Source organism: Semicossyphus pulcher, unplaced genomic scaffold (assembly GCF_022749685.1).
Source record: "Semicossyphus pulcher isolate SPU_LCO1_2020_fin unplaced genomic scaffold, fSemPul1.0.p SCAF_1, whole genome shotgun sequence".
Lineage (NCBI taxonomy): Eukaryota > Metazoa > Chordata > Actinopteri > Labriformes > Labridae > Semicossyphus > Semicossyphus pulcher.
In genome coordinates, this window is record NW_027211603.1 from 37,008,727 (window position 1) to 37,272,316 (window position 263,590).

The following is a 263,590-nucleotide window of genomic DNA, read 5'->3' on the forward strand; positions in this document are numbered from 1 at the left end:
CTGTTTTCGCCTGTGAAAAATGAAAAAACAGTACAGGAGAATTGTGCAGGTTTTTACCTTATTTGCCCCTGCGGACAATCAGGGTAGGAATTTGGTTTATGCCTTTTGTGAGTGCAGTGCTATCTTCAGATTATTAAGTAATGTCAGGGCTTTATGGATCCAACCTTGAAGCTCTTGATTGGCACACAAACTCTTAAGAATGGTCCAGATAATATCAAACATGTTTCATATTTAAGATTTAAAATCTGGATGATAACATCAGTACACTCTGAGCTGGACTACGACAGCACATGACAGAGAGGAGACAGTGTGAGTCACTGACGAACAACAATAAACATGCTGACCCCTGTGGCGAACATTAACTAACATGCTACTGCTCACAGAAAGCAATAAGACCATCTAACCTCTAATTCTCACTGAAGAATAGACAACCCATGTTGACATTTAAAACTTCTCAAGCCTTCTGCATTGTTTTTTTTTCTCTTTGAAAAGCATCACTTCAGCACGTAGTAGTCACTCTGTGCTCTGTGCTTCACAATGAACTTTTGAATGAGATAGTGAGAAATCAGTTGGTCTTACCAGGCTTCAGCGAAAACATGAATGCTTTCAGTCATTAATTTAGAGCATGGGGTAGTGGTTCACTTTAGTCTACTGTGGCAAAAATGAGTATCAACCGCACACTAATATTTTTTCAACCCCCCAGAGAAGAAAAATAAGTCACTTTAGTCCATTCTGGTAAAGTATTGGGGCGGCTGTGACTCAGTGGTAGAGTTGTTGTCTCTCAGTCGGAAGGTTGGGGGTTAAAATTTTAACATTGTAACATTGTATTTCCAACTTAAAAAAAGGGTAACCTATAAGGCATGACCACAGAAGAGAGAACATAGAGATCAGACTTGAACTATGGATGGATCACCAGAATCAGTCTCTCTTTCCCCTCAAGGAAAAGGTGTATAAAGTTGACTGCACACCTCCCTCTGCCTGCAGAAAGAAGCTACAGCTGCTCAGTTTAATTACAAGTCCCTAAAATGGATGAATCCCCTCTGGTTTGTTTAGTGTGACCTCAGTGGTGGTAATATCCTGTTCTTTTGTGTGTAGGGTGACTTGGACCCACTGGCCTCAGTGAAGACATTGACCCTTCTCAGGTAGGAATTACCATTACTCAAAGATGAACTGGTTATTGAATTGTCATTGCTGAATTATACATGTATGTAACCACTGAATTTCAGCTTGTTAAGGAACCCGGTGACAAACAAGAAGCATTACAGGCTCTATGTCATCAACAAAGTCCCACAGATCCGTGTGCTTGACTTCCAGAAGGTGAAGCTCAAGGTAAGTACAAGAAATGTGGTGCTAATTTGAAGTAATGTGAGATAAAGGTTTGTTGCATGTATTCACTGAACCTATTGTTTCATAGTCTGTTTTGAGGTGTGACACATGGATCATAATCCTTGTATTTTTACACCTGACCCTACTTTTATATATTTTGAAGTCCACCTGACTAATAGAAACAAAAGTTATGGATTAAAATAAACTATTGAGGCCACTATGGACCAGTAACTCCTGTTTTCTTTGAGGTGAAATGTCTAAAAAACAACTGGTTTTAAAGACAGTGATGTATTAGCTGATTTTGATTTTCAAAAATCATCTTCCTCTGTAACAAAAAGGTCTCTCACTGTAGGGATCCTTTCTGTGATGCTGTCAGACACATAAACAAGATCAAACTTGGATTAGTCGCATATTTCCTGGAAGATTACGTTTCAGCCATTACAGCTCATCCTGCAGCTACTGGGTATGCCCATCTATAGGATTCCAAAACTGTTTGTACCTACAAGTCATTTAGATCCCCTAATATGTAAAAAGAAAATTGGCCCTGGTAAAAAAACAAACACTTAAGTACTTATCTTTATTAGGGGATTTAACATTCTGACAACTTCCAAAAGGAAGGCAAGGCCAGGCAGGAACGTGCACAGTCTGTAAATAATGAGCGTTTTCACTTTAACTGTGTGATATTGTCACAGGAACGCCAGGAGGCTGAGAAAATGTTCAAGGGAAAACGAGGTGCTCAACTTGCAAAGGATATTGCCAAGCGAACAAAAACGTAAGATGAAAGTCCATGTTAGACAGCAGCTCCTCAGAATCACTGGATCCTGGCTGATAGACGGGTTCAATGAGGGAAAAAAAAAAAACTGACACCACCACTCATACACTTGGAATTTCACCAAAACCTAATTACTTGATCCATATCCCAGAAATTGTCCAGAAAAACATTCCCTCCTTAGTGGAGGATAGATCGGCCTTGACTTTACAGTCAAAACTTGAAGCCAGTAATACTTGCCACAGTGTTGCTCAGGACTGCTGTCCGTGGATAATGTATCAGTTTATTTGACTCAAGATAAGATACTACACTGGTTGAGAGGTCAGACAGAGAAGCATATGTGTTTCCTTGTTGTCTAAATGATGCGTGTTCCTTTCAGATTCACTCCTGGAGTGGCAGCACAGCTGGAGAAGAAGAGGACAGGGCCGTCTCAAGCTGATGTGGAAGCCATCCAGGTGTTTTCTTAAAGCCAAGCTTGAATTTCCATACCTCTGTCATCCAAAATTTGAACTGGTCGCATGTGTGTCTCTTAACCTCTTAAACCCCAGAACAATATTAGAACATTGCCTCAGTTCATTGGGAATCCTTCTATCATCTGAAAAACACAAAGAAAATGACCATTACATGTTGTTTACATTTGAAAAACACAACTCCATCTTTAATTTAATTTGATCTAAATGACAATCGTGGTTTGAAATAGTTTTTTTGGCAACTTGCGTGGGGAAAGAAATTTCTATGTGGAAAAGTCTTTGTGACCCAGTCAGTCCTCCATACGGACTCTTACCCTGGAAAATGCCGTCTGTGTCCAGCAGTGACCGCTGGGTAGGTGACGCTGTTTACCAACAGTGATTTTGAAGTGAGTGAGTTCCAGCAAAAATCTCTTTCAACGCCTTTCTTGCTTTTCAGAGGTCACAGTGTGTAGGGATCTTTCTTAAATAACAATCTTACAGCTTCCATTAGTAAATAAAGGCTGGAAGGCTAAGAACACACCTTCACCTGCTGTACCTGCACACAGCAGTTCTCTCTGCTTCTCTCTTCCTATACGTCTGCTCTGTTTACATCCATCATGAGCTGCACGTTTTTCAAACTTGCATCAATACATTTACATGAGGGACGTAATAGTGGGCTCATGTGTTTGTTTTCTGATGAGCATGTGGGAGATGCTGCTGCAGGTTTTGGAGAGACGGAACGTGAGGGGCAAGTGTCCAGCAAGTTAACCGATGGATTTACTTATCTTTTTGACAGATAAAAACACACATGACAGAATTGGGTGCCAAATATACTTGCCCCCCTCCCCACCACTCTCCGACAGGGAAAAATCTCCCACTGTGAGGGATGTGTGAATGGGCAACACTGGGTAATGTCGGGGTCAGACGGTCCTGAAATCGTCAGGAAAATGTCAGGAGTTCATGTGTGAAAAAGGCTAAAGAAAGTATATAACGTACATCACTGTACAGTAACTGGGCGTACCTATCATGATGTCAGGCTCAGAAGTCTTTACCCCTGAGTCTGGCATGTTGGCCGGCACAGTCTGGTCTTTTAGAACCAGAAATGACCAAATTTGGACGAGAGGGTGAATGCACACTCCTATGCCTCAGTCCGGGTGGACATGTCACTGTCGCAGCCATTTGTTAATTACATAGTGGCCCCATCCTAAAGTGTATCTCACTTTATGTCTAGTTTACTTTAAATAGGACCATAATTTACTGAATAATCATCCTGCTGTATTGAAGAAGACTTGAAACTAGAGATTGAGACCTAAATACCAGACTCCATTACCAACAAAAAGTAATCAGACTTAGAATAGAAGTAATTTGACCTGCAGGACTAAGGAGTCGTCGTTCTACCACTGGTTCAATTTATTGTGTTATTACTGAGGAAACGGAGATGGAGCACTACTGATACTGAAACTAGAAATCCCTGAGGGTGATTAAGGTCTGTTGCATTTAACCTGCTGAATGTGAATTGATCCCTGAGTATATTAGTTAATGTATGAGTTTATATAAACTGAGGTTAACATTAGAGTGTTTGTGTTTCAGAATGCCATTGCAAATGCTTCGTCATTGGCAGAGGTGGAGAGGTTGAAGGGGATGCTGCAGGCCGGTCAGATCCCGGGCCGAGATCTCAGAGAAGGTTGGTGCTAACCCATTCTAATCCTGAACTTTGATGTAGCTTTGTATCTTAACACATTCAACATGTAATAATATTGCTGGTTAATCGCAGTAGTATTTTCTGAACTCTGATTGCAGTATTACTTTTGAACTTTCATTTTTTTTTTGATAAAACAACCAAAACAACAATCACCCTTTCTAAATTGATTTTAAAAAAGAAATGCTAAAGCTAGACCCGTTATTTCTTCTTCATTCATTTGTTTTCTTGTCATCGAGTTATATTTCATTGAGGATTTTTGCGTTACGTGCAGTTTGAATGCTGTTACAAAGCACGAGTGACGGGGGGCAGTCTGATCTGGCTGCAGAAGATTGTTGTTAGCATATTTCTTTGATGATTTTGTCCTGTGCATGCTTAAGGTGTGGTTTTTTAATAAATGTAATCGCTTTGTCGGACACCTACCCCCCACCAGCAGTTGGAGGCTTTAAAGGCCCTGGAAACTCAGCTTGAAATAGCAAAAATGCATTTATGATATCAGAGTTGAGTGTGTTATAAAGCATCCACAAAAATCTGAGTGAATATAAATGTTCAGAACCACTAGAAAATCTTGTTGAAAAACAGCTCGTTTGGCTGTGCAGACAATTTCTCATGACTGTGTAGTCGTGGCAGATCCCATGTTGATTGACACCTGCCGGGGTCCACCTGTCTGCTCTCTCATGGCAACTGTCAACACAACAATGGCGCATGGAAAAGCAGTGTTTGCTCAAGATCACCTTGCTTCAGTCCCCCTACACACCTGCATCCCTGCTTCTGTCTGTCTCTGTCTGCTGTGTTGACTGTCTTCATCAGCAGTCTGTTTAATTAAGTCACAAAAGTTACTCTCGCTCGCAATTCGGTTCTCACAGCACGTGAGCCGCGTGTGCACGAGGGACGTTATTAATAACGTTGCGATCAAAACGATCGATTGTTACCAAATGACATCTCCTTATATAAGCTTTATAAACCGCGACAATCAATGTATTAACAGTAGGGACGTACGGAGTTACATAGACAATATCTCCTCATTTCAGTATAATATTGTGCAGCTTGCTGGAGGGAGATCGCCAGGTAGCTGAAAGTTTGATACTGAGCGCACAGCTGATATGGGCACGTGGATTGTTTACACTGTGTATTAGAACTGCGTATGCATGCCGATGTCAGCGATGCAGAGCGGACCCTCTTTTGCCGTTAGAAGTAAACTGGTTCCGCTGTTGTTTATGTGGTTGCCAAGACTTCACGAGTTCACTGTTTCAGTGGTCTTCCTCAATGAGGAGAGGATGGACGATCGTTGATTTGAAGCGGAAATCTCTCAAGAGTCGTTCAATTACAACTTCTGAAGCAGCAGCTGCAACAGTTCACTAAATGTATGGAGTGGAAACACTGCTGCTTCTCCAAGTCCGCCGCATTTACAAAATAAAAGTGACACGTTGTCATCTCCAATGGTGGCTGTGCACCCGGGGACAGCACGCAAAGGCATGACGGGGAAAAAGGCGGTCGGATGGTAGCTAGTTGCAACAGGTGTGTGCAGAGGTGTTCAGGGTGTGTGGACACGAGTTAGCTCAGACTCAGAGAGGAAGATTGATCGCGAGCCGAGAATTGTTATTGCACCTGTGAGGGCGGGACAACTGCGGATGATTGGTTCAAGGAAATTTATGACGTGATAAATATCATACATAACCATGCCCAATTTAACCCCAGCGTCAGGGAAGTTAACAAAGAAAGAATGGCAACTCGAGTTTGGATTAAAACTAATTTCCCTAAAAAGATGCTTACCAGTGTGTACATAAGACCCTAAATTACACAGTTAAAAGGATTTCGTGGATTTGGGTTTACAGGGGCTTTAAAAAAAACTATATAGTAATGTTGTCGCTGATGATCTGGTTTGCTTTTGTAGGTCATATAGAGTAATCAGAGTAAATTTAAGTCTTTTTTATAACCAGAAAAAAAATCCTCACAGGAGCTTTAAATGTATTAAAAAATAAAAGTCATAATAGCTGGAGCATAACTTTGTACCCTTAGGATGTTTCGATTTTTGAGATGTGAACCATTAAAGATACTCAAACTATTTCGATAGCAGATTAAACTATCAAAAGCCTTAAAAAAAAAAAAAAGATTCTTCTTTCCAGTGTCCGATTATGTTGTTCTTTTTTCTACATTCAGAATTTTTTGATAGGTAGTTTTTGATCAATATGTTTTACATTTATATTTAGCAATATCTGATTTTAAAAAAAGTCTGATTTCTATTTGTTTTTAATATTAATAAATATTTATTTGTAAATGTCAGGCCCAGCTGGAATGGTGGAGGAAGAAGAAGAAGAAGAGGAGGAGGAGGAGGAAGAAGAAGAAGAGGGGATGGCCACGCAGGCAGAGGCTCATACAGGTGACGAAGAGGAGAGGAATGAGGGCGATCAAGAGGATGAGGACGAGGAGGACGAGGAGGAGGAGGAGGAGGGGGATGATGAAGACATGGATGTCCAGCCACATGTTAATGGCTCCTGAAAACCCGGAAAGCATTCTTGTTGGTTCTATGTTGTAGATTTTCTTATTTTGGACATACAATAACACGGCGTCCGTTTTGTAAAAGGACTCACAATAAACTGATTTCTTATACTGTGGGACCAGTTTTTTTTCAAGCAGTTAGATGACTTTCCCGGTTAACTGCTGTCCACCTGTATGGTTTATACATGTTCTGTTTCGAAAACTGGCCCCATTCAGACATACAGGCTTTCGTTGATAAATGTTTTGTCTAAAAGCCTGGGCTGAGATGGCCCTACTGACAACACATTTTGCAGGCTTAATATAACTTAGCCACTACATACACTGAACAAAAGTATAAACGCAACACTTTTGTTTTTGCTCCCATTTTTCATGAGCTCAACTCAAAGATCTAAGACTTTTTCTATGTACACAAAAGGCCTATTTCTCTCTAAATCGGTGTCAGTGAGCACTTCTCCTTTGCCGAGATAATCCATCCACCTCACAGGTGTGGCATATCAAGATGCTGATTAGACATGGCATGATTATTGCACAGGTGTGCCTTAGGCTGGCCACAATAAAAGGCCACTCTAAAATGTACAGTTTTACTGTATTGGGGGGGTCCGGGGGGGTCAGAAAACCAGTCAGTATCTGGTGTGACCACCATGTGCCTCACGCAGTGCAACACTTCTCCTTCGCATATAGTTGATCAGGTTGTTGATTGTGGCCTGTGGAGTGTTGGTCCACTCCTCTTCAACGGCTGTGCTGAGTTGCTGGATATTGGCAGGAACTGGAACACGCTGTCGTATACGCCGATCCAGAGCATCCCAAACATGCTCAGTGGGTGACATGTCCGGTGAGTATGCTGGCCATGCAAGAACTGGGATGTTTTCAGCTTCCAGGAATTGTGTACAGATCCTTGTAACATGGGGCCGTGCATTATCACGCTGCAACATGAGGTGATGGACGTGGATGAATGGCACAACAACGGGCCTCAGGATCTCGTCACGGTATCTCTGTGCATTCAAAATGTCATCAATAAAATGCACCTGTGTTCGCTGTCCATAACATACGCCTGCCCATACCATAACCCCACCGCCACCATGGGCCACTCGATTCACAACGCTGACATCAGCAAACCCACACCCACACCCACACAACGCCATAAACGCTATCTGCCATCTGCCCTGTACAGTGAAAACCGGGATTCATCCGTGAAGAGAACACCTCTCCAAAGTGCCAGATGCCATCGTATGTGAGCATTTGCCCACTCAAGTCGGTTACGACGACGAACTGCAGTCAGGTCGAGACCCCGATGAGGACGACGAGCATGCAGATGAGCTTCCCTGAGACGGTTTCTGACAGTTTGTGCAGAAATTCTTTGGTTATGCAAACCGATTGTTGCAGCAGCTGTCTGGGTGGCTGGTCTCAGACGATCTTGGAGGTGAAGATGCTGGATGTGGAGGTCCTGGGCTGGTGTGGTTACACGTGGTCTGCAGTTGTGAGGCCAGTTGGATTGCTGCCAAATTCTCTGAAACGTGGCAAAAAGCATGCCAATTGCACGCTCCCTCAAAACTTGCGACATCTGTGGCATTGTGCTGTGTGATAAAACTGCACATTTTAGAGTGGCCTTTTATTGTGGCCAGCCTAAGGCACACCTGTGCAATAATCATGCCGTCTATTCAGCATCTTGATATGCCACACCTGTGAGGTGGATGGATTATCTCAGCAAAGGAGAAGTGCTCACTAACACAGATTTAGACAAATTTGTGAATTTTGTGTACATAGAATAAGTCTTAGAGTTTAGCTCATGAAATATGGGAGCAAAAACAAAAGTGTTGCGTTTATATTTTTGTTCAGTGTATAATATGGCGAATGTGTGAAATCAATAAATGCCGGTCGTATTTACACATAAATGAGTGTGTGTCTAACGGTGTTATTAAGCCTTTAGTTAATGTTCGCTCAACTGCAAATGCACAAAGCTATCCAATATGGTAAATGGATGGACTGCACTTAAATAGCGCTTTTCTAGTCTTCTGACCACTTGAGGCTGCTTTTACACTACATTCACCCATTCACACTGGTGGCAAAGGCCTAAGTACCAATCTCCAATCAGATCTATGTCCATTCATACCCGATGGCTATGCCTCTGGGAGCAATTTGGGGTTCAGTGTCTTGCCCAAGGACACTTCGACATGTGACTAGCAGTTAGGGATCAAACTGCCAACCTTCCAGTTGAGAGACAACCGACTCTACCACTGAGCCACAACAGGATTACACAATGTCACTGTAAATGTCTGTAAAACTTAAGTAGCCTTTACCTCAGCAACAAAGATACAGACCCGTCCAAAAAGGCACGTTTATTTGACAGAAAAGTGCCGGCACTGTGGAAAAGTCCAGAGGTTTTTTCATCAAGGCGGATTCAGGAAAGGCTTTCTGTTCCATCCATGTAGCATGTGTGTTTTCCTTTTTAACCAAGGTAATGTGTCCCGCCATAGACGGATTATCATGATCACGGGCCCCGGGCACAAACTCGCCACGGGCCCTATACAAATGCAAATAGGCCAAGTAAACGTGCACTGCCTTTACCCTCACCAAGTACAAACATTTGGTTGCACAATAGCATGGGGCAACCCACAACCAGGGCTGCATTAGCATCCAGGTCCCTGGGAGGCAGTGCTGTAGCATCAGCCCCCCCCCACTTGCTTTTTGTCGAAACTGAGGATATTTGATATATCAAAGCGACATCTTTAGCATCACTTCACTTCACAAACTCTTTAGTTTGAGTTTTGCCAACCCGCTGAGCATACGTTTCTCCCTTTTCAAAATGTTAGTTTAACCATGAATAGAAAGTGAATGTACCTTGCAACCTACATCATTAAGTCTATGGAATTTAAGCGCTAAATTATAAAAAAAACATTCCAACTATTTTATTCAAACAACATTCATTTTCCAAACAAAAATACTTTACACATAAAAAAGCGACTAATTCTTATGGCTAAAGGCCCCCCATTGGCTCTGGGCCCTGGGCAAGTGCCCACTGTGCCCATGCGGTAATCCATCATGCGCCATTTATACCCTGCGTAGACCTTTAAAGTCGAACTGAAATGAGACGGTCTGGTTGAAATGCTGCTTGAATATAAAAAAATGTGAACTTGTGCCTATCAAAGAATGTCCTACATCTGCACTTTACAACATTCCAATACAAAATTGGTCTAGAACAAGGGTTTCTAGGTCAGAGGGACTGTACACGCTTAACTAATTAGACTAATTAACATTAATACACTGGTTCTCCTCAAGCGCGTAGAATTTGGAGGTGCGATGCGTCCTTACAAACTACTACTGATAAGTCCATACAAATTCCTTAAAAGTCCTAAAGTCCTAAAATTAACACTGATTACGTGTATCTCCCGATTCACTTTCACTTTCAACAAACTGAGTAGTCGTTTATGTATACAGCTTTTACCCTGTCACTGTTTACAAAGACTTCAGCTTGGCGTGTTAGTTCATACTCTTCAGAATTCATACTCTTCAGAAAAAAAATCAGCAACATGATCAAATGACGGGTTCTCATATTATATGATATGACTTGTTTTGGCTGTCACGTCTTAAGCAGGGATAAAACAAAAATGAAGGTAATGTTTTTGTTTTTTTAAAGTAATGTACAGTAAGCAGGTTACAGCGGAATGGATTCTCTGGCTACCCACAAAAATCAATAATTTGACACAAAATTTCAACCTGGAAATGTTTTTATTGATTAAAAAATGATATTTATTCCACTAGAGAGACTCTATGGTTGGAACTGCTTCCATGGCAATGGTAAACTCTGGAGCCTTCTTTAAATGAGCCAATTTATCTGTTATTACTCTCATTGAACTGAACTTTTTCACTGAGGGTGAAGTTAGACAAGCTAAATTGGACTGCATGAAAACCCAGCACTTACAGGGGCTGCTAGGACGTAGTTCAAGTATGTCTTAGTAATAATTACTGGTCTCCTATGGTACTTAAACGCACCGCGAGGGCAACACGTCATCATAAATGCTGCTGTGCGTTTTTAGCTAGCGCTAGCCATTTATTGCAAAGAGAGTAGAAACCGGAAAGAGTCCTCACAACGATAAGTAATCAAAGATGCGAAAAACAACAACGTCCTGAACAGTATCTGAAGTGTTTTAAGAGCCGGTAACGTTATTTATTCAGCACGAAGGGGACGTGTTCGTCTCCTAAACTTGATAACGTTTATTTTTGTCGGAAATGGATGATGAAGTGGAGATTACAGATGTCGACGACGGCAACTCGCCTTATCAGGTGGAGAAGCCTAACCTCAAAAACCAGGATCTGAGTTCCCTGAGCCTGGCTGGTAACTTGACATGATATCACAACACAAAGAAGTGTCTTAAGTAACGATACACGATAGCATGCTAGCAGCGTGACATGCTTCTTTTGAACCTCCGTGTAATTTAGCTAATCTTGCTGCGCGTAGCTCTATTAGCTAGACGATGTCAAGAATTTAAGATTAAGTTAATCTTAAATTGAGTTTAATTTAATATCTTTAAAAAAGTAACGGGTTCATTGTTAACCTTTCCTTCCCCTGATACATCGCATTTTTTACTAATAAGACTCTTTTATGGAGTCATGTGTGCAATTAGAAAGAACAAGTCTGTAAAAGAAAAAGTTATAGTATTGGACGTATCTTAATAAATACATGCAGAAATAAATAAGAATTCAATATGAAAATGAATGAAAATTGCTATATTTTATATGCGTTGTCTTTCTATATCTACCCTTTTTATTTTCTCTATTGTTTGTATTTGTTTAGTTTTTCTTTTATAGATTTATTGTTTCTTATGTCAGTCCTATGACAACATATTTAGTTGTTTACAATCTCGATAGCACCAATCCTACTCCATCCTTTTGTTTACCAACACACATACTCTGACATGTTAAATATGTTTATCATAATGCATTTCATATTCATTAATGTAAGTATTGGAACAGGAAATATTATTAGCTTAGGTTTATGAGTTCAAGAACTGTACTATCATAGATGTGATGTGGGTTATTAACCTCTTGATATAAATAAGGTTTAAAGAAAAATCAAGGAAAATGGTGTGTGTGCTCCTTGGCTCCACAGCAGCAGAGCTTCTGTCCCAGTATGGATGGCACCTGCTGGTTGTGACTGTGCTGGTCTACCTGCTCATCCAGCATCTGATGAAGAAGAGATTCCGCCAGAGTGATCACAGCTCATCCCCACAAACACAGCAAGGTCAGCTGCAGCACTACTTATACTTGTTGATATATGTGCTGGAGAGTTAAAGACAAGGGTTCTATAATATAGAGGTACATTGGACACATAATGTGGTGCAGAGCAATTTGTTTTTTGTTATTCAGAAGAGCTCTGAACATTCAAGATTTATGTCAAGTGTAAAAGAGTAAATTAGTGACGAGAAATTATTTATAATTTTCCTCAGCTCAAGCACAAAACAGACACCAAGCTGTCCTATATAGCCCAACAGTAGTAGCTACACATGGGGTAAAGCTGAAAAAATGGCTTAAGGATATTTATATTGGCCAGCCAAATAGCTTAAAGCAGCGGTCCCCAAACGGTGGACCGCAGTCCGGATCCGAACCCAACTGCCGTTGTCTCCGGACCCGAAACTATATATAGTTTTAAAAGGGCATCTATTTTAACCTGCGCAGCTCTTTGTCTTTGCGGTAGTGATTTGGGGGTCCAGGAAACTCGCAGACCAATGCATTCGTTGTAAATCATCACACGTGACGCTACTCAGCCGATCAAATCTGTCACTCAGATTAACATCGCGACTGACCCAGTGTGTGTGTGTGTGTGTGTGAGAATACAGGGAATACAGACCCCCCAGACCCCCCAACATACAAACACACACTATATTTCCTTACCAATATTGAAGTATTCATTATTATTATTGTTAAATTATGAGAGCTCTGTGTAAAAGTTATTAGCGTTGTTGTAAAAACTATTTAGCCTAATTGTATTTTCTTTATTTGATTTGACAGATGTTCAAAATGTATAAATGTATGGTACTGAATCATAACGCAGGTCAGACATTATGATGGTCCGGACCATTGCTTGAGAAAAAAGTTTAATTGAGTACCCCTGGTTTTTAGGTACGTAATTCATATTGCACTTTTTCATTTGACATAAAACACAAATGTGTTTGACTGTCATTTAAATTGCATTGGAGCCTCAGCCTTGCTGACACACCTTTTATAAACAAGGTGGCAGCTGTTGATTCCTCAAACATGTCAGCCACGTATACAGTTCTTTAGAAAAGCCTGTGAATGGATTTAAATCAGTCATTGTATGACTGCATTTTCTGACAGTTGTAATGATACACATGTGACTTTTGTTTGAAGCAACATGAATACATGGACTCTGATGAGAAAAACATCTGCAGGCAGCAGCATTTTGAGAGTCTCATGTGACAGTTACATTTTGTCTCACAACAGTCCAAATCATGACATGACTTGGAGAAACAGAAACTATAGAATATCATCACACTTTTTACGTCAACTAACTCAAACTATTGATCAAATAGCCTTGATGATTTTTATGATTTCTTAATATAGATGCTGTGTTAGTGGTCAGAAAACAAGAGGCCATGGAAGCAGCTCGGAGAAGGATGCAGGAGGAGCTTGATGCCAAAGCAGCCATCTTCAGAGAGAAACAGAAACAGGTGCAGTAGTCGTGAAATAAAAATGTTTTTAAGGCTGTCAATGATGTCAAACCAAAATTGTGATGTGTTTTGTGCACAGCAAGAGGAGGAGAAAAGGAGGCAGAAAATTGAGATATGGGAGAGTATGCAGCAGGGAAAGAGCTACAAAGGAAGTAAAAATGTTCAGGTGAGTTTCAAGTTTAATCGTCTGTAACTTCTGCAGTTTCTTCATTCTGAGTGAGGTAACATTTTTTTATGCTTATTTAATTGTTTATTTGTTCCCTGAATAGATTTTCTAATACGACTATCCTGATGGGCAGAAACATGTACATGTAGCGTTTTGGCAGAAAGTTAATGTTACTGGCCCAACATGAAAACATTTACAGATTACCTTCTGACTGTTTAAAGTCACATGGCCATGACTCCTGAAGAGCATGGAAAAACACTGATTTTTAAAACGAAACTGCTTTATTCTGTGTTTTTACAGGCGGTAATACTCTATATATTAAAGATACAGATGTTAGTGATGTGGAGATGTCAAACAGAGAACTTGAGAATTTACTGGCTCGAGCACAAGCTAGAAAACACACACATTGTCACATTGAATATTTCCTCAGAAATTGTTAATAATAAATAATAATAATGGTTAATAATTTGAAAGTAGACTACATTCATCCCACTGAGAGAAGACAATTTTACAAATGAGCTACATTCAGTCTTTGATACTGAACTAAAAGAAAAGCACATTTTATAATGTAACAGCTAGGATGAATAGAGTGTGCTGTGGGACAATAAGAAACCTATATGCTTAAAACTCACTTCACCTTTAATGTAAACTAGACTAACATGGCCAGATAACTGTCACAACTGCTCCGGGTTCTACTAACAGACGACTATGAGTAAGAAACAGTAATTGGTAGAGATTGTAAAGGCTAATGAGGGCTATCCAATAATATTCTGATGAATACGTATTACTACAGACAACTGAAGAGGCCGGCTCGTCAACAACAGTGCTGAAACCAAAGACTGACAAGAAGCCACTCCGCAGCGCAGGTATGTAACAAATGTCTTACATGTCCAGATATCTGTGTGTATGTGTGTGTGTGTGTGTCCTGTACCCTCAGTCTCCATTCTGTTCTTGTGTGTGTTTTTAGACTTTAACCCCCTGACTGGACAGGGGGGAGGCTCCTGTTCCTGGCGGCCTGGCCGGAGGGGGCCGTCATCGGGTGGATGAGGTTAAAGAGTGTCAGAGACATGGTCTGTGTGACCTTTGGCATCTGACCTCCTCATGTACACACTGACTGACTGAACAAAGCTGACAATGTCTCCAAGCCCACACTTTCTTCAGATTTTCTTTAACTTGCTCCATACTTCCGCTGTGTGTTGATCAGTTAGCATTATTAATAGCCAAAACCTGCTATTGTTTTAGATTTTTTACCAATCACTTTGTAATCTTTGTAATCGCTCTGTGCTGCAGCCTTCAAGTATCAAAGATCATGTGATCATGAGTCATGTGGTTGAGGGGTAAATGCATTTTGGAATTGAAAGCTTGAAAATGAAGCCATTCCTGTAAACGGTATGTAACTGGTAGGTATGGCTGATGAAGTTCACAGTCAGTGTGTTTTTTTTGTTTTTTTTTTGCTGATATGTTTTACAGGTGTGTACAACAGCTGTAGCTGGTGGACACATGGGTAATTACAACAAATGGTACATTCAAAATATATAGTTCTAAACATTTTCATCATTTAAAATGTAACACGGGTATGCCTATACTGTTTCACACATTTGTATGCAATAAAAAGATATCCGATATCTGCATGCTGGGCGTGGTTTTATAAACATTTACTTATAGGGATGCTAATTAAGATTTTGTCTGAAACCGATAGCCGACCCTGGTTAACCCATCATAAACCGTGAAGCGACAACATTGAAAATGTACTTTTTAGAACCAACGAATGTCTGGGACCCCTTTAAAATTCACCAATATAACAAAAGAAAATAAGGATTCACACCTGCTGATGAAGGAAAATGTGGGTTTTTTTTATTTCACCTGTAACTCTTCCTTTTGCAGATGAAGTGCAGGTGCATTGAACTTTACAGGAGTAGAACCAGTGTGAGCGCTTTTTAAAAATGTCTCTAAGCCTGTAGCTGACACATGGAGCAGGTTAGGATTCGGACTTTGGATGCTCTATTAGAGGGGCAGATAAAACAATTGTTCAGTTTGTGATAAAAGCATGAAATTTGGAACACTTATAGCCAAAGGCATTCCCAAAAGAATTGGATATGGAGGCATCATGAATTTTCAACATGGCGTCCATGGCAGCCATTTTTGAAACTGGCCGCCAGCAACAACTGTTTTCTGTGTGATGGATATAATATGATATTACAGACAAAATGAGTTGAATTTATTTACCATACATAGTACTCAGTAATTGTCTTGAAATTTAAGATGGCCGCCATTTTTCAAGATTGCGTAACTGGTATGACTGTCTGATAAGGGTGATCTCAGTGTCAAATCATTCATTTTTTATGATGTAGAATTCAAATGTGGAACTTTGGAATTGGCCAGAAGCTTCCTACTACCTCACAATTGAATATGACCACTGTTTCTTTCAAGATGGCAGCCATGGCAGGCATCAATATTGGAATTGCTATAAAATAGAGCTAGTATCTATTTTATTGGAATTAGAATTTTGATCCAATGACACAGGAATTAAATGGTACTGGATGAACAATCAGGCTACGTGTAGGGCAATTTTCTTATCTGAACCTAGTTGTATCCCATACTTGAATGTGTTTCCCTGCGATCAAAAGTGGTAAAAGGATAGTCCCTCGGCCTTTACTGCAAAAAAATATTTTTCTTGTTTGAGAAAATGTCAAAGAAATTCAAACTGGTGAATCTTGATGGTCAAGGACCATCAACTTCTTGCACAGCCAAGACTGACTGGAAGCTCTGTTTTATATGCCAAGACTACATGGCAGAGGCATTGAGATGTCCTTTGAAGTCCAAGCGAGCAGACAAGGGGAGTGGATACAGTTCACTTGCAGAGCATTTCATCCAGTTCAATGAACTTGGCCAGCTCCCTTCAACATTAAAAGACTGGATGCGAGTGCAGACTCAGAAGGTCCCAATCAAGTCTGACTCCTCAAATGAAACGGGACACCTGTTTCTTCTGCAGACAGCCTGCAGGCAATGATGGCCTTCTTGAGGATGCAACAAAGCGTGGGACAGAGATTCAGAGACGTGGGGTAGGTGCTGCAGCCACTGATTTGCCAACTGGCAAAACTTTCTTAGAGTTGACAGCAATAAGACTGTGTTGTTTGCCTTGCTGTCAGATGCTCTGCTCAGATCGGTTGTGCAGGAGGATAAACAGCTTGTTGTCACCAATGATATGGAAGTCCTTAGCAAGCCACCACTCCCAGATAGGTCTTTGATTGCTCCTTGTACGCATGAGGAAGCTGATAGTCACATGTTATTACATGTGGCCCATGCAGCAAGAAATGGCCATCATAAAATTATGATTCAAACGGTTGATACAGATGTTTTGGTGCTAGCTGTGACAGTGACTAAGACTCTACAGCCAGAAGATGAGCTTTGGTTGGCTTTGGAACTGGAAAGAATTTCCTATTCTTATTAGCCCATGAAATTGCAGCAGGGCTAGGGCCTGAGAGAGCACGTGCACTACCAGTGTTTCATGCATGCTGTGTCAAGCTCTGTTGGTCCCGGCAAAAAGACTGCGTGGGCTGTATGGGCTGTGTTTCCTGAGTTTACACATGCCCTGTTGAAATTGTCTTCAGCCCCAAAGGACATACCACAGGACGTGATTGCAAACCAATCAACTATTTAACAGAGCCGTGTAATAAGGCTGTGTTTAATACAATCCAGTTTATGTGAGTAATACCAGCTAACTGAACGTATTTTAAGAAGGTGACGGAGTTAACTGTTGCTGTGGATGCATCTCTATTTGTGAGCGCTGCAGACAATTTTTAAGCTGAAGAAATATAATTTGTAATTAATTAAAATCAATTTACGTTTTTTGTCATGTTATCAAGAGGCTACCTGCACATCAATCAGTTGTGTTTCCAATGTGTTAACATTTTAAAGTTATACTCCGCAGAAGTCGAGTCTGTGGTAGTGCAAAGTCTACAGTCACTGTAGACAGTTACACATTTAGATTGGTCTATATGACTGTAGACTCCCTATGGGATTGTAGAAAGCGACTGTAGACAACCAATCACACGTCGACTTCTTGGCTCATAGAATGGGACTGTAAACTAGAATATTGCATAGCGGAGTTCGCTGTCAATGCTTCCTGTCCTAACAGAAGTCCAAAATAAGGCAAATATAATTCTTAAACATACTTTTTATACCGCTTATCTGTCGTTCTACTGACTAGGAAGGCTGACCATTCTGTGATCAGGCATGAGCTGTGTCCCAATCCAGCCATCGAAGGAGGCGGTCTACGAAGGATGCTCCATTTATAGCCTGCGTAGACGTTAAAGCTGAACTGAAATGAGACAGTCTGGTCTATGGAGCATTTTCTGTTTGCGTCACCAGCTGTTCCCGCCCTAAGCCTTGCGACACTATTTAACCATTTGTTCTCGGACTTCCGCATTCTTACAGTACAGTATTTTGTGTTAAAGCCAAAAGAATTACTTCTTATATTACTCAGTTTTTATTGCCCAGTTGTGTTTTCAACTTTTGGTAAAGTTTCACGTAGCGTTAGCTACATAAGAGCTGTATTACTACAGTTCATTCACATAATTGTTATTAACGGTTTGTTCTCAGAATTGTTTTTAATTAGACTATTATTAGACATTATTTGTTATACATTCTACAGGAAATTTTCAGTCGATATACATTTTATCTTGTGTTAACCCGTACATACCGTTCAAATCCCGACAGTGGAACAGTATACACAGGACATTGCCTTGTTATTAGCACAAACAGTTGTCATTAAATGTACATATTCATGTAAATATTGTAAATTATCCTCAGGCTCTTCTTCTATTGAACAAAAAACAGTTTCATTCGAGGAGGCTTCTGTGGTGGACGAGTAAAATATATAAGCTGCAAGTATTTAAGTATCCACTTCAACACATAGTTTTATTCATTCACATAGCCTATTTGTGTTAATATATTCTATTATTCTATATTCTATTTTATAGAAAAATAATCAATCCAAGTATACCTGAAACTGTTCAAGCAGTATTCATCGATGGCTTCAAGAGGTATCACTATAGTTATTATACACAATTATATATATATAATGATACATTTATTTATATAGCACCCTCTAAAAAATAGTTACAAATTGCTTCACAACAGAATCCAATAGAAGGACATTAAATAAAAGCAGGCGAACAATCTAAAAGGTTTTTGATTAGATATAATAATAAAACAAAATAATTGATAATGAGCCAAGAAAAACAGATATTACTTTAGGGAAAATACATTTTAAAAAGTGTGTTATATAAAGCGGATTCAAATCTGTTGAGTTATTTGATAGATTTCTGGAATAAACCTAAGTAAAACATGTCTGATGGAACTGTTTGAATCTGTTTGCCTAAAATAACCTGGCAGCAGTTTAAGGCCCTGCTCTGCTGAAGAGTACATACATCAAATATTGTCTTAAAACCATTTCCTCTATCCCAAGGACCATTATTAAACAAATATATGTATTAGGCAACCCTCAAATGATAATGCTCATACTTTAATCAAACTTTGTTCACTTATATTTAGGATGACACCACTTCATAAGAAATAAGTTAAGAATTCAATGCTTGCAGTGAACAGAGGTACAAGACTGAATGACGAATGAAAAAAACAAACATTGAATGATAAAAGAAACCATACCACTGAACCTCATCCAAAATATATATTCAAAAAGTCATTAGGATTTACAAAAGGACAGTTGTGTTTGCAATAAATAGTAGTACATGAATATACAAATACAATAAATAACAAGATAAATCATACCACTGAGCTTCTTAACATAAATTATTAAAGCAGTCAGTGTGATACACAACATGACATTTGTCCTTGCCATAAATAGCAGTACATGATGACATGATCACTCCACTGCAATGCTCTGGTTAGACCACTTGAGGGTACTACTCTCCGTACTGTCTTCTTTTGTTAACAACTCAGTTTATTAACTAGGGTGTACCATTTATCGCTCTGTCACACTCTGTGCATCTCTAGACCCTTGACCAGCACCCATAACTCGCAGAATCTTTGTGTAAGAGCTCTCAAATTTGGACACAAAATACCCTTATTTGTCTACTACAAATAGCAGTGGATTCAACTTCAGCTGTATCACAGAATTCATTAATCGATGTTAAATACAAGGAGTTCCGTTGCTACAGTACAACCTACCCCACTACACTGTAAAATGTAATTGAACACCCCACTTAAAAACCAGTGACCTTAACCAATTTCAGCTTACTTTATTGACTCTACTACTTAAACATAGTTAAGATAACTTTCTGGTGAGGAAAGTAATTAAACTCATACGCTTTAGTAACCTTTACTTTAAAGTTTGAGTGGGAAGGAACCGCCCACTAAACCCGAAAAACTTGACAGAACTCGGCTGTTACACATGCGCAGTTGCCCACTGAAGACGTGCTTAACCAACGAAGAAGACGTGATTTGGTTTTAGACAAGGAGACGTTGCTCAGCAGAGTTGTGTGAAGGTAAATTGCAGCTACGCAGCAAAATGTCAACTTTCACTGGCGCTCTGCTTAGCAAACTTAGACTTTTACCATATTATTTATCTGTTAGACCCCGTGTCCATATAGAGCCTTTTACTGGCAGAAAAGCGCTAAGCGCTTCAGTGAGAGAAAAAACGTTGCATGGGGATTTTGTTTCTATGACATCACTAAGTATAACTTACTACAGAGCTAACAACAAGCTTACAACACGTAGGACGTCAAAATCACAACACTAACCAGCAACACTTAGTGCCCGGACGATCTGCTCCCACAAATGGGCTTTTCTGTTTCTACTGTGATATAGTCCATGAGCCGGGGGTTGGTCATGCCAATTTGGAGGGACCATGTCTCATAGTGATTTTTTCAAAGGTCTATGTCCCTAGTGTTGGAAAATGTATGATAGTATTGCAGCAATGGTAGCTTTCTATATGCTATCACTCATTTTTTCATCCCTCCATCATTACAAATCTTTCATGTTTTTTTTTTGTTGCCATTTTTCACATAGAGCCAACCTACACAATATCATGAAGGCATACATCATTGTTAAGCTTAGATCATAATCTATCTACCTACCAGTAAGTTATTTGTCCATCTTAACAGAATGAGCCTCCATTGAGACTGTAACACTCGACCTTTTTATTTTATTGAGGTTCAACGCTCAAGGGTTCTTTTAGAAGAAAAGAGAAGCTATAACATTTTTAAACAAAAAATTTAAACAGGTACCAGAGAAAATATCAATATGAAATAAGTTTCACCCTTTTTACTATGTATTGGCAGGCTACTTAGGTAATCAAAGCAATATGCGTCACTCAAATAAATATGCTTCACCCAGCTCAACGCGACAAATGAAAATGTAATTACAACAAAAATAACTCTCTAAAATCAGTCCAATATATATTCACAACCAACTAAAAGTCCAAGTCTAACGAAATATGAACTTAATTGAACGAAAGTTCACTCGAATAGTCTCTTTTAGTCCTTCTTTTCCCACCCCGAAAACGAACAATAAATCCGTCGATGCCGTCGTCCGTTTGTCCCCAAAACAAAAATCCTTCAGTTCGCTAACAAAACCAAAAATAATCCACAAAAAAGTCGATGGAGCGCGACTGGTACCAGTACTCAAAATACAGACAAAAAAGGATAGATCTCACCAAGAATCCGGAGGAAGAGTAATCCAAAAGTCTTTGTTCTTGGCGTCCTCATGCTGCGTTCAGCCGCGGGAGATGCCGGAACGGAGTGCTCGAATAATATTCCTTTTACTTTCCCTCACAGTACATTCAAAAGTCAATTTCTTCATTACATTTTTTCCACAATTGAATAGACTGTGTAGTAAAGGGCAGCTGCAGACTCTCGCCTGTCGCTCCCCAATTCAACCCTGCCGCGCCGAATCTCCCCCTTCGTCTACGTCACATCCTCCTCTATCACCTCAGCACAGACATACCTCTTAACTGGCACATACCCACATCCTTTTAATTGACAGTGGACGTTTAATTTTCATAGCATTAAAAGGCAAAACAAACATTCTCACTCTTAGTGTCTTAGTTTTAAAACCTTCTAATGACCATTGATTGGACACTTTTTTTTTCAATGTGGCTCTGTCATTTAATTCTTCAAGCACCTAGCTACAGCTCTTGAAAGTGGTAAGATAGCTAACCATGTCCTCTCTGGGTGAGCATAAATAAAAAGAACTATGGTAATTTTGGTAGCACCTAACATACCCATGTTAGAGGTTAATTGAGTGTAATAACATTAATTTTATGTTACCCTGATTGGTATCCCAACCAGCTAATCAGGTGAAATCAGGAACAGCTGATAATGTTTGTAGGGTTTGCTCCATTTGTAGCCTACTCACCTTCAGAACAATGACACTGCTGTCCAGCTTTCTCCTGCTCTACAGTCAATCTTGAAACTTTGAGTTACTTTATTTGATTGGAATAATGGTTTATTGATTCTCATTTATGCTTTTATATGTTTGCATTATTGCATTGCATTAAGTTTATATATGTTTCCATAGTTTACTTGTTAAATCCTGTGAGGATATTTGATGATTATGATCTTCCATATTGTATTTTTGTTAATTGAAGTAGCCATGAACATGAACACTGAGAAAGCAAATGACTCTTTAATGGGAGATCACTTTGATGGTCGACAACACAAGATCCGAACCAATATGACAGAAAGATATTTTATAACATGTACCCTGCTATGTTGACCTGAGAAAGCACACCTTCATAATTACAATTAAATATGTTTAATTACAAGATCTTAACAGAAATCATTTCCGCTATTTGTTATTACACAGTACTTATCCTGTAATTTGTGTTGCATAATATGATGATATTGTATTTTTTTAACTGAAACAGTTAACAATAGCCAAAGGTTTAGTTACAAACTTGTGCTTATGTCTGCTTTGATATAGCAACAGACTCTGAATAGTGGCAAAAAACGTCAAACTTCAGAAATAACTGATAGCAGGTATTCTCTTCTTTATCTGGTTAACAGACAAATATAACTATAACAGATAAATATAACTATGGTTAACAGATAAATATAACTATATAACTACAACATTATAACTATAATGGCTCAATCAAAACTTGCAATACAACTGTAAGACTAATCTATGACAGGAACAGAACTGTAACACAGTGTCGTGTTTACATTTCTGCCTCTAGGTCACAGCCTTGCACAGTATGAGAAGACCCTTCATTATATAATGTCTAAAACAGAGTCAATGTTGGGGGGGGTCCCCATCTTCAATAAGAGATATGTCTTCCCATGGTAAGGACAGTGGTTTCATATTTCACCTATACAACACAAAATCATATACGGTCATGTTTAATAGTCCGTGTAAATGCATACATTATCTAAATCTAAGGTATACTTGGTGCTTTGTTTTTGTTTGTTTTATCTTAGGTGGAAGAGTAGATGATACAGACAGGAAATGCTGATTATTCATCCATCATCAAATAAGTTTGAAGAGGGACAATTAGTCAGTCCACAGACGCATGCATCTTGGTTGACTCTGGTAAAGGCTGCCCAAGTTAGAGGTCATAGACCAATTCTACAGCTTACCAATGATCTTGGAGATAATGAAATTCCACAAATATATTATCACAGGAAATGTACAAGAGACATTACAGCATTTAAACGCAAAGCAGAAGTACAATTAGCAGATGTAACTAAGGAAAGTGGATCCAGCATAAAAAAGCTGTCAAGGAGATCGTCCATTGAGATGCCTGAGTCAAGGGTGTATAAATCTCTGTGCATATTTTGTGAAAAGGCAAAGTACATGAAATGCACAAAAACTAAAGAGAAGCTGATAAAGGCCACACTACTAACAACAGACCAGCGATTAAGAGAGTGTGCTCATAGAAAAGAGGACACAAAGATTCTGGGGCCTCATGTACAAAGGGTGCGTGCGCACAAAAACGTGGCGTACGCTCTTTTTAACGGCAAAGTTCAGATGTATCAAGAGTGAAATGATCGTGGAAATGTGCGGTGCCTCACGGCAACTTGGCTGGCGTACGCACGTTTCTACAGCTGTTGATCCTTTGGCGACACTTAGAGGTGATGCTGGGAAATGTGAAAACAATTAGTCCTCAGACTGAGTGATGTGCACAGACATCAGAGACACATGAACAATTAACAGTGATGAACAATTAACACACCCACGTGTCTGCAATTACATGAGTGGATATAAAAGCATGCGCAAAGTGGTGCAAAAAATACAAATAACAATGGCTGCTTTAGCACTATTAGAAGACATTGCAAATGGTGCAATAAGAGGGGAGCGTGTATTTAGAGACAGAAATGATTTACTGGCACATGACGACAACTGGCTCATCAGCCGCTTCAGGTTCCCGAGGGCAATCCTCCTGGAACTGTGCGCAGAGCTGCAGCCGGCCTTGGAGCGCAACACAGCGAGGAGCCATGCGCTGCCTGTGCCCATACAGGTGCTGACCACACTGGGGTTCCTGGCATCCGGGACATTCCAGAGGGAGCTGGCCGACCGATCGGGACTGTGCCAGTCGACCCTGAGCCGAGCCATGCCAGGCGTGTGGGACGGATTTATCCGCATGTCAGCCAGGTATATCAAATTCCCATACAATGCAGCTGAACAGGTCAACATTAAAGCGCAATTTGCAGCGAGAGCTGGTTTTCCTAATGTAATCGGAGCTATCGACTGCACACACATTGCTATAAAAGCGCCATCACATGATGAATTTGTTTATGTCAACAGGAAACATTTTAATTTGATCAATGTACAGATCATATGTGATGCGCAAATGCAATTAAGCAACATTGTGGCGAGGTGGCCTGGTTCAACGCAGGACTCATACATTCTGAGTAACAGCATGGTTGGGAACAGACTACAAGCTGGCACTGTGCGCGATGGGTGGCTTCTTGGTGAGTACATTTATTCGTGTAATTGTCCTAATATTAATCCCCGTGATGCGCATTGAGCATGTGTGCCCCCAAATTCTATCCCGTTTTCACACCATAATTTCTAGTCAGTGGTTAAGGTTAGTGACTTGTAAGTAGTGTATAAAATGAACGAATGGAAACTTTCAATTGACCCCAGACGACCGTGGCTACCCACTTAAGAGCTGGCTGATGACCCCTCTCACCAACCCTCAGACTGACCAAGAGCGGAGGTACAATGACCTCCATTCCCGCACTCGGTCAGTCGTTGAGAGGACAACCGGTCTGCTGAAGGGACGGTGGCGCTGCCTGGACAGGAGTGGGGGTATGCTGCTGTACAGTCCCGAGAAGGTGTGCCGCATTGTGATGGCGTGCGGCGTCCTCCACAATGTGGCACACCGGCACGCCATTCCACTGCCAGAGCAACATATCCCCCCACCAGACGAACCAGAAGCTGGACCCATGAATGTGCATCCTACCCAGGAGGCCATTCAGGCCCGGTTACATTTGCTTTCAACCATGTAAAAGAGGCAAGGACGAAGAATTCACTTATTCACCAATGCATTTAATGATTCACTGATATTTGTGAGGACACCAATCAGCTGACCTAGGCGATCATTTATGCCGCCTATTGCTCTAACAATTTCCTCTTGTGACTCGGGCACAGCAAGGGTGAGGACACGGCCAGTCGGGCGGACAGCAGCAGCAGCCGGTGGTTGCGGTGTACTGGCGCCGGAGACGTTGGGGACGGTGGAGGAATCCCCCGAGTCTCTGACACCGGAGACGCCGGGGACAGTGGAGGAATCCCCCGAGTCTGTGGCACGTGGCTGCGACTGCGTGTCCTCTCCTGTATTTTAAAATAATTTAAGTAATCAAACATGAGTCAAAGTCTTTGATATCCTCTTTGATATACTGGCATGTTTAAATTTAAATTCAAAAGATTTTAAACAAAATAATACAATACATACAGCATTTACGCATGAACCTCTATCTTTTAGGGCTGTGAGCAGGCTACTGTATGAACACATTTGTTGTGAGTTACACAAATACATAGGTATTTACCTTGGGGGTAATCTGAGTCACCAACATGTGCTCCCACCACCCCTGGGAGAGCAGTGTCACCCACAATTGCGGCGACTCTCTGTTGAAATGGGGTGGGCAGCTTTTCTCCTGTCCCCCCGCCTGTTTTGGCCACACTTTGGCAGTGGGCAGCCATCCTCGCTTCACATCCACCTTGATGTCAGACCACTTCTTCTTCAATTCTTCTTGTGTGCGCGTCTCTGACCCCACAGCTTTGACAGCCTCACACACACTCTCCCACTCACTCCTCTTACGTTTGCTGCTCATGCCGGATGCCTGGATTTGAGCGTACGCCATGTTTCAGTAGGAAATCCACGCAAGTCTTTGTACATGAGGCCCCTGGTCATTGTAAGTTGAGACATAGTGGCTGCACAAGCCCATTACCACAAATCCTGCTATAAAGAGAACACCAGAGAACGAGCATCCAGAAAGAGGTCTGATTGTGAATACAAAAAATCTGAAAAAGAGACATATGAAGAGATTGTATGCTATATCAGAGATAATATTATTGCAAACAAGCAAATTATCATGATGACAGCATTGTATGAGAAATTGCAGGAATGCATGGAGATGAAAGGTGAAATTCTGAGGGAGTCAACTAAAAAGTACCTCAGCAGGAAGCTGTCAACTGAATTAAAAGACTTCATACAAATTATCTCAGACGAGAGAGGGAGATGTCTGATTTTACCACATACCATAGCACTGCAAGATGTGGTATTGGAAAACCAGGTGTCCAAGAGAAAGCTCAGCATTCTAAGATCCAAGTCAACAGATATCAGACAAAGCATTGACCAGGCAGCATTGCATCTTCAGGTGATTCTGAAAATAAATGTCTCTCCCAACGAGTCAATATACTCATTCAGTCTTTTCGTCAAGATATTACCTATGCTGTGACATGTGGCCAGCAAAAGCCTCCAAAGCACTTTCTTTTACCATATGCTGTGAAGACACTGGCAGGGAATGTAGAATTGATACAAACACTCAACAGGTTGGGACATGGGGTCTCATACACTCAGCTGGAGGAAAATGACACTGCCCTGTGTCTCCAGAAGTTAGCAGCAGTACAGAATCAGCAAATGATCCTTCCAGCCTGTATACATCTACACATTTTCACAACTCTGGCCTGGGACAACATTGATCGACTAGAAGAGACGCTGACTGGTAAAGGTACATCTCACAGAGTGAATGGTATTGCAGTGCAAGCAAAAGTTTATGGACCTCATCTTCCAAAACCTGCACTTCCTGCTGTCTCTAAACTGAAGCAGAGATCTAGTTCTAGTGTTTCTCAAGAGTTGTCATTGTACATATCTGGTGAAAGGGTTGGACCAGAACCTCTGAAAAGTGGCATAAGCAGGAGAGAGAGCAAGAGATTGTAGATATTGCCAGAAAGAAGAACTTGATTTGGACTCTTGCAAGACAATCTGAAAACAACAAACACAGAATTCCAAGCTGGACTGTTTTCAACATTTGCACAAGGGACACAGCAGTTACAGAGGACACAATTGGTTATCTTCCCACAATAAATGCTCCTGCAACCCAACTCACTACAGTCTTTGAGATTCTGACTCAGTCTGAGCTCATACGGAAACAGCTACAATTGCAAACCGTTGTGGTGGTCATGGACCAAGCCCTCTTCGCAAAAGCAACTGAAATTGCATGGAAACATAAAGACCATATAATTCTATGCATGGGAGCTCTTCACACCATCTGCAATTTCCTCAGTATGATAGGGAAGCGATTTCAAGATGCTGGTCTCTGTGACATTTCTATTGAAGCTGGAATTGTTGCTGTGGGTCAGTAAGTGGAGTTCTGGGTGGAAAGATGTACAATCGTGCAGTCAGAGTGCATAAGTGCATTTATGAAGCACTGATGAGGGTGGCATGGACTGAATTTATTGTCTGGGGTAAAGACAACCACCAGCAACATACAACTGTAACAAAGTGTTTGGATAAGGTCAGAGAGATGGGTGAATATCTCATTCACAACATTTGACTCTCTTCTCCAGAGCCACTCTTTAGAAGACTTCATTGAGCTCTGGAATAAATTCCTGCATCACCTAAGACATGGGAATGAAGACTTGTCAGCATTTTGGATGTCTTATGTTGACATGGTGGAAAATGTTCTGCTTGGTCTCCTGCGTGCCTCTCGTGAGGGAGATTGGGATCTGCATCTGAATGCAATCCGCTGTATGATCCCATGGTGCTTTGCCTATGACAAAGTGAACTATGCCAGGTATCTCCCAGCATACTATGCTGAGATGTCAAATCTACCAGAGGTCTATGAAGCATTTTGTGAGGGACACTTTTCTGTACTGCTCTCAGGAAGCAATTCATTTGGACGTGTCCCTGTTGATCAAGCCATCGAGATGACAGTCAGCAAGGACACACAGACCCCCGGGGGCACATCAAGATTCAGCCTGAAATCTGGTGCTCTAAAACGATACTATATAACAGTAGAGCCCTGAAGTGCCTTCTTAAGCCATATGAGGGACATGGTCCAGGTGAATAAAGGAGACCTTCATCATGCAGATCTTCACAAACCAAGATTGCACAAAGATGAAGAAGCAGTTTCTGCTGTCACAAGTCTCATCAATAGCTGGATAAATCCATTTGCTGGGAGCCACAAGCTTGTGAGCTTATCCACTGCAAAAGTAGCACCTTTTGACATGCATCAGATTTGTTGAAGGCATCTGAAATAGGAGAGCAAGCCTATGCAACATTCACATCGGAGCGCCTAACAAGTCTTCCAAAAATACAATTCCATGATCCTCTCAAAAGAAATAAACTGAAGACATTCAGCAACATGTGTAAAAAGGAACCAGTGAAGACATCAGGACAGACCATCATTCTGAAAGCTGACAGATCCTTGTTTGGTCACATCATTGTCATGGCACAGGCAAGAAATCTTAGCATGAATGAGACCCTTTCCCATCCACTGGGTCCATTACCATGGGCTTTGGCCTCCTGCCTTCAGAAAGATATCCCCCCACCCACAGACATACCAACACACTCTGCAACCATTGTTGATGCATGCATTTAGTTCAAAAGGTAAGGGGGGATCAAACAACATTTGGAGAGATTGCCAAGTCGATTTTTCATATGGCTCTGAGGGAAGGCAGCAAGAGTAAGAGGATCGATGTAGTCTTCGAAGCATACAGAGAGATATCAATCAAGGGCATGGAACGATCATCTCGAGGAGAGGAAAGAGGACACCAGCTGCAAAGCATTTCAGCCACACAGCTTGTAAAACAGTGGAGGAGCTTTCTGAGCCTCATCCACAACAAAAACAGCCTAATCTCCTTCCTGGTGTCAGAATGGAGAAAGGTATTGTACTGTAAAGTACTGTTTGTCACTGCTAAAGAAAAATGTTTCAAGATCACAAGCACAAGATGTGAAGAAATCAGTGAACTAAGATGTGTACAAGAAGAAGCTGATGGACGTTTGCTTCTGCATGCTGCTCATGCGTCAAAAGAAGGCCATAAATCCACCATCAGCTCAGAAGAAGCATGCAGGAGAAAATGTGAGGCACCCACATGTGTCTGCTTGGCAAATGGCCTTAAGTGTACTGATATGTGCAGACTGAAGAGCTTTGAAAACCAGCCTGAAGAGGATGAGGAAATAGTGCACAATGTTAATCTTGACAATGATAATGACGACGACGATGACGACGACGATGACGACGACGATTAAACCACTGCAAACCAACATGAAATGTTTAAACAGAATAAAAATATGATATCATACAATATAAAAACAAAAAAGTTAACCACAGATTCAATTTTCTTGTCTTGTGTTCTTTTTTGACAAATTTCTTGGGAAAGGTTTTGAGTTGTTGTATTATTTTGTGTTTCTGTTGCTTACAAAGCCGTTTGCAGCTGCCCCAATAACAGAATCCAATGCAAAATTCTGAACATTCTATCAGAATCAAACTGTACAAAGTGAAGTTTATTCTGATAAGAAATGTTGTTATTGTTGTTTTTCATGAAACACTAGGGACATAGACCTTTGAAAAAATCACTATGAGACATGGTCCCTCCAAATTGGCATGACAGCCAAATTCTGGGTGTCTGGCTCATGGACTAATACTGTTTGTTCGTCATATGTACAGCTCCGGGTAGGCAGAAAACAAAAACCAAAACAAGTTGCTCCTCCTTTGGTAACCAGAGTGACGAGTGGCGGCCCATCTGATTGGTGGCAGTACCCATCAGGAAGCAGTGCCTTTCTTTCAGAGATGTTCTACTTTATTCAGGCCAGCCCATGAAAGCTAAAGCTAACTAGCCCTTCAGGTTAGGGCTGCATATGTTAGCGTTTAAAAAATTACAAATGAAGTAACCTATGTTCAATCTGAAGGCCAGTGCAGTGCTAGTTTTCTGCCTAGTATGTACTGTTTTGTTATTCTTTAATGTAGGTCCAACATGACTATATCTTAGATCTTTATTTTTCCTACTTTTCCTTTAGATTCTGGCAGAGTTCTGTCATTTATCAAGCAAAAACCTGCAAATCGAGTTCTACAGAGAACTCGACAAATACACTCCTCACTTCTTTGAGAGTCCAAGGGGAGATGTGTCGGCAGTATCTGCAACAAGTCACAACAGGGGTACGTTTCTCAGACACAAAGTAATACATTTCATATTAACAATAACAATAACAATAACTTTATTGATCCCCAAAGGGAAATTCATTTGTCTGGCATCTCATCTACCATTTACTAAAGAATTAAAAAGTCTGGTGGCTGTGGGTACAAAAGATCTTCTATATCTCTTCGTCCTGCAGCGAAGGGAGAGGAGCCGTCCACCACTGTTGTTTATTTGGTCCATCAAGGTGTTATGAAGTGGATGATCCGTGTTGTTTAGAATGGCCTCAACCTTCTTCAGTGTGTACCGCTCAACCACATCCGCCAGTGAGTCCAACCTGACTCCAATCACAGAGCCAGCTTTTTTCACCAGTTTGTCCAGTCGCCTTGCATCCTTGTGTCTTATACTGCCTCCCCAGCAATACACTTCTTAATATGCGAGGGACAAAATAGTGCAACCACATTGTGTATGCAGAGCTGTTTATTGATTGCCCATCACCACTTAGTAGTAGTGACGTGTGTTTGAAATGATTTTTCAGAGTACAGATGTTGTGGGGAAGCGGATCTACGGTGGCCTTCCTGTCATCCTTGGAGATGATGCTACTGGAAAGCGAACAGCAGTCCTCCGTGGCCTTCCTGTCATCCTTGGAGATGAGAACACTGACCTCTTCAAGACATGCTTTGTAAGTACCCTTTAGTCCTGATTATTTAATTCCACACCACAGGATGCCCGATCTGTGTAATGCTGCTCCTTATGTTACTTTGATATCTTTTAGTATTAGTTACTTCTCCACCACTCAGTACTTTCTTGTTTGGTGTACTGATCACCTATCCCTGATCAGGACCCTTTTAGTGGGATCTGATGTCTTTCCAAGGGGTCCAATCGCAGATCCAACGAACACAGGCAAACACCTTCGGCTAAGTAATGTTACATTATTTTGTGGGGTCTTTTAAGGACTGTGAAAGGGTCCTGAACAGGGCAACCTATCAACCTCTTGAAATGTCTATTTCACTCTATGTTGTGATGCCACTGCAATAACCAGTTGTTCTCAGGCTCATCTACGTTCTGTTTATGCCAATTTTGACTTTATTTTCCCGCTCAAATGGCATTTTCCTTTATGAAAATCTAGTTCTTTTGCAATCATTTTATGAAATAAATAATGAATAAATTAATCAATCTGTTAATTATGTATGTATGTACAGTATTTATTCACTCTTCACCATCTTCTTTTACTTGAATATCTAATAATATCACAATAGGGCTTCCTGTTAGTGGTTGTGTCATGTGTTTGCTACCATAAAAATGCAAGGTGACATTGACATGTCCCACACCTCCATCGGGATCCTGACATTGATTCCTGAAGATAGCCTGGCTTCTCCTGGCTCACTGCACCTGGAGGCTTCAAGTATACTGCAATCCTTTTTGAAGGAACAGTAGTGATGGACAGGCTTGACTTGGACTTGGACTGCGCTTCTCTCACTTGGACATAAATCCCTTAAAACAAAAATACAATCGCTCAAAAATATTCTGATGCAGTGAGTGAATGTCTTCATGATGTGAATGGGACGTGGCTTTGATTTTCTAAGAGGAATTTTATGTCAAGATTACACACGAAACTCACCTCTGCAATTCCGAAATTTCTCGTATAAAAATAAAACAAAAATTTTTCCTCTCTACCTAATCTTGCAGACCACCTTATCATTATCGGGGGCGATTTTAATCTTAATCTGGTACAGGATTCTACACTTGATAGATCATCCACGAAACATACCACTCTAACAAAATCGGCTGCTACCTTGAAATTTCATGTAGACCATTTGGGACTGGCAGACCCTTTGAGAACCAGGTTCCCTTTCCTTCTTTTCTCACGCGCACCATAGCTTCTCAAGAATAGATTTTTTCCTATTGGATAATAAACTGTTGCATAGTACTGTTGCCTGTGAATATCACAGTATAGTTATCTCTGATCATGCCCCTACGTCAGTTGACATCACTTTTTTCCCTTGCAGTCCGGCTCACAAATACTGGAAATTTAACTCACAGCTGCTTTCTGAAGCTAAATTTAAAGATTTTCTCACCAAGCAAATAAATTTGTTCTTTGAAATTAATGACACACCTGATATTGGCAGTGATATACTGTGGGATTCCTTCAAGGCTTACCTACGTGGGCAGATTATTTCATTTGTATCCCATTTTAAAAAAGCAGAACTCTCAAAATTAACAGAACTATCAGATAAAATCCGCATTTTAGATGCAAAATATGCCGCCAACCCTTCAGCTATGTTATATAAAAATAGATTACAGTTACAGTCTCAATATGATTTGTTATCAACCAGAAAAGTAGAGATTCAGCTTTTACAAACAAAGCAACGTTTCTTTGAGCAAGGTGATAAACCTAGCAAATTATTGGCATACCAGGCCCGAACCGCAAGTGCCTCTAAACTTATTCCCCAAATAGCTTCTCTGGCTGGGTTAGTTACAACAAACCCCAGGGAAATTTGTAATACCTTTTCTTGTTATTACTCAACACTTTACTCATCAGAGATCTCCTCTCACAACTGGTCAGAGCCTAATCCCCTAGACTGTTTAACATACACTCAAGTAGAAAACGACGTCTTTTGTAATCTAGGAGCCCCCATAACAGTTTCCGAGGTCCAAGAAGCTGTCAGATCTTTACAAAGCTCCAAATCTCCCGGGCCTGACGGATACTCCACAGAATTTTTTAAAACCTTTTCCAACATACTAGCTCCTATCTTGGAGAGGGTATTTAATGATGCATTTGCAAATGAGCAGCTACCTTCTACATTCTCAGAAGCGTCAATAACCCTGTTGCTTAAGAAGGACAAAAATCCCCTCCATTGTAGCAGTTATAGACCCATTTCCCTCCTGAACGTTGACTTTAAAATTTTATCCAAATTGCTCTCCGTTCGTCTCCAGAAGGTCACTCCGACGCTAATAAACCCGGACCAGACTGGTTTCATTTCTGGACGACAGTCTTTCAATAATACTAGAAGGTTTTAGGTCATATGCTCTTCTTCAGATTCTATCCCAGCCGAAATCATTCTATCACTTTCCTTCCTGCTTCCTTACAGTGCAGACGCTTTTGCTGCTCGCTCTCCGCTTTGCTTACATTCCTTTGCTGATATCTTCATTTTTTTTCCCAACTTATGGACAGTGGATCCTGGACAATTATAAATCACTGGGACTGTAATTTTTTTATAGATTTTTAAAAGTTTTATTGGCATATTTTAACAATTTTATGACCTACGCAGGGCTACATGACTGTGGCCTAACAATCAGCACAAGCCTGTACTGCAGCACTTGGAAACGTAGCACACAGCTAAAGCTAACTAGCATCAAGATGCCTCCCTTCTCCACGGACGACTATCACAAACTCCTACAAAAGATTGCAGTGCTGGAGACCAAAATTCACCGCCTAGAAGTGAATGTGGAGGTGAACGGTCTGTGTGGGAATGACACCACTGTGCCATTGACTAAAAACAGTGGACAAGAGCAAGCCAACACACGGCTAAGGGACACACACAAAACTACTAAGAAACAGGGGGGCTCTGTACTGTGGAATAAATCTTCGAGTGGTAGTCCTCCTTGGAACTATCTTGGGGCAAAGCCCAAAAGTAAATCACATCCCTGGGAAATGGGAGGACGAACAACAGGCAGAGCACAGCGCGCTGAGATATGTGATGAGACCGGCTGGCCTTCACTGGCAGAGCGCCTCCTCAACCCCGGTAGTTGGTAAGACACAGCGGTGGACAGCTGTGAAAGGGAGGGTTAGCAACAAACCTCCCCAACAACCGAGTGTGGCAGTGCACAACAAATTTGCTCCACTGTTGCTGGACCCTGGATGTTCATCTGATGACCTAGATAACCCTCCATCCTCAGGCAGCAGGGTAAGGACTGAAAGCATGTCAAAAAGGAAAAGGCTGCAGGGAAAGCTAAAGCCTGGGCCTCAGACTCTGATTGTGGGCGATACTGCTGTGAGAGATGTACAAAGAATGTGCAGTAAAAACGCCAAAGTGCTCTGTTTTCCCAAGGATATGGTCTCTGACATGGCAGAAAGAATCCCGAATATTGTTGCTGCACATCCCACTGTGAAAAATATCATGCTGCACATAGGGTCAAATGATATTGCAAAGCAACAATCTGAAGTGCTGAAACAGGACTTCACGGGTCTGTTGAACACAGTCAGCTCTCTGGATGCAGATGTGTTTATCAGTGGCCCCATACCACCGGTCAGAAAAGCAGATGAGAGATTCAGCAGGTTGCGGGCACTGAATCAGTGGCTTTCATCTGCTTGTACTGTTCATTCAGTGCACTTTATTGACAATTTTAACATTTTCTGGGAACGCAGACATCTTTTTAAACCAGATGGAATTGGCCTTAACAAGTCAGGAGTAAAACTGTTCACCTCTAACCTAGTTTACTCCTTGCGTCACCCATCAGTCCTCAATGCCAAGGACAAGGACAAGAGACAAGAGGAATCGGCACGGAAGGAAGACGTCACATCTCACAGCGGAAACCTCGAGGAAGATCACCATCTGTCCCCGCCCGAGGAGATTTCTTTTTCTTTTGGAGTTCACTGACCACATGAAGGAGCTGGTCAATGCTGGAACTAGATGCACCCCCCGGCCCTCTCCCATTTTCTCTCCCATAAACCCTGCATGGCGCCCACCTCCACCAGTTCCGACACAGCCATTACTGCCATGACGCCCTCCCCCTCCTGTTCCCTGGCGGCATCATGCTCTGTCTGCCGAGCCTGATAAGGTTGATATGGTTGCTTGTGTTCAAAATGTACCAAGCTCAAACTGATATGTGGAGGGTCCAGGCTGTACGGATAATGGCAGTCATGACTCTTTCCAGGATAAGCCCGGGCCCTGTATGCCAGTAGGTTCCACAATTTCTGTCCTGATAGGTAATAGAAAAAGAAAGGCGATGCTACCGCGAAAAAGGAAGCACTTATGTGATTCTCTCTCTCTCTCTCTCTCTCTCTCTTCCTCTCTCTCTGACTCTCTCTCTCTCTCTGTCATATTAATGCAGCTCATTAACTCTGTATCTTCTGGTCCCATTAACATTACTAACCACATATCTTCCCGGGAGTTCTTGTGCTCCCTTGTCTTGAAGGTTCCTGAGGATCGTTGCTGCAGACCACCTGCTGCTGTGGACCTGCTCGACTGCAACAACTACTAACATCAGCCTTCCCCATAGTATCATTATTGTTGCTGCTAATGCTAATAGTAGACCTGTTGACTTCAACTGTTACAATTACGATTACCTCAGCCTTTATCATTACTCTGCTTCTCTCGCTAATTTATTTATTTATTTATTTATTTATTTAGCCAATCTTCACCCTAGTCTACCACTATTATTGGCATTGTAACCATAAGTATGTGTCTGTTGTTGTTCATGTAACAAGGACATTTGTTGTTGTTGTAACAAGAACATATGTTGTTGTTGCTGTCTTTGCCTGTCTCTATCCTGCATCTCCTTCTATCCCATTTTCGGCCCATCCAGTCGAGGCAGATGGCTGTTCAACATGAGTCTGGTTCTGCTCGAGGTTTCTGCCTGTTAAAAGGAAGTTTTTCCTTGCCAATGTGCCGAATTGCTAAGTGCTACTCATGGTGATTCATGTTGGGCCTCTCTTTAAATAACTTAACAAAGAGTCGGTCTAGACCTGCTCTTTCTGTAAAGTGTCTCGAGATAACCCTGGTTATGATTTGGCGCTATACAAATAAAATTTGATTGAATTTGATTGATTGATTCTGCAAATTTAGCAAATGTATCATCCATTCCTTGTGAGCCACAATCTGTCCCAATCATGTGGGCAGATAAGGCTCCTCAGACACTAAAGCTGGCTTTATTAAACATCAGATCTTTGGCAGGGAAAACATTTTTAATCAATGATTTTATTACTGAGCACAAACTTGATTTTATGTTTTTAACTGAAACTTGGTTAGACCAAAATAACAGTGCAGCTGTTCTCATTGAGTCAACCCCTCCCAACTTTAGTTTTATTAGCGAGGCTAGAGTGCATAAGAGAGGAGGTGGAGTTGTAATTTTGTTTAAGGAGTCCCTCCAATGCAAGCAGTTATTCTTTGGAAATATTGCTTCTTTTGAATATGTGGCTCTGCAGCTGAAGTCCTCCCCTCGGGCCATGCTCCTGAATATTTACAGGCCACCTAAATACTGTGCAAACTTTTCTGATGATTTTAATGAACTGCTGTCTTTGATCTGCATTGACTTTGACTGTGTTGTAATTGTTGGTGATTTTAACATCCATGTTGACAACTCTCAGGACAGAGGGACTAAAGAACTGTGTTGCACTCTTGACAACTATGGGCTGACTCAGCATGTGACAGAGCCCACACACAATAAGGGGCACACTCTGGACTTAATTATCTCCAAGGGTCTAAACATTTCCAAGATTGTGGTGACAGATGTTGCCCTCTCTGATCACTCCTGTGTTGTCTTTGAGAGTGTTATCTTAGTGCAGACAATTACTGAAACAAAAGCAATTACAAAACGTTGTATCACTGAAAACACCAGCAACATTTTTAACCAGGTTTTCTCTTCCACACCTTCCCTGTCCTGGGTCTCAGTCAATGACTTGGTAGATAATTTCAATTCTAAAATTGCAAATGTAATGGATACCATCGCTCCCACCAAGACGAAGGTTGTCTCTGGTAGGAAAAGATCTCCTTGGAGAAATGCCACACTGGTAAGAGTTGAAAAAAGAGAGTGTCGGAAAGCTGAACGCAGGTGGCGAAAAACAAATCTTCAGATTCATTATGACATCTATAAAGAGAAACTTCGCATTTATAATTCACAACTAAGGAATGCAAGGCAATCGTTCTTCTCTGACATCATCAACAAGAACAGTAATAACACACGTGCCTTGTTTGCTACTGTTGACAGGCTAACAAACCCCCCTGTGTCAGTAGCACCTGAACTTCACTCAGCCAGGGCCTGCAATGAATTTGCCTCCTTCTTTACAGAAAAAATACTGAAAATCAGACAAGCAGTCAGTAACTCAGTATCAGGTTCAGGTTATGTGCTGTGTTCAACTAAAACCAATTTAAACACCATGACACAATTTTACCTGATCAACAACAAAGACCTGGAGGACATTATACAACACCTAAAATCCTCCCACTGCTGCCTTGATATTATGCCAACAGATTTTTTCCAAAAGGTCTCAAAAGTCATGGCATCAGATCTGATACAGATTGTAAACTTGTCTCTTCTCAGGTGTCTTCCCACAGGCCCTGAAAACAGCAGTCATCAAGCCACTGTTAAAAAAGAACAACCTAGACAAGTCACAGATGAAGAACTATAGGCCTATATCAAATCTACCATTTGTAAGTAAGATAATCGAAAAGGCTGTCTTTCAACAGTTGAGCCACTTTTTGACAGTGAACAAATGCTTTGATGTCTTTCAGTCAGGCTTTCGACCACACCACAGCACTGAGACGGCTCTTGTCAAAGTGATTAATGACATCCGCTTAAACACAGACAATGGTAGAGTTTCAGTCTTAGTACTACTCGATCTTAGTGCTGCATTCGACATAGTTGACCATAAGATATTACTCGACCGTCTGGAAAACTGGGTTGGACTTTCTGGCACAGTACTAAACTGGTTTGGTTCTTATTTAAAAGACAGGGACTACTTTGTGTCTATAGGTAACTTTACATCTGAGCAGACAAAGATTACATGTGGAGTTCCCCAAGGCTCCATTCTTGGGCCTCTTCTGTTTAACATCTACATGCTTCCACTGGCTCATATAATGGAAAACAACAAAGTTAGTTACCATAACTACGCAGACGACACACAGATCTACATCACAATGTCACCAGGGGACCATGGCCCCACACAAGCACTAGTTAAATGTATTGAACAATTCAATGAGTGGATGTGCCATAATTTTCTTCAATTAAACAAAGACAAAACTGAGGTAGTTGGAGCTAAGGAGGAGCGATTAAAAGTCAGCGCACAGCTTCAGTCATTAGTCTTGAAAACCACTGACCAAGCCAGAAATCTGGGTGTAGTTATGGACTCAGACCTGAATTTTCAAAGCCACATTAAAACAATTACAAAGTCGGCCTACTATCACCTCAAGAATATATCCAGGATTAAAGGACTTATGTCTCAGCAGGATCTAGAAAAACTGGTCCATGCATTTATCTTCAGTCGACTCGATTATTGGAACAGTGTCTTTACAGGTCTCCCTAAAAAATCAATCAGACAACTGCAGCTGATTCAGAATGCTGCTGCTCGAGTCCTCACTAAGACCAAGAAAGTAGATCACATCACTACAGCTCTGAGGTCTTTACACTGGCTCCCTCTCTGTCAGAGAAGAGACTTCAAAGTACTACTGCTGGTTTACAAAGCGCTGAACGGTCAAGGGCCAAAATATATTTGTGATCTCCTGACACAGTACGAACCATCCAGACCCCTCAGGTCGTCAGGGACAGGTCTGCTTTCTGTCCCCAGAGTCAAAACCAAACATGGAGAAGCAGCATTCAGTTTTTATGCTCCGTATATCTGGAACAAACTCCCAGAATCATGCAGGTCTGCTGAAACACTTTCTTCTTTTAAATCAAGCCTGAAGACTCACCTGTTCACAGCTGCCTTTTATTAAACTATTTTAATACTTTTATTTTAATAACTATTCTAAATTATTTATATCTGCACTGTAGCCTTTACCCTTATTTTTTATATTTATTTTATTTTATTTTTAAATTTTAGCTTGTATTTTAGCTGTTTTTCTTCACTTTGCTTTTTAATGTATGATGTGTTTCTTTGCCTTTGTTGTTCTATGTAAAGCACTTTGAATTGTCTTGTTGCTGAAATGTGCTATATAAATAAACTTGCCTTGCCTTGCCTTGCCTTGCCTTGCCTATCATTAGACGCTGAGAAGGCTTTTGACCGTGTGGAGTGGGGCTATCTGTTCTCTATTCTTACCAAATTCGGTTTTAACCCCAACTTCATATCATGGATTAAGCTTCTTTACACATCCCCTGTGGCTAGTATTAAAATTTGGCTTAAAATCTAAATCATCTTCTTTATCCCGTGGCACCCATCAGGGATGCCCTCTTTCCCCTTCCCTGTTCGCTCTGCGGTCGAACCTTTAGCCATATGGCTTCGTAGCGAAAGGAAATTTGAAGGGATTTCTCGATTTGGCCTCTCTCATGAACTATCTCTATATGCAGACGACCTCCTGCTTTACGTCATCAACCCAACTTCATCCCTTCCTGCTATTTTGGATATTTTAGAACAATTCAGGAATTTATCTGGCTATAAAATTAATCTGCACAATCTGAGTATCTCCCAATTAACTCCCCGGCAGAGATCCTTCCTCCCACCCTCTTTTCATTTAGAAAAGCGACCCAAGGATTAAAATACCTTGGTATTACTGTAACTAAATCACTCTCCAAATTATTTGCCCAAAAAATTTTAACCACTACTCGAGCGCTGTAAATCGGACTTAGCTAGGTGGTCGACTATCCCTTTGTCTCTACTGGGTCGTATCAACCCGATCAAAATGACAATAGTTCCCCGTTTTCTGTATATCTTTGAACTTTTTTTCCACACTTGACCAGCTGATTAACTCCTTCTCATGGTGCAATAAACAAGCTCGCATAAAGAGATCAACCCTCCAAATCTCTCGGAGGTTTGGCTTTACCAGACTTTTGCCGATATTATTGGGCTAGTAATATCAACAAAATCCTTCTCTGGAACGTTAAGATCGCCCTTTATGGGCCTGCATGGAAGTAGCCTCCTCACCTGTTGTGTTATAGTCGGTGGTTTGCTCACGGTTACCTCTACCAACCAAGCGAGTAGCTCAGAACTCTATTGTTTCGGAAACCTTGAAAATTTGGAGTCAATTTTGGAGACAACTCGGCCTACACTCCTCATCGAAACTAGCCCCAGTTTACCGAAACCTTTTATTTCTCCCATCCTGTTCTGACCTCGCCTTTGAATCCTGGTCAAATAAGGTTCTGCAAATCCTTGATGACCTCTATATTGATGGTATTTTCCCTTCATTTGCAGACTTATCAAAAAAATTGTCTCTCCCTCAGTCTCATTTATTACGTTTCTTCCAGATCCGGCACTTTGTGCAAAATCAATTCCCCCACTTTCCTAATCGCCCCCCAGAGACCTTGTTGGATTCTCTTCTCTTACTCAAAACAACACAAAAATCCCTAACTTCAATCTTATACGATTCAATTTTTAGGATGAACCCGACCTCCCTGAACTCCCTGAGAGCTATCTGGGACCAGGACCTTAGGATCACTATCTCTGACGAACAATGGGGCCGTATACTTAAAGCTTGCTCACACATCCTCCATATGCGCTAGGCACAAACTCCTACAGTGCAAGATCTTACACAGGAGCCACTTCACAAATGCGAGACTAGCCAAAATGTATCCAGACAGAGCTGACTCTTGCAACAGATGTAAACTCTCACCAGCTGATCACATGCACATGTTTTGGTCATGCCCCAGACTTATTGAATTTTGGCGTGCCATCTTTGATACGTTACGGAAGGTCCTTTGTCATACAGTGAACCCTGACCCCCTTATCGCTCTTTTTGGAATGCCCCCATCACTCGGCTGGTCCAAATCCTCACAACACGTTATTGCTTTCACCACTTTGCTTGCGAGGAGGCTCATTCTCCTTAAGTGGACTCATTCATCCCCTCCTACACATAATAGATGGATTTAAGAAATTTTACAATGCGTGAGACTTGAGAAAATCAGATTTTCCTTAAGGGGTTCCCTACAGGCCTTTCATAAAATCTGGCAGCCTATTACTTCATGTAGATACCTTACATATTGAAGCTGAAAACCAATGAACTACTGAGTTGCTGATTCTGTTTATTATGTATTTTATTTCTCCTTCTCTTCTCTTCTCTTTTTTTTAAAATATAATTTTATTTTATTTTATTTTTTATTTTTTCTCCCCGCTATATTATTTCTCCACTCGTGGATACTTCTATCAGTTGATTGTCTTGTCTGTTCTGTTACCTGTGGTGTGAATGAGTGTGATTGAATGTGTTGTTTGGACAGGGAAGGGGTACTTACTCTCCAATGTACCTTGGTTGTTAAAGAGACATTATTATTATTTTTATTTTCAACGGTGTCAAGCTTAACACACTGAGAGATGACCTTGGTTGTACATAAGACATATTGTGGGTAAATAAATGTTTTTCTGTAATAATTTGATAGCTTGGTTGGCAGCAGTTTGAGTTAATTCTGGGATTTGAATACAGAAACCTTATTTAAACTGAAAAGAAAGTTATTGTCTTGTGTACGTAAAAAAGGACAATGTTGTTAAAAACAATCTTCACACTAACAATAGTGTATGTTCATTATTCTTGAAATAGTCTGCATTCTAAAAATGCATTTTCATTTCAGCTGTATACATATTAAGACTGACTTCAGATTTTTTGTACTATAATTTAATGACTTTATTTGGCAGCATGTTGAGTACCAAGTTTGAAGTTTGACAACATGCCTGAAAAGAGAACCGGAACTAAAAAACAAGATGTTTTTCAAGATGTTTTTCTTGCGTTACAGAACAAATAAATGCTCACAGTTTTCCCTTCAAACTGTTGTCTCTTTCAACAGCTAAACACTTTTAGTTCAGCTTACTTGAAAAGGCAATCGGTTTCCTGATGTAAATGCTTAGAGTTGTAAGAATAACTTTCTTTTAGTCGTACTGCTTACTTAACATAACTCAGATCTTCAAGTTATCTAAACTTTCATTTTATAGTCAACCAAAGTAATGATAAAAGTTACCTAAATGTCCATAAGATGAGTTGACTCAATAGAGTTATTTTCAGTTTTATCAAACACAAATTAATGATCTACTTTACTTGGAAATTTTGAAGCAATCGGTTTCCTGACTTTTTTATGTAAAGTCAACTTATTACAATTTACAGTGTCCTGGGGTAAGTTGTAACACAACCTGGGGTAAGTTGAAACAATAGAATTGAAGAATTAAAAATTGAGACCACACCACAAAATATACATCAAAATAAGTTTATTGCATGTGTGTGAACACTTAAACACCTCCCTGTGGTTCAGCAAGCACAAAAAGAATTCATTACTGACTTATAATCAATTTAACAATGACTATAATCTACAATAATGAACTGTTGCTGATACTTTTAAAACTTTTAGAGGAACTTTCTTCTGGAACATAATGCACTTGGCTAAAATAAGAACAGTATCACAGTGTTTGTATTTGCTCTCCACAATGGTGCTGATCCAACTTTAGAAGAGCTTATATAATGTTCTTTGGCACCAGACCTTACTGTGTTTCCCTTCCTCACCTCATCTGAAGAAAGGTGTTACAACCATCCCCACCCCTGTCAGCCATTGTTTAGCTAGCTCTAGCAGCATGGTGGTTTGAAATTAACATAACATAACTTAACATCTTATTATTTTGGACTTTTAAGTCTATTTTCCTTTAACATAATATCCCACTTTTACTTTTACCACTCTTGGTTCAGACTGAAAAGTAGGATAGTTCAGGTGGAGCGACATGTTTCCTTAGAAAATAAAGACAAATAGACCTGTGGGCTGCTGCTGTGTTATTTATATGGTATATCATCAACCATTTCTAATGGTGTTCAAATGTAAGTATAATCAGCGTAATCTGCACCGCAACAGTAACTTTATGAAAAGTAAACTTGCGTCGTTTATGTAGCCACAGCATTAACCAGCACCAGGATGAGGTGCTGCTGTTACAGGAAACATAAACGGACAGTTCACGGGGCGGACGTGGCACGGATCGTTTACTTTTAGCTGTTACACCGGCAGCACACTCACTGCGCAACAGGAAGTAGAAGATGCGAGCTTTCGTGCTGAATGAATCCATTTGTTTTCAGGGCCAGGTGCCGCAGTTGTTCTCCACCGACTGCACAGCTCCATACATGATGGGAAACGACTTGTTCTCGTTTGAATGAAGCGCCTACTGGCTGAAAAAAGCTTTGACACCACCCACAAGGAAGTGATGAGACGTCTGTCTTATTCATCATTCATTAAACTTCATAAAGTGTCAGACAGACACCAAACGGTTTCATCAAATTACTGGCATTTACAATGTAATGCTTTACACATTCCTCATGAACACTCTCTTAATAAACATATCTGCAATGATGTTTATATATCGATATAACTATCAAAACCCCTGAATAAAGTATGATGAGAAATGATTTGGACTTGGTATACAACATCTGTATGCAGTTGAAATAATAATAGTGATAGTAATAATAATAATAACAACAATAATAATAATGATAACAACAACTAATGAAAACTTTGTTCACATCAATTTACAGTGAGGTGTTAGTATCATAGATGCTTGACGAGGCAACAGCAAGCTGATCAACAAAGAAGTGTCTGACTTTATGACTCCCCCCCCCCCCCGGTCTCCCCTAATTATTAACAACTCCCCTACGCTCGCGACTCACCTGCTGATGCTCAACTAGGGATGGGCGGATCGATTTTGTGTTGTCGATACTTTGATACTCATTTGGCATCGATTCCTTAGAAAAATATTGATTATAATATTATATTAAAAAAAAACATGGGTAGCTGCATCACTTCATAACGTTTTCATTACTTTTGTATAATGTTTGTGCCAAACCATCCCCGACATATTTATCTGGCCCGTGTCACATGACTGTCGAAACCTGATGACATAAGAAGCGAATGCACGGTCCCAGCAGCGCCCACACATAGGCTGCATGCTCATGCTGCAGTTCAGCAACAACCGTGAGAGTATCCATATATCACTTATTTTATGAATGTACTTCTGGGTTGAAGTTGCACTGTTGATTTTTCAAAGTTTGAATACGTTGACACCAATATTAGAAGACATGGTCTTGTTTCTGAATTGTGATACAGACTCACAATCGATTAACGATGCTCTCAAAATTGTATGTCTTGTCGGCAAATATCACACCCATAAGGCTAGAGTATTTGCCTTTTTGTGTTGAACTACAATGTCTCTTTGACTCTGTTTCTAAGATAAGAACAAACAAAAAAGCTATTGCTGAGAGCTGAGAGACGAAAATGGCAGAAAGGAAACGTAGTGTGTGGTGCTACTTTTTCCGACAGATAGAAATACAGCAAGGAGCACTATTTGTGATTAAAAAAAAGTGCCACACAGCAGCAACACCATTAAATTGTTCAAACATTTAAAAACAACGAACCTAAAAGCCACAAGGAAGTTGAAAACAAGCAGATGCCCAGTCTGCTGCACCAGCACCCGCCTCTGTCCATCAAAAGACATTGCAGGACAGTTTTCGGGGAGGCAAATCATATCCAGGTACAGCTAGCACTATCAGATGTTATTACCCCTGCCCAGGAAATGGCAGAGGTGACATTTTTGCGGTGTCTGTCTGTTTACCTTGATTTCCTAAACATCATCGTCACAATTTAATTTTAAATTTGATGTCATATGAGGGTAATCCCAATAAAAGTATAACTATAGTAATAAGTAGTTTTTGACACTTGAGCACAAACATTTTGATTTATTTGTACTCATATTTGCTTTTGTAATAAGTGTTATTAATGGCCAGTATGTCACATGTGATTTGCCTTTTAGTCTAATGATCTTTAAATAAAATAAAAAAGACAATTATTTTGAGAAATCACATACCCATTTAAGAAGCAATCCGTATTGTTAAAACTGTAACAAGAAGTATAAGTATTAGAGATGTTTCGGTCATGAACGTTTCGCTCAAAAAGAACTCAAAAAAGAATTGGTGGTTAGGAAAACTACGGAACGTATCACATGACTGAATGTGTCTCTCTGTCACTCTCACTCACTCAGTCGTCCATTGAACAACAATGGTCCTCGTGATCCATACGACCAGATTAGAGACGAAAGTAGGGCGGAAGTATTTCAGGCATGGATACAAAGCCACTTTACAGACGTGTAAACCACTGACACATGAACATAAACTAAATGATGTTAAGACATTATAACGTCAGAAGGTTTTGTAATGGACAATTAAAAAAGGTTTGGAATCGCCCATCCCTATGTTCAACTGTTCGTGAGGGACAATTGCTTTGATCGTGAGTTGTAGTTTCAGGCATTTTTTTTAATTATACCGGGTTTTCTGCTCATGCAGAGCAATAGGGACTGGTCTCTTATATTGTTAGATCCTAACATTCATCTCGTCTATTTGCATTTCTCCTCAGTAATTTACGAGAACATTTGTATAGGAGTACAGCTGGCATTGACTAACAAAAAATAACATTCTCTGCATGCACACATTACCGACACACCATTCGGTAGCCCACATGTTAACAAAAGTAACATGTTAAAAACACATACAACAACTGAACAAACTAGACATTCACCCCAGCACAAAGCATGATGGGACACAGGGCATGATGGGCTGTCGCCAGTGTGGCCCACTGAACCCAACTGATTTTCCCATGTGGCCCACTTGCTGTTGAAGTTGAATAGCCCTGCCATAGAGGATATACTTGAATACATTCATCTCAAAAACGGACTGTTGTCACAATCCATTACTCTGTTGTTCTGGTGGCTCTGAAAGACTTTTATAAAGGAGCATTAAAACCTTCAACTTGTCTGGAAACATTTCTAACACATCAAAGTGGGCTGCTGTAAATTACTCTGACCACATGGAGGAGCTAAAGACCAGAGAGCTGGCTGAGGGACAAGCGTTTTGGGTCGGTCCACTTGAAAGCCTAAATTAACAACAAAGCTATTCTCTATACCTAAGCTTAATAAAGTTATGATAACAAAAATGGAATTTGATATAAGTAATATGTATAAGTCAGTGACAACAACATTTAATTCTGGGATTATTGTTTTTGTATTGGTGTTATTATTGTAAAATCTTTAATAAAAATCACAGAGAGCCACCCAAGTTTACTTACAAAAAAACTTGAGCCTAAACTTTCAGAAACTGTGTAAAAAAAACAACAACTCCCAAGGTGCATTTGAGGTAAAAACCATCCCTGCTTTTATTGTAAGAAATGTTAACCAGATCACTGCCTCCACTATCTTTGTAAGTTTGGGTTGATATAGCCTAACTTCAAATATATAACTACATAACTACAAAACAAATACCATCCTACAAAAGCAAATATTTGTATTTTTTTTACCCAACTGTAAACAGCCAATAAGCATTTGTTTATAAACGACATGTTTCTTTTATTTTCTATTCTATTTCGATTTACATAAAATGATTTGGTTAACAAGATTACCATCCTGTATAAAAAAAATCCTCATATAAAAATTAGCCTACTTGATTTCTACTGAAAATTAAAAACATAAACATGTATGAGGGCAAAAGTCCTTAGATCCTTGAGACATAACATAACATAAAATGTCGGTTATTTCTGTATTATCTGGAGCGTACTCAATTTGTTTTATCTCGTCCTGTTTAATATTTTAAAAGGTATATGGATCGTTCATTCTTTATGGATTTAAGAGAAGAAAACAATAAATAAAGTTAAAATAAAAAAATAAAAAAATCCGGAGCCAGCGACCCCTCCCACCAGCCAGTCAGAGCTCTTCTACGGAAACACCGTTAGGTCAAACTACTGTTAATCCTTCGCGATCAGCGTTCTCAACAGTCCGATGTTCTTCCAATGGCGAGATTATGATGAGAAAGGGGCCGCTATTAAAGGCAAAGTCACACGCTGCTGCATTTGTCGATCGATGAAGTTGGCCGATGATCGACAGCAATTGACAGCTTGATGATCGGAGGGGGCAGAGGCACAAAACGGTTCAGGCTGCGTCTTCAGGAGACTGCTGTGATGCTACGTAGGCAACTGGAATAAAAGGGCTTTTCTACTATGAGATAGATTGTGTGAGTCTGGTTATCTGGAGACGCAGGAGATCCACCGAGTCGGTTTTTTATTTTATTTTTGTGTTCAGTGTTTGGGTGTTTTGTGCACAGACGCTGTTTTAGGATAGAGTGCGGATACACAGCGACCTGGTAAACTTTTGGGGGATGGCAGGTCGAAGCCGAAGAGCATGGTTTAGTGTTCTGCTGGGGCTGGTTGTCGGGTTCACGCTGGCGTCCAGGCTCATTTTACCCAAGGCGACCGAGTTAAAGAAAGCTGGGCAAAAACGAAAAGCAAACCCGGCCGGTTGTGGGTTGAACCGGGGTCTCAGAAAGGAATACGGCGGAGTATTATGGTCACCGCAAGATAACGGTTCACCAGCGACCGAGACACCTGGCTCCAGGTCCAATAATTTCTTGTTCGTTGGTGTCATGACTGCCCAGAAGTACCTGAACAACCGAGCCGTGGCAGCACATAGGTATGTACTGTTCTCCCCACCTATTACCCATTCAGCTTTCTTCCTTTAAAGGAAGACACATCCGTGTTGTCTGTACAAGCATTTATCAGGTTGCTAGCTGCAACTGTTATTTCTACCAAATGTTAGCTGTGGTCATTGCTCTATGCTGACAGGCAACAATGAGACCTAGAGGATTTCATTTCCACAAGGAAATTTAGAAGGAAATGAACTAAACTGGATGATAAGCTGTATTGTTCTAATTTTCTGATATTTTTAGAAAGGACTGGATTTTTAAAAAACAACAACCTATAATTGTGTTAAGGTAACCGTTCACTATGTGCTTTAAAATTGCCATTAAATCCGCTTAACATCCAGGTTCCGACAAACACAATTGGAATGTGTGTCATTTTCACTCTCTGAGTTGAAATATACACAAACCCAAGATTTTTATGGCTTCACTGTGGCATCAAATGGAAATACTCTTATTGGAAGCTACAGGCATTATAGTACAGATAACAGTTCTTTGCATTGTCAATACGTCTGATTATATCTCCATCTTTTAATAAAAAAAAAAAACACAAACCACTTGTATGGCACCTCTCTACCTATCATACATGAAATGCAGCTCAAAGTGTTTCACAATAAGGAAAATAAAAGCCCTGAGTGCTTCACATGAAAACCGAATGAATGAACATAAAACCATGGATAGATTTTCTTATAATAGTCATAATAATAGTAGCAAGATGGACAGTAAAACCCACTTGACAATATAAGTAAAAATAGGTTTTATAAAAAGCAGAAAAACAGAACACAAAATGCACAACATAAAAAATAAAACCCACTGAATAATCGATATAATAATTATGTTAAAAAAAATCACACAAAAAGAGCACATCGAAGGGATAAAACAAAGAAAATGCATCATAAGAAAATTACAGCAAAAGTGCATAAATGGAAATTTTCATTAATGTCCGAGGTGACAGCTTCACATGTCATGTTTTGTTTGACAAACAGTCCCACAGAATATTTACAGTGATAGTAGTTGGCTGTCAGGCTTGACAAATTACTTAAAATTTTTAAAGCTACATTATTTTTTTAAGTGAAGATGATTAAAGCTGGTGGGAAAAAAGTTAGTAATCCAGTCAAATGTTAGAAATCAGTGTTCCTGTAACACCCTTTGGTGGACGGCATGTCAGTGGGGGCTGTGATCTGAGCTGCTGGCCATGTTCTCTCAGTTTTTAGGTTCAAATACCATCGGTATGTACTTTAAGTGTTTTTTGTTGAAAGTGAAGTTATCTGCAAAGGTGCCCTCTTTGACAACCCTCTTTGTGTGTTTGATTGGGCCTGACCATTATAAACTAAAGTTACATGCTTACACATACAGCTAACCAGGGTGGACAAGTAAGTCCCTGTTCTTTGAGGTAAAAATGTTTTTCCTTTTTCGTTTTTCTGGTGGCTTTGCAGAGAGCGATGTAACGTCTGTTTCTGGATTTAAAACAATCATCTTCCTCTTTAACTAAAAGGTCTGTCTCTGTAGGGATCCTTTCTGTAATGTTGTCAGACACTTAGAAGAACAATCTTTGTGCTAATTGTGAATGCAATGAATGAGGGAAATATTGTGTGAAGTAAGATTACCACCAAATGCAATGAATTATAGAGATGACTTTATTGCACCTCTGTTTAATGATGCAGATGTAGTGAAGAAAGTGACCAGGATCTGACAGAAACGTGCTGACACTGTGAGCTTTTTTCCTTTCCTTCCTCCAAGAAGAAACATTTCTACAATTTGCACTAAACCCTGTCTTTGTTTTTTTTTTAGCTGCACACCTCACATGCATCTGATGGAGGCATATGAACACATTTTTGTAAGCAGTAACCCAATGTAGTATAAAAAGAGCCCCGTTCACGACCATGTCTGCATCGATTTTATGGCGTCTCTTACCCTTTAATCAGCAAAGCTTTCCACAGCAGCTGCGTGACGCTCTCTTCACTCGTGTGAAACTGTGACCTGGCGCATATTTATATATTTTTATTCCTTGTCTTCTGACTAACATTTGTGACTTCAGTAACTGTGTTTAAGATTTTAGTACCACAGCAGTACAGTCAGGGCTGTACGTTAACTTTTTGTGCACAGCTTTTTTTGTATTTTGTAGCAGTATTAGTCTAAGAACAAACCACCTGTGGTCTGCAAGTAATCAGTTAAACATGTATGCACCTGGAAAAGGACTACTGTTGCACACAAGGTCACAACTTGAACCCTATTTTTTTTTTCTCATTCACCATCTCTTATTACACAAAACATCCTTACAGTGTGATATGCTTTAAATGAGCAGGGCTGGAAAGAGTATGCGAATGTTTATGTTTAATGTTTAACTTTTAACATTTTAAAATTAAAAATTAACATTTTAAAATCAAGTAAGAGTAAAAAATGTTTTTCATCCAGGTGAAAATGAGACACTGTTACTGTAAGAAATTGCTTTAAATAGTTTTCAGTTCAGTAAAAGTGTTACCTTAAATAAATGTTATTTTAAAGGAAATTTACTTCATTCTTCATTTTTCCTTAAGTAAAGCACTGTAGCTTAAAAGATAAAGGATGAAAAATAGATGTACTGCAACTTTTAAGACAGTTGACCCAAGTAAAAGTACATCTTCTTTCAATACATTTTAACTGAAACACATTTTACTGAAGTAAACGCACTGTTACTTTAACAACATTTTACTGATGTAATGCTAAAATTACTACTACTTTAAAGCACAGCATGCTGTTGTAACTCTTGATTTTCCTAGCTGACAGTCGCTTTCCTTTTTAGACTGTTTGCATTCATCTGAGTGGATTTTCACTTAACCCTTGGATGCATGACCTACCAATACCTACACTCTTCCATGAGTGGGGTCAAAAAGTACCCCAATTAGAATCAATGCGTTTTTGCAAAAAACTTAGGAAATGTCTTTAATTTTGGTTAAAGATGATGATTTTCATTATATTTTGGTCAACAAAAGAGTGATTTCATTTTTGACATGTTCATTTATCTTATCTTTTTATTCACATTTTATTACAAAACAATCAATCAATCAGGTATCAAAAAATGTCAAAATCCATTGTTTGTGTGTCCGTCTGTCTGTTTGACTATGGAGGACGAACAGAGAACATTCAGTAGGTCCGGGGACCATAACACTGTCCACACATATGTGCACAGACAAACATCCTTTCTCTTGTCGCTGTGTGCAGCTGTCACAAACTACTTGCTTCTGGCTGTGACCATTGCACACAGGGGTACTGCATTTCTAACAGCAATTGGTAGCTTCACGCGCACGCACGCACGCACGCACGCACGCACGCACGCACGCACGCACGCACGCACGCACACCATTGAATAATCAATAATCGTATAATAGGCTACCTAACAGGTTAGCTTTGATTACAAGGAAGTTATGAATATAGTAAGAGTCTCACTCTCTACACAACAAATGCAGTAATGTTACCTTACTAAACTAGCTAACATTAAAGTACTAACATTACTTTGTAGTTAGCTAACACTAGTGTGATAATATTATACTCTATCACAGAAAAGTCATGGATGTGGAAAATAAGTTCATAAATATATGTTGCTGTGTAAAAATGACCTCCTGGGTGGTGAGACTGCTGACATCAGATGTGTAAGTGGGACAGTAAATGTATACTGACAGTCAGAGTTGATAAGAATCAAAGGTTCCTAGGAGATTCCATAGGAAATGCTTGGGGTCATTTTTGACCCCGCTCATGGAAAAGTGGGGTAGTGATACAAAAACTGAAGTTTCTTAAAATGAATGAAACATTTTTTTAAAAATGCAAATGGCCTCATGTCACAAACATGTTTTATGAGGAATACCTGCAATATGAAAATATAAAAACTTTTAATTTCAAAGATTTTGAAGAATAACAACCCATGGGGTCATTTTTGACCCCACTTATGCATCGAAGGGTTAAGTTGAAGTTTGAAGTTTGTTCAGCCATAGTAGATTACTGTTTACTCGCAACACTTGCAGAGACCGGAAAAGCAGCCGCTTAGCTCCGCCTACCCTCTCTGGCAGACCAACCACAGCTGGGTGATGGAAAACGTGTCACTAACTGGGCGCTGCTTGTGACTTCTTCTGCAAAAGTTGCACCAGACAGCCAGTCCGTAATACTGCAAATGTAAAGGCTTTCATCAGTGGGCCATAGGCTCAGTTACCATTGTGTTACCTCATTCAGCGATAGATAGAGACTTAACAGACATTTATTTAATTAAAAATCTTCGAGATTACTTTAAGCCTAAATTTCAGAGGCTGTGGGGAAATTGCATTGCAGTGATCCTATTGGCTGTGTTAAGTGTTTACTGCTTTTTTGGATATCAACACAGTAGGCTTGAATGTTGTAGATGCTGCTTGTACACTATTTCTAATGTGAAAATAAAAATATAGAATTCATAAAGCTATTAACAGAATGACATATCGAGCATTGAGGTCTGAACGTATGAAGCCTGCTTTCGCAAGCCTGATCAACATTTTTTCATGCTTCTCAAATTTCAGGTAGAAATCCAATAAAAGGCGGAGATAGTTACTTAGAATTAATTCATCTACTTGGGGGACAGAGGCCTGGAAGAAAAGCAAACTCACACAGACTTGGTGAAGCCAGATTCGTGCTTTTCACCTCTGGAAAGTAAAGAGGAGATCTGACAGTGTCCACCTTTATGACTAAAAGTGCCAACTGCACATGTGTGGACTTTCACAGTACAGGATGTACTCAGCCACGAGCCGCCCATGTCTGTGTTTGCTTGTTTTGGGATATTTATTATGCTTTCTGTTTAAGGTTGTTAATGTTACAAATAATCCCCCTTGTTGTATCTCTGACTCCATCCTGTGTGTTTGTTTACAGGACGTGGGCACAGACGATTCCAGGTCACGTGGAATTCTTCTCCAGTGAGGGCTCGGACACATCCATACCCATTCCAATAGTTGCTCTAAGGAACGTGGATGACTCATACCCCCCCCAGAAGAAGTCCTTCATGATGCTCAAGTATATGCATGACCATTACCTGGACAAGTACGAGTGGTTCATGAGGGCTGACGATGATGTCTACATCAAGAGTGAGAAGCTGGAGAGCTTCCTGCGCAGCCTCAACAGCAGCGAGGCCATCTTCCTGGGCCAAACGGGCATGGGGGCCCGGGACGAGCTTGGGAAGCTGGCCCTGGAGCCTGGGGAGAACTTCTGTATGGGGGGGCCAGGGGTCATCATGAGCCGCGAGGTCCTCAGGAGGATGGTGCCCCACATTCGAGAGTGTCTACAGGAGATGTACACCACCCACGAGGATGTGGAGGTGGGCAGGTGTGTCAGGAGGTTCGCCGGGGTCCAGTGTGTCTGGTCCTATGAGGTAAGATGGTTTAGTTTATGTATGCAAATTTTATTTTACTATGTTGGTGACTCACAAATGCACATAGTTTTGTCCTGGGGGGTCTGATAGTGAAACCCACCCTGTACAGGGAGGATGCAGTAGTGGAGAGATTGTTATGCATTGTTTATTTCAGGGATGCAAAAGGCTCGTTTATCCTTTCGTGATCCAGTTTTTGTTTTGGTTACTGTATTTTCGGGGTGAAAATTAGTAGCATTACAGTCCTTGGTTGGTAATCCAGCCTTGTGTGCAGCGATGAGTGTTTCAGTAAACATCAGCAGCAGGAGAACCCCCCTGATGGTAAATTAAAGACCCCCTCCAGGTAAAATCCAGTGGTGTTCTTCATGTGCTGCAAGACATATCAGGGACAACATCAGCAGTCACTTCCATGGCTGGGCCTGTCTGCTTTTAAACTGCAGTGTACCAAGGACAGGCTGAACAACACGTTTTCTGATTGGCAGGTTTGAGACGTCACAGACCTAAGGAGCCAATCCTGTCAAAGGATGGGTTGACGCTATGCATATCATTATGTGTAACCTATGGCAACCACTTATGCGATGCGCGAGCCAGCTGTAACCGTCATTGTAATTTTTGCAAACTCACTGCTGACTACTAACGTTAAGGTTACTACTACTAATTACTACAGTTCAAGCGAGCTAAGTTTCAACAAGTTGCCACTAAACGATGGCAGAGACGTGTTTTGTTTTGAGGGGTTGATTGGAAATGTGTGTAGTGGGCGGGGCCTATGCAGATTCAAGGAGAAGGAGGAGATACCTTGGGAGGATTTTTAAGGTAATTAAACGTATTTTGCAGAAAAAACAGATCAGAAACAATTTATTATTTCAAGCAGAGCATTTTATAGTGGTACAGTGGTACATATACAACTGTTGATAACTGCCAACGTCAAGCTCTCAGCATCATTTCATGTTGGGGACTTAATGATGCTTAAAGGGGTATTTTGGTATTTTAAAAACCGGGCTCTATTTTACATATTTTGGGGTACCAACAGGTACAATTACTATGTAGTTTTCTTCAGCCGACACCCTTGAAACAGGCTGTAACAACAGCAACATAATCTTTCAGGATAACTGCGCCCGATCAAAGAACGTCTACTAAAAGTTCTTGTGTTTCCACTGACAGGCTCAGATTGTTCACAGACAACATCACAGAAACGATCCCTTCTTGTTGGACATACTATGATCCGGGGCATTTTCCCTTAAAGATTATGTTGCAGCAATTTATAAAAAACCTTTGTTTCTATTAGTCATTTAGTCATCCTGAAACATGTAAAATAGGGCAGAGGTTTAAAAGTACCAAAGATACCCTTAAACATTCAAAGCTGAGAGACCTGTCCCTACTGGAACCATCTTTGATAAAGACGGATTAGAAATGTCGTGTTCATAAAGAGTGTATATTGTAATCTATGTCTAACTGAATTGAACTGCAGTAGATAGTAAGGTGAATGTGCTTCTTTCTCACTGTCTCACTGTGAACTGCTCTGTTATTAATCAGGCAGCTAAACTGGTTGCACTGTGCCTGCTGGATTGTATGGTATTCAGTCATTGTTGAGACTTGTGTGAGTGTTGTCAATTTTTGGCCAAGTTATTAAGACAACACGGCTTACCAGATGAGTCCAGCACCGCGGCCCCATGTAGGGACAGAGTTATGAGAGAAATGTGGCAGCCTTGTCGTCAGAGCAGAGTGTGTTTCTGTGTGTTTACTCCAACCAACCTGCTCCCTGACATGTCTCGACATGGCTGTGCCAAAGACCTGTGCTAAGGCCGCTGTTCACATGAAGCTGATGCAGTACACGCTGTCATATCAAACAGTCACTTCATTAGACTGACACCTGATAAGGATGTCTTCTGTCAGATGTAACACAAAGGATGTTGTATTCATAGAAGAGGTGAGCATTGAGAATGTAGTGCACATTAAAGTTCTCATGAACAAACCAACATGTTTGTATGCAGCAAACATTTCACAACGAGGAAAGCCTTTCAATTAGAGTCTACTGTTGAGATGGCATGCATGTCTAGACCTGCAGCTCATATGTGGGATGCTCACATGAATCAGAGTTGTTTCACACTAATCCAGATTACACAGAGCTGTGGGGGTTGGATGAAGCGACAACACGAGATGACAGATCTGATCTGTGAACGATACGGTGCGTCTTCGTCATGTGCTCCAAGGAAAAACTCTCAAACGTTCTACTGGGCGTAGTAGATGTAGTAAGAGGTTAACAGTGTCTACACAAACAAATTATAATGCTTATTGCAACATTTTAGAAACAAAGAAACCACTGTGTTTATTTAGAACAAAATGTCCATGTCCTTTTAAAGTTTACCGTTAAGATGAAATGCAGCATTTTCCTACCTATGGAGCTAAATGTTTTGCCAGCAACAGTTTGACTTTGCGCATCAAAGAATCACAAATAATATAAACAAATATAAATATAAATCCATTATAAAATATCAAATTGACTGATGTATGGAGGGTTGAGCAGACTGCAGGACTGCATTTGTGCACTTTTCAGCCAAGCAGAGCAGCTTCAGGAGCAGTGTCTTTAGCTTTGAGTTTAAGATCAAAAGTTAAATGGTTGTGTCGTGTGTGGAGCTCCCTACTCTCTTTAAATCACATTTCCACGATACTGTATGTCATAGAACTTTACAGCAAACAGTATTAAAGGTACTCTGTTCATCCTCTAGATGCCGGAAGAGACACCTCTGAGCTCACTTCCTCACTGCATTATGTCACAGCAGTAAGGAATTTAACATTAAAGAAGTCTTAATTGATAAAAAAAACCAACAATCTCAACAACAGATATGTGACATGTAAAGTTTTTTTTGCCAAGATTGATCCAGAACATTAAAAAGACTAACAGCACTAAAACTGTTATGAGCTATTTCCTTAAAGCAAAACCCGATTTTTTTTGTAAAACTCTGGGATTCACATTTTATTTTCTGCATTTGTTTAGTTGAATTGAAATTTCTTAAATTTCCAGACAAACTGCAAGAGTACGAACTGCACGCTGTCACCAAGGGTAACATCTCAGTAAGCCAGTTCTATCCTTTACCTTTCTCTCTGCTTCCTTAGTCTACATTCAGTCTGACAAAAAACTGCTCCTTTACTGGATGACACAAGACTTTCAAAATAAAAGACGAACCTACCTTCCCTCATCGTGCACAGTAATGTAATTTTTAAAAACTTCTTTGGCAACTTATAACAGATATAATCACATGGCTTTGAGACTATGTGAAAGAAAAGTTTGTCAGTCCTCTTAAGTGGCACCATCTCAGTCCCTCTGTTTTTCCTTTATTCGTTGTTAACCACTTCCAGCATCTATAAAGCTGATGCTTTATGTTCCTTGTTTTAGTACAATGAGAACTATTTGAAAATGACACGTCTTTGGGGTGTACAGGGTTCAGATTCTTGCTGTTGTTTATTTCTTGTGTGTACTTACAGATCAGTTTCTCTCCCATTCACATAATATGAATAACAATCATTTTAGATTCCATTTAATTGAGTGCAGTGTGCACAATGTGATGTACTCTAACAGTGTCACTGTCACCTCTGTCACTTTTTGGAGCTCATAAAATGAGTGGCTTTGTCTGAAGTATTTTATGTTGAAGAAAGAAATCACTGATGGTTGTTTGTGAGGGTTCGCAGTCTTCCAGGTCAGGATAACTCAGTTGGAATAATAATTAAAATTTTATTTTTTATTGAACACTGACCGAACAAGCAGTTTTACATAGTGTGTTGTACTGTGTGCTGTACTGTGTGTCTGTCCTTTCCTGTTGAGTATAGCTGTGTAGAGACGGCCCAGTATGTGGTGAGCCTTGAGTATTTTCAGACATCCTGTGGCCACTTGGCTGTGTGCTTCTCCTCAGCAGTGCCTTCACAGCGTGCTAAAAGTAGTCCCTGCGAGCGCTGCCCAAAGAGCAAATAAATGTTTACATGCATGATTATAAAAATAAACAAGCTGAATGCCAGGCTGCCCAAAGAGCTGCACCACTGAGGCATGAAGAGGACGTGTGTGGCTGCGGAACATGTTGGGAGTTTGTGAGGCAGAGGCTTACAGCTGAAACATGTAAATCAATGATTGTGGCTGGACTTTCTCTGATCGACTCTTTTTTTATTGTCATGTTACACTACAGTTGAATGCATGGACTGTAAAGAACAAGTGGATGTCACTGAGATGTCACCCATTGGTTTGTGGATTGGCCTTTTAGCTTTGAAGTCAGTATTTTAGCCATCGCAATTTTATTTTCCCAGTCAGAAGTGACCATATTTAGATGAGAGGGTGGAGCAGGAGAGGAACGAGATTATCAAAGTGAGATGCAGTGAGTTTACTGCATGCCTTACAATTGAATGTGTCAGAAGCTGGACTGAGAAATCACAAGTCACACAGCAAAAAGTTAAAACTAATACTTTATGTTTTATTCTGGCTGGCCGCTCCTGATGGTGTACTAGTATATAATTATATTCTGTCTGCTATTGAAGCATGCCATCTACCTTGGAGCAAGGTGCAGTTTGAATTTGAAGAAAATAAGAAAATGTGAAGAAATGTTACGTGAATGACCGCGGCTTCTTTTACATAAAAATGAATGCTTTACATACCAGTCGGTTGAAATGTCCTGACCAGACTCTCACTAAACACATAACAACACAGGAGGCTGACATGAGCCCCTCGGCATTATAACACATTGTCGTACACGGGATCATGACTATGAAATGTTATATCAATAATTCAGGTCACTGGTTACCTGTTCTGTAACAGAGCTAGTCAGTATTGAGAAATGATACTGCGTGACGTTCAGTGAGAATTAATCTATTACATTTTATGATTACTCCCAGGGGGGCGCGTGTAACTCTTTAGTGACTTAACATTACGTTGTCTGTTCAAACTTTTTTGCAAGACGCGGCAGATGCAGATCTCAGCTGTAAGCGTTCCTCCAGAGATTAGCTCTGCAGCCTCGTAAACAGAGCAACCACAGGGCGTCACAGGGATGAACAGGGCCGTGGTGGCCGACAGGAGCAGCTTCATGACTGCTGCTGCTGACAACGAAGACCGCCATTACTATTAGCGGTATTTCTTCCACTAATAATATGACGGCTTTATAAAACCTATTCAAAGTTTCAACATGGCCTCCAACTCAGGTGGCTGGTAAAAACTGGTAAAAAGTCCAAGTTTCAAAGTAAAATACAGAAGCCAGGGGACACAGTCGTGAGTGTCATCATTTCAGTGTCCCTCTTTATTTTCTTTTATTGGTCTGAATGCCTCTGGTGACCTGGTTTGACTGACTGATGTTTTCAGATTGATTCAGTGTTGGTTGGCATGAAGAGAGAGCTACAGGAAATCAGCAGTGCCACCTCCCATTCAGACTGACTGCAGGTGTGCTGCTGTACCTGCAGCTGCAGTTGAAACTTGCCTGATTTGAGGAAGGTTCATTAACATTTTGGTTGTGGGCCCCCGCAGCTTCTGTTTCCCACAGGTGTGCTGGTGCCCTGGCAGGAATCACAGCATGATGAAACACATTGTTTGGCCAGAGTGCAGCACTCAAAGCAGACTGTAGTCTTGTCGAGGGCTGCACGATGTGGCATAAACATGATCACAATAGTTATTTGTTATTGATCAGTATTGTAATTTGAGAATGCTGTCAGTTTAAGGAGTATCCTGATAATGACCGAGACCCGAAGAAACCAGACTTGTAGTTTATTAACATGCTGCAGTTTTCTATCACACATTTGTTAAGGCTGTTTTTTTTAAGTACAGCTAAAAAACTGAATAAAACAGTTACACTTCATCTCTTCTTCATCTTCAATCTCTTCAACAGACTCGGGGAGCCAGGCGGGCCTGTGAGTGATTTTAGGTCAGGATTCCTTCAGCGTTTACGGTTCACAAGGTTTAGAAACAGGAGCAAAAAAAGCTGCATAGGTGTCCTCCTTATGAAAACGAACAGACCTGGTAATTACAACAGGCATTATTAAATAAAGAGAAACATGTCTCTCAGGAACCGTTATGTCGAGTCCTACAGGTCAAGTTTTGTAGAACTTCCTGAGATCCTTGAAAGGTTTCTGCAAAAGTTTGAGGATTTGACCAGAGCCTTTACATACGTTTAAACTGAGTCATCTAGTTCCTCTTTTGTTTCCACCCAGTATGCCTTGAACTGTTGAGACCTAAAAAAGAAGAACCTCCTCTTTGACGTTTGACGGGATGTGTCATTTCCTTTTTTGACTTTAAAATATTACCACACAGAAAGGATGATTTAAACTCATATTGGCTTAAAGAGGATGAAAACAATCGGTTATTGTATAAGAATCACTTCTTAGTTTCAAAAACTCCAGAAATGTTTTGTCTGACCTTACTTTCTCATAAGCATCAAAAACAGGCTCAGGGAGAAGGTCAGACACATGGGACAGGATATTTGGTTAAAAGATTTTTACCCAGATATTTCAGATAACATTACTATGTTTGGCTGAAAGTCTTTAGCCAGAGTTCATAAGCACAGAGTCGTATGTTTTGTCATTTCTGGGGCATTGATTATGATGAAATCTCTTATTAACAAACCTGAGTTGCAGGACAAGAATAAGTAAATGCTCACACAGGAGGCCTGCTGGGTCCGGTCCTTCTTGAAATTCTTCTTGCTGCCCACTTCTCTAATCCTGCCAGCTCATGCTTCTGCTTTTCTTTTTTACACCACCTCCTTTCTTCCTCTCTAATTGTATGTTTAGCAGCCTGGCCAGGACTGTAGCTGGCCTTTCCTCTTTCTCCTTCATGTACTAAACCAAAGTTTGCACTTTTATACGAAAGTTACTTTTATTAAAATGGATAAGTGAACCGTGTGACCGCTTTGTATCCTATTTACAGTTTATGCTCAGACAGCTGTCTGCTTTCTAAAAAAAGTGTACACCAATAAAAGACAAAATATAGTGAAGTAATTTCCCAGAGAGCTCAGGAGGCCGCTTTAGCATTTCAGTGTTCTTGTGAGGCTGTGAGAGACACTGTTAATGTGGCTAATTGTGAAAGAATGTGTATTAAATCATATCTGACATGCTGTATGGACAGATACTGCATGTGTGAATGGAGCCTTTGTTAGCTGCCCCCTATAGAAGAGAAACTTTGGAATTATTCAGTGAGTGTTTGACCAACGATGGAATATAATATTGAATTCATCCTTCTGCAGAAGAATTGAAACAAATATCTCTCTCTTTCAGTTTGACCGTCTGCTTTCTCTCCTCTTTTTTGTCTCACTGCCTTCTCTTTCCTGTCGGCTGTGCCAAAGCTGCTGGCATTTACTGGCACTCTGACGCTCCTGGCTCCCTCCTCCTCCCTCCTATTCATTCTCTTTCTCTGTCCTTCAACTCTGACAAAGCCCTGACATGAATTGAACTAAAGGGAGAGTACTGGCTGTTGGGATATGGAATATAATCCTAGAAAATGTGAAGACATAAAGTCAATGTAAAGGCACTTACAGACTGTGGACAGTCTTCAGCTTTGCTGCAGAAATAGAGCGGTAAAGACTTTTCAAACATCAGTGGTACATATTAAACGGAGACCGTAGATACTAAGGACACACTGTTTAGGGATGGGTCATGTGTTTCGAATTTTGAAAAATTATTAAAATATGTTTTGCATTGTTTTTACTGGCGCCTGGTTGTGATGCGGTACTACTGTCAGACAGTGGCTGTGGCGCGTCTGAAAGCTGCTAACCGCTCCTAAATAACAAGAGAAGAAGAAAGCATTAGTGCCAGGTGCCAGTAAAACGGTTGTGGCGCTGTGAGATTCGGAACCGGAGGAAAATGCAGAGACTTCTGCAGCTGCCATAGAGTTCTGTGTGAAACTCCTTTGAAGAAAAACAAGGAAAATGAGGTCAAGTGCAAACTTTGAAAGGTAAAAGTAGGGAGGGGGCAAATCTAAAAATAATAGTCAAGCTCCCAGTGAATGTCGAATAGTATTTTTGCTTGAAATGCCCATCTCTAACAATGCTCTGATAATCATGCAAATACTTGGTTGGTTATTGTGCCCACTGCAGGGCTGATCAGTTCAGTTATTTCCTGTGTTTAAGTTTATATGCGCACACTACATCAAGCATCAGGACTTCCTGAAAACACTGCTCTACCCAGATGCCATGATTTAACAGGAGAGTACTCACGCCCCCCTGTGAGTGAGAACTACTGAGAAGTACTGAGTGCGCTGACAGACGACCGAATGTGAGCCAGCGAGAACGCACTGTGACCCTGTTTATACCTGGTATCAACATGTGGTCTGAGTGATCGGATCACAAGTGGACAGCCTTAACTACATGTCTGAACACTCCCAGGACGGGAAAAAAACTGCAGTTCCTTGAGTGGCCACTTGACGCTTCAGAAAACAAGAAATAACATCACAGCAGGTGGGAAAATGCATATTTTCACAGCAGAAACAGAGATGAGAAGACCCGTTCTTTTAAGTTTCCCGTTGCGTGTCGTATCGCCGCTATCTCACCAGGCGAGTGAGCAGCGAGTCCGCTACTTCTTTAGTCTGATAAATAAATACCTGCAGTCAGTCAACGTCACAAACAGAATCTCCTCTGTGGGAAACACAAAGTCAAACTACCTCATTCATCATTTATACAGTCTATGGCTAATAACCGCTGGCTACGCTGAGGAGCATATAGCCTAGCTTCATAGCTGTAGCTGGCTGATTCATGCGGCCCGCCCACAGCAAACTGTGTGTCTTACAATGTCTCAAAAGACACCGATTAATTGACATAAGTAAGCAGCGAAGTACAATTGAGTCATTTATTTTCTTGTTTGTGTAGAACAGACTCATAAGCCACGCCCACACATATCTGTGACTGCCACCAGTTAATTCAACACCAGTTAAACTGGGACACCAGGCCACTGATAAAGCAGCATGGGACAGTATACCATACGTTACCTTTCCCTATTACATTCACTTCATGGCAGCATCCCCAATGTCCATTTTTTCCTGTAGTGGCCTTGTCTGTACTTTCTTTTTACATCAGCAATTATTTAGTAAATCAAGAATGTTCCTGACCTATCGCCTGTCACCTGCTGCATCTACACATCGGCTCACCCGGACTTCTGGCTTCACATGAGAGAAATATACTGGTTTGTTTTGTTGCTTAACTAAAAATGTAGTTGGGAGAATAAATATGATAATAAACAAAAATTGTTTTAAATAAAACGTTTTCTTTTAATGATTATTTAAATGAAGACGTCGCCACCTGACGTGTAATAATTATAATTATAATAAGTAACCCAGTTAGCCAGGTGTGTTGACTTTACGTTCTTGGGCTGATGAGACTCTGTGTCTGCCGAGGCGAAGACATGCTGCTCGTGGCGTGGTGCTGATGGAGAGTGGAGTGGGTCAGACACTGTGTCTCCTGCTGGCCTCAGGGTCCTGAAGGTCTACAGGCCCCAACATTCACTATAAAGAGCCCCCCAAGAGTGTTTGTCATCAAAGTAGTGGAAATCGATCCATCAGTTGTTTTACATGGGCTCATTCACCGTTAGAACGTTAGACTCGTGCGGCAGGAGGGAGCACAGGAGGGAGGTCAGTCCACAACCATCGCTGTGTCTGTGTCTGTGTCTGTGTCTGTGTGTATCTACAAGCCAGTGTCCACTTTTTCCTCCTTTTGTCTCCACATTTGACTCTCTGTGCTCGCACTATGTCAGATCCCAGCAGTCCATTTCTAACCTTGTAACTTCCCTCAAACATTTGCATGTTATCTCAACTATGGCCAATACTCTGTCAGACTTTATGCACAGATACCAAAACACAGACACTTTTTAAAAAACTGAGAAAAAACAAATCCCGTTGTGTAGGACATAATAGAAGGTTAAATGTTGCCTGAATGTAATCATGTTGTAATAACTGATTTTTACTGTGGCTTGGTGAAATGTGGTTATTTCTTGCCCTTCTGATGCTTTGGATACAGCCGGTCGAGTATCTGCAAAGACTCTAAGAGTTGGAGGTACACACCCCTTAGGAACCCTTAGCCATCATGTGATGCTGAGAAAGCCGCTCTCTGCTTAGATGAGCTATTTGACTTCTGACACTGTCACCTGGCTCTGATGTTTCTCACTATCACAGTGCTTCCTGCTGCTAACTTGTGGCACAGCTGTTTGTATAACAGGTGCTGAAAGGTGAGTTACTTTAAGGTGCCTCAGATCCAGGAAGTCTGTCTTTGGTTCAAACTAGCTGAGATGGTAAATGGCACAAACTTGATGAAATGTGATGGCAATTGTAGACATAGTGCAGAAGCTTGAATATTTGTTCTTTATTTTGTGATTCTTAAGATTTTTTAGGTTAATGTGAAAATATGTGAAAAAAGATTTAAAATCTTGTTCTCCAACCTTAGGACTTAGGATTCAGATGGTTGAAATATTGAGCTGACATCTGCTTGCAGGGAGAAAAGGATTTCGGAATCTTTTTCAGCCTCCATCACTGTGATGGTGCAGGTTGGTGGGGAAAAGAGTATCTAGCTTGCACTGTTTGGGCCTGCTGTTAGTGGCTGTTATATTTGTGATTCACCACCATCAAATTTAATTTCTTTCCTACACTCACTACATCAACATCCACATTTATTTTCAGGCAATGTTTGCTGATCTCAACTAAGATGTTATAAAAATAATCAGTGGAATCTGAGAGCTGCTGTGTAGCTGCATGTGCGCCTGTGAATCAGGGCAAGTGCATGTTCAACTCTTCATTACAAACCTGACTGAAAAAGAGAGAGAGAAAAGATGCTTCACATTGAAAACATCCCAGAAACAGCAGAGGTGTCAGAAACAAAGCCTTCCAGTTGCTTCACATTAAAACACAACAGACATTTGACATGAACAACGCGACCAGTAGCAGCAGCCGTGCCGCTGTACAGAGCAGCGTGACCAGTTCCCTGACATCCTCCAGCTCCGCTCTCCATATGCCTGCTCTCCCAAACATTGCTCTGCCTTCCACCGGAGCAGTTAAAGGAATAGATTGGACTTCGACTGTGTTATTTAAGATGTATAATTGGCTAACACACAACATGGTTTTGTGATTGCCATACCAAGCACAGATATACAGGCTTCTAAAACACTGGATTTGTGATGGGTCCAACATCAATACCATAACAAAGAGTGCGGTCTGCTTTAAATGGAACGTGTCATGAGATCACTGTGTTGTGATTTGGAGCTGTATAAATATAAATTGATGGATTAAAAATGGACCATTGCATGCTTGCAATTCACTGCCGATGGGATCAGAGCTGGGGAATCTATGATTGGACAATATGAAAACAGACACTGGCTGAACCCTGTTTTTCACATTCTAATCCTTCCTAGAGGTTTAAGTTCATCAAGTGTAAGGGTTACAAGGGAAAGCGTGTTAATATATCGTAAATCACATGAAAACATGTTACCCCATGGCTTGCTCGCTAGCACTCCTTTAGCTGAGTTTTTTTATCACAGCATTAAAATAAGGATGCTGTTTGAGCCGTATTCAGACAGTGAAACAGGCGGGCCGCAGGCAGCTGGGTGCTGGCAGAGCTGCAGCCATGAGACTGGCCCATTCACTATGCTCAAATCACCAAAACTGCCATCACAGTCAATCACAGCGGTGTTGTTAAGCCTCCAGCATCCAATTAGAGGAGATTAGCTTCTAAGAGTCTTACAACGAGCATCCACGTCCCCACCATGTGTTTCCTCCCCATACATGGTTCAAAGAGGAGCTGGCACTGATACCACTCCATGTTGACATCACCACAGCCTTTTACCTGAACGCCGTATGTTGTTGTGTACAGAGGATTTAGAATGGAGGTTATACCAACATGTATGCCTTGTACCTGCTGAAAGCAGTGTTTAGGTGTAACTCTTTACGGGTTTGTAGCTGAAAGCAGCATTAAAATGACATACTGATCCTGCAAATAGTCAAGAAGTGAAATAATATGATTAATAATCCTATCCTGGATGGACAGCCAGACAGTCCAGTTACAAATGCAGTTCTTTGCTCATAAATACAGATTTTTAATAAGATAAGATACGAGATAAGATAAGCTTTATTGATCCCTCAAAGGGGAAATTTACTCGTTACAGCAGCTCACAAAACAGGCAAGTTAAATAAAGCACTCGAGTAATAAAGAAGACAAAAAGCTATGACAATATAAGTAATATCAGTAACAAAATAATTAATACTATTCACACTATGTACACATTTTCCTTGTCAAAAGATATTCAGGGATCATTTTTCTGCACATAAAAAAATACAGTACATTTTTTAAATCATCATGTTTACAGGTGAATATGCCCAGCCAAAACAGATGTGGAACATATGGTATGCTATGGTTTAATAGGCCAGATCTCGTGTACATTGGCTGTAGGGGTAAAGTGTTTGCACCGTCAGTGAAGTTACAGAAATGAAGCCTGAGAGAAGGTTGGGCCTTGGAGTGCAGTAAGCCACGCTCTTGTAGATGCAGTCCTTTACATTAGCGGTCTGGATTAGCGGCTAAACTAGATGCACATGATACTGTGCCGGCTGACATGACTTTACTGCATTTGTTTGTTTGAAGGAAAATGTTGCCATAGCGTAGGGCTTCTTTTCATGCTGCATCAGTGATGGGCTGCCTCAAATTATAGACTGTGAATAAGAAGTGGACATAGCCATCATGACGTCACCCGATGTCATTTTGAAGTCTCAAGCTTGGTATTTTGGCCGCCGCCATCTTAGTTTGCTAGAGGCAGAAGTGACCAAACTTGGAGAGACACAATTACTGTGATATTTTTTTGGATGCTTATTTTGGTTAGCAGAAAACAGGCTTTAAACAAAATGTACCAAGTGAGCAGCCGTCTCCTCAGAGAGTCTTTTAGTACAACCCCACACTTAACAAGGCATTTTTCAGGTTGCAATAGAGTCGCCCCCTGCTACACATTTATAAAAAGCAGGTTTAAGGCCATTCAACATTGTGTTTCTTTGTTCTTCTAGATTGAGTTTCCTTCTACAATCCAAAGGCATTCAGGTTAGATTCAGGTGAGATAACTGCCTAGATTCTTAGTGAGGTTGATTATGAATTATCAATAAAAGACATAAAGGTATTCATGCCCAGAAACACACGAATCAGGTGAACACACGTAACGTTACGTTACATACATCCTCACTGTCCCACAAGTTGAGTTTCTCAACCAGAAGAAGAAATTTACCCGACGCTGTGTCATGAAGCTTTTCAGCGTTGAGATGCTCCTGATTCCTCAGACTGCATCAGAAATGGTCAAACCTAACTCCTCTCAACCTGGCAGAGCATGAATTCAATACAAAGTGAAACATTCCCTGAGTTCCTGCAGCATCCCAGGCCCACCGTACCAATGTCGTCTGCGTCTACAAAGACGGAGCATGTTTGACCAACACAGCACTTGGTTTGTCGAGCCTTAATGCTGTTTTCAAAAGAACATGATGGGAGATTAAGGTGTTTGTACTGCTGCCAGAAAAGCAACAGGTTCCTTTATAATTCTTCGATCATTAATGAAGTGTTCGATTCTGTCAGGCTACGGTGGGCTGTATGTCTTTCCTCTATATTCTAGATGAGCAGAGGTGTTCGCTGCGGGGTGATGCACCCTGTCCGGTGCTGGTTTGTGTGAATGTTGAGAGGCCAGGTAATCACTGGTAGCATAATAAGAGTTGGAAATATGGTAAAATGGTAAATGGACTGTACTTATATAGCTCTTTTCTAGTCTTTGCAACCACTCAAAGCTGCTTTTACACTACATGTCACATTCACCCATTCACACACACATCCACACAACGATGGCAAAGTGCCAATCTCCAATCAGATCTATGTCCATTCACACCTGATGGTTATGCTCGCGGGAGCAATTTGGGGTTTAGTGTCTTGCCCAAGAACACTTCAACATGTGACTGTAGCAGTCGGGGATCAAACCACTCGTAACACAGTTTGGCCTCAGTGTGTCAGCAGTGGAAGAAGTAAGATTCGTGCATATGGACTTGGAGGAATTGGTTGCTCCTGTATGTGGCTGTGCGATTAGAAAGCTGTCTTTGTCAGGTTGGAGCTGTTTGAGGGCTCAGGTTGCTGCTGGAGCAACGACAGGAGGGGAGAGGTGAGGATGCCTCGCAGAGAGAAAGGGATCAGCGCTCACAGACAGGAGGCTGATTGTCCTCAGGCATGCCATGAAGATGCTGCGTGTGTGTTTTTCCACATCAGTCAGTTCACAGCTCAGATTACAAACTTTCATTATTAGTTGCACTGTAACAGCTCGTAACAAATGAAACCATCATCAACATGTCACTGGCTGTCAACATGTATTTGGGTTGTCTGAGCAGGATGCCTGGAGGAATTTCTGATAAGGCACAAACATCCACCTGGACTGAACCATGAACCGACTGTGTGCGTGCGTGTGTGCGTGCGTGCGTGCGTGCGTGCATGCGTCGAAAAGGTGGAAAACAATGAGTTAAAGAGAACAGACAGTGGAAACATGAATGAAGGAGTTTGTGTGTTTTCACAGAGGCTTACATGGGTGTGCCATATTTAATATGACAGAAATATTAAAGAGCACGAGTGTGCTGAGCAGGCAAGCGGCAGACCGCACAGACTCACTCATTCTTGGTTCAAAGATGGCTGTATGCCGATGGATTGCGTCACCACACCCTCCACCCGCTCTGCTCCCACAGGGAAAAACCTAAGTGTGGCCCAGGAGGATCCCAGCGCTCCACCACGGGCTGTGTTCCCACCATGGGACACGGAGAATCATCAACATGGCTCATTTGTTTACATTTAGGCAGACCTGTGTGGCTGTAAAATAAACAGTATGACTTAAAGGTAGCTCTTTTTGAGTATGTCCTAAATAACAGCAGTCATATATCCATACTCGTCATTGCATTGTGCAGGGAGGTTGTTCTATTGGGGTGCCGGCATGTGTTGTTGAGCAGCATTGCTCAGATTGATTGCATTCTCAGACGATGAATCTCTGAGATGCAAGGTTGGCAGAGCCAACAGTCTGAAGGCTGCAGAGGGAGGCTGTCGGACAGGAAGGGAAGCCATTAGAAAGTCATCAGGTCTGCTGGAGCTCGGGGCTTATTCTGTGCCAAATGTCTTTGAATGTAGAAACATTGACAAAATATTTCTAAACACTTTTGTATTTGTTGAGATACTTTCATAATTGAGCAGAGTGCAAAGGCGTGTGATAGATTCACTTGCAGTAGAGATACAGCGTTGGTAGTGTGCTTATTGTGAAGTTTGTTGTTGGAGTATCTTGAATTACTTCATATCCCTAGAATCTAGCGTAATTTATACAACTTGCATAAGGTAATGGGGCAGGGGGGCATTTAGTCCAGGCATGTCAAGGCATGAGTCATCTCACAGCTCGTCCAACAGCTCTTATCCACATCTTCACTTATTGACATATGCGTCTGAGCTGCTGTGTGATAATGCAGTTTTATCACAGCCTGCAGCACGGACAGCACTGAGCTCTGAGCAGATGGACTGACGCTGCCTTTAGCTCCTCTGCAGAGAGAGGGAGGAAGATTATGTGTTTTTTCCTCAATACTGGGTAAGGACATCTATCACGACTTGTCTCCTCACTCACCAAGTTAACCCCTTCACCTCTTTCCTAGCTCTGTACTCGTTTTCCTCGTCTCGAATCACGCTAATTTTTTCCATCTTCTCACGCCTCACTCTGCCTCTCAGCTCTCCTCAGAGGAAATAGTTGTCTCACCAAATCCACAGGTTATGATGAGGCAAATCGTCAAACCGACACTTGAGCTTCTTGCCTTTTCTTTTTCTGTTGCTCTGTGGAGGAAGAGTGCCAACAGAGCCTGATATAGAGCTGTAGGGACGGATGGGTCCAGAACCAGCAATACATTGGTGCCTTAATTCTGGATTCACAATGAATGGGTTTAAGAATAACAATATTTTCTGTTTAACCCAACAGGCTCCAACACATAATGTTGGTCATCATGACCAAACACCTACATGCTCAGTGATTAATTGAGAAGCTCCTGGACAAACAGTGCTGATCTATATGTGGGTCAGTGACGAGACCTTTTTTTAACATATGGTTTAGCTCAGTATTAACCTTTGAAAACAGGGCCGTGTGACTCTGTCACAGGCTTGATGTAACAAATCGGAGTGACTTACAGAGCAACACATCCTCCCAAGACGTGACAAATCTTTCATATCTTTACAGTGACTGATGCATCAGAATAACATCATCACCATGTTATTGGCACAAATGTTTCCTGCAATGAAAACTTTTTACAGAACATATAATGCAGGAAACGGTACTTGTGATGATTTAGAAAGCGTGTCATCACATGGTTTGTCCAGCAGAGCGAGCTCCAAACTCCAGAGTTTACAATCCTCTCAGCACAGCGGCGCAGACGGTGGTCTGCAGTAGAATTGGTTGAAACATCTTAATATTTTGTTATTTAAAAAAGTAGCCTTCTGAGTACCTGTCGCTGTCAGGAGGATCATTTACCTGCTCAGACTGCAGTGACCAGAGGCCAGCTGATTAAGAAAGCCGCCACACCCGAGTCCTGAGTGCACATGTTTGGGATCGGGTGCCAGTTTGTGAAGCTTTAACATCAGTTATTACAGAGAAGGCTTATTTTCATTTCTGTATCCAACCACAGAGGATCTGTCTTGATCGGCTTTAGTTGGATCAGGTTGAGTCTCTTGCTTTAGTTTGTAGGAAAATAACTCTGTTGGTAAATTCTTCACAGATGTGGGCGGTATTCAGTTTGGGGTCAGGAAAATGAGCCTTGTTAAGGAGCTTCCCCCAATAAGTAAGGCTCAGACATACTTAAAAATATATGTAGAGCCTGTAGAAACGCTGAGCTCTTGTTTGAGCATGATGGGGATGTTAAAGAAGAATTTTGTAATGATGAATCTTTCCCCCTATTCTTACATATGTAGGGGCTGAAATGACTAATATCTTTTGGAATTGCTCCTTTAGATGTTCAGCCTGCAGCAGTGAAACTGGCTGTAATGTCTGTAACAGAATCTTTCGGGGTGAATGCCGCCAATCAAAGTCCACTAAAAGTTCTTGTTTTTCCCACTGACAGGCTCCAATTCTTAAAGTCTGACAACATTACAGAAAGGATCCTACAGAGATACCTTTTTGTTCAAGAGGAAAATGATTTGAAGCCACCAGACTGAATTTTACCGCACACAGGAGTTTCTGGTCAACTGCTGCATTAATCTGTTGACTGCAGTTATTATTTTGCCCTAAAAAACAAATATTATACCCTATATTTAGACCACAGGACATAGTCTATAGTTTTTTTGCCAAAAGAAAGAACTGATAGGGATGAAAAAGTAGGGATGAACTAAACATCAACAACAAAAACAACAACAACAACACAGCAACAACGCTGCTCCAGATTAAGTTGTGAAAATGGCCGTGACCGTTTCCCTTCGCTGTCAGCAGCCGCTGGTTAGGAATCTGAAGGGGTCCCAGATAGTTTCCCAGGCCAGATAGTTTCTCTGTGTGTCAGTGTTGACATCTGGACCATCAACTGTAACCATCAGCATACAGCTGTTGCCCCGTTTACCTGGGGTCAGACAGCCATGCTATCGGTGGGATCAAACAGGGACAGGGTTCTAATTAGTACCCAAATCCCACCATCGCCCCCCGGGCAGGCCACTGGCCAGGGGGGAGGGACTGTGCATAGCATACATGTTTCAGTTCCACTGGAGCTCCCAAACACTCAGGACTCAGGAGGAGCTTGCTGTTAGTTCAGCCTAACCTGGCCTATGTACAGAGCAGTCCAGGAGCTTCATAAGGATCAGCTGAATGCATATTTTACACCAAATATGACCCTGTATGGAATGTATTCAGTATAAAGTTCTGTAATGTACAGATTTGATGTACAGATTTCATTTGCGAGCTTCTGTGGAAAAAGAAAAGTCTCAAATACATCCAATGCAGAGTAACAAACAAATGCAAATTCTCGCCAAGCAACAGAACTCTCGCAAATATACGTCACGTGCCAGCCTGCTTCAAGGCCTCCACCATCATTCCTGTCCCCAAAAAGCCAAGGACCACAGGACTTAATGACTACAGACCCGTCGCCCTGACCTCTGTGGTAATGAAGTCTTTTGAGCGCCTGTTGCACTTACACCTAAAGGACATCACAGACCCCCTCCTGGACCCCCTGCAGTTCGCCTACAGAGCCAACAGGTCCATAGACGACGCAGTCAACATGGCCCTCCACTTCATCCTTCAACATCTGGACTCAGCAGGAACCTATGCAAGGATCCTGTTTGTGGATTTCAGCTCTGCCTTCAACACGTTCATCCCGGCTCTGCTTCAGGACAAGCTCTCCCAGCTGAACGTGCCCGACTCCACCTGCAGGTGGATCACAGACTTCCTGTCCGACAGGAGGCAGCACGTGGAGCTGGGGAAACACTTCTCTGACTCCAGGACCATCAGCACCGCCTCCCCTCAAGGCTGCGTTCTTTCCCCTCTGCTCTTCTCCCTGTACACCAACAGCCTCACCTGCAGTCATCAGTCTGTCAGGCTCCTGAAGTTCGCGGGCAACACCACCCTCATTGGACTCATCTCTGGTGGGGACGAGTCCGCCTACAGGTGGGAGATTGACCATCTGGTGACCTGGTGTGGCGAGAACAACCTGAAGCTTAATGCTCTGAAGTGGACAGTGGAGATGGTTGTGGATTTTAGAAAGACAGCAACCACACCTGCCCCCATCACCATCAGCGACTCCACTGTTTCCACTGTGGAGTCTTTCCGCTTCCTGGGGACCATCATCAGCCAGGACCTCAAGTGGGAGCTGAACATCGGCTCCCTCATCAAAAAGGGACAGCAGAGGATGTACTTCCTGCGGCAGCTGAAGAAGTTCAACCTGCCAAAGACAGTGATGGTGCACTTCTACACCGCCATCGTTGAGTCCATCCTCACCTGCTCCATCACCTTGTGTTTCGCTGCTGCCACTGCCAGGGACAAGGGCAGGCTGCAGCGTATCATCCGCTCTGCAGAGAGGGTGATTGGCTGCAATCTGCCATCTCTCCACGACCTGTACACCTCCAGGACCCTGAGGCGTGCAGGTAAGATCGATGCCGACCCCTCTCACCCCGGTCACAGTCTCTTTGAGACCCTCCCCTCTGGCAAGAGGCTGCGGTCCCTCAGGACCAAAACCTCCAGACACAGAGAACAGTTTCTTCCCCTCTGCTGCCAGCATCATCAACAAGGCCCCGACCCCACCACCCCACGTGACATGGACTCTCATCCAGCCCCTCAGTCACTCAACATTCCACGAATGTTTAAGACTGCATTAGAGTCTGAATTACAAACTGGACTTTTAGATTGTCTGTACACTGCACTATTATTATTTTGAACTTTAACTTTTGCACTTACTAATATCCTGCACACCTGTACAGTTTTTAATCACACCTTTTGTACACATTTTGTATTTATATGTAATGCTTTTTAAATGTTTATTCTTATTGCCTATTTTATATCTTATTCTATTTAAGTCTTTTACTTATTTTTATTCTAGTTCTGTGTTAATTGTTCTGCACCAAAGCAAATTCCTTGTATGTGTGAACCTACTTGGCAATAAACCTGATTCTGAAGTCAGATTTTTTTTACAAATTTGCATCATGATGTTGTTGTCTCAGCATCTTTGTTACCATTTACTGCAATGAAATGAGTCACAGTTTGGCAAATTCGCTTTGCTTCTGTTCTGCAAACCACTTCAGGTTTGAGACTTGGGAATGATCAGAGTTTACTTGTTTGTGACTCGTGTGATCACTGTTGGGTCTCTTCATGGATGATCATAATCTGAGTAATGAGTTCTCGTTCTGCCCAGAAAAGTCTGCATGTTTTACTTCGGGTGTTTGGGAGGTGGAGAGGAGAAACCCTGAATTATGTTCCAACCCCATATCTTTCTTGGTCCCCGTCACCCTCCAGAGGAACGGCACTATTACTCCTTGTAAACTCTGTGATAAGAGCTCTTAACATGGCAGAGTGACAAACAGGACTTCAAAGGGAGATTTGCTTTCAGAATAGAGAGATTGTTTAGGGCAGGGACGGAGGTTCAGATTATAGGCTAGCGCAGTTCACTTTCCTTTGTTGTGTGTGTGTGTGTGTGTGTGTGTGTGTGTGTGTGTGTGTGTGTGTGTGTGTGTGTGTGTGTGTGTGTGTGTGTGTGGAAACACTTGTCTCCCTGCTTTCCTACACCCACGTCTCAGTTCCCGTTCTTCCTGCAGCTACCTTGAGCGGCTCTTACTAAATGCTGGCTCTATGGACCACCAGTACTCCACAAGTATGCTGCTGCCCACAGCACAGCTATAATTACCTTCAACAATAAAAAAAAAAAGACAATTTTGACCAATATTGGGTCGTTTTCCCTTCGCTTTGATGGAAGCTTCTAATTTAGGCTTCTGCCTTGTGTCAGAGAGCGGCTCGTGCTGTGGATCCATCCATGCAGGGCTCCTCTGCAGGCAGGCAGACAGTTGTGAAGCAGCTGATGTTCTTGTGTTGCAAATACATGGGCCAGACGTGGCCATCGAATAGGCCGGGGGGAGCCGGCAGCTTCTTTTGATGCTGAGTGACTGCTGGTGACATGACATGCTGCCTCCTCCATATCACTCTAATTTAATGTGTGTGTGTGTGTGTGTGTGTGTGTGTGTGTGTGTGTGTGTGTGTGGGTGTGTGTGTGCGTGTGTGTGTGTGTGTGTGTGTGTGTGTGTGTGTGTGTGTGTGTGTGTGTGTGTGTGTGTGTGTGTGTGTGTGTGTGTGCGTGCGTGCGTTCTGCTCAGCAACGTGCACTACGGTCCATCTCACAGTTTTAAGTGTGTGCTCTTCTTCTTTCATTAGAGCAGTTTGATGTTAGGATTCAGTGTTTCTCTGACAGTCACTCTTTAGCTCAGCATGTTTTAGGCCAGGTCTTAAACTAATGGATCTTGTAATTGAACCGATTAAAGGACTTTCATGTTAAATCAATGTTTCATTTCAGCGCTGTTTGGCAAATCACCGTGACATGACTTGACACGCTTAGAAAGTATCGTAGGGCTGCTTGATAAATTGTTTCACCATCCCAATTCAATGTGCACATGTGATGTAGTAGCCTCACTGGGCACCCAAATAAAAGTCCCAAATAATTAAAAGTATGATCATTAATCGTAGATACATCCGTCACAGTGTACAGACCACTTCTTCTTCTACCGCACAGTTTTCCTGTGCAGGGTGAGAAGATAGACAACATCTCAGGTGCACTCATGTTCAGCTTGACCTCCAAGCAAAGTGATTTAGGCAATCTGGATTAGAGGACGTCCAATTAATCTGAGCTTTGGCTCCATCAGTTGCAGACGGCCGTGCAGCTGACATCAGCCACCTGGGGTCAAATGTCTTGGTTTTCCCTGTTATAAGACATTGTTATATGGGATTTTAAAAAATTCCACTTCCAGTCACCCTAAAGTGGAAATTTATCAAATAACTCATTGAATTCATTGTAGCAATGTCACTGTATTCCAAGATCCCAATAATTTCACTCAGTACACAGATTTTTTTAAAGAAATAAAGATATTAAACAAAACTATGAAGTAAAGACTGAAGTTGTAGGACTGCCCCCTAAAGCTTCTCAGAGGAAACCAAACATTTGTTGATGAAAAGAGTCAGCTAAGTTTTCACTGGTCCAGTAGTTGCAGAAAAAAACTCTTAATCCATCCAGGAGCTGCTCCATGGCTGAGCGTCTGTAAGCCTATCACAAGAGTTAGCGGCCGAGCCTTCCCCTTCAGGGAAAAGCCATGTAGGTAACATGTGACAAAGTGTGCCAGGTTTGTCATGGGAGTGAGTCTCTCCTGTGTGTCAGGATCTACCACAGACACGGACATAGTAGCTGTTGTTAAGTTTCTGCTTTACGTAACCTTACCACCATGTCTCACCACCATTCTTAGTTAGTAAGTTAGCCAGTTAGCAGCTATGAGCCATGCTAAAGCTAACTGAGTCCGCCTTAAGGAACCAGCAGCCTCCCAGAATGGGGGGCAGCTGAACATGCTACACGGTGTTTGTGTCATGTTCAGTCTTCCACAAATTCAGAGGCATTAATGTTGCTGCTTTTGCTGTTCGCATGTTTTAAAAGGAAGCTTGCTTTCTGCATGTGTTTCCTAAATATATATAAAGGCTGATTATTACAGGTTTTTTACTTCAGATTCCCCATCGATTCTATATTTATATCAACATCATAAACATGATAGCAGTAGTCATTGGTAGCAGCAGTACTCATTGGTAGTTGCAGTATTTGAAGAAGTTGGAGCTGTTGTACTCTTTGTTTCAGTAGATTATCATCAGGGCTTGTGTGGCGTTCAGGTGACTGTTGCTGGTGAACATGCAGCTGATGGAAAATGCAGTGTCAGGCTGAACACTGAGTGTGTCTGTGCCGCTTCATCGAGGCGGAAGTAAAGCAAGTGTGAGTTCTGCTTCGACCTGTGTCAGGTCATTGTGGTTTCCCTGTATGTGTAATGCTCCAACACCCAGCATGACTCTGTGCTAACTGTCAGACTACAGATTGAACACTTAGTTAGTGTATCTCTTACTCGGCAATGAAGACATACGTGGTTTTCTGTAGATGATGGTGATAATCACAAGGAGAGCTGCTGTTGTTTTTCTTCTTAAACACTCTCTTCCAGTGTTTTTGGATGTAATATCAGCCTTTCCTCAGGCCTGTACTGATATCCTGTCTGAGGACGATCCGTATTAGCTCTGGACTGGGAGATCAGGACCTGAGAGTGAGGCCATGTCCCCTAGAAGCTGACCAGGAATCTGGTGGTGCCATAATTCCCTTAGGTGGTGGGAGGATAATTGGGCTACACTGTGCTATGGGGAAAAAGTCAGAACACAGAGTTAAGTCTGAGTTTGTAGAGAAACATAAATGAAAGACTCCCTCTCACAGATTTAATGTTTCAGAGTTCAGTTTATTTTTCATGTGGCTCTGCTGTAATAGAGCTGTAATAGTGCATATCTCCCATCTCTCCCTGGGAGCCTGAGGAAGACATCTGGATGGAGGGACCGGCTGGAGACAACAAAGGGCCTTTTCTGCTTCCTTTCACCCAGTCCTGTCCAATCCTCAGCGGACACACCAACCACAGGGCCTGTTCACATTCCTCCTGTGTTTGTGCTTTCAGCATGCTGCTGTCAGCACTGAGCCGAGATGCTGTTTACTCAGATGATGGTTTCCCTACTGTCAGGTGTGTGAGTACGTCAAGGTGGAGGTGATGAACCTCAGTCCTCCCAAAGAGCCGATCAGGGCATTTCCATGACGACTGAATTCCTGTAAAAGTGAAGAGGTGACAAAGTGTTATAATGTAGGCCACATTTGCTGATGATGTTTTGTTGTATTAAGTACAACATGGTGACCACGCACGGTCAGCTGTGCAGATCATCATTTGAATAATCCTGTTTGAGTTAAACAGTATGTTAAATATGAACCGTATCAGCTAGAACATAACTGAAATAACTTACACAGACTTCAGGATGTGCGCTCATAAATCATGGATATGAACATTTGAACATAATGCAAGAAGTGACATCACAATCAGCAGAAACAACAGTGTATGCTCTGTTTGTATGAGACACCTGTAACACCTGTGCACTCTGTTCATAAGACTGAAAATATGTCAGAACATCCGTCAAGGAGAAAATCACTTCTGAGGTGTTAATAAGTATTTTTTTCATATTTCTACATTTAGAATCGCTTTGATCAGTAATTTATTTGTTTTTATTTATCCAGATTTGATGAAACTTGTTATAGAGACTTATATGTCACCCTATTTAAAGAAAGCTGTATCATAATTCCATTATAACTGTGCTTCATTCTTCTCCACCATGTGTTAGTGTTTGTTCACACACTGCTCACCCTTCAGTTATTTCTCCCCACACACCATCATGTGCTGTACCTGCTGTACCTGCACACACCTTCACCTGCTGTAACTGCACACTGAAGCTCTCTCTCTTTCTCTCCCTATCTGTCTGCTGTGTTTGCATTCATCATGAGCTGCAATTTACAAACTCACCCAAAAAACATTAAATATATTATATTTTTCTATATCTTTCTTCCTCAAATCTCCTTATTGGGTTTTGTATCAGTGTTGGAAATAGACAGTGAACATTGAGATGACAGAAAAGTGTCTGACTGAGCTGGATTTCCATTCATGTAATGAGAAAGACAGACTAGTACAAGAGCAAAAAACAACCCTCAGTTCAGTCTAACCCTCCCCTTACATACCTTTAGACGCTATACCAGAACCCAAATGAAATAGTTACATTCAACACTTTGTGTCTCTGGATTACTCACGTAAAGTGTTACTGTCATTGCAGGTCACTCTGTAAATGTCCAAGGCAAACTGTAATCTGAAGTAACGTACAAGTGCCACTAGATGGCAGCTTACAAAAACTGTGCAACTCACTGAATTTTCCAACAACAACACCTTACTGTTTTTCACAATAAAATGAAGGGATTTCATCCACTGAAACTGAAGAGAGCTTTATGTTTCTCAAAAGAGTAAATAACAAACAAAGGTCTGCTTCTAATTAAGGCCTCCTGCAGTCGAGGTAGGTCTAGGTAAATAAAAGCCCTGGTCACTATTTGGGGAGCTGCAGGTAGACAACTTTGGGGAAAGAGGGAAGAGTAAACTAAAAAGTAAGAAAGTATCTAACCAAACACATGCCGGCCCTTCCCTTTATGTCTCTTGTGACTTACTTTAAAGTCAGGTTTGAGCTGTAAAGCAGCCTCTGTTACACTGTAACACACTGTACTCATATGCATATCTATGCTCAGCTCATGCTCACACTCACTGTATATGTACTGTGTGTGTGTGTGCGTGTGTGCGTGTGTGCGTGCGTGCGTGTGTGGGAGAGACAGAGTGTGAGAGGAGAGTGTCCAGTAAGTTAATCGATCATGGATGTTTTTGACAGATAAGAAAAGAAACATGATGGGATTAGTTGTCAAATATAAATATACTTTATTGCATGAACTGCAGTGTGCCAGTGCTCTGTGGAAAAGTCTTTAACCAATGCCAGTATAGAAAGTTGTGGCATTCTTACACAAAAAACATAAACAATGTATTTAAAAAAAAAAGAAGCTTCTTTTGAGTTTGAAAATGAAAATGAACAACTGACTTATTCATCTTTTCTGAAGGCTGCTGGCTGTTAGTCTGGTGCTGGACCTGGAGAAATATTGAGTTGTAGACTGTGAAGTGAATTAGAGCATCTGAATAGTTGACAGTTTGCATAGCTTGACAATAACTACAGAGCCATCCTATCTGTGGAAATATTCATTTTAATTTCAAAACATGTATTGGTTGAGACCTCTGAAGTGCATCCAATGCTTGTTAATAGTTGTTGTTGACTTGGGCCTTAACATGGGAGTTGTTGAGAAGAAAAAGCAATCGAACATCAACAGTCGTATATTTACAGTTTTTGACAAAGACGTGTGAACTTACCTGAAGCAGCTGCATGTGAAAATGCAAATATCTGAATCCTTGAATCAGACTTCATACAGACTGAACCCCTCAAGTAATGTCTGAGGGAGCTGATGTGTGAGCTGAGCAGGTCAGCATTCACAGCAAGCATGTGGACGTGTTGATGACAGTGATTGCTGTGCCGCTGATTTGTCGTCTTTTAATCTCGTCTGTATTTTGCTCTAATTGATATTGACCAAAAGTGCAGATGTTGTATTGTTAAATACTGAAGCCTGTGTCTTCTGAAATGTGTTCTGAGGAAGTCTGAAATAACATCAGCAAGGTTGCAAAGCTAACGACTCTGTAATGACGCAGTGATCCGGGGATCTCTGCCAATGTGGTGACTCTTTAAGCAATGACCTCACTGGAACATGACTGGGCAGAATAGGAAATCAATGGTAAACTCTATGTAAACTACTGGTAAACTACTATGATACATGTGCTGCTTCCCACTGTGACCTCTGCTGCAGTCCTCACCTCCAGCAGCAGCTACTTGGACAGATGGAGCATTAAAGAGATTGATAGGCAGCAGGGCAGGTGTGCATAATGTTAGATAAAGTGATTGTGATCCATAAAAGTCAGTTATTTGTGGTGGTGCTGCAGTGAAGTGTCAGGGACATGTTGCATCATGTCCCTGCAGACTGCTTACTCACACTGCTGCTGGTTTCTGCAGAAACATCAGCATGCCTGTTTATAAAGTTGAAACTGGTACGTCTTTTTCAACCAGTGTTCCTTCTGTTCATGTTCTAGAATATATAATACAATACTACACGTAATATAAATTACACAGACTCAGACTTTTTTTTCGGTCAAAGCGGACTTGTGTGCTCGATATGAAACATCAACTATTCTTCCCTTTTTTGAGTTCAGCACCACAACAAACTCCGACTTCAGCTACATGTTTCTTCTGCTTCACCTGGGAGACGCATGCTTATCACTGCCAGCTGACTCAGCGTCTCACTAATGTTCAGTGTGAAGCAGCTTCATTCAGTGTGTTTAATCCCAGAATAACCAAAGTTCAGAGGTTCGGCTGAAAAAGTCGACTCTGGTTCTTCTTGACTGATGATTCAAATCGGTGATTCTCTGACTGTACTGTTTAAAATTGTCCTCATCTTATTGTGGAACTATGGGAGCTGTTCATGTCACTAACAAAGAAAAGAAATCATTGTAATAATAAAATGTTTCTAACGTCCACGTAACAGTATAAAAACTATTTGTCAGTTTTGGCGCGTTATGGTGAATATACGGCACCATAGGGAAGCGATTCCCTGCCCTCTCTGTTTTTGGCTGTGCTGAGTCAGTTCACTTCTCATATCCTGCCTGCTGTCTTTCTAATATCCTGACCGTGTGCTGTGAAAACTGCATCTTGTCTTTGTTTGGGGCTTCATCAAAGAATTTAGGCCAAAACCTTCAGTAACTGAGTCAGTGTCCCTTCTAGTAGGCTAAATCTTGCTGTCTTAAAGCTGTGATTTTATGAGCACTTTATTTTTTACTTCCGTTTTAATTAAATGGCCCTCTCATACATTCTTGATTTGAACTGAATTGGCCTTAAAATGCTGGACCTTTCTACACAATGCTAATTCATCAGCATGCAAGGTTGTTGATTAATACCATGCTGTACAGAAAATAATAATGTGACTATATGATGTGCGGCAGACAGATCTGAGCCAGGCTCCCTCTGATGTGATAAAACACAGTGAGCCCAGCGTCAAACTTAGTGACCTGTCTCTGCAGACTGTACTCATGCAGACCACAGGTTACAAAGCTAATATTGATGAAGTCATCTGGTGCTCTGACCGCCTCCTATCACACACATCAATAGCAGACCCACTGTGGAGCTGTCATATATGTGAGAGGCTTTTCCCCCAGTTGAGAAATTAGTTTGGACAGACCACCCTTGTTTACTAAAGAGCCAATTAGCACAGCATAATGCCGTCTCCAATTAGATTGCCATGGCCAGCTCAGAGGCGGACTCTGCTATTGTCCTGCAGATTAAACCCAGCCAGAGTGGTAGGCACGCTGCTTTGACTGAGCCTCAGGCTTCCCTTCCAATGCCTGCACTTACTCCCCATGCAGTGCCATCCAAACACACACACACACACATACACAAAGTCTGTGCTACTGAAGGCTCACTGCATATTGGGAATCTTCACTAAACCAGCAGCAGATGATCACAGTGTTGTTGAAGGCAAATCATTTACAAGAAAGTGAGCAATGAAGCATTAGCACTAGCTCATCAAGGGGTTTGTATACAAGGAGGAGAACTTTAAAAGAGAGCAGTTAATTGATAGTCGGCTTTAAATATGTTAGCATGTGTTTTATCTATAGCTGGTCGTACTTAGCTTTGTTAATGCAGGGGATGTTTGTAACAGTCCTTAAGTGCTTTGGTAGCCTTTCATCGTTAGACCCTACAAAATGACTGTTATCAGTTATTTTACACAATCAGCTTCATTCTGTCACTGACAATCTCACTGTAGGTTTTCAGAACATGTCTGCTTCTTTGATAAAGAGTCAAAGGCAAATTACAACTTATTGATTTCTAAGCCTACACAACAATGTTTTTGTGATGCTAATCATCCTGTGTTGTAGTATGTCAAATAATTAGGACAAGCCACTTTCCTGTTTTCAGCACTGATGCACTTCAACAAAAAAACATCCCAAACAATATCCCAAATACACTGCCAGGCCTGCTCCCGGACACTGCTGTTTATTTCATGTTTGTGTTGTGGTCAGGGTTTTCGGCCAACGGCTGATAATCTAAAATAATTTACCAGCCATAAATGTTTTAACGTAAATCATAAAACTGCATGAACAATAAATAAAGCATACATTTAAAACAATAAAATTACTGAAAACTAATCTACTGAATATTTTTAAGTGAACTATTGTTCTGAAAATAAAACACTGTTATACTGACATGCTACGTAACATCGCTTGATCTTATAGCTGTGTACATCTCCTCCACACAACCCACTTTGAGCTTATATATCATTGTTGTCAGATAGTGAGGTCATGCCAAAGAGTCCCGGACACAAACTGCAGCTTCTGTAGGCCAATCTAAAAGTGGCCATATAGTCAGTGATGGTCAAATGTTGCATGCTGCCACCAGTGCGCCGAGTCGATGCAAATCTATACGTCATCTTACATTTCATGTGTTATAGTGAGTGGAGTTGTGTAGCTGAAGAGTAGCTGAATAGCTGATATTAGTGTAAATACTACTGAATGGGATTTTACAGTTAACTGTGTGAATATGTGTAAAATAGTCAAAGGGATTGGTCTCTAGTGTCCGTTCTTCTCTCAGAGGATTGCCGGACCAGAGAGGGTCAATATCAGGACTTTTGATCTTGTTTTGTATGGAAGTGTGTTTATTTAGGGCTTTGTATGCAGGGTAATGGATTATAAATATCTTATATAATCAAAGCACATACTCTTCTCATGAACACAGTGGTTTGGCACCTTTCTTTACTTTAGATAACTTGTTATCTAAAGTAAAGAAATTGATGGAGTAAATAAAACCTTTTGCTCAAAGAAAGTAAAAGAAAGTGTTTAACTTCTGTTAATGCCTGACCATTAAGAGCTTTGTAAGTAAGAAGAAGGATTTGGATTCTGGATTTCACAGGAAGCCAGTGCAGAGATCTCTCTTGCTAGTTCTTGTCAGCACACGTGCTGCAGCATTTTGTAGCAGAGACTTATTAGAGCAGCCTGATAATAACTAATTAAATACTCTAAACTAGAAGTAACGAGTGCATGGACTCATTTTTCTGCTGGACATTTTGAGATAGGCACTTTGTTATTTTTACAATGATGCGTATATGGGGGAAAAAAGGCTGTGGTTGAAATGAAGCACACCAGGCAATAACCTGGGACATGCCTTTGTCTTAGCTGTGTTGGAGAACCATTTTAGATTGGGGAGAGATGTTGTGAGGTCAGTGACTGTGAAGAAATTGCACTAATGAGTCATAAGTTTCAAAGGTTAGCACAAAAGTGGAGGTCATGGAATAAGGAAGGGTGCTAATGATGGTGAGGCTGCAGGAGAGAGACATAAACATCCTGGCCAATTAGCTGTCAGCTGATGACCACTGGAATTACCCTGCTGGATACAGTCTGAGCTCTCCTCCAGCATCACTGTCAACTGAACAGGCCTGGAAAAACTCTGACCTTTGTCCCACAATTAAGACAAATACAGATCAAAGCATATGGTCGAAAGAGTGACCCCTACACTACACACTGATCACTCTGAGAGTCCCAACTTAATTTTCTCGTATTTCTTTTAGTTTTAATAATCTGAAATGATGCAATGAAATGATCTGGATGAAACTGAGTCAGAATCAGCTTTATTGGCCAGGTATGTGTACACCTGGCTTTTAAAGCAACAATTTAAAACACATAACTAAAACTAAACGGACTAAACGCTCGGGGCAGCTGTAGACCAGTAGCCGAACTCCTGTTTCTGTGAGGTAAAATGTTTTTGTCAATGGAGTCTGGTTGCTTTGAAGAGATTGAAGGATTACATTGCAACCCTTACAGACTGCTTCATAGCTGCAAACTAAAGCAATCTACTGCATCAATTACACTCATTAATTTAGTGATGCAGCCTGTGATAGGAAAAGAAATGGTCCTATGTCATGATGTTGAAACTCTTTTGATACAGTTAACATCCTGTCACGTCTGATATAACTGGTGATGACCATTAGTGTAAAAGTCCCTTATGTCTGACTGACATCACTTAAAAAGATAAAGCCAGAAATGTCACATACTCCTTGTGTGAAAAGAGCCAGCCCCTACAGCTGCAGAAACTGTTTTCTGTTTGAAGGAAAACTACACAAGTTTGTGTTAGTCGTTGCACATGCCGAAGCTTGAGTTCAGGTGCAGAGACTGCCTTTTACCCCTGAAAGCAAACCCCTTTGGCCCAAGACTTCCATTAATGACACGGTTCCAGTGTGTTTTGATTGGCAAGCTGCCCTCTCTGGTGCTCAGGAATGCACTAAATCTATGGAAAAGCAAAGTCTTGCTCAGTACAGGCCTGCAAGCCATAGACAGTGATACCTGAAGCTGAATGCAATCACAGTGACTGACTGTTACATTCCCTTTTTCTGGGGACCAGTCCTGTGGCTGCATTCCAGAGCCGTCCTCTGAAATTAGACTTTGCAGCCGTTCTGATGCCCTCTTCATTCGAAGGCAACATACAATCCTGCCTTCTTGACCACAACTAAGATCTCGCCAGCTGCTCCAAAGCAGCTGTCCCTATGTTTACACATTTAAACCTCTTGCGATTTGAGAAACATTACGTTTGTAAAGAGGCCTGTAAACACTCAGCATTGGACTCTGCACTGGGTGCTGCTGCATACTCCTAGGGGCCCTTTATTTGTAGTTTGAATCAACAAAATACAGAACAAAGAGTGTTTCTGTTATGAAAGCAAAATGGGCCGCACTTAAATAGAACCTTTCTAATCTTCTGACCTCTCAAAGCGCTTTTGCACTCCATGTCAGCATTCACCCTTTCACACAGGCATTCATACAATGACTATAGTGCCATGCAAGTACACTGATCAGCTAATCATTCACACACCGCATGCTATGCCTTGAAGAATAATTTAGTGTTCAGTATCTTGCCCGAGGATACTTAGACACGTAGATAGGAGGAGCTAGGGATCAAACCACCAACCTTCTGATTGGAGGGTGACCCACTCTACCATTGAGCCACATCTGCCCCAGGAATGCAATGTATAATTAGGTGTTTGTTGTGACCGAGCCCATGATGATGTACGAGAAGTGAGGAGAATGATTTAACAGTAATCTAAATAGATATCTGCAGAAGAACGCAGAATCTGAGGGCAAGGGACACCATTTGGTGTCAGAGGTGCTCTGGTTCCCGTTTGTTGACTGAGCAGTAGCACTTTTGACCTTGCATCAGTATCTAAATCTGCATGTGATTGCAGATAACAATCCAGCCATAGACCTCATCCATCAACTCCAACTCCATTCTCAAGTCTCAAGCTGCTGGTCAAGTCTTGGCCTGGTTTTTTTCGACATATGTTATTGGCATGTCTGCTTGACTCAGAAAGGCAGAATTATTTACCATAAGCCCCAGAGACATGTACAATATGGGTTCTGAGGTTGTTCTTACAAATGCAAACATGTAAAGTAAAAAAAAATATGGGTTGATTATATGTTTTTCTACTTCAGCACCGGACAGTTTTCATCATTCCTAGAATTGAGGATCCAAAGGATCCATTCATGTATCGATAAAATTGGTGTTGTTAATGTTTTCATACACATATCAATGAAAGACCTCGTCAATAAACTCATTGACAAGCATCAACAGTAAAAATAAAACAACTTTTTTTGTTCAAGCAGACCAAAGGGTTCCACTGATCATCAGCAGTCTCAGTTATTTAAAAAAATATGGATATGGTCAAACTTTTGGGTTGGGCTTGAATCCTGCAGGAATACTTAATGGGCTGCTTATGGAAGCTCTGCAGCTCTGTAGAGTGGTACACACTGCAAGGTGCTCATTATGTTCTTGCAACATCAAAGGTCTGAGTGCAGCTGAGAACAAAAATGACCAGGTATTTATTTGAATGTGTAATAATGAAAATTCAGTAAATGTGCAACATTTGGAAGTAACACCAATCCATCTCCTGTGTCCACAGATGCAGCAGCTCTTCTATGAGAACTATGAACCAAATAAGAAAGGCTACATACGAGATCTCCACAACAGCAAGATCCATCGAGCCATCACCCTTCACCCCAACAAGAACCCTCCCTATCAGTATCGCCTGCACAGCTACATGCTAAGCCGCAAGATTGCACACCTGCGCCACCGAACCATTCAGCTCCACCGAGAGATTGTCCAGATGGGGCGCTACGGAGCGGCTGAACCCGGCCGAGAGGACCTCCAACTTGGCATGCCTCCCTCATTTATGCGCTTCCACCCACGGCAGAGAGAGGAGGTCCTGGAGTGGGAGTTTCTGACAGGGAAGTACCTGTTTTCATCATCTGATGGTCAGCCACCCCGCCGTGGGATGGATTCCTCCCAGAGGCAAGCACTGGATGACATCATCATGCAAGTGATGGAGATGATTAATGCCAACGCCAAGACCCGAGGCCGGGTAATTGATTTCAAAGAAATCCAGTACGGCTACCGGAGGGTCAATCCCCTTTACGGAGCAGAGTATGTGCTAGATCTGCTGCTGCTGTACAAGAAACACAAAGGAAAGACCATGACAGTTCCTGTAAGGAGGCACGCCTACCTGCAACAGACCTTCAGCCAGATTCAGTTCAGAGAAGAGGAGGAGATGGATGCCAGAGCTCTTGCCAGTCACATCAACAAGGAGTCAGACTCCCTCTCGTTTCTCTCCAACTCTCTCAAGATGCTGGTGCCCTTCAAGCTGGCCACATCTGGCCAGGACCAGAGGGAACCGAAAGAGAAGAAAGTCAACATCCTGGTACCTCTGTCTGGACGCTACGACATCTTCGTGCGCTTCATGGTCAACTTTGAACGAGTTTGTCTGATCCCGAACCAGAATGTCAAGCTGCTGATCCTGCTCTTCAGCACAGATAACAACACGGAGCGGGTCAAGCAAGTGGAGCTGATGAGGGAGTATCACATGAAGTATCCCCGGGCTGAGATGGAGATCAAAACTGTTGCTGGATCCTTCTCAAGGGCTCTGGCTTTGGAAGTGGGATCCTTGCACTTTTCTAACGATTCACTGCTCTTCTACTGTGACGTAGATCTGCTCTTCACCAGCGAGTTCCTAAAGCGATGTCGGACCAACACTGCACTTGGGCAGCAGACCTATTTCCCTATCATCTTCAGCCAGTACGATCCCAAGGTGGTGTACGCCGGGAAGGTACCTAGCAACAACCACTACGTCTTCACCTCCAAGACTGGCCTGTGGAGGAACTATGGCTTTGGGATCGTCTGTGTCTACAAAGGAGACTTGCTCCATGCTGGAGGCTTTGACACCTCAATACAAGGGTGGGGACTGGAAGACGTGGATCTTTTTAATAAATTTGTCCAATCAGGGATTAAGTTGTTCAGAAGCACAGACACGGGAATAGTGCACGTCCATCACCCTGTCATATGTGACCCCAACCTGGAGGCAAAGCAATATAAGATGTGCCTGGGCTCCAAAGCCTCGTCGCATGGCTCCACCCAGCAGCTGGCCGAGCTCTGGCTGGAGAAGAACGACCACGGCTTTAGGAGACTGGCCAACAATAACGGCTCAGTAAGGACAGCGTGAGAATAGCCGGGCTGTCATAAACTCTACCTGAACCCGGTCTGAGCTCACTTCTTCCTCTTTGTGGTGTTTTCACTACCTAATTTATTTTTTAATGAAATGAAAGACTTCACATGGATATATTTTGAAAATATGTCTGTTTTTTATGAAAATACACAGATACGCCATGATGAACAGTTCATAGACACACAGTCTGGGCTCTAGTATGCAAGTGTTTTCTTTACGATAGAGGAATGTTGACCAATATTCTTGTGTTAGCCTGATTACAGCAAGCCTGAGGCTCATCCAGCCTGTTACATGTTATCAGGGCTTCTTAAAAGAGGAATTTCAGTATTTTAAAACCTGGGCACTATTTCTACATATGTTATGTTCTAATTAACAAAAAAGGGCAGCTGTGGGATTGCTCTGTAATGAACAACGTAATCCTTGGGGGGGCAAATGCCCCATATCCAAGTCTGTCTAGTAAAAGTGCCTGTTTTTGCCCCTGACAGGCTCAGATTGTTAATTTTTAGATACTGTGAGGAACTTTCATTTTCTGTCAATCTTGGCGACCTCTGTGGACAAAGCGGTACGTCTTATCTCTTTACTGATCCTGTCCCGTATATGAATAAGTAGCGTATTCTGAGGAAAAATCTCACCCTGCTTTCTTTCTCTAGAAAATGTAAACAAAGGATGTTTGAGCAGCATGTTGTTAATTGCCTTGTCTGACACCAACCCGGTGACAGTGGTAACAGACATTAAAAACAGCTATATAGAAACAGTCAATTTTCCCGCTGATTGCCTGGTTTGCTTTTGGTGGTGATAAAAAGGCATCAGTATTCATTGCAGTCTGTTTCATAACCAGCTAAAAACTCCTAGAGATAGACCTTTATGTTAGATGATGTTTAACTACAAACAGCCATTGTGTCTTCCTCTTTACATCCATCAGATTTGTTGAAGAATACTGTAATTTTACCTCACAGAACATGAGAGTTCCTTGTTTTTCCCTCACAGCTTAAAGGGGAATTTTACAGAGCCCATTTTCCCCGAAAGGATTACATTGCAAACATTACAGCCTGTCTCACGGCTGCCGGCTGAAGCGATGTGGAGAAATTTCAAAACTCGTTTAGACCCTATATGTATGAAAAGAATATATAGGGCCCGGGGTTAAAATAATTGGAATTACGTTTAATTTGTACCTCAGTAAAGTACGCCATCATGGTCCTTAAATATTCCTTTTGTCTTGTGTTCACAACAGAGACAGTGACCACCTCTGAGAGCAGCAGTGCTCCACACATTCCTTAAGTCTTGAATCTTACTGTCAACAAAAGGCTGATCTGAAACAACCTTTCATCAATGAAAACTACAATCCCAGCTCAGTCATTACTAAGAGCAATTTAGTTCAATTTCTTCCATTTACAGTGGCTTACTTTTCCATTTGCTTGTATAGTATTGGTCATATGACACAACACTGTTACTGTTTCTCCTTATTTTCTTTGTATATTTTTCTTCATAATTAATTTCTGTGAACCCAACTGCTGGATTTTATATTCTCAAATCATCCTTTGCTGTCTAATTTATTGAATTCGCAGGCTCCATTTTTCTACTCTGATTCTTGAAATATGTATATTTGAAAGATTGTATAACCATTTGTGGGATAGTTTTTTTGTAGTGTTCCTGTTCTTAAACTCATTATCACCAAAGAGTTTGCACAGTCTGCTTTAGGTATCGTGTGTGTGTGTGCGTGTGCGTGGGCGTGTGCGTGCGCGTGTGCGCGCGTATGGGTGGTGTTTTGCAGGCACAGACATGACTGGCTGTTTAATGGAGACAAACACAAAAGCTCGATGTACCCCAGGCCTCTGTGACGGCTGAAGCAGGACCCGCCTTTATTCACATGGGTTGGAATGGGAGAGGCGCTCTGGTCGGCCAGCTCATCAGTGTCTCTCTTTACATTTGACTTTCGTTTTTGTTAAAATCAAATGTGTTGTGGCTGGTCCCAGTCTCCACTGAGCTGTGATGTTGTGTGTTACCGGGCAGAGTCACTGTCCTACTCCTGCTTGTGTTATCTATGGGCAGGTACTGTACGTTGTAGCACTCCATTTGGTTAATGCTTCTCTTCCAGCTTTACTACATGAATGGCTGATGTTTAGGACTGACTTAACAGGATGAATGACTGCGCTGTCATCATAGTGTTTGTTTTTGTTTTCTTTGACCTTTTTTTGTAATTTTTCTTCTTTAAAATCTGTCAAACCGGGCAAGTTTTCTATTTAAAAAGAAATAAAATGGGGGGAGAATAAGAAATGCTGCTTGTGTGATATTTATATCAGTCCATTCAGTTCTCAGCTCTAATGAAAAATCATTCAGTGGCTGTTTCAATGTGCATTAGCTTTATCCCTAACATGATGCTGACTTCACATACATTATAACTCATGTTGATTAAACTGAATTGTGTTAGTAAAAAAAAAAAATTTAATAACTTCCGGCGTCTTATTTGAGTGCTCTCGGCAGTGGTGGTGGGAAATCTAAAAATGATGACTTTGACACAGATTTGTCTTTTGATTTTTTTTATCATAACTATAAAAGACTTTTGCAAAGCGGTCAGAGCAGCACAGAGACGCAACGTTTCTTCTTTTAATTCGGTAACCGCTTAAACACGCGCGTGAGACGGGCTGAATGAACGAGGAAGTCGAATGAGGGTTTTATATTCTAGAGGGAGGAGACGGAGCGAAACTCAGAGTTTCCTGAAGAAAACCTGCTCCTGACCAGGTTAGGTTCACAGACTCAGTTACCATAGTAACCAACTCACAACCATGTTGATTGCCTAAATATAGAAAACAGTTTCCTGTTTCTCCAGGAAGCTGAACATGATCACAATATGCTGTTGTGGACAAAGTTAAAGACCCGGCAGATGCAGAATGAACATCAGGCTTTTGTTTTGTGAGACTTTAAGGTTAAGTGATAATATCTGATGGATCCTCCTATATTTCTCATTTGTCCTCCTTCTTTCCTGTTTCATCTTCCTCCTCCTCTTTCTTCTTCCTCCTTAAAAGTGAAACTAAAGCTGCTGCACAGCAGCAATCAGGCCAGGGCATTTTAATAGTGCCAAATGGTGCACAGTCCTGAACTACTGTGCAGATCATCCCCAGCGGTGACACCCTGAGGGCATGTGGCCCGGGCATGTGGTTCCCTTCTGTGCCTCATAAGTAATCCACATTCTTTGCTGGCATTCAAAGCAGTCATGGAAATTAACCTGTAGCAACAGGCTGTAAATGCAGTGACTGAGATTGTGCATTTAATTCAAGCAATAATCATCATACACACTAAGTAGCAGTGAGTAAATCCTGCAGGAATGTGTGAAGCAGCAGTGGTGAATCTCAATGGTGCCTCTGTGACCTGTGTGTGTATCCCTGTCAGTTTTGGAGACGGAAGCGTTGCAGGGACAATAAAACACGACTGAGACAAGTCAACACTCTGCTTTACAGATCTGCAGCAGACACAAACGCAAACAGGGTGGAGGAGGAGGTCCACAGTGTTCAAACCAATCCACGCTTTAAAGGCGATGTCTGACGGACTGTGATGATCCTCAATTCTTTCCACACACACACACACACACACACACACACACACACACACACACAGACACACACATATGTAATGTAAAGCATCCATTATTATTACAATTACATCTTAATTCATGTAGTCATTTTTAAAATGACCAAACACATTAATACATTACACTTTAAAGTTCATTCTGACATAACAGTTAACAAGCTCAGGTCAGTGTCTGTTGTATCGACCTTCAGTGTGTATTCCTGAAAACACCTGACGTCATGTTTAGCTCTGTAACAAACACGCAAACAACTACACCATGTGATTTCAAATTCAGCAAAGCAATGACAAGCCTCTCATTCTGCTGAGTGTCACATTCAGGATGTGCAGACTATTACCTGTGTTGCAGTCATCACACACACACACACACACACACACACACACACACACACACACACACACACACACACACACACACACACACACACACACACACAGGGCTGTTTTATGGACAGTGTGGTTTTTAAAGACGCGCATGGAGACAGCGGGGCCCCTGTGACATTTCACCTCCTGTACCATCCATGCTGTGTGTGAAGCCAGACTGACGGCCGGGCCCAGTTTACTACAGTCAGTGGGGCCTCTCTGTGTCAGAGCTCCTGCAGACTCTTTATCCACAGACAACCTCCGCAGAAACACAGGGTCACTTCACACTGTTTGTATATGTATTTTAACAAAGTAACAGCAAACTGGCATCAGCATGAAAATAAACGTGTGGAATTAAGAAGTTCTGACTGTAACAGAGACTGCAGCAATAAATGATCGGTGGCATTAATTAGATTTGCTTCAATCACTCTTCTCTCTATTTAGGATGAATTAATCTGGATCTTTTGATGATGACTCAGCCAATGATGTAACTGTCAAGATACAAGTTTGAAATGAAAACACTAGCATTACAAATAAGTCATTGGCACCCCACTACATCCAAATATACTGAACCTCTTTCTGTATATCTTCAGGTGGTGCTTTACAAAGTAAAACAAGAGCCAGACGGTGCTTGGAGTGGATATGGTCTCGTGCATGCACAGGTCAAGTATATTATAACAACAAAGTCACATGCGACCTGGGATGATGTAAGGCATATGTTTATAAGCCCACATCATCTAACAGAATCTTCTCACCAACAATCCCAGTGACAGAGAACTCTGGCAGTCATCCAGAATTCAGAGAACCATAGTTACATCTGTAACTCTCGTTTCTTTCTTTCTGACCGCCAGAGGTGGTGCTTTAGTGGATGACCATTACCAGCACAGTCACGAGGAAACCCCTCTCACCGGAAACTGCTGCCACCACTGCATGAAGGACAGGGATTTTAACCCTCTTGAAACAGGCAAAGGTGCATGTTGAGGCCCAGGTGGCCGCAGCACAAATTTCACTTGCAGGCACCCTGCGTAGCGCTGTGTAGCATGTGATGCCATGATAGTGTGTCCCATTCCTCATTTTTATGCAGTTTTCAAACCCTCACGGACTCACGCACTGCACGCCTGACACCATTAAAGTCTGTCAGTGTTCAGTGCTTAGGCTTTAGGGTGGAGATTGGGGTTGGGCCCTCGTCATCTCAGCTACAATTCCACCCATCTCCTCCGAGCAGCGGTCGAACATCATTCCAAATTCGGCGGCGCCGAGTTTGATAAACAGACTGAATGAGGAATAGATACAATAAAGACCTGTCCATCGTAACATCTTCACTGTTTACTAACCCTGTTTTGGGCGCGTTTGTGATGTCAGACGGTGACGCAGCAGAAAAGACACTGACAGGAGGATACTTCAGTGGCAATGGGAAAATAGACAATGGGCATCGATAAGCGGGTCTTCCCGGGTCTGAAAATCCTGCATCAATGCCGTAATTTGGATGGGAAAGGGATATCAGATCTGCCTAAATCCTACACGCGTTTTATAAGTGCAGCTGTTCAGCAGACAGAGCAGAGCATGATGGGAACACAGCAGTGTGAAAGCAGAGACTGGTCTGTCAGTACCCCATCCGTCCCGGCTGCCCGATTGGTTCTGTGCATGTGCAAAAGTCAGCGCATGCACAGAATCAAACCTGTTTTACGACACTGCCTGATCTGTTCCACGCATGCATCGCTCGACTCGAGAGAGTTGTGTTCGTGTGGTGTCGGTCGAGTTAGCTAGTTTTACTAAATTAGCTAATTAGTATGTATGATACAGAGTTCTTTTGACAATCACTGTTAATAAAACAAGCAGTTGTGCAACTTTTCTGTGCTTTCATGTTGGCTAATAACGGCCACGTACTGTTATTTGTATTGTAGTGTAGTGTATTTGTCTAATATAGTTATTTAAAAAAAGACTGGCTGCCGTCGAACGTTCACACCTGAGGTACAAATCGAGCGGGAATAAGTATGAGCATGCGCAGAATGGATCGGGCAGCCGGGACGGATGGGGTACTGACATGGTCCTTATCTGCATCTGTGATCCGGCTGATGAGACCACAGAGGCCTGCAGTGAAGCCTGTGCACATTTCTTTTGTTTACAGTTAAAGACATGGGGAGTTGCTGGTCTACCCTTGCTTTGACTGATTCGTTTGTCTGAGTTATCATGTTGCGTTGGATCCACGCTAACACTTAAAACCCCCATAGTCACACAACACTACAAAAAACGGAACTGATGGGACAGTGACAAATCTGCCACTCAGTGGCAAAGGCAAGAACCTTTAGTGGGTGCAATTTGGCACAATTTCCCCCAAAGATTAAATTGCAGCCATGACAGCCTGTTTCACAGCTGCCGGCTGAAGAAATGTACTGGTGCCTGTTCATGGAGCCTCATTTACATGTTCAAAATGTGCATATTAAACACTGCGACAGATGTTTTATTATTCATTAACTTCCAACCTCAAATCATTCAAAGCAGTTTGATCATGGGGTTTTAAATTGAGTGGCATGCGGCTTAAATTACTTTAGAAGACGTTACACAATACTCAGTGATGGATGGATCAGCACACACTGGTCTCTGAACATGATTCAGTGCTCACAGTTGTTTTTTGTCTTGAAACACAGAAAATGAAACTGGATTTTCACTGTGCTGACAGATTTAGTCTTTTTTCAACAAAATAAAATGTCACAGATTCAGTTACAGACAAAATGAATTCTGTTCTCCTTCAGATATAGTCATTGCTGACAGTCCTGCAGACATCATGATGAAAAGCAGCTACACACACACACACACACACACACACACACACACACACACACACACACAGACACACACAGACACACACACGCACACACAGAGCAAGGTGTGGAAGTGATCAGTGTTGTGCAAGCCAAATCTGCTTGAGACATTGAACAACTGCAGCAAACAACAGAGGCATTGTCCTGCTCTAAGGGGGTGTTATTTGTTTCATAAACCGACCAACCAGCCTCCCCCTCTCTGTCTCCCACTCTCCCCCCTCTGATTCTGATAACACATTTGAGTTGTTGTAAACTACAACCTTCTGCAAGATCTCACACACATACTGATGTGGTAATTTGAGAAACTAGTCCAGCAGATCAGAGACAATATTCCAGCCGTCACGTTTGGGTGAAGAAGAAGCAGCAGATCCACAGAGACACCCTAAAAGTAAAAGTCCTGCATCAGAAAGATGTTTGATCAATTCTACGCTGACACCCCCAACAAAATGACCATCTAACTCTCTGTGCTTGAGTTCCACAACACAGCTGGACATGAAGTCAAACCTCCTCCACTCTAGTGCTCAGCTCCAGACCCCCCAGGGCTGTGGACTCCGCCCCCTGCTTGTTCACCCTGTGCACCCCAAACATGGAGAGCGGTCTTGTGTGTGCAGAGGTGACACCATCATCAGCTGCATTTCAAACAAGAATTCAGCAAACAACAATCCTGCACAGAGGTGCATGATGTTCATTTAAAAACAATAAAACAGGGCGTGGCTTCCTGTGATTGACAAGTGCAGATAATGATAATCAAAGTCAAGATGCTGCATTTGGTACCAATCATAAAAGTTCTCTACTCGGTGTGAGTTTGTCTTTAATTGTCTTTACGAGATCCAACAAAACAAGAAGTTGGACAACTTTCACTCTTGACTTGCAGACTGCCCAGTTTTCCTGTTTCTCTCAAACAGGGCTCGTGCACCCTGTCCACACCTGTGTTCTCCCAACAATGAAACCATACTTTTTTCATCAGTTTATGGATACAACTTTTAGTGAATGTGTGTTTCTCTGTGTGTATGTGTGTGGGGGAGAGGGAGAGAGAGAGAATGTGCAAGTGTTGTGGTACTGATATTTGACTTTTTATTGATTTCATTTTGTTCTCTCTGCTCTGAATTTTGACTTTGGAATATAACTTATGTGATTATGTTGTGTTTGCCTTCATGTGAAGCACACTGTGCTGCCCTGTGTATGAAATGTGCTATATAAATATAGTTTGACTTGACTTGACTATTCTATCAGCAATTGTGCCCACAACCTGCCAGGGATAATTTCATTGGTCAACAACACACCTGACTTTCTACTGATCCAAGAGCAGAGCAGGAATCTGAGAGCAGTCGTACAATGACTGAGCCTGAGTGCAGGGACAAGATCTGAGCACGAGCAGGGAGTATTACAGTGCGATGGTCGGGCTATGGGTGCAAGCATTACAAGATCTGATTGTGAAGTGTATCACTTCTAAAACTTGAAGACATCACTCTCGAATAAAGACAGGAAAGAAGATGATCAAATGAAACCATTTAGTTTTTCAGCACAGCTCCTTCGTTGAGGCTGGCCAGCCCAGTGACTCCTGTGTGTGTCAGTCCTCCCTCAGCTCGCCTCTGCTGACTCATCAGATCTTCTCTAACCAGAGGCCGGTCTATACCCCCGTCCTGTTCTCTGGGTTTGGAGAGCTGGAAAGTGTTGTTATAGCCTGAAATATGGAGCCATGTCCCACTGAAATTTTATCCATCTTTTTTTTTATTTTTTTGCAGTTGCTAAGCAGTCAGGAAGTGATGGAAAAATAACAGATGCCCTGTGATTAAATGATCTCCAAACCTGGAACACATGTGTTATACACTGTAACAGTGTAGTGAGCTTCCCGCTCTGAGTGTGATGTCAGAGGAACATGGCCGCTGTGTTAATGTGGTGAAATGGTTCAAGCATTAAGAAGGGTGATTTTGAAGGGTGGTTTTCGGCCTGCTGTGAGAGTGATCTCAACTTTAGTTTGAAGACTGCAAATGTTTCACAGAAAAGCTGCTTTAAAAACTGGAGCTGTACTATTCAAAGTCTGAGTATATGAAGGAGCTATAAATTAATAAATCAATTTGAAATACTATAGCAGCATCACTAAGGGATGGTTCAGGTGTAACTATAAGCTTTATCTGGGAGCAAAGTTTGAAGCCCAATCCTTAAAACAGAGAAACTTGAACAGGAACACCTGAGGAGAAACAAGAGAGACCTTTAAAAACTACAGCAGATTAGCCATCCAGCTCTCTCTCTTCTGCCCTCTACTGCCCAATGGTCTGAGGACAAACCACAACTATGAGCCATTAGTCCACATCACAGGCTTTAGAAGGGTTTATGCTCAGGAACAAAGTGCAGATGTATAGCTCCTGTCTGTGTTACAGATCCAGAGCGGCTTCAGTGTGAGCGGCTGCTGGAGGCCAGCACTGCTGTGGGTACTCTGGCCTGCAGAGGTTAAACCAGAGCACCTGAGGACTGTGCATGAGTTATTCATATCGCTGCAACAGAAGGCCAAGTCTTCCTAAATGACAAGAGCATCATTCATGATCTGTGCAGTGCCACCATGTTGGCCTCTGAGTAAACTCCTGGCACCAACACGGCCATCTTGTTTACAGAAGGCAAAGAGGTACTTCCAAGAAAATCTCTGTAGCTTCTTGTCTTTCCAGGATCATGCAGGCTTCAAAATATCCAGAGTGAGAGTTATAGCTCAAACATCAATTTTTTTAATCAATCTAACAATAACACACATACTTCTTACATACATACATACATGGGAGAAAGTCCACTCAGAGATCAGTCTGACTCATGCAACTGCACTTTAGCTTAGCCATCCATGCTATCCCTAATGACATCACCAGGCATCCATATGCTTTGGACACTGCTCCTCGTGACTTTTTAGTTAGGAGCTTTTTTTTAACACTTGTGTTGTCCTTGTGGAAGGCCATGGCCAACACTTAGTGCGTCTGATTAAACCCTCACTGCTCGCAACAACATGTTACAGAGTGCTAAGCTGAGTCTGACGAGGGACTCGAGTCAGGACATCTTCTATGACACGTCCGGTTTTTAGTTCCTCAACTTTATGAACTTAAAAAACACTAAATCATTTGATCACTACTTCACGTGATAAAGTAAACTGCAGTTGTATTTCATACCACATTACTACTCTGAGCCAAACACATTATTCTGTGAGGTGTCACGGTGCAGGCAGGAACAGGGTGAAGCATCCAGCAGAAAGCTTTGGCACATTTGGGAGCAGGAAGCAGCCTCCTTAGTTCCTCAGAGCAAACAGGAGCTTTGTTATCAACTTCATCCTCCCATCTGTCATCATCACTTCATCAGAGGAGGCGTCCCCCTCTCCCTCCCTCCCTCTCTCCCTCCCTCTCTCATTAATGGTGTCCTGTGCATGAATGCAGGACAGTGTTGGGCTTCCACGTGTCTGACTGATTAAAACAGAATGAAACAGAGTTATCATAAGAACTTTAATCAGTATCATATTATACAGTGTTTATGTACACAACTACACATTCAGTATACAGTCTGATAAATAAATACTTTCTGAATTACCACAATATACAGCTATTTACTGGCAACTGTAGGAATGCAACAAAACAGTGTGCTTGGAAAGATAAAATGATTTAAATATGTAAAACCATGAGCGGAGAAACAGCTGACACACAGAGTCTACCCACAGTCCTCAGTGGTGCCCTGTGACTGAACCCTGCATGGATGTGCACAGAAGATGTAAAGATGGCTTCACCACCATGGTCGCATGTCATTCAGCATCTCATTCATTTGGCTTCATTTTTTCTCCCTGTCTTGCAGAAGGGCTAAGGTTTGAATATACCAGATTTCCCCTTTAATAATAATAATTTCCAGACTTCTGTTTGACCAACAGAGGCAGCCAACACTCCGTGTGCAGCAAGTCTGACTGAAAGCAGTGGATGTTGTTTAAATAGAGACGATTAATGAAGCAATGTGAATAAATGACACATGTACCGGCTGCTGGGTCATGTGCACTACGTGCTGCATCCTCCCTGCTGATCTATCGCGCATGTGATGGTGCAGCGTGAAGCAGAAACGACTTCATTACTTCATAGAGATGTTTCACTCCAAGAACAGGTTTGGGGTCTTTATCTGCAAGGACCTGCCCAAAGCATGTGATTACAAAATGGTGAAGCGCTGCTTGTTGTGTAATGTTGCACAGGACACAGATGACGGTTTGTTGCTTGTCGGGACACAGTGGCAGCCGTCTGCAGATTCATAGGTAAACATAGAGGAAAAGAGATGAAAACCGTGTGAAAGAGTCAGAGTCCCTGCCATCTGCCATCCACAGCTGTTTCCCAGCATTACCAGCTTCACTCCAGTCCCTTTAAAAACAGTCATTACTTGTCCCTCAAGAATGTCCCCGTCCAGTGTCCCCTCCACAGGGCAGAGAGCAGCACAGCAGTCAAATGCAGGAAAACAGAAAATGACAAAGAAGAAACTCTGAAGTGCAGCAGTTGGGGTCAGACAGTCACCCCACATCTGGAGCATCTGAATCCCAGTCAGACCCGACGGCTGACGGAGACTAAATATGGCAAACAGCAGTAAAAAATCTAAAAAGAACCAGCTTTAAAACCTCTGAGAGGAAGTCATTTAAAAAGCAATGTACTTCTGGAAACTTTGATCTGTGACTCAGCTGAGGGCTGCTCATGTCTCTTGATATTTCTTGTTCACTTCTGTTTGTTACTGAAGTATGCAGTGAGGGTCATAACAGCTGTGCACAGCATAAGGCTTACACCTCCTCCCCCCTCCTCCTACGTTGACCTGATGTCAGCGCTGGGCCGTCCCCCTGCTATGAACACTGGCAGTCTGTCGCTGCGTTTTCCCCTCACTTGCCCTCCATACAGAGCTGCGATTCTGCAGTCGGCCGCTGCAGCACAACAGCTACCTTCTTTTCCTCATGCTGCTCTCCAAGCGGCCCAGCTCCTCGTAGGACTGGAAGAAGACTTCCAGCTCGTGGTTGCCCCAGCCCCTCCAGACACACAGGCACCACTCCATGTTTTCCTTATGAAAGCCACATACAACTGTGTCCTTTGCCACTAGTGCTGCCTCCTCCAGGATCCTAAGAGAAAGAGAGAGAGAGAAAAGGAAGAGAGGGAAGGAGGCAAAGAGAGAACGATCTGTGAGGATGCAGTGCGGGGGCGGAGCTAAAGTTGGTGGCATCTCAGTGCACTGTAATTAGCTCTTCCTAGAAGCTAGTGGGCAGTTCTAGGAAGCAGCAACAGGACACTGAATGTACTGCAACACAGAGGGTACTATTTGTCTACGTGCTGAATTCCTGCATTTCTCTGCCCTTATATATCTCCTTCAAAAAAACATCTTTAAGAATGCAATCTCCTTTTAAGCTAACTGTAATTTATGGGGGCAGTGACACAAAGCATTGTGGGAGGAAGGAGGGCTTTTGGTGACCCTGCACCCATGTATCATGCTGAGCAACCCTGAATTATCTTCTTCCATTGTTGTTTCATCTTTCTCAGGTGTATCATTATCCTGTTTGGTGATATACAGCCACATGACTCCAAGGACAGGTGAGGTTGTGCTCTGTGGAGCCACATGTGAGACACATTAAAGGGGAACTTTAAAACCCAGGCCTCATAGTTACCAAGTGACTCACAGAAAGTTTTGGATTGCTTCAGCCGGCAGCAGTGAAACAGGCTGTAATGGCTGCAATGTAATCTTTCAGACGAAATGTGCCCAATCAAAGTGCGTCCACTCAAAGTTCTTGTTGTTTCCAATGACAGGCTCCGATTGTTCTTCTAAGTGTCTGACAGCATCACAGAAAGGATCCCGACAGAGATAGACCTTTTAGTTTCAGAGGAAGATGATTTTTTTCACCACAATCATCGCTCTCTGCAAAGACAACAACTGTAATCTCACTTTGCTTGCTTCACACAGGATGTGTCCGGTTGTCTCGATCTCTTAGTTAGTTTGTGTTATTTTATGAGTTGGGCATTTAAAATGGTTAGCCTGCATCCAACAAAAGATTTTTTTCTTAAAATAACTAATCCAGGCAGTTTTAGACCAATAATTCTTTGTTCTGAAGGTAAAATTACTGTTCTGTCAGTGGAACCTGGCAGCTTTCAAAGAACCATCCTACTCTTTAACCACAAGGTAGCACAGTAGCTATGGCGCCCTACAGGCCTGACGACCCCTCCCTTGACCTGAGCAGTGACCTCCAAGTACATTGCCTATGTTACAGGTGCACCATGTAATAACTGCTTATTAAGGACCCTGTTTTGGGTTGCCATTTTATTGCCTGCTGCTAACAGGCCTGGCCCCTTTGCAGAGGTTCACACAGAAGCTCTTTCTACAAAGGACCAGCTGCTGGCTTCTTCAAAGAAATAATTACTGACTCAGTAAGGCACCATAAGCACATGATGAAGGATCCTGCTAAAGTTTATTGAGCCTGCAGAGCATTCAAATACAGTTCTTTTGCTTTTCCTCCCCCACTTCTGAATGGTTTCAAGCACAGCTGAAAGAAGGCTCCATGCAAGTGGAGAGAAATGTTAGAGAGAAATGATGGCGGGCTAATTTAAATCTACAAAACAGTTGAAGCCACATCAAAGTTAAATAAACAGACAGAAAATAGGGAGTAAACCAGAATCACTCGCAACAAACCTAATACACAGGAGGTTAAACCAATAACTAGACAGCCTGTACAATCTGTATTAGCCTGGATGGCCATGGAGGTTTCATCTGCATTATGCAAAGGGGAGGAGCATTTCTGCTTCAGTGAAGGACACTTACTGATGTGGAAGTACAAGAAAAACAGCCGAGTGTAAACAGTGAGTGCCGGTCAAAGTGAGAAATGTACAACAGTGTTAGAGCTACATATGTGTGCTAGACTTTTTCAGCATGGCTTTGGCTGCATTCTATCAAAACCAGCTCCTACACGTAGGGCTTTGAAACTAACAGAAATTTACTTTGTCTGTATCTGATTCAATGCTTTGTTCAGAACAGCCGCTTACTCGCTCCCTTCAAAGCATCCAGTGTGAGGGAGGTGCTCCTCTCGTTCCCTCCTTCACTTTGTTTGTGTTATTCACCTTTAAGGCTGCATTCAAGTGCACTGATAGAAGTGTTGGAAATCACTGATGTAAAGTGAACAATGAAAATCACCGAACTTCACATGATGGATAGAGTGATATAATCAGTGCTGCACTCATTCATGCAAACAAACAAACATGTGAGCTCACCCTAAAGAGGAGCATCCAGGTGGGCTGAGGACAGCAATGACCCGCCCCCTCAGCTGATCAGCATGTGACTGCATTTCGATGACCATCACATCTCCTCCACGCCTGCCACACACACACACACACACACACACACACACACACACACACACACACACACACACACACACACACACACACACACACACACACACACACACACACACACACACACACACACACACACACACACACAGTACATATACAGTGAGTGTGAGCATGAGCTGAGCATAGATATGCATATGAGTACAGTGTGTTACAGTGTAACAGAGGCTGCTTTACAGCTCAAACCTGACTTTAAAGTAAGTCACAAGAGACATAAAGGGAAGGGCCGGCATGTGTTTGGTTAGATACTTTCTTACTTTTTAGTTTACTCTTCCCTCTTTCCCCAAAGTTGTCTACCTGCAGCTCCCCAAATAGTGACCAGGGCTTTTATTTACCTAGACCTACCTCGACTGCAGGAGGCCTTAATTAGAAGCAGACCTTTGTTTGTTATTTACTCTTTTGAATCAGTTTTATTGGTCGTCTTTAGGTAAAAGGCCCTACTTTGATCGACTCCTATTTGTCGCGCTAAGCTAACTGCATAACACTATTAATACAAAATCAACACATACTCATGTAAAACATAAAGCTCTCTTCAGTTTCAGTGGATGAAATCCCTTCATTTTATTGTGAAAAACAGTAAGGTGTTGTTGTTGGAAAATTCAGTGAGTTGCACAGTTTTTGTAAGCTGCCATCTAGTGGCACTTGTACGTTACTTCAAATTACAGTTTGCCTTGGACATTTACAGAGTGACCTGCAATGACAGTAACACTTTACGTGAGTAATCCAGAGACACAAAGTGTTGAATGTAACATGGTATTACGTTATTTTATATTGCTGAATTTAGAGAGAAGGTGATGTACATTTTCCCAGGCCTGTTTTTGGGACCAGATTTCATTCGTTTGGGTCGCACTCGCCCCCCAGGCATTATTTAAAACAGCTTTTATCTGACTTATTAAACTGCATCATTAACGTATTTACTTGCTACAATGCCTCACTGACTCTCTGTGTTGTGTTCAGTGTCTGTGCAGTGTTGTGTACCTGGGGATCCACAGAGTGCCATTCACTGGCAGGACAGTGAATGCTTGCAGCTCTGGCAGTGAGGGGTTCAAGGTTTCTGTAGAGTCCAGATCACACTCAGGGTTGGTGGATGCCTGCTGGTTCTGGTCCCTGCCCGGCTCCTCCTCATCTGCAGGCTGTTGCACACTGCTGCTGCTGGTGACTGAGCCCAGGCCTGCTGTGCTGGACCCGTCTGACCCTTGCAGCTCCTGGGAGCAGCTGGATGAAATGGAGCAGTACTCTGTCAGTGAATCCTGATGCTGGATGATCTGAGTGCCCGCCTCCTCGCTGTAGATTAATGTCACTTCTCCATTTGTCCATTCCTGCCGCTCTTTTTGGTCTCTGGTCTCCAGGTCAGTGGCTGTCAACGAGGAAACCCCTGCAGGCCGCTGCACAGTGAAGATGTCCCGCAGAGGATAGCTGTCTCCACAGCTGAAATCATGACATGATATCAAGATTCATTTAAAAAATGGTGTATTTGGGACAATATAGGTAAAACAGTGGGGAGGGGGTAATATTAATGGAAAAGATTTGAGAGTTCCTGAGATTAGAGCTGTATATTGAAACATGACTGTATGCAAATGTAGATGACCTCAAACATACTCGTATCCCACCGTAGCATGTACTCGTCACAGACACGTTACAGCTCCACTCACCAGTACTTGGCACAGAGCTGGTAGGAGGCTGCGTGATAGAGCAGCAGTGTGTTGGTGAGGTCATCCAGGGTCCAGACTGCCTCCTCTCCCCACAGACTGAAGCTGGTTGTCATGGAAACGATGGAGGACATTGGCCCGTAGGTCTCCAGCCTTCGAACTGCCTGAAGACTCTGACAGTCGATGACCAGCACACCCGGACCGTTGGAGAACCACAACTGATGGGCACACGGCAGGGATAACATAGTGAGAACGGGGCTTTAAGGTTAATTCTGCCATTTTCAAACCTGAACTCTGTCGTTACATGTCGTTACATACTTTGGGGTCTAAATTTCTTATAGGTCAAAATTTGATTTGGAGTTGCAACAGGCTTAGGCTGCATAGACATAGATTTCCTTCATGCATCCATGCTTTCTTCTTATTCTGTAACCTTAATGTTAATCCATTATTTCACTCACCTGGGAGCCACTGCCGACCAGAGCCATGCTTCTGACTGGGCAGGGTCTCTGCCTGGGGTCTGAGTCCTTGAGACCAAACACTGTCTTGTTGAGTGTGTGTGAACACAGGTAGGTCTCCCCCTCCAGAGGAAGGTCCTCTACTAAGCTGTACACTGCCACCAGACCATCAGACATCCCTGCAAACACTCTGGCCAGGCTCTGGACAGGTGGAGAGTAGAGATCTTTTTACACTCTGAGACTCTTGCAATAAAAGTTTTTGTGCCTCAATGTCTTCATGATTCTGAGACCTGTTTAATCCTCTCCAATTCTCTGTTTCCTACTTAACACTTTCCCTCTATTATTACTGGTGTAAAAAATCAGTGTGCAGGATCAGTCTGCAGATATTCTTATATTGTCATGTGATAGGAAATACTTCTGCCCCACTGCAGTGGATTTAGGCATTGTTATGATATCTCTGAGGGATTTCCTGACAGTGTGGATGGGTCACTTAATTTTGTGCACAAACATAAATACTTTATGTTGTTGCTAAAACAGAATGAGGTGTGACCTTAGTTAAAGCTACGAGGCATAAGATATCCTCCCCCCCCGATAACACCTGGATCCCACCAGTTACCTTTCAGAGAGGTCAGGGGGCAGCAGCACTACAGACCATAAAACGACCTTTCCCACACAGGTATTGTTTGGTGCTTAACGCTCACAGTTGTATTACAGCCGGTGACATGTTTTGGGGCGTTTACGACAGCCGTGTAAGCTATTAGCACTTAATGGCTCTACTTAAACTCTGAACATCCCACCTGTTGATGTCCCAAAGCCTTCTCTTTTTCAAGACTGATTAAAAAAATCAAACAGAGACCGGAGACATTTTCCTGCTAAGTTCCTCTCAGTCTTATCCTTTAGAGTTTCATTATTAACAGTTGTTGTGATTCGGTACTATATGAAGATAAAGTGACTCAGCTTGAACTTCTTATGCTGTATAAAAGCTGGATACTCTTTATTCATCCATGCAGGGTCCCTGAAGGGGAAACATTAGCTCCCTGATTGATCTGATTGATTTTCTTTCTGCATAAAACATGAAATTTATGTTAGTAATACAGTACAGTGCAAAAGTTTTCGGCAGGTGTGAAAACATGCTGTAAACTCAGAATGCTTTACAAAATGGAAGTGTTAATAGTTTATTTTCATCAGTTAACAAAATGCAGTGAATGAACAGAAGAGAAGTCTAAACCTAATCAATATTTGGTGTGACCACCCTTTGCATTCTAAACACCATCAACTCTTCCAGGTACACTTGCACACAGCTTTTGAAGGGACTCGCTGGTAGGTTGTTCCAAACATCTTGGAGAACTAACCACAGATCTTCTGTGGATGTAGGCTTCCTCACACCCTTCTGTCTCTTCATGTAATCCCAGGCAGACTCCATGATGTTGAGATCAGGGCTCTGTGGGGGCCATACCATCACTTCCAGGACTTCTTGTTCTTCTTTACGCTGAAGATAGTTCTTAATGACACTGGCTGTATGTTTGGGGTCGTTGTCCTGCTGCAGAATACATTTAGGGCCAATCATACGCCTCCCTGATGGTATTGCATGATGGTTAAGTATCTGCCTGTATTTCTCAGCATTGAGGACACCATTGATCCTGACCAAATCTCCAACTCCATTTGCAGAAATGCAGCCTCAAACTTGAAGGAACCTCCAGCATGCTTCACTGTTGCCTGCAGACACTCATTATTGTACCGCTCTCCAGCCCTTCGGCAAACAAACTGCCTTCTGCTGCAGCCAAATATTTCACATTCTGACTCATCAGTCCAGAGCACCTGCTGCCATTTCTCTGCAGCCCAGTTCCTATGTTTCGTGCATCTTTGAATCGCTTGGCCTTGTTACCATGTCTGAGGCTTTTTGGCTGCAACTCTTGAAGACCACTTGTGGCCAGACTTCTCCGGACAGTAGATGGGTGTACCTGGGTCCCACTGGTTTCTGCCAGGATTGAGCTGATGGCACTGCTGGACATCTTCTGATTTCAAAGGGAAATAAGCTTGATGTGTTTTCATCTGCTGCACTAAGTTTCCTTGGCCGGCCACTGCGTCTACGACCCTCAACGACGCCCGTTTCTTTGTGCTTCTTCCAAAGAGCTTGAACAGCACATCTTGAAACCCCAGTGTGCTTTGAAATCTTTGTCTGGGAGAGACCTTGTTGATGCAGGCTAACTACCTTGTGTCTTGTTGCTGTGCTCAGTCTTGCCATGGTGTATGACCTGTGACATGAAACTGTCTTCCACAACCTCACCTTGGTAGCAGAGTTTGGCTGTTCCTCAGCCACGTTTAAGCCTCCTACACGCTGTTTCTGTTTCAGTTAATGACTGTGTTTCAACCTACATGTGAAATTGATGATCATTAGCACCTGTTTGGTATAATTGGTTGATCATACACCTGACTATAATCCTACACTGCTCGTGCTCCGCTTTGCTTACATTCTTTTGCTGAAATCTTAATTTTTTTTTTTCTCACTCTAACTTATGGACAGTGGATCCTGGACAATTATAAATCACTGGGACTGTAATTTTTATAGATTTTTAATAGGTCTATTGCCATATTTTAACAATGTTTTGACCTACGCAGGGCTACATGACTGTGGCCTAACAACAGCACAAGCCTGTACTGCGGCACTTGGAAACGTAGCAAACAGCTAAAGCTAACTAGCATCAAGATGCCTCCCTTCTCCACGGACGACTATCACAAACTCCTACAAAAGATTGCAGTGCTGGAGACCAAAATTCACCGCCTAGAAGTGAATGTGGAGGTGAACGGTCTGTGTGGGAATGACACCACTGTGCCATTGACTAAAAACAGTGGATAAGAGCAAGCTAACACACGGCTAAGGGACACACACAAAACTACTAAGAAACAGGGGGGCTCTGTACTGTGGAATAAATCTTCGAGTGGTAGTCCTCCTTGGAACTATCTTGGGGCAAAGCCCAAGAGTAATTCACATCCTTGGGAAATGGGAGGACGAACAACAGGCAGAGCACAGCGCGCTGAGATATGTGATGAGACCGGCTGGCCTTCACTGGCAGAGTGCCTCCTCAACCCCGGTAGTTGGTAAGACACAGCGGTGGACAGCTGTGAAAGGGAGGGTTAGCAACAAACCTCCCCAACAACCGAGTGTGGCAGTGCACAACAAATTTGCTCCACTGTTGCTGGACCCTGGATGTTCATCTGATGACCTAGATAACCCTCCATCCTCAGGCAGCAGGGTAAGGACTGAAAGCATGTCAAAAAGTAAAAGGCTGCAGGGAAAGCTAAAGCCTGGGCCTCAGACTCTGACTGTGGGCGACACTGCTGTGAGAGATGTACAAAGAATGTGCAGTAAAAACGCCAAAGTGCTCTGTTTTCCCAAGGATATGGTCTCTGACATGGCAGAAAGAATCCCGAATATTGTTGCTGCACATCCCACTGTGAAAAATATCATGCTGCACATAGGGTCAAATGATATTGCAAAGCAACAATCTGAAGTGCTGAAACAGGACTTCACGGGTCTGTTGAACACAGTCAGCTCTCTGGATGCAGATGTGTTTATCAGTGGCCCCATACCACCGGTCAGAAAAGCAGATGAGAGATTCAGCAGGTTGCGGGCACTGAATCAGTGGCTTTCATCTGCTTGTACTGTTCATTCAGTGCACTTTATTGACAATTTTAACATTTTCTGGGAACGCAGACATCTTTTTAAACCAGATGGAATTGGCCTTAACAAGTCAAATCAAATCAAATCAAATTTTATTTGTATAGCGCCAAATCATAACCAGGGTTATCTCGAGACACTTTACAGAAAGAGCAGGTCTAGACCGACTCTTTGTTAAGTTATTTAAAGAGAGGCCCAACGTCAATCCACCATGAGTAGCACTTAGCAATTCGGCACATTGGCAAGGAAAAACTTCCTTTTAACAGGCAGAAACCTCGAGCAGAACCAGACTCATGTTGAACAGCCATCTGCCTCGACTGGATGGGCCGAAAATGGGATAGAAGGCGATGCAGGATAGAGACAGGCAAAGAGAGCAACAACAACATATGTTCTTGTTACAACAACAACATATGTCCTTGTTACATGAACAACAACAGACACATACTTATGGTTGCAAGTCAGGAGTAAAACTGTTCACCTCTAACCTAGTTTACTCCTTGCGTCACCCATCAGTCCTCAATGCCAAGGACAAGGACAAGAGACAAGAGGAATCGGCACGGAAGGAAGACGTCACATCTCACAGCGGAAACCTCGAGGAAGATCACCATCTGCCCCCGCCCGAGGAGATTTCTGAACTGGAGAGACATCAGAGCCGAGAGGAGGGGACTCCACCCCCCTCCATCCCTTTCACCTCACCCCCTCAAACCCCAGCCAGGTCATCCTCTTCCTTAATCACCCTTTCTCCCTCCTCCCCTCTTCACGGACCAGATGAAGGAGCTGGTCAATGCTGGAACTAGATGCACCCCCCGGCCCTCTCCCATTTTCTCTCCCATAAACCCTGCATGGCGCCCACCTCCACCAGTTCCGACACAGCCATTACTGCCACGACGCCCTCCCCCTCCTGCTCCACGGCGGCATCATGCTCTGTCTGCCGAGCCTGATAAGGTTGATATGGTTGCTTGTGTTCAAAATGTACCAAGCTCAAACCGATATGTGGAGGGTCCAGGCTGTACGGATAATGGCAGTCATGACTCTTTCCAGGATAAGCCCGGGCCCTGTATGCCAGTAGGTTCCACAATTTCTGTCCTGATAGGTAATAGAAAAAGAAAGGCGATGCTACCGCGAAAAAGGAAGCACTTATGTGATTCTGCAAATTTAGCAAATGTATCATCCATTCCTTGTGAGCCACAATCTGTCCCAATCATGTGGGCACATAAGGCTCCTCAGACACTAAAGCTGGCTTTATTAAACATCAGATCTTTGGCAGGGAAAACATTTTTAATCAATGATTTTATTACTGAGCACAAACTTGATTTTATGTTTTTAACTGAAACTTGGTTAGACCAAAATAACAGTGCAGCTGTTCTCATTGAGTCAACCCCTCCCAACTTTAGTTTTATTAGCGAGGCTAGAGTGCATAAGAGAGGAGGTGGAGTTGTAATTTTGTTTAAGGAGTCCCTCCAATGCAAGCAGTTATTCTTTGGAAATATTGCTTCTTTTGAATATGTGGCTCTGCAGCTGAAGTCCTCCCCTCGGGCCATGCTCCTGAATATTTACAGGCCACCTAAATACTGTGCAAACTTTTCTGATGATTTTAATGAACTGCTGTCTTTGATCTGCATTGACTTTGACTGTGTTGTAATTGTTGGTGATTTTAACATCCATGTTGACAACTCTCAGGACAGAGGGACTAAAGAACTGTGTTGCACTCTTGACAACTATGGGCTGACTCAGCATGTGACAGAGCCCACACACAATAAGGGGCACACTCTGGACTTAATTATCTCCAAGGGTCTAAACATTTCCAAGATTGTGGTGACAGATGTTGCCCTCTCTGATCACTCCTGTGTTGTCTTTGAGAGTGTTATCTTAGTGCAGACAATTACTGAAACAAAAGCAATTACAAAACGTTGTATCACTGAAAACACCAGCAACATTTTTAACCAGGTTTTCTCTTCCACACCTTCCCTGTCCTGGGTCTCAGTCAATGACTTGGTAGATAATTTCAATTCTAAAATTGCAAATGTAATGGATACCATCGCTCCCACCAAGACGAAGGTTGTCTCTGGTAGGAAAAGATCTCCTTGGAGAAATGCCACACTGGTAAGAGCTGAAAAAAGAGAGTGTCGGAAAGCTGAACGCAGGTGGCAAAAAACAAATCTTCAGATTCATTATGACATCTATAAAGAGAAACTTCGCATTTATAATTCACAACTAAGGAATGCAAGGCAATCGTTCTTCTCTGACATCATCAACAAGAACAGTAATAACACACGTGCCTTGTTTGCTACTGTTGACAGGCTAACAAACCCTCCTGTGTCAGTAGCACCTGAACTTCACTCAGCCAGGGCCTGCAATGAATTTGCCTCCTTCTTTACAGAAAAAATACTGAAAATCAGACAAGCAGTCAGTAACTCAGTATCAGGTTCAGGTTATGTGCTGTGTTCATCTAATACCAATTTAAACACCATGACACAATTTTACCTGATCAACAACAAAGACCTGGAGGACATTATACAACACCTAAAATCCTCCCACTGCTGCCTTGATATTATGCCTACAGATTTTTTCCAAAAGGTCTCAAAAGTCATGGCATCAGATCTGATACAGATTGTAAACTTGTCTCTTCTCAGGTGTCTTCCCACAGGCCCTGAAAACAGCAGTCATCAAGCCACTGTTAAAAAAGAACAACCTAGACAAGTCACAGATGAAGAACTATAGGCCTATATCAAATCTACCATTTGTAAGTAAGATAATCGAAAAGGCTGTCTTTCAACAGTTGAGCCACTTTTTGACAGTGAACAAATGCTTTGATGTCTTTCAGTCAGGCTTTCGACCACACCACAGCACTGAGACGGCTCTTGTCAAAGTGATTAATGACATCCGCTTAAACACAGACAGTGGTAGAGTTTCAGTCTTAGTACTACTCGATCTTAGTGCTGCATTCGACACAGTTGACCATAAGATATTACTCGACCATCTGGAAAACTGGGTTGGACTTTCTGGCACAGTGCTGAACTGGTTTGGTTCTTATTTAAAGGACAGGGACTACTTTGTGTCTATAGGTAACTTTACATCTGAGCAGACAAAGATTACATGTGGAGTTCCCCAAGGCTCCATTCTTGGGCCTCTTCTGTTTAACATCTACATGCTTCCACTGGCTCATATAATGGAAAACAACAAAGTTAGTTACCATAACTACGCAGACGACACACAGATCTACATCACAATGTCACCAGGGGACCATGGCCCCATACAAGCACTAGTTAAATGTATTGAACAAATCAATGAGTGGATGTGCCATCATTTTCTTCAGGTGAACAAAGACAAAACTGAGGTAGTTATTTTTGGAGCTAAGGAGGAGCGATTAAAAGTCAGCGCACAGCTTCAGTCATTAGTGTTGAAAACCACTGACCAAGCCAGAAATCTGGGTGTAGTCATGGACTCGGACCTGAACTTTCAAAGCCACATTAAAACAATTACAAAGTCGGCCTACTATCACCTCAAGAATATATCAAGGATTAAAGGACTTATGTCTCAGCAGGATCTAGAAAAACTGGTCCATGCATTTATCTTCAGTCGACTCGATTATTGGAACAGTGTCTTTACAGGTCTCCCTTAAAAAATCAATCAGACAACTGCAGCTGATTGATAACGCTGCTGCTCGAGTCCTCACTAAGACCAAGAAAGTAGATCACATCACTACAGCTCTGAGGTCTTTACACTGGCTCCCTCTCTGTCAGAGAAGAGACTTCAAAGTACTACTGCTGGTTTACAAAGCGCTGAACGGTCAAGGGCCAAAATATATTTGTGATCTCCTGACACAGTACGAACCATCCAGACCCCTCAGGTCGTCAGGGACAGGTCTGCTTTCTGTCCCCAGAGTCAAAACCAAACATGGAGAAGCAGCATTCAGTTTTTATGCTCCGTATATCTGGAACAAACTCCCAGAATCATGCAGGTCTCCTGAAACACTTTCTTCTTTTAAATCAAGCCTGAAGACTCACCTGTTCACAGCTGCCTTTTATTAAACTATTTTAATACTTTTATTTTAATAACTATTCTAAATTATTTATATCTGCACTGTAGCCTTTACCCTTATTTTTTATTTTATTTTTATATTTTAGCTTCTATTTTAGCTGTTTTTCTTCACTTTGCTTTTTAATGTCCTGTTTTCTTTGCCTTTGTTGTTCTGTGTAAAGCACTTTGAATGGTCTTGTTGCTGAAATGTGCTATATAAATAAACTTGCCTTGCCTTGCCTTACACAATCCCTGACACTGACGATTTACATTTTTCTTTTGTTTGCTCAATTATCATTTTGTAAATTTATAAAATTAAATAATAAATAAATAATTATTATTTATACTTTTGAAAGCATTCTTAGTTTACAGCATTTTTCACACCTGCCGAAAACTTTTGCACCGTACTGTCTGTTACAGGCAAACAGAAAATGTATTTAATCTACTAAAGAAAGCTTGTGCTGCTGCAACCGCCAAAACCTCCATCTTCAATTTATTTTTCTTTTATTCATGTGACTAGGCCCTTTTTACACTACAATGTGTACTGAATGTTAAATAAATCATAGCTAACACAGTTAAGAAACATTTCTGCGTTCAACCAAATAAAAAAGGAGAGCCAGCTCAATCAGCATCAGGAAGCTTCCTGAAACAAGGGAAATGTGTTGAATATGAGGCTCATGTAGGGTCCAGTGATCCAGCTTTAAGATCTACTCCTGCTGGCCAGTATTATCCTGACCCACATTTCTCATCCATCCAGGGATTTAAATATCTTAAAATAAAGAGTGCAAGGTGTGTGAGTGTGTGAGTGTGTGTGTGAGTGTGTGTGTGTGTGTGTGTGTGTGTGTGTGTGTGTGTGTGTGTGTGTGTGTGTGTGTGTGTGGAGAGAGATGTGAGCTGACCTGCTCTCTTGCTGGAACAGGGAACAGGCAGGTGATGATGGCTGGACAGGAGAGCTGTTTCTGGGGTTGACTGAGTGGACACATGTCCTTCAGACTGTAGATGAACACGTCCTGCTCCTACAATGTCAAGAATGTCCACAAGTTTCATATTTCGACATTGTTCCTCTTTAAAAATATCCTCAATCTTAAGTCTGTGTGTAAAGAGTCGAGCTCAGGAAAGACCGGAAACAGAGGAAAGCAGCTAAACATGTCACAGTCAAAACATGCTTACCAACACATTACCAGTCTGGGCTCTGTAAACATTTTCTGGGCTCTGTAAACATTTTCATTTGGGGACTAACTCAGTTTTGGAGTCCGCCCCAAGTGGCCATTTGAGGAACTGCAGGTGTTGGCACTTCTGCATTGGCTTCATTAGTCAGCCCCAATATTTTTGCTTTATCTCCTCCCTAAACATGGTCCTGATGTGTTTTCAGGTGGTGTTGGGTGGGTGGTGTGTACCTCAGTAGCTATCCACAGAGTGTTCCCCATCTTCATCTGACAGCTGATCCTGCTGCCTGGACAGGACATCCTCTTCACCTCCACCTGGCCCTTCTCAACATTCACCACACTGTAGTTTCTGCACACACACACACACACACACACACACACACACACACACACACACACACACACACACACACACACACACACACACACACACACACACACACACACACACACACACACACACACACACACACACACTTTATTCCAGCTGAGAAATCCCAGGAGGCCGTACAGTCACATGTACAGAGGCCCTGAGAGGTGATGCATTTAGAGGGTCTCATCTTTATCATTTTCTCTCCTGTTGTTTGACTGAAGCTTTGAGTGTAATTTTCTAAGTTCCATTTGTCATCTGTGTAACGGGTAAAGAAAAGTTTTGACGGTTAATACAAAAGTGATTTAGGCTCCAAAGTTTGTTGTTGTAATTTCCATGTTGCCCACAGGAGGCTGTCGTGAACCTCTACCCCTCTTTGTAAATACGACAGAAATCATGTTCTCTTCCAGGTGAGTTTTAGTTTCTATATGCACTCCAAATACAAGGGAGCCGCATACTGAACATGTGTGTGTTAGCAAGAGATCTAACATTACCCTCATGTCTTTTGTTGGTGCACAGAAAGTAAAACTCACCTTTAAGAAACACGACTTATTGTCACTGAGTGTTTTCATACACATGAAAGACACGCACTGTAAATTGAATGGAAACAGTTCTGGTCTGGGTTTCATAGTGTACATGTATTTGATCATGTTATCATGAAATATTGCTAATGACCTGGTAAGAGTGCATGCTTAACACATGTATAACACAGGCTTTGGTCTAAAACACAGATTTGAAGATATTACATTAATCCACACAGTTCAACAGAGGACAGTATGGACAGTGGACATCTGTGGAAAACATTTTGGATGTGTTCACTGTGGTTCACTTTAAATCATTTATATTTATATTTATACTGTATTTATTAGTACTTCAAGTACTTTCCCTGATTACCAACACTTAACATCCAGGCCAAGTCGAGGTGGAAAAAAGAGGTGGAAAGTTCTGCCATACTTCTTAAAGCTTCAGCATCATCACTGAGTTCACTGACAGTTAACAAACAGGTAAATGGAGCATGCGCACCAACATCTGGTAATAATAAGGGTAGGAGGCCTAAACTAAGAGAAGAATGGACATCGTTTCAGGTGAGGTGAGGGAGGTAACAGGGTCTTTAGACAGTGAAGAAGTGAACGACAGGAAGAAGTCTACAGCCATCGTTGACACCACCTGTCTGACAGGATCAAAGCTGCTTTTATTGTACAGAGATTACTGAGGAATCCTGCGGCCACACAGAACAAACAGAGCCATTACATCCCACACAGGGAATCCCCTCAGACAGGTGTGTGTGTACGATCAGAGTGCTTTCAGATTTATACTACTCATATTCAAAGGCCGTATATGCACAAATCTGATTTGATCTAATTACGAGTGAATTGTCCTCCTTCGAGCAAATGCTCTTGGTCAAAGGGCATCCACTAAAAGTTGTTGTTTTTCCACTGACAGGCTCAGATTGTTCTTCTAAGTGTCTGACAACATTAAAGAGAGTATCCTAACAGAGATAGACCTTTTAGTTACAGAGGAAGATTATTTTAGGTCTTTGTCTGGATGTTTCAGAAAAGAAAACTTAAAAGATGTTTTCATGTATAAAAGCCAAACAAAAAGAAGTTTTGAGTAAAGAGTTGAAACAAACCGCTCGTCTTTGTCTCCGCTCCAGAACACGGCGCTGTACCCCTGCAGCTGAGACAGGAAGAGCTGCGCCTGGGTGTCACAGGACAACATAAACCTGAGGCACGGGAAGCTGGGCTCCTGCATCTGCCTCAGACACTGTATGGCCACCGGCCTCTGCATGTGACACATAGACAGACACACGCACGCACACGCACACGCACACGCACGCACGCACACACACACACACACACACACACACACACACACACACACACACACACACACACACACACACACACACACACACACACACACACACACACACACACACACACACACACACACACACAGATCATTGGAATTAAGCAGCCAAAAGCACCAGCTCACTGGAGCAAAGCCAAAGTGAAACCATAAATGAATTGTGTAAAGATGCAGGGAGGCCCACCTTCTCGGGCTTGGTGTCCCAGCACTCTGTCAGCAGGCTCTGTAGGCAGCAGAACTGAACCTCCTCTGGGCTGCCGAGCACTGGCCGGATGCCTTTGGAGAGTTTTTTAGCGATCTGAAGCTGGTGGTGTCCCAGTGCCGGCCGCTGCCCAGAGAGCAGCTCATACAGCACCATACCATAGGAGAACATGTCCACCTGCAGGCAGCAATGAGGAGAAGAGCAACATGTAGCTTCAGAGTTACACCTGAGGAGGTTATTAAGAGTCACATCTGTGTATACAGTGTGGGAAATAAGAATTCAATATGGCAGCTGATAACAGCACTCGCACTGCAACAGCCCAAAACATCTTAATTAGAGAAACACGCTGCAACTTCAGACAAATTACAATCATGAGCCCACATTTTCTAACCCTTTCACCAAAATAATCATAATGATAAGTTTAATAAATAATGATGAGTTATTATGTGCCAGCGCTTGCTCCCCGCTGAAGGTTTTATAAAATCAAATACGTAAGAGGGCCAGGATATCACTGATACTACTGACTACTGTCATGTTGATAGCTGGTTTTCTGTGAATGGCCTAATGACGTGTCACATCAAATGTTGCTGCACCAACGAGATGTCGGATGTTATGACTTTTCCTTTCATAACGGATGATTCACTGCTTTCTAGCTAGGAGATAGGAAAGGAAACACTGAAGCTCCTTTCCTTGGCTTTCAGCAAACTCAACCAGTTCAAGCTCACCAATCATGGCTGCCACTTTAAGACCTTTTGATCCTTACACTAAGCCTAGCAAATAAGGACTATTTGACTTCATCCCATAAATCTATTGCCCATCCTGAGAGGTTTCCCATCACATCCATCGGTCAGGCAATCATATGAATGATGTTTCACACAATGCTCATTGCCTTGATTCCCCGATCTGTGATCAAAGAGCCAAGTCAGCTGGATGAGAGTAGACGGGATTATTTGGTCCTGCTAAAGAGCTCATTCATCTTTATTATCAGGACTGTGGCTTTTTAACCTCACTTAATGAATGAAGGTGCTCTGCGGAGTCAAGAGATATGATTGGACTCTAACAGTGTGCTGTGTGTTTTTGATTCTCTCTCGGTAATCTCATCCTTGAAGCCCATATCAGAGGACCCAAACAGCCAAGTGGATTCCTGTCTGAATGGTCACAGAGAGAGATTAGAGGACTCCTGGGAGACGTCCCAGAATAACTGTAGAGACAAACAGTAGTGCAATGCCAAAAGCACTCAACCACCTCTGTGGTCGTGACTACAGATATACTTGAGATCTGTGATATGCTATGGCATCACACGACTCTGGACAGCTGTGGCATATCAATAGGCCTTTACAATCCACTAGAACTTTCTCGCTCTACATTTTCATCTTTGCTAGAGAGTCAGACTCTATCCTCTCGTCCTCGTTAATCTGAACATGTGAAATTTAGGTGCTGTTTAAAACCTTTTTAAAGACTCTTTTCTATTAACATTATTGGTGTTAAAGAGGAAAATCTGGGCTTTATTTTTAAAGACAAACAGGTTTTGGAGTTCTTCCTGTAGATTTCTTCAGCCGACAGCAGTGAAACAGGCTGTAATGGCTGCAACATAATCCACAGATCAAATGCTCCAGATTTAAGAACTTCAGCAAAAAGGGTTTATCTTTGTCACATATTCGATACAGTTGGGCCCTACAATCTGTGCATCCTAATGGTTGGGGCAGATTTTGTCCCTCCTCTGCCAGCCGGGCCTTTTCACCATGGTTTAAACCAGACGTATTGTAATGTAATGACACCATCAACAAAGGTTACAATGTGAAGAGGGGGAAGGCAGAAGTCTTAGCTTTCGGATGCAAAAAGATTGAAGGCTCTAGGTACAACAGTTTGTATTTTAGATTGAAATGCCTTCCTCGGCCATCAGGCTTCACAGGGTCAATAGATTAAACCCCCCATCGGCATGTCAGCCTAGAGTCGTTAAACAGACGGGCCCAGACTGACAAAATTAGCTGTCAACACTCTTCATTCATTCATGCTCCAACAACAGTCCCTGATTGGGATTCCTGATCCTAACTCAGAAGATATTATCCAAGACTGTTAACAAATGTGTTCCATTTCCTGCCAAGATACGCACAGCTGGCAAACACGTTCACAGCCATGAAGCTGCACTTTCCCATTCAGTCCATCCAGCCTCGTCTGCATCTCATTAAACAGTAAAACCACATGAAAAGGTGAAACTAATGAGGTCAGCAGACTCTGTTGTGGAGGCTTCTTTTAAAGCTTCCTGTACAGAGGCAGGGGCCAGTGAGCCGCAGCGAAGCCATTCCCCAGCAAGCGGAGCTGCAGACAGGCTGGGACGGCAGAGCGACATGCTGCTATGTGTCTGTCTGCAGGTCACAAACACTTAAACATACTCACACGCCGCGGCCGGAGCATGATCACTGGAGATGCACAATAATGTGAGTGGTTTCTTCATTAAGCTACCAGAACAATACACCATCCAGCTACACACTGTAGGACATATCTCCAGCCAAAGACAAGTGACTTCATGTTACTGTACAAAAGATCCTCTAATGATTCATTTATTATTAAAGCATTCTAAGATTGTATTAAATATATCTAATGTTATGTGAATATGTGCATGACAGCTAAGTCAACACAAAACATTGGCTGCTAACAGACAATCCTTCAAGCTGGGGTTTCAAATGAAGGCGACCAAAGAGGCAACCTGTGTGACACGTGAGCGTCCGGTCGCTTTGATGTTTCTTAACAGGAGAAGCGTTCAGATGACACATCTAACAGTAAAATATTTAAGGGAACTCTCCCCTGCTAGTCTGAGCCTCTATCCACAATCGGTTGGTCGTGCTTAAATGGAAATGACTGGAACTTGTTTCTTAAAGTGCCAAAGTCTGTCGAGTCCACAAAGCAACGCATGTCCTGTTCAGATATTGAACTTTGATTAGTTCTAACACTGCCGCTTGTGTTTGAGACTGTTGGCTTCTGTGTTCAGTGAAACAAAGGTTTATGTTAAATCATTTAAACCTCCACAGTAAAGAAGTGAAAAGGATTCTTGTAGTGAAGGTCCTTCTGACCGTGACATTGAAAAATGTCCGGGGCTGCAGTAAGTTTGGTGAGGATGCAGAAGTAGTCACTACACAGCCGTGGTAAAACACAGCTCCTCTGCCATTAAAGCAAACATACGCTTCTAATCAGGCAGTGAGGCCACATGCTGCAGAGAGGAAGCAGCCAATCAAAACACTCCAACACTAACTGTAAGTACTCTGGAGTGTCAGGTAAAATAAACACTGAGGCAGGGGCTCCAACAGGACAGCACAGATAAACACGTGTGTGGACAAGGCTGGCTGGACTCTTCTTAACCATCGAGTCCTTTCTGACTGTTTAAAGGTCCTGTGTAGAAGTCCAACTGAGCCATGCCATCGCCCTATCCCAGCTGGATTTAGTCTTTGCCTTTTTTTCCCCCTTTGCTGTAATGTATTTTAATTGTAATTTTCATGTTGCCTGTAATGTACAGGCTTTTTTCTAATCTGTCATAGAGGTGTTAATTCAATGATATTTCAGTGTCAAGCTCATAAATGGTGGTGGGGCCGAACTGAGCTGCATTATTTTCAGAGGTGTTCCTAATACTCTGGCCCCGTCATGTATGTAAATAGGGGGGATTCAAAATTAGACACCACCTCTAACTACGGCCTCAGTTATAAACATAAGTGAATTGACACACTTCAGACGCTCGACAAAACAAAAGTCAACGAAAATCTAAACTTAAAAGCAGAATCCATGGCAGTGCTGTTGGATTGAACTGCATTAGATATTGCAGGTGTACCGAATGAAGTGGCTGGTGAGAGTGTGTGTGTGTATATACACATATATATACACATAATATATATATATATATACACATAATATCTATATATATATATATATCTATTATGGCATGCCGTTCAGGAAGTTAATCTTTGAATATATTGAATGAAATTCAAAACCTAGTTGTATCCTTTTCATCAAAGTGATAGCCTTCTGAATTTGCTGGTTTTACAAAATGGCATCAGTTGAAATATTCTAATACTTTCTTGAACTGGAAAACTTTTTTGCTACAGGTTGTACTCCAAATGTCACTAACAGTTTGGAGACTATATCACGTCACCTTGAGGATCATATTTCCATTATTGCGACATTCATAGTGCTTATGAGTAATAATGTTCAACAAAACATTGCCGAAAGAACATTATGCGTCATAACTTCTTCGTCAGGAGAACGGTATTGGGCACGGGTACTATCGGGAGGATTTTGGCCCGTACAAGCACTTGCCAATGAGTTAATAATGTCCTCATTGCTCAGTATTGCTGCAACAAGGTTCCGAGCTGACTGGCTCATTCTCACTTCTTGCAGCAGCAAAATACAAGATGGCAGCAGTGCCTTGATGACGTCAGTCAAGTTTCATTCAATATATTCAACGTTCATTCAATATATTCAAAGATTAATTTCCTGAACGGCATGCCATAATATATGTGTATATATATATATATATATATATAATATATATATATATATATATTATATATATATATATATATATATATATAATATATATATATATATATATTATATATATATATATATATATATATATATATATATATATATATACGCACATACACATATATACACAAATCTAATGCAGTTCAATACACAGCACTGCTGATAATTCCGATATTAGGTTTTACTCCCTAATATCGGAGTTGGCCCCGGCCCCAACACTCCAGTATTGGTCGGGCTCTAAACAGAACACACAACGTTGTCAGATGGAGAGGGGTCTGATCTCCTGTTCTCAAAGAGGTGCCCAGCTGCTGCAAAATGCTTATTAAAAGCTAAACTGACTTTTTTATAGTCAGACAGTAAACAGTCGTTGACAGTGATCTGAGAGGGAACAAATATTATAAGATTAGAATAAGAGCTGGAAACCAAGTCTAGAATACTCTGATTTGGCTTTCCCCCCCATAGATGAGATAATTGTTGCATTTCAGACAGAAAGAATTTGGGACTGCACTCTCTTTAAATATGTGCTCCTGAGCATAGACGGATTACCGCATGAGCAAAGTGGGCACATGCCCAGGGCCCTGAGTCAATAGGGGGCCCTTAGCCATAAGAATGAATATTTGTTTTGAGAATAAATGTTTTTTTGACAATGTTGTTTGAATAAAATTGTTTGAATGTTTTTTAAAATTAGTGATTCAATTCCACAGACGTAATGACGTAGGTACATTGACTTTCTATTTTTGCAGAAAAAATACCATTTTGAAAATGGACAAACGTGTGCTCAGCGGGTCGGCAAAACGCAAACTAAAGAGAGAAAGACATGCTAAAGATGCCGCTTTGGTACATCAAATCCCCTCGCTTTCTACATTTTCAGCAAAAAACAAGGGGAAGGTGATTGTGATACTTTTAGCTACAGCGCTGCCTCCCAGGGACCTGGATGCTAATGCAGCGCTGGTTGTGGGTTGCCCCATGCACCCAAATTCTTGTGCTTGGTAAGGGTACAAGCAGTGCGTGTGTATTAGTGTTTGTATAGGGCCCGTGGCGGGTCTGTGCCCAGGGCCTGTAGTCATGATAATCCGTCCATGCTCCTGAGACAGGCCGATGGGCAGTGATCATTAATTCAAAGGTCAAAAACACCTGCAGAAACTATTTTATAACTGCTCTAAAGGTTTAGGATTGTGTCTAGGAGGCTCAGTGATCATCTGTGAGAAATAAAACTGCCAAGCCAACATACTGTGTATATATATATATACACACTTGAAACTATTTGGCAATGAAACAGTATGTAGCATGTTTTATATTTACAACCACCTCTCCTACTTCTGTCTATTCTGAACAAAGTGTACTGATTTATTGCCACATTAAGGGAAATCAGAGGCGATGTAAAGTGGATTCTTAACACGTGTGTGCCGGGACATGTTATTCAATGCTGCAATCTCCACCAGCTGCATGTGCTGGGCGGGAGGCGGGCGTAATACCAGAGTAATTTTCTGCTGCTCTGTTCGTTCTATGCATCGAGTCTATATTTCCCCGATGCTGCGTGTCAGTGATGCGTAGAAAGCCATTGACATTGAAAGCTATGTAAATACATGCCTACAACCAAGTAATCCATGTTAAACGATGTGATCTCTTCATTTTGGCCAACTTCGATTTCAGTTTCCTTTTGAAGTTGTTGATAGACTAGATGAGCAGGCAAGATGAATTTAAAAGAGCAGTGAATATTTACATTTCCTCAACATCTGGGTAAACATTCTTATTGATTCATTCTCATTTGATTCTACATCCTACATAAATACAGAATTTATGTACAATTAAGAAATTCGTCTTTAAGTTTTTTGCAAAGTTGTCCTCTTCTACTGTTTCCGGCAGACTGCACACTTTTTGGCATCGAACTACCATTGGCTGACTCGAGACTCATCTTTGCTGTGGTCGCAGCCGGTGTAGATTGCAAAATAGATGCTGCCGTGACGCTTACGTGTCATGCACGTTCATCTGACGCTAGTGTCGGTTTAGATTATCAGAGTCACAGACACTCTTCTTTAACCATAACTCAGAAAGAACCATGACTGCAGGCTCTGCTTGAGAGACTTATATCTAAACATGATCCATTTTCATGTGTGAGCAAATCTGATAACATGACTGTGGGGGCATCTGCTGAAAAAAGACGGGACAGTTAGGCCCAGCAGTGGTGAGGTGCAATGACCCTTTGATTTGCGTGGGAGGAGAGTAAACCAGACCATCAGCGACAAAATTGATTATTTCTATACAGTTATTTTCAATGTCTGAAACCGCTGGCGGGGGGGTAGGTGTCAGACGAAGCAGTTAACTGCACGCTGCCTTTGTTTACATTTTACAGGGCAGCAATTTAAAGTGAGTGATACATGTGACTGTTCAAGAAAGCAGGATGAGATTTTTTGTTAAAAAACACCACTTCAGTATGCACAGGACAAAATCAGCAGATTCAGTGGTACAGCTTTGTCCACAGGGGGCGCCAAAATCAACACAAACTGAAAGTTCCTCACAGGAGCTTTAACAGTCAGGCTGGGATTCTTTTGTAGCTGATTCCAATGTTATGTTATGTGATGCTGTTGGCTTGAGGACGAACAGTGCTCAGTAAGCTCGGATCAGTACCAGGATTTCTCAGATGGACACCAACTACTGGCACCCGCTTGTAGTTACATGTTGGCTGTAACCAAAGCTGTGTGAACCAGAAATAAACAAATGTAATTTAATTGTATATCATGACACAGATTTGTAAAAAGTAGAAAGCCAAACCTTTCTGGTCATCCTCATTTGAAACACTCTCTAAGTGTTACGGCTGCGTGGCTGCGTCCCCTTCTACTGTCGGTATCCTACATCCTAACCTCCAACAGGTACATATTTCCCCCCAATGGATAAAAGATGTGATGCAGAACATCAAGATGGGAAAAATCTGATGCACCCTTAATGGATCAATGAACAGATTCCACAAAACCTTGGACCCACCTGTAAAAGAACTATGACCTTACATCCCCTCAGGTGGTCTCTCCTATTAATGCTTCAGAAAAGAATGCACTTTTTTGTTTGTTTATTTGTATGCGTTTGTCTGTCCTTGTTTTGCAATGTTTTGTTTTTCTGTATTTGAGTGAGTTGCTTTTTTGTCATATCAATGTTTTATTAGGCTTTCTGTTTATAAATAAAGTGTTAAAAAAAGAATTAGAGATTCAGGCTGTTTCAGGTGTGTGTGCACAACAACAAGCAAACTAGCTTTAATGCTTGTTAATTATTTAATGCATGTATGCGTTGGTTGTTTCCCCTGATAGCCCCTAAATGTACAGTATACAGTATTACCTCTGACTTCAGTGTATGTTGTGCCATCATAGTTAATTAGAGTAAATGGTAAACGGATGTATGTCTGAACAAACAGATCGACATCAATGACCTTACTGTACCTCCCACTGCTGGGCTAATAAAAAGGGGCTAACAAACACACACAATGAATGAAATGCTACACACACGTCATAATCGTCATAATGTGGGTTAAGAAGAGGTGGTCATTACCTTGGCATCATACACGATGCCTGGTCGGATCTCTGGAGCTTGGTAACCTGGTGTGCCCTCCACCCCAAGTGCCCCCTCATGGAAGGACTGCCGAGAAATGCCGTAGTCAGACAGTTTGATGTTGACTGGATCCTGCACCTGGAACAAGACACACGAGTCATGATTAAGTGGAATAAGATGATAGTTTGTTTCTAACATTCAGTTGTATATGTAGAGTACTCTATGAATGCCTGTCTCATCCATCTCTGAATGTGAAAATATCAGGGACAACAAATGAAAGAATCTCAGGACTGAAAAAGTCTGATGTGTTTTCAGTACATGTGAATATTGTCAATGAACCAAAATCAAAAATGAATGCATTCTTACAAAGGGTCATATACAGACCTCCAGTGACCACACCAGGATGTTGTCAGATTTGAGGTCACAGAAGATGATCCTCTTCCTGTGAAGGTACGCCAATCCTGCTGCAATCTGATAGGCCACTCTGAAGGTTAGCATGTGACCAAGAGGCATGTACCTGGAGCCTACGAAGACAACACAAGTAATGTTCCACTGACACATCAGCCTGTTCTCTCTCACAACCCAGCAGCTTGGGCAGGGCCCTGTGCTTCAAAATATGACGTTCTAGGTACACCTCTACGGACATTTCTGGACGTCAAAGTTAGGTGATGTATTATGAAGGGCACTTAAGTCCACTTGTGGTGTCGGCCGGTGTTAGTAACGGGTCAAACACTCAGGAATTCTTGTAAAATATAATATTTATAATAATAATAACTTTATTTACATAGCACCATAGCAAAACAGATGTTTACAAACTGCTCTGACAGACAGAGCAAAGGCAGGAACTCGGGAAGATAACAGAATAATCAATAGTCAATAGTCAGGCCAAACAGAACAGCGTGGAAAATTCAACAAAAGCCAAAAACATCTTACAATCTTACTTCCTAGATCACCATAAACCTTTGAAATGTAGTGCTGCTGACCAAGCTGCTGTATTTGAGGAGCTGGGAGTCAGAAGGTTTTGGACTTCAATATAAACTTCAGGTGATAAATCACACCACGAAGACCCCTCTACCTCTGCTCTTGTGCTTCTCCTCCAGAACTGTGTTGAGGCTGCCCAGAGGGGCTAACTGCAGGGCGAAGCAGAGTGGATGGATGCTGATGCCCACCAGAGAGACGATGCAGGGATGCTGCAGAGAGTGTAGCATGCTGGCCTCCTGACGAAACTCAGAGAAGCTCCGACAGGCATCGGCGGACTGCAGGTGTTTAATCATTGTGTCTGAGGAGAGGAAGAAAGGAACAAGAGGAGCACCAAATTTCAGAAGCGAGCACTGACAACAAGACGTCAGAGACATCAGCCTGTTTGAAGTGTCCTCTGTGTACATCAAGGTGAGCCTTCTGCAGGTTTACTGAGAGCCTTTTTGTAACATATTTTCACACAATTATTAATCATTATATTAAGCACACATAACCCCTCCTCTTACATGTGTTTAAATTGTCTTCCCAGCAGTTTAAACAAGTTGGAAGTCACTTCTTCTAACCAACCAATGCTGTCCGCCTGTGTCAGCTGTGTCCAGCCAACCACATAAGACTGATAATGAACATCATCATGAAGCAAAACCTCTATGTCATCACGAGTGTCTGATCTGAGTTTGTCACAGTGTTTGTATACATCAAGCCCCATAAAGAAGGGCTCTTCTATTAGTGTGTGACCTTTTACTATGATTCATTATGCTCGTGCCATAGATGTCATGATGTCAGGTACTGTGCTAAACTGTTGTTTATTATTTCTACACATAAATATTGTTTACAAGTTATGAATTCACTGCTGTATTTTTAGACAGAGCCAGGACACTCTGTCTTTCACAGTCACTTGTAACTTTATTCTGGATCTTTATAAATCACTTGTCATGTGTAAATAAATAAAATACATATGTGTAGAATGATTAATGAATAAAAAACCAAATCTGCTTCTGTACCTGTGTCGCTGCTGAAGGTCTGCTGTCGACACTTCTTGAAGTGGAAGCGTTTGATGGCCACAGGCTGCTCACGATATCGGGCTCGGTAGATGATGGTCCCACTGCCGCCCTGGCCAAGGATGTTGTTCTCCTCCTCAGAGTACTCCAGCTGGGCCCTCTCCAAAAACAGCCTACAACACACACATGCTCTTGTTTATCTTGAGCCCCCAAACCTAGCACACCCACAACATTTTGATCACTGGTTTAATGAAAGTCAGCTGAGGAGATATCAGTTCTGTCTCACTGAGCAGTCAGTGCAGAGACAGGTGCAGGACGTGTTAGCCTAGCTTAACATGAGAATGGAAGAAATTAAGTGAAGTAAAAAACAAAATAAATAAACAATCATGACTTCTAAAAACTTTTCGTTCTGGTTTTACAGCAGACAGAGTTTTTTTTCCTAAGGGGGGCAGTGACTGTTCTCTCCGTTTCAACAGTCGAGTCCATAGGTGATGTGTTCCCAGGACTCTCTCTATATCAACGCACAGAGATAAAGCTGATATTCATCTTAAGCAGCATGAGCAGCACATGAGCCGTCAACGGATAACAAACGGTGGAAACAAACTACACGTTAGCCAAACTTCTGATGTCAGCATATTAGCAGTTTTTAGATCTTCCTCCTGCTTCAACTTCCACCTATGTAGTTCCAGCAGTGTTTTTATACTCTGAGGGGATATGGGCACCATTTCAGGGGCTCTCAGTGGTTTGTTTATCTGGATGGTTTAACATTTGTCTCCCCAAAACTATTTGTACCGCCTCACTGTTGCAAACCTCTGCCAACCACTCAAGTTACAGGTTTTATTCATCAGCCTCTCCCACAGAACGACAGTGTAACTGCGGCTGGGACGGGAGATATGTTTGTATATTGACAATATATGAAAGAAAACATTAGCCCAAAAACAAACAGCGTGAGATGACTACAAAGAGAGGTCTCACCATAATCATTTACAGGGGATATAATCCCAGAGAAGGTCTCTCTCTCTCTGTCTCTCTCTCTCTCTGTGTCTCTGCAGACCATGTGACCATCAGTGGACCTTCTCACCACAGCAGAACTAACAGGTTCATGAGAGGATATTTTCCAGTAATTGATCATGGATTGCATGGTCCCCTTTGGGCAGAAAAACTTCACAAGAACAGGATGGACATAAGGTCACGGTGACCTTTGACCATGATAATGTGATTACTTCATCCGAAGGCGTAGAGCCATCAGAAACAGTGGAAGTACTGTGGTGCATTTTAACACTCACAGAGCAGATATCCCTGGCACAAACACACAGCTTACCCGCTGCTCACATGCCTGGCTTAGTCTGTTTCATTGATTATAGTGAAGTGTAAAGCTACAGCAGCTAATATATACATATGTGTTGCATGTTCAATGTAGCACAAGAGAGGGAACTCCTGTCCCTAACAAAGTTTGAGGCAGATATTTGGAATTGGTTTGGTTTCCTCTGAAATGCAGCAAACTTCAACATTATGCAGGCTTCGATCTTGTGGCAGCAACAGTGGAAACACAAGCACTCTCTTCCAAGATTTAAAACACCATGATAATAATACATAATACATGACAATGAAGAGCTAGGTACATAGTGTACAGTCCACATGTGTGTAAATTTCCCCGTTGTGGGACGAATAAAGGATTACCTTATCTCACACTGTCTGCCACATAGTGTACTAACCTTACTCTCTGAAATGAGATGATTAAGATGACCCAGAGTCCTGACATCCACATTAACCATGTTGTGTAGCTTTACTCAGCTGCTCTGTCTCCCTCCGCTCAAAGGTCTTCAACGTGCTTCTTAAACCACAGGAACAAGATGGCGGCTCTAAGAGCTCAAGCAGTCCAGCATACTGCCACAGTTCGGTAATGGTTTCCTTTAAGGACAAACCCATGGATGTAAATCTGCAGCAACATTTCTGCTGCTGTCTGAGCTGACATTTGTTTTTCATTACTGATTCACCAAAGGGTCCACAATAGCGACGTGCCCTGCAAATCCTCAGCACTGTATCAGAGCTGGAGATTGTAATGTGATATTAAATATACACCGGGGTCCAGAAAACTGAGACCACTTGTAAAGATATTTCCAGTTTGCATTTGTTTTCAACAGACAAACTTTCCTTGTGGATTAGTCGTTGTAGAGCAGTCGTGGTTCAGCCCACACTAAGAGCCCATTTGGTATTTTCCAGATTGCTAGTCTGCAGTGGAGGAAAGTCCCCTCGGTGGTTTTGTGTCTCCATTAGTTCTTGTACAATGTCAGAACCCATTGGCTATTGTCCTACAAAAGTATAGCCTCTGGGGATTCTGTTTAGGCACTATAGTGTAGCCGGCGATAAACTTCCAGGCAAGGAAACGTCATCAGATGACCACTGATGGGAGCCGGGATGTCATTACACAGAACAGTGGAAAGGTGTCTGAAATCAGATCTTAGTGTTGCATGCTCACCTCAAACATTAAGCTCCAAATGGGTAGTAGACACAAATAGTTTAGACCATATCGTCATAGCTAATAGAATAATTCACAGTGTATGTGTGCACAAGTGTGCTAGCACCCAGCTGTAAAAGTGTGGGATGTTCATGTTTAATGTTTACCACATCCTTCTTACATTTCTCAGGAGCTCCAGTACAAAACATTTACTAATATTTGGAGGGGCCGTCTAACTGTGGTAACAAACATTACTATGGGTGTGTGGTACTTAACAGAGACAGAGATAGGCTTGCACAATGGACTCCAAACACATCCCCAGTGTGCAGGACGCACAGACAGAATATTTATCCCAGTCGTTGAAGGAGTGGTGGTTTCCGCTGAGCTCCGATGATACATCAACAGATGGAAACAAGTAAGCTGAAAGTCATTATGCAGTCAGAGCCCTTGAGAGCTGCTGTCTGACTGTGTGTGCGTGTGCGTGTGTGTGTGTGTGTGTGTGTGTGTGTGTGTGTGTGTGTGTGTGTGTGTGTTGAGTACACGTATATCTGTGTGTGTGAGAGCAGCTAATTTGTATGGTCTATGTGAATCACACAGCTCCTTTGGAATGTGTCTGGGGGAAGGACCAGTGAGCCTGTAACACTGTCCGGTTCAGTGAGTGACAGTCCTCCACACACAGGGCATCACATCTGACATTAAGAGGAAAGAACTAAAATGTATCACAAGTGAACCAGCTGTTTCTTAATCATTCGTCTATTATGGGGTCTAGCAGGGGGGCTACATATGGTTTAATCAGCCAATGTTCACCTCTGGAGGTCATGGCAGGGTCAGACCCAGGATGCCAGGAGCCAAACAGGACAAGCACGACTGTTTGGTCATTGGTTTGGTTGGTGCCCAATTTGGTGCCTCCCACTGCCAGCACTCCCTGCTGGGCCCCCTGCTGCTGAATTTGAAAAAATTGACTGTTTATCAAAGCACAACTGAGAAAAGAATAGGCTGGGAAAAGTTGTGAAGGACTATGAGTTAACAGTTTGAGTCAAGCACACAGGCTGTGTGGCTCAGGTCAGTTGAATCAAATAAAGCATAAATCAATCGATCAAACCAACGTCTTCAAAATCCCTGTGGTATCAGCCTAAATGAGCTGCTACCTCCAACATCGGCCTTAATATTATAAACGGAACACATCTTGGGAGCCTAAACCGTTACCTTCTCGCCTGAAAATATGAAACTCAGATAGCCACCTTCAGGGGCGCTGGTTTTGCTCAGTTGGTAGAGCAGGCGCCCCATATGCAGAGGCTACAGTCCTCAACACACTGATCGCAGGCTCGACTCCCAGCCTGCCGATCCGTATGGTGCATGTCAACCCCCACTCTCTACCTCTACGCCCCACATTTCCTGTCTCACTTCATCTGTCGTATCTAATAAAGGCAAAAGCCAAAAAAACAATCTTAAAAAAAGAAAAGATAGCCATCTTCAGTCACCTGTTCATCACTTCTTAGTGTTCCCCTGAAACACTTTGTCTGTGCCACTTGCAGTGCATTTGTGTCTTTAGTTGCATGGAGTATTTGATTGTACCAGGATTCTTAAATGATGTGCGTGTGTAAGCAAATTTGCAAGGATGTTTATATATATAATTTTTTTCTTTGACTACAGTCATATGTTTTCTTGAACTGCAGGGTGAAGTCTGTAGAAGATGAAGTACTTGTTGTTCTGAAAATCGGCTTTACTAGTTTAAAATGTGTGTACCCCTCAAAAGAGATATTTGTTCTAACTCTAAGAGTGTAAGTAGACACACTGTTGAAAACATACAACGATAGGATCCCTAAGCAGAGCTTTACCTCCTTCTACTACGCCTGTCCTGATTCTACCCTAAACCCTATATATCCCTCTCTCTGCTATTGAGACCATGACACTCTCCAGTGGGCCAATGAGGAGAGGTTACCTACCGTGAAGGGAAGTCAGTCATGAAGAGTTCTGGGACTAGCTCCTGAAGAGGGACTGGCTGCTCAGGGTGCTGAGGACAGATGATGTGCTCCTTTTCCACTGCAGCCAGCACACAGTCCTCCATGTTAAAGTAATGACCTCCTGCTCCAGCTCCTCCGTCATCTCCTTCATGTCCTCTCTCTCCGGCCTGGCTGAGACTGCTGGCTAGATGCTCGCCCTGCTTCTGTTGGCCCAGTGAGGCACAGAGAGGACAAGCAGCATACTGCTCAATGAGGAGACTCCCGTCACTCTCGCTGGCTGTCAAAGCTTCAACAGAGGACAAAGAGAGCACAGTCATGAGCATGGACAGTTGCTTAAATATGTTTGTCTACATGTCAAGATGAGCATCTAATCCTCTCATTCCTTAATCACTTTTTTTTAAATTGGTGCCATTATGACACCTGGTGACCAAAATTAGCCGTTTTTGATATCAACACTTTTTTGGCAAAGCAGACTTCCTTCAATTAATAACATGTTAAACATGTCAAATCATTGTTCAGTGTAATATAAATTAAAACAGTGTGATGAGCTGCTAGCTCGGATCAGTACCAGGATTTCTCTGATGGACACCAACTACGGGCGTTCTGTTTCAGCTGTGGAGCACGGGCCCATCTGTCTCTGCTGAGTGGCAGTTTCTACTGCGCTATAAACTCAAACTAAACTGATTGAGCTTTGATTTAAGTGCAGGTTAAAGAATGATGGAATAACTGCAGATCACATCTTCCTGCAAGGCGGCAAAAGAACAATTTTAAAATCAACCAGTTCTGATCCGATCTCAGGACGTCAGGAGAATCTTGACTTTTTAGGCTTCACAACAGCGTTAAATAAAATTGTTGCTCAATACGACAAAACGTTAATCATCACACATACAGTATATGCCAATGAAGCTAATTATTGCATATGTGTGATTCACGTTGAGTGACCAAACAGTGTCTACTCGTTTCTATGTAACTGACTTGTATGTTGTTGCCCCAGCAAATAACTGCAAGTAATCAGAGCTGAAAGTCCACAGTTTGGTTACTGCAGTCACATTAACAGAGAGCAGAGCACTGACCAGGGAACCACTGCTCCATCAGGGAGTTGACATGATCTGTGATGAATGCCATGGCAGAGAAATCTCTCGTCTCTGACTGGCAGATGATCTTTATGCCTCCACTCTTCTTCCTCTTCCAGTTGACATCTGATGAATCCACACTGCAGAAACACAAACACAGCCTCATTTAACTGGAACTTTCACATTTTCATATCCTTAGTGTAATAGTGTGCTCTTACTTTGTACATCGTGCTCCGTGCTATATAACAGCTAAAGACTGCAGTGATAGAAAAGGGAGAAAAACTCTGACATAAAAACACTGAAGCATGAAAACATTTAGAGGCTGTTTAAAACACTAAGTCAGAGTGTAAATGAACCACGTCTTATAGTCTGTAGGGGAGATGCTTTTCCATAGCACTCGAAATACAAGTGTCTGAGTAATCAGAAAGGCACTGGTGTCGTCACAATCAATCATACAGAACAGGACTCTTCACCCTGCTAGCTGAGGACATGGAGGAGAAGCGGCTCCTTGTTGTTTTTATAATAGTGAAAGTCAGAGGCACATTTGTGAAGCTGACAGAGCCAGGCTCCATGTATAAACAGCTCTTGGATGAGCTGATAATATTAACCGTATTGTTGTTCCAGATGGATGCTGTTATGCTCCCACATCCTCCTCGCTCTGCGGCTGTCAGACTGAGCGGTGACAGAGGTCATCATTAAACTCATCCATTCAAAGAAGGAGGCAAAGCTTCCTCCATTTTGTGCTCACAGTGAAAAAACAACCTCAAACAAATAGGCTGATTCTTAAAATGCATACGTCGTTACTAGTTTATCATTCATTCAAAGAAATGAAGTACAGCAGGTTTTTTCTCTTTCAGCACACAGGTCTGAATCTAACTGAATCTCAAACTCTTGAACTCTTCATTTCCTCTCTTAAAGGAGAAATTCACCCCTGGAAAAATCTACTGTCAGTCAAAGCTGGTGTTCTCTGTAATCAATAGAAGCAATAATATTTTAAATTGGCCTTAGCTGTGGAGAAAGTTGTAAAAAACAGCTTGTTGATTCACCCATTCTACATTCCTACAACATCCAGCATGCATTGCGCCCCTCTCTATGAAAGGAATGGCATTCAAGCGCAAACACGCCCATAAAGTTTCGCAGACCTGTGCAGTTTGCTCTTGTTTTGTGTCTGATTGTGGAGAGAAGCTGTGTGCCGCTCCACTCTCTGCTGTGCGGTGCTGCGCTCTAAGCTGCGCGCACAATGACGGACTTCAACTGCATGCACAGATCCTTGAGGAGACGTGAGAGGAGGGGGCAGCTTTTTGAACAGCTTACTGTAAAGTCCAGACTCGACAGGTGTTTACTAGTATTACTCTCTGTCATGCAGCTTTATGCAGCTGGTCCATATAATAATCCGCTTCCTGCGTAACGGCTCCGGACATGTGGACAAGTGACCGTGTGCCGAGGTTGAGCCTCGCACAGGCCCAGACCGATTGGTCTCCTGATTATAATAGTAATCACAAAATATTATTAACAGATTGTTTTTAGAGTCAAATACATTTTTTCATCACACAAAAGGTGGAATTGTCGTCATGATCACTAGAAACTCAGAGCCTGACAGCCCTTATAATACTGAGCCGCAGCTCCCACCACCTGCTGTTAGCGCTGGCGTTTGTGGCATAGAGGCATAATAAAAGGGACAAACTTGCCGCGAATGTTTGCATAACATGACTCACTGAAATACACGCAAACGGATCGGGAGCACAGAGACGCTTTGTGCTCTGCAGCGCACTTTAGGGTGCATTCAACCGCGGAAAAAGGCGGAGTCTTTTTAAGTCATTTGCACAGGTTTAGCGGGCACAAAAGCTGCGCAATCCTTTAGTGAATTCCCCCCTAAGAGTCCTACCAAATATATCTACAAACAAAACAAAAACAGAGCATCATGGTGTTCAGCTGCGTGTACCAGAGTGTAAGGAGAGCAAGAGGAAAAGAGACGCTGCAGTGAAATACTCCCTGTTTCCAGTCAAGGACATTGATAGCTGCAGGCGATCAAAGGGGGTGGGCGTCCTGGATTAAGGAAGTGAAGTTTAGCGAGCTGGATACAGCAATGGCAGCGCGCACAACTCCAAAAATAAGTTACAAAGTATCGTTTCGGGTGCACGGCAGAAAATGAACTCCAGAAAAACAAAAAGCTCCGGCACTCACAGGATCAAGTAACACTGACTTTAATGTGGGTCACAGATTAACGCGTTTCGGCTCTTATGCCGTCTTCAGCATACTAAGGAGAACAAAGGAGCTGATACATATGCCCAGGTGAGATGAAATGAGTGAAAGGACCGCCCCGCAGGAAGGAAGGAACGTGGGAAGTGTGTCAACTTTTCACTTTCTACAAATAACATGGACAGATCCCTTACCAAGTCAAATACATGGCAGAAAATATAAACTAAAATTTCTTTGCCTCTACAGACAGTCAGTTAGGAGATAGGGGGTTTCAAAAGCCCATTTACAAACATAAATTCGATACATTATACATATGACACAGTGCGTATCATAATCCATATTAACAAGGACAAGTAGCAAAAAGTAATTGGTATACATGATTAGATTAAGAGCTGCATGTCCCTGCCAAAAAAGTACAAAATCCTGCACAAGGTACAGAACCGTCCCACATGTACAGACATAGAATACATAGAATAAATCTGGTTACATAGGGAAACTTACTCTGGAGCAAAATATAAAAGTGGCTAATCCTATTTTAAATTCATATATAGAAATATAAATATATACACATATAAATACCTAAATATATATATACATACCTATGCCCATATATATACACGTGTACAATGCACACATACATAAACATAACTACATTATGCTGCACAATCTTAATAGGCATATATAATATAAAATATAAAGGTACATGCCCTGACTCATAAATACTGATTCCAGGAAGCAACCGAGTAGCTCTATATATGAATTTAAAATAGGATTAGCCACTTTTATATTTTGCTGCAGAGTAAGTTTCCCTATGTAACCAGATTTATTCTATGTATTCTATGTCTGTACATGTGGGACGGTTCTGTACCTTGTGCAGGATTTTGTACTTTTTTGGCAGGGACATGCAGCTCTTAATCTAATCATGTATACCAATTACTTTTTGCTACTTGTCCTTGTTAATATGGATTATGATATGCACTGTGTTATATGTATAATGTATCGAATTTATGTTTGTAAATGGGCTGTTGAAACCCTAACTGTCTGTAGAGGCAAATAAATTTTTTGTTTATATTTTCTGCCATGTATTTGACTTAGTAAGGGATCTGTCCATGTCATTTGTAGAAAGTGAAAAGGTGTCTTTGTATGGACACACTTCCCACCTTCCTTCCTTCCTGCGGGGCGGTCCTTTTACTCATTTCCTCTCACCTGGGCATATGTATCAGCTCCTTTGTTCTCCTTAGTATGCTGAAGACGGCATAAGAGCCGAAACGCGTTAATCTGTGACCCACATTAAAGTCAGTGTTACTTGATCCTGTGAGTGCCGGAGCTTTTTGTTTTTATCTAGTTTAGCGAGCTCCCTGGCCTCCGACAGATGACACGTTTTACGTTGTCTGGCGGAGGTTTTCCAGAGAAGCGGATAACATCCTCCAAAGGCACAGAGCGAAATTGCATTTTTGTTCTACCATAATGGCATTACACACAACAGCATGATAGGACTGAGGTTGAAAATTGGTGAATTTGCCCTTTAAGCATTTGTCTCATTTCATTTTTGCCCACTGCCTTTTAGCCCCAGCTCTGACCTGAGATAACCTCCATCGAAAGTGACCAGCAGCCCCTCCTTCCAGTATATGGTCTTGCTCCGTCTGACTCTGAAGGTGCTGCAACGGTTCCTCTGCTGGCTTCCAGCAAACCCGTGGATCGCAGAGCTCCTGCTGCACTTGTTCCTGGCATTTCTCTTTGGCTCAAAGGACTGCACAAACACAGCATGTCAGGTCATGGATGTAAAAGTCTAATGGTACAAGAGCTGAGTGATGACAATCTGCTATTTTTTCAGTACCTGCAGATCCATCTCTGTGAGGCTGATGAGCATCCTGGCGATGAAGCGCTCCCAAAATCCAGCAGGAACAAAGCTCATCTTGACCAGGCGCTGCAGAGTGTTGTTGGTCTGCTGGCGGAAGCTGTGGATGTCCATGGCGGGCTTTGGGGGAAGGAGGTGGGGCAGCAGATAGCTACAGCAAGAGGAGAGGAAAAATGAAGAATATATTTAAAACTAGAAAATGTTTGAAGAAACTGAACTTATGCTTGCAGTTTGGCACGAATGCCAGGTTTTTTTTGTTGTCAGCAATTGCTCCAAAATTAGCCACTTCTACGCTAATTGCTTGGCACGTAGCACTCGTGTGCTTTGTAGTGCATAGATCATTAATGGTATTGGCTGCGCATCATTTAGTAGAGACAACGTTTTACCTGTTGTTGGCCACAGGCAGAGCAATCTCAAACTTGGCCAGAAACTGGAAATACTGTTCCTCAGTCTGCTGGGTGAAGCCTGTTCCTACTAACAGCATCTGCACAACAGACGGGATCATAGAACATCAAACAGGAAGTCAGTATCATCATTTATACACAAAACCAACTTAGAAAGCCAGAACTTTTTTACATCAAACTTAAACTGCAAGTCTAAACTTGCTTAGATTTTGTCCCGGCAGACTTTGAGATATTCACACAGCAGACATCTTCTGATGTCATGCTCAGAGCTGGAAGCTCAAATGCTGTTTTACTGATGTGATTCAGGTTGTATCTCATGTTTACAATCTGACATATCATTATCAATTCACTGCTTCCTGATGAATGGGACATCGGGCCATATTTCAAAGGAAAACAAGATATTTGAGAACACATTAGCTACCACAATATGACAGCTAATGTTAGCATCAGCCACTTCCTTGCTAATATTATGTAAGAGGGGAAGTCAATTCCTGGCTAACATTATGCTAGCTAGGATTTTACACTTTTCCTTTAGGACTGGTACTACTGCCAAATGGTCATATCAGCTTTCTCCGACTTCCTTGCTAACAGTAACACTATCTAGCAAGTGGCTAAATGCTAACGTTGACTGTAATTGGCTGACCAAAACTAATGGGTTATCAAACATGGTCGGCTCTACCTCCAGATTTTCACTGGTCATTGTCTTGTCAGCTGCCCATCGACCAAAAACCAATGAAATGATAAGGACTTGTCAGATACTCTCAGACCATACACCTTACAAACTGGAACAGAGCAGTACATTGTAACAGCATTTGAGCTTCCCGTTCTGAGCATGACATCAGTGGAAAATGGCCGCTGTGTGAATACGGCAGGTTAGCCTCCCCGACTGTACAGCCACACAAACAACCAGGCAGCAGAGGCAGAACCAGACTGAAAGCTGCTGATTGTTACTGTAGCACTTTAAAATATCACTTAATTTAATTTTCACATTATTTTTGGGAGATAAAGTAACTATTTAGATTCCAATTATGTTATTACTCAACGGTTCCACATCGGCCTTTGTCTGACTCTGTCATTAGATAGCTGGCATGCTTTTTCTTTACTGTATAGGAAACGTAAACTGATGAGACTATGAACTGATACAGAGGATTGTTCTCTGTTCTTCGGTAAATTCCCCTTCTTCTTGGTTCCCCTGCTTCATCATGTTGAACCTCCTCCTTCTGAGGAAGATGATTAGCCAAAGTAAAAGAGATTGACGGCTGGTTCAGGCGGCATATTGGTGAAATTAGTTTATGATTGACAGAAGATCTGGAGCCACTAATTCACAAAATCAAAAATCTGATTGACAGTAACTCAAACAGCCATTCAATACTTGTTCTATCAACTGCTCCCTGAGGCTCACCCTGAGGTCTTCAGCTCGGATCACGCCATTCCTGGCTACAGAGCGAGACGATTTGAGGTGCAGGATCCTCTCCAGGCACTCTGACAGCCATACAGGACACAGGAAGTAGAGGGTGCACAGGCCATGGCTGGTGTCTGGGAAGTGCAGCAGGGTCCCAGTTTCTATCAGGAAGCTGATGGCTGGAAGTGGTTGCAAAAAAGAGGAGAGCCAGTACACATTCAGTCAGACAAACTGCTGCTAGGAGAATCAGACTGCTTATACTAGGCGGAAGTTACTGACCGGGGTCCGCACTGACATATTAAAAGTGTCTTAAAAGATGTCTGGGGAACTTAAAACCAGGCTTGTTCAACTCAAGATTCTCAGATTATTGGACCCCGTCAAAGCTGTGTAGAGTTAAGTCAACACTAATCTCTATTTACATAGAAATTTCCGGGACGGCAAGGGTTTCCTTTTGTAGTACGCTTGTAGTCCGAAGTCCGAAGTCCGTAGTCCGTAGTCCGAAGTCTGAAGTCCGTAGACAAGAAAAATATGCTATCTGATGATGACGTAGCTTCTTATTAATCTCTATACACAGACATCTGCATGCTAACAGCTAACAATTCCCTGACACTGTGTCACGAAAGCCTTCTCATGTTAAAGTAGTTTTCTTCTCCTCTTGAGGACAGACCTGACAAAGCTTCAGTTTGACTTTTTAATAATCAGGATGGCATATGTTCCACTGAAATCCCTGATGCCTTTTGCAGGCCATGGATAAATTCCAGCCCCCATAACCACGGAGTGCTTTCATCACAGCGCTGGCATGTCGTGCACTTGTGGCATCAATGAGAGGAGCTGTGGCTGGTGCTGCTGACGCGTCCTCGCTGGTAATTCCTTTGCCAAAAGGATCAATAATGGTTCTGATGGCTGGTTTAGCATATTCTGAAGCACTGAAGGACGGAGTTATAATAAATCAGTGCTATTTTTTTTGTTGAAAATATATTATTTTACCGGACATTATGACAGGTGGATTTTTAATATGACGGACTTCAACAGATTTTACCTTAAAAAAAACGGCAATTACCGGATAACGGAAACCCAGGTGGTGACGATGTCAGTGTTAAGCTCTGTCAAATAACTGTAATTACACTTTTTGACAAAACAAACTAATCATTTTCACATCCCAGGTTTTTGCTGAACAAGTCTCAGTACCAGTCTGCAGGTCCTCGTAGTCTCTGATGTCACTTCCTGGGTTCTGCTCAATGATACAGTCCAACTGGGCATCAGTTAAGTACTGGACCTCTCCCTCAGCCTCTCTCCTCTGCTTCTCTGCTATCACTGCCTCCTGGAGGGTCAGGTAGCTCCGGGGGATCTGGTGGAGGAGACAAAGGTAAAAATCAGTCTGTGCTTCAGAACATAGACAAAGAGTTTAAGTTTTCACCTTCGCAGGTTGATGATCAAAACCAGTCAAATAAGTGACCATATGAACATATATTTCCAGGAACTTACTCGTTGTGTGTTCTGATGCTTGGACAGATGTTCTATTGACAAAAAAATCGCTACAAATCTGAAATCCATTTTTTAGGATTAGAACAATCAGGCCAGTTTAGTTACACTTTGTTCAGCTCAAATTATGATTCAATAATTCAACAACGAGATATAGTATATGCCTGCACTACTGTTTCCTCTCCACAGACGCACAATATAAAGCATCAGCAGCACGCAGACTCACTCACCCGTCTGCCCAGCAGTTTACTGCCCCCAGCTGAGCCGCCGCTGTCTTTCATGGAGAGAGCCACCTTGTAGATCAGCTTCTTCAGCCCGTTCAAGCCCTCCAGGGTCTTACAGGACACTTCACTGAGCACCAAGACACACATCACAAGTCAACACATCATACAGACTTTCTGTGAGATTCACACTTGTGTTGCTGCCACAGCAGGTATGAAACACATGCTAAAACTACAGCTTCTTCTTAGTGCATATAAATGATAAAGTGTCACATGTGTTCTTACTGCAGGTGCTTCCAGGTGATATCAGGGAAGCCTGTGGCCCGAGCCCCAGATGGGGATCGACAGAGAGCCAGAATATAAGCCCTCAGTGTGGCCAGCCTCTCGGTGCGAAACTTGGTGTCGATGAGATCTAAATGTGTTCCCACAACCAGCACTGCAGAGTTTGGTGCTCGAGCCTGTAGACCATAACACACACACACACACACACACACACACACACACACACACACACACACACACACACACACACACACACACACACACACACACACACACACACACACACACACACACACACACACACACACACACACACACACACACACACACAGTAAATCAGAGCTTTGCATAACAATAAGCTCATAAAATGCATTAGTCAATAGTAACAACATGCGGTGACATGGATTCCGGGAAGGCAAATATTCAGTTTGAACTACACTTGTAGTCCGAGTGATATTGACCAATCACGTATGAGCAGGCTGCGACGAAAAACAGTCCGTGAGGAGAACAAAAGCAGGCAGAGGCTGCTACGTAAAGTGCTCAACTGTCAACCAAAGACTTTAGGGTTCAGTGTCTTCCCCAAGCCAAGGACACTTCAACGTGTAGCCTGAGGGGGCAGGGGATCAAACCTCCAACCTTCTGATTGAGAGACGACCAACTCTACCACTGAGCCACAACCGCCTCCTTATTAATCTCTATAAAACGCACTTCAGCTAACAATCTGTTCTAGATCTAAAATTTAACATGAGATGGATTCCCTTGATGCTGTGTCATAAAAGCCGGTCAATCTACTAGAGCGGTTTCAAACCTTTTGTACCTGTTGTCATTAAGAATCCAACATTTGAAAAATATTGCCCAGGTCTAAAAACCCAGGCTATAAACTAACCACAATGACCAAAAGGAAACAACGGGGGGCATTATTAAATGTTTGATAGTTACAATGCTTTAATGATTAATTAACTAAGTCATTTCAACACACTTCTAGTCAATCAATCTGCTGGACAGTATTTGGTTCATGTGGTCAGAAATTAATTAATGTTCTTTTAAATCAGGACAGTCCTCTCTGTCACTGGAAACACAAACACCATGTCTTTGTTTCAGCCCCTCCCTGCTCCTCACAGTCACACACATTTCCAGCTTCTCAGCAGGTCTGCAGAAGTGTGTGTGAATCTGTGGGCTAAATCTCACCTCTATGTTGAGCAGCCATGTCTGCAGGTTGGCCACAGCCTCCTCTCCCAGAGCCAGGTTCCAGATCACGATGTACAGGGCCTTATCTGTGAAAAAACACTGGTTCACTGTGGACATGCTGGCCTGACCACCGATGTCCCAAACGTTGAACGCCACAGAGTCCCTCTGTGTGGAACAAAATCAGAGCTGAGTAAACTCTAAAGATGTGCAAAGTGCCCGTGTGATGAGTCAGGAAGTAAAAAACAGCATGAGGTGACTAAAAATATCTAAAAGTCATTAAGAGATCCAATTCCTGATTCTATTTCCAAATATTTCCAAATAACAGACATGGTTTCCTGAATTTCCCCCCGGGGATTAATAAAGTATTTCTGATTCTGATGGTTAAGGCCTGAGCACCGACCTTTGAGGAGACTACATTATTATTGTTCACAAAGAGTAATCACATTTTGAGTCTCCACAGATAATCGAAAGCTCTGCACACGCATCAGAAGTGGAAGCATGTTATGGGTCATATTAAAGGGTGAAGCAGAATGGCCTCAAAGTGCTCCTAACAAGCAAACCAAGCGTTCCCTGCAGCAGGTTTCAGCTAGTCATATGAAATGTGGGAAGCGTATGTTTACAAAAAACAGCTCAACAATTAAAAGTTCAAGAAATTACATTTTGTTGATGATTGGCTATGAACCAGGAAGTTGTTGTAACTCAAATATTCTGCGCCGTGAATACATCTACATGAAAATATTCATTCTTAGTCTTAGCGCTCCCTACAGGTAAGAGGCAGTCATCATTCATTTAACATGATGTTGACATTGTTTGGTCTACACTTGATGGACAGCAACATGATACATTTCAAGTGCGTGTTTGGAGTGGACGCAGGAAGTCACATTTGACAACTTCATGCAGTGTCGAAAAAACATGAAGATCCAGAGACATGTTAAAGTTTAGTGTGGCTCTATGCCGGCTGCAGCTTTACTGCTTGTTGAATGTAGTTTTCTTTGTGGATAATTCAGAGAACCAGGGAACACTGTTTCAGCTCGTGGGAGCCTTTTCACTCCCTTTCAAGTTTTCACTCTATCTCACATCTAGACCTGGATAAAATGACCCAAGCTATATGATGACAGAGATCCCATTTAAAGGATAAGGTAAGGCTTTGAGGACGAGTATAATCTACTTTTACATATCACACCTTTACATATAACTATTTAAGGACCTATTTATGTGCAGGCACGTGGCTCTATTGCTTCATACCACAGTGATGCTCTGCAGATCTGCTGATGCACCCAGAATCACACTGCTGCACCAAAACTACAGAAACGTCAATGTTCTTTACTCATTATCAATATTATATAATATCATTAATATCCTCTGACAGGGACCGTCTATCTGCACAATGAATGACTTTTTTCACAGACATTACTAACAAACTTTAACTGAAGTAATGTTACTTTAAAATGAAGTACTGTCATAGCGTTGTACTGACAGTTTTTCTTGAGTAAATACTTAATACTTCTTCCACCACTGCTGAAATATAAGTGGCAACACTGCAGTGTTAACGCAGATAAATCCACAGAAATCCCTGAATTAAAAAAACTACTTTAAAGCTCCTGTGAGGAACTTTTGGTTTGTGTTGATTTTGGCACCCCTTGTGGACAAAGCCGTACCTCTCATCTCTTTGCTGATTTTGTCCTGTACATGCTAAAATGTTTTTAACACAGAATCTCATCCTGCTTTCTTTAACAGTCATATGTATCACTCTGTTTAAATTGCTGCCATGGAAAATGTAAACAAAGGCAGCTTGCAGTTATTCAGTTCGTCTGACACCTGCTTGCTTTTGTAGCTCATATAGAGTCATCAGAATTAATTTCAGTCAGTTTCATAACCAGAGAATAATATACAGAGAGTATCACCATTAAATACTCATTACGTAGATTGCCCCATCGTTGTTTTATATTTATTTATTACAGATCTGTTGATTGTTGTTTGGTAGTTTAATCAACAAAGTTTAATGTGATCATACATTGTGAGTATAAAATCTGCTGTTTTCAATGTAGACCTTTTCTCAGGACTCGTTGTGTACATACAAACTGACCTTCACTGACATCTATAGCCCTTGTTTTGTTCTATTGAACCTGTCAGAGAGGGAAGTCTGATCAGCCACAGTGACTGAAAACACCTGTACTCTACTGTATCAAGGCACACGTATGAGGTCCTTGTACGAAAGTATTTTGATGTCATGGCACTAAATACTTGGAGCACACTTTTACTTTTGACTCCCTGACATTTATCCGACAGGTGTTCCTGCTAACAGCTTTAGAAGATGCCGTTAAAACATTTGATGGCCCAGGTTAATTGCTGGACAGCCCACTGACATTGAATGTACAGTATTTGTTTGCATGTACTGCCTGGCTTTTCCTTACACTGTTTTTGCCTGCATTGGGCTTGTCCAGCTCCCAGGTGGAGGTGGAGATGCTGCATTCTGTGGGGGTGAAGGGGGAAGCCCGTCCGAACTGTAGAGACTCCAGCAGGGTGGTCTTCCCCTGCCTGGGTGGACCGATCACAAGCATCTTCAGCAGCTTGAAAGGCTCGGCCTTTCGAAGGTGTGCCCGGAGGAAAGCCAGGACAGACCCAGGACCTGAAAAGCACAGCGTGACGCAAATTACGTGACCTATTAACAAAGCACATACATTGTCCATGCATAATTAAATAGTACTACACCTTTACAATAACTGACTGCTTTAGTTAATGTAAAGATGTGAAGATTTTATTTATCTAATATTTCTATTTTCCTTTTTACACACATTTTCTAACTGATGTCCGTAAATTAAGAAACAGGTCATGAGACACGGGCAGTCACATGATCAGATGGGTCGACAACAAACCTCCAGGTGAAACAAACTTATGTTATTAACCAGACTGTTTACAGGAAAACATCCAGCACTGGCTGCTTTCTTCGAGAGCTTGTGAGCTTTAATGATAAGACCATGGGAACACCCTTCTTCAGTACATCGAGCTGTATTAGCGACACGTTTCTTACTCTGTCGAAATGCTTCTTAGGGATGTCACCATGTTCAAACATTTCAGTCATTAAAGGTGAATTCTGCTGTTTTCAAATCTTGTCTTGTGTATTGTTGAGTTGGATCTCTTTCAACAGTCACACAAGTCACACAACAATTGAGTTCTTTTAGTGGACAAACTGTGAGGGTGCATTTGCACTGAAAGATTATGTTGCAGCTGGCTGCTGGCTGAAGTAATCTACTGGTGCAAAATGTTTCCATACTTTTTAGCCATGTAGAAAATACTAGGCCCACATTTAAGAATACCAGATCACCTGTATAGGTGTTCCTTCCTTTAGGTCTTCCGATGCAAGTGGTGTGGAAGAAAATCAATTGTGTTCATTCTGTGCGTCGATAACTTGAAGCAAAACATTTAAAACCTGTTTTTTTAGCCCAGCTTGCTTAGGACACGTCAGCCGAGGATGTTTTTCATACGTTCAGACAGTACCTTCTTTCCTTACATCTTGGGGCACGTTGGTGATGTTGAGGTCTTCGATGTCCAGCTGCCACAGGTTGGAGAGCTGGCCGAGCTCTGCTGGAAGCTCCCGGATGCCTGGATTACTGTTCTCAGAGCAGGAGAGACAACAGGGTCACCCATTCTTATCAAAGTTACATACCATCTCAATGTCATTTTTAATAACTTAACATAAATTCAACTTGGGTTTATTAAACTATTCAGAGCCTAAAGCCCATTTTAACAAGTTATGCATCTTAAGTCATTTTTGGCAGCGACAGGACGCTGTGGATCCACGACTTCCGGATGTGTGTCAGTGCGGAGCGATTTGCTGCTTGTTAGAAAACAGCTGCAGAGAGCAGCAGCAGGGCTGACCTCACAGCCAGCAGTGGTTCCCAGGAACTGAAGGATTCGAGGGGCCAACCCAAGAAGACTGATTCTTTTTCACTGTATTTGTTCTTTGCAGAAGTCAAACTAACCTTTGACCTCATACAGTGACATAATGTTTGAAACTGTTCCTGAGTTTCCAAAAAAACAAAAAACAAAAAACAAAAAAAACAATATATGTTACTACAGCAGCTTCCTGCTCTGAGGGTCCTTTCAAATCCTCAAGGAATCTGCTGGTGCAGGAAACTAAACGAGATAATAAGAGATAATATGGACGGATAAGTGGTTTGTAGGGCTGTGAATTGTTCTCTGTCAGTCTACCTGTCAGACATTGCTGAGCTTAGGCTAACAGCCCAGCTCTGGAAACTCTGACTTTTCTAGAAGAAGAATCTGACTCGACGATTGCAGAGAGGGACAGCATGCAGGAGGAGGACAGACAGGCACACAGACAGACAGACAGACAGACAGACAGACAGACAGACAGAGGGACAGACAGGCAGACTCACTTGGAGAGGTAGAGCTCAGTGAGGCTGTGCAGACCACACACAGATTGGGGAACGCACTCCAGCTGGTTGTCATTCAAGTAAAGCACTTCCAGGGACTCCCGGAGAACCATGGGAAACTCTATGGGACACACTGTCGGGACAGAGCCATGCAGAGAGTCACAGGATGGAAACACACATACAGCGTGTCACGCTGTGGATAACAGGGCTGGCCCACGTAGTGCAACAAACCGATAGCAGGAGAAGAGTCGACACGTCGTCATTGCTTTGTTAGTCGCAGGAAGCTGCATCTCGTCTGTTGTCAGATCTATGTGCACTGTGATGCTTGTGTCTAAATGCTGACCCTAAAGTTACCAAGCTCTCCTACAGGTGCACCTGCTTATTCACCCGGGGTAACCAGGTCAACATTATTCATGTCTCCCAAAACATGATAAAGAATCCTATTCAATGCACAAAGACCCCTCAGCCCTTACTCCTCAAACAAATGCACAACCTTTCAACTTTTCTGACTACCTCTGATGTAAACACGCCCCAGCTGTAACTAAAGTCAGGTGACAAGGTAGAAAGACAAACAAACAACGCAGGACATTCAAACAGGAGACCAGGCTTCGAGCCCCGTGTGAAACAAAAAGTCAAAACTCCATGATGTGTTTCTTTCTTTAGCCTGAAGCGAAACAAACAGAAACACCTCAAACTGTTTGGGAACAACAAGCAGAAATGTAGCTCAGCGTAAGTTCAAGCAGGAAGACTGTTTCATACATTCATGTCACATTCTCTCTCCCCATCTCTGTCCTTCCTGTCTGGTTGGTTTAGCACTTAACATAGTAAACGTCCATAATCAGCTGATCACCAGATTTAGCCTGGTCTTCTGTCGTCCAATCATCCTGCTGCTGTCGAATTTTAAAGCTGTTCTCCTCTCCGCTGTCAGTTTGTCGTTTCAGCTCGATCTTTGTGACCCTCCTCCACCCCAGTCACCGCCAATCCATCTCATGAGGGTCCAAGTGCAGCTCCTCAGCTCATCCTGCATCCTTTCTTCACCACCACAACCACCACCAGTGTCTGGACTCCATCTGGCGTATCCTATCCTGCTCACGGCCTCACTACCCCTTTAAGTACATGAAGACGCCACGACGGGGTCTGATCGCCACAGACTTTGCACATGAAGTCTCCCCTAAATGAAACGTTATAACAGTTTCAAACTTAGAGTTGAATCTAATTTAACTGTCCCGCTCCTTCAGGTAAGGTGGCCGTGTGAGTAGCATATGTGTTTGAGGTGGTCTGGGCTGCGTTTGTCATGGAAACGACCAGTTACTCACACTGCAAGTGGATTATGGATGTGTTTGATACTTTTGGGACAAACAAGCAAGAAAAAAACTAGCCTTCCACTGAATTGGACTCTTGGCAGGATGCATTTCACGGAAAGAGCATGTATACATGGGGCCACCCTGTGTTGTAATATAACAATCAGTGACCTTAAGTGCTCAATCTCAGATGTTTTGCAAGGTCAGCAACAATCACCACCTTTCAAAGAGAACGCTGGAAAAATAGCAGAAACAATGTGTTGTTCTGACCCGTCTGAATCACAAAGTCCACATTATAAGCAGCATGGAGGAACTCTGCAGACTGGTGTTTATTTGTATGTGAAGCAGATGTACCTGGGTCAGGGTCCCTCCTGTTCCACGTAGTCAGGAAGGCCAGCCTCCTGGATTTGGGCCCCTCCTCTGTTCTAAAGACACAAAGTGAAATACTGTAACAAGTCACTCGCCTTCATCTGCACACTGTGCTGACAGCCCGCTGTATTAGCCTAATAGCTTTCAAAGCATAAAGTTAGAAAGACAAGAACTCTGATAAAGCCCAGTGACAGACAGTCATTGCTGTTCAGTGGAAACTTGCAACACAAGTTTGCAGTTTAAAAAAACTAACGATATCATGGTAGTCTGAGAAGGCATAATTTCTACTTAAACCCCAAACTGCATACTACTGTTACACTACTAGTGCATACATTTTGACATGTTAAGACCATCATTCTGGATCAGCAGCTCCACTATTTGGATCAAGCAGTCGTGAAATTTGAGGTGAGCCAAGTCAGTTCTCTTCAGCAGTTCCTTTAACGTAAACATATACATATATACCCCAATTACATCCAAACTGTGCAACATGATGCTGAGTTTATTTCTAAACTTCTTATCCGTCTCAAACATGCAGGCACGCTGGAAGTCAGTCATAGCTGGGGGTGCTGAGAGAAAGTCAGTCTATATGATGTAATACGTATGCTGCCCAATTTTTTATATATTTTGATCAATTGAAGTTTTAAAGATTATTTATATCTTATACAAATCGACAGCATTTTATACTGAGTGTTTTAGCGTTTTCTTCTCTGCAACACATCAGACTTGACCATGTTTCACAGCACTCACTAAAACAAAAACAAACTAAAAGAAAAATCAGAAGAAGGATGACAGATGTAGCCTGTTCCTCATACAGTAACACATGGCCAGTGAGGATATGTCATACAGGAGACGAGTGATCCGCATACTGTGTCATTCTGTCACTGGAAGACAGAAGTCTTCAGTGAAGTTACACACTTTCCTCTCTTTAGCTCCTTATGAACTCTGCAGTGACTAAACTATTTAGGTGCTACTGATAGTTAACAGCTAAAAAACTATGACACGGTCAAGTTACTTCACCTTTTTATTAGCTGATGGTGTGGGATGTGTGTGTGTCTCTGTGGACCTACTTGCCCAGCTTGTTCCTGGAAAAGTCGAGGGTCCTGACCTGAGAGCACTTCCACTTAATGGGGGCTGGGAGTGTCGCAATGTGATTCCCACACAATCTCAGTGAGACCAGAGCCTGGTGGGAGGAGGGGTGAGATACTGTAAACCACACATTCACTATTTACTCCCAAGGAATTCAGACAATCAGCTCACTCTGTCATTGGTCAGCTTCCCTAATCAGAGATAAGAACAGAGTTATTTATGGTTGTAGCAGATTTAAAGGGGATACTGTATGTTTAAACCTTTTTCAAATCTTTGTGTTTAGATGACAAATAGTTATAAAAAGTTTTGGAATTGCTCCAGTAGATTGCTTCATCCTGCAGCCCTATTGAAGTATGTCCACTAAAAGTTCTTGTGACCTTTTAGTTCAAGAGGAAGATGATTTTTAAAACCAGAAACAGCCATTACGGAACAAAGCAATCGGACCTGTCATGTCCCCTGGTAGAAAACAGGAGTTCATGTTCTGCTGCCGCCTTGATCAGCTGGTTGTTTTTATTATTGTGTGCTGCACAAATATTGTGGTGGATCTAACTATTTAAAACAACAAACTCACAGAACACTACAAAGAAACTCACTATTAAGGCAGCAGGACACCTGAAACTCTCTGTTCTGTGACGTAAGATTACGCTTTTTGTCAATGGAGTTTGGTGGCTTTGAGTGTGTGTGTGTGTGTGTGTGTGTGTGTGAGTGTGTAAGTGAGAGCCTTCTACACAGCGCCAGTGCCACCTGGAGCCCACTTAGCAGAACACACACAGGAGTCGGACTACTTCTGACGACCAGCTACTCTCCACTCGCAGCAGCACACCCACAGATCCAGGTGATGGTTCCTACCTCCAGTTCAAAGAGATACGCTGGCAGCTCTGTCAGGCTGTTGTCAGAAAAATCCACCTCCTGCAGCTGAGTCCTCCAGAAGATGGAGAAGGTGTCTGGAATACTTTCGATCACATTGGAGGAAGCTTTGCATTGCTTCTGCAGAGGAGGAGAAACAGGAAAATCCTTTAATGTCTGATAATCCACAACAACAAAAACAGGAGGACAAACGTTCATGTTAAATGTAACGTTAGATTTAATATGTCAGATCATATCTTTATATCAATATTAAGATATGAAGTTAATGCAGTGATAGTTGCCACAGTATTAATTGAGTCCACACAGACCGTCTCTACTTTATCTTTCCTCTGATGTTTTTTGACTGTGTGCTTATTGTTGAGGAGGAGCACATAAAACCAACAGTGTGTCAGACCATCTCTCATTGCTCATACACACGCTAAAAACGTGGCATTATGTGGCGTTTATTACACCTCATACTTCCTTCTGTTTGACTTCGACCTGCTGTCGTCATGAGCCAAACGTTTTTGTCCCATCTAGTGGCGGCAAAAGCACATAACATAAATCTGTGTAGAAACAAGATGGCAGCCAGTGAAACTGCTGTATTTATGCTTGGTAACGTTTGTGGTGAGATGCTTAACAAATCTGACCAATGTTAGCACCATTTACCACACGCAACTGTGGTAATGGGCTACCTCAAGATTTAAGTATACTATTCACACTAATATTAATGAAAGAGGTCCACAGAGTAAAACCCAGATTATCAAACATGCTCTCTGTTGATTAAAAGATAAATAAGCTGTTACAATAAGCAGGAAGTGGATGCTTATTACCAGCGGACAGGCCCAGGCGTCAGGGAAGCAGCTCAGCTTGTTCCTGCACACGTTGAGGAAGCTCAGGGATTTCAAAGAATGCATGACGGACACGGGCAGACTGGTCAGGCAGTTATCAGACACATCCAGCTCCTCGAGCTTACGCAGACCGATCCAGTTCGTAGCTGACAGAACAGAAGAAAGACACAAATCTACCATGCACCATTTTACCTTTAAAGAGATACCAGATCGCCTTTATTAATCACAGTTTCCACAACGCACAATAAAAGCCTTGGTGTGCCATGAAGAGGTTCTGTCCACTTAAACACAAGAGGGTTTCTCATTTCTAATGAATACTGCATGTGTTGACTTTTTCATTCACAGTTTAATGCAGTAACTTTAACAGGGTGTCTCTGATCAGTCAGAGCCTCTAATGCAAGGCTGGTACCTTCTGCAGTTGAGGTTAATAGAGGGGAATACGGGTATCTTTGAATGTTGCACGCATACAGGCTGAGATGGAACATACTTGAAGGGATGTCAAACAGGACGCTGAGCTGGTTCTTGGCAGCAGAAAGTCTCTGGATGTGGGTGAGATGGAGGAGTCCAGGTGGTAATCTGGTGAGCTTGTTCTGAGAGAGGTTGACCTGCCGTAAACTGAACACAGAAGAGAGCGAAGCTGACACAAACCTCCATATGAGACAAGCAGCCATTAGTGAAATCATTGTTCACCACTTCAGCCCGATCGAGAGGACAGTTCAATATCGGTGTCATCTCTTTGTGTCAAGTAACAGAATTAACTGTTGACAGTTCACTGGAGATTTAGCACTCAGACTGGGAGCAATGGAGAGCTGTTTATTATCTGTGATTTGAAATAGTGAATTTGACACCGTGATTCAAGAACAGTCAGCATTTCACCGGGGCTCAGCATCACTAGAATCCCGTCCTAAAAGAGGAGTTCCTCGGGTGGACGGATCAGTAAATCACGGGCTAGCTTACAAAACATGAAAACGTAGAGGATGTAAATAAAGCGAGACAGTTTTGGAGCGTTATTGGACAGCGGCAGAAAAAGTCAAAGCATTAAAGCACAGTAAAGTAAACAAGTAAAAGTTGTCATGGTTTATTATACTATAATATTATTGGATTATTATCCTTTTATTGTCTGAATTAAGATGCAAGCAGCATAACCTGTTCTCTCTGATCAACAGTGACTCATCTGAATGTCGGTGTGTACCGTCTGGTAGTTTCATGTTATTTAAATACGCTCAGTAACAGGTTTGTAAAATCTTATTCTTCAGTGTAACCAGAACCTCTATCTGTCGGACTAAAGTACTGGAGTCAAAAGTACAATATTCCACCTGAAATAGTAGCAGTATAAAGATAAAGTTTTTCCCTACCTCTGGTAATTGTGCTTTTCTAAGCAAAGATAAGAGAAGACAGAATAGTGTTCACCCCAAAGGAAATTCTAAGACAGGGTAAACATAAGCGAGGATACTGACACTCTGATATACTGGCGTAGTGTGAAAATACATTAATCTTAGCTGCATTGAGAACACCTCCTGCTGTGTACCTGGAGCAGATGACCTCCTGGGAGCTGTGGGCACCCGGCAGCTCTTTGAGCAGGTTGTTAGAAAGATCTAGAGTGTTGAGGTGGATGAGACCCCAGGGCACCACGGAGGGGAGAGCAGCCAGGCTGTTGGACGACAGATCCAGGTGGGTGATACTCAAGGAGACATCCATGAACCAGTCCAGCTCCAACCAGGGCAACTGCAGGCCACTCCAACACACACTCACAGCCTGCACATGCACGTACGCACACACACAGACAAAGTCAGACTCTTACTACACGTACTGACAGGAAAGTTTATAGTAGCAGCCCCATTCAAGTGTAGACATGTTGAAGGATTTCTATGGAGCCAGGAAGACTAAATGCACCAAGAAGGATTCAAGAAGGATATATTTTACGATTTATACATAAATTACTCTCCAAGAAAATAGTTTTAAATGTACACAAAAATATTTGTCCTATATAAATGTAAAAAAAAATCCACATATAATAAATAAGATTCACAAATGTATTTCTGACGCACACGTAAATACATCTTGTTTTAAATATGTGTAATGAAAATCCACAAACATATGTATTTAAATGTATTTGCAATTTTTAATAAAAACATTTTTGGATGTTGTGACATTTACATACAAACTGTTTAACCTGCATTTACGAAGCGTTACTGGTTTGTGGACTTTAGTTTCACGGTAACAGGTTTCCTTTGAAACAAGCCTCACATGCGGAGTGCTTGGTGAGGTTTGCCCCATGGGGCTATGAAGAATGAAGTTACCCCAGTCTATTGTTAAGGTGATTTAAATGCTACAACCCCAACTTCAGCAGTTTGTCAACAAATTTAAAGTGAAATGCATCTGATGTATGTACATAGAAGCTATCTGCCCTGTAAGCTCATTTAGGCTGGGCATCTATTGATACTACCACATTGATATCAGAGTACAGACCCCTACCGATCTAAATGTCAATATATTTTAGCACTATTTAGTTGTTCATATTTTCTAGTATAACGTTATGATGGTAGCAGACAGTACAATGAGCTACAATCTAAGTGTACCTTCATAAATCAGTGATCACAAAAAAATTAAAATCATCTGTTTGAAGTTACAGTCAGGCGTGAGCTCTCCTGTAGGTTTAATCTTGGCAGCGCGACAATACCTGACCGAGCGAGCGACTGAGCGAGCGATCGACCGAGCGACCGACCAACATTTTTTTTAAGGGAGTCATTTTTATATAAATCGTAAAGTATATTTGTGAATCCTTGTGTGCACATGTATTCTTTTTGAGATCTGGCTCCATAGACTTCAGCCATTACATCCTGTGTCACAGGTCCTACAGAAGCAATTTCAAAACTGTTCTTTACTGTCATTTAGACACTAAAATAAGTAAAACTACATAAATGAATAAATAAGGCCCAGGTTCAAAAAGACCAGACTTCTATATTACTGATCACGAAAGCCTCAACATGTAAAGTTAATAGAAGTAAGAAAGAGGACTTGTGTTGATGTCCTTATAAGCAGTGTTTCATTCTGCAATAAAAAGCACACAGAGCAGAACACGGGGCGACGCACTGCCTTCAGTTTGAGACTCTCAATCTGAATAGGAAGGAGAAAGCATCCTGATAAATGGGGACGCTCTTCATTTATTGGTTCACAAACACATCATCATCATCATTGACCCCCTTTGTTTCTAAACACACACCAGCTCTCCGTCTGCGTTGGAGGTTTCGTGCAGTTTGAGTCTGAGGAGGTGTTTGCTGAAGGCTGGGTGGTCCATCAGGGTGTAAGAGGAGAATCCTGCCCCATTCTGCAGCAGGAAGTGAGCTATCTCTTCATTCCCTGCAACAAAAAACACACTACTCAGGGACTGTCACAGCACCATTACATGTTTCTAAAATGTGCTTTGCCTTACAGTTGTTCCACATCTGAAGTATTATAGTCTCAGAGTGGGGTATTTATTATGCATATTGTGATGTCATCCTGCACCTTCATCCAAACTCCTCTGAGTATAACACTTTGGTCAACCAGCAGTGTGTGTGTGTGTGTGTGCATGTGTGTGTGTGTGTGGGTTGCGTTGTTATGAAGGTGCTTGTTTGGTTCCCTGCCCAGCTGCTGCAGTAACACCCTTTGGATCACAAGAATTACACACAGAGCCAAATAACCTTTGGTCCAGGTAAGATCAAATAACATGCAAACTCACATTGATAGTTCAATGCATCTACATCCACAGCACAATGATATATAAAGGTGTATCTAATCAAAAACATTAATGCACTTAAGTATAGATTCAGTGTTGTGCATACTGTCTGTATAGGTGCGTTTTGACAGCAGGAACTTTCCCCAGGAGCTAGGAACCTTTTGAGGAGCTCTGTGCATTTCGACAGCAGGAACCAGGATCTAAACTTAGTTCCAGGGTAGTTGACTTACCCCCTGAAAAGTCCCTGCTCAGGGGGTAGTACTTTCCAAAGGTCCAGGAACTTTCAGGGCGGGGCCTGCAGTGCTGATCGTTTCTGATTCAGTTTTCTTTAACCCACTAGGGCTGCATGATATTGGAAAAAAACATAAAATATGTATTTGTTTTGCAATATTTATTTCAATATTAGAAAATACAGGAAATTGTTCCGGATTTACGCAGTGTGTTTTCATGTCCATATTTACATCTGACCATCATTTCTTATTATTTAGTACTTTTGAGTCTATTTTTCTTTAACATAACAAATCCTCCCTTTTACCAAAGACACCCTTATGAAACTGGATAGATAGTTCAGGTGGAGCAACACGTTTCTTTATAAAATAAACACAAATAGACCTGTGGGCTGCTGTTGTGTTATTTATACGGTATGTCATCAACCGTTTCTAACGGTGTTGAAATCTAAGTTTAATTAGCGAGATCTGCACCGTGACATTAACTTTATGAAAAGAAAACTTGCGTCTCCCCGGCATGTACGCTCCGTGAACCGTTTATGTAGTTCACGACCAATGACTGTATATATAGATGGACAACGCGTCTCCATCTGCTCCCATTGTACGTAATTGATGCCAAAATAGCCCCTGTGATAGGCGCTGCCATCTTGCGATGGTGACATCATATGGAGCCAGAGACTGTGCAGTAGAGATCGGCGAGTGAAGCGGCGGTTGCCACTTCCGCTAACCCAAACACACACTTAACTTAGCGAAAAAGCAGCAAGGATCCCGCACGCCGGCGTGTTTAACAGCAGAACAGCTTCTTGTGTTGGTCTGAGGTTAACGTTCACAGGTATGGAAACTTCACTGTAGTGATTGTTTTAGTTCCGTTTCTACTCACGGATCGTCCTCCGCTCTGCTCACCCGGAACTGATTGGCTGCAGGAGCCGAATTTGTCAACAGAGCTGTCAATCATCATTTTGACAGCATCAAATAACTAATTAAAAATAAACTTGTCAGAAAAATAAACACTTGGACGTAAATCAGCATAATAATAACTAACTATAATGACAGAAACCATGTTTGAGAAACATTTATCGGGCGTGTATTTTCATTTTATAGTTTGACTCATGTCCCAACTGTTAACATGGAGGAGGCGGGCTTTATGACCTATACTGCAGCCAGCCAGCAGGGGGTGCTCGAAATGTTTTGGCTTCACTTTTAGGGAGCTGTCATGTGGTCCATCTTTTTATACAGTCTATGTTCACGAGGCGGACCAGGGTTGCCAGATCCGCGGTTTTCCCGCTGAATTGGCCAACTTTTTAAGTGTTGCCGCGGGTGGAAATTTTTGTTCGCTGGTTGGGTAGACCTGTTTTGCATGCAAATTACATGAATGAAGGCCATCTATAAATAGAAATCCTTTTAGTATTATCTTAGATTAAATAATTTATTATATACCCAAATCCTACCAAACGGACTCCAGATCATTCAGCGCTACACATAATGGACATGGGACATGCATGTCCACATAACAAAGCCACAAACTCTACTTTGCCACACAGCTAGCAAACTTAAACTGCACATTACTATCCATTCGGTTCACTGTGTGCTGTCAGCTAGCCAGTTATTGTCAGCTGTGACACCTGCAGCGGAATCCGTTAACACGCCGGACAATTCAAGCTATCAACTCCGACCGGGGAGAAACATGACGCCCGGTAAGTGGGAAAAATACGGGAAGAAATACACAAGGGACTGGTAAAGTGAAAACGGAATCAAAGAATGGATAGGACGTTTAGCTGGAGACAATACAAAAGCTTTTTGTCGGGACTGTGCAACTGAGATCGCAGGGGGTGAGAGGAGTTGTCCATGATGGATGCCAGTTTTGATAGCATCCTCCTCTCACCCACCTCTATGACCGTCTGAGTTTAATTAATCTGTATTTTATAATGCATTTGGAAATGATAGCAATGCTGTTAGACTTTAAAAGCAGTGTATATGGTTTGACAGGAGTACATTTTGAGTTCTAGTATTGGGCTGGTTTTATTGGCCATTGGGCTGGTTTTGTCACACAGACCTGGCAACCCTGGCGCGGACGTGCCGCGGAGTGTTTACTCCTGCACACACAGCATGAGGTTGTGTGTGCCAACAGGAAGTAGGAGATGCAAGCTTTCGTGCTCAATCCATTTGCAATGCAATAAAGCACGATCAAACACAGCACAAGTTGAATCTCCTCCATGCTAGCAGGCTAACTGTAGGGTCGCACGAAGGATGATACCTTCTTCTTCAAACTGATTTAAAGGCAAATTACCGCCACCAATTGGACTGAAAGTGTAGTGCAGTTACTTTTACTGCTTCTCCATATGTCATTGATCTGATTTGCATAATCTTCCCGGGACTTTACGCCGCTGTGGAAACACAGACAACAATGGGCCACAGGAACCATTTAGTTCCTTGAAGAGAGGTTCCTGGAACTAAAAGTACCTGGAACTTTTGGTCGAAAAGCACCTTATGTGTGTTTGTCTGTGTTTCAACTGCAGGGACTTTCCCAGGGACCAGGAACTTTGTTTACACTGCAGAGACCAATGAAGCTCCGGAAACATTTTTTTTGACATGCACAAAGTCTCTGTTTTGAGGGCTGTAATTTCTCAAAGTAAAATCACTTTAGCATTTAGCTTTACAGTGCTGAACATTTGTGATTGGTAGAGCTGGATCAAATCCAGCAGTTTGTGGCTTTATATTGCATTACTGTGCTTATACACGTTTTCATATGTCAGCAGACTTATCAGCTTAATCTTCCAGATCTTTGGACCTTGGTAAAAACACAGAAAACAATGGACTGAAAGAACCTTTAGCTCCTTAAAAAGCCATTTCAGGACTAGAAGCTCTGGGTCACTGAAATAAAACTCAAATAACAGGTTCACAGCTGCTTAAATAAAATTACAGTCTTACAGTATGACTAGTTTAGGCCATCCCACACACCAGGGAATAGCATGGCATTAAACCATCTTACGGAGAAAACACTAGTGGTCCAAACATTTGGTCTGGAAAATGAAGACAACAAGGCTGCGACGAGGGTTGGAAAGAGCACATAACAAACAGGGGTGCTGTAATCCCACATCTCCTCATTAAACAACAGAACACAGAGTTGTGTTTTGTATGTGTACATTATTATTCTTTAGCATCCTAGTTTTATTTGCATGTAAAGAAGGTAAACACAGTGGACTGCCTGTCTAATGGAATTGTCCTCTAACAGAGCACTCTGCAGATTTATCATCATATGTGCCCTGCCGTCTTCAGATTCCTGCAGGGCTTCAGTAAAGTGCAGGAGAAGCTTTCATATAGCTTAAAGCAGCTGTGGACCTCACATACTGTAGCAAACAATCATGTAAGTAAGAAACATTTTAAAATGCATTTATTGGTTGGTTAAACTTTGCCCCCGTCATCCGGGTGGCAGCACATTACAGCTACGATGCAGAACCTTTGTCTCCTCCCTCTGGCAGGAGGATGAAAACACAAACTCTGTCACTGCGTCTCTTCTCTTCTTTCAGCACTCTAACAAGAGAAAACTACACCGATAGTATCCATGTTGGTCCTTGCTTTCATCGCTCTGTGTGTTTAACTGTATTTATTTTACTGTATTGCTGACTGAAATGCATCAGTAAGACGCACAGTAATGTTGCCACAAACACCAGATATAAAACTCAGGTAAATTGCTGTTATACAGTGAGATTTACCTGTCTATAAAAGGTGTAATAAGCCCTGTGTGAACTCGTCTGACTGTGCTGGATGTTCAATAATATGTAACAACATCTAAGCTCCAGCTTTAAGCCAATTACTTATCAGCATACAATGTTTGTTTTTGCTCATATATTTGCTCATTTACTAATTAAGCTTCCTCTCTTTGCAATCCTCAGTTCTCCGGTGCCTGATCCAGCTAGACCTGATGCAACCATTTTATCCATGCATTGGAATTTATGGTTTAAGACAACGTGTAGGAGCCATTTTGAGCGTGTGTGTTATGGTTGTGTTAAGTTGTAAATAGTTTGATGAATATGTTGTTATAATGACTTACTTTGACCATTAGGGTGTGTATTTGAGTTGGGTGATTGGTCACATGACTAGGTCATGTGTTTATAGGTCACAGGTGAATGGAAGTTAGTTGGTGTAGGTGGAGGGAACATACGGTTCTTACCGTAACACACAGACATAACCACAGGATCACAGCATCATTGGAGCATTGAACATTCATCATCAACTGGTAATCACCACTCATCTGTACTGCCATTGCAATAAACGGAAACATCACCCAAATGCAATATCAATCTGGACATTTATCATTTGGATACGCGTCAAGACCTGTTTTCATACACCTACGCATGGTGACTAACTGAAGGTTGGAACATTGGGTTGGATAGTCACTACAAAAGTAAGACCCTTTCCCCGAGGAAAGAAGACACTGAGGAGAACGCACGTGCGACGCTGAGGATCCAGCGGACAAAGACGCTGCTGGAAAGGAAAACGTTGGAATTACCATCACCACAGCACAGTGAGTCACCAAACCGCCGCCGCAGATCCACTGGCAAGGTAAGAGAGGCACCTATGGATAAGCCGAGCGGTGCTTTCCTCCTGCCCGACGTTTGGAACTGCTGCTGAGTCTTTGTGTGCCATTTTTGGTTTTATTGGAAAAGCCGCGGCATATTTATTAACTGTTATTGAAACAGTGGAACTGACTTGCTTGTGCGTGTGTTTTGTTGACATTGGATTCATTGGAATTTTGAATTAAAACCTCCGCTGTTTGGATTGTGTGCGCTTTAGTGTGTGACGCGCACACACACGTGGATGAACTCCGCTCATTTAAACATTGTTGACGGACAAACTGAAAATGGATAATGCTGATGCTTTTGAAAATGTTGCTGATGCTGACATTAATGTTGTTAATGTTGTTGATGTTGGAAATGTTTTTGCTGCTGATGCTGGAAATAATTACACTGATGAAAATGAGGGTAACACTGCAAAAAGTGAAACGGTAAAAAGGGAAAGGAAGATGACGGCAAAAGGCCGTGTATACATGTTTGATGTTCTTCAAAAAACCCGGAAATCCAAACTAACTCAACTCAAACAAATCAAACTGAAGGTGGACAACTTGCTCACTCTGAAAACAACATCTGAAACTGTGTCTGAGGTTGAAAATGCTTTAAAGGACTTCACCAAACTGTGCACTGAGGCTTCTGAGGCCCATTCTACATTCATGGAAATGTCTATGCCTCAGGATGAAATGAAAAAGCAACAACAATGGTTTGAACAACACTGTAAAAATAATGAAACATTCATATGTAAAACAAGGAAATGGCTATTGGATGCTGAAAAATCACATCATATGCTTTCAACAATGAACTCTGATGTAGGACCTGATGACAGTGTTTCAAATGTCTCCACAAATCACAAAACTCGCTCATCTGCCATATCTAAAACATCAAGTACCACTTCCTCAGCACGCATAAGAGCTAAAGCAGAAAAGGCAGCACTTCTTCAGCGCATGGCTGCTCTGGAGAGGAAGCACGCTTTGGAAACAGAAGAGGAAAATCTACGCCTGGAACAGGTCCGACTAAGAAGAAAAAAGGAACAACTTGCAATAGAAGCTGAGCTAGCAGCTACCAGCGCTAAGCTATCCGTATTGGAAATTAGCCAAGTGGGAAGTGCCAGTGGGGCAATGAATTCATACTGCAGCAAAGAAATGAGATCCAAGACGCATCATACCAACTTACCCCAGCCTCGACCACTATCACCACAGTCTCATTTAGCATCCCTTGGTGCACGACCCAAACAAAGTACACATGCACAAACTGGAGCACAACGACCGCTCCACCTGAACCCTCAACCTGAAACCTCAAGACAACAACCTCAAGTTTTAGGATTTTCTCAAAGGACGGAGAGAAACGACACAGCATTTAATAATGTTCATCAGGACCACATGAGCCATGATCCTCATACAACTTGTACCTCACGTGGATATACAGGACAAACCATCGACAACATCATTCGACGTCAAACTGAAATCACTGCTCAACCGGTTCAACAGCAACTTTCAGCATCTCTACCACCAAGAACCATACCAATATTCGATGGTGACCCATTACAATATGGTTTCTTCAGACGAGCTTTTGAGCAAGGCATCGAAACAAAAACACACCACAATCAGGATCGCCTTTATTATCTGGAACATTACACCCGAGGATATCCAAGAGAGCTGGTCAGGAGCTGCCTTCATATGCCAGAGGACATGGGTTATGAACGAGCAAAAACTCTTCTGAAAGAGCTCTTTGGGAACGAAATAAAAATTGCAGCAGCTTACATGGGAAAGGCACGAGGCTGGCCTGTAGTTAAGTCTGAGGATGTCGGCTCTCTGCAGGCCTTTTCATTGTTTTTGAGAGGCTGCTGTAACATGATGGAAAGTTTACAGCACATGGACGACATGAGTGTTCCATCTAATCTCAGAATCATTATTATGAAGTTGCCATATAAGCTGAGGGAAAAGTGGAGGACTGTTGCCTGTGAGCTACAGGAGCGCAGGGGCCACAGGGCCATGTTCCCTGACTCGGTGAACTTCATAGAACGACAGGTGAAAATTCTTTCTGACCCCTTATTTGGAAACATACAGGAAGCACAACCCAACACCTCTGTCAAACACAAAGCTATGCCAAAAGCTCTCGGGAAAGAGAAAGAAGTCATGCCACTGTAGCAGCTGTCAAAGCCTCTGAAGAAAGAGGGTCCACAGACCAGCAAAGTTTATAGTAATGAGTTCTCCTCAGACACAGCAAAAATACCAACATGCTGGATGTGCTGGTTTGGTTTTGCAGCATCCAACTTCAAGTAAACCACTTTCCACTCTAAAGTTCTTCTATATCACATCCAAACTATTACGTATTTCTTTTAAAATCGGTTTGAAAAGGAAAAACATTCAAGTGTGAATTTAGCCTCAAGTCTGTGGCAAATAAACGTGGCACAACTAGTTTGTTCTCCTCATACACAAACCTCACAGCTGAGCCGCTGAAAATAGCAGCAAACAACAAGAAAGTGCTAAGAAGCAGCGAACATTGGCGGCATGAAATCCATCATAAATAAGAAATAAATCTTAAAGTTGATAGGTCCCCATCGCCTACATTTAAAACACTTTCTATAAGTGAAGCAGCAAAATCAACATTTACAGGTAACTGTGCACTGATTACACAAACTGTCTGGAGAGTTTTCCTCTGCGTGTCTGCCTACCTGCTCGTGCAGCAGCGTACAGCGGCAGCCCGGTGATGACAGCAAATTCATCGCTGTGGATGGCGCAGTCCTTAGCATCAGCACCATAGCTTTGGACCAGCAGCCGGACCACATCCAGGTGACCCTGCTGGCAGGATGTGGCCAGCATCCAGTTCAGCAAGTCTCCCCTCAGACCTGGACCTGCAGGGACCAGAGACCCAACAGCAGTCAGGAACTCCCAACCAACACACAGACTGAAATACAGAGAGTCCTCAGTCCAACGGCCAATCTGGCACTTATTGTGGTATAGATTTTTAAGAAGTATTTTGTTGCCTTTATGTGTTAAAGGGTAATTCCTATTTTTACATATGATAGGGTGTAAATGACATACAGGTACAAGTCGGCAGCCATGAAACAGGCTGTAATGGCTGCAATGTGATCCTTTAGGCCAAAGAATGCCCACTTACACTATTACTGTTGACAGGTCAGATTGTTTTTTAAGTGCCTGAAAGCTTTACAGAAAGGATTGCCAGCCTAAGCTATGTACAAGAGTAATTTTTAAACTCTTTGTACGTAATAGTCGTTTAGAAATATGAAGAAAATTAGCCCAGATTTAATGTGGGAACTGACGTTTAACTTTCTCAAGATAACCTGGTGTGTGTATTATAGTCAGACTGTTTAACAAAACAATTCATTTATAACTTTGTTAAAATGCTTATATGAAGAAAATTTCATGAGGGCCCTCCCCACATGGTGATGACATTGCATCAGAGCCTACATGTGCTTTGGTAACCTTTAATGAAGAAAAGAAAGCAGATTAGATTTTTATAAAAGTAAACAAAGAGGTACTTTAAAAATGAACAGTGAACTTCAAAGCAGCAGAAGCACAGAAGTCCTGCCTTTTAGTTTGATTTAGTTCCAAACAAACTGAATCTTAAGAATCACTAAATACAACCCTCATCATGTTTCAAGAACCCGCCTGCATGTAACAGGAAGTCTCTTGCCCAAATCCACACCTTCACTCTGTCATGCAGATTTTCTTGTTGAAAATGTACAGTCCTCAGGTCCAAGCCGAGATACCCCGATGACAAATTGCTTGATGTTCATGATTTAATTATTGATTAATTATTGTTATTATCGCAGAGCTGTGAACGCTTAGCTGTGAACGTGGAGCCGTGAACGCGTAGCTGTGAATGCGTAGCTGTGAACGTGGAGCCGTGAACGCGTAGCTGTGAATGCGTAGCTGTGAATGCGTAGCTGTGAACGTGGAGCCGTGAACGCGTAGCTGTGAATGCGTAGCTGTGAATGCGTAGCTGTGAACGTGGAGCCGTGAACGCGTAGCTGTGAATGCGTAGCTGTGAATGCGTAGCTGTGAATGCGTAGCTGTGAACGTGGAGCCGTGAACGCGTAGCTGTGAATGCGTAGCTGTGAACGTGGAGCCGTGAATGCGTAGCTGTGAACGTGGAGCCGTGAAAGTGGCGATGTGAACGCGGGGCCGTGAACGTGGGGCCGTGAACGCCGGGCCGTGAACCCGGGGCCGTGAACGCGGGGCCGTGAACGCTGGGCCGTGAACGTGTGGCCGTGAATGTGGAGCTGTGAACGTGTAGCTGTGAACGTGTAGCTCTGAACGTGTAGCTCTGAACGCGGAGCTGTGAACGCGTGGCCGTGAACGCGGGGCCGTGAACGCGGGGCCGTGAACGCGGGGCCGTGAACGCGTGGCCGTGAACGCGGGGCCGTGAACGCGGGGCTGTGAACGCGGAGCTTGTGGAGCTGTGTGTTTTGCTCCTACCAGGCATGGAGTCCAGCAGCTCTCTGACCAGGCTGCTGTGGCCGCAGTAAGCTGCGAGGATGGCTGGGTTGCTGTTGGACGGCTGCTGGGGTACAGTGATGCGGGCTTCTTTAAGCAGGTAACACACACTCTGCAAATCATCATGCTGAGTGGCCACACACAGGAGACTAACCTACAAGAACACAAACACAAGAACATCTCTATTAAACAGCTTTAGTTTGCCTGATGTTGATCCAGGTGTTTTATTCTGAGTCTGTCAGTGTTAAGTTCATATTAAATGTTCTTTTCCTGCACACTACACCTGCTCAGCATCATTGCACACATTGATAAACTATAGGGGTCAGTGGAATAATCTCAGGCCTTGTTTAGACCTGGTATTAACATGCTCACTGGGTGATCTGATCAGAAGTTTACAGCTCTGACTACAGGTGTGGACACACCCAGGACACACAGGTCCAATCACGGTCCAAGGATATTTTTCTACTAAGTACATAAAACCTACATGTTGAATATTTTGTAGGCTGTGCATCATGTTCAGACAGACTCATACCGAATGGCTATGCCTTCGGGAGCAATTCAGGGTGTCTTACCCATGGACACTTCGACATGTGACTGTAGCAGTGAGGTATCAAACCACCAACCTTCTGATTGAGAGACGAACCGACTGTGCCACTGAGCCACAGCCGCCCTGCTGTGCAAGTCTCTTATAGCTGTTGAACCCTGTGGATGTAGTCTGAACTAAAGATTTAACAACCAAAGAGAACAGATTGCAGTATTTCACTGTTTTTCTGACACCGCTCATTATTCCCTGAGATGTTACAATACAGACACCAGTAATGACCAATATATCCGGTATCAGTGATGACACCAATCAATGCACCTGTATCGCTTGATACTCAAGTCTAAGTATCCAAATTGGTATTGGGAAGGAAAATCCAGCTTGTAAAATGCAGCTGGTCCAGGGAAAATTTCCCCAGGGGGACAATAAAAGTATATCTAATCTAATCACTAATTAGTCTCTGCTTTAAAGTAATGCACAACATTATTTAAAAGCATTTTTTAAAAACCTTTTAATCCCTCATTAATATACTGAAGGCCAGAGGAGTTTTCTGGTTTTGTCTTTAATCAATTATTAAAAATCAACAGCATGTATTTCACTTCAACATGCACTCACTTTAAAAAATCATGCACATTTATGTATTTTATTTATCTTCTTCAGTTTCATTTTTCTTTTAGTCTAATTCACTGATGACATCACGACTTCTAGCACACGATATATTATTGGCTAAATTTACTATCACTGTAAATGTAAATCATACATGTGGTATACACTGTATATAGACATGTATCCATGGACACAATGTATATAGACATGTATCCATTCACACAGTATTTAGACATTTATATATTCACACACTGTATACAACCTTCCACTCCATGCATATATTTCATATCGTCTTTACACCATTAGTAGTAAATGTAGTTTCCAGCATGCAGATCACAGCAGCAGAACACCAGCACTTGACAATCTGACAGTCACATATTTTTTGGCTGCACTCACCCCATCGATGCGGGGCACCCCCGCACTACACTCCACACAGCAGGCTTGTTGGATCAGCTCCCTGGCAGCCTCCTCCTCTCCGTCTTCATATGCTGCTTGGATGTTCTCCAGAGTGGGAGAAGGAACCAGAGGGGAGCCGTGCTCCGGACCTTTCATCAACGATTCCTTGGCCCCCATTTCCTCCGCCGGCCCTGACAGCACAGAAGACGGACACAGGGGGTCAAATGGGAGTTAAAAAAAGAGCATTTGTGAGGAGGAACGGGACCAGGCTGCAGGTTGAACACATTGTATAACTGTAGTCTTGATAGCAGCATATGCCCAGAACTAGGTCACCCTATTAAAGAATTCTCTCTCTGGTACAGCTGAGTGGATTAGTGCAAACTGTGAAACAGCGTCTGGCAGGTGGAATAAGCACTTGACACTGAACTCAGATCACACACTGGTATTTGTGTTTTAAGAACAAATACTACTGTTAAATGAGAATACAGTAATTAAAGCAAATGAGACTTTGTCAAAGTATTCCCGCTTTCCAGCCACATTGGTGTTACATGATTTCACTTCAACAGCACTTCCATATTTCCTCAAATATGAGCCGGTAGTCAAATTGAAGCCGGGTGTCATATAATGGCCAGAGGTGTGACTGAAACTGAACAATTACAGGCCCGTCCCAAACACAGCCGGGTGAATAAACTCACTGTGGTTTTTTATCATGTGCATGCCAACTAAGGATAATGCATCGCTTTAATTCAATCAATTCAACTATATTTACAGGTGATTTCAATCATTGTTCTGGATAACTTGTGTAAAGTGTTATCGTCATGGCAGGAATTGTGCAACTCTGAATTTTCCAAAACAAGTTTCAGAAAATGTTTCACAGTAAAAGATTTCTTAATTTAAGTTAATACAGGATGGGTGTGGGGAAGCATTAATCTCATGATGCAGTAACTTTAAATGGTAAATGATAAATGGACTGTACTTATATAGTGCTTTTCTAGTCTCTGCTTTTTCACTACATGTCATTCACCCATTCACACACACATTCACACACTGATGGCAGAGGCTGCTACGTAAAGTACTCAACTGTCAATCAGTTATCACATTCACACCCGTTAGCTATGAAAATCTAATCCACATACAGTGAGCAAACCACTCTACCTCCTGAGCCACAGTCTCCTGAGGCAGACTGCAGGCCAGGCTACGACTACAGGAGTTTTATTTATAATTATTATTCACCCCTCCACAAAATGTGAAGAAACATGTGGTCTTGTTTTATCTGGTAATATGAGACGCAGTCTTAAACCTGACAGAAGGCAGACTCAATGTAGAGATAGGCCTAGTTTTTAACATGCTTTATATTAAGGATTTAAAATCTGTATTATTATGTCTTTCACACTTTCCAAGCTGTACCAGAACAGCCAATGAGAGAGAGGGAGGCGGAGCCATTGAAGGTGTTATCAAGCACCAGTAAAGATTGTAGTCCTGAGGCTAACAGTAAGAGGCATTACACTCCTGAAAAATCCCCAGCCCGTGTCATCCAGTCGTTTTAAACTTTCTGCTTTTGTTGTTTTCTCTGCAGAGCATCACTACTGCCGGCTGGGGGGTATACTAGAAGCAGGATTTGCGGTTATCAAGGAAACTTCAGGTTGTCAGTACTATGAAGATGGTTCACTTCTTATCGGGATTGATCACCATGGTAACTGAACACCTAACCTGCTCTGGAGCAGGTTATGTTGGTGATAAGAGATCAACCTGAACTAAACACCACCTACTGACCAATCAGGTCTCTTGATTCAGGTGCTCTGTGGGCAGAACTTGATAGGGAGGAGAGAGAACGATATTCATCGTGCTTTACTGAAACTGTGGTTTTACATAATTTTTAATTTGCTCTATAAGTCCGTTTGATATGACTGGGCTGAGAGAATAAGTAAATGGTAAATGAATGGTAAATGGACTGTACTTATAAAGCACTTTTCTAGTCTTTGCAACCACTCAAAGCTGCTTTTACACTACACAACACATTCACCCATTCACACACACATTCATACACTGATGGCAGAGGCTGCTACGTAAAGTGCCCAACTGTCAATCTGTTTGAGAGATGCACTAAGTATGGAGCAGTGATATTATAGACCAGAGTTGCACATTTACAGTCTGTGATTTTTTGCTCTTTGTCCTTCCTGCATTTCTCTGCAGCTGAGTGGATTTCAGTCTGAATTAACATCTTCAGCATATTTTACAAACTCAGAGAATCTATGATGTTAGAAAGATATGATCAGCTGACAGCAGACTTGTCCATGTTTAGATTGGTCATACATAGCAGACTCCGCCCCTTTTATGTGAACGCGCTCATAGAAACCCTGGGTTTACTTATCGAGTTGATAACCAGCGCCGTGTGATCACTTAGCGTGACCTCCTTTGTCAGGATGACTGAAGCCAGATAACCAAAAGAGACCCTGGGTAAGTTGAACTCACTTCGTAATATATGCCCTGGTGTCAGCCTGTTGGTTTACATCTGCTTCCCCCTGAGATCACGTGAGATTAAACAAAATCCTGTTAGGCGGTACATTGATTCTGTAGTGTCTAATGCATCATCATTTCCTTAATACAAATAGAATATTTATACCATTTTGATGGCAAACAGGCCTAAACCTAAAACCACCAAAACACTGTGCAGTTAGGAGTTCAACTGCAATTTATCAGAACACATACAAAATCATTATAACTTTCCAAACTGCACTCATGAATATCTAACTCATTTAAATATCTGACACACTGTGTGCTATAAACAGTGCAGGCAAATCACAGAGTCAGGCTTCAGTGTACTTCCTCTGGTATTATTAGTCACTACCAACAGGAGGCAGACCATATCAAGTGAATCCTGCTTCAAGTGAATGAGTTAAATCTACATCTATACTTCCTGCTGTATACAGTCAAACATCTACGTGTAACTCAGCAACTGAAGTACAACATGGAATGAAACCTGCTGAACCTGGACCTGCCACAATGAGAACGACCGTTTGTCATTTCACCAGCAAACAGTCGTGTTTCCTCTTTCTGCTGCGTCTGAGCTGATGTGCCTGCTGCCCACAGAAGGCTGTACTATGAATAATTAAGACGGAGAGAGTCTGACTGTTCTGCTGCGCCTGCAGAGAAAGCCTGAGGGAGTGAAACCATTAGACCCACATGTGCCTCCCCTCCACAATCAATACTCCCCCATCACAGCCTGACGTGACCTGTCAGGGAAAGCTAAAAGGAGACCTAGAGGGCTGATGCTGCCAACATCTGCTCCATTATTCACTCATCCATCTAGTTTAGAGATCAAAGAAAATAATCGTGGCTTGTGCTACATGAACAACAGTGGAGACTAACCCCTGATCAGCAGAGGATGTGAGGAGAGGCTGAGGAACGAGACCTAGCAAAGCATCATGTGTACACACAGGGTTGTCAAAATTATCAGTCCTTTATCTGATAGCACCTTTGTCTGCTGTGAGTGGCCTTTCATGTGAGCCCTGCAAACAGCAAAACGCTGTGTTACGCCCCTATCACACAGGAGCATGTACAAAAAGCACACAGACATAAAAGCTCTAGTGGGGGAGTAATCTCTATTTACAGATTCTGCATAAGAATGACGGCGCAGGCATTTAGTACTGCAGTGTTCTGCTTTATGTTTGTAGTCCATGTAGTTCATGTAATATTAACCAATCACATATCTTTGGTGTATGCAGGGAAAACAGTCAGGAATCTGTATGCAAATTCAGCTGATAATCCATTCTACATCAAAAAATTGAGGGACAAATTTGTGTTTATTTTCGGGTGAATTTTGCTTCACTTTTGATCTGAACACACGGTCGCTTCTCAATCTGCTAGTCAAACTGTAAACAAAGCTGCGCACAGAAAAGGAAAAGTCCTTATCGCTAACTACACAAGACTGCCTAAAAAGTTTGCCAACACTGCCAGAGGATATACTGTATCGTCGTCAGGCAATAGCCACTACCTTCTGAGATTGGTGGAGGAGCAACAGATCAGCTGAGGATGAACCAATCCTACTTTGTCTTTCCTGATACCAGTTTTGATTCCCTCATTCAGTGCAGCTGATAAAAGTGACGATCTTGCTGCTGATGACTGAAATCTGCCCACAAACTGTGTGGAACTACTTTAAGGTACAGTGACATGAGTTCAGGAATGACAATGGTACTAAAATCTGAGTAGACGACATGCTGTGACTGCCTGAATGTTACGATGATGAAAACATTGAATTTTATAAGAACACTGACAAAGAACCTATCTGAGGTTGACCAATCAGGTCATGACTGACCTGCTTAATAAGGTCAGTATGGGCACCAATGCAGAGTAAGCAGATTACATCAGTGCGTTTCTAACACAGACCTGAGTTATAGAAACTATCTGATGCCAACACAAAATATGAACCTGAGTACAGATGAGGAATTTCTGCTTAATTATCAAAAGTAATTATCCCTGCTTATGTGTTACACATATTGTTTTGGATCTGTGCTAACCAGTAAAAACACAAAATCACAAAACAGTGACTCAAGCAAAGTGATGAAGGTAAAGTGGACCTGAAACTGCCTGTTCTGTGAGGACAAATGTCAATGGAGTCTGGCAGCTTTGAAGAGAGCGATGAAACAGCTCTTTGTGGTTTAAATACAATCATCTTACTCTCTCTGAAGGGATCCTCTCTGCCATGTTGTCAGACAGGTGATGATTGATCCTTTAAGGAGCAGCTAATCGAATTATATTCAGTGGTTTCAGTGGAGACTTTTAGCTCTGCTGTAGTGTGTCACCATGATGACCACATGCTGGCTTTTATTTGTACGTATAGTCTTTGTTGTTTGTGCAATGCTATTACAGTTATGACTTTATCAAGACACTTCATCTTTATCCTCCGCTTTCTGCCTGTGTTTATATTACCCATGGATTCATTTCTATTGTTCTCCCTGCCAGAGTGATCGGTATCTGTCAGTGTGAAGCCTTTAGGGGAATTTCCACCTTGATCCTCAAACTGTTTCACTTTCCCTCCGTCAGTGTTGGACCACAAGGAGGAACCAGCTTCACATAAGCTCTGTGATCAGATTTTAGTCCTTTAATCTAGCAGAGACTGGCGGCAACATCATTTATAGAACAAACTAAAGCAGCTGGTGGAGTGATTTATTAGAAATGAATATGATGAGGATATGAATACCAGTGTTCACATACTCTACAAGTCCAGGGTTTAAAGCTTAACTTAAAGTACATAAGTACCATTAGCAAAATGTACCTTTACGTATTAAAAAGTGCTCCCTGACTGTCATGTTAACATTATAGACTTTAATTCTGATTGATCAGCATGTTTGCGTGTGTTTTGCTGCCAAGTCCAGTGGTTCTCAATCTAGGGTTCAGGCTCTCTGATGGGTCGAGACATGATATGACATGATGAACTTGGAAAGTTGAACTTTTCACTAGTCCTTGTTTATGAAATATTGAATCATTTTCACTCTCTGGACCTCAAACAGGGATTCAAAGGGAACCATATGAGAAGTATGGAGGCAAAATGTTTCAGTAAAACTGCAAACTCATGTGAAATGTGCCAAGCAGCCCCAACCACACTTCAACTTTTGGCACCCGGAGAACTAAAAACACATACATCAGCTGGAAGGGAGAGTTTGTTACAGCTCCATGGAATGACTCTGATCGTGTCCTGACCGTTCTGCTGAAGAGGAGAGTAATACAGTTACTCTTACATCAATACTTCAGTTGTCAGCACATGATATGTCTGTGTCAGTGAAGTGAACACATTACATATGTCTTTCAACAGTGTTATTTGTGAGCAGTGACCCAGTGATCCCACAGGCACACTGACAGACACACAACACACTTCCTGTTTTATGAAGCCCTGCAGCTCAGAGAACCCGTATACTCTGTAGTTCTGTAAAATGACTATCTGTTTACATGAATCACACGTGGAAAGATTTTCATGAACTCTATCGGTTGCAGAGGCTCTCAGAGACGATGACATGCAAAACTGCAAATCAAGCAAGCTGATTGATTAATCCAACTCCGATCTGCAGACGGCTTTAAAAAGAAAAGATGAAAACGTTTGAAGAACTTGTAACGCTCTGAACACAAACTCTGTGAGATGGTTTTTTGCTGATTAAGATGTTTCAGATGACATGATTATATATCCCGTCTGGCCTGGGAATGCCTCGGAATCCCCCGAGAGGATCTGGAAAACGTTGCTGGGGAGAGGGTGTCACCTTGCTTAGCCTTCTGCAACTGCGACCCGGCCACGAGATAAGCGGAAGATAATGGATGGATGGATGCAGCTTCTTTCCTCTCATCGTTTGTTTCATTACGGTGTACACCTGCTGCTGACATTATTTTACGTTACATAGAGTGTAAAATGGGATCCGAGCATGTGGGCGGCAGGAAGTTATCACAGAAGATCTTTGTTTTCCCGTTTCCTGTTTACATCAATCTCAGACAAAAACCATAAAGAGCCTTTAATCTTTCTGAAACAGAAGCTGAGGCATCTGGGTTTTTTGCATCATTGTGACGTTATATTACGTTATGTGGTGAAAAATGTGATTACAACCCGCCGACGCTGGGGCCAGGGGATAGTCGCGATCAGACTGTGTAAAACTATTGCTCAAATAATCCTGTTTAGAGCAAAGTCAAATAAACTAATGTAGCTAATTTAATTGGATTTAAACACAACTAAAATGATGAGAAAAATAATTATTATTTGTTATCTTCATTTTAACAAAAAGGTTTAAAACATAACTGAACAAAAAGTCATCTGTAAACTTTACAAAAGAGAATTCAGGGAAAATAAACAGGACAGAAATGATGTAGTTTTAGTCATCAGACCTCCTCAGTGTCCTGAGGTACACGACTGTGGTGACTCATCTCTGACAGGACAGACATTTTCTTCAATGAAAGTGTTTGTACGTCCAAACTGTTCTCAGCTGAAGCGACATCACAAGAAGTGTAGAGTAACCACTGTGTAACCTTCATATTCCTCTGAAACTCATTCCTGCTGTTTAGCTCTGTTAGCCCCATTAGCTCCACCATCAACTGTATGAAGCTGTTAGCTCCGTTAGCCAAACAGACCACAGAACTTACTCAGCGGCTCTAGCTGTCGTGATGATTTCAAAACAGATTTGTTGTTTACAATGTAGCTTCTAAGAGTATCAGGGTGCGTCGCCTGACTCAGAGTCCTCATATACTGTATGTTGTAGGTTTCACGCCGAGTAACCTCAGTGACAGTAACTAAACGAGGACAGGTGCAGTCAGCACCTTGTCCCAGAGATCTCTCTTCATCCCAAACACATGTTCTACCTTCTCCGAGACACCGTTGGTCTCCAGCCATGCCAGGGGGAAGAACTTCATTCATTCTGTAAAGCAAAACTATCCTGATTGATATATTTGTGATATTAAACAAACAAAAAAACTCGTAGTGCAGATGTGGTACAGGAGCAGAGTCTTGGCCACCACCCGGGTCTTCCTTCCTGGAAGTGCAGCTGAACCTCCAGCCTGGTCAGAGGACATATTCACACGTCCACTGAAAGTAAACCTGGAAACTGCAACGTTCAAGTCCCACCAAAACGCTCCATTCAAACACTCTGATACATGTACGCACATTTAGGTGAAGTATATTTAGCCTGTGACATCACAGTCAGGTTACTGGACGGTCATAAACATCCCCTGCTGAACATCAGTGATCAGACCCCTCACACTGATCTGCACAGATGTCAGTAAAGTGTGAGCACATTCAGAGCTGAGGAAGAGCAGCAGGAGCATCAATCCTGCATGTGCAGCATATAAACAATGCTGCGCTCAGCATTACGCTCCGTCTCCTCTCTCCTACTAACCTGCTCATAGCGAAGCAGAGAGTCCTCCTCTTCCTGCTGCCTCCATCATATCCAAAGCTGCCCCTCAGCTGCTGTGCTGCTTCCACACAGTATCCTCAGACATCCTGACTGTTATCCGATCTGCCTCCTCCTCCATCCTGTGATGGGCTGAGGTGGAGGGAGGCAGGGAGGGAGAGGTAGGGGAAGAGGAGGAGGGGGGGGCAGGGAGGGAGAGGTAGGGGGCAGGGAGGTAGAGGTAGGGGAAGAGGAGGGGGGGGCACGGAGGGAGAGGTAGGGGAAGAGGAGAGGTGGGCACGGAGGGAGAGGTAGGGGAAGAGGAGGAGGGGGGGCAGGAAAGGAGAGGTAGGGGAAGAGGAGGAGGGGGGGGCAGGGAGGGAGAGGTAGGGGAAGAGGAGAGGTGGGCACGGAGGGAGAGGTAGGGGAAGAGGAGGGGGGGCAGGAAAGGAGAGGTAGGGGAAGAGGAGGAGGGGGGGGCAGGGAGGGAGAGGTAGGGGAAGAGGAGGAGGGGGGGGGCAGGGAGGGAGAGGCAGGGGAACGGGGGGGGTCGCTGTAACCTCGCACTGTCCACTGTTTGAGGAAACCGATCATTTGGTTTATGGAGACTAATATCTAGTCACACAGCCAGAGCTAGATTGAGTACTCTTTTTGCTTCCCTCAATCGTTCGCTGAGACCTCCTCCCTTCCCTGTGGGACTCCCTAACATGGCACAACTGTCACAACACCTTATCAGAGTCTTCAAGTGGCACTGAGTCACTGTTACCACAAACCACTGTTAATAGTACGCCGTACAAAACGATGAGGACGACTGGGTGGTGTGTGGTCACATATCTGGGTTATTCAGACTGAGGGCGCCAGTACATGCAAAGAGGTGAATAGACACCACACTTCTACACTACTTCATCCATGACAGCACCTCATACTTATTAGCCGACTGCTGCATACAGCAATGTGATCTTAACTGGGGCCTGGGAAGTATGCAGGAGTACACACACACTTTCCACAGCAAAGCATTATTCGAGTTGTGAAAGCAGATGTCTTGTGTGGGGGTAAAATGAGTGGAACTGAGAGATACCAAAGGGAGGTGAAAGTGAGTTCCTTTTATCCTCCAAAGATGAGAAAATAGTTGAAAAATAATTATGTGAACTCAATTTAATGGATGTTAGTGACAGCTCGGCTAGCAGCCCCTTCACCAGACATCCAAGTCCACTGAAAAGTGTAGGAGAGACATGAAGCTGCGTTATCTAGTGTTTTTACCACTTTTAATTACCAGGTACAAAAAACATTTGTTCCTGGTAACTTAGTGGCCGGCTAAGTTTCAGCACAGAAACATGAATGAATGATGACAAGAAGACATGAAGTGTTGGATTTATTATTATGGACTCACTGTATAGTAGGGATGCGATAGCACTTTTTTTCAGACCAAGTACAAGTACTTACATTTTGGTACTTGCCGATAGCGAGTACCAATAGGAGAACTTAATAATATCATTACAGTTCTCATAATGACTTTAAAAGCATGTTTTATTGTCATCAGATGCTCCTCTCTTTCTGACTGTAACAAAGTAAGTCGACAGAATGATGCTGTTGCTGACATTTTAACACTCAACTTTGTTTTACTTAACAAACATAACACTGCCACACATTTTACTTTCATGTAACCTGTAACACATTCAGTGGATTTCAGTATAACACAACATGCCACATATAGTGTAAAAAAGGTCACGTGATGAACACTCCCATTTCTGAGTGCACCTGAACGCAGCACTACACAGCGCGTCCCCCCGAAACATGGCAGTGAGGGAGACATGCCCAGACTTTTTTACTGCACTTACTACAGAGACATCAATGATCGCCGACAGACTCTTTTTATCGTGTGTGCGTCCATGAATGTGTAAGTTAGTTTGCCTTAATGTTTATGTCACACTCTGTGTTAGCTTCAGTTTGACCGTGAGTGGACATGTTAGTGTGGTCTGTGAGGACTAAGCCTTTTTCTGAAAAGTGCTCCTTCTCCGCCTACCTGCTTAACTAATGGGAGGCTAACGTCAAGCCGTAAAGTGGCATTCGGCTGCGGTACCGAGTACAAGAACTTGAGCTCCAATACTGCCCGATACCCGATACTGGTATCGGTATCTGTGCATCCCTACTGTATAGAGTCTCTTAAAGAGTTTGAGGTCAGATTAGAAAGCTCATGAAACAAACTGATCACATACTCTCGAGACTCACGATAATATGTTCTGTGATATTGTAAAGATTCTCATAACTGTTGCTCCCTTATTAATAGTTTACAAGCAAATCTTCTTAGCAGTGGTTAATTATGTATCTTTCCATATCAACATAACAAGAGAGAAAGAAGTGAGCACACGCAGCTAGCATTAACAGTATGAAGGCATAACACAGGCATGAAGTCATAAAGGGCTTAATGTATCGGCTAAAAAACATGTCTATAAACCCTGATTTAGCAGCTCGGCTTTCTAAACTACACACCCTGTTACAAAGTCAGGAAGGTATGAAGGAATAAAAAATAGATAAGGCCTTTTATGACACAGTGTAAAAACTGGTCAAACATGTTAAAGCGCAGGCACAAGGTGGCCACCAGCAGGAGAAGGAAACCAGCACAACATGACATGACTGCACTTCTTACGCAGACATGAAGACAGACAGATCACAACACCTTCCCTGTAGCAGGGAAAAGATGGATAGTCAATCTACCATGACCTAATCTACCATAATAGTCTGGGACCAATTTACTCACTACCATGTCTTTGCTCCCTGATAGCAACAACTCTGTCCTAACCTTTGCACACATAAACTCCAAACTTAAATTATAAAACACTCACAGAAACAGAAACTCTCCCTGTGTAATGTGAGCTCAGTGTGGTTCAGACAGACCGAAAGACAGCTACTGATAAGGCTTGAGGCCCTCCAACAATCATGGTTTCAGTTCTGTTTTTGCTAAATTTAATCTGCCATCATTTTGAATTAAACACAAGATACTTGTGCCCTAATGATAAGGATAAGCACTCAGTGAAGAAACCCCTCCCCTAGTAACATCATCCCAATACTTATAAATAACCTACCACATGGCCCTTAGTGGTCACCTTAACCCAAGCAGCACTGACAACTTCAACAGACCCAGGCTCTGTTGATACGAGCTCCAGGTATTGACAACGCTGACACTACAATAGTGTTTTCATCACACAAGAGAAAAATAGAGAGAGAAGGATAGAGAGAAGAGTTTGTAGAGAGAGGTGTGTAAAAAAGAAGACGGGGAAGGCAGAGCCAGGGTTGCAAGCTCTACCTGCCCCTACTTCCTCACTTTCCATAAGGGAAGAGAGGAGAGACGAGAGAGCAATACCACCTACCCTACCACATGGCTTTGAACAGCCCCCACAACTCAAACTTGTGGTTAGATGGGCAGCAAGAAGCAGCACATCAACAGGGTTATCAAGTGGGCTCCTCCCTTCGCCGGTGTTTCATCAAGTTAAGCCCACGACACCTCAGGGAGGCTCAACAGTTAGCTCTGGCGTCCCAGAGCCACCTCCATGCTAGCTCTCACTGCCCATCAAAAACCTCATGCTATCAAATCCTTATTTAAACAATGCAACTATTCTGTGTGCCTACGTTATGAAGAAGGAACAGCATAGAAGAAGGATTACTATTACATTTGTTTTGGCCCAGGTCTATAAAATAAACTCTCCGCTGACTTTTAGACCATAACACTATGTCAGGGCACAAGTTAGAGCAAACTATCTCCTGTGGAATAACAAGTTTTCCTCCCAAGTCTACCTGCATCTCCCAATCATTAGCACCCTTTAGTTGGCCTGACCTCCTTTACATTTCTCCCCCTCACAGATATTGAACGGCTGCACTCTTTTCATGATTGCAACCTAAATTTCCCTGTCGCCTTCTACCTTCAATACCTGCCACTAAACTTTTCAAAACCTGGTTATGCCACCATGTGTACTGACCTTGTGACAGACTAATCTTACAACGTGACAGAATATGCCTCAAGGTGGCTGTCTCTGAACACACTGGTAACGATTGGTCCCCCTCTACCCAGCATTTTAGGTTCTGGGGTGATCGTACGCAGCCCCTATTTGGAACTTAATACGACTATCCTCCAAACTCTTCAGGTCCATCCAGCTGAGCTTCCTCTTCTCTACACTTTCCCAGTTCATCCACTGTCCCCACTTAGCCTGACCCACACCTTACGACTTCTCCTTGTCGACGTACCTGCTCCACGGCCAGCTTCCTTCTTTCTGTGGGACTTGCTTTGTTCCACATTGGTTTACTCGAGCTAAGCCCCAAGCCGACCTTGCTCCACGTTGCCTGCAAATCTCTGTATACCTTAGAGCTGCCTTTGCTTCCTTTCTTGGGTTCCATTTCCTCCCTGTCGTTGGATTTGGGACTAGGGCTGGGTATCCATAAGGATTTCTCAATTCGATTCGATTCTGATTCACAAGGAACCGATTCTAGTTCGATATCCGATTCGATTGGATAAATGATTTTTGTTAGGGGTTTTTCAGTTACAATATCAGTGCTCCTCTAACCTGGTGCATGAATCAACATTTTTAATGTTTACAATAAGAATTGACCCCAAAGAAGTAACATCATGTACTTTTTAATTAACATGACAAACACACAGCAGTCAACACATATTAACAATGTTATGAATTAGACGGCTTATTAACTTTTTTTCTGAAACATCTGGCTCATGGTTTTGATAAAACGAACTGGGAGACTAAGAGTTAAGGGGAAAGACATACTGTATAACAACATGCCGAAAATACACTCGCGGCCAAAGACGACGATAACAGAGAGTAACATAAACATCAGTGCAAACTAACTTACATATTCATGGCCACACACACGATAAAAAGAGTCCGTCAGCGATCACTGACGTCTCCGTAGTAGCTGCAGTAAATAAGTCTGGGCACGTCTCCCTCACTGCCGTGTTTCAGGGGGATGCGCTGAGTTGTGCTGCGTTCAGGAGAGCTCAAAAACATGAGTGATCAGACATGTTTTTACACATATTTTCAAAGATCGAGCTTGAGATTTATTAATTGATATTGGGTCATTCAAATGAGAATAGATTCGAATCGGAAAAATCTATTTTTTTAAACCCAGACCTATTTGGGACCAATTTACTCACTACCAAGTCTTTGCTCCCTGATAGCAACAACTCTGTCCTAACCTTTGCACACTTAAACTCCAAACTTAAATTATAAAACACTCAATCATTTACCACACAACTGTACTTCAATCTTGATATAAAATAATATAATAATCTGTGTGTGTGTGTGAGACAGAAACTCTCCCTGTGTAATGTGAGCTCAGTCTGGTTCAGATAGACCGAAAGACAGCTACAGATAAGGCTTGAGGCCCTCCAACAATCATGGTTTTAGTTCTGTTTGTGCTAAATTTAAGTCACGCTGCAGCCACACAACACATGAATGGATTTCAGTTTGAACCCGCCTGCACAGCAGGAGAACACCTGACAGGGGGGAAGGTGACACTAAGGGAGATTACTCACCTACTTGCTGCTCCATGTTGCTGGGAGTGTCTTCAGAATGCTGCGGAAGGTTAACAAACCAGTAGGACATTCTCACTGGAGTCACTGGTGAATAAGAGCAGAGTTCCACCACATAGAGGAGGCCTGGGATCAGCAGTCAGCCTGCACACAGAGCAAGAGAGGAGGCCTGGGATCAGCAGTCAGCCTGCACACAGAGCAAGAGAGGAGGCCTGGGATCAGCAGTCAGCCTGCACACAGAGCAAGCAGCAGAGATGAAAAACAGGGTCTCACAACTCTCCTCCTACCATTCAGAAATTATGGCGGCATTTCATTGTCGTGCTATGTTCTAGAGCAAGACCAATTTAGGCATCATCAGATGATATCACAGGTAAATCAGTATAATGCAAATACAGTGTGTTTAGCTATGAAAACTTTTAAACCTAACAATGCTTTGGTGTCATCATGTCATCATGCAGTGTGTCCAGCAGAGGGCACTCCATAGTTTACAATCCTCTCAGCACTGTCTGCAGCACATGTAGCAGAGCATCACAGCTGAGCAGACTGTGGTCCAAACTACAACTGGATGATAATGTATAATAAAGTTAAATCATCTTTTTGAGGTTATTTGATTAAGACAGCATTTTTATTCCAGCTCAAATACTCACTCTGCTTTGCCTCTGTAAAAGGTGTGTTAGTCCAAATAATCCCTAGTCAAGGCTCTACTATATTCATATATCAAAATGTATTATAAAAATTATTATTATTCACCTGGAAATATAAGAAATAGTTTTGAAATAAGGTGATGCCCCAGACTTAGGGGGAAAATCTGCTGAGATGGTCAAAAGTAGTCCAGTTCACAAGCTCAAGAAGTCCAATGTAAAATCCTCACAGCAGATGACATCCTTGTCCAGGGCTAGGACGAGTCTGCCACCATCAGCAGGCCGATAGTCACGAATTGGAAGGGAAAAAAGCTAAGCAGACAGCTGGTGATGGTTCATCTGTATCGCTAACTCTCTTACTTCATATTAAAAAAGTGTTTCTTTTATAGCCTAGGTGCTTTATCATGGCAAACATTTTCTCGTGTGTGTGTGTGTGTGTGTGTGTGTGTGTGTGTGTACGTCAGGAGGAGAAAGTTAAATGAAAACCAAACTTAACCCTAAAACTAACTTGTCCAAGCAGCAGGACAGTGAGCGGGCTGCAGCGCTGAGAGCAGCAGATCGGAATTTCAGCTAAACGTGAGATGTTTAAAATCAGTGCCTCTTTCAGGATTAGAATCACACCGGAATAAAAAAGTGCGTCCTGAGAGTACTGTAGAATGATAGTTCCTTTATTCTACACAGGAAGTTTTTTAAATAAACCTAGATGTGTTTAGAATTGGCAGATTTGTATATGCAGATTGGCTTGTTTTTCTCCGATGACGACGTCACGCATCAGATCTCAGCTGGCGCCGCGTATGAACGCTTGTTGCGCTCACAGTTCGTGCTAAAAAGCAGACAACAAACATTACAGGAGTTACTGTTTGCCAGCTCACCACATGGTCGAGCAGTCCAGCGAGCATCACGAGAGCTTTCACAGCCGTAAAGTCCTCCTCCGCGGCGGCAGCAGCAGGCACGGGAGACGGTCTGACAACGTTTCTCTGGACTTCCTGATTCCACGAGACGAAAACTTTCCAATCCAGACGCACTGAGACGCACGCGAAGGCAATTCAGACTGGAAAGCGGAGGAATTTCCGGTAATAATTTTCAAAATAACGCACTGCCTTCCACTTTAGGCCTACTAAAAACATCCAGATAAAGATTTCAAAATAAAGCCTGGTGGTTAAAATGTATTCATTCTATTCATTTAAAGAAGTCCTCTCATTTAAAAAAATCTTATCATAAGATTTATTTTTTCTCATAACCTACCTACTGAAAGAACCCTTTTTTTCCTCTTACAGAAGACTGAAATGGACTTGATTTTAAAAAGCTGTCTCATTAACCTTTTGTTCATTTCTTATGAAAGGTTAGACTTTTTTTTTTTTTTTTTCTTGCTTAGAATTTCTCCCAGTTGTGTGTTTTTGTCACTTGTATTTTGTGTGAAGTTTTGATTGTTTGTGTGGGTTTTATACTGTGTATATATTCATGAGGGGACAGCAGAGTAAAAAGGTGTGAAATCAAGTTGATTATAAATGTATGCGGATCTCCTGATATGATCTTAAACAATTAAAAAGAAAGCAATAGTGCTTATAATAATAATAGAAAAAATGTCCCCTTCTTCTTTTTGTTTTTGTCCCTCATACTCATCCGTAGTATAACATATTTTAAAGCCCGGCCAATTTTAAGAGGAACGAGCAAGACAAAGCTAGATTTAGACATATTATAAGTGGAAAAAGTCATTTCAACAAAAATAAATCAATAAATAGGTAAATACAAAAATAAAGGTCTGCTTACTCGTGCAGGAAAAGTGTCGAGAAAGTGTTGGGGAGTGGAGCACAGCCATCCTGCACTGTATCCAGCTGCCTCTTTGCCTTCATGCTTCAGCCTCTGGATTACTGAGAGCAGGTGGGCAGGTACACACTGTATGTAGACAGGGTCATTGTGTTTCTCGACTGTGAAGACATTAAACTACAAACAAGGTTTCCATTTCTATGATCACAGACTGTGTGAACAAGAGAGTGCATCATTACTGCATTTCTTCCATTTCTTACTCAAATAACACAAACATATGTGTATGAAAGCTAATGCTATAGCAGACTAATGTTTTTCTTTTGTTAGTTTGATTCATCACTTGAATATAGTCAGCTTTATGCGTCCATGCTGTTATTTATGGAGGCTTTGTTCTGTAAAACAGTCCTGTGCTGATTTTAAAACCTAAATGATTTTTTTTATTGTTCCATTGAGGCTCCGAACCTGACCGCTTTGCTCACAATATCTATGCTGTGTACTTGTCCCTGCTTTAAAATAAATGGATAGAAAATTTTTCCAACCCCGCTTGACCTTTCCCACAGCCCTTCAGTTGTCTCCGAGTGGTTAAATACATTCACGGAGCGTCTTTAGGCTTTGTGGTTTAAAAGATAACTTCCTGTTCATCAGTTGCAAAAAACGACACACAGAGTGTTTTTGATTCCTTTATTCTGTTTAGGTACAAACTAATGTGAGGAAATGCAGACAGATTTGTTGCCCATGTGTGATAAGAAACAAACACTCAAACATGTCGGTAAAAAACAACGCGATTACACTATCTATGCAACTTTGCACCACTGGTGCTGTTCTATACTTAAAGGTACCATCCAGGTAAATGTGACCTTCAGTGTGTGCAGCAGAGAGGACGATGTATGACGTCACAACAGGTTAGAACCAGTAAAAACTAAAACATACATCAACAATCAGAGACAGTTACTGTGTGAGCCTCCACATCGCCCCCTACAGGGAGGTCTGATGAACAGATACAACTGATCCATGTGACTGTGTTAAATCCTTTCAGTGTTGATTAACCACTATGTTTACATCTATGTATGTCATGTGAGTAATCTGTTTCAATACTGGACAACACAGGAAACACACTGATGACCAGTCTTGTGTTGAGTGACATCACAGACAGTGGATGTCTCAGACAACAACCACATCTCCTTCACTTCTTGTCCTGTGTGTTATAAATGTAGAGCCCCTGAAAGACCGGGGCGCTATAACTTTAACCTGGAAGAGAGGGTGATTAAAATCTCAAAGGTAAGCTATGGGTCTGCAACTCATTAAAAGCCCATAAAAGTTACAATGAAGGGTCGTAAATGACCTTACAAAGAGGAGTTAGACTTAAAGTAGAGGGTGAACCTACAGGGATGTTCAGATCTTTCAGCCACAACTGTACAAAGAGCACGAGGGCGAGGGGACACCAAAAACACTGAAAAAAGGGAGATGTCTATTTATTTGTCTATTGAGCATTTGAAATGTCAGTGGAAAAGTTAAAATGAAGAGAATTATGTTAAAGTGTAGATAATAAGGTTGAAACATTGAGGACAACATGGAAATGTCAAATTAAGAAGAGCAAATTCGAAATGCCAAATATGTTTGAGAGCATGGTTAAAAGGTCAAAATGTCAGATTGTCAACAATCAAGTCAAAATTGAGAATAAAGTTAAAATTTTAAGAATAAAGTCTGCATGTGGAAATTAGAGCTGACATTTATTAAGTAAACTTATCTCAGACTTAATCTGATGCTAAGGTTTCTTTACTCATCGTGGAGCTGGTTCATTTATTCAGTCATCTCAGAAACAATTTCAGTCACTTAAGAGTAGGGGGTTGTTTTTAGGGGGAGGGGGTATCCCACCTACGATGAGTAAACTCCATCCTTTAATCTGAAGAGTGGCCTCGCTGAGGTCAGCATCATGAGCATCTCTGAGGACAGAGGAGGTGTGTGGGCTGGAAACACTGCTGCTGCAGCCTGATGCTGCACTTCTCACAGGGTTTCACTCAGTTTGATGGTCACCGCTTTCACCTCCGAGTACTCAGCCAGGGCGTACTCTCCCCTGAGAGCACAGATACAACACAGGAGGCAGGATTAGGGAACACAGCCAGCAGGAATACCTGCAGCGTCTAAAATCTGAAGAAACAGTCAGCTTACAGCTCACGTCCGTTGCCTGACATCTTGTACCCTCCAAAGGGCATCTGCGCGTGAAGGGCGTTATAGCAGTTTATCCTTAGAGGGAGAGACACACAAAAAACACGTGTTTGAGTTTATTGGTTGTAAACACAATACTTGTGTGACACAGCAAAATAACACAACAAGCGCTAGCCCAGCAACTCCTGTATTCTGTGAGGTACTTTAAGCAAAGAGACCGAGCTGAAATAGTCTGTAGTTCTCTCGGCCACCATCCACATCGAATCACATACTGCAGCCACGTCAATCTGCGCCACAGAGAACACCTGAAAACATCGCCAACAACTGCTTGTTGGTTGGAACTCAGAGAACAATCCCTTTGAGTTAGCTGTGACGAGCATCAGGGAGAGTCAGCCTTTTAATGTTGTTAAAAATAAAACACCAACACATTTTAATGAATCCAGATGTCTGTCCTCTGCTCTCAGGACAGTGACAGACACTCACCACACAGTGCCGGTCTCCAGGGCCGCAGACACGGACAGAGCTCTCTCCATACTGGATGTGAAGACTGCGGACACCAGGCCGTACTTTGAGCTGTTTGCTCTCTCTACGGCCTCCTGCTGGCTCTTAAAGCTGAATATACACTGCACAGGGCCAAAGATCTGAGAGGAGACACATATACGATATACGATCACATATATGAACATCAGACTGTAATATACATTTACAACAGCAATATAATTCCACAAAGGTATATCATGCATTACAACAATAATTACCAACAGTGTTGCAATGATACCATTGCTTGTGCCTGTGCTTGTGGACATGACAATTGTCTCGTCTACAACAAGTACATGATTTGAAATAGCAGAGGAGGTAACAGTGTTAAGTGTGTAATGTAGAAATGTAGAGGTTGTTATATTAAGTATCAGAGTATATACAGGAGCTGTGAGGCTGTGGGGCTGTTGGTCAGTAGTTAGTCAAAGTTTTTTAGGCCAGTAGCGTTATGTATTCGGCCCGTCTGTGTTGAAGTATCAGTAGCTCTGTTGATTTTTATGTTGATTTTGGCACCCCCTGTTGCAAGAAGCAGTACACCTTGTGACGTAAAGATCTTGGTTCGTGTTGTTTAGGAAGCAGTTGAAGGAAACTTCTTTTTATATTTATCTATTTAAACCGAACTGTTAACGTTACATTATTAACTGTGATATGATTGCAGTGACAGCCCACTGTGACCACCATGTACTGCGCACAGCCATGTCTCACTGTGTGTTTCAGAAATAACACAGACATGCTACAGAGCTTTTCTCTGCTTTCTTCCGCTGTTGTCTGTGCAGCCTGCGTCTCTGCAATGCCTGTAGTGTCAGCTGTGTTCCACGAGGTGTCAGGCTTTACTGTCACAACCCGGCTTGTCAAGCTCATCTCTGAAGAAGTGAAACAAACCTCTTCCTTGGCGATGCGCATGTGGTCTTTGACCCCTGAGAAGATGGTGGGTTGAATGAAGAGGCCCTCCTCGTCCTCAGCGGCCCCTCCGTGCTCCAGCCTGGCTCCCTCCTTCTTCCCACTCTCGATCAGATCCATAATCTTATCAAACTGCTGTCGGTCAATCTGCAGACAGAACCAGGAGGACAAGTAGAGGAGGGACGGAGACAGGGCACAAACACCAAATTGAGACTCTGCATGCAGAATTCTATAAATCCATTCTCTGCATCCAACAAAAAACACCAAACAATGCATGCAGAGCAGAATTAGGATGATATCCACGACTTCAAAATTCGAAAGAGGGCATTTAAATTTTATAACCATCTAAAAGATAGTGACCCCGACACGCTCCATGACAAAGCCCTCACCTCCAGAGAGACTGGAGAGAAATTATAGCACAACAACAAGGAAACTATAAAACACATTGGAAAGAATCAACCAAAAAACAAAGCAAATTGGAATGCTATTGGCTATTTGCAATATGACCCTAAACAGAGAGCACACAGTGGCAGAACACCTGAGCACTGTGGAAATCACTGACTGAAATGTACAGACTCAGTGAGCACAGCCTGGCCATGGAGAGAACAGGCACACCTGGCTCCCTAAAGAGGACAGACTCAGACAGAGCTACACTTTTTAACTACCTGCCAACTGTAGCAGGACATCAGAGACACACACCTACAACTGATCACACACACCAAAAAGACTTTGACAACACAACACCCAGAAACTCCCACACCTGCTGGGTGAAGTACAGCAATGTGCAAACACAGCAGCAAGGTGTGTGAGCTGCTATGACAGAAAAAGGGCGTCCAACAGCCCACAGCCTCCATGAAGACTGTTTAAGCACCTGTGTATACCTGCACTGAGCATCTGCACTGCTCATCTCTGTGTATAAACAAACTGTACATACAAAGAACAAATAAACATAAATAGAACAAAAAAGTTCTGGTTACACAGCTGTCACTTTTTTTGTTCTTAACCGCTGTCGACACTTTTCTATTTGACCTAAAGTTATCTTTTCTGATCTGTTTATATCTTAAGAGTAAATTCAGCGTTTTCAATTTGTATTTTCAGTTTAACACCACATATTCTCCAAGTGATTATAATGCTGCAGTTCCCCATGCCAATAATGTTCCTTTGAATTGAATAGAATTGAATTGACAGGTAAGAGATAAGGGGACAATTCCAAATATTGGCATTGATTGAAGCTCCAATATTTCTCAACCTGAATTACTATTAATGCGCACAAATGTTTCAGCATTGGTCCAGTAAACTTTTCTTCAGCTGGTAGCCACGAAACACTCTGTAATGGCTGCATCATAATCCGTCTGGTCAAAGTGCGTCCACTAAAAGTTCTTGTTTTTACCACTGACAGGCTCAGATTAGTGTTATCGATTAGTGTTATCGAACATTACAGAAAGGATCCTCAAGAGACAGACCAGGAAGACAAACCGCCGTCACACCTCTTCAGAGTCACCAGACTTCAGTCACAAAAACATGTTTTGTTGGAGCCGAACTAACCATTTCAAAAAACAAAGGGGCTGATCGAGGCATCGTTAGCCCACCAACTAGTCTGTGACAACTCCCCTGAAGGATTACATCACAGCTACTGCAGCCTGCTTTTAGTCATTTGCACATCAACATTTGTAAAATAGGGCTCATGTTAGTACTTAGCACGCTGGGATTTGCTTCACATGTAGAGTGCATTATAAATAAAATGTATTATTCTTATGTTTTAAATTCAATAATTCCTCTTTGAAGACACCTTAGGCATAATATCCCCAAAATATATTTTCTTAAAACGACAATGTTTCAAATAACAAAATGACTAAATGTTATGAAAAGACTCTACAGCTCCTCCTGGATATCAAGAATGGCAGGGTCAGCAAAATACTGACTGGTACTACTGGTAAGGATAACAAAGCAGGATATAAACACCAGGGGTAAATAAGTCTGAAAGTGTGTTCACTACAATGGCAAAAATAACTATTCCATGTCTGGGTGTTCATAAGGGGCATGGGCAGAGGACTCTCTTAAATCCTACAGGCTTTGTTTTAAAATATCAACAGCACTGAGGAAGTTGGGGTAGGGGGGGGATCGTACCTGAGGCCCATGTGATGTCCGGGGGTCCAGCGGGTCGCCTATAACAATCTTTTTGGTGTTTTCTATGCTGAGACGCACAAACTCTTCATGAATACTTTCCTCCACAAAGACACGAGATGCAGCCGTGCAGCACTGTCCCTGGTTATAAAAAGCTCCTTTCTGGGTCTCCTCCACAGCCAGCTGCACTGTGGACACACACACACACACACACACACACACACACACACACACACACATTCAGAACAGACAAGAGAAAGAAAGAGGAAACTGTGGGACTCTTTCAGGACATGATTCTACCTTCTGTTCATCATTTATCATCTTTGATGTTCCAACGGTCTCTCTGGCTGCTCTGTCTAACTTCTGTCTTTCCAAGCGGGGATGTTCCAGTGCAGTTGCAAGATCTGTAACGTGGCCTGATCTGTATCAGCCATATAAAGCTGTATGAAGATCACAAAGATCCCTTGACGGATATCGGCTGCCTAAAAACTGTAATTCGGGGCAGTTGCCGTACGTCCTGACTCGCAGGTGTCTGATGTGCGTTCTAGTCTCGGGTCGTCAGGTAACTTTTTGGATAATCTGGAAAAATCTAAACCTGAAAAGAAGTTTATGAGCACTGTTTTTGTTTTTGCCTTACATCGCAGATTAAAGATAATGATTGGGGCTAAAATAATACGTAATGTATTTTGGTTTCACAGGAGACACATCGGGCTACTGTGTGAAAGAAAAAAAGCTTTGCTGTGATAAGATTGAGATTTGATCAGTGGTTTTATGTATCTTGTCCATTCTGGCACAGGAGAATGATGTCATCAATCTATGAAGCCCATTTCTGCCAATGTGAAAGATGCTATATGTCATTTCAGGGAAGCTTCTGGTTAATTTAAGATACAAATTATTTTAGGGAAAGGTTGTTATTATGTTGAGGTTTCACGTCATGTTTAGATTCTAATTTATAATAACATAATGAAGTTATTATTTTCAGAAAGTGATTTCATTTTTAAATGCTACGTCACTATTTTGAGATTCACTCATTACTATGAGAAAGATTCTTATTATTTTGGGACATAAAGTCCTTACTTTGTCACTGACATGGCCTCAGTGTCCTCAGCCTTGTTCTACACCAGGGGCTCTCAGTTAAACTTGAAAGAGGTCCAGTTAGAGAATTTTTTCTCAAGCAAAGGTCCGGACCATCATCATGTCTGACCTGTGTTATGATTCAGTACCATACATTTATACATCTGTCTGTCAAATCAAATAAAGAAAATACAATTTACAACAATACTTATTATAACTTTAACACAGGGCTCTCATCATTTAACAAAAATAATAATGAATACTTATTTGTAAGGAGATATAGTGTGTGTTTGTTGGGGGGTCTGGGGGGTCTCCCCCAGGACATTTTGAGTGTCAAAACCTTTATTTCCTGTATTTTGGTTGATTTTATGCCCCAGTTTGTGACGGAAGTGTCTTTACTTGTAAATGAAAACAAATTAATTCAAATAATAAATGTCTGGTCCTTCACATTCGAGCAGGATTTAAAAGAACCATATTCACATGGTAGTATAATGTTGTCCATGCAGATATTAAATGAAAGAGAGAGACAGCTTTACCTCTTCATTGAAGCTGCTCTCTCTCTTTTAAAACAGCCAATGACTATGTAATAAATAATATTTAAACGCACTGTACACTGACGGACTGCTGGAGAGAGCGAGAGCGAGGGGGAGAGAGAGAGAGGGCACATACCGGTACAAATAAGAACAGACGTGCGGACATAAGAGGAAAGCTGGTCACGATGATGAAACCTGATGTAGCTCTGTGTAACTCTCAGGTTAATCAATTAAGTGTTTGAACTAAACTGCAGCCTGGAGTCTCTGTTAACAGAGACAAACGGAGTGACAGTGTCAGACAGTGTCCACGTTCGTCACAGTCACGGAACATATACGAGTCTGTCCGGTCTTAAAAGCTCGGTTTTCTCTACTGCTCTCATTTCAGAGCACGCCATGTCTACTTTTCCCTGACTCACTTATTTCCTCCCACTGTGTCTCTGTAACTCTCCTGTCGGCTGGCTCTTCAGTCTGTATCTGTATTCTCACACACCCACTGGATCAGTCGCGATCTGAGTGACAGATTTGATTGGCTGAGTAGCGTTACGTGTGATGATTTACAAAGAATGCATTGGTCCTTGAGTTTCCTGGACCCCCAAATCACTACCGCAAAGACAAAGAGCTGCGCAGGTTAAAATAGATGCGCTTGTCAAAACTGTAAATAGGTCCGGGTCTAGGGATGACGGCAGTTGGGTCTGGATTCGGACCGCCGTTCGCCGTTTGGGGACCGCTGTTCTACACCATATCTTTATTAATATATATTTATTACAACTGACAGTGTGCTGAGTGCAGGATGAGAAACAGAGTGTGTTAACTTACAGTGACAGTCAGCAAACACGATGCAGGGGTTCTTCCCCCCCAGCTCCAGAGTCACTCTCTTCAGGTTGCTTTTAGCTGCTGCTTCTTTGATCAGCTGCCCGACCTGCACACATGACAACACACACATATAATACCTCAATGCATCATGGGTAAAATCTAATTTACACTTACCTATGAACAAGAGAGAGTTTTCAGGTGAGGGTCTTTTTAAATTACAGGAAGTTATTCATGATAAAGTCATCATAAGGAAAATGTTAAATTATATTGTATTGCAAAAAAATGTAGGTGAATGATAATAATTTCAATAGTTTGTAATGAGCAGCGTGTTTCTTGTTTTTCTAGAAGTAGGAGTGCAACCAATATTAAGGTTATGATGAGGGAGGGTCTTCTCATGTTTATTAACCCCCAGAACAACAGATACACTGGTGTTTCTGCTTCCTACGATGACTCTTGTGATTTTTTTTGTAGCATCTTCAAATGTTTCATATCTCTGGAATCTGAACAACCATAGCTAAAGTTGAATTGGTGACATGAATATAAAAATACACACAAACCACATTGATCCAAATATGTTAGGTAGATTTGCTCTTGATATAAGGGTTTGTATTTTACATACATTTGAACAGTATTATCCGGTCTCCTGTGTGTTTCCACCAGGTTTTACACCACATTTAACTGAATGCAATGATCATACAAGTGATGGTGCAGCTTTTGCTGTAGGTCTGTTTATAAGGGTCAGTGTCATGGTCAAGGTCATGTCCTACGTTAATTAATCATAACGTATTTGAATCTATTTATATTTAATTTATGTGATAGATAAAGCAGAAGCTGCAGAAGTGTCTTTCACTCACATACCTCTGTGGATCCAGTGAAGGCCACTTTGTCGATGTCCATGTGGCTGGCGATTGCTGCTCCTGCCGTGGGACCGAACCCGGGCACGATGTTCACAACTCCAGGAGGGAAGCCGGCCTGAGAGGCAGCACAGAGAGTGTGTTAGAGCAGACAGCACAGAGAGTGTGTTAGAGCAGACAGCACAGAGACAGTGTTAGAGCAGACAGCACAGAGAGAGTGTTAGAGCAGACAGCACAGAGAGTGTGTTAGAGCAGACAGCACAGAGAGTGTTAGAGCAGACAGCACAGAGAGAGTGTTAGAGCAGACAGCACAGAGAGTGTTAGAGCAGACAGCACAGAGAGTGTGTTAGAGCAGACAGCACAGAGAGTGTTAGAGCAGACAGCACAGAGAGTGTTAGAGCAGACAGCACAGAGAGAGCGTTAGAGCAGACAGCACAGAGAGTGTGTTAGAGCAGACAGCACAGAGAGTGTGTTAGAGCAGACAGCACAGAGTGTGTTAGAGCAGACAGCACAGAGAGTGTGTTAGAGCAGACAGCACAGAGAGTGTTAGAGCAGACAGCACAGAGAGTGTGTTAGAGCAGACAGCACAGAGAGTGTTAGAGCAGACAGCACAGAGAGAGTGTTAGAGCAGACAGCACAGAGAGTGTTAGAGAGTGTTAGAGCAGACAGCACAGAGAGTGTTAGAGCAGACAGCACAGAGAGTGTGTTAGAGCAGACAGCACAGAGAGTGTGTTAGAGCAGACAGCACAGAGAGTGTGTTAGAGCAGACAGCACAGAGAGTGTTAGAGCAGACAGCACAGAGTGTGTTAGAGCAGAAAGCACAGAGAGTGTTAGAGCAGACAGCACAGAGTGTGTTAGAGCAGACAGCACAGAGAGTGTTAGAGCAGACAGCACAGAGAGTGTTAGAGCAGACAGCACAGAGAGAGTGTTAGAGCAGACAGTACAGAGAGTGTGTTAGAGCAGACAGCACAGAGTGTGTTAGAGCAGACAGCACAGAGAGAGTGTTAGAGCAGACAGCACAGAGAGTGTTAGAGCAGACAGCACAGAGAGAGTGTTAGAGCAGACAGCACAGAGAGTGTTAGAGCAGACAGCACAGAGAGTGTGTTAGAGCAGACAGCACAGAGAGTGTTAGAGCAGACAGCACAGAGAGAGTGTTAGAGCAGACAGCACAGAGAGTGTGTTAGAGCAGACAGCACAGAGAGTGTGTTAGAGCAGACAGCACAGAGAGAGTGTTAGAGCAGACAGCACAGAGAGTGTGTTAGAGCAGACAGCACAGAGAGTGTTAGAGCAGACAGCACAGAGAGTGTGTTAGAGCAGACAGCACAGAGAGTGTTAGAGCAGACAGCACAGAGAGTGTGTTAGAGCAGACAGCACAGAGAGAGTGTTAGAGCAGACAGCACAGAGAGTGTGTTAGAGCAGACAGCACAGAGAGTGTTAGAGCAGACAGCACAGAGAGTGTTAGAGCAGACAGCACAGAGAGAGTGTTAGAGCAGACAGCACAGAGAGTGTTAGAGCAGACAGCACAGAGAGTGTGTTAGAGCAGACAGCACAGAGAGTGTTAGAGCAGACAGCACAGAGAGAGTGTTAGAGCAGACAGCACAGAGAGTGTTAGAGCAGACAGCACAGAGAGTGTGTTAGAGCAGACAGCACAGAGAGTGTGTTAGAGCAGACAGCACAGAGTGTGTTAGAGCAGACAGCACAGAGTGTGTTAGAGCAGACAGCACAGAGTGTGTTAGAGCAGAAAGCACAGAGAGTGTTAGAGCAGACAGCACAGAGTGTGTTAGAGCAGACAGCACAGAGAGTGTTAGAGCAGACAGCACAGAGAGTGTGTTAGAGCAGACAGCACAGAGAGAGTGTTAGAGCAGACAGCACAGAGAGTGTGTTAGAGCAGACAGCACAGAGAGTGTTAGAGCAGACAGCACAGAGAGTGTGTTAGAGCAGACAGCACAGAGAGTGTTAGAGCAGACAGCACAGAGAGAGCGTTAGAGCAGACAGCACAGAGAGTGTGTTAGAGCAGACAGCACAGAGAGTGTGTTAGAGCAGACAGCACAGAGTGTGTTAGAGCAGACAGCACAGAGAGTGTGTTAGAGCAGACAGCACAGAGAGTGTTAGAGCAGACAGCACAGAGAGTGTGTTAGAGCAGACAGCACAGAGAGTGTTAGAGCAGACAGCACAGAGAGAGTGTTAGAGCAGACAGCACAGAGAGTGTTAGAGAGTGTTAGAGCAGACAGCACAGAGAGTGTTAGAGCAGACAGCACAGAGAGTGTGTTAGAGCAGACAGCACAGAGAGTGTTAGAGCAGACAGCACAGAGTGTGTTAGAGCAGAAAGCACAGAGAGTGTTAGAGCAGACAGCACAGAGTGTGTTAGAGCAGACAGCACAGAGAGTGTTAGAGCAGACAGCACAGAGAGAGTGTTAGAGCAGACAGCACAGAGAGTGTGTTAGAGCAGACAGCACAGAGTGTGTTAGAGCAGACAGCACAGAGAGAGTGTTAGAGCAGACAGCACAGAGAGTGTTAGAGCAGACAGCACAGAGAGAGTGTTAGAGCAGACAGCACAGAGAGTGTTAGAGCAGACAGCACAGAGAGTGTGTTAGAGCAGACAGCACAGAGAGTGTTAGAGCAGACAGCACAGAGAGAGTGTTAGAGCAGACAGCACAGAGAGTGTGTTAGAGCAGACAGCACAGAGAGTGTGTTAGAGCAGACAGCACAGAGAGAGTGTTAGAGCAGACAGCACAGAGAGTGTGTTAGAGCAGACAGCACAGAGAGTGTTAGAGCAGACAGCACAGAGAGTGTGTTAGAGCAGACAGCACAGAGAGTGTTAGAGCAGACAGCACAGAGAGTGTGTTAGAGCAGACAGCACAGAGAGAGTGTTAGAGCAGACAGCACAGAGAGTGTGTTAGAGCAGACAGCACAGAGAGTGTTAGAGCAGACAGCACAGAGAGTGTTAGAGCAGACAGCACAGAGAGAGTGTTAGAGCAGACAGCACAGAGAGTGTTAGAGCAGACAGCACAGAGAGTGTGTTAGAGCAGACAGCACAGAGAGTGTTAGAGCAGACAGCACAGAGAGAGTGTTAGAGCAGACAGCACAGAGAGTGTTAGAGCAGACAGCACAGAGAGTGTGTTAGAGCAGACAGCACAGAGAGCGTTAGAGCAGACAGCACAGAGAGTGTTAGAGCAGACAGCACAGAGAGTGTGTTAGAGCAGACAGCACAGAGAGTGTGTTAGAGCAGACAGCACAGAGTGTGTTAGAGCAGACAGCACAGAGTGTGTTAGAGCAGAAAGCACAGAGAGTGTTAGAGCAGACAGCACAGAGAGTGTTAGAGCAGACAGCACAGAGAGTGTGTTAGAGCAGACAGCACAGAGAGAGTGTTAGAGCAGACAGCACAGAGAGTGTGTTAGAGCAGACAGCACAGAGAGTGTTAGAGCAGACAGCACAGAGAGTGTGTTAGAGCAGACAGCACAGAGAGTGTTAGAGCAGACAGCACAGAGAGTGTTAGAGCAGACAGCACAGAGAGAGCGTTAGAGCAGACAGCACAGAGAGTGTGTTAGAGCAGACAGCACAGAGAGTGTTAGAGCAGACAGCACAGAGAGAGTGTTAGAGCAGACAGCACAGAGAGAGTGTTAGAGCAGACAGCACAGAGAGAGTGTTAGAGCAGACAGCACAGAGAGTGTTAGAGCAGACAGCACAGAGAGTGTTAGAGCAGACAGCACAGAGAGTGTGTTAGAGCAGACAGCACAGAGAGTGTTAGAGCAGACAGCACAGAGAGTGTTAGAGCAGACAGCACAGAGACTGTTAGAGCAGACAGCACAGAGAGTGTGTTAGAGCAGACAGCACAGAGAGTGTTAGAGCAGACAGCACAGAGTGTGTTAGAGCAGACAGCACAGAGTGTGTTAGAGCAGAAAGCACAGAGAGTGTTAGAGCAGACAGCACAGAGTGTGTTAGAGCAGACAGCACAGAGAGTGTTAGAGCAGACAGCACAGAGAGTGTTAGAGCAGACAGCACAGAGAGTGTGTTAGAGCAGACAGCACAGAGTGTGTTAGAGCAGACAGCACAGAGTGTGTTAGAGCAGAAAGCACAGAGAGTGTTAGAGCAGACAGCACAGAGAGTGTGTTAGAGCAGACAGCACAGAGTGTGTTAGAGCAGACAGCACAGAGAGAGTGTTAGAGCAGACAGCACAGAGAGTGTTAGAGCAGACAGCACAGAGTGTGTTAGAGCAGACAGCACAGAGAGTGTTAGAGCAGACAGCACAGAGAGTGTGTTAGAGCAGACAGCACAGAGAGAGTGTTAGAGCAGACAGCACAGAGAGTGTTAGAGCAGACAGCACAGAGAGTGTGTTAGAGCAGACAGCACAGAGTGTGTTAGAGCAGACAGCACAGAGAGTGTTAGAGCAGACAGCACAGAGAGTGTGTTAGAGCAGACAGCACAGAGTGTGTTAGAGCAGACAGCACAGAGTGTTAGAGCAGACAGCACAGAGTGTGTTAGAGCAGACAGCACAGAGAGTGTTAGAGCAGACAGCACAGAGTGTGTTAGAGCAGACAGCACAGAGAGTGTTAGAGCAGACAGCACAGAGAGAGTGTTAGAGCAGACAGCACAGAGTGTGTTAGAGCAGACAGCACAGAGAGAGTGTTAGAGCAGACAGCACAGAGTGTGTTAGAGCAGACAGCACAGAGAGTGTGTTAGAGCAGACAGCACAGAGTGTGTTAGAGCAGACAGCACAGAGTGTGTTAGAGCAGACAGCACAGAGTGTGTTAGAGCAGACAGCACAGAGTGTGTTAGAGCAGACAGCACAGAGAGTGTTAGAGCAGACAGCACAGAGAGTGTTAGAGCAGACAGCACAGAGACTGTTAGAGCAGACAGCACAGAGAGAGTGTTAGAGCAGACAGCACAGAGAGTGTTAGAGCAGACAGCACAGAGAGTGTTAGAGCAGACAGCACAGAGAGTGTTAGAGCAGACAGCACAGAGAGTGTGTTAGAGCAGACAGCACAGAGAGTGTTAGAGCAGACAGCACAGAGAGTGTTAGAGCAGACAGCACAGAGAGAGTGTTAGAGCAGACAGCACAGAGAGTGTTAGAGCAGACAGCACAGAGAGTGTGTTAGAGCAGACAGCACAGAGAGTGTTAGAGCAGACAGCACAGAGAGTGTGTTAGAGCAGACAGCACAGAGTGTGTTAGAGCCTAACAGAAGCAGAGCAGGTTAATCACTCAGGAAGCAGCGTTTATCTGACAAATCGGGCTCAGAATGTGTTGAAGAGGAGGACAGTGAGAGAAGTGATCCTCAGCCCTCAGAACACCTGACCTCTTTGATGAGCGATCCAACGTGGAGCGCTGTGAGGGGGGTCTGCTCTGCTGGCTTGATGAGCACAGTGTTTCCACAGGTCAGGGCGGGCGCTATCTTCCACATGAACATCAGCAGAGGAAAGTTCCACTAGCAAAGACAAGAGGACATGTTAGCTTTCATTTGCTAAAGCACAACAAACAGCACAGTTAGAACCCAGACTTTACCCCTTCCTCTCAGTCTGATGACAAGTTATTCTCTATTACGCCATAAAACACTGCTTTAACTCAAACATTACTGAACACATTACACAGGATCACCTACTCAGACCTCAGGAAAATGAAACACCATTTCTGTAGTGGCAGAGAAAGCAGATTTTGATGTATGAATGTGGCAGAGATCAGTTTAACAGTGCGGGCAGAAGACCAAAAAGTAATTTCTTTGGGTCACTATCTCTTTGGGAGGGGACGAAATGGTAAACACTTCCTGTCTCCTAAGTGGGGATGGTCTCTGTTAATAAGTGTTTTAATATGCCGTCACATATGGATCTATTTAAATGTCTGTTCCCTGGAAAGAGATTTTGGCGGAGAAATAAGAATTCACCTCTCCCATCTGAGTGAACACACTCAGGACCTGCTGCTGACCTCCACAGGGGACGGTGAATGACTTCATGTGTGCCGTCTCCATTCTGAATTATCTCTAAAAACTTTTCTTAAAATCTGGTTGAACTTTTCTCCTCAGTTTGTTCAAAAGATCAAAGAGATAAACCAAGACGATGAAGTAAAAAATAACTCAGGCCACATAAAGTACAGCACATAAAATGCCAGAGGATTAATGCAAAATCAATGCAGAATGATTCAGCTGGACTCTTGCTAAAGAACAATACTATACTTCACCATCAGGAAAGTTAGCGCCAAAGAAATGAATGAAACAACTCACCAAACAACCACAGAAGTTTCCCCCTGTCTCTCTGTCGGCCAATCTCATTTGTAAAAGTACCTCCTCTGTGTTCTCTGGTTCATAAAACTCCTCTAGTCTCCACCATGAAGAACAAGCAAGAGTCCAGCTGCACCATTCGGGGTTGGTTTTGTATAAGAAAGTAAGTGTAAGCATAAAACACTTCACGGCATGAAGGAAAACAATGCCCTCTGGTCCCCACCAAGAACGGCATTTTCTTTAGTTTGTTGTCTCTTCTACAAACCGCTGACACAAACAACTAATCCGACACCGTATGCTGCTCTCTTTAAAAAAAGGAAGATTTTTGTAGGGATCATTTCCGTCATGTTGTCAGATACATCGGGCCCTATTTAGACGACGGAAGGCGCACAGTCTAAAGCGCATATCTGACGCACTTTTGATAGTTAGGCGGCGCACAATCTGGGCACAAACCGAGGCGCAAGGCGCAAAGAGGTTGGCTTCAGTCCCTGGATTATTCATAGGCGTGTTTTCTGCATAACATGAATCAAACCAATCAGAGTGTCAGCTCTCATTCCCTTTAAGAGCCCGGTGCACCTGCAGGCAGGCGTGTTGCTATTCACACAGAGGATTTGAGTCATTCTTGTTATATAAACCAGACCCCGACCAACATACTCAACTTATTTCTTTCTACTGTGTCCTTAAAAACGCTGAAAAAAAACACAGGTCACTGTACAATACATGTCGAAGCACAGATTGATGTTGAAGCCACAGAAGCGATCCCACTGATCAGCAGAAACGAAAATGAAAAGAGTCATGCTGTGTGCGTTTACGCACGAGGCACAGCATTAATGATTTAAGTCTCCAGACGGACAGGATCTTATGTTTATTACAGTTATGTGTGCTGACATCAAAGAAAGGTCGGTTTTTAATGTTTATTTACTTATTGTTGCTGCTGGATCCCATGGCTGTATTCTCGTGCGTACTGGACAGTATTTTAATATCTGTGGGCACGATTGTCGGGGCCACAGGTAGTTATGTTTGAGTATGGTAATTAATTTACCTCCTGCGTGTGTGAGTATGTCACGGTTTCTGCTGCATTATAGGGAACGTGCTCCTAGAGAGCTTTGCGTTCAGTAGTTTTTGGCCCGTGTGCGGCTCGAGCAGGAATCTTCCTGAGGTGAAGCAGGTGTGTGTGGAGGAGAGCTTGTCCACATCTTCCTGCACTGCTCAGCAGATCGGTAACAAGCTGAAAGCAGCATCATGATTTAAGGAGACAAGGGAAACCAAAGCTTGCAGTCTGTCCCTTAAACAACGTTTACAAAGTAGAAGCGCTGCTGTGCGTCCCCGTGTGAGTGACAAGCAGACTCATGTTGTGAACTCTGCGATGTATGTCCATAATGCGCTTTCTAAATAGCAAACACAGATTGCGCCACAGACTTTAGACCAGGTTTTTGTTGGTCTAAGGCACGGTCGCTTTCTGCGTCCTCTAGATAGCAACGCGCCACCCGTTTGCCTGACCACACCTAATTTCAAAACCAACACGCCCATTGGCCGCTAACAGTGGCCCAAGATGACTTGCTATTTACACATTACGCGTGAAAATGACGACTGCGCCGGGTGGAAGATGGCAATGAAACTTGTGCTGCACGCTTTGCACCGGGTGGATGATAGGGTCCTTGAGTAACAATCTGAGCCTGTCAGTGGCAAAAACAAGAACTTTTAGTGGACGTACTTTGATCGGGCACAGTTTCCCCAGTCCGTATCACAGCTACGGCGGAAGCTACCTACTGGACTGATTCCAATACTTTTTGTTCCTGTCATTTCGACACACAAATAGGGCCCAGGTTTAAAAATACCGAACTTCTCATTTAATCAAATCTTTTGATAATTTATTATCTACTTAATTTTCCAGTTCACTTTAATTTTTGTTACTTCCACCCCTCATACTCCCAACACAAAATGTACAGTATGGTGGCTTTGCTTATGTAGTAAAGGCTGGATTACCAACTAATCATATTTTAGTACATATTTTAGGCATATCTCAACTAACAAGAATACCAATGTAGGCACTTTCTATATGTACAAGCTGAGCTACGTAACAGCTGAAAATAGTTGCTGCTTTGATTAGTTGGTAATCCAGCCTTTGCTACATAAGCAGAGCCACCATACTGTACATTTTGTGTAGGGAGAGGATAGAAGCATCTAGAAACATGTACATGGCTCGACACATTTGTTTTTTCATGTAAACAGCAGATTATTGCTTACTCACCTCCAATTATCACTGCAACAGTCTCCATAGAAACGCTAAGAACTAGAGGCACACACACTCAGCATTATTTTGGTTTGTAAAAAATATAAACTCAAAAATATCTCTAAAACTAAACTCTAAATGATCAGGACTGAATATGATTCAAAGAAAACTACTTCAGTCATTTATTTCCCTGTTGCTTGTTTCCATGTTGGAATCCAATGGGCTAATAATTAGGCACTCAACCCTAAATTAGACAGCACTACATGTGAGCGCTGCCTGTTTATTGTTTAGGCCTTGTTAACTTTTACAACACTTTGGAAACACTCAGGGATCTGGAAAAAGGTTTCCTGTTTTCCTCTGACAATGACTCATGCTGTTTGCGCTCCAGCAGTAATTACACAACGTCCTTCAGTATAAATTTCATTTCATGATATAATCTCTCGTGTCAAACAACAGCCGTTTTGTTCATCAGAGGTTATAGGCTTCTGCTTAAAGATAAAAACTGTCTGTACTCTGTCCTCATCTCTGAATGATACTCATGTGTCTGTCAGGATCTGTGTTCAACACAATACAGCCACACACCAAACACTGCCCCACTATTAAACTGATTCATGTACTATCACACATACTGTATTTTGCAATGTGTGAAAGTAAATTAAAGCAGCACAGGACTGGAGCATGTGTTCCTGAAAGAATACACCTGAAGGGATTAGTAGAGAGGAGGTCTTCTTTAGGGGGGAGTCAAGATCAAGAAAAGGTTTCTATGTTCAGCAGACTGTAGCAGGGCCTTAAATCACAGTACATACACCTAGCATTTGTTGGCATCACTATTATAACACCCCCTGTGTGTTAGTTTGTGTGTCTTTTTCACACCACATCAAAGTAACATGAACAGTAATAAGAATCCTATGACACATGGTTGATTATGAATGAAAAACATGCAGGACTCACTGGGATGATGGCTCCACATACTCCCACAGGCTCATGTTTGGTTAAACACATGAAGGTTTCATCTGGAACAGAAACAGAGAAAGAATAATCAGTATGTTACTGTTGGTTACTAGGTGTATGTTACTAGGTAAACAACTAGTATTAAAGTGATAATCTCAAAGATTTTCATTTAAATAAAGTCTCTATCACTGAATGCTAAGCGGCTGCTTTTCCGCTCTCTGCAAGTGTTGCGAGTAAACAGTAATCTACTATGGCTGAACAAACAAAGAAAAGATGGATGACTACAGATACAACTTCAACAAGAAGTGAAAATCCAAAGAAAAAGAAACAAACTCGACGCTCAGATGAAGCAAACAGTCTGAAAAGGAAAGCGACCGTCAGCCAGGAAAATCAAGAGTTACAACCGGAGCCAACCGTGGACGTCACACATGCAGCACTGTCTGGATATCTGGGAAGTGTGCTCCTGCAATGACTGCATTTATCGCCACAAGGAGCCGCCAAAGAGAACGAGACTGAGATCTTCCAGATTGTAACTTTAAAGGTCAGAATCACAGCTGTGGAGTTTTATCATTATGATTTATATTTTCGTCAGAGAGAAGAATATCGTGCAAGTTTGTCTTTATGTGTACGATAAACTCCTGTAGTCTGACCTGGTCTAAAGCGCCAAAGTTACATCAACAGTTGGTTCAACAGTTACTTATCAAGTTAATCAGTAACTCTTATTCACCCATGCACTATAAAAAGTAACCTATAGAATCTACTTTATCTACTGCACTTTTTTTGGTTGAGTACATTTTACCTATGTTTTGAATGAAGAGTACCTAAATCTAACAACTATGATACACTCAAGTAAATTAGGTAAATTCTACTTACCTTTTTCTCATTAGATCACACAACTAATTACTTAATTAAGAGGAGTAATAATAACTCTTGACACATATAGACAGACAACTTTTCACACTCGCAGGCAATTTAGAGTCACCAATGAACCTAACGAGCATGTGTTTGGACACCAATGTCACACCAATACTGGCGATACTCACACCCATTAATCCAACCCTGGCCTGCAGCCAAGAACAATTGTTGCTGCATGTGCACTTTGCAGTACAGGCCCAGCATCTTTGGGTAGATTTTACAGTTTTTTGGGTAGCAATTGTTACTGTTGAAAATTCGGCAATGCAGGTAAACTTTATTCATTTCAATATATTTCACTTGCTGACTTACATACTTTTAGTATAATTTACACAACTTGCATAGATTTTATTTACTCTCCTCAGAAATCCTTTTTTACAGTGTGGGTGTGAATGTGAGTATGAACGATTGTCTGTCAGTATGTGTCAGTTTATCATAATCAACATCATCATTAAGTTTCCCTCATGTTATTTCTAAATTCTTCTGTGTGCACATGTATCACTTCTGTTGATTAGCTTTTTATACATGACTCCTCTTACAGTGTCCCATCAGTAGGCCGCTAACAGTAAGATCACCATACTATGGTGATGAGTTAATCTGTACTGTACAGGGATGTGTCAGAGGATCAGCAGATAACAGGCAAAACCAGGCCTCCCAGTCTACACCCTGACCTTCTCCGGTTTCCAGTGTGATGATCACAGACTGGGAGACTCCCCCACAACACCACTCATCTCCAGCTGCCTTCAGTCAGACCAGTGTAGCTCTGCCATGATAACACTCTCCCACCACACTGAAACACCGACATTTTCAGGCACTTTAGGTTCTACAGACAAGATCAGAGGCAGGGCTCACCTGAAGGTCAACTGATGGAGCTGTATTAAAAAGGGCAAATCACTTTGTCACAACTCTCCAGGAGAAAAAGGTTCACCAGTGCCTACACTGGTATTTTTCCTTACTGTGACATCATTAGTACTCCCAAATGCCTCAAGAATCAAGTTTCAACAGTTCCCACTGAAATTGTGTCTTCAATAAAAACATATTGATCCAACACAATTCTGACTGTAAAAGTCTGAACAAAGCATTTTAACATTTCCTCAGTTTTTATAACTCTGTTCATGTTTTAGCCTTTGAGGTGTGCAGAGGTGTTTAGAGGTGTTCATTTGCAATTAATTGACTAACACTTAGCTTAGGTTGTGCAGATTTTAGGGATATATGAGTATTTTTTTTGCATTTCTCTAATTTCGTGCTGTATTTTTGGAGCTATCTGGCGCTGTCATTTCCTTCAGGATTAATAAAGTTCTATCTTATCTTATCTTATCTTACAAAGTATCTGAAGACAAAAGAAGAAGGAAAAATACCATTGTAGGCACATTCCTATTGCAGTGTTCTAAGAGTTGATAAGTGTTGAAGTGTTGTGTTAAACTTGACTGCATTTGCAAGCTTTTATTTTGAAGGGAGAAACCCTCATGTGTCTCATCTTGATGACTGGTAGCGAGCCTGCTCCAGTCTTAAAGATTACAGATTACAGGTGGAGAGGCTGCCGGCGTGGTGGGGCTTTGAGCCAACACTGACGGGTTAATCCTCACACACTGTTGCACCTCACTGATTACTATCTCAGCCTCTTCCTCTTCCCTTTGTCCTGCCGTTCTGTCCTCTCTCACCACTCTATTAGGATTTAATCGGGAGGAAAGGGCAGCCATGTTTTGTCTATCTGCTGTCTTGCAGAGGCAGACAAGACCCAAAGTAGGAGCTGACAAGAGGGGGAAGTATTAGGAGCTGGATGAGATACCACCCGGGGCTGAGGACAATCCTAAGCCAGGCTGAGTCACTCCTGCTTCAGTAATTAACCTGTTTCCACATACTGCACTGGTTACAGAGCCCTGAGGGAACAAGTGAAATAAGGTTCCCTCAAGTTAGTAACATGCACTGGAAACGCAGCTCATGCAAGCTGCTTTGCATTTCATTATAATTACCAGGAGGTAACATAATTACCTATTTATTCATTCTCATGCATTTGTTTATATCAAACTCATAAAGAAATAAAGTATTTGGTGTCCACAAAGTATCGATTAATTAATTCATTATCTTAAATGTAGAATCAAACAAATTAATTAAAGGCATCACAGAACCAGAGCAGTGCTGCTGACACTGCGGGTGCTTCCGCCTACTGCGGTTTCATGAACCCCTACAGCTCTGCAGCACAAAGGTCTACTTTGGTCTTTTGGTTTATTGTGAGCATTTCTTTGAGTCTTTTCAAAAGGCTTCATGTTACTAGAATCTGTACAACTTATGTTAATATAAGCCATGATATATTTATGAAAGTATTACAATTCTGTCATAAAAGTTAAAAAAAACGCAGCAAAACATGTTTATCCGATCCAATTCTGTATGTAGAAAAATAAAACACCAGAAAACACACCAGAAGTTCTTCGAACATTTTTCAGTTTGAGATATTTAAGCATGAGATGGAGTGATGATGTACTGAATACCATCATGGCTATTATAAATACATTATATTGCTTTTATACAACAATTATTAAAAGTAAAAATCAACAACAGATTACTTTTTGCTCCACCAACTCAACTAGCTCCTCAACTTAACTGAAACTGGACTTTTGTTGCCGAGCAACCCAAACATTCTCCTGCACTCTGTATCTATCTATCTACAGGCGACCACAGATCAGCTGTTTTACCTGTTGGATTTAATTTATCATCAACCAGTGAAATAAGAGTCTGTTGTGTGATTCAGAGGCACCAGCTTGATCAATGTAGACATACACGCTCTGCTGTAATGTTAATTAACAGTATTCAGAACACCTGGCTGAGACGGAGTGATACACAAAGTGAAAAGTCCCAGTGATGTATGGAATCAGATTAGATAAATGAAAGTATGAAAGTAACAGGCTGTTTCTGCACTTTGTTATTGGGATCTACACTGTTTCAAGTTGTTCCTGAAATTATTAAGAAGAATGTAAATAAATGTACTACTTTTGCTCTATTCAAAGAAAAGGGTTTGGATCTAAAACAAAAAGCATAATAAGAAGTGCTCTGTTGTCACATGCTGAGGAGCCAGACAGAGACAGTAACTGTCGCAGCCGTAGGAGAAGACGCACTCTCTGTTTGTCCCCAAAACATTTCCTATCGTCCTTTCTGTCACATCTATGTCTGCCATGATGTTTGTTTCTGTTGAATTCTGATAGTGAGAAGAGGGTGACACACACACACACACACACACACACACACACACACACACACACACACACACACACACACACACACGCACACACTAACACACTCACCTACAGGCAGACTCTGGCCATGGATCTTGTCGGCCCAGCCTGCATAGTAACGAAGGGTTTTGATGCTGCCGTCCAGGTCGATGAAGAAGGACTGCAGGAAGGGCTTCCCCGTGTCCAGACTCTCCAGGGTCTAAAATATCAGGAAAACAGGAGCTGAACTTTAGCTGAAATACTGGTGATAAGTACAACAAAGGAATGTGATTGGTCACAGTAATAGTACATGATGCACTCCAATTTTTGCTTGTGATTTGTAAAGATGAAGCAGTTTGTACCTGTGTTTACATCTTTATATTGTTTGACCAAAATCATTTTTATGTTCAGTATTTTACCGAGAGAAACCAATCCAGAAAAAATTAACACGATTCATTTCTTTCTTTCCCCACACATGGTCGGATATTATTGTTGTTGACAGAGTACAAAGTTAGTCAATGTAGTTTGGAAGACGTCATGAAGGCGACTGGTAAACCTATGGCCCAAACAGTTTGTAAATGTCTGTCACACTCCCTGATCCACTTCCTGCTGCAACTTTGACCTCCTGTACTCACAGTGGTGTTTAAACACAGTGTTGTGGTACCAGTATCAGTAGGACCTCCTGTACAACCTAAAGCGGCCTCAGCATAATTTTTTAGCCTTGAAAAAATCAACTGAAAATCAATTCTTCTTCTTTTGTCCAACACATGGACTAAGATTTAGTGTCTGCTTTCTGATGTTGTGGAGCGGTGCAAAGAACTGATTTCAGGTCATTTATCATGAGATGACGGCCCACGACCACACTGCAGGGCTCGTGGAGAATGAGAGCTCCTCTGACGCTCTGAGGCAGATAGAAGTTCTCTTTTGTTCATGATCTTTAACCTGGTCCAGCGCACACAACACCGATGGCAATCACACAGAGTGAATGCTATGATTTTTATTAAACTATAACACTGGTGTCGGATCAGTATTTTTGTCTTGTGTTTTAAAAACCTTCTCATCTAAACGCTTCTGCTGTTCAGTGATGGATGACGTTACTGGGTAAACTGTTGCCTTGTTTCCAACCTGTGATCATCTGACTGCTCCGCCTTCTTTCTAATGACTTGTTATGGATCTCAACAATTGTTTTGGTGAATATATTTCTATGATAACTGATGAAACATTTTATCGGCCTGCCCAAAAATGAACTGCTGGCCATCTACTGACTGTTTTATTTCTCTGTTATACAATATAGCAGGAATGTATTATGATGTTATAAGTGTTGGTTCCAGATATAATAACAACAATTACTTTAATAATGGTGAATTAATCTGGGGCCTAACAAAGGCAGTGAGTTATATGAGGCTGCAACAGCTGGCAAGGTAGTTTCTATGTGGAGCCAAGGGTGGAGCAGACACAGCGGTCCATGGCTGTACACAGCGTCTGGATGAATACATGACAATAAGCCCCACATGTAGCTGTACTGTACTGTGCACACTACTTCTTCCCATCATCCCTACCATGTGCACTGGAGCTACCTTTCTTCTTTCATTGTTTCAGGAGAAATAAGACAAAGTGAAGCTCTGCAGCAGATACTGAAACCACTGCACAGCTTTACTGTACATTTAAGGGCTCAAATCTGGTCCTTATTTCCCAAAACATAGCTGGGAGTTTAGTGTAATTAGCTTTACCCTGCACACTACCACTCCAGAGCATGTTTGCAATTAGCAGTCACATGCAATCTGGAAGTATTCCTCACATCTGCAAGGGTTCATTTACGGATCTAAGTCTTAATGCAAGCTGGCAGCTAAACAGAGTAAAACAGTGAATTCATTCCAAGAAATAACTGAAAGTAACATCCAGCAATCACCACAGACAGAGAGAGGCTGGGTGGAGTCACAGCGCCATGATGTCAGCCAACAATACGGGCCAATCCCTGATATGAATAAGTCGACATCCTGACGATACATGGACATGTTTCTGCTGTGTGTGGCTAATGTCAAAAGTAATATCTGACCCACCAACACGTCCAGAAAAACAATCAGAAGAAACACGTAGGACGGTTTAGTTGTGTACTGCAGGTGTCTCACTGCCCAGTGTGTGTCCACGTCTGACACTGGCTTTCTAAGAGAGGAGGGGGAAACCTCTCTGCAGAAATGACCTCTGTTTGTCAGAGCAAAGAAAAAGTAACAAAGTACTTAAACTAAAGAACTGCAGGTAACTAAAAAACAACTGTGGCTGCAATTTACTTTTAATTTCGTGCTGCTCCATAATTCCACTTCTTTAATAACACTCAGTTAATCCCACAGCTTTGGTTTCATTGAACATGAAACACATTTTGCTGGCTGGTTTTACTTAATAACAGGATTTAAATAATTACACTTCCGTTTTTTTCTAACACTGGGAGTCAGTGATGGGGAAACTATGGTCCGCCTGCTGACCTCCTCAGCATGTCACCTAAGCATAAAATCTGCTCTTGTGTTATGTTATCACATTTCCCAATTCAAATAATCTCATCATGTAATTACGTCTTTCTGCTAATAAATGAATGAATGAATTAAATGTATTAATATTTACTGTGACATAAATCTAATGGTCTGTTTGGTCTCATGATTCCAGCCCCGTTAGTATACTACATTTAAACACTTAATAGACTTTTAAAATTATTTTCAGCACTTATTCTTAAACTGCACATGTTCCTCATATTTTCAAGGGAAAATGTATTTAAATAAAATAGATGTACTTTGCAGAATTGAGCTGTACAAGGCCTCTGAATAGCCTAAGTCACCGAAAAAAGCACGCTGTCCATAGAGCTTCTGTCTGCACACAACGTTTAACTAATATAACCTAGTGTGTGTAACATTAAGAAAGTAGTGGGAATGTGCCCACCGCCAGCACGAGCCGGTCCCTCTCCATCAGGTCGGCCAGTTTGTGCATCAGCCTTCCCCGGCTGGACGCGTCCATCCTCCGCCACGGAGAGCCTCTCTTCCCGGCCGCCTTGGCTGCCTCCACCGCCTTGTCCACGTCTTCCTGCGCCGCAGAAGGAAGCCGAACAATGTCAGGACACACGTCTCCCCCAGAAGCACAACGCCATAACAAGTTTACCAGAGCCAGGTTGTGATTCATTTAAAGCAGAAGTAGAAATAGGAGTTAAAGTACAATCACTAAATTATCATGTTCCAAACTTACCTTTATTTATTCAAAATGTCGCGGCAAAAAGCAGTTTACTGTTCAGTTAAATGTGTGTAAAATGTGTGTAGACTTTGTGGATATAAAACGCTGTTTGTATAACAGAGACCGAATTTAACAAGTTTGCCACGAAACATTTTTTTTTACTTCATTAGAGTCGAAGCATAAAAGCAGCAAGCAGGCCTAATTGTGTTTAATGACTTCACTATATCGTAACTTAAGCCAACAGTTAGTTTGGTTGTGTATTTAGCCTACCACATATAATAAAATAAAGCTAGCAGAACTTCTTACTTTGTCTGCTTCTTCCACATCACAGATTCTGACACCTGTCGCTGGGTTGAAAGTTGGAAACGTCCTTCCTCTGCTGGATGTGTGCCATTCATTGTCGATAAAAATCTGTGAGGAGTAAAAAATGAGGGGCTATACTATCACCAAAGTTCAAACACACAGAAAGGAAAGGCTTAACACTCCACGTGCAGCAGCTGAACTGGTTGTGTACGCCTTACCTTGGTGTGTCTGATATCCTGAACTTTGACAGGCTGAGGAAAAGGCATCTCGTCGGCCACTCCATTCTCTGTTGTTCCGTTCTGTGCCATTCTAGGTGAGATAAGAAGAGCCAGTCTTACTGCTCCGTCTACTCAACACTAGCAGCCCATCCACCGGCTTTTTATAAGAATGTGGAGTTCCTCCCTCCTCACACCACAGTTGCGGAGAGCCAGCTCCGCCCCGTCAACAAGGGCCCGTGTCTGAGTGGATTTCTTTATTAACAACATGCAGCATCTTTTATTAATACTTTGTTACAGAGTGGTAAAGTGACATGTCTAGATTTTTCTGCTGTTACCTTCTTTTTGTATAGTACACCAGGCTGTGAGGCAGCTGCTACAACAATCGGAGATGATGAATACAGCAGTGCAATTTTATTTCCATTCTTGTTTACATTCGTTCACAAGCTTTGTGAAAGAGAACACCAGAGAGAGTCAAGAGAAAACAGTTACAGATTTAAAATACTTGGCTTTGTGTTTGTCTGTGCATTGAAAGTAGTGAGACTGAATTAATTCTGTTGCACAATATTTACATCGCAACATTGCAGCTTTGATCTCCTTTGTCCTCCTATTTAGAGTGACTGCAGACTGTTCATCAACCGTGCAAAGGTGAGATGAGTTGTGATGTTCCTCCCAAAGTTGGTTTTTGCACCTGGGCCTGGTGAAGTTGAATGGAGTTGAACACATGCAAACAAATGCTTTTGTTCTGGGGGACAAAGCTGCTTGCTTTCTCCGGACTTGCACTCTTGCACAGTCTGCTATTGTTTCCCCTTCATCGCTTCTTGTCACTCTTTATGTCAAAGTTTAATTAGGACAACGAGCTTTTGCAGGCACATTTCTCACTTCAGCAACTTTCTAACACTTCATAATGAGTGAGAGAGAGACTCAAAGGGATTGGCCGAAAGGAGGGGGGCAGTGGGAGTGTTGGGTGGTAGCATGGCCTTGGCAGGATAAGTCAGGGGAAATAATCTGAAATGCAAAGCGTGAGCCCAGACCCATGCAAATAAGCAGGAACCTGCTCTGGAGGGGTTGAGTTGATTGCTGGAACAGTTTGTGGGATTAACTGAAAGTAAGAAATCAACACAGCCACAATAAATATTCTTTTGAATGGACTAGCAAACAATACGTTTTGAGTATCAGAGAGGCTGTACTGTAGCTCTTATCAAATGAGCTGGAGTTCAAAAAGGCAAGGTCTTACAAGAGAAAACAGGTGGTCAGACAAAAGCTGTCAGTCCCAACAGGCAAAAACAAAAAAACAAAATTTAGTTAAATACATGAAGGACAGACCAAATCAGGAATGGGAGCAGGGAAAACAAGGGAGTCTAGAAACAGGGTTGAATGATGTGTTCTTTCATTTCCAGTTCCTTGTTGAAGTGAATTTCATGGTTTTACTGGGGATAAAAACATCATCCTTCAGACCTCCTTCCAGAACCGGAAAGAAACTAAAGGCCTTGGTCCAACAACACATGCTGAGGAATGCCATGAAGATGAAAAACACAACAACACAAAATAATTGGCAAAGATATCAATTGGGACATTACCATTCATAGGAAAAAGGATCATGGAAAATAAATACAGGGCAGAGAAAATTAATTCTAAACACTGTATATAACTGGAAACATATATGCAAAAAACTAAAAAGAAATAGTGAATGACAAAATACTCGACTGTTGGGTCAGTAAAGGATTAACAACATACTCGCAATTACTCACAAACAGTACAATAAACTCATTTGAAATGATAGCTTCAAAATATGGATTAGATCAAAAACATTTTTTAAGTATTTACAGGTGAGAAGTTACCTCCTGAAACATTTAGAGGAGGATGAACCAACAAATGAGTTGGTACAGTACTTGGCTCAACATAGAAAGGAAATATATGTCAAACATATATAAAATATTGCAGAAGCACGAGATTGTAGAAAATAAGGTGAAGGAAAAATGGGAAAAAGAATTAGAAATTAATATTGCAGTAGATGATTGGAAGGATTCCTTAAGTGGAAATCTACAGATCTCACAATCCAAATACTGGAGGGAATTTGCCTGGAAAGTGAGCCTGAGGTACTTTATTACACCCTGTGAATGCAGTAAATATAACACCCAAGAAGGGTCAAGCTGCTGGAGGCAATGTGGAGAACAAAAAGCAAACTATTCACATACCTTTTTTAAGTGTCTAAGTATTGTCACTGTTCTGAAAAGAGATGGAGAAAGCGTTAATGGATATCTTTGAGTAAAATTACATTTGAAACCAGAAAATTATTTAGGAATTAATTTACTGAGAACAATAAAAACTGCTGTCATGCATCTCTTTAACATACTACGTGTGACAGCTATGAAGCAGGTGACAAGGACATGGAAACAACAACATCCACCTAGATTAAAACTTTGGTTAACAACACTAGAACGCCAAAATGCCAAAAAAATGAACGTACACGATTACACCTTAACACTCCTTATTCTTCCTTTTTTACATTTTTATTTTTTTTATTTGTATGTTTTTTGGTTTTGTTGTTGCAGTGTTGTAGTGTTGCTGTTGTTGGGTTGTCCTTTTTTGTTGTTCTGTATTTCTTTCTTTATTCTTTTTTTTTCTTCCCCATTTATATATTACTTAAATTTAATATAAAAATTGCATTGTACTAAAGAAACAGCTGTCTGGAATGATTAACACAATTAACTTGGCATAGGGAGAAGGCAGAGCAACCCAGAAGGCCACTGGGAGGTCTTATAATAACTCCCGTGTGTCCTCCACCAGAACAAGACACCAGAAACATGTCTTAGGAGGCTGACAGTCTGCTGCAAAACCAGAAGGCAGTTTTGTTTGGAGCTGTGCCCCAACTGCAGGACATGTGAGCATGGGGGACTTGCACAAAAAGGGGGTTCTTGGGACATCCATACCTAAACTTCCTTCTCTACCAATTCTCATCTGACCGAGCTCTCAATGCCTCGAGTAAGTGACAATGGTAAGTAGCAGAACGTTTGAGGGGAACCTGGGGTCTGATCAGATTTCACCTGGTAACTGTACATGTTCATTTATTACGTTTTCATTCCCTGTTACGTGTTTGCACATTTATTTTAGTGTTCAGTTTTCATTTCCTGTCTCATTTTGTTATTCACCCTTTCCCCTTGTAGTTGTAGTTTTCCTCACTACCTTTGTCTTTTCTCTCCTGTGTGATTGTGTGCCACGCCCTTTTTTTTCACCTGTGTCTAGATTTTCTCACCTGTCCCGTATTACCCTCACCTCCATGTTTCCCCTCTTTGCCAGGTTGTTTTTCATTTTGTTGATTTTTCCCTTCATGGCTACACCAGTGTTTGTTTGTTTTTACAGGACATTCTGTGCTTTTATTTATTTTCCTGTTTGTTCCCATGGACTCTCCAACAGTAAGCCCTTTGTTTTTGCTTTTTGTGTATTTGATCCTTTCCCTTTGTGATTAAAACCCAAACCTAGCTTGCCATATAGGGTTGTAGGTGGATGAGGAGGTAATGAATTCTGAACATTGTAACAAAACAGCAAAACATTACTCAGAGGATGGAGTTGATCAACGTGGAAAAGTATCCTAAACAAAGGGTTTGGATGCAACGGATGAGGAGGTCCACTTTCAGGGGTAAGCGTTGTGGTGCAAGCTGAGGTTTTTTGAGTAACATATTTACCTTTGGGGTGACAAATCGAAGGTGCTGAGGTAAACTTGGATGATGGGAGAAAATGGAAGGCTTGTGCACTGTGTGGAAAGTTTTGAAACTGTACCATCTGGAATAGTACGATGAAAGGGTTTTGAGAGCTGAGCTGAGATTTCTGGCAGCCAATCAGAGGCAAACCATCTGCATCATGGTAAACGCCAAACACGATGGAAGGTGCTGCATCCGTAAATGGATTGATGTCTTCTGAAATACCATTTGAACAGGAAAAGAAGTCGCACCACAGTCTGAGCTCCTTCTTGCATACTATCCAAGATGATATAATCATGGAGGGAAGGAACGGTAGCAGAGAGGGACAGTAGGTGGGAGAGGAAAGATCGGCCTTGGGGAATGATGCACATGGCCATGTAGGGATAGAAGCTGGTGCTTGGAGGTACATTGGATGGCAAGGAGGTGGTCAGAAATGTACAGGGAGATGTGGTGGGGATTCTCCATTGGGATGGGAGCCTGGAAAGCAAGTGAATCAAGGTTGATAATGAGAAATTAAATTAATGTACAGGGCCCTGCAGTCTTTTCCAGCAAAAGGGGAACTCTAGATCACATCCCCGATAATATTGTGCATCTATTTGACAATATAGGCCAAAAAAAGAAAAAGAAAATCCATTTCTTCGTATTCTTATATCAAAATCCAATCCTTTTTTCTTCCGGTAAAACTAAATTTCACGTGTGCTTACGTAAGTTAGCACCAAACAATTTCAGTCAATCAATCTGCAACATTTAGCCGCAGAGCACCAAGAACGCTCGGTCAGTTAGCTAGCTACTGCACTGTGGAGAACGTCTGTCTACGCCCACTTCTCAACGATCAAACCAAATCCCTCTAATGATATGTCCCGCCTGCACGTCCTGTTTCACTCGGAAATACGTCACGATACGGAAGCTAGATACTCTCGAAATTACGTTTCAGCTCGACTTTAAGGATGGAGACACTGTGCAATGGAGGTGAGGATGATGGTGTGATGTTAAGGAAGTTGTCTTGGAGGTGAAGGCTGTATGAAAGTTTATAGTTGTTTAGAATGAACCAGCAGAGTAATTTGGAGAGAGAATTTAATATTTTCGGGCTGCTTTTGCATCCATAAGTGAGACAAACTGCACTCTGAAGGTGCTTGCAATGACGGCTCTCACCAACCAGGTGCCGTTGCCAGTGAGAAAGACAGGGTTGATTGTAGGGCTGATAGTTGTATTATGCATGAAGAAATCTACACAGGGAATGAGGCTGTTGATGTCAGGTGCCATGGGGTAAAAAGATTTCTATAATGAGTTTCTTCTTGCTGGAGTACACCTGGCGGCAATGCCTAATGAAATAAGATAGATGGGGAAGGGTGGTGTAGTAAATGGACCAATTTGAAGTCATTTTTAAATTATTTGGCAAGGAGCCTGTCCACTGCATCGGGTTCAGCTAGGCCATGTTGGAGATTATTGCAAAGGAAAGGTGATTCTGGGATGATCTTGATGCCCAGGTGGAAACCAAAGGTGGAACTATGGATAAGGAAATTGACGAACTGGCTGTCAGGATGTTGCTTAAGAACTTTATGTTTCAGATGTTGATTGTTATTTAAATTAAAAAAGTATTTGATTGTTCATGCCCACTTAGAGACTGTTTTTGGTGGGGTTACAGGACCAGGCATGTGCGCTGCCACAGAGTCAAGGGCACCCCAGCAAGTGCTGCTGGAGTTGTCCTGCCGCCTGGGATGCAAAAACAACATGGTAAGAGTAAATACCGCTGCACCGGCTTTGTGTAGGTTGATGACATGGTAGAACGAAAATATGTGGAGACACAGAGGGATGCACAAGAGGACATATCATATGACCTGACCCTCTGGATGGGCTCAAGCTGTTTGCTGATCTGCTGAGATGGGACATGACAATGTTACCATGAGAAACAGCATTGCAACACTCCTTCACCTGTACAATGCATTTCTTTAACTTTGATTTGTTTGTTTTGGATTCTTTTAATGTGAACACTTTGTCAAATGTGTCTCACTAAGCTGTAATTATCCTTAAAATCAAGGTAAAGTACTCACAAATACTGTGACCATACAATATGGTCATACAATACTGTGTGATTGAAACTTATAGCTGACTGAGATTTAGGAGTGCCTGTCGTGGGAAAGTGGAGCCAGGTGACCTCTCCTTCTAGGCTTCACTGCTCAGGCTAATTGGCACCGCACACCTTCTTATAAAGGTCAAGTTTCCTCCAATTAGCAGTCTGCAAGGCCAGTTGGAATAACTACCCAGATAGCTAATTGTAGAGATCTTTATATTGTATTTAAAACAATTGAAAAGTAGAGATAACTGTTTGTGCAAACAGGGACACTGTTCAAAAGGATACAGCAAAGCAAAACTATTTAGGAACATTATATAAAATCATTTTGTTTAATGGAATTCACGGATGCCAAAAGTAGACTGAGTGGAAGTACTAAAGTGGAACAGATGACCAACAAGCAAAGAATTATGCAGCTCTATACATCATGATCGTACGTCTCTACCTTTATGGAGTGCAAGTTATGCATATATATATCTATATATCTATATATAAATATATAGATATATATATATACACACACTGTATCTTAACTATGTAAACAATATATAAGTAAGAACAGTACGGAGCTCCTGAAGTCCCAAAAGGTTCCCACAAAATGATTAACTTGTTCCCTCAAGATAATAACTTGGGCGCACAAGATAATAACTTGTTCCCACAAAATGATAAACTTGTTCCCACAAGATAATAACATGTGCGCAACTATTTTTTACCTTGTGGTATCCCATCACATTTTGCTCATTCATGCACAGCATCATTGTTTAACAGTATATAATTCAATCTTAAATACATGCCTCTTTACTTATGAAATGAATGTAACTGAAGTACCTAAAATAAGTCAATGTTTTTTATTGGTTTCCCTAGAATATTTAACTCTGGTCTCCTACCCTTCTAGCTTCCCTTGGGTATGTTAATTATCCCTGAATATGAACGTGTAAACCTGTTTTTGAGAGTGTCCCCCTTCCTGCTGTAGAGATATGTCAACAACAACATCTCTGCCTCGAGTCTTTTCCATTTGATCCTGTTTTTTCCCTTCCTTTGTGTCCCGGGTGCTTCCCTGTTTGTCTCTCTTCCAGTGTCTTTGTGTGTGTGTGTGTGTGTGTGTGTGTGTGTGTGTGTGTGTATGAAGGCATGACACGCAGGGCTTCCTGATTACTACAAGTGTTGGGTTAGTAAGTAGTAAGTAAGTAAAGCATATTTATATAGCGCTTTTCACAGACATAGTTCACAGTGCTTTACATTGGCACCACAAAGATATAAAACATGACAGATTCGATGGTCATATAAGCCACACAAATAAAAGCGTACGAAGTTTAAAACATCAACCCCAAATACAAGAAATAATAAAATACATAGTACAATAACAATACATGGCTTGATTAGCCAAATGCCTGTCTAAACAGGTATGTTTTTAACTGACATTTGAAGACATCAACAGATTCAGCAAATCACAAGGATATGGGCAAAGCATTCCAAAGTTTGGGTGCTATGGCCTGGAAAGCTCTATCACCACAGATCTTAAGGTTGGTGCGTGGAACAGAAAGCAAATTTAGCATTTTTGACCTGAGGGGGCGAGTTAACAGGTAGGGGTGAATAAGTTCAGCCACATATTCTGGGGCCTGACCATGAAGGGATCTGTAAGTGAGAATGAGACTATTGAACTAAATGCAACAGGGAGCCAGTGAAGGGATCTAAGGATGTGAGAGATGTGAGAACATTGACTTTGTTAGAACCATTGCAGCAGCATTCTGAATAGACTGCAGGCGATTTAAAGCAGACACGCTGAGTGAAGAGAAAAGAGCATTACAATAGTCAATGCGTGATGAGATGAAGGCATGAATGAGCATCTCGAGTTCAGCTCAGATGGAAGTAACATGATCTTGTGAGCTTTTTTTTTTTTACATGGCTGTCAAACGATGATGATTGGTCAAATATAACTCCTGGATTACGGAGACTGGAGCGAGCAGCATGAGAAAGGGAACCAATGTTCTTCAAGATTGTGTGGACAACCTTGTCTTGGGCAACAACTAGAACCTGTTTTATTAGCATTCAGCTGTAAGTAATTATCCTCCTTCCAGTGCCTTATATCGTTAATGCAGTCCAGGAGACGGGACAACCTGTAGGCCTCAAATGTGAAGTGGAGTTGTATTTCATCGGCGTATAGATGATATGCTATATTGAAACTGTTTAGGATTTTTCCTAGGGGCAGCAAGTAATGGGAAAATAGCAAAGGCTCCAGGAAAGAGCCCTGTGGTACACCACAAGACAGTGGAGAGGAATCAGAGACACAGTCTCCTATCAAGACTGAGAAACTTCGGTCAGCAAGATAGGATGAGAACTGCTGTAATGCTGTGCCTGATGTTCCTACCCAATCACAAAGCCTCTCTATCAGGATATGGTGGTCTATAGTGTCAAAGGCAGAACTTAGGTCAAGCAGAACCAACACGGAGCAATCACCTGCATCAGATGACATTAAAATGTCATTTGACACCCTCAGGAGAGCAGTTTCAGTAGAATGCGATTTCCAAAACCCATACTGAAATGTATCATTTATATATTGTGTTTCTCCAACACAGCAGTTAGTTTGTTGGCCACAATGTTTTCTAAGATTTTTGACAGGAAAGGGAGTTTTGATATTGGCCTGCAATTCACGGGTAAAGAAGGATCTGGACCGCTCTTCTGTAATATGGGCCGGACAGAGGCATGTTAAAAGTAAGTGGGGACACATCCTATAGAGTAGATAAAGAGGTGTTCACAATAGCTAAAACATTAGGGCCAATAGTAGTACTTTTAAAAACAAAGAAGAAGGTAGGATTTCCAGAGGGGTGGAAGACAGCTTGGTTCTTCTTACCAAACCCATCAGATCTGGTAAGTCGAGGGGATGAAATGAGTCCAAGATGGTAGGGGTAGGAGAAGAGCTAGCCGTAGGAGGAAGAGTTCTATGCTGCAAATTGGACCTAATATCCATCACCTTGTCAACAAAGAAGGAAAGGAATTTATTGCAATGATCAACAGTAAAATTTGACATCGTGGAAGGTGGTGGTGAGATAATCTTAGTAATGGTGTCAAAGAAACTCTTGGGATTTCTTTTTGAAGAAACTAATTTGGCCAAATAAGCTGTTTGGGCTTCCTTTACTGCACCATTAAAAGGTCGCTGGAAATCCTTGACATAAAGACAATGCACTTCTAACCCAGTGGATTTCCAGAAACGTTCAGACCTTCGACACTGTTGTCCCAGGCCACGGACATTGTCTGTTATCCATGGAGAGGTGTTACAGATAGCCCTTGTCCTTGTCTGTAAGGGTGCCACTTTGTCGAGTAAGGTGGTACAATGAACAATAACAGCACTTAACACTCAAATGTGCTGAGAACTGGTCAGCCGTGGTCTCCTTAATTATGCGGGATTTCAATGCTCTTTTATCACAGGGTGGGTCAGCAATTATACATAGATCAAAACACATTTATGATCACTGATCAGTAGATCTGACAGCGGACATGGTCAATATCTAGATCCAGAGAAAAGATTTGCTTTAAGGTGTTTCCCCCCTTTTGAGTGGAACCTAAAACATGTTGCTATAAATTAAAAGATTCAGTGATATTCAGAGGCAGCACAATTTGTGGCATCATTGATGTGCAAATTAAAATCACCAGCTAAAAGAACTCTGTCCAGCTTAATAATGCAACTCAGGAATTCAGTAAACTCAGAAAAAAAACTGTCCAGCTGACCCAGGAGGTCCATAAATTAAAACACAATAAAAAAGCAATAGCCAACCAACTTTGTCGAGTTGTAGTTCAAAAGTAAAAGGTTCTGTGCTAACCAGTCGACAAGAAAAGCGTTATATTCCAGACCAAAGCAAGACCGCCTCGACAGCCTGACAGACATGGAGTCCCAATAAAAGAACAGTCCATGGGGCACAGTTCATTTAAATGAATATAATCTATGTCGATCCTGACCACAGCGAGGACCTGGGCGCTGGTCAGTGATTCTGACCGGAATGTTCATGGGTACATCTGAGTGAAGGCAGAGGCTTCAGAGTTAGTGGTAGGAACCTCTCCTGGCCACAAGGGGGAAAAACAGCAGTTAGTAAGGGGAGGAGGAGGAGATCGCTTGTGATGACCAGGAATGGTGAGGACATGTGGTATTGGACAGTCAGTGCAAGGGAGAAGTCCAGATACAGTAGAGAATGTTATCTGTTAAAGTGCGTGAACCTTTGCCATTGAGGTGCATACCATCGGGGTGCAAAAGAGGGCTGGGCATTTCGAAAAAAGATTCAAGTTATCAATTACATCTACGTTGCAGGCTGCGCAAGTAGATTGAAGCCTGTATTAAAACTCAGCGTGCGGCTAAAACTACCCACGCCGCGGTTGTTGGGGGGATAGGTCCGCTTATGAAGACACATCTGTCGTGGGCCGCGAGGGAGTCCAAGAGTTTACTGAAGTCATGCTTCAGCAACTCAGATGATTGGTCAGAGATGTCATCGCAACCAACGTGTACAACAACATTCTGGGTGAGTGGATGTTCAGCCAGGATGCTGGGAATCTTTTCCAGAATGTCAATAACTTTAATGCCTGGAAAGCAAAAGGCGGCTGCATTTTTTTCCCTCCTGATGATGGATTCTTTTATGATGAGCGTGGCCAGGAAGGGAGCGGCCAGCGGATAATGCTTGGCCTGTGGATGGACAGGAGCAGACAGAGCAAGGACCAGGAGCTCTTTGTGGCGCAGGTGTATAGAGCGGTAGGGAACGACCTGTTGTGAGGCAAATACTGGGGTTTGCTTGGAGGGGGCACCGGAGGTGACAGTGAACTGAGGGGTCCATGGGACAGTCAAGGAGGCAGAGGAACAACAGGCTCTGTAGCCAAAAGGGGGGAAATCCTGAAGATCTAGGATGTCATATTTGTTCTCCAGCTGGATATTAAAATGCTGGGGTGCATTTGAGGAGTGCCTCCCTCTCTTGTCACAAGCACTGACCAGGGACCATGATCCTGATGGGAAAGAGTGGAACTGACCATAGCTTTGGGTCTCGCCCCAAGTCGTGTCCAGGGGTCATCAATGGCGGTGACTGGAGGAGGAGCATCAGCAGCAGAATAGTCAGCGGCGGCATGGTCCAGTGGTGGTGAGGCAGCTCCAGCCATTCCGATGGAGTCAGCAGCAACCTGGGCACGGACTGAGGAATCATGTACTCAGTTACTAGCAGTGCTAGTTTGTGCTGGAACGAAGATAATAGTGTCCATGAACTTCTCTGCTTCCTGGACCTGGTAAAGAGTGGATATCCAACTTTTTTGCAACTCAACAATTTTATCGACCAGGGGAGCACAACTACCACAGCCTGATGGGGAGGTAAGTGGAGCCGTAGCCTACCTTGACGTGATCCAGTGAACTTTCTGATATTATATACTTTTAAAAGTAACTTGTTACGTTACAAGATTACTGGCATTAAAAGGTAACTTGTTGCGTTACTGAGTTACCTACTGAGAAAAATAACGGATTAGATTACTTTTGCATTACCAATAATTAAAAATTACCCCTCTGTGATTCGTTAAACACGTGAGTTATATTGTCAGGAGGGCGTGCAGCCTGCTGTACGTATACCTTTGAATGTATCGATTCTACCGTCGTTGCGTCGCCTCGTTTACGGCCCATAATCTGTAACTCTGCAGCCTGATAACAGGAATGACGGACGCAGTATAACCTTTACAGCTCTTTATGATGCTAACACTCAGACAGTGAACTGGGCAGAGGCATACATTATTAGGCACATGACAACAATACAACACAGGCTCTTAGTCCCACCAGTGTTGTGGAGCCGTGTTTAGCTGAAGATGCTTCTTCACGTTTGAAGTCGAGCTCTCCACAGCTGACGAGCACTTATCCTCCAGACACAGCTTACATTTCACCGTCATGTTGTTCTCGTCCCGTTCACCCAAACATTCAGAATAATGTGAATATTTCCACAAAGTAAACGCTGTCCTCTCTGACAGCTCGCTAGCTGAATTAGTTAGCTACACATGTGCACTGACACAGCTGTGTTTACCTTCTGCTGGTACGCAGCTACCTGCCAAGAAGGAGGAGAGAAACAGACACAGAGCTTCAGGGAGTTTCTGTTTTTGTGGAGACAAAAGGAAAAGAGAAATACAGCAATTTTTTTTTTTTGTAACAGATTACTTTGATGAAAAAGTAACTAAGTAACGGATTACTTGACTTGCGTTACTCGTTACAACAAAAAAGTAATCTGAGTACTCAAACGGATTACTTTGTAATGTATTACCCCCAACACTGATTACTGCATATCATCTACACCTGTTGCTGCTTATCCACACCTGCTTTTCATCACGACTGTTCCCTGCAGTTTATTCATCCCGGCTCTTCTGTCATTCTTCGCCTGACTGGTGTGTCAACCAGTGTAGTAGTTGCATATTTTCCTTGTCTTTCTAAATGTTGCCTCTCTTTTCCTGTGCTCAGGACCTGCAACCTCTTCAGCCGTCCTTGTCAGCATGCTAACCTGCCCCTGCCAGCCACAACAGCCATCTTCACCAATTTCCAGCCTCACTACTTGACTTCCTTCTTCACTTCATCCTCTGACCTGAGTCAGTGACAATACATACCTGCCAGTTCAACACCATCTACCTGTGTGTGCACCTGGGTCCCCCTTTATACACATCATAAAAAGATATAACATTGACCTCATCATGTAACAGAATTTGTAGAAACCCAAATGAAGCACACTTTAGGTAATAACTTTCATTTTAGCTTCGGCAGGTAGTGGAGCAAACAGGCAGGTTATAACACAGTTTAGTTTAATAATCCGGGTAGAAGCCACTAGAGTAGCTGGACAGGGCCGGAGGCTCGGGCTGGAACAGCCAGACTAGTAGAAAGGTGAGTGTGGTAAGGAGGTGTCAAACACGGTCTAGGGAGCAGCAGGTCCAGAACCAGAATAGCACTCAGTATAACCCGACAACCAGGAGGGAGCAGGCAGAAAGTAAGTCATAGCCAGGAGGAGATTTGAGAAGTGAGAAGGTAGGCACACACAGGAAGCACACACAGTGACAAGTGAGGCAACACGGTGAGAATCTCTGAGCCAGGAAACAACAGGTAAATAGTCAGAACAGGCAGACAAGGGATTTCCGGGATTACGACAAGGCTGGCAGGTCAGAGGCAGGCAGGGTCAGCAACAGGAAATCAGTCCAAAGAAGAGTGCTGGAGAGTCTTGCATGGAAGGTGAATTATTATCTGGCAAAAAGTGAGTGAGCAGGAGAGGCTATATACTAGCTTGTTTGGAGGTGGAAAGCAGCTGTGTGCACAGGTGAGCAGGGCTAGCTGATGAGGTGGCGTGGCCGGCAGGCAGAGAGGAGCAGAGGTGGGAGAGAGTTTTTGGAAGTTTCAAAACACCAAAACTTCAGTTTTAGTGAGACAGCTGTAAATGGTTGTCATTTGTTGCCCCAGTGAGTTGATGGACAGCTGAGAGAAACTGTGTGTCATATCAGGATAGCCTCGTCAAATTGAAGCTATCATGCTTTAAACTGGGTAGGTCCTTAAGGTCTTTCATGCCGACTGAGTCAGCATTGTCACTGTGTTGTGGCGGAGGAGGCCGCAGCCTTGGTAGCAAGCTTAGCTAACATGCTTGAAGCTTAAGTAGTTGTTGTAGTTGGCCTTTTCAGCACTCTTTTAAATCCATTATAATATGAAGTGCAAAATATTTGCTCACTGATTGTTAAGTTGGGAAAGTAAGTACTAAGTAAGTAAGTAAGAAAGAAAGTATTAAGTAGTATAAGTCACTCCCTGCTCACACATCTGCACGGTGCCTCATCGAAGAGGAAAGAAATGACTGTATCCTGGAAACAAGACAGGAAGCACATATTTAAGTGAATTTGAAGGCACTGATGTATTTTAGGTTTAAAAAACTAGATTTGTTTATGGAAAGAGTTTATGGTAATTAAATGAAACTAAATTGCACTCTTGACCGGCCAGGTCTCTGCCTTGACTTACATGAAAATCTGACTTATATAAAAATATCACTGTTGTCTTGTGCTGCTTTCTGTTTAAACCTAAAGTACTGTCACATGCTTGTCTACTATTTGTCTGTACTTTGCAGGTGGACACACAGACCGAGTGTAAAAAGAGAACAAATCATATCAAAAAGATGGATGGATAGAAAAGAGAGAGAGAGAGGGAGGGAGGATCTGTACTGCTGAGATAACTCTGTCCAGGTGTTCAGAGCCAAACAAAGGCTCTTTCAGGCCCTGATGAGAACACACTGCCCCTCCACTTGTTGCAAAATATACAGGATAGAAAAGAGGGCACAACACAGGCACAGGCAAAAATATGGACCAGGGGAAGGCCTACCCGATTACATAAGCCTCATCGCTTCCTGTTAAACAATTACCACTTGTAATGATGAAGGCAGCCGCAAAGGACAAGGTAATGCAACATGTAAAATGTTTAAAGAAAAAAGATATACTCACTGTGAAACATAAATTATGCACCAGAAGGAGAGTTTAGATTAAACAGGACTGGTATTTTTTGGGGGGGGGGGGGTGGTTCACTGGCCCTTGTTCCTCACCACCTCAGAGCACAGTGATGTACAGACTCTGTCACATTATGATACAGATAGATTGGTTTATCTGAGGTTATTTTGAATTAATGTCAAAAACAGTTTTGGTCAAAAGTGAACACACTATATGTTTAATATGTACGTTTGGTAGGCAGAAGCCTCTTGCTGGGATGGAAGAGTGTGTCATTGTCTCAGTGTTCTTTCTGTCACTACAGTGACAGATCAGTGGTGCAGGTCTCAACATCAACATCCATTCAATGCAGAGTGCTCCATGGGCTCAGCTTGCAGAGGGATATGTGTCTGCCTGGCGGGCCTCTGTCATCCCTCCCTGCCTAAGCTGACAGAAGTAAAATGGCAGTCTTTTGATGTCAGGAAGAGATTCTTACTCCTGGCTGTTTCTCACCGATTCACATGAGTCCAGCCTCTCATCCAGCCGGTCATAAAGAGTGAGAGAGGGCTTTGTGTTTGCAGATCAGAGCAATTTGCAAGTTCATTCATGAATAGTGTTAAACAAAAGAAGCTTAGATATAGAATCTCTCTCACTGTCTCGCTGTTTTAAATTAGCAATAAGTTTCCTACCTGATGGCCTTTCAATAAATAAACTGCACCATTGTCAAAGAATGTAAGGCATGAACAGCTGCAGGAAAACCCTCCCACAGAAACAGAAAGGAAACAGGCTCAATATATATGTTGTTTATATCAGAATAGAATTAAATACGACAATAGGGGGCGCTGGTTTAACTCAGTTGGTAGAGCGGGCGCCCCATGTACAGTGGCTACAGTCCTCGCGCACTGATCACAGGTTCAACTCCCGGTCTGCCGATCATTTGGTGCATGTCAGCCCCCACTCTCTTCTCCCTGCATTTCCTTTCTCTCTTCAGCTGTCCTATTGATTAAAGACAAAAAGAAAAAAAAAAATCAAAGAAAAAAATATGACAATAGCATTCAGTACATAAACAAGACTTCCCACTGATGGACTCAGAATCAATTAATGCTGGATGTGGAGCATGAGAGCCAAGATGATGTAGGAGTGAAGAATTGAAGATCCAAAGCAATGATGAGATGATGGGATGAAGGAAAGATGTCAGGGGTGTAGACAGATGGATGGAGGAGTATGTCAATGGATTGGTGGAGTTTCTGTGGCCATTGATATGGGCAGCTTGAATGATCAGCTGGTGCTGGGCTGACACCAGGGTGAGCTTCTGCATCAACTGCATTTTGTTTTGGTTGTGCAACTGTCCTTTGTTAATGTTGTCTACAATAGAGTAGATGCTGATGCCCCGCAAAAGTTGCTGCTATGATGCTATTAAAAAACAATGGACATAGCCACCATGACGTCAGTCATTGGATTCTGGACTAGGAATATGAAGATCTGAGTTCTGCATTTTGCCACCACCATGTTGGTTTTTGGAGCCAGAAGTGACCATACTTGGATGCGAGGTTGGAGGGAGTTGTAGAAGTTATACATTGTACACCGGTGGCTACTTCATTAGCTGGTGAATGAGCTTGTTCACCCTCATGTTTCCCATAGATGAGATTGTATTTATGGTGGAGACTGAGCAAATGTTTTCATCAATCAGACTAAAGAAGCTCAGAGAGCTTCAACCACAGTGGACTCAGCGCTCACTCATCAGAAGTGACTTGGTGTCCTAAAATCTGAACTATCCCTTTAACATCAGGTGACTGGGGTCCAAATATTTAGTCAAAGGTAACTGCAGAAAAACTATTAAACCATTAAAATGCCATTAAAATGAGCATACTTGTTATGAAGTTGCCGTTGTGGTTTCTGACTTGCTGTTGTGTTTTCTGATTTGCAGTTGTGTTTTCTCTTGCTGTTGTGTTTTCTCTTTTACTGTTGTCTTCTCTCTTTTGCCGTTGTGTTTTCTGATTTGCCGTTGTGTTTTCTGTTTTGCTGTTGTGTTTTCTCTTGCTGTTGTGTTTTCTCTTTTACTGTTGTCTTCTCTCTTTTGCCGTTGTGTTTTCTGATTTGCCGTTGTGTTTTCTGTTTTGCTGTTGTGTTTTCTCTTTTACTGTTGTCTTTTCTGTTTTGCTGTTGTGTTTTCTCTTTTGCTGTTGTGTTTTCTGACTTGCTGTTGTCTTTTCTGATTTGCCGTTGTGTTTTCTCTTTTACTGTTGTCTTTTCTCTTTTGCTGTTGTGTTTTCTGATTTGCTGTTGTGTTTTCTCTTTCGCTGTTGTGTTTTCTGATTTGCTGTTGTCTTTTCTGTTTTGCTGTTGTGTTTTCTGATTTGCTGTTGTGTTTTCTGATTTACTGTTGTCTTTTCTCTTTTGCTGTTGTGTTTTCTCTTTTGCTGTTGTGTTTTCTGACTTGCTGTTGTCTTTTCTGTTTTGCCCTTGTGTTTTCTCTTTTACTGTTGTCTTTTCTGTTTTGCTGTTGTGTTTTCTGATTTGCTGTTGTGTTTTCTCTTTTGCTGTTGTGTTTTCTCTTTTGCTGTTGTGTTTTCTGACTTGCTGTTGTGTTTTCTGATTTGCCGTTGTCTTTTCTCTTTTGCTGTTGTGTTTTCTCTTTTGTGTTTTCTGATTTGCTGTTGTCTTTTCTCTTTTGCTGTTGTGTTTTCTGATTTGCCGTTGTGTTTTCTCTTTTGCTATTGTCTTTTCTGTTTTGCTGTTGTGTTTTCTGATTTGCCGTTGTCTTTTCTCTTTTGCCGTTGTGATTTGCACTTCAGGGTCGCCGTAGATAACCCACCTACTCACCCATCACATAAAAGGGCTGTTGTTGAGGCGTGCTTCCTCTTTAAGCACCAGCTCAAGATGGCCTCCACAGAGGCTCTAAAAACTCTAAAAAGTTATTGTTTTTACTACTGCATGTGTTCATTATACTTTTAACAAAAACTTTCTTAAAATTATACTAATGCTGAGTACAGCTATTTGTAACAATTAATATTGAAACCATTTCACATAAATTAAAGAAAGCAAAGAAAATTGTGTTAGGGAATCTGTCCACTTTTCTTGTCAAAAAAAGGGTTATAGCAAACAGCTAGTGATGAGTTGATGCTTCCTCACAATACTACACAGGCATCTATATCTCTGTCAGAGTATACATATCTTCTTACTTTGATTTCTATTAAGTCCATCATCTCCACATGTATGTGGGCCTGTGAGAACCATTTCTGCAGGCCTCAGCTCATCGGCTGGTTCTTGGGTTACCTCAGGATGCTATTGGGCTGCAAACATTCACAAGCTCTTACTCTGGTTTACCTCTTTACAAAGCATCTGGTGCAACTAGAGGCTTACTCTTGTATTTTGTGCTCACCCCAGGCACTGGCCTGTGCCAGCCTCCCCTTTCCTCCTTCTCCATTCACAACCGACCCCATTGTTGTTGCTACCTCAAAGATATGGGCACAAGTAAGACGACACTTCAAGTCTTCTACCACCCCTCAGTCAACACTTTACTGCAACAACCACTTTTTCCCAGTAGCCAGGACTGATTGCAGGTTCTTCTTTAGGGACAGGACCTGCTGGAGGACATTTACTCAGACAGGATATTCACAAACGGTAAACACCTGCTCACTTGAATTCAGTAACTTAAACTTCTTCAGATACCATCAACAGGATTCTGCTGGAGCCCACATTACTTCATTCCCTGCATAATCCACCTGCTCCTGGCACAGACTTCTTCAGCAGTCTTCAAAGGTGGAGGTGGTGCTGTAGGAAAACAAAAAGAGTCTGGCTGTGTGTGGTGTGCTCTCTGTTTTTTTGGAGACAAACGGAAAAGAGAAATACAGCAATTTTTTTTCGGTAATAGATTATTTTTGATGAAAAAGTAACTAAGTAACGGATTACTTTGTAATGCGTTACCCCTAACACTGTGTGTATGTTCTCTAACGATACATCGCATCCTTCCTCCTTTTCACTGTTTACACCGCTCACCCTGTTGGGGAAAATGTAAAAGGCTGCTTTCGACAGTGTTCTGTAAATCGCCTCCTCTGACACCACATGGTGGCAGAGGTAAAAGGCATTTACAATAACTACATAGAAATAATTATTATAATAATAGTCAATTCACGCCTATTGTTTTGTAGTTCATATAGATTAATTTTACTCTCTTTCACAACCAGTTAAAAACTGTTGAAAATATGTTTCAATTAGTACTGAGATACATAACTAAGTAATTTGTGGTCGCACGTTAAGTAACTGAAAAAGAAGCTACCTTTTAAGAGAAGTCTACACTTCGGGTTTGTTATATACAATAATCAAAGCTCGGCCTCGTAGATGAAATTCCCGTATGTGTGTTTGACCCAAGGTCCCTACCAATATACAGAAATAACTGAATTGTCCCTACCAATAATTCTGAAAAATAAAAAGGAAAAGTAGGGCTGCACGGTGGTGCAGGGGTTAGCGCTGATGCCTCACAGCTAGAAGGTCACTGGTTCAAACTGGTTTGGACAAAGTTGGCCTTTCTGTGTGGAGTTTGCATGTTCTCCTCGTGCATGCATGGGTTCCCTCCGGGGTCTCCAGCTTCCTCCCACAGTCCAAAGACATGCTTGTAAGGTTAATTGGTGACTCTAAATTGCCCATAGGTGTGTGAGTGTGTGTGAGTGCGAAAGGTTGTCTGTCTCTATGTGTCAGCCCTGTGACTGACTGCCGACCAGTCCAGGGTGTACCCCGCCTTTCGCCCAATGACAGCTGGGATAGGCTCCAGCCCCCTGCGACCCTGAACAGGATAAGCGGTATAGATAATGGATGGATGGAAAAAGGAAAAGTAATACATGATACGTGTAACTGTTGCACTTACAACCTGCAGAGGAGTTGTGCATATGAGACAGCCATCACTCTGTCTGTCACCGTAAACAAGGACTCCAGGCTACAGTTCAGTTCATACACTTCAACATGTCTCATGCTCAAATGACCACTTTCCGTGCTGCCCATATGCATGCGCATTCTCTCTCTCGCTCTCCCTGGGGAGTGCAGTTTGTTATACATCCTAATATTAATATATATTCATTAATATCGCTGCCCGGATGTCTTTGGTTACAGTGGGACCTTTGAAATGAAAACAGCTCATCATCAAAGAGTGCGGTACCAAAAGTTACATTTATCTGTTATAATTAATTGAAAAACTAAAGAATAAAACCTATTTACTGCTACAAATACAAGTTACTGAGAGGAGATAAAGACACAGAGACATGGAGTTCATGTACTAAAGTAATTTCTTCTTTTCGGTTTCAAGCAGTGATGAAACAATAATTTGTTTGTGAATTCATAATTCAGAGAGAGTGCAGATGAAGCAGAGGAATTATTCTATAACTACTCTGAGACTACTTGGAGACTATGTTTGACCCGTCCATCACGGTATCGCCACAAACTCTACATTAGCTGACTTCAACACATCAGAAGAACGAGCTGGAGCACAGCGTCAGGAAATGACACGCATGAGAAACCTACAGCGTCATGTTTGGAAGTGTTGGTCCACTGACCAAGCTGCTGCAGCGGACGAGGCAGATCAGGTTGTTATTTTCAAGGTGTGTGAGGACAAGTGGAGACGGCGTGGAGACGGCGTCCTCTAAATCGAAGGTTGTCTTTTATGTGCTGTAGAAACAGTTCAAATCAGACTGGTATTCTTCACTCCACTCCCTCAAACTAAGAACATAGGTGAGTGAGTACACACAGACACACACACACACACACACACACACACACACACTGGGCTGTTTCTCTGCTGAGAAATGCTGTAAGAGCAGTGGTGCAGAAGAGATATCACCTGCTCTCCTGTTGCAGAGAAACGCAGCTCCAGAGCAACAGTTTGGGAAACATGTGGAATCAATACGCTCTATTGTGTGAGGCTCACAGCAGCTCTGTGAGAGACTCCCACAGTGTTCAGGACAGCGGGCCGGCTCTGCTCGGCTGTTCAGGGACGCCTGAGCAGATCCTGGATCAGTGCGTACGGTGAGTTCACCTCCCTCCACCTGTTCTTCTCTCTCTGTCTGGAAAGGATCAGTAAAGATTCAAACAGTTCTCTTTTGATTACAGAACTGAACATCTTCAATAACAGGAAAAGCCCTGACAGAGACTTTGTCAGATAACATTTAGATAACATTGTGCCCACATTGTTTTAAGCAAAGGGTGTATCTATTGGGGAAAAATTATTATTATTTAATTGTGTATCTGTAGCTAAAAACACAGGACAATCTCTATGACCTAATGGTGTCTATATCAAAAAAAATTTCTGTCATTAAATGTTGTATGTATAGTATCTAAGCAAGTGTGTGCCTACACCCTACAGTATAAAAACCCACATTAGATAAAAGTACCAGTCGCTTATTACTTCCTGGACTTTGTCCTGTTATTAAAATGTGGAAATGTTCTGTTCTTTTACGGTCTGCCTACACGCGAATCAGGGGAATTACCATAAGTTGACAAGCCGCCATTACTGCGGCTGCGTCTCTCTACAACATCGGTACAAATGCCTGTAGATGCATTTTGTTGTTAAGATCATCTGATTTAAGCAGCTGTCTCACATCTTCACTATCCATGCTGCTGTCACAGTCAGCAGGCAGCACCTGACACGGAGTGGCCACCGCAGTAATGACGGCTACACTGGAGGGTGGAACACACAGGCTGGTCACCGGGTTAGTCTATATGTAAAACAAGACAACAAACAAAAAAACATTTGCTGTTATATTGAACTACAGTGATAGTGACTTTCATAAAATTAATTTCAAACTAATCTTGATTAAAATTGAAATTTTATTAATCTAATCATCATTTATAAATCATCTTTTATAACCATTTTTTATAATCATATTTCCCATTACATTTTGGTAATGCATGAACCCCTCTCTTCAAAACACAAACACATCCAAAGAGTAAATATTAATAATGCTCTGAGGTTGTAGGCTTGTACCCGTTTATTTTACCATTATACAGTTAACACAAGTGAAGGTCTTCATGCTGAATCTCTGCTGATGTGTAAAAGAGGATAAAACAATAGAGCTACGCAGCTTCATGCAAGCATGTACGTACACTACACTAGCAGACTCATGTTCCCAGTCCGCGCAGGTCTTTAGATCATGTTGGTAATGAAGACAACAGGCTGAAGGAACCTTCCTGCTTCCTGGAAAGTTCCTGGTACTTTGGGTGGATATTCTTTCCATTAAATTGACTTTACACATTAGCATACATTTCCACTCACTGTCATGCATTTCTGTAGTACAAACTATTTTTTTCAGCAGCCTACAAGAACTTTTTGAACAGGAGCCAGGGCAGCCTGAATGCCTCATATGCATGAAAGAAGTCAGGTCGACACAGTGTGGAAGAAGTTGTTCCTCTGTTCATCCACGTATAGTAAAAGCTGAACAACAGCCTGAAGAAAGCAAACAAAACGACAGAACAGCATCAAGTGGCCGGTCTTCCTGTTTCACATGGGCTCAGCAGCTATTTTTGTCTTGAGTTATTCTAGTTTAGTTATGTTGTTGATTTGTATTTTGGTGTTTTGATATTATTTCCTGTTTTACCCTCCTGTAAAAGAAGAGTCTCTTTGTCTCTTGTCATGAGTTTTCATTGTTTAGTTTTGTATTTAGTTTATTCTGTGTTGTCAGGATTTAGTCTTGTTTTTTAGTTAGCATTGTATTTCTTTCATTGATTAGATCATTTCCTGTTTTACTTTGTCACCTTGTCTCTCGTGTTGATACACTTCCTGCCTTTGTGTTGTAGTTTTCCTCGTGGCTCCTCGTGTTCCCTGGATTTGTTTGTGTTTTTTGCTCAGTTTTTTTGTTTTTGCATTTTTGCCTTTTGTTAATTAAACTCATAATATCCAAGTCTTCATCTGGGTCCTCAACATTTTGTGAACAATGAACTGTGACAGAATGAACCAGCCAAGCATGGACCCAGCAGACTTTGAACATTTTGATTTATTTTCAAGAGTTCTATATTTTCAGAACATTTCAGAGAGGTGAGAGGAGATTTTGATTTTGAGCAGTCTCCCTGGAATGGGACTCGTTTGGCCATTTTTCCTGGCTACTGTGGACGCACCAGGAAAAGACGTGGCCATCGTGGCTCAAGTCTTCCTCGCCCCTCTCCCCAGCCCAGAGCCCCAGAGCCTCCACTGCCTAGCTCCCTGATGACTCCTGCCCCTGTGTTCCGGTCGGAGGTCCTGCCGACTCCTGCCCCTGTGTCGGAGGTCCTGCCGACTCCTGCCCCTGTGTCGGAGGTCCTGCCCTCTTGATCTGCTTCGCACGCCTGGTCGCCCCCCCGGCCACCCTCCTGATCTGCTTCGCACGCCTGGTCGGCCCCACCAGGCACAGCAACCCGCAGCAACCCTCCTGAAGGCATTTGCTTGGACTTTGCCCCTCAGCAGCCCCTGGCTGTTTACTGAACATTGAAACTCTGAACTCTCGACCCTGAGTTTGGATTTGTTTGTAAGGGTTTTGCCTTCTCCTAATTAAACTCATAATATCCAAGTCTGCATCTGGGTCCTCAAAATTTTGTGAACAATGAACTGTGACATATTTACATTCTGGAGTACCAACGACTCACGTGTGACTCCAGTTTAAAATAGAAATGTTCCTCCTTTTTCAGCTTTGTTCAAATGAAGAGTTCTCCATGCTTTCTTTTCACCTCTCTAAATACTCCTTCAGGCCCCCGTCCCTGACCTTTATACAACCTGTCCACTTTTATAATCAGTGGACGTAACTGATGTCGGTAACAAACGCATTGTGTGCCTTATTGGATATATGTTAGTGTTTGGTTCCTTTTTCATTGCTCTGTGTGCTAACATAGAAATGGGCATGACGCTATGGCCGACATGTGCATGAGGGCAGACATCATTCAAGTGGCATAATCAGCCCTACATGCAGCAAGAGAACCGGTGTCTGACGTGTGTGCCTGCACCAGCACACACGTGTATGTACCTGGTCATATGATGGATGTTTTCAGGTGTGTTAGCCTGTAGAGAGATTTGATCTGAAACGTTGGTAAAACACTAGTCTGGATGAAGACGTTCTTGTTTTAGTGTAGAAACAAGGTCATGTAGAAGTGGCCTAAAAGGATGGACATGTTTGTTTTTAATATACAAGTAAATATGTTTACAAGATGATAACAGAAAGAGAGGAGGAGCATATGATTAGAAAATAAATACAAGAAACAGATTAGCTGTTCGGCCTAAAACCTTTGCAAGCCTACAGCAGAGAGAGCCTGCTATAGTTTCATGTGTTTGTATTACTTTAAATCACGTGTTTAAGAACAAAATGCTCCACAGTGTTTAAGACCAGTGCCTGTACAAAAGAGTGTTTTCGTGGTCGGAGCAGGAAGCAGAGGGACAGAGAGGGGTTTGAGAATTCCTGCACTGCCTCTCTGTTCTGCCTCAGTGGCCGCTGCATCTGGCCAGACGGTGAAGTGCTTTCACCACAAAATGAAGTCTTAATAAAACGGTGCAGATAACAGCTGGTTATACTAACAGGGGTGAATCAGAAAGAGCCTCTTTGTTTAAGCAATAAGCAACAAGATAAAGAGTCCCTTGAGAAAGCCCGGTGGGAAAGAGCCAATGGGAGCTGCTGGAATGCTCCTCCTAAGTACCAGTATGTTTCATTCATCTACAACAACAACGTGCAGGCCGGACTGTGTCTGAATGAGGCCGCCTCAAATCATTCTCTAGGCAGACCCTTTGACCTTTATGGCTGCTCATGTACCTCAGTAATCCACCTGGAAAGTCTCTTTTTTTGTGAGATTTAAAAAGAACAGTTTCAGGTTTGGATTTAGAGAGCCGAGTCAGGCTGTGATTTGTTACTCAGAGGGGCATGATGGGAAAAGGCACTGCAGCTTTCTGACTTCTTTTAACTCTGGGGACAGACAGGATCCTCACATCCTGAGAGTATAGTGCACCATAGGCTGTGATGAGATGGGTGTGCAGGGCCATATCTATTTTGTTTGGTATGATCATAAGAATAATCAAGTTAAGACTCATCAAAGCTGTGAATCAGCCACTTTGCATCAGCCATGGCAGAAACAATTTTAGCTCCTACAACATCAGTGGACAACAACCCCTCACGGCCTTTGGAGTTAGTGTCCATTCAGCCAAGAGAGGACTATAAAGCGCTGACGTCAGACGAAAAGTTCTGGATCACAATCTCCGCTCACAGTCGAGTTCGGCTTACAATATAATGTGTAGAGAGCGGCCCCTATCCTCTCTCTGCTCGTCATCTACAGTAAATGTGGACTGAATGTGTGTGGAGCTCATTAATGCGCATGTGACTCTACGCAGCAGAGAGTAGAGTGGCAGGCAGCTTATCTCCACAGACGCAAAACTAGAGCAAATTGCACTGAACTGCAAAACTACTTGAGCAGTGCCAAGTGATGCTCAATTCACGGCGCTATCAGCGGCTGCGTTCCACCCCTTTGATTCTTCCATCAGACCGCCAGACAGAGAGATGTAATTTCCTCTGCTCCAGAGGCATCATGCTTTACCCAGCTCCAGCCTGCGTCCTGTGAGGTCTGATTGCAGATTCTCAGCCATGGAGACTTACTTCATGGAGCCCCTGACGCAGTTTGTGTGGTGATGTTGGTCCCAGAAGCAGTTTGTAACTCTGTAGTGGAAATGCAACAAAAGAATGGGGGTGATTTTACATCCTAATCTTTTCAGCACTAGGATGCAGATATATGAATGGATCACATGGTTTCTACACAAAAAACTGTCTAGCTTCAGGATTTACTATGAGTCACAGTCCCAATGAATATGTGCAGTAGTGTTTCTCCTGCTGCCTCTGCTTTGAGTTCCTGCTCAGCCCACACACTCTGTGAAGATGTTGCAGATTGTAAAGTGGATTTTCTTGACTTCAGGAAAGTTTTAGAAATATAAAACTATACTACTATATAAAAATATAAAACTTTCTAGTTCGGTCCACCAGTCAGTTAGAACTGAAGAAGCCTTACGGATGAGAGCTGAAACGTCTTCAAGAACTTCAACCAAATCCAGTTGCCTTTTAGATTAAGCTTGGAATTACCATGGAACAACTGTTTGTAAGAGTCAGTGTTGGTTTTATTTGCATCCATGGTCTCCTGACAATACTTTACCCCACATCGTTTTTTATAACGGTTGTCTATTGTGGAGGTGAATGTCCATGGGTATCACCTTGAGCAGTCAGTATTCTCCAAATAAAAACAGTACACAGAGATGAACAGAAAGCATTAAAATCTTATCTGGAGAAACGAGATCCACTTCTCATTGAAACATAACTTACAGGACTCACAATACGTTAATGAAATATGCTACTTCTGATTTGCTTCATCGCGAACCAAATCTAATATGATTCTGAAGGAGCTGTAACAGTTTTCCATCATAGGGGAAATATTTGCTTTCAGTGGGAAAGTATGTAGGAGCTGTATCAGGTGGGAGAGGAAGAAGCATTTAGATATTTTTAGACAGCCCACTGAGCTGTTCAGACTCGTGACAAAGCTGCTATTGTTCCTGCTGTCTGAAGACTCGCTGGCCCACAGAGGGATGGCATTGTTTTATCATGTAATGCTACCAGTGATCTGGTCACTGATAGCACCATGTTAGCTAAAGTAAGAGTATATCACAGAGCACTATTAGGTCACCTCAGCTAAGTGTAGCTCGCTGCTTTTACTGAGAACAAATCCTGAAAACAGCATTATTAAGGCAAAACAGAAACATAACTCTATGTACTGTAAATGAGACAGAGCTCGTCAGAGATTCGGGACAAAATGTCTGTTTGGGGATTACCAATCAAAATATAATGTGTTAAAATTCTAACAGCTTTTCCGAGCTAAGCAGGTCCACACGTGTTACCTCTGAAAGGTAACACTGGGATCGTGTCAGTGTGAGGGGAAGCACCTGAACTGGCTCAGTGGTGATCATTATCAGCTGATACTTCATTTACACACAGGAGGATGTATGTTGTTGGACATTTCCCACCTAAACTATTTGCATATTGAATTTGGTGGTACAAAATGCAATTAAAATAAATTAAATCTGTAATAGTGAGACTTTTTATTGATGATGATACTCAAATAACCCCAAATCAGAAATGACAGCATCTTTGGTTCCTGAGCTGAAAGCCTCTTCAAAAGCTTTTAACAAGAGCCAGGTTTGAAAAGAGGGATGTGCCAGACTGTCATTTTGTATATTTTCACATTTCTCTTGTTGTATTTCTCTTGGATTATTTTGTGTTTTGGAATTTGACTCGTGTCTGACGTTGTAGCATGTTTCTCCTTATAGAAATATTTTGGGCTGTAGTATCTTGTTTGTCTTTGTTGGCCATCGTATAAATCAGATTTAAATTCACAGCAGTTACAAACCCAGGTCTGGAACATTTCTCAGGTGATCAGTGCTGATCGGGGTCTTCTCTGATACACTCGGGTGATGAACGGACTCAGGACCCTCTATAAAAGAATGTGATAGATGGACAATAAAATGCTGACCCTGTCCCCGGTTGGATCGTGTCTGGTAAAGCTGTAAAGACTTTTATCTCAGAAGTTGAACTTGCTGAGCAGTAAAAACTAAAAGGGTAATAATAATTATTAATTATTGTTATTATAATGAACTTTATTTATAAAGCACTTTTCTTAACAAGGTTACAAAGTGCTTGACAGAAAGATAAAAGGAAAGCAGCTAAAAACAACAGAAATATGAGATAGAAGTATGTTAGATTACAAGGCAGTTAAAAACAGAAGATAAATGAAGAATTAATGAATTCAAGTCTTCCTGTAAAAGAAGGTCCTTAGAGTGGATTTAAGTGAAGCTAAGGCTGTGTCCTGTCTTCTTGTGATGGGCAGAGAGATCCACAGTCTGGGGACTCTGACTGCAAAGACCTGCCACCTTTGGTTACCAGACGAGATTTAGGAACAACCAACAGAGCTGCATCCACTGATCTTAGGGAACGCCCAGGCACATAAGGGGTTAAAAGATCTATAATATATTTTGGGGCCAAGCCATTTAGAGTTTTAAAAGTCAATCAATAAAATCTTAAAATCAGTGCGATAAAAAACAGGCAGCCAGTGTAATCTGGCAAGTACAGCGGTGATGTGCTGGTATTTGTGGGTGTATGTTCAAATTTGAGCGGCTGCATTTTGGACCATCTGGAGTCGGAGGAGGGAGCTCTGACTCACACCAGTAATGTGAAGAGAACCAAGTTTGCTATGGAGAACACTGAAGGGATGAGCATGACCAAAAATTCTGACTTCAGATTTGTCTTGATTTAGCTTCAAAAGGTTTTGGGACATCCAGCATTTTACATCACTGAGTCATGAGAATAAGTTGTCTAAGCTGTTAGGGTTATTGGATCGGAGGGGAACATACAGCTGTGTGTCATCTGCATATGAATGATTAGAGATACCATGGCTCTGAATGAGCTGACTGAGTGGTAGTATGTAGATGGAGAACAACAAAGGGCAGAGAACAGATCCTTGCGGTACACCGCAGTTCAAATCGAAAACAGATGAGCTGGTATTTTCCATGACAACTAAGAAGGTTATATTGGACAGGTAGGAGTGTAGAAGTAGCAGCACAGTCCCTCTGAGACCAACCCAGGTTTCAAGACGATGTAGTAGGATGGAATGATCAATGGTATAAAAAGCGAGCTCTAAAACCAGACTGAAAACCTCTAAAACCATTATTGCATTGCATAAAATCATTTAGGTGGGTTATAATGACTCTCTCAAGTACTTTAGATAAAAAAGACAGCTTAGAGATTGGTCTGTGATTGTCGAGTGATAGAGGGTCCAGATTAGGTTTTTTCAGAAGTGGTTGAATGATGGCACGCTTAGGACTGTTTGGAAAAGAGCCGGAGGTGAGAGAACTGTTAATGATCCATAAAATAAAAGGACCAATGGTGGGGAAGATCTTTTTAAATACTTAGTAGGGATTACATCTAACACACAAGTGGAGGAATTCATTTGAGAAATTATTTTGCTGAGGGCTGACAGGGTAGTGGCTTGAAACTGGGGGCAGTAAGTATATAATGATATACTTTATTTTGTAGTATTATAAAAGGATTGTCTCAAATAAAACGAGAGTAACACATGTAAATATGGTTCTACGAATTCTGGATGACCGCCAGAGGCAGTGCTTAGGACTGGATATGGTCTGTCTCATGCATGTGCGAGTCAAGTATATTATATTAACAAAGTCACGTGTGACCTGGGATGATGTAGGGCGCATGATATAAGCCCACATGATCAAAGAAGATCATCCTACAGAACCTTCTCACAAAGACTTCAAGTGAAAGAGAACTCTGGTGGTCATCCAGAATTCATAGAACCTTAGTTACATCCATAACTCTTGTTGTATTTCATTCTTCCTGAATGCCAGAGGTGGTGCTTTAGCAATGGATTAATATTACCAGGATAGTCATGAGGAAACACAGGAAGATCCTCCTTGTTTAGTGGCCCCTTACATTTAGGGGCAAAGGCAGACCCTTTGACCTGTATGGCTGCTCATTTACCTTAATAATCCACCTTGAAAGTATCTGCTTGGAGAGGGCATGCCCCCTCCTACTGCCCTCACAAACAGGCTATCAAAGCGACGAAAGCCAGATGTCACCTGTATATAATACCTTAAGGCCCTTACCAAGCAGAGCAGCTCTGCTTAGACTCATCCTGCAGGCATGAGGGTTCATAGGCTGCCAGCTCTATGACCTGATTAGAGTGGGCAGGTGCAAACCTCTTTAGGAAGAATGATGGTTTGGCCAAAGTGCCACCACTGTGCCTTCTGAGTTCCAGCGGATGCACGCTACACTCACTTACTGGACATGAGTTTCACTGATGTCACTGATGATGCCATTGCAGTAAGAAAAACAACCTTTGCTGAAGGCCCCTTTAGTCTTGACTGCTCTAAAGGCTCAAAGAGGGAGCCGAAAAGCTTTCAGAAGGAAGGAACAAGAAGAACCCTTGACAACCTGTGGGGGGTTTCGTGGCTGATCTCCTTTTAGAAATCGGATCACCAGAGTATGGGACCCTATGGTCTGGTTATCTACTTTGTGATGCCTGGCCCTCCAGGTAGAAGCATAGAGCTTCTTGTCCAATAAAGACTGCAAAAACCACAGTATCATTGGGAAAAGTAATGACGTCAGACGTTGTGAGGTTGGCTGTTACCTGATTGCTCTAGTTTTATCCCTTTTTGAAGTGTTTTTACATTTGATTTTAGTGCATCCTAAAAGTTTAAGTGTCTGAATGTGTTGTCACCTATGGATCTGAACGAGCCTTTAAATCTGAGCTGTGATTACCAGTAGACTTTAATATCAGAACTGTGCTCCTGCCTGCAACCACAGGCTCTTTGTCACTCTTTTTGCCCTCTTGACAACAGCCCAGCTACAGTCCACCTGGCCTCTACACAAATGTCTGCAGAGATGCATCACTTTGGCTATGGACAGAAGCATACACCCCAGAGGTTTGCAGGGACTGTGACAGGGCTAATATGATGTGGGAAAGGGAGTTCCCAGCATAGCCCATGCGTGCCACTGTCTTGTAGCACTTCACTGAAAGGTCATCTGTAATGCAACACTGTGGCCTTGGACAGCAATCTTCAGGTCACAAGGCCTCATCAGGTCATGCGATGAGGGTGGCAATAGCTGGCTCTATGGCTGGCATCTGGTCCAGACCATAACTGCCAGCATTTTGTATGCCAAAGACAGAGACTTTGGGTCTGGCCAGCATTCGTGGAGCTCTTCAATGTATCGTTGAGTGGTCAACATAGAAAAAGCAGTGGTCCTTACTCTTCTGCATTTAAAGCAACACCAGAAGGTTGCAGCTGCTTTTGATGAAATATACTCGACCTGCACATGCACGAGGTGGATCATATCCAGTGCTAAAGCATCGCCTCCAGCTTTAAGGATGAATAAAATAGAACCCCCTTTACCTCTGACAAAATGTTGATCATACTCACAAAAACAAACCAACTAAACAAACAGCTGACAAATGTTACCTCTAGTTTATTGACACTTTGTTTTTTACATTTCAAAATCTGCATATTCTGTACATTCAGTAGTTAATGGTGTGGAAGACTTACAGCCATATGAAAGCCACATAAGACAACTATGAAGTATTTCCCTGACTGTAACGACCAAAGTCTGCAGAGGAACTGATTGGAGAGGCAGTCAATGACAGACGCAGTCACACACAATACAAAACTAGCATAACTAACGTATCAAAACCAGAATCAGAAGAATCATGGACAGTATGGCGCATGAAACAGAAGTGAAATGTGGTGGAGGACACAATGAGCACACTTTGAAATGCTGCATTATTAAAATGACGGGTGTGTAAAAAGGGCCGTAGCTGCAACCAGATATCAAGAATGGACCATCCAAAGATTTAGCAGTAATTATTTAAATCAGTTGGATTAAAGACGTGAGTAAAACTAAATCTGGACAAACATAATAACCGGGATACGCCCACTGTTGTCAAACTATCGCTGGTTTTGTTAAAGTACAATTTGAGCGGCTGCCTCTTTTTGAAGAGAATTGACTCAGATTGATTCAGATGATACTTCCAAAAAACAAATTCTAAGCAGGCTGACAAAGTAGTATACCAGAGATGAACTCCAAACTTTCTAAAATTGCTAACGTGATGACCGACTATAGCCAAACATGAAATAATTACATAGTGGTCACCAAAATGAATGAAGGTTCCTCGTATTTAACTCCGTGGGAGAACAAATTATGGTTTTAATCTGTGACATCAATTTGGAGGCAGCTCAGATTGTGCGATGACACTTTGGTGAATCCAGATGAAAAGAGAAGAGATACATGCAGGCAGAGAAACGGAGAGTCACCAAGTCACATCATGTTTTATAAAAAGTAGCAAAACACAAGCATTTCAATAGATGGTATCTGTGTGTTAATGGGCTTATGTATTCTGTCATTTTCTGCTTTATTCTCAAAGCAGCAGTCACCCTGTGAGAAATTGGTCCTTAGTCCCACCCAAAACAGCAGCACTTCATTAAGGGCTTACAACACAACTGGAATAATGTCTTGCATTCTGCATGTGTAGGCAGTAGTGGCCAGAGAGCTTGTAATTAGTTTACTGCATTCAAGCTTAAATTATGACTGATAAACCGAATCAGGAAGAGGATGTGGGTGTCTGTGTCATCAGTTCCCAAAGTCTCAGATTCTGCCTGTACACGCTACAACACAACAAGAGTTGCTACAGGGTCAGAAGTGTTTCCAGCGGTCTCAGTTTTAGAGGCTCTAAAACGCCGGAGTCGTGCGGTTGGTTGACATACACGTAGCACAAGAGAAATAGTTTGGAGGTAGCTTTCATAGCTCTATAGACCAGTTCGTTTTTAAAAACTAGTGGGTCCCTGTTTTGTTGTATTGTTTCACACTATTCCAATGTACCCAGCGGCACTAATGCTACAGAAACACACTGCTTGGCAACAAAAAGGCAAAGAAGATAAAGGCTAGCTCGTAATCATGGATATAGGGCTTCTGATTTTGGCGGTAATGTTTGAAAATCTCGACTCAGGCCTTGATATGCTGTTTTAAAAATCCAAGACTTCATCAATATAGAGTCTAGAGCTTGAGAGGAAGAAACACCAGCATATGGGCCGCATACCCACGTACTGAAGTAAAGCAGGAAGCTGGGAGATTTTTTGAGCATCAATTCTTGCTGGACTGAATAGGTGCCATCTTTGTGTCCTATACCCAAGTCTGAATAAAACATCCATCTTCTGCACTTCTATGTTGTTTTGAAACACAAACTCGTGCTACATTTACATCTAGCACCCACACCTTGTCATTCCTTGTCATTAGTCATGTCTCCCTCCCTGATTGGTTATGCCCCTATCACATGACCTTAATCCAGCAGACAAAAATCATGTCTGCTAGTGGTGGTTAACTCAACATGAACTACTTATATCAGGCTTGTGTGCCTCTGATGTTGTGCAGTTAAATACTGTATTTTCTAATCCTGCCACTGCCTACATGTGCAGGAGGGATGATATTTTTCGAGTCATTCCTCTGTGCAGCAATGGTATCAGCCCGACATAAAGCGCCACAGTTTTGGGTGAGAGAACCAGTGCCTGTTTTATGTGTTCCCATTTATACCAGCAACACACATGCCCAGTGTCCGCGGTCAAAGCCACTAAATGAAGTGTCGATGTAGCCTAAACTTGTAGTGTTCAAACTTGGCTTAGCAATGGTTTTGTAATGATGGCAATGCACTCAACACTTTCAGAATTACTCACACATTGTGTGTATGCTTAATGTCGACATAACCTTTGTTAAAGTAAAAAAACACACGTCTTTGTCCCATATTAAACACTGCCTGTTTGTAACTGATTTTTAATCCAATGTCTCTGTTTATCTGCACAGTGCACAACGTTCTGCAGAGCTGCAGACAAACGTGCAAGTTTAAACATTAAAATGACATGTTAATGCTGCCGAAGATTGTAAAAAAAAAAAAAACAACTTAAGTGGCCATATAATAACATCACTATGCATTTCAAAACATGCAGAGACAAAAGAAATCCTGCTGTGTAGGCAGTATTCAAACCCCAAATCCTATGTTTTATTTTAAATTGTCAAAATTAAAAATTCACAGTATAATCTCCACAACAGTTACCTGCAAGAGATGATGAATTTTAAGAAAGCACCCAACATTTCTGATTGAAAAATAAAAGAACACTTGATTCCAAATTATTTTTGTACAACAGAGTATTTGAACTCAGACACACAGAAAAGAAATACTCGAGTCACACCAAACAGATCACAACACTTCCAAACTTTAAATACAATAAGAATACCAGAGGTCATTGCTTAAATAAATTCTACAAAAATATCTGTTGTACATGTAAATATATTTACATTGACTGTAGCTTCTAGTGATTGTGTCAAAGTGTTACCCAGAACTATTACTACTATTCATGATTCCACGAACAGCTGCTTCAGTGAGTAAACGTGTTGCATTCAGAACAGATGTCCATCACTCCAAACTCAGACGTACGGCACATGATGAGGGAATGGAAAACCTGCTTGATTTAAAGTTGACTACAGCAGAACAGTTCAACTGGTTCAAATATCCAAGCATTGCAATGAGTTCCAAAACCATTTGCATGTCATATTCTTGCTTGTGTCATTATAAAAATAAAAATTATCTGTGAACTGAGTTTTACTTATAAAAAAAAAGACCTTAAGGAGGAATTCTGGCATTCTTTTCAACCTGGGCCCTATTTAGACATATTTGGTTTCTTAATGACGTATCAGAAGCATTTGCTCCCAAGGGTTGCTTTAGCTCCTCATTAAGAACGTCCACTTACAGTTCTTGTTTTTGTCACAGACTGATTGTTATTCTACGATTCACAGGAAGAGTAAGATTCCTTTAAACCACAAGCAGCTTTAAACGTGTCTTTTAAAGCCACCAGACTCCACTGACATAAACAGTCATTTTACCTCACAGAACAGGGAGTTACTGGTCTACTGCTGCAGGTAGACAATCAGGGTGGCCCTGTGATTGACTGGTGATCAGTCCAGGGTTCAACCCCGCCTCTTGCCCAATGACAGCTGGGATAGGGTCCAGCCCCCCGCGACCCTGAACAGGATACACGTTATAGAAAATGGATGGATGGACAGTCAGGGTGCATTTGCCCTGAAAGATCACATTGCATCCTTTACAGCCCATTTAGAGGCTGCCAGCTGAAGAAATCTACTGCAGGGATTCAAAAACGTACTGTTCAAAAATATTTTAAAGATATGCAAAAATAGGTCCCAGGTTTAAAATACTGGACTTCCACTTGAAGCAATGTTTGAGTAAATCCAATCTGGTGCATCATCTTATCTAAGAAGCACACCCCGACTTTGTTAACGCATCCTGTAGCAGCCCTAAACCTCCGTGTTTCCTTGCAGCTTACTGAATTTTGAATTTCACAGAGGGATCATTTTGTAGCTTAACTTTTATTTCGCTTCCCTTTATCCATTCAACAGAAGTGCTTTTTAGCATCACTATTGAATAATTAAACTAAATCAGGGAGTGGACCATTTACATCAGTTATAATACAAATCCAAACCAGCAAGGATAACATCATGCACAATTTTTTGGGTAACAGTAGCAATGCTTTTTGCAATCAAAGTTTCCTTTTCTGAAAACAACAGAGTTGCTTACATGAGGTGGATCAATTTCCATTTTTCAAGCAACTAAAACTTTTCTTAAATCAAGAACAGGAGCAGAAACTCTTCAATGTGCTGAACTGGATGAACAAAATAGACATCAGCATGTATAGAACAGACCTGTGGACCTTTCCTCCAGACAAGGAGCAGAGTTTTTGCATAGTCTTTATAACTGACAGCAGAGAGTTTTTATCACCCTCTCCTCTTCCAGTCTTCACACATTGTCAAACTTATGTTTTAAATAGTCTTTCATGACCTTTGCAATTGGCAGATCCTCCAAGAATTTCAGGCTCTGAAGGCCAATGCAGTGACGGATTTTTATTCGGCACAAGTCTTGTAGAGTCCGAGGTTGTCCTGAAAGAGAGTCAGAAACAGTTTTGATTAAAACACCTGAGAGGGAGCTCATCACTGCGGGCCATTTTATCAATTCAGCGAACAAAAATCCTCCATCTAGTTTAAGTTAGAGCTTGCAGGTCCCAAAGCCCCACTCGAGAGCGTGGGAGAGAGAATTTTAAACTGCCAGTTTAGGTTACTGGGAGACCAAAGCAGATATTAAAACACCTCAAGAACAATTAACACTGAAGAAATACAAACAGAAAAACATACCGAGCACACAAAATGAAAGCTCTCAGCCCCTCCTGAAGTACTTTGTCCACCAAAGAGCATCTGAGAAATTCTTCAAGTGGCATCTGTAGCGTTAGTGTAATAAGCCCAAGTTAGGCTACAAAGTAAAGTAAGCCCTGTGAGGGATCAAGTTAACTAGCAACTGCCAGCATCTGCCATTAAATTCTGACAATAATAAACTCTCAAACTGCCAATAAGCTAGAGTCATTTTCTGCATACAGTTTGTATCCGAATTAAATGATGCATTATTTGCTGCAGTTTACAGTTCAGCATGTTTTACAGTATAAAGTTCTGACTTTGGCATCTTCTAGTGGAAGTATCATTGTCACTGAATTCCACCTCCACATGCTCTACATGAAAAACGAAGCCTCTTTCTGTACAGTCTCCTAACAGCGCTCCAAAAGACAGGAACCAGTTTCCCACTCTGTTATCTGCTGTATGCAAACAGTGGGAAGAATCCCCTTTTTTCCAGGAAGTGGTGTGTGTGTGTGTGTGTGTGTGTGTGTGTGTGTGTGGGGGGGGGGGTATTATCAGCCTGAAGCAGAGCCTGACTCCTCCGTCATGGACACAGAAACATCCGGAAGCTGAGACAGGTGGATAAACCATAGGAAAAGTCCAGGAGAGTTTACTCAGTTACTCAACTATTGATTTAACAGAGCCATTGGGGTACAGCAAATTATCGTTGTTAGCAACTATTGCTTGACTAACTCTGGCTACTGGCATGTAGATGTCTTCAGACTCTTATCAAACATGGGGAAACATCCACCCAGATGGTTCACAAATGTTTGAGTTACAACTTAACAATCTAACTTTTGATTGTACCGGACCTTTTCTGACCGCCGAGTACGTATTAAGTTGAACAGATAAACCTCCACAGAGGAGTTTATTAAACTGTGACACCTGGTTATCGCTGTCACCACACAAATACATTCAAAATGGCTGACTTCATGTTGGGTTAAGGAAATGGCACCAAGAGACTTTAGGTTAAGATCTCAGGCAGTTACACAAAAAAGTAAAGTAGGGGCTATTTTGTCGTGGGTGGCGCTCAGGAGCCATTTTGAAACGCACTGACATCAAGATCAGGGATCAGATCTGGCCACAGTTTAGGACGTCAGTCCTACTGGGCCTCTGACCACATGGGGGGGATCTGGTGGTGCTATCACCATAACTTTGCTAGCGTTTGTTGGCGTATACACATGTTCAGGCCTGGGCTGTTACTAAATGTGAAATGTGGGTCTGATTAAACTGCCACAGCCACGACCTTTGGTGAAGATCGGGATTTGGAGGTTGGGCAGGTTCCAACAGATTCAATAGCTTCATCCAATAGGCTGGATGAAGTGCCTCGGAGGTTTTTGCACTGAAAGCATTATTGTTGGTCTTGACCTAAGACATGCCTTTGAACTTTCACACTGCAGGGGGCTATATATTGTAACTCTTATAGGGGGCGCTATAGATATAGATTTGGCCACATCCAGGCACATCCACTAGAGCCCCTTTAAGATGATTAATAACATGCAAATGACTTTGGCATTTATCAAAAGAACAGTACTGCCTTTTGCATGAGTAAGCTAATTACTTCCCCTAACTTTACTCCCCCACCATGAAGGACATAAAACAGATAAGGTAGGTCCTACTACTGTATCTGACAAGAGAAAAACCTATACAGGGAGCCACAGTGACATGTGCAGCGGTTGAAAAGAGCTGGGTGCCTGTCATTCTGTGTGGGACAAGCCTTTCATGCTGTATGAGTTAATCCAGGAGGCAGAGGTGTAATCAATAACCCAGCAGATATGTGATCTGGCTGAGGGTTTGGACGCTCTGAAAGGGCTTGTCAGAATCAGTGAACAGCCCTTTGATATCTTTGATATCAAAGTTGAGGGGGTAGGAGGAATGCAGCCATTGTTCCCTCTAAATCATAATGCTCCAGGTAATGTGCTCTCCTGTTCATCCAACCTGGGATTGTTCTGTGACTGAACACTGCTCATTATAACCTCGTGTTGGCAAGCAGCCGTCTTTCTCTCTATACATTTCTCACATTTTTCCTCCTCTCAACTTACAATAAAAACCTCTGTCAATTTTTCTATTAAACTTGGAATCCATCTCTACACCCCACCCATCTCCACAGCTTTCTTTTCATGATTAAGGACTTTAACTTCCCATGTCAGCAGCACTAGCAAACAAGCAAGTGAACCTGGCTAGTATCCAGGCTTACAGGTACAGTGTTCACTTTCAAATTAAAGGGAAATTCTGGTATTCTTAAGCACGGGCCCTAATTATTTCTAATCATTCTGTGTTCTTAACAGTACCTGTAAAAAGTGTTGGAATTGCTCCAGTAGATTGTTTCAGTGATGTACTCCCCTCTGGGACAACTGTTCCCGATCAAAGTACGTCCACGTAAAGTTCTTGTTTTTGCCACCGACAGGCTCAGATTGTAAGGGTCTGATACAATGTCACTCTGGGTATCCTTTCTGATCTTTTTTTTTTAAAATAACAAACAGCTGTTACATCACTCTCTTCAAAGCCACCAGACTCCATTGACAAAAACTAAAATAACTGTAGGGATCCTTTCTGTAATGTTGTCAGACACAGAATAACACTTTAGTGGAGGAATCCAGCACATTTGACCTCTAGGATTAAGCTGCAGCCATTAGAGCCTGTTTCACTGCTGAATAAATCTACTGGAGCTATCCAAAACGTTCTGTCACTATTAGTCATTAAGACCCTGAATCATGCATCAACTGAACAAGTTTAAAAATACTGGAATGACTCTACTAATATGTTTATTATTATGACCAATTACTCATTTTAGAATGATACTGTTTTTTTTTGTTCTCACACATTTAGTGAAACAGGTAGGTAACAGTGTAGGGCATGCTTGTGTGAGACTTGGTGTGTTGGTGAGACTCACTGGTGACCTCCTGCAGAAAGTCCAGGCAGGGCCGGCTGATCCCCGACATGCTAACAGATACAGCTACCGGTGTCTGTCCCTCATAGTTCCTGGTGTTGGTATCGGCCCCGTACATGTAGAGCATCTGGGCGCACAACACATCATCCCTGAGGGCCGACAGGTGCAGGGGGGTCTGACCGTCTTCAAGCCGTCCCAGATTAGTGTCCGCTCCCCTCTGCAGAAACATGCGGCAGTATGAGTGATTGCCTTTGATGACGGCATATCGCAGCAGGAAGCCGTTTTGAATGTCAATGTTGGCGCTGTGGTCCAACAGGATCCGTACGCAGCTGGAACGCTCACGAATGATGGCCAGCTGCAGAGGTGTGGTCCCTTTGTCACTCAGCGGGTCCACCTCGGCCCTGAACTCGAGGAGGAGGCGTACAAACGAGTCTCGGCCGTAGTGGGCGGCTACATGAAGCGGCGTCCAGCCATCGTTGCTCTTTGCATTTATAATGTCACTGCGAAACTCAGATTCCAGCATCAGTCGGGCAATGCGTGCTCTACCGTGCATCGCAGCGTAGTGAAGTGCTGTGAAGCCTCCGATGAAATCCTTCACTGTGGGGTCAGCTGCACACAGAGGGGACAGAGAGGGAAACAAGAGAACAGTCACACACAGCAGGAGTCCTTCTTAGAGGCTGTGGTGAAATGACCTGGGATCAGCTGGGACTCCACCTGAAATTTCATCTGCCACAAAGAACCCCTCTGCTCTCAGGAGGAGACTTCTTCTTAAAACACTTTGGGACTTGTGCTTTGGTAAGAACAGGATTTACTCACACTCATGATCACACTTACACACGTGTGAGTGTTTTCTTCAACCCTTCAGTGACATAGTATTATAGAACTGAAAGCACAGTAATATTTTCACCATTTATAGTATTTTAAATAATTTGTTTTAATATTTTACAAAGCATTATCGCCTTTTAAAACAGTGGTTCTCAAAGTGGGGTCTGCAAACCATAGCCTGGGGGCCCACGAAATAATTATAATAAATTTATAATAAATTATAAAATGGTGCTGTATCATTAAAAACTGCATGTCTACAGGTGAGGACCATTTGCACCAATGAAACAAGCGTATTGTGTCCATTACTCCCACCCATGTTAGCTTTGGACCAATACAAACGGATCTGATTGAGACACCTCACATCAGTCTGTCATGAATCACTCAGCTCACTCAGCTCACTCAGGTTGCAGATCTGAAAGCTTTTAAGATCAATTACTTGAAAAGTATAAATGCTTTCAAGTTGAGTCCACAAGCAGTTTGAAGTATACAAGTGGTATTAACATGATTCAAAATAAAACATTTTTCTGTTTATCATTATGAAACAGATCTGAAGTATTTAGGTTGATATGTTTTACAAAACAAATGGTTCCAGTGACATCAAAGACTGCAAATGGTAGTAAGCATATGCTTAATCAGTGTTATGATTATGATTACAATTTTTGTTCTGTCTATTTGGAACCAGTGGATCAAATAATCACGAAACTTTTTTTTCTTGTAGAAAAGAAATGAGCGTCAAACAGAACTGCTGTGACCTCTTCAGACACGTGAGGCGGAGAGCACGATTAATAGCATCCCATTCATCTTGTTGTCTGTATTATACATTTTCAATCCATTATGATGCTGCTGACAGTTAGTCTGCTCATAGCTTCATGCTCTATTTCAGAACTACTAAAGTGTTTCTTGATTAGAGTCTGTTTTTTTTTATCTGGGCATTCTTGACTTCTCTCTACTTTTCTTTTCAATTTCCAGGTGACGTCTGTGTGCACATGAAAGCCTGCGTTCAACTTTGATCTTTAGAAATAAAACATCAGAAGATACTGGTGAATGAAGTCCACTGTCTTCGCCTACAGCTTGCTCCCGTTGTTACACTTGTGACAGCGTACCAGGAGATTAAACACATCTAAACATTGTCACAAGGCAGCAGATACTTAACATTTTCAACCTTCTTTTTAACTTTTCATATTTATGTTAAATGGACATGTAACACATGCCTTAGATCAAGAGACAGAACGACAGTTTTAGGCATTAGAATCAAGTATTAGTCCAGGATATTACATATGTATATACTGCATGTTTCTTTTGAGGAACGTCTTATTTAAGAGGAATAGTTTCACTATGCTAGTAACTGCAGCTGAAGGCTGTTCCTGAAAAGTGCCGTTAGGTGTTCAAACACACTGGCCAGCATTCCCTGTCAGACATTTGATCACTTTTACCGAATGTTATTTGAACTTAACAGTTTAAAGAAATTAAATTCTTAAAATATCAGAAATTGGTCAACTTTGAGGGCACAGGAGTATGCGTTCAGTCACACACAATACTTCATGCCTCTCTGGCCTGTGTTTCAAACACCATTAAGAACACCCTGCATGTATGAAATTTATAGTTTGGAAAAGTCTAGAATCACAAATATTTATCCATACTCTGTTCTTTTTTTACATACTCATCCACACCTGCAAATGACCTAAATCTGATTTTGCACTTTCCAGACTGCAGAGGAACTCTGAGCATCACTATATATATACATGTTAAATGATGTTTTCTTGATCACATTCCCGAGTCAAAGTCTTTAAAGGGCACTTTTGTCAGGCTCTTTCACGTATACACAGATGAAGACCTTGTTTGTGACATAAAATACTTGGATCTGTTTACAGGGAGAGGAATAGGGCTTTCTCCTCCTGTAAGATAGCACCCTCTAGTGTTTGTAGAGAAAACAGATAATATAAAGACAAAGCCTCTGACCTCCATGCTCCAGAAAGACTCGCACACATCTCTCTTTTCCTTTGGCAGCAGAGAAGTGGAGCAGCGTCCAGCCGTTGGCATCTCGGATCTTAGGCGAGTATCCTTGCTCCAGCATTCTGCGGACGGTGCAGACGTCCCCTGCTGCCACCGCAGCCTGAATCTGCAGCTCCTCATGAAGCTCAGGGTTCCTTCTGCAGTGATGGTTCAGCATCCTGTCACATGTTGGAGAGGGAACGTTAATCTCTGCCAAACATCTCGAAGGTTCTACTAAAGTGAAGCTTCTGACTCAACCATCCAAAAGTTTCGCACGTAGGAGCTATTTCAACTTAAAGTCTGATGCACACCTGGAGGTGCTGAAGAGAATGAAGTCCTGTAAATCAAGGCAGTGAACTCCTGCACATTGTCTGAACTGAAGACGTGTCTTGGTCTTGGACAAAATGTGCAATAATGATGATGATAATCTTTACACACAGGCTGCGGGCTGCAATAACCAATAATAACAAAGAGACTAACACAATCATAACCCAACCTGTACTGCTGTACTGAAAGGACAAAAAGAAGTAGGAGGGTTCAACAACTGACATTATATTGTGTGATGATTCTACAAATTGTTAAAGTAGAAAAGCGCTCCCAGCAGAGTTCGACCATCACTGACACACGGGTCTCCAGAGGCCTACAAAGCAGGATTTGTGGTTATCAAGGAGAAGTCAGGGTCAACTCTGGGTTTTCAGTATATGAAGGTGGTTCACTTCTTATGGCGGTACGTGGTGGAGCCCATGGTGTTCAGACACCGGCAGAGCACTTTGGCTTTCCTGTTTGATTTTTCAAATGAAATATAGGTATGAAAGATATTCATTGTGCTTTACTGATCCTACAGCAGAGACCCATCAAAGCACTGCAGCCGTGTACTTGCTTAGAAGATATAAACATAAGCCTACCCAGCGCTGTGAATAATGTATCTATTTTAAGTGTAATATGAGCATTTACAGAGTCAGTGATTTTTTTCCACCTGTTGTCCTTCTTACATTTGGCAGCTGTGTTGCTCTCAGTCTGGATTATGTGCTAACTTCTACATGTTTTATGCGATTACCGTTTTCTCCAAGTGTGTAAAGTACGACACTCAGCATGTGACCAACCACAGACATGAACAAGTCTGTCTGAACTTCGTAGTATAGGCTTCTGTTTGAAGAGAAACAGCTTCACTGTGACTGCTGTGGAGCTCGCAGAAACATGCACTGCTACGCCCATCCAGCTGAAATACCATGATTTAGGTAGACCTGGGAACACTATCTCCCTCTTCCTCCCAATCAGAGACAAGTTAAATGTCACTGAGCTTTCCCTCACAGTCAAGTAAAATAATAATGTTCCTGACAGCGAAGAGTCAGATGTCGTACAGACAGCTTTCGTTTGAGCCTGTTTATAACAAATTGTCTGTTAGTGCAGCAGCTAGCACACTGTGCTTCTGTAAATATAGCAGAGACTGCACAGAAAGGCAGATTAAAATGTCACTTAAGAACTCTGAGAACTAGAGAACATGCTGTGTGTTCTGTGAAACCCGGTTGTCGTGACAAAAACTAGTATGAAAGGCAGCTAAGCAGCAGCTACATGTTATATACAATGAATTTATTTCTGAAGAAAAGAGCAGAATGATGCCATATGTTCAGTGTTCACTGGCATCTGACAGTAAGATGCTGAAGTTTATAGTTTATGAGTGTGAGTGGTCAATGATGTCTGAGACCTGCAGGTAGAGGCATTTTCATGAAGTGATTTCTGCATAAGTTTGAAATGTTTCTGTGATTAATCTCTCAGTTTCTCTGAGCCGCCGTCGGGGCGGCTCAGCGGTAGAGTCGGTCGTCTCTCAATCAGAAGGTTGGGGTTCGATCCCTGACTGCTACAGTCACATGTTGAAGTGTCCTTGGGCAAGACATCAAATTGCTCCTGGTGGCAGGCCATCGGGTATGAATGGGCATTGATCTCACTTAGGCCTTTGCCATCAGTGTGTGAATGTGTGTGTGAAAGGGTGAATGTGACATGTAGAGTGGCAAAGGCTAGAAAAGCGCTATATAAGCACAGTCCATTTACTATTGAAATTACTTGGTGACTGTCAGTGGATTTATTCAGTCTGATATGATACATCTGTGTGATTGTTTTGGCTGACAGCCAACATGTCAAACAGCCCTCAGCAGGGCAGTCACTTCAGTCTAATGTGTTCATAACACCATAGTTTAACCAACATCCCTTTATTATATTTAGTTAACTTTCCTTTAAATATAAATTATTTCAGGAACACGACTTCTTCCATGAAGCCTCCATCATGACTGGTGGCTTTTGGGGACGAATTCTGATAAACAAGTTTATAAAACATCCTATTGGTGCCGAAACAACAACAACAACAAAAAACTACATTAGTTTACCACCATGCTTGTGTTTTCTTTATGGTTCCAAACATGGTGTAACTTTTATAACTGAATAATAAGAGTTTATCATAATGTCCTTAATGAACTCTATCATGTTAACGTTCAATCAAAGATTTGTTATAAAGGAGTGAGCAAGATCGATGTACTCATTCATTGATCAACAAGCCCATAAAAGCTAAACATCAGTTCTTATCTTTAAGATGCACCATTGTTTTGAAATTCCTACGGCACGCCTGGGTCACCGTTTCCCTCCAAGCCTGCCTCCTCTTCAGGAAGGTTCAGAAGGTACTAATTTATTCCTCCATCTACTTCTTAATGCCCATCCTCTGGGTTATTATTTGGGTCCTTGGCTTTAAATAACACATCCCTGCAAAACTGCTTTGCTCTTCATCACACTTACATAAAGTGAAATACATAAATCACTCATATTTTATGTATTATATTTATAATATACTATCTTTATCTCATTTCATTTAGGAGTTCTGCTCTTTACTTGCTTTCTTTTAATGCCATTTCCAAATTGGCTGTCATGCCCCAAACCAACAGGCCAATTCCTTGTGTAATGTGTAATCCTACTTGGCAATGAACCCAATTGTGATTGAAGTAGAAGGACACGAAGATAGAAATCAAACCATACCTTTTGACAAGCTGCAGAGATGTGCTTCTCTTAGTCATATCGGAGCTGCACCTGTAAATATACAGCTGCACTACAGGAGAAACTGCACCTGGGTTTCCTGTAACACACAAATAAACACAAAGTAAGCAAAACAAGGTGGGGAGCTGTGAATACTGACATTATCACATAATATTCTTTAATATCCAGTAAACTTCACAGATTATTATATACTTGTTATACTTGATATATTACTCTAACTTACAACAGTAATAACAAAGACAAATGAGAGAGCAAAGTTTCACATGAGCACCTTGCTAACAGACATGTCTCTTTACATCTGAGCCATACAGTATATCACACGTTTACAATTAGCTAGCCCCGGTTTAAAACTAATGACTGAAGCGTAACAAGGCAGGAAACTTTACAGCGCATATAACGTTAGTGTCGGCACAATAAACATTTTCAGTTGCTTAAACGGCTGATGAAAAACAATGGACAATGGAATGGCTATATTTTCTACCATAACAAGTAAACAATAACGATAACAAACAAAACCCCAGGTAGCCAAACAAGCAGCTGAAGACAAGACATCTCAGACATACAGAAAAAGGTATTGAACGTCAGGTTCCTCGACAAAAACCCTTAATTGTAGCTTATATTCATCCCAGGTTGTAAGCTAACGCTGTTTAGCCAGCAAGCTAACAAACTCAATACCGATAGCCTGCTAGCTTGTGTTCACATTTTTTCTGTTGTGAAGAGATAAACCTCAGTATACTGCGTGCATCGATATTAAAGTTGACTCTATTTATTCACTGACAAACATAACAGCACTGATACAATAAAACAAAGACTTACTTGACAGACACTAAGCCGACGTTTCACTCAGCCAATCAGCTTCCAGACGGGAAGAATGCGAGGAGTCAAAGCTGCATTTTCGTGCGCTCTTCAACTCAAATCTAACACTTTACCTTAATGTTATCTATTCAAAGTTCCCTAGATGTCAGTCTCGACCATGATCAGCATCATTTCGCTGTTGAACAGTAAGCTTTCACAACAAAGTCTCTCTGAGTTTGACCCTAGCAGCAAAAACAATAAAACTTCCACCTCCAACCCTTCACAATAAAAGCATAACTTCCTCAAACATTCCTCTTCTTCTTCTCATTGGGAATTTACGGCAGTTCGCATCTACGATGATGCATTACTGCCACCCTTAGGTATACATTATCCTCTAAAATTCGTCTCTCCAGTTCAGTCGTTTTAAAAAAAAAATGCAATGTCCCTTTATTCCCTGAAAAGTTTTCTATACATTTTAATACGTTTCACATTATTTCCCGTAATTGTGTCATCTGTAGGCGCCTAATCGTCTTTCATGTGTACGTTTTTCGGATGAACTGGATTGGATTAACTTTACAAAGCAGTCATGTGCCTAAAATTAGATACATCTCCAGGCCCAGATGGGCTGAGAGCTAACTTTTATAGACACTTTTGGGATCTGCTCAGAAATGTCCTTTTCCAAGTCTTTAGAGAGGCCACAAATAACTTGTCACTAGCAAATAGCATGAAACAATGCATTATCACACTCATACCAAAACCTGGTAAAGATAATAATTTTTTAGATAACTATCGTTCAATTTCGCTTTTAAACAATGATTATAAATTACTGACCTATATACACCAACAGATTAAAAAGATGGCTGAATCAAACAGGATTTGTAAGCAATAGGTCCATACCAACATAAGACTAGTGTAGGACCTTTTGGACTACAATTATCTCATAGAAGATAAAGGATTTATTTTATTCCTTGACTTCTACATGGCATTTGATATGCTAGAACACCAATTTTTGTTTAAAGTCCTGAGAATGTATGGTTTTGGACCTTGCTTCTGTAACATAATTTCATCTTTTTACAGTGACACAACTTAGTAGCGCTCTCTCAAGGTACCTCCCCTCGTTTTACGATCAATAGAGGAGTGAAACAAGGCTGTAACATTTCCCCATTCCTATTCATTCTGGCAGCACAAATGTTAGCCTTGCTCAGTAAAAACTCAAATATCTAAAAATTACATATCTGTGGAGAACAAGTGGTAAAAAGCCGACGATACCACAATCTTCTTAAAAAATTTAGAACAAATTCCCAAAGTCTCTGAGTTGGTTGATATGTTCTCTAAAGCATCAGGCTTAACACTCAGCCACAGTCAATGTGAATTAATGGCCACACATGAGTGTAACCTGAGAGAGGCTTATAATATCCCTATCAAAGTTTCAGTGAAATATCTTGGAATCTATATCACCAAAGTTACAACTGTCAGCTGAATCTTACATATACAAGACAAAATGAATGAATGCAAGTTTAAGCTAATTAAGCTAAATATGTGGCTACAAAGGGACCTGACAGTGTTTGGAAGGACGTACCTTAATAAAATGGAATCCATAACAAAATGCATTTATCCCGCAACTGTTGACCAAGGACTCTGGTTATCTTGTGAAAACTTCTGCTTGAAATACAGTGTAAGCTGCACACACACTGAATTTGATCAGGCGATCAAATTATTCCCATTTCAGTTAGATTATTAGTTCATAACATACTGTTTGTAAATGGGATTTGTTTCACTTGGTCCATTTGGTATGGAGTGTGGACCTACATGGGTCCATTTTATTATGCTGTTGATGCTGTTGTTTAACCTCTCATCTACAGGTCCCATCAGGTTTTACATTTACAATCGCTTTAAACAATTCATTTTTTAAATCAATTAATTAGGGTCCCCATACAGTTTACAACTAAAAGGAATAGCCTACATATACATAAACACCCTGCAAGCAAGTGAAAGCAAAACAAGTAATACAATTAAAATAGCATATCAAATTATAGTAAAACAAACACATTAACACCTATTTATAATAAAGGAATGTTATCTAAAATTATGAAAAACAAATTATAAACACCACATTAAAACAATTAAGGGATGTTGAAAAGGAATAAGCTGTAATGAAAGTGAATAAATGATGGGTTTCCATCTTGATTAAAAGATCTTATGTCTGATAAATAAGACAGTGTAAGTACAAGACTAGCTTGCATTGCTAGCCAGTGAAGAGAGGCCATTATGGCTGCTACATGATCAAATGTTTTGTTTTATGTTAAGATATCTGCAGCATTTTGAACAGGCTGAATGCTTACCATAGCAAAACTAGTAAGCCCAGAGAAAATTGTATTGCAAAAATCCAGCCAGGAAGATAGATGTTCAGTTTCAGATAGAGCAATGAAATAGTGGATTTAAGCAACATATAACAGATGATAAAATTAGTTGTAGTTTTACCCTTAACAGGAATCAAAGAGATCTCTCTTGCTGCTGACAGGTATACTGCCCACCTTGATCTTATTAAGGCTACATAAATGTATTTCAGAGATGCAAATTCGCCTCCCCATTTCAATCCTGAAGACATCTCATGACACTAGATTTACATTATAGTTTGCTTAGAAGACTATAAATGCAGCTTCAGCTAGCCTTCAATAATTCAACAGGATTCAAAACAGAGAATTATGATTCAGTACAACAGAAGCAAAAAAATTACAGTTCAGTATTTTACCTGGTCATCTATATGTCAATAATGCAATATGTAATTATGTTTCTCCGATTGCTGATGCACTTTTTAGAAAACGCAAAAAAAGTTAAGACTTCCTGTCATGGTTATAAACTCCGACTGAATAATGTTTTATCAAAATAAAAGGCTTGTAACCTAGTAAGCCACCATTTGCCAGGTGTAATCGTATGGTACAATCAAAATGGATTATATGTAATATGCCGAGTTTACTGTTATGTTTCAAGTGATTGTACAGACGTTATTGATACCTAGTCCCCCAGAATATAACGAGTTTAAATTCGTTTTATTTCGAAGGCTCTTACGTCCTACATCCGGTCTCACTTTATTTACTTCCGGTGACGGTCGAAGCTTCCTCCGCGTGGGTCACATGACAGGTGGATGCGGAAGTTCCAGCAGCATGGAGCTCCGGGCGAGTCACGGAGAGAGATTATGCCGGGGAGAGCGCGTTGACTGCCTGACAGAGGCGTACAGATGTTTCCGGACGGGGTCATGTCCCAGCTGGAGTGCAGCGGAGGTGGCGGGTGTGATATTCTCTAGAGTGTGTGGACTGCTGCCCGACGAGGACGGAGAGAGTAATGACAACAATGTGGAGCAGATCTGCATCAGCGTGAGTCTGGTGGAGAGGATCTCCTCCAGCCTGACGTCTCGGGGGTTCACTGCAGCAGCGCAATCATACTCTGAGGAGGTCATGAGGGTGATGTTTCAAGACATGGATCTCATGTCACAACTCGTGAGTGTCCACTCAGGCTCAGTTAAATCAGTTGCAACAAAATGTACATATTCAGTGACGTGTAAAAATCCCACAGGTCCATCAGTTCCAGTCTGAAGACCAGATCATCTCACATCTGGCTGCCAAGAGTGTCTCAGCATGTGTTCTCTATTATCTCCAAACGTCAGTGAGTTCTGCAGTGCATTTTAGAAGTACTTGTCAACTTTGATTAGATATTTAACTTGACTATTTACTTTTTATAAATTAAATCTGTCTATTTTGTTTAACTCGTGTTCTCCTTATCTGTGTTGAACCAAACCAGCTTCTCTGCACAGTCATAGGATTAAAAAGATAAGATAATTAATCAAAAAATATGAAGAGAAATAAATATAATAATTACAAATAGATATCATTTATATGATAAAGAATAAATATGGTTATTTCATTCATAAACCATGAAACATACAGAGAATTACTCCTTCTGACTTTCTTTTATAAACTAGCTTAACAGTCACTCTCTTCCTCAGTTATCCTCTCGTTGGACAGCCTGGCTCATGTCCGAGCCAGAGTTTAAAACAGGAAGTGTTTAATTCAGGGTTTTACTGTTTGTTTTGGAGGAGCCAGAATAATTTGGCTCCTGCTACAAACCTTGAGTCCTAACCTAAAACAAGCTGAGAACATCGCGCGAGCAATAATGACTTTGAGCTGAAATCAGTTTGGAGGAAAGAATTTTTGATGAAACATGTTTCTTAATTTCACAGCCAAAAAAATTTGGCATGTGATCGATGCATAGACTGGTTCTCACCCTGATCTGATCCTGCATTCTGGGCTGTATGAGATACTGATCGTTCATGCCGTTACATTACAGTCTGCCTATTCTGTGTTTATTCTTCTGGACATTCAGACAGAGTGTTAATAGAGTTTACAGAGAGAAATATTGTATAAGGTATATAGTTCATATTGTACTATGTTTATTAAAGTTAAAATATATACTTTCATTCATCAGGGTACCATCAGTCCTGTGTGGAGGCGGACGTGTCTGCAGGCATTTCACAGTTCACTTCCTGGTACACAGTTGGATGCCTGTCTGTGGTCACTGACTGAACTCTTAAAGAATCTCTTTAAAGGAGCTCATCAAGGTAAAACCAGTGAGTTTTGTGCTCTGATGCTGTGAGCAGGACTTCCTGTTTGTCAGCCCACAGAAGTTCAGGTATTCCCTGCTTTTAATGTGCCTGATCCATGGCTGAGATACTGTGCATCACAGTCATATCTACCTCCCGAAAGTTTGACACATCAGTCACTAAGTGGTTCAACTGAAATGGGGAGAAGTTGATAATGCAAACAATAGCCCATTCCATACTTGATTATTAAGGCTAATACAAACAGTGTTATTCCAGAGTGTCATCAATGTTTCTGCCACTTATCCAAAGTCTCAGCTCTTTATGCTGATTAAACTAAAGCTTGGACACAGATGACCACTCTCTTCCTTAACCATGGACAGTATAAATAATGGACATAGCCACTGTGACATCACTCATTGGTTTCTGGTTTTTTCAGGGCCGATACCGATTATTAGTGGTCAAGGAGGCCGTTAACCGATATTTGGAGCCAATATTCATTTGCAGTAAAAGCGAAAATATTGGCGTCAAAATTTTGAATAATAGAAACTCCAACACTTTACTTTGTTGAAATGCCTTTAAGCATATGTTTATTAAACAAACAAACAAAAAGTGCAGGGAGTTCCCAGGGTCAGCAGCATCTCTTATAAAGTTAACTGAAAATTTAAATAAATACATAAATAACTTCCTGAAGTTTTATTAAGTAAATAAAACAAAGTTAAATAAAATTTGCAAAGAAATGAACTTTTTCTCCTCTCCGCCGTGTGTGTGAGCACTCTGCACTCTTATCGGCCGTCGGATAAAAAAAAAAAAAAAGGCAGATGCCGATATGCGTCAAAATGCCGAATATCGGCGCCGATGAGAAACATAAAATAACTAGTCTTCTCATCACTGCGGTCCCCTGTAATCTGCCAGCAGTATCCACCTGTCACTAAAGTGACCACGCCCCTATTTTTTAAGGCTTAAGGAGAGTTATAAAAAAATTTCACCCCCAGGCTGTAAATATGTGTATATATGCTGTAAAAATAGACATTTTCCCATCTGCAGTAATGTTATCTTCCTGGTTTCTGGAGCCTCAAGTGAGCTCAAGGAACTACAGTTTTTTACAGTTCCGCTTTGGCTTCATTTTCCGGGGGTTTCTGCTTGGCCTTAACACAAACTTTAGATTTTGGTTTTCCTATCTTTATGTGATTTTTTAAAATGACCTCTCTCATTGCAGTGTGTGAAGGCAATGTCCAGTCTTCTTTTCTCACCATAACAAAGGGAGTTCTTCAAGGTTCAGTCCTTGGACAAGTGTTATTTACCATTTATGTACACAATAGTGACTCTTCTGTCCAATTGCAATTTCCATCTTAATGCTGATGACACTGTCTTCTTCTGCAGATTCTCTTCGTGCTGCCACTCTGAATCTTCAGCTTTCTTTTAACCTGTTGTTTCCCTGTCAAAGAAATATTGGCCGTGGCAGTGTTGAAATCTGATCAGTTTTGACACCATGACACAGAGAGCGCAATATGGTAAATAAAAAAACAAGCCCACTGTGACATGCTGTTATTAAAAGTGAGATTACACTGGGATGCATTTTAAAAATGAATCCTGTTTTCTGAGATTTACCAAAGAAAAAGAAATGTTGAAGCAATTTCCTCTCTGTATTTGAATACAGGGATGTTCTCTCAAATGATGACGTCTATAATCTGTTTAATTGTTTTATATGAATCAATTGTTTACTCTTTAAAATATATTTTTTAACTCCAAAATCATGGACATTGGAGAAGGTACGGCCGGAGAATGGTATGAATGAATGCTGAATTAGATGACTGTGAAGCTGAATCAGTTACGTAAATGTGACCAACATAAAGTCCTGAATAGAGCTGAGGTGCCTGCAGTGTGATCATTGCTGTGTTGTTGTGTTTAATTTTGAATGCATGTATTTTCTTTCATTAGAGACCTTTGGAAAACTCTTGGCAGCGTTGGACTCGGGCCTGAGCTCTTTATGTGCAAAGTTTCTCCCTGATGACAGCCAAGAGGTGACACAGTGTTTGGTGGGTTTTCCCAGCAGCAGACCGTGGGGGACGACGTTTTGCCTCCTGCTGGACCTGTTGGAGGTGCTGACTGCATCCAGTCTGACATGGGGACCTGCTGCCTGTCTGAGGAGTCAGAGAATAACCCACACTCACTCCTCAGCTCTCCTGGCAACAATCAGCGGCTCCTCCGAGTATTTTGTGAAAAAGCGAGCAGTGCTGCTTTTGAAGAGGGCCGTGTTTCAGAAGGCCGGAGAGGACTGGGCTTCAGGAGAAGTGCTGCTCACGGAGCTGAAACATGAGCACTTCAGATCTGATATGAGCATTCTGGCTCGCAGTGTGTTGACAGCTGTGGCTGCTGATTGGTTACAGGCTGTTCAAGTGGAATCTGCCTCTTTCTTTGGGGGAACCAGAGCGATCCGAAGAGATGGAGGCCAGAAACCAGACTGTGTGATGCTAAGATCTGTCAGCCTGCTTCTTCTCAAGTCAGCGGAGCTTCACATCCAGACAGCAGGTGGAGCAGGTGAGAACTCATGAATCACAACACACACACACTGAACTCTGTGTATTGTGTTTAAAGATGGATCAGTGCCACGTGAGAACAATTTAAAGGAGCTGGTTCTTAAATGCTTTTCAAGTAAAATTTACTAAAACTAAATGTTCATTGTCCATGATTAAAATTTGGTGGCCTTAGAGCCAAACATCTGCACTTAAAGTGCTAATAGATAAAATGTTACACAACCAAATTCCACAGCATATAAATATTGTGTTCTTTGGTTTTGTTGTCTGTATTTGCAACACTTTTTCTAAATGAGCTTGTATTGTATTTTTTGTTTCGATGATATGAAGTGTGTGTGGTTTTCAGAACAACTGTGGTGCTCACATGACGACACAGCATCTCTGTGGGTCAGGAATGTGGTACAAGCAGAAATTCTAAGCACTCTGTGTTACAGCACATGCACAGCAGGGGGCACAACTCTCACTTATGTGATGAGCTGCTGTGCTGATACCCTTTCTGTGTCCCCTCACAGCAGGAGCGAGAAGTAGTGGCACAGAGGTTTATGGGTATCTGCAGAGTCTGTGGAGCTTCCTGAGGAGGTGCAGTGTCCAGCTGACAGAGGTCACTCACCGGTGCTGCTGGGTCAGCCTGCTGTTTGGAGACCAGGACGACGACATGATGGAGGCAGCCAAAGCTTCACTCTCTATATTCCTCCATCACAGGTAGACAACAGATTGAATAATGTTCCTTACTGCATGCTGCGGCGTCCTCTCTTATATATGTATGAAACAGTGAAAAGAGGGAGCTGGTTTAGCTCAGGTAGAGCAGGGGCCATATATACAGGGGCTACAATCGACGCACTGATTGCAGGTTTCGACTCCCGGTCTGCAAGGGAAAACTAGACAAGGCATAGCAAGGGAAGACGAATATTATCACATGACCTCTGTGTTCATTTCTTTTTATGGTATATTTTACTTAAAAAATGTGGATTACAGGGATTAAATTCACAGACAACTTCTACTATTACGATCTACTCGAGGTCCTGCACTGTTACACTGAGCATTCATGCATGTCTGCTGGTGTTTCTGCCTCATTCAAAATTCACCCCTCAAAACTCTGGTCAACGTTGGCGCTTCTATGTCACTGTGGTGAACTTTTTCTGGCTTCTTTGTGTACAACAAACAATGGAGACTGAAACTGAGCGTGCGGTGGAGTTGGATGTAATTCATATTAGAAAACAAACAGCTGTAACTGAATTGAATGAAACACAAAAAAAATAAACACACAACATGCATACAGACATTGAGACTGACAATCACAGTCGAGTTTCAGCTTCATGTTGGAAGCTACCAGGCTGCAGCAGATAGCTACAAACCAGCATGAAGCTCAGTGTCCTGTGTAGTTCTGCTGCAAAGCCACCAAGCAGACCAATCACAGCTATTGTTGTCCGTGTTTCTGAGGAGGTGCACATCAGGATATGGAGCAGGGTCAGTGGCTTCGATACAATGCGGAAGTATAAATCAGGCTTCACCTCCATGCTGGGTTAGCTTAGCTCTTATCCCCCCTCTCCTCCTGCCAGCAGTGGCCCTGGGTCTAGCCAGGTGGTGGGGCGATAGCGTGGGCATTGATTGTTTTAGTGCTTTGGCAGTAAAGGCTTAACCTAAATGATGAAAAACCATTGAAAAAAAGGTTTTACCACCAGATCTGACAGGTTAACACAACACAACAGGTAATAAAATTTGCAGATTTGTACATTTTGCAAACTTAAACATTTGTCAGTGCTAGGTTGTGCAAACGCCAGGAGTTTAAAGTGACTGTAACTTATCAACAGAGGAGAAACCTATCAGTGAAACCCTGTGGTGCACAGGAGGGCATCAGGCATCATGACTTCAAAATGAGTGAACTGAAATGCTTGTCTCTGCCTGCAGACGCTGCTCAGGGTTGGATCACTCTGCTGTGTTGGAGGCAGCCTGTGCCTCTGGCAACAACCCTCACTGCATCTTCCTGCTTCTGCTTCAGAGCATCTCCTTCGACCACAGCATCCTGCTGGACTTCCTCATCTCCACGGAAACCTGCTTCCTGGAGTTCCTTGTGCGGTACCTCAAGTACCTCACAGCTGACTGGCAAGGCTTCACTGCAGCATGCGGGAAAATCAGCGGGTCAGACTGTCATCTTTCATCGCAGCAGTCCTCTCCTGCCTCATGTGGTGGTGATGTGTTAACCCTAACAGTTAAAGGGGAGCCTCGTCTTGTACAGTATGGTAGTTCTAGTGAGTCGGATCCTGAGGACATGGAGGTTTCTCAGCATGAACAGGGGACGTCTGTATATGTGACAGGTACATTAAGTGCTGTGGATGTACCACAAGGACCTATCAGACACAAACAATGTGAGTCATCACACTTACTGCTGGAAGCTGACTCTGCACTGAAAGGAAGACCAGAGGGGTTATCACCACCAGTGTTACACAGTGAGCAAACGGGTGTAAACATGACTGCTGTGTCAGGACAGGTGAGCTGTGAAACATCAGCCAGAGCCGTCCTCTGTCTGTCACAGCTCAGAGAGGTGGTGACGAGGCTGCAGGCAAAGAAGCTCTTCCCATACACCCCGTCTTCACTGTTAAAGCTGTTAGCACAAGTAGAGAACTGTCCACTGTCACATTTCAATAAAACCTAAACGTATACAACATGTGTTTTGTGCTGTGGTGTGAGGTGGTGTGAAAGATTAACCTAAATAGTTCAGATGTGTTTTTTTAGCATTGGTTCAACAGCATCTGTGAACTTTGCCCTTCCAGGTACACCAGAATAACCACACACTGTTGTGCCAGTGTTCAAATCAACCAGAGAAGCTCACAGCTCGGTTACTCTCCCCTCCTCCTCCTGAGCTGTGCCTGGATGAACTCTGCTGCTGCTTCCAGCTCCTTGAGGCTGACCAGTGCCCAGTGTGGTGAGCTGTTTGCTCGCAAACTTCCTCTGCCAAGCTTAATGGCAAGTTTGTCCAAAATTAGATCAGCTACTTCCACAGTCAAGTGAGGGGCAAACTTTTTCTTGCCAAAGAGAGATCAAGTCTCCAGGCTCCAGGAGTCCTGCAGTCTCAGTTAAGTAACCACTTCTTAACCCAAGGGTCTGTGTGGACATAACACTCTCTGCTTTTGTCTTGGGACTTGAAGATGGAGGTTCCTGCAGTGACTGCACCAATCTTAATACCTCTGAGAAGGGGGTGTCCCATTCTTGTTCATAGGAGGCCAGCTTTAATGAACTTGAATGAATGAATCCTTGAATTGTCAGTGGACAAGGAATCCCCAAGGATTAAACAGGCTGTTAAAAGTTGACTGCATGCTTACAGTAGATGAGTCAGAGTCTTCTGGGTCTTCATAAACCATGTAGACAAATGTATCCCTTTCATCCCAGGCTGTCGGTCTGCACTGGACTCGGTCCTTCAGTTTCACTGTTAATGATTTAAAGTGGAGCCCATTTAATGACTGCTCCCTGAAGCAACAACTCATGCAGCATAAAAATAACACTACCCGTTAACCCCTGTGGAGGTGAATATTTGTCCCTGTGTCATGGTGATATTTAGAGGTCATGATCTTTGGGCCAAGGTGGGAGATGAAGAGATGTTTTCAGAGTCTGATTCAGGAACAGTGTCAGCCTTTGGACCAAATGGTTCAACAATAGCTAATGAATACTCTGTTTGCTGTAATATGTCAAATGTTTTACAACCACCCTCACATTTAAAGTGCTTCTTCTGTTTGTTTCAACCTACTAGGAACTTTCCACAGACCTCTCTGTGTGGCCTTCATGTTAATTATTAGTCCAGGGTCACCAAAGCGCTCTATTGATTTAGCTTGATGCTGAGCACCAGTAAACTGTTTGCTTGCTCGCTCGCTCGCTCGCTCTCTCTCTCTCTCTCTCTCTCTCTCTCTCTCTCTCTCTCTCTCTCTCTCTCTCTCTCTCTCTCCCTCTCTCTCTCCCTCTCCCTCTCCCTCTCCCTCTGTCTCTGTCTCTGTCTCTGTCTCTGTCTCTGTCTCTGTCTCTGTCTCTGTCTCTGTCTCTCTCTCTCTCTCACACACACACACACACACACACACACACACACACACACACACACACACACACACCTCTTTATCTGGCTGGCTGCAAGCCCACTTATTGCTCACATACCCACCAGTCAGTCATGGTGACGTCATGACGTCAGTCCATTACAGAACTGTAGCAGATATCAGGGCAACACTAAAAAGGAGTTAAAACATTTCTGAGGAAGTGTAAAAGCTGAGACACTGTAATCACCACCCTGCGGTCAGGGAATGTCTAAAGAACATTTAGAAAAAATGCTTTACCCTAACAACGGAGTTACCTTGACCTTTGACCTCGAAATATAGTAAGTCCATCCTTGACTCCAAGTGGTCGTCCGTTCCAAATTAGAAAGCATTCCCTCCGACGTTCCTGAGCTGTCCACAAGAAGGAGATATAAAACCCCAAAGCCTGAGCATCTGTCTGAGTGTTCAGTGATCAGTCAGTCAGTTAAACTTGGGTCAGTTCATGCACCCGACAAGAAAACAGGCGTGTTTGCAAGATGTCATTTGTTATACATGAAACATTATGTCAGTAAAAAGGTTTTTTCTCTACTTTCTAAAAGGACAACCTAAAAAGTGTAAAGCCTGTGTATTGATTCCTCAGCCGCCTCTTTTGTCTCTTGTAGGTTTGTTTTGTGGGAGAACCTGATTTTGTACTTTTTCAGCGACACAATACAAACAAGGTTATTAGATCCCTGCAGGGCAGTGCTCGTGTATGTGTTGTGGCAATCTGCTAACTAACCTCCACTTCCTGGAGGGGAGAAAAAAAAGCTTCCCAGGTAATTGTACCTGTGCTGGGTGTGACACCGAAGAATGTCAAATACAGAGAGAGTGGCTGGAAGCTTGTGGTAGTGAGAGAATAGAGGATTTTACCATCCGTGTTTGTTTCCCACAGCAAACACAGCAGTGAGCCGGCGTGGAGCGACAGCCTGTACCTGCTCGACCTGGCAGCACTGACAGCTGGAGGTAAGCCTTTGTTCTCCTGTGACCTTGTAGTGTGATTGAGGACCGCTCTGCTCTTTACTGCCCTGAATGTGAGTGAAGTTTTTTAAATGTACTTCCCATGCTGAAGTTAGAGGATCAGCCTGTTTGATGTGAGGAGATCCTGCAGTTAGTGAAGTTTGCTCTCAGGCTCGGTCAGATTTGTCACGGCTCAGCATGGATGAACGGAGTCCCTGTTCTCAGACAGATCCATACACAGATACTGTGTGGTGCTCCCTCTTTAAATCCAGAGGATGTTTTCGATCTCTGTTTGACAGGTTCAAGCACCTGTGTTTGTGGATAACCTTTGTGAGGCTGGCTGCTAAGACAAGGTGGAATGACGAGTACATGGCAAATCTCCCTTAATGTCACATGAAGCACAAAACAAACACCTGCTAACAGAAGTCAAGAACCGTGTAGTGTTCCTGTGAAGCCTGAGGTCATGAAAAACAGCTTTTTAGAGGTTTTATTCACCTGGTCCTTTAATATTTCCTCTCAGTGACACGCTGAGCTTTTATTCTTCATTCGAGAGGGAATTCACTTTTGTTCTCTTTTCCCGTACACTTGTTTGAAAGTGGCCAAACGGCTCTCTGTCGGTGTTTTGAATCAGGCAGATTCAGATAGTTGTCTGGACAACATGCAGGCTGAACGTGCTTTGTCAGGCATATTCACGGGTGAATCCCAGGGGGTGTCAGCTGGAATGCTTCTGCTGCATCGTTGTGACAACAATGGGCCACAGCTGAACAGGACTGTCCCACCATCGACTGGATTTATTAGAGTGTAGTATGAAACCTCATTAGCAGCCTGTCAGTGTAATGACATCACAAACAGCCATTGTAAATTGCAATACAATGCAGGTGAATACAGGAGACCTGAGAGGCTCTTTAGTGAGAGTGTCACCAGAGTACGGAAGCCCTGAGAGGCAGGTGAGAAAGTCTGCATTTATTGTTGAACCTTTAAGTTCTATGATTTTCATTTACACAGAACAATGCCTGAGTGGGTATGAGACATGATATATTAACTGGGTCTAGAGCTGAAAACCTTAGCCACCAAAGACACTGTGATTGCACTGAGCGACCCAGAGAGAAAGAGGAGGTTTCACTCAAAGAATCGAAACACAGTGATCCATGCAGAGAGGGAAAGTTCATCTAGTCTGACATATTCACATAGATCGTTCTCTTTAAGCAACTAACTAATGTTTAAAGATATTTTTCCTTCGGCTACATTTGTAGCACATGTGACTGACTTGTCGTCATAGTTTTAACCTTCAGATGGATTCTGCAGCCTCCACCATCAGGTGACAATAATAATAGTAATGATATTAATAATAATGGCAAAACAAAGGGATGAGCCGCTGAGCTGCCCGGTGCCTACTGAGGTTTTGGCATGTGAAAATGAGAGATTGACAGGATGGGTCTGTGTGGCAGGTAAACACTCTGAACCTGTCTGAGATCAAACAGTCTGTCTATAATTAGTGGTGAACATATCATGAGGCCTCTCTCTATATGTCTCATTCAACAGTCTGGACACACAAATGTGGAAATATAAAAAGTGCTCGTTCATTAAAGTACAGATGTGACTTCTCACAGTCTTGGTTCACTTTTCATAGAGACTCAATCTGTGAACAATGACATGTCCTCTTCTTCTCTTGTCCTCTAACCTCACACATTTAATGATTGGGGATTTAAATGAGGATATAATATCTATAAAGACAACACTGTCATAGATTTGACTTGATTTCCTCATATCTATAATTTTAGGTCTTGTTAACACAGTATTCTTCCCCAGTAGGCAAGTTATTTGGGTCACAGTGCTCTAAATGTGACAGAGACAACATTGACACTCTCTACATGGCTGTAACGAGATACCACTTTATAACTAACTAACAGAATCAGAAGAAACACAAACTGTCTGCTAACATAATTTTTCTCAACAGTTTGGACAAGGATGTAATGTTTTTGTAAATGATCAAAGAATATATGACTTGTATAATTATTACTATGCTTACTTCAGAAGGACTGCTGATAGAGTTTAAGTCAAACCTCGTGGTAGTGCTGATCTGTAGTGATTTTCTCAGCGCTTGTTTTAGTCTGTTTGTGTGTTGTTGTGTGCATTTGGTTTTTGTGTGTCCATCTTACACATATTATGTAACTCTAAATGAATGTTGTACAGGAGTAGTATTCCAGCATGTGTTGAAGTCTCATTGTGAGTGGTCTGTAATTTGTGTTGACAGTATTTCTGCTGTGAAACGTCAGATTATTTAAATACTAACACACACTGAGAGACTGACAGAGTCTGGATCAGAAGTGCACAGTGTGTTTTAGCACCAGCAGCAGACTTCTGGTGCCTTTGAGGACAGTTATTAGTCACGTGACACGAGGTTATTTGTCAGGAAACAGAATCTGAAGCATTTGAACACACAGAATATTTCCTTATTATGATGAGGTCAGTCTGTATAAGTCTTACAGCACAGTGCCTCCATGCTGCTCTGTTTGACGGAGCACTGGAGGCTACCAACAGTGCTGTAAGTCCCTCTGTTGGGGTTAAGCTTAGTTTATCTTTTGTCATCCTTCACAGCTGGATGTTACGTAGCTCTCTAACACAGGGAAAAAACTCTCTTCACCAAGCAAGTTTTCTTTCGCTGTCCATGTTGGAAATGTAAATC

General features: G+C 42.2%; 7 protein-coding genes across 10 annotated transcripts in view; 4 read left to right on the top strand and 3 right to left on the bottom strand.

The window, feature by feature from the left end:
- The window catches only part of snrpa1 (small nuclear ribonucleoprotein polypeptide A'), a 15,209-nt gene extending 8,348 nt beyond the window's left edge, over positions 1-6,861 (top strand). The window contains exons 4-9 of the mRNA XM_069661197.1: positions 1,096-1,142; positions 1,227-1,329; positions 2,019-2,098; positions 2,475-2,550; positions 4,135-4,228; positions 6,528-6,861. Of these exons, the coding sequence (XP_069517298.1) occupies positions 1,096-1,142; positions 1,227-1,329; positions 2,019-2,098; positions 2,475-2,550; positions 4,135-4,228; positions 6,528-6,742 (615 nt within the window). The 3' untranslated portion in view covers positions 6,743-6,861. The remainder of the gene's footprint in view (positions 1-1,095; positions 1,143-1,226; positions 1,330-2,018; positions 2,099-2,474; positions 2,551-4,134; positions 4,229-6,527) is intronic.
- A 3,911-nt stretch (positions 6,862-10,772) lies between these two features.
- selenos (selenoprotein S) lies at positions 10,773-15,212 on the top strand. The gene is made up of 6 exons (XM_069658340.1): positions 10,773-11,075; positions 11,850-11,981; positions 13,322-13,428; positions 13,508-13,594; positions 14,388-14,460; positions 14,562-15,212. The coding sequence occupies exons 1-6, from the start codon at positions 10,970-10,972 to the stop codon at positions 14,639-14,641; spliced, it is 585 nt and encodes a 194-aa protein (XP_069514441.1). The 5' UTR covers positions 10,773-10,969; the 3' UTR covers positions 14,642-15,212.
- A 31,628-nt stretch (positions 15,213-46,840) lies between these two features.
- chsy1 (chondroitin sulfate synthase 1) lies at positions 46,841-89,124 on the top strand. The gene is made up of 3 exons (XM_069657963.1): positions 46,841-47,534; positions 52,408-52,903; positions 85,044-89,124. The coding sequence occupies exons 1-3, from the start codon at positions 47,224-47,226 to the stop codon at positions 86,634-86,636; spliced, it is 2,400 nt and encodes a 799-aa protein (XP_069514064.1). The 5' UTR covers positions 46,841-47,223; the 3' UTR covers positions 86,637-89,124.
- Positions 89,125-96,831: 7,707 nt separating this feature from the next.
- Positions 96,832-177,137, bottom strand: lrrk1 (leucine-rich repeat kinase 1). The gene is made up of 38 exons (XM_069682187.1): positions 177,047-177,137; positions 175,537-175,677; positions 162,136-162,326; positions 160,575-160,746; positions 158,807-158,986; positions 150,840-150,976; positions 149,145-149,371; positions 148,104-148,231; positions 147,599-147,762; positions 146,769-146,906; positions 145,901-146,013; positions 144,819-144,889; positions 143,167-143,296; positions 142,268-142,380; positions 141,184-141,398; positions 138,770-138,934; positions 137,585-137,757; positions 137,309-137,429; positions 136,785-136,944; positions 135,597-135,775; positions 134,177-134,274; positions 133,770-133,941; positions 133,513-133,682; positions 129,734-129,873; positions 128,643-128,946; positions 124,242-124,411; positions 123,338-123,541; positions 122,647-122,786; positions 122,263-122,400; positions 114,172-114,366; positions 113,749-113,900; positions 111,980-112,097; positions 111,482-111,598; positions 102,887-103,084; positions 102,432-102,646; positions 101,758-102,207; positions 100,639-100,740; positions 96,832-98,507 (listed from the first exon to the last, which is right to left on the bottom strand). The coding sequence occupies exons 2-38, from the start codon at positions 175,604-175,606 to the stop codon at positions 98,330-98,332; spliced, it is 6,108 nt and encodes a 2,035-aa protein (XP_069538288.1). The 5' UTR covers positions 175,607-175,677; positions 177,047-177,137; the 3' UTR covers positions 96,832-98,329.
- Positions 177,138-178,650: 1,513 nt separating this feature from the next.
- Positions 178,651-204,280, bottom strand: aldh1a3 (aldehyde dehydrogenase 1 family, member A3). The gene is made up of 13 exons (XM_069678975.1): positions 204,191-204,280; positions 203,976-204,080; positions 203,385-203,525; positions 200,547-200,676; positions 196,336-196,397; positions 192,237-192,365; positions 186,947-187,060; positions 186,092-186,194; positions 183,672-183,856; positions 181,527-181,691; positions 180,591-180,748; positions 180,111-180,185; positions 178,651-180,015 (listed from the first exon to the last, which is right to left on the bottom strand). Exons 1-13 carry the CDS (start codon positions 204,278-204,280, stop codon positions 179,946-179,948), a joined length of 1,527 nt encoding a protein of 508 aa, XP_069535076.1. The 3' UTR covers positions 178,651-179,945.
- A 32,457-nt stretch (positions 204,281-236,737) lies between these two features.
- On the bottom strand, positions 236,738-248,025 carry asb7 (ankyrin repeat and SOCS box containing 7). Its single transcript, XM_069659263.1, has 4 exons — positions 247,949-248,025; positions 244,895-245,106; positions 242,114-242,719; positions 236,738-238,935 (listed from the first exon to the last, which is right to left on the bottom strand). The coding sequence occupies exons 1-4, from the start codon at positions 247,984-247,986 to the stop codon at positions 238,796-238,798; spliced, it is 996 nt and encodes a 331-aa protein (XP_069515364.1). The 5' UTR covers positions 247,987-248,025; the 3' UTR covers positions 236,738-238,795.
- A 4,155-nt stretch (positions 248,026-252,180) lies between these two features.
- lins1 (lines homolog 1) lies at positions 252,181-258,557 on the top strand. 4 transcript variants are annotated; one of them, XM_069658696.1, is made up of 6 exons: positions 252,181-252,258; positions 252,335-252,424; positions 253,244-253,376; positions 255,297-255,896; positions 256,405-256,594; positions 257,801-258,557. In XM_069658696.1, the coding sequence occupies exons 1-6, from the start codon at positions 252,217-252,219 to the stop codon at positions 258,543-258,545; spliced, it is 1,800 nt and encodes a 599-aa protein (XP_069514797.1). In that variant the 5' UTR covers positions 252,181-252,216; the 3' UTR covers positions 258,546-258,557. The 4 variants fall into 4 exon arrangements, with proteins under 4 accessions (XP_069514797.1, XP_069514806.1, XP_069514817.1 ...); XM_069658705.1 differs by having other exon boundaries at positions 256,408-256,594; XM_069658716.1 differs by lacking the exon at positions 252,181-252,258 and having other exon boundaries at positions 252,344-252,420.
- Positions 258,558-263,590: the final 5,033 nt, after the last annotated feature.

Coding starts and splice junctions, on each gene's coding strand:
- selenos (XM_069658340.1), top strand. CDS start 10,970: ATGGATGATGAAGTGGAGATTACAGATGTCGACGACGGCAACTCGCCT. Junction 11,076..11,849: donor GAGTTCCCTGAGCCTGGCTG/GTAACTTGACAT, acceptor TTGGCTCCACAG/CAGCAGAGCTTCTGTCCCAG. Junction 11,982..13,321: donor ATCCCCACAAACACAGCAAG/GTCAGCTGCAGC, acceptor TTCTTAATATAG/ATGCTGTGTTAGTGGTCAGA.
- chsy1 (XM_069657963.1), top strand. CDS start 47,224: ATGGCAGGTCGAAGCCGAAGAGCATGGTTTAGTGTTCTGCTGGGGCTG. Junction 47,535..52,407: donor CGAGCCGTGGCAGCACATAG/GTATGTACTGTT, acceptor GTTTGTTTACAG/GACGTGGGCACAGACGATTC. Junction 52,904..85,043: donor AGTGTGTCTGGTCCTATGAG/GTAAGATGGTTT, acceptor CTGTGTCCACAG/ATGCAGCAGCTCTTCTATGA.
- lrrk1 (XM_069682187.1), bottom strand. CDS start 175,606: ATGTCCTACTGGTTTGTTAACCTTCCGCAGCATTCTGAAGACACTCCC. Junction 150,977..158,806: donor GTACGCTGCTGCACGAGCAG/GTAGGCAGACAC, acceptor TTTTTGTTGCAG/GGAATGAAGAGATAGCTCAC. Junction 137,430..137,584: donor ATCACCTGGAAGCACCTGCA/GTAAGAACACAT, acceptor CTTGGTGCTCAG/TGAAGTGTCCTGTAAGACCC.
- aldh1a3 (XM_069678975.1), bottom strand. CDS start 204,280: ATGGCACAGAACGGAACAACAGAGAATGGAGTGGCCGACGAGATGCCT. Junction 196,398..200,546: donor TGGCCAGAGTCTGCCTGTAG/GTGAGTGTGTTA, acceptor TTTCTGTTCCAG/ATGAAACCTTCATGTGTTTA. Junction 192,366..196,335: donor TATGTGGAGCCATCATCCCA/GTGAGTCCTGCA, acceptor TGTCTTTGCTAG/TGGAACTTTCCTCTGCTGAT.
- asb7 (XM_069659263.1), bottom strand. CDS start 247,986: ATGACTAAGAGAAGCACATCTCTGCAGCTTGTCAAAAG. Junction 245,107..247,948: donor TCTCTGCAGCTTGTCAAAAG/GTATGGTTTGAT, acceptor AACATGTGACAG/GATGCTGAACCATCACTGCA. Junction 242,720..244,894: donor AGTCTTTCTGGAGCATGGAG/GTCAGAGGCTTT, acceptor CTCTGTGTGCAG/CTGACCCCACAGTGAAGGAT.
- lins1 (XM_069658696.1), top strand. CDS start 252,217: ATGAGGGTGATGTTTCAAGACATGGATCTCATGTCACAACTC. Junction 255,897..256,404: donor CCAGACAGCAGGTGGAGCAG/GTGAGAACTCAT, acceptor GTCCCCTCACAG/CAGGAGCGAGAAGTAGTGGC. Junction 256,595..257,800: donor TCTATATTCCTCCATCACAG/GTAGACAACAGA, acceptor CTCTGCCTGCAG/ACGCTGCTCAGGGTTGGATC.